Source organism: Carcharhinus amblyrhynchos, chromosome 8 (assembly GCF_965287045.1).
Source record: "Carcharhinus amblyrhynchos chromosome 8, sCarAmb.v2.hapA, whole genome shotgun sequence".
Taxonomy (NCBI): Eukaryota; Metazoa; Chordata; class Chondrichthyes; order Carcharhiniformes; family Carcharhinidae; genus Carcharhinus; species Carcharhinus amblyrhynchos.
The window spans coordinates 35,792,931-36,081,288 of NC_137331.1; the positions used below are offsets into that span (position 1 = coordinate 35,792,931).

Genomic DNA, 288,358 nt, shown 5'->3' on the forward strand with positions numbered 1-288,358 from the left:
CCTCTCCATCCGAGACCCAGCCTCGCCCATGTGTGAAATTGCATCTGGGTTTAGGCAGGTGAGCTCTTGGAGAGAGTTATGTCCACCCTCCACCACCCCCCTCCCCCACCCTACCCCCACCTCAGAATCCACCTTGTGGGAAGCACAGAAATCTTCTCTATGATATTTCCCCCCATTTTCTTTAAGCCCTTACCTTGAGGCCACAGTGGTTAGCACTGCTGCCTCATAGCAGGGGGCCAGGTTCAATTCTGGCCTTGGGTCACTGTCAATGTGAAGTTTGCATGTTCCCTGCGTGTCCACATGAGTTTCCCCCCAAAGATGGGCAAGTTAGATGGATTGGCCATGCTAAATTTCCCCTTAGTTTCCCAAGATGTGTAGATTAGTTGGATTAACCATTGGAAATGCACGGGGTGATGGAGATAAGGTGGGGGTAGAGGGTTTGGGTAAGGTTCTTTATCAGAGAGAGTTAGTGTAGACCCAGTGGGCTGAATGGCCTCTTCTGCACTGTCAGGATTCTATGTTTTGATGATTCTTCTATGATTGTTTGACAATTGCTCCAGTGAAGTATGTTGAGACATTCAGGTAAATACAAGCTGCTGATGCAGACGTGATACTCACATGCTCTTCTGCCTTTCTCGGAGTTCAGATGGGACAGACAGTTGCAATACGTTGTCCACATTGTTCACCTGTCTCTCTATCTGCGTGTCCACCTCAGCACCTGCAAAGGGTATGCCACTAATAGCACCGAACACCTGAGATGGATACAGAAGAGAGAGGAAGAAAATCACTACTTTGCATTCCCTAAAATGGTGGAAATAATGGGTCCAATTTTATCTGCTCCTCCCCCCACCCCATCCCCCTGCCACCATGCCCCCTCCCCTCCTACCCAAGCTGGCAGAAACCAGGCTGGGAGTGATGGAGAGGAGTCTGTTAACTGCTCCTTTGAATACTCAAGTAGGTTGGGTGCAGGCTATGACAACTGATAGATTCTGGAAAAATAACACATAGGATCATAAGAAATATGAACTCAAAAACAGGCAACATAATGGCACAGTGGTTAGTGCTGCTGCCTCACAGGGACCTGGGTTCAATTCCAGTGTTGGGTGACTATCTGTGTGGAGTCTACACATTCTCCTCGTGTCTGGGTGGGTTTCCTCTGTGTACTCCGGCTTCCTTCCACATTTGAAAGATGGTCACATGGATTGGCCATGCCATATTGCCCCTTAATGTCCCAAGATGTGTAAGTTAGGTGGATTGGCCATGCTAAATTGCCCCTTAGTATTCCAAGATTTACAGGTTAGATGGATTAGTGGGGTAAGAATGTGGGGTTATGGGGATAGGGCCTGAGTAAAATGCTCTGACAGAGAGTTGGTGCAGACTTCCTTCTGCACTGTAGGGATTTTATGATTTTGTGAATAAGAGCTGGAGAAGGCCATATGGTCTTTGGAACCTGTTCTACCATTCACCAGGATCACGACTGATCTTCTAGCTCAACTCCATCTTCCAGCACCTTTCCCAATTTGCTTACTTCGCTTAGTATTCTGTTCCCCTCTATCCCAAATATACTCAACTACTGAGGGTCCACCAGCTTCCTTCTCAGGGTAGAGATTTCCAGAGACTCCCAGCCCTCTGAGAGCAGACATTTCTCAGTGCTAAATAAGAACATAAGAACATAAGAAATAGGAGCAGGAGTAGGCCATCTAGCCCTTCGAGCCTGCCCCGCCATTCAATAAGATCATGGCTGATCTGTTGTGGCTCAGTTCCACTTTCCCGCCCTCTCCCCATAACCCTTAATCCCCTCTCTTATCAAGAACCCATCAACCCGCTTCTTAAAAATATTTAGCGAGGCAGCCTCCACCACTTCAACGGGCAGAGAATTCCAGAGATTCACCACCCTTTGAGTGAAGAAGTTCCTCCTCAACTCCGTTCTAAACCGCCTCCCCTTTATCTTGAGGCTGTGCCCCCTAGTCCTACTGTCTTTTTTGAGCGGGAAGAGTCTCTCCACCTCTATCCTATCCATCCCATTCATCATCTTATACGTCTCAATGAGATCTCCCCTCATTCTTCTAAACTCTAACGAGTACAAGCCTAGTTTATTCAGCCTCTCCTCATAGCTCAATCCCCTCAACTCCGGTATCAGCCTAGTAAACCTCCTCTGCACTAAATGACTGACTCCCCGACAAGAGAACAAGCCCAAGCCAGAAATTTATTTTTCAAGATCCTGGGAGTGAAGATGGCCTCATGAAGCGGGATTTCCTCTCCCCCATCACATCTACCCTCGGGCAGAGGTCTGTCCAGCTGTTGAAAGGGCTACTGTGGAAGTTAATTTAAATGCAGTCCCACCATTAAGGCCTCTACATCTCCTGGCTTGCTGTTGAATCTTTCCTTCAACCTCTCACCTTTCTTTTTTTTCCTTGTTTGCATTTCAGCTGTCAACTTGTGGATCTTGTTCTCAAATTCAACAGTTGAGCTTCTTTAGCTACTAATTCCATGGATACTGCAACTTCCAAAGCTTTCTTTAAGATCAGGTTGCTTTCAGTGAACAACCCTTTTTGAATAGCCTTGCTCCTTAAACCACAGACTAACCCATCGCCAATGGCATCATTAAATACATCTCCAGATGGTGGCACAGTGGCTAGCACAGCTATCTCACAGCCTCAGGGAGCTGGATTCAATTCCAGGCTTGGGTCACTGTCTGAGGCGTGTCTGCATGAGTTTCCTCCGGGTATTCTGGTTTGCTCCCACAGTCCGAAAGACATGCTGGTTAGGTGCATTGATCAGACTAAATTCTCCCTCAGTGTACCCGAACAGGCACCAGGGTGTGGTGACTATGGGGTTTCCACAGTAAATTCATTACAGTGTTCATGTAATCCTAGTTGTGACAATAATAAATAAACTTTAAAACTTTAAATTTTCAGTATTCAGCCAGGTTTTTCAGGGTAGCTACAAACCATAGAATCATAGAACCCCACAGTGCAGAAAGAGGCCCTTTGGCCCTTCAGGTCTGCACCGAACACAATCCCACTCAGGCCCTACCCCCATATCCCTACCGTGTCACTGATTCACCTTCATCTCATTTGCCTTCTGAAACCCAAACCTTTCTGTGATAATTAAAGGTTTTGGTGACCCTGCAATACTTCCACAATTTCATCATAGGTTTTTGTGCCTGGCTTTTCCAAGTATACCAAACTCAGCGGGAGGTTAAATGTTTTCTCTCCCATTATGTTCAGGAATTTCAGGATTTTTATTTCAGCTGCTGTCTTACTGGTTTGAACAAAATAGTTGAGATTCTCTGCAAATGAACTCCACAGATTCATAGAGGTTTACAACATGGAAACAGGCCCTTCAGTCCAACTTGTCCATGATACCCTTTTTTTAAACCCCAAAACAAGTCCTAATTGCCCGCATTTGGTCCATTTCCCTCTATACTCATCTTACCCATTTAACTGTCTAAATGCTTTTTAAGGGACAAAATTGTACCCGCCTCCATTACTGCCTCTGGCAGCTTTTTCCAGATACTCACCACCCTCTGTGTGAAAAAATTGCCCCTCTGGACACGTATACAGAGCTCCAATGCTCTGCATTCTCATCAAACAGTCCCACAGCACCAAAAACTTCTGCCATCTTTCTCCATGGAAGGACTTGCGTGAACACAAAATGCCACAGATTTACAGCACTACCTTTCTTCTTTTCTCATCAGAATAAGGCAAACCCAAGCTGGTTTTCCTTTGAGTTTTCAAACATCCCCAGCTCTAAGTTTCTTGTTGCAGTGTACTTGCTACTCACGGTGCCCCCAGTACTGTTCGGATGACTTCGGACAGAGCACCTAGCAATTTCTTTTCCAAAGTTCCGTCCTTCAGATTTTTCAACTGGTTCCTCCAGTGACTGTGACTGTTTATGGCTTTTCCGTTGCCAGCTTTCATGAAGTGACAATTTAAATCATGTTTATTTTTACTTTTGGGTGCCTACACATGTTGTTCACCTACGTCATCACCAGTTTTTATTGGGGTGGTTTAAAAATTAAGAACAAACAACCAAGAAAATTATAGCACAGGAACAGGTCAATCGGTCCTCCAAGCACGCACCAACCATGCTGCCCGACTGAACTACAACCCTCTACCCTTCCGGGGACCATATCCCTCTATTCCCATCCTATTCAGGTATTTGTCCAGATGCCCCTTAAAACTCATTATCGTATCTGCTTCCACTATCTCACCCGGCAGCAAGTTCCAGGCACCCACCACCACCCTCTGTGCAAAAAAACTTGCCTTGTACATCTCTTTTAAACCTTGTCCCTTACACTTAAACCTATAATTGACTCTTCCACCCTGAGGAAAAAGCTTCTGACTATCCACTGTGTCCATGCCTCTCATAATCTTGCAGACTTCTATCAGGTCACCCCTCAACCTCTATCATTCCAGTGAGAACAAACCAAGTTTCTCCAACTCCTCCTTATAGCTAATGCCCTCCAAACCAGGCAACATTCTAGTACATCTTTTCTGTATCCTCTCCAAAGACTCTACATCCTTCTGATAGTGTGGCGACCAAAATTGAACACTATATTCCTAAGGTTCTATAAAGCTGCAACATGACTTGCCAATTTTTAAACTCAATTAAGTCTGCCGGCTTTACAGATCAAAGTGAATGAAGAGTTTCACTCTGGAGATGTTAACATTACAGGTTGTTTTGTTACGCTGCCCATTTGCCCACGCAAATGTCCACTGATATCCTGTGAATGGTCTCTTAAAGTGCCCCTATTTCAGGCTGCTTGTGGGGAAATACTAGAAATGCCATGACTACACAACAGCCACTGCCTCCCTTATTAATATGGGGGGCGTTGATATATCTCGTCCAAGCACAGTACAGCACAGTACTGAGAACAGGATCTAAGCATCGCCTCACTTGCAGGCACATTATTAAATTTGCCGCATAAATAGATTGACTTTGCTGTGCCGAAGGCTGTTAACTTAGTGTAATATTTATGTTATGTAAGTATGAATAAAGTTCACAGAGAAAAAGAAAAATGCTAAAATACTTCTTAGGTATCACCTCTGATTATAATGTGCGGAAAATGGAAATGTCACGCACTTGAGTAAAATTGGCACTCTTTTGATGTTGGAATTTAGATTGCATTACTGCTGGGGTGCTTTACAGGGCCACTAACAACGCCACTAGAATAAGGAAGCGCTTTCTTCAGTAATATGCAGAGAAGTAATAGAGTCTATTAACACCAGCACAAATGTTCAATTTACCTTCCAAATGTTATGGCTGCATCGGGGTTGCTGGAGGACAACACACCACGGATGGAGACCATTCAGCCCATCCTCTCCGTGCCAGCTTTTTGACGGAGCTGAGCCTATTAGTCCCACTCCCTGCGCTTTCCTGCTTCACTTCCTGGTGGTTATCCAAATTCCCTTATAAAAACCGAATCCACTACCTACCTTCGCCCTTTCAGACAGTGCATTCCAGATCGTAAGAATTTGCACTACGAAAATTCTCAAGTCACACCTGGTTCCCTTGCTGAATGCCTTAAGTCTGTGTCTTCTGTTTACAGCCCTTAAGCCACCACTGGAAGTATTCTTCACTTTTTTTTACTCACGATCAAAGCCCTTCAAGACTTTGGACACCTTATCAAATCTTCGCTTAACCTTCTGCGCCCTGGGGAGAACCACACCAGTTTGTCTAGCCTTTCCGAGTAAGGCTACTCATCCCTCACAGAACTTGTAGTTCCATCAACAACAGTTCATGACATGTTGTGGACTGTACAGAAACACGTAGAGTCCACAGAACAGAACGAAAAAAATCCGACACCAGTCATTATTGACAGTTGATTATCCTTTGCTCAGTCATTATTTCCTTTGCCTGGGACAGCCTAGAACAAAGGGTCACAGTCTCAGGATACAGTGTAGCCCATTTAGGATTGAGAGGAGGAGGAATGTCTTCCCTCAGACGACGGTGAACATGTGGAATTCTGTGCCACAGAAGGCTGTGGAGGTCAAGTCACTGCATGTATTTAAGAAGGAAATAGATAGGTTTCTAGGTCAGAATTTTACCACCTCGTCCATCCCGGAATTGGCTCACAGAACGGAATTCTCTGTTGGCTTCAGGCGGGATTTTACCAGCTTCGCCTAAGCGAGTTCGTAAAATTCCAGCCCTAGACTGTAAATATATTGAAGGGTATGGAGAGCGAGTGCTGGAATATAGGGGCGAATTATCCCATCCCATCAGCCACAAGGATCGTAGCAGGCAAGGGTCGGACCATGCAAAGATCCGTTGACCTCAGGCGGGATTTTCTAGTTTCGGGGCAAGCACGACTAGAGACTCCCGCCCATTGTGTTTGTATAGAGAATCAGCCATGATCATTTTGAATGAGGCGGACATTCAAAGGTCCACATGGCCTATTTTTACTCCTATTTTCCATTCTTCTCTGACCCATTGCAGGATTGAAGGGATATTGTTTAACAAAGAGAGCTCCTTTCTGCGCCACCCAAGTACACCAAGCAACATCAGTGTTCAGGTTCCACTACAATGGCTGCCATGCCATCACGGCTGTGTAGGGGAATAAGGGGATGAAAGAGCAAGACCAGTTATAGATAGTGAGTGGGTAAATGTGTATCCGAAACTGAAATAAATTAAAGTGCTCTGCAAAGAAGTCAAGGAGTTTTTGAAATTTTGTCAAAGACATCTGGCAAAATGATTAATACAAGAGCAGTCAGGCCAAGGCAGGTTAGAGGAGGATTCAGTCACGTCTGTGTGATAACCCTTTAGAACTGGGATGAGGAGGAATTTCTTCAGCCAGAGGCTATTGAATCTTGGAATTCATTGCCACAGAAAGCTGTGAAGGCCAGGTCATCGAGTATATTTAAGACAGAGAAAGATAGATTCTTGATTTGTAAGGAGATCAAAGGTTACAGGGAAAAGGCAGGAAAATGGGGTTGAGGAAATTATCAGCCATAGCGCAGCAGACTTGTAGAATCCCTACAGTACAGAAGGAGGCCATTCGGACCGTCGAGCCTGCACCGACAACAATCTCTCCCAGGCCCTACTCCCATAACCCCACATATTTACCCTGCTTGACCCCCCCGAATCTAGGGTCAATTTATCACAGCCAATCAACCTAACCTGTACATCTTTGGACTATGGGAGGAAACTGGAGCACCTGAAGGAAACCCACGCAGATACGGGGAGAACGTGTAAACAGGCAGTGACCCAAGCCGGGAATCAAACCTGGGTCCCTGGTGCAGTGAGTCAGCAATGCTAACAACTGTGCCACCATGCTGCCCTCACTGGGCCAAATAGTCTAATTGTGCTCCTACATTTATGGCCTAATGGACTTGCAGTAATTAGCTTCACATCGATAAAATATTGAAAGAACCCCCTTTGCAATATAAATTCCAATATTTGAGAGCTGAGGAGACCAACATTTTCAAACTGCCCAACAAGGAACAGATGGAAATCTGAGATAGCCAGGAGATTATGGGGAAGTCCTGTGGGGCAATGAGCAGTGTCCCTTCCTCAGCTCTGGCTTCATGTCCCTGTGCAGGATTCAATAGCCAAGGAAGGTGCATTCACCAGGCAGTAAAAATGCTTAATAATCAACCTCCAAATCTTCCCAACAAATGCCAATAGCTGGCATTTAGATCGGGAGGGATACCAGGCCCAACCAGGAATATTAAAGGCGCCACCGTCACCCATCCATAGCTCCAGACTATAGTCTCCATGTAAATGTGCAGATACACTGACTGAACTGTAACACACCACCACCAAGTTTGATAAAATAATAGGACATTACATCAATTAATATACAATACCAGCATAAACAGTGGGTTTGCCTGATAAAAGTCAGGCGGCATGGTGGCACAGTGGTTAGCACTGCTGCCTCACAATGCCAGGGACCAAGGTTCAATTCCAGCCTCGGGTGGAGTTTGCACGTTGTCCCTGTGCCTGCACAGATTTCCTCTGGATGCTCTGGTTTCATCCCACAGTCCGAAAGATGTGAGGATTAGGTTGATTGTCCATGTTAAATTGTCCGTCAGTGTCAGGGGGATTAGCAGGTTTACAGGGATAGGGCCTGTCATAAACCTTCGGAGGAAGAAGCCCCTTCACCAAAATCCCTTTATTTACAATTCCAACAGCAGTACACAGAGTGCTATCAGTCAGCAGTCTACCTCTGGGAATGCCAGAGGAACTCCTGGTTCAATACAAGGAAAAGAATCCCTGATTGGCCCATCAATTGACTCAATTAAGGATATTATTAAACTAGAAAGAGTACAGAAAAGATTTACTAGGATGCTCCTGGGACTTGATGGATTGAGTTATACAGGGAGGCTGAATAGACTGGGACTTCTTTCTCTGGAGCGTTAGGAGGCTGAGGGGTGACCTTATAGAGGTCTATAAAATAATGAGGGGCACAGATTAGCTAGATAGTCAATATCTTTTCCCAAATGTAGGGGAGTCTAAAACTAGGTTTAAGGTGAGAGAGGAAAGATGCAAAACGGTCCAGAGGGGCAATTTTTTCACACAGAGTGTGGTGAGTGTCTGGAACAAGCGGCCAGAGGTAGTAGTGGAGGCAGGTACAATTTTGTCTTTTAAAAGGCTTTTAGACAGTTACATGGGTAAGATGGGTATAGAGGGATATGGGCCAAACGCTGGCAACTGCGACCAGCTTAGGGGTTAAAAAAGGGGACAGCATGGACAAGTTGGGCCGAAAGGCCTGTTTCCATTCTATAAACCTCTATGACTATGACTCCCTAATCAAGGAGTTCATATTTCAATAGGCTAACCTCAATGGCCTGATTGAAGTCATCACACAGCCTGGGTGGAAGTATGGTCGGTGCAGGCTTAATGGGCCGAATGGCCTCTTTCTACACAGCAGGGATTCTTTGAAAACAAAATGTACCCGTTATATGGTATTACTATCATTCATTGTTAGATACTTATAATTTAAAACATTATGGATCTGTGTGAGCCAATGCTATCAGCTACACTATTTGACTATTGACTATCCTGACAAAAACACATTGAAAATACAGATTTAACATTTAACACATTTTAACAATGCAGCTTTCCAGTGTTACCATAAATAAATCATTGATTAGTGAATGTCACTTTCAATAATCCCCACTTCACAAAAAAAAACACTTAATTCAGTGAGGTGAGTAAGTGAGCCAAAGCGTGTGCTGCATATTGATCTGGGGTGTTAGTGTTTTTTTTGTTGTTCTAATGACACGCCACGGTTTATTACAAAATGATATATTGGAAGATTAGCATGTCATAGAAAGGGGGGGTGGACATAAGTTTTGCTTCATGTAACAATTCTAGTCCCACCCCACAACAGAGTGTTTTGAAGTGCTTTATGCCATTGCCACCGTGCTACTATGAAGCGAATGTTATAAAGTGGCAGGGTGGCACAATGGTTAGCACTGCTGCTTCACAGCGCCAGGGACCCATGTTCAATTCTGACCTCAGTCACTCTCTGTGTGGACTTTGAACATTCTCCCTGTGTGGGGTTCCTCCAGGTGCTCCACAGTCCAAAGATATGCGGGATAGGTTGATTGGCCATGCTAAATTGACCCATAGAGTTGGGGGATCAGCAGGGTAAATACATGGGGTTAAGAAGATAGAGCCTGGGAGGGATTGTGATTGGTGCATACTTGATGGGCTGAGTGGACTCCTTCTGCAGTGTAGGGATTCTGTGATAAGTGGACAAAGTGGTGTAGGGTTACTGCGTGATTGTGCTTGTTTCTTTGATGTAATTCGCCCAAAATCTGCATAACCTGCATCAAACATTATGGATTTTTAAGCTCCAATTATGTTCAGAGTAAATCCATTTGTACCAATATTTTCATAGTCATAGAATGCAAGGGAAGCTATTTGGTCCATTGAGTCAGCACTAACTCTTTGACTGATTGTTTTACCCACTCCTCTTCCCTTAGCCTGTCCTGTCATCTCACAAATTTACCATGATTTACCCATCGACCCAACACACTTTGAGACAGTAAGGGGCAATTTTAGCATGGCCAATCCACCTAACCAGTGTATCTTTCAGGTTATGGGAAGAAATTCTGCAGACATGGAGAGAACTTGCAAACTCAACACAGTCACCCAAGGCTGGAATCGAACCTGGATTCTTGGAACTGTGGGGTAGCAGTGCTAACCACTGTGCCACCATGCTGCTGTGGGTTTACACTGGGTTAAACCAAGACATTGATCTGGAAGCCTCCATCTCACAAACAGGAACACACTCAGAGGGATTCCATCACCGTGGCCAATTTTCATTCATTATGTTCATTTGCAAGCCTTCGAGGAAGCTCTCAAAATTATGTTGGTTCTTTTGGGTGCAAATAAACTAATAGAAATATTTTACAAGCTTTGGAATGTACTCTGTGTTTAATTGACTAAGAAACTGATTACTGGATAGCAATATAATTAATCATTGTCCCTACATCATTTTTAAAAGCCACTTTTAGTGATTCAAAATCAGGTTACTCAGAAAGTAGACTGACACTGTGACTAAAAGCATTTATTCTTTGTGATAAATCAATTATCAGTATTAATTAATACCACGCTGACTTATTGACCCTAACTACCTGATGAAGAATGGCATTTAAAAACACTGCCCAAATTTGTATTCAGTGGTAGTGGTTTATTTATTAGTGTCACAAGTAGGCTTCCATTAACACAGCAATGAAGTTACTGTAAAAATCCCCTAGTTGCCAAACTCCTGTTCAGGTACACTGAAGGAGAATTTAGCACGGCCACTCCACCCAACCTGCAGGTCTTTGGACTGTGAGAAGAAACCGGAGCACCCAGAGGGAACTGACTCAAGAACAGCTTCTTCCCTGCTGTCATCAGACCTTTGGATGGATCTACCTTATATTAGTGCTATTAACTGTAACACTACATTCTGCACTCTCTCCTTTCCTTCTCTATTAACGGTATGCTTTGACTGTATAGCGCACAAGAAACAATACTTTTCACCGCATACTAATACATGCGACAATAATAAATCAAATCAAAACCCCATGCAGACATGGGGAGAATGTGCAGACTCTGTATGGACAGTGACCAAATTCGGGAATCTCGTGATAATAATAAATAAACTTGAGTGGCACAGTAGCACAGTAGTGAGCACTGCTGCCTCACAGTGCCAGGGACGTGGGTTCGATTTCCTGCTTAAGTCACTATTTGTGTGGAGTCTGCACATTCTACCCTTGTCCGCATGGTTTCCCTCTGGGCGCTCCGGTTTCCTCCCACAGTCTGAAAAATATGCTGTTGGGAGCTTTGGCCATGCTAAATTCTCCCTCAGTGTACCCAAACAGATGCCGGAGTATGGCGACTCGGGGATTTACGCATTTACTGCAGTGTTAGTGGAAGCCTACTTGTTACACAAATAAATAAATAAACTTAAATTTAAAAAAGAGAATCAAACCCAGGTCCCTGGCGCTGTGGGACAGCAGTGCTAGCCACCTGATATGCGGATGGGCCGAATTTTACCGTCACACCCCGCCCTGGAACTGGGGTGGGAGCGGCTCACAGAAGGGAATTCTCCGTTGGCCTCGGGCAGGATTTTACAAGCCGCGCCTGAGTGAGGTCGTAAAATCTCGGCCATGGAGTCGAGTGGAAATTAGAGAGTGGTCGAAATCACGTCTTCAAGTGAACAGAGTTTTGGAAACAGTTTGCGAATGCTCCCAACAGTATTTGTAACAAAGTAGTTTTAAGATTTCCATGTTTAGAATATCAGGATACTCAATTAACTATCACTTAAAAATTCAAGCCTGCTTATTTAATAAATTAAACAAATTAAATAGTATTGATGAAACGACGGAGTTCACCTTAACACCCACCTCAGTGAAATGAACAGCAACCAGTAAGTAATTTAGTAATTCTGAATGATCAATTATATTTAATAAAACATGCTCACAACTTCTCCAAAATACAGTGTGGTATGGATTTTCCCAACAGCATCATTTCCTAATGACCTTACAGTTAATGAAATATATATTGAGGTTTCCTTCCCATGTCATCGGTGTGTGTAATTAAAGGGTAAATAATAAAGGCACAAATAATTTATACATTTTCTGCCAATTGTTGTAGCTTCAAGCCATTCTGTATCTTACTTAAAAAGGTTATTTGTATTCAAATATGAATATGTTCAATACTCTGAAGCAGATTTAGGTTCACAAATTTCGACCGGTTGGGGTTAGTGATTGGAATCGGCCTGCCTATCCCATTTGGACATCTTAAGGTCATAGGAAGATTGGTCACGATAACATTCCAACATGCCCTGCCATGGAATGATAAGGCACAGGCACTCTCTGTGCTGACAGAGAGAGAAAGGTATGCAAGTTATTTGGATTGACCATGCTAATTTGCCCCTTAGTTTCCCAAACTGTGTAGGTTAAGTAGATTAGCCAAACTAAATTGCCCCTTAGTGTCCCAAGGTGTGTAGGTTGGGGGATTATGGGTTAAATACGTGGGGCTATGGGAATAGGGCCTGGATGGGATGTCCTGTTGGGGAGTTGGTGCAAACCTGATGGACCAATTGGCTCTTTCTACGCTGTAGGAATTCCCTGATTCTCTGATGAAAATACTGGGTGAAAGGAGCAGACACCCTTTGGAATTCTAGATTAGAACATTGGCCTTTAGTCACTTGGTCTTGGGTCTGAATCCAACCCAAACTAATGAGGTGAGGCCTCTCCTCCCGAGGTCCGAATGAAATGAGCTGCAGATGACAATCCAATTTCTAAAAGATTGTCTACACTTCCCGCTGCCTCCACACTGTAAAGCTGCTAGTACTTAGCAAAGACAGACACAAAACTGACATCTTTCCCCAGACAGATCATTGAACACTTTTGGGTTGCAAATGGAAATAATGCTCACATAAGGTCCACTCCTTAGACATGGATGAGGCTAGTGAAAGGGGGTTTGTACTGCTTTTGGCTGTCATATACAAACATACCTGTACTTCAGGGTACCAGTGCATTCTGCTGTACACACACGCCACAGAGACACATGCACACACACCCTGTATTTTATCCTTATCAATGGGCTTGTTTAGATGGATATTTTTTATCCTTGGTTGGGATTCTTTTCTTTTATTCATTCGTAGGACATGGGCGTCTCTAGCATTTATTACCCATTCCTTGTTGTCCTCAGAGGACAGTTGAGAATCATAGAATCCTACAGAACAGAAGGAAGCCATTTGGCCCATCAAGTCTATACTGACCACATCCCACCAGGCCCTATTCCTTAACACATTTCCCCTGCTAGTTCCCCTTACATGAGGGTTAATTTAGCATGGCCAATCAACCTAACCCGCACATTTTTGGACTGTGGGAGGAAATCAGAGCACCCAGAGGAAACCCACACAGTCACAGGGAGAAAATGCAAACTATACACAGACAGTGACCCAAGGCTGGAATTGTACCTGGGTCTCTTGCACATGAAGGCATAAGTGCTAACCGCTGTGTCACTGTACTGCCTGAATCAACCACATTGCTATGGGTCTGGAGTTACATGTAGGCCAGACCAGGTAAGGACTGTGGATTCCCTTCCCTAAAGGACATTAGTGAACTAGATGGTTTTTTTTCAACAATGATTTCATGGTTATCATTAGGCTTTTAATTACAGATATATTTTACTGAATTCAAATTCCATTATCTGCCGCGGTGGGATTCGAATCTGGGTCCCTAGAGCGTTAGCTGATTTTCTGGATTAATAGTCTAGCGACAATACCGTCGCTTCCCCTGTTGGGTTTTTCTGGTGCTCATCCATAAATTACAATATTTACCTCCACTGAATTCATTTTCACAATCTGCTGTCCTGAAGTCTGAACTCATTGGGCCCAATTTTACCAACAAGTTGTGCCTGTTTTTGAGCATGAAAGAATGGTGAAGTCGGGTGTGAGGCAAGTTCTCCTTTTACCAAGCGCCCAAAATGGCCACGATCGGTACCATGTCTGAAACGGGTGCAACATCAATTTAAATGTATTTGCATGCACTTAAATTGAATTAATGAGCTGGACGCCCAAACTTACCGGCATTTCCCCCTTTCCCATTGTGTTCGCCCGTCCAGACTCAGCGCAAAACAGTGCAAAAGTCTCTTTCAGGCGCTCCAGCTTCTGAGGAGGTAAGTTCAGAGCTTCCAACAGCTCTCTGACTCACACTGGTGGTGGGACGGGGATAGGGAGGAGGGCTAGATTATTCTCTGGTGGGGGTGGAGTGGAAAGCAGTGGGATCTGCTGCCACTCTGCGTGTAATTGGTGGGGGTGTAAATGGGGCAGAGGGTCGCATTCGGTTTGGGTAGCAGGGGGAGTGGTGGTTAAGAGGAATGGTTATGTTGTAGGGGCCATCGCTCCCAGGCGGCTTTCTGTGGATACAGGATAGGCTATTTAGGATGGAGATGAGGAGACATTTCTTCACCCAAAAAGTGGTGAGCCTGTGGAATTCATTACTACAGGAAGTAGTTGATGACAAAACATTGAATGTTTTCAAGAGGCAGATCAGCCATGATCGCGATGCAGGCCCAAAGGGCCAAATGGCCTCCTCCTGTTTCTATGTTTCTACAACACGACTGCTCATTGAAGTAGCCATTGGTGATTTACAGAACAAACTGTCAATCCTGCCATAAAGATTCTTTCTCAGCGCTAACATCTCTCGCCTCACTAAGAATCGTAAGAAGCAGGTGCATACTTTACGGAAACAGGGATGGGTGTGAAGCCAGGAAACAAGATGCATTTTACACGTCAGCATCGCGGCCACGAAGTGATAGGTGGATGCGTGCTGGGGTTACCAAAAGCAGAAAGTCCTGCTCCGTCGCAACCCCACAAGCCCTCTGGGGATCACGTTTAGGTGTCCAAATCACCAACAACCTGTCCTGGTCCATCCAAGCCATGTTATAATTAAGAAAGCACACCAACACCTCTACTTTCTCAGGAGGCTAAGGAAATTTGTATGTCGACTAGGCTCTCACCAACCTTTACAGATGCACCATAGAAAGCATTGTCTCTGGTTGTACCACAGCTTGGTATGGCTCCTGCTCTGCCCAAGACCGCATGAAACTACAAAGGGTCGTGAATGTAGCCCAATCCATCACACAAACCAGCCTCCCAACCATTGACTCCATCTACATTTCCCACTGCCTCGGCAAAGCAGTCAGCCTAATCAAAGACCCCACACACCCCGGACATTCTCTCTTCCACCTTCTTCGTCGAGAGAAAGATACAAATGTCTGAGGTCATGTATCGACCAACTCAAGAACAGCTTCTTCCCTGCTGCCATGAGACTTTTGAATGGACGCACCTTATATTAAGATGATCTTTCTTTACACCCTAGCTATGACATTGACACCTGCACCCTCTCCTTTGCTTCTCCCCTATGTACTCTATGAATGGAATGCTTTGTCTCTATAGCGCACAAGAAACAATACTTTCCATAGTATACTAATACATGTGACAAAAATAAATCAAATTAAATCAAATGAAATCATTCAGCTTTTTAATTTAGTTTTTAAATGGAAGTGTTTAAAATGAGCAAGACTCCGCACAAATCCTTTGAGGGATGGTGAGGAAAAGAAAATAACGACAAGAAAATCCTGCAACTCCCTCCCTAACAGCACTGTGGGTGTACCTACACCTCAGGGATTGCAGCGCTTCAAGAAAACAGCTCATCACCATCTAAAGGCAACTAAGGAGGGGTAATAAATGCTGGCCTTGGCAGCGACACCCACACTCACATAAAAAGAATGAATAATAAAAAGGAATCTTTTGTTACAAAGACCAAAATTAAATCAAATTCCTGGAATTAACTGTGCTTATATAAGTTCAGTGTGATGTGTGGAAGGTGCCAGCTGTTCAAAGATGCTGATGTGGACTTTCATTGTTTTATTTTGGAATATAGACCAGTATAGGGCAGGAAAAGGGTAACATTTCTTCAATCACTGGGAAAATGCCCAATGCTGTTATTAAGCTATTCCACTTCAGATTCAGTTGATAAATAGCATGCACAGGCAGGTAATGATGTTTATCAATCAGGCAAGCTGGCTTACGGAGCAGGACTTACACTAGGAAATATGTCAGTACAAACAGGTGTTGTTTTCCATAATGTACGATGGGATGCAGTGGATAATTATAACAACTTTCAATATCACAAAATGAAATTTGTGTTCTTTTCCTCTATGCATGTGGTCTAAATCACTGGTTTTGTCCCAACCGGGGTACCAGAGAGCCATAGAATCCATCCAGTGCAGAAGGAGGCCATTCAGCCCATCGAGTCTGCACCGACCCTCTGAAAGAACATGTGATCCAGGCCCATCCCACCACCTTATCCACGTAACCCCATGCATTTAACAAGAAAAATCCACCTAACCAGCACATCTTCGAAGTGTGGGAGCACCCAGAATAAACCCACGCAGACACGGGAAGAATGTGCAAACTCCGCACAGTCACCTAAGGCTGGGATCGAACCCAGGTCTGTGGAGCTGTGAGGCAGCAGTGCTAATCACTGAGCCACTGTGCTGTAATATCACAGCAATGAATGATATCGGTAAACAAGCTGATGAAATTTGCACACATGGGGTGGGATTTTCTGGCCGCACTCGCCTCCAAGACTGGAAAATTCCGAGATCAACGGACCTTTGCATGGTTCGCATCCCGCCCATTACGATTCCCATGGAGGGCGGGACAGTAAAATTCCATCCAACATATTCATATTCCCAACTCAGGTTTTGACTTCACTGTAGTAAGTGGACACTATGTTCTTGGTTTTACATTCACATCCACGTAGGATTAGATCTGAATTGTCTCAAGACAATACAAGGGATTTGTTTCAGAGGGTGTAAACTGGAGGTTTGTGGAGTAGCAACAGTGCGCAGTTTAATCGAGGAGTAATTTACTTGTCCATACTAGCTAATAGCAAGAAATTATTGGTGAATATTGGTTCACTAGATTGATTGCAGAAATGAGGGGGTTTGTTGTATGAAGAGAGATTGAACAGTTTAGGCCTATACTCTCTGGAATTTAGAAGAATGAGGGGAGATCAAATTGAGGTATACAAGATGATAAAGAATGTGGATAAAGTAGATGTGGAGTGAATGCTTCCCCTTGAGGGGCATTCCAGGTGAGAGGTCATAGTCTTAGGATAAGAGGTAGCAAATTTAAAACAGAGTTGAGGAGAAACTACTTCTCCCAAAGGGTTGTGAATCTGTGGAATTCGCTACCCCAAAGTGCGATGGATGCTGAGCCATTAAGTAAATTTAAGGAGGAGATTTTTGATTGGAAATGGATTAAAGGGTCATAGGGAGAAGGCAGGAAAATGGGGATGAGGAAAATATCAGCCATGATCGAATGGCGGAATTGACTCGATGGGCCGAATGGCTTAATTCTGCTCCTATATCTCATGAACTTATGAATAATTATTTATTTATACTATTTATTTATTAGTGTCACAAAAAGACTTGCATTAACACTGTAATGAAGTTATTGTGAAAATCCCTTACTCGCCACACTCCGGCGCCTGTTTGGGTACACTGAGGGAGAATTTAGCATGGTCAACCCACCTAACCAGCACATCTTTCCGACTGTGGGAGGAAACTGGAGCACCCAGAGGAAACCCACAAGGACACATGGAGAATGTGCAGGTTTCGCACAGATTCCAAGCTGGGAACCGAACCCGGGTCCCTGACATTGTAAGGGAGCAGCATTAGCCACTGTGCCACCTCATCATTCTATTTTGGCTTTTATTGCAAGGGCAATGGAATATAAAAGTAGGGAAGTCTTGCTACAATTGTGTAGAGATTTGATGAGACGACACTTGGAGACCACACCTTTCTCCCTTCTTAAGGGAGGATATACTTGTGTTGGAAGCAGTTCAGAGAAGGTTCACTAGGCTGGGGTGAAGAAGTTGGCCGATTGGGCCGATACTTAACCAGCACAGAAGAATAGGAGGTGACCTTACTGAAAGATATAAAGGAATTTGACAGGGTAGATGTTAGGAGGATATTTCCTGTCATGGGGAAATCTAGGTGTTTCCCACTTCACGAAGGAGATAGGAGGAATTTCTTCTCGGTTGTATGTGACTCATTGGAATTCTCTTCCTCAGAGAGCAGTGGCAGCTGTGTCATTGAATATTCAAGGGTGAACTGGACTGATTTTTGATCCATAGGATCAATGGTTTTGGGGAAGTGGGTCAGGAAGCGGCATTAAGGCCAGAGCCAGGTAAGCCACAATTCTATTGAATGGCAGGATAGAATCCATGGGCTGAATGGCTTACCCTTACTCCAATTCATTATCATAGAATCCCTACTGTGCAGAAGCACACCATTCAGCCCATCAATCCTCCACCAACTCTCCAACTGAGCACCTTATCTAGGCCAACACCCTGACCTATCCCTGTAACCCCACCCATTTACCCAACTAATCCTCCCAACCTACACATTTTTGGACATTGAAGAACACTACTAGCATGGGCAATCCACCAAACTTGTGTATCCTTGCACTGTGTGAGAAAGCAGGGCATCCAGAGGAAACACATGCAGACACGGGGACAACGTGCAAACTCCAGACAGATAGCCACTCAAGGTAGGAATAGAACCCGGGTACCTGGTGCTATAAAGCAGCAATGCTAACTACTATGTCACCATGCCGCTGGCACAATCTTCTGTACTTGCTGAGTTCCTGGAGACTGCCTCTTTGTCTTGCCCCAAAGTGATATCATGGCTTGGCCACAATGAGCTACCCTCAGGTAACAAGGACACTGGAGAGAGAGCAAATTTGACAACAGTCAACATTCTGGACTTATGGTGGTCAGCAAAATGAAGAAGAGAATGGAAGGCAAGTCTGGGGTTGACAAAAGATGGAGAAGGAAGGGTAAAATTCTAGAAGGAGAGAGAGGAAAGGTTCCAGAGGTGGCAAAGGGAAGAAGGACAACATGTTCCTGGGATTTTTTTTATCCATTCATGGGACATGGGTGCCACTGGCTGGCCAGCATTTATTATCCATCCCTATTTGTGACTCCAGAACCACAGCAATGTGGATGACTCTCCAGAGTCATCCATATTGCTATGGCTCTGGAGTCACATGTGGGCCATACCAAGTAAGGACAGCATATTTCCTTCCCTAAAGAGCATTAGTGAACCAGATGGGTTTTTCTGACAATGGTTTCATGGTCATCAGTAGATTCGTTATTCCAGATACTTTTTAAATTGAATTCAAATTCCTCCATTTGCCGAGGTGTGATTCAAACATGGGTCCCCGGAACGTTAACTGAGTTTCTAGATTAACAGTCTAGCGCTCATACCAAAGATGTGTGGGTTAGGGTGATGGGCCATGTTAAATTGATCTGAATGTCAGGGAATTGATAGGGTCAATATGTGGGGTTATGGGGATAGGGCCTGGGTGGGATTGTGGTCTGTGCAGACTCAGTGGGCCAAATGGCCCCCTTCTGCACTGTAGCAATGCTATAATTCTATGAATACCACTACGCCATTGCCTCCCCTCGAAGGAGATGGGGGAATGGTTTGCGGGGAGGGTAAAGGAGAGAGGGAAAAAGTCCCAAAAATGATAAAGGGGAAAAAAAAAATTGTGATGTTGTAAAATCAAGTCTCTGTGATTAAATACTTGCTTTCTTCCCTTAATGTATGGTAATAGTAGACAGGGCATTCAAACCCTGTTGGTTTTGGACTCCCATATAGTTTGCACCACTGATTTACCACTCTGATTTCTTTTTTCAACTAGGGAGATAAAATCTGTTGCAATGTATTATTTATCTTAAAGTTTCCTTCCTCAGTAATTACCTATTATTACTGGGGAGGGAAGTTTTAAAATAATAAACAGTGCCATACTTAATTTCATTTCTTCATTCTGAAATTCATTCTTTAATAGGCAGTAAAGCATTTGAATCCTGCTCCTCGGTACACTTGTGGTTTCAATCCCTCTCTGCCTCTTCTTAACATTTTAAAACTCTTCCTCCCACTAGCAATACATAATCTATTAGTGACAAAGACAAGTTTTAATTAATTTTCCTTGAAACCAAATCCCCCAATGATGAACCCATGCCTTATTATCTATAACTTCATTCCAGTCCTGTGACTGCCATCAGGGATTTACTTCTTAAATAAAAGGGTTTTTTTAAGTGTGTGCGAGGAGGTTTATGCTTAAAGAAATAGACTCAAATTGCCCATTACCATCCGTCTGCCATTGGTTTATTAAATGTCTGAGGCTCCCATCTAACTCAGGCGGGATAGCCACAGGAGTAGGCCATTCAGCCCCTCAAGGCTGATCCATCATTCTATCTGATTGTATATCTGAACTCCATTTACCCACTTTGGATTGCGTAACCTTTCATTCCAATTGGTTAACACAAAAAATCAATCAATCTGCATTGAAATTTCCAGTTGATCTCTGGCCTCAGTAGCTTTTGGGTAGGGCCGGAGGTGACAGTGGATGCGGGGGAGGGAGTGAGGAGTATGGGGGTGGGGCTGGGTGGTGAAGGGGTGGCAGGTTGGAGGGTGGGAGGGGGCAGCATGAGTTGCCAGTTTAAACCACCCCATTGTCATATTCACTGGAGGCATCCATGAAAGTAGCCTTTGTGGGTAAATCTACCAACCAGCTGGGCATGTGCCCACCAAGTACCACCCTGGCCATTAATTGGTGTGTTCTATAAGAGGACATTAAGCTAAATTGTGTAGAAAGGCCAAAGAACCATTGAATCTTTATAATGTAGAAAGAAGCCATCCGGCCCATCAGGTCTGAAAAAGCATCCCACCCAGACCCACCCCTTCATCCTATCTGTGTAACCCCACATATTTGCCATGACTAATCCACCTAAGCTGCACATCTTTGAACATTAAGGGACAATTTACCATGGCCAATCCATCTAACCTGCACATCTTTGGACTCTAAGAGGCAGTTTAGCATGGCCAATCCAGCTAACCTGCACATCCCAGGACTATGGGAGGAAACTGGAGCACCCAGAGGAAACCCATGCAGGAGAATGTGCAAACTCTCTCAAAATAGTCCATGCCTCCTTACTGCAAATTCACTGCACCCACATGATGAAATATTCCTTTTAAGGTATTATCAAGCCCTCCAAAATTAAAAAAAGTCATCTTATTCCAATACAAAAGCTTTATTTAAAAAGAAACTGTGAGAATTATTCCCTGCAGTTTTTTTAATTGATAATAATAATGTTGATTGAAGTGGAACAGGTCCCACTGACACAGCAGGGAGCAATGCAAGGGTGGTGCCCAAAATGTATTCTCATCTCCAGGGGATTTTCCAAGTCAGCTCCTCAATCCAAAGAAGGCCCCACCTAGAGCCAGTATAAGGGTTTTACCAATATCAGGGTGCTTTAATGAGGTTGTAGGATGAATAGGTTTCTTTTTCAGAGGAAACTTTCAAAGCCTCTTTGATAATTTCATGAGCATTTCAGAAGATTTACTTTGACTCATTGGTTCACTATATAGTGGATAATGGGAGAGTGGGAATGGAGGATGCATGGGGAGGGAGGCCATTAAGAGGGCATGGGGCTAATGGAAGAGGCAGAGAAAGGACACATGTTAGAGGGAACAGGGATATGGGGGGGGGGGAAAATACTATGGCCAGGGTTCTCACATGTCCCGCTATCACTGCTAGCAAGAATTTGGTGTTCAGCTAAATCTAAAACTAGTTTTGAGATCTTAATGGACTTGCAAGGGATTTGGGGACAAGAAAAAGAGTAGAAAAGACTAAGCACAAAAAAATGGCCACTGTACCCAAATTGGCAAACTAAACGTCCCCTTTGCACCAGTTATGCCAATCATTCACCAACACCCATGTGCTGCTTACTTGGGCCGAGTGTATGTGTACACAGGAACACCAGTGAAACTGTAAACATTTGGCTGCAATTAGATAGGCACAGACACCTTGTTCCACTCATCTGCTCTCGATTCCAGGCTCCTGTCTTTGCGAACTTCCTCATTTACTCTCTGCCCTGTCGCTTCTCACCGTCACGTGCAGAGCATTCAACCTAATTTCATAACCGCTCCAGACACTGGGGAACGTGCAAAAATAAGATAATTGCCCTGTTCCTGAAACAGTCGTCGCTTTTCACATTGGAATTCAAAGAGAGAGAGGGAGAGAAGGAGATGGTACAACCATGTCTGCCGACACAAGAATTTTATTTCCTCTTTCATTCTCAAGCACATCTGTTTTATGGTACTGGCTGATCAAAGTGGTGTAAGGCAGCACTGCTTTACTCCACAGCTACCCTCCTAAAAGGCCCTGAAAGGTTGTAAGGTCTGCCTGCTAAAAGGAAACCATCTGTGTTCTGTTCCTTTCTACCAAACTCACCAAGCAATCGCTGTTTTTGTTACTTCCTCTGCCACCACCTGTACTGTTTAGAGAGCAGTCCAGACATTTTGCTGAAACGGGACAGTAGATATGAGAATCATTTGTGTTATCTGAGCCACATCATTAATTTGGCGCACAGTTTTGAGTTCATATACCTTGTAGTGGGACTGTGCCACTGCTGCCTCACAGTGCCAGGGACCGCAAGTCCATAAGACATAGGAGCAAAATTAAGCTACTCAGCCCATCGAGTCTGCCCTGCCATTCAAACATGGCTGATATTTTTTTCATCCCCATTCTGCTGCTTTTTCCCCATCACACGCAATCCCCTTATTAATCAAGAACCTACCTATCTCTATCTTAAAGACATTCATTCAATGCCCTGGCCTCCATAGCCTTCTGTGGAAAAGAGTTCCACAGATTCACCACTCTTTGGCTGAAGAAGTTTCTCCTCATCTCTGTTTTAAAGGATAGTCCCTTTAACCTGAGGTTGTGTCCTCTGGTTCAACCCGAGTTCAATTCCCAGCTTGGCTCATTGTCTGTGTGGAGTTTGCACATTCTCCCCATGTCAGTGAGTCCAAAGATGTCAGGTTAGGTGGATTGGCTATGCTAAATTGCCCCCTTAGTGTCAGGGGGACTAGCTAGGATAAACACATGGGGTTATCCCACAGAATCTTTGCAGTGCAGAATGAGGCCATTTGGCCCATCAAGTCTGCACTGACCACAATCCCACCCAGGCCCTATCCCCATAACCCCATGCGTCAACTCTAGCTAGTCCCCCTAACACTACAGAGCAATTTAGCACGGCCTAACCACAGCCAATTATGGGGATAGGACCTGGGTGGGATTGTGGTCAGTGCAGACTCGATGAACCAAATGGTCTCCTTTTTCACTGTAGGAATTTATGATTCTATTCTATGAAATTGGAATATAATTTCCACTTTGACCACAATCCATGTGCAAATTTCACTACAAGCTGTGCTATATTTAACATTAAATCTTTTATCTAAATTTATGCTCATACACATTTCAGCAAGAATAAAATCAACTGGGCAGCCGGTCAGGTTTCCTTTTGGGTAAAAAAAATATTTTTGATCTATTTGAGAGAGACAATTCGATGCAGTTTGATTAATAACAAAGAAATGGGTTTATCAACAAAAATACACAATTTTAATAGCATTTATTGTGCTAACTACAAATAGCCTAAATTTCAATAACTGGAGAAATTTAATAAAAACTACACAGAACCATCTGTTATTTTCATTGGTGAATAGCCATCAGGTATTAGTAAATTTAAAATGTTTTACTGTTTAAAGGCACTTAAAGCGCACTTGCTGAACAGGTAGAACATTCATTTATGATGGAATCACATACTCCCTTCTGTACAGAAGGAGACCATTCAGCCCATTGAACCCATATCAACCACAATCCCACCCAGGCCCTATTCATGTAATCCCATACATTTACATTGCTAACCTCACCCCCCCCCACCCAACACAAAGGGGAAATTTATCACAGCCAATCAACCTAACCCGCACATCTTTGGACTGTAGGAGGAAACCAGAGCACCCAGAGGAAACCCATGCAGATACAGGGAGAATGTGTAAACGCCACACAGGCAGTGAATTCTTCAAAAGAAACTCTTCAAAATGCAGCTAATGAAAATATAACTAAACTTACTGCAACTTATAAATCAAAGAAAGGGTTTAATTTTAAAAAAAACTCCAAACTTAGGATCTCACCCTAGACCATTCCAAGCTCCCCACAATCTGCCATAGTTCCTTATTTATAATGAGTCAGCTGGTCAGCTGACTATTACATCACTCTGTAATTGGTTCCATGGTTTACTGGGTCAGCTGACCCTTACATCTTGGTTCCCATTGGTCACATTACATCTAATATAAAGTTGTGACCAGTTGGATTCTAACAGGCCAAGGCCAGAATTGAGCCTGGGTTCCTGGTGCTGTGAGACAGCAGTGCTAACCATTGTGTCACTGTACTACCCATAGTACCTTTTATGCCCAATGGGTATCCAAAACACTTTGTAGTGAATATGTTGGACAGAGTGCAGCAGAGCTTTACAAGAATGGTGCTGGGGATGAGAAATTTCAGTTATGAGGAGAGATTGAAGAGGTTGGGACTGTTCCCCTTGGAAAGAAGAAGGCTGAGAGGAGATTTGATAGAGGATCTCAAATTTGTGAAAGGACTGGACACAGTAGACAGGGAGAAACTGTTCCCACTAATAAAAGGATCAAGAATGAGAGGGCACAGATTTAAAGTGATTTGCAAAATAGGCAAATGTGATGTGAGAGAAAACTTCTTCACTCAGTGAGTGATTGGGTTCTGGAAAGCTCTGCCTGGAACTATGGTGGAGGCAAGATCAATTGAGACATTCAAGAAGGCAGTAGATAATAGAAACAATGTGCAGGAGTATGGGGAAAAGGCACTAGATCATTATGCTTACTTGGAGAGCTGATGGGCTGAATGGCCTTCCTCTGCACTGTAACAATTTTGTGATACAGCCAATTAAGTACTAATAAAGTGTAAGTCACAGATGTCACGTAGCAGTCAATTGTGGACAGTAAGGGCAGGATTTTCCGGCCACGCTCACCCCGAGGCTGGAATTTCCCAGCCTGAGGTCAATAGGCTTTTGCATGGTCTGCTCCCAGCCTGCTACAATTCCTGTGGCAAATGGGGTGAGAAAATTCCACCCTACAGTTCCATAAACAAAAATTTGACAATAATCAGATAAGCTGCTCTTGTGAAATGAATTGATTATTATTGGCTAGAGCACTGAGATAACTCCACCCGGATTCATCTAGGGTTTTATACATAAACCTCTGGAGGGGGCTTGAATCTACTGAATCTATGGTTCATTATGTGAACCATAGCAGACAGAAGGCACAGTAAACAGAAAGTAGTTGCGACACAAAAGCTAAATTTTAGAAAGCTTCTTGAAGGATTGTAAGTGGGCAAAATTGATGATTAGCTTGATTTAAGAGCAGAGTCAGTTTTGTGGTCAGTTTTTTTGGAACCTTGTGTTCTCTAAACTGGTACAATGGATCACAAAAACTTGTTTTGCACTCAGTGTGATTTGTGCTTGTAATTCCTTCATTGTTTGCATAGGTTTGGCCAGTTTTGTATGTATTGTGCCCCTGCTGAAACTCTACCCCATTCTGTTTAATACAGTGGGGTCAGGAAGGACAGTACCTTTAATACACAAAGTGAAATGGATGCACTTTCTTTAATAAATCGATGGGTGGTTCAGACAGGATGGGACAGCCACCTCCTATTAGGCAGCTGAGGTAAATGCATAGGACAAAAACAGTTCGAAGACATTCTTATGTTAATGTTACCTTCCAGTTTCCACTCACTGATTTGCCCTTTGTAAATACAAACATAAGGTGGGATTGTTGTCAGTGCAGGCTCAATGAGCAGAATGGCCTATTTCTATACTGTAGTGATTCTATGATTCAATGATTTCTGGCTTGGGTCACTGTCTTCTATGTGGAGTCTGCACGTTCTCCCCATAGTCTACATGGGTTTCCTTCAGTGCTCTGGTTTCCTCCCACAGTCTGAAAGACATGCTGGTTAGATGCATTGGCCGTGCTAAGTTCTCCCTCAGTGTACCTGAACCGGAGTGTGGCAACTAGGGGATTTTCACAGTAATTTCTTTGCAGTGTTAATGTAAGGCTACTTGTGACACTAATAACTAAAAGTATAACAAAAAAGTTTCAGATTGCTTTGTCCAGTGTACAATTACTGTTCCATCTCAATAGATCATTTCTTATCTACACGTCATCATCTTATTACTGATGAACAAAACCCAGTGCTTAATAAACCGAAAGAATAGAACTTTTCTAAATTTTACCTCTGTCCCACCCATTCCTCTCCCCTTCCCCCCACATCTTCATCTGTCACAGTTTACCCTCTGATTTCAGCCATTTAGCAATTCACACCTATTCTCTCTATGGGCTGCCATTAGCAGCCTTTCCCCTGGTTTCTGTGGCTATGACTCATCTTTCATTCCCTCACCCTGCAGTATAAATATCTCCCACTTCCCATGCATTTTAGCTTTGACAAAAGGTCATCTGGACTCAAAACGTCAGTCCTTTTCTCTCCTTACAGATGCTGCCAGACCTGCTGAGATTTTCCAGCATTTTCTCTTTTGGTTTCAGATTCCAGCATCCGCAGTAATTTGCTTTTAAGCTAAAGGAATATCTGAATGTTGCCTTCCAAAGAGCATCCATCAATTCTGATCTGAAAGCCACTTTCATTCTTTTGCTGACTTCATTTTATACATTATTTTAAAAGAATATTACACCGAACAGAAACAAGATCATTTTCTAGTGTTCCATCGAGTGAACTGTCAGTGCATTTTGTTTAGACAGATCTTTATAAATAAAACAAGTGCATATTTTTTCCCTGAAATTGTGTTAAATATGTAAAAAAAAAAGCCCCTCCGCATGATTGTGGAAATGCTGGATGTCACTCAGTTGTAATAAAACCAAAATGTCAAGATTGCTTCGGAGAATGGATTGAATCTATTGTTTTATTCCCTGAAGTGTCACTCAGCATATTGTATCGTATTTTGTATCCAGGCTAGGCACGCATGCATCTTCAGATTTCATGGGCAGTTTTTGTTTAAAGAGTTTGAGTCTGGCTGCCAAGCTTATCCAGGACACAAATCCATAAATAATTGCACAATAACCTGCCTCATTATGGGGAACATCATTCAAAAGTTGTATGTGCTGATCCACAGACACAAACCAAGTTGAGGTAAAACTAGTCTTTACTTAGCTGAAATTTCCATGTTTGTTTGGGGGCGTCATAACATGCCCAGGACGAAGATTTCTCCCGAAATGCAAAAGAACCATGTATCCCATGATAAAGGATGGGTTTATAATTTAATTATTGGAATAATTGGTGGGGCAATGGCCTTGTGGCATTATCGCAAGACAGTGGTTGGAATTCTCCCATCCCACCTGCCACTAGAACTTGGGGGATGGGGGAGGGGTGGGGGGGGGGTGGTGGGGGGAGGGGGCAGACCATGTAAAGGTTCATTGAAGTCAGGTGGGAATCTCTGGTTTCAGGCAAGTGTGGTTGGAGAATCCCACCCTATTAATCCTGAGGCTCAGCTAACGTTCTGGGGACCCGGGTTTGAATCCTGCCACAGCAACTGGTGGAATTTTAATTCAATGAAAAAGGTCCTGTAATTAAGAATCTGCTGATGAACGGTGTCGATTGTCAGGGAAATCCATCTAATGTCCTTTAGGGAAGGAAATCTGCTGTCCATACCTGGTCTGGCCTACATGTGACTCCAGAGCCACAGCAATGGGGTTGTCTCTAGTGCACTTGGGCAACTAGGAACGGGCAATAAATGCTGGCCAGCCAGCGATGCCCATGTCCCACAAATGAATTAAGAAGAAGGAAATCTAGCCTGACCCACACAATCCCTGAGAATACGAGTTTCCCTTTCAACTAATTACAGTCCTAAGTAAAGCTTAAGCAGAATCCGTAGGGTGCGATCTTACCTGCCATTCAAGCCAGGCTCCTGCTGCAGTGAGGTTGGAGAATTTGGCAGCCAGCCAAATCTTTGTTCGCTGCAGCAGGATGGGAAAATCCCGCCGGTATGAACAGTGATAAGATTCCGGCCCATAGAATCCCTACTGCGCAGCAGAAGGCCATTCAGCCCATCGAGCCTGCACTAACTCTCAGAAAGAGCATCTTACCCAGGCCCATACCACTGTCCCTCCCTACCAACCCCCCCAACACTCCCAACCCTGCACCCCCCGCCCTATCCCCATAACTCCTTGCATTTATTATGGCCAGTCCACCTCACTTAATCAGTAGTTCGATACAACACACCCCCGATGAGCACGATAGTATAGGATCACATAAGGGTGCAACGTACAGGTCACCAAGTCTACTTGAATGATTACAATTTCATTTCCTGGACAGGATTTTCATTTCATTTCAGGAAATGAAACAGATATAAGCATTCAGATGGTGCAACAGTATTTCAGCGCTTATCTCCGATAATACTGAACCGTTCTGTTTGGACTCGGAGAAGGGTGTAATTTTAGACAGGAGAAGCTTCCACTTAAGCGTACATGTCTTTTAATAGTCGTGACGCCACTCGCTGCCAGCAATGTCGAGCAGGTTGCTTCGGGTGTCATGTTTTTCAAGCTGTGGGTAGGATTTGCAGAAGGTTGCCTCTTTAGACATCAAGAGGCTGGCTTAGCAGCAAATGACAGTCAGCCTTATATGGCCTGGCTTTGGCTGCCACTGTGACCCTATTGGTTAAAGAGAGGCTCTTGGCCGCATCACAACATGCAACCTGTCAGTGCTAATCAAAGAGATTATTAGTAACTTAACAGAGGCCAAAGAAAAAGTTGTTACCTTTTTTTGATAATGGAAGTCAACTATTAAACTGCATGATTTAATTTTAGCTTGTTCTAATGTTAATAATATTTCAAAATTCACTTGTTTCCAGTATATTGTGTTTACAAACATTAATTATTTTTAATAGCTGTCATTTCCAATAGAACTCCAAGCATTTAAACTGCAGTCCTTGTAGTTCCTGTTCTTGCCAATCATACTATTTGCTATTACAAAGACTTCTCCTTGGGTCAGTTTGAACAAATTGGTTTAATCCTTAACAGATTTTCCATTTTTCTATACTTTTCAGCAAATTTAGGGTTTATTGTAATTTTTTTTTACTGACTTAATCACCGTGCAGCTTAATATGCAGTTCATTGCAATGCTACAATTGCTCTATTCCATTCATTGTAGATAATTCCAGTTCAGTTCAGTGGTTAATATCTCCCTTTATTTCCAAGTAACTTGTTCCCTTCCGGTTATATTTAATCTGTATTCAGATCCACATAAGTACATTATCAGATGCAAGTACAGAATTCCAATGTACCAAAGCGCTTTTCATTAAAACCCACTGTATAGGATTCCTGATCCAAGTGGAATGGGAGGGTTAGTATCGCAGGGAGAGAGTCCCCGCCTCTAGGCTAGAGTTCCAGGTTTAAATCCCATTCCAAGACTTCATTCCTCTAACTTTTACAGAGACAGCATATAAAGCATCCTTTCTGGATGTATCACAGCTTGGTATGGCTCCTGCTCTGCCCAAGGCTGCAAGAAACTATAAAAGGCTGTGAATGTAGCCCAGTCCTTCATACAAACCAGCCTCCCATCCGTTGACTCCGTCTACACTTCCCACTGCCTTGGGAAAGCAGCAGCCAACATAATCAAAGATCCCATGCACCCTGGACATATTCTTTTCCATTTTCTTTCAATGGAAAAAAGATACAAAAGTCTGAGGTCACGTACCAACCGACTCAAAAACTGCTTCTTCCCTGCTGCCATCAGACTTTTGAATGGACCTACCAAATGGCCTCACTATGACTGTAACACTATATTCCGCACTCTCTCCTTTCTTTCTCCCCTATGTACTCTATACTGAACTTTGTTCATATAGCATGCAAGAAACAATACTTTCACTGTATCCCAATACATGTGACAACACTAAATCATGATGTTGAGATGTCAATATTGGACAGGGCTGGACTCAGTAAGAAGTCTCACAACGCCAGGTTAAATTCCAACAGGTTTATTTGGAATCACAAGCTTTCGGAGCCTGTGATTCACCTAATGAAGGAGCAGCACTCCAAAAGCTCATGATTCCAAATAAACATGTTGGACTTTAACCTGATGTTGTGAGACTTCTTCCAATAATAAATCAAATCAAAACAAATTAATTGCTGTGGCAGGTACATTCATGACATGGTCAGAAGGGTTGGTTACCAGCCTGTGAATTCTGTTGGCAGCTGGTAACAGCAGGAGAGCTTCCTGGTCAGCCATACTGCAAAGGCATGGCTTGTAGCGCTTTGCCTAAGCATAAAGATGGACAAATCCAATGAAAGACCATGGTCACCATCGCTCTCTTAGGATGCAGGTATCTAAAGGAGGATCCAAATATAATGCTGATGCCCTTGCTCCAATTATCTGACTGACCCAATGTAAACTCACGAATCCTGGCCAAACTGTACCATCCCAAAGGCTGCAGTTACTGTAAGAAAGACTGACTGCCCATTCTCAGTGGCTCACCTCATTTAACCACACCAAGTGGCACCAATTCACTAACACAAGTTAAGCATAGAGTCCCCACAGTACAGAAGGGGGTCATTCAGCCCATTGAGTTTGTCCCAACCACAGCCCCACCCCAGGCCCTATTCCGTAACCGTCATTTGCCCTGTCAATCCTCTTGACAGTAGGGTCGATTTATCATGGTCAATCAACCTAACACACACACCTTTGGACTGTGGGAGGAAACTGTAGCACCTGGAGGAAATCCATGCAGACAGGGGGAGAATGTGCAAACTCCACACAAGACCATGATTGGAGGCTGGAATTGAGCCTGGGTCCCTTGGGCTGAGGAAGCAGTGCTAACCACTGTGCACCCGCGCTGCCCTAAAATTATAAAATCGACTGGTTGCCCTCCACCCATTGCAAACTTGAACCCATTGAAGTATCTGCTACATATACCCTAACATTTCTGTTCACCCATCATCCTCATGCTCTCTAACCTACATTGGCTCTTGGTCCAGTCACATCTCGAGTTGAGAATGACCTGTTATCAAATTCATCCCTGGCTTCATCCCCCCACCCCCACCCCAGACTACTTCTGGCCTACAATGCCTTCTTATCTCATTATTCGTCAAGTACTGGCCCCATGGCAACCCCTGATTTATTTCTCCACTTCCTTCTGTATGCACCATGGGGAAGGAAAACATCTCCCTCCTGCCTCACTAACTTTCAAACTCCTCACAGCTTAGCCTTCAGCCTCCATCTTTCACAAGATTTCTGCGGCTGTCATTGATTTGCTCAAACACTTCCATGACCTCTCACCCCATCCTAGTCATTCCTCCCCTCCCTCCATCTCACATGACCCCACTCTGTCATAACCATTGAACACTCCAGGATGACACTGCAGTGCCAAAATGTCCCCAGTTTCTTTTTACAGCTACCAACCATCTCCCCTCATCTCTCTGCTCTCCATCCATTGTGTGCACAGAACTAATATATGGCCTCAGCTGTTTGCCCCAATTCCCTCTGCACACAGACCAATTTCCGCACCCCCCCACAACGCCGCCCCCCCCCCCCACGCCCCCCCCCCCCACCCCACGGTATAGGCCTAACCTTGCTGTAAACCTGCAACTTCCTCACCTATGTCTCCTAATGCCATCACTGGAAAAACTTCCTCCTTCTTTGACTTCATTTTTTTTGCTCATATAGACAACACCCAATCCCTTTCCTTGGATCCTCCCTCCTTCACCCACTGGATAATACATCACAAAAGATTCCTTGACTTTACTTTGAAAATTACCATCATCACCCTTTCATCATTTATTTATTAGTGTCACAAGTAGGCTTACATAAACACTGCAATGAAGTTGCTGTGAAAGTACCCTAGTCACCACACTCCGTCCCCTGTTCTGGTATACTAAGGGAGAATTAAGCACAGCCAATGTACCTAACCTGCATGTCTTTTGGATTGTGGAAGGAAACCAGAGCATCTGGAGGAAACTCACGCACAGGGGGAATGTGCAGGCTCCACACAGATTGCCACCCAAGGCTGGAATTGAACCCAGGACCAGAGACAGAAGTGCTAACCACTGTGCCACCGTACCGCCCTAATCCTCAATAAGGAACTTCTGATTCCTCTGTCCCTGTGAGCTATCACCTTATTTCGACCACAACTTTTGTCTTTCAAAGCGCTCACAAATCCCTCTCCTGAAAATCCACAGCTGAACCTCTCCAACCGGAATTCTTCCCTTGCCACATTTTAACATCATGGGAGTGCAAGGGACTGGCCAGCTCACAAATGGGACCCAGATTCGGCACTGTCGCAAAAGGCCAACAGGAGCTGGCAGCAGTTTGGACCATGCTAAAGGGCCCACTTGGCTACGTCATTGTCTACTTGGTTCACACGGCCAGAGTGTGCCCATTCTGCCCATCTGTACCTAGAAATCGCCAGCCGGGTCCTACAACTGGTGTTGGACTCCAACTGGCACATGTAAGCAGCCTTGCACTTCAAATGCTCCTTGCCCATTCATGGAAGATAGACAACTGCTGCAGGAGGGGGCTGGGGAAGAGGGGGGTTTGCTCCCCGCCGCCACATTTCAGCGGTCAACCGCTGGGGTCTGGAAATAGAAATGGACTGCCTGCAGTTGAAAATCGTCCTCAAAATTTCGGAATAGCTAGTGTTGTGTCTACATGTGTTGAATGAAGATTTATTTTTGACTGCTGATTGTCACTGCAGATTGGCCCACAGGGGAACTGGCAGGGAGGAGCTGCAACATCTGACCATGTCAAGGAAGCGATTTAACATCAGTGGAAAGTCATTTATCTAGGCTAAGGCTGGGTGAGCCTGTCATTTCAAATGCCCATGTTAATTTGCCTTCCTCATCCTGTCAGCTTCACTAAGTTCCTCCGACCTGGATCCTTGATGTTGCCATCAGAACTCGGATATGCATATTTTTAGAAAGACAGGCTGAAGGATAGAATATTAAACAGGATCAGGATTCTTTCTTGTGACCTTACTTGTTTACAGGAGCACCAATCCAAACAGATGGCGTAACTGACAAATGGATTCCTCGATTTTACAATAGATGACAGCATTGTAAATGTGTTCACAAATATTTCCTGTCTGCTATTTCCTACAAGAAATTTGCACTGTAAGAAAAAGGTTTTGGTGCTTTTACCACAGGCATGGAGTAGCAACATTAATCACCGCATTTACACTGTTAATACACATTTTAAACACAGATATTTTTTACCCAAATGTTTCTAAATGCTTCACTTTCAATTAAGAGATGTAATATAATCCAACCGATCGCCAATGCTATACTTCCTGAAAAGCGTTAACTTGTCGACAGGCTAAAGAAGACAGGGCAATTTAATTGTCCTTGTCACACGGATGGCACAGTGGTTAGCACTGCTGCCTCACAGTGCCAGAGACCCAGGTTCAATTCTGGCCTTGTGGAGTTTGCACATTCTCCCCTGTCTGCGCATGTTTCCTCCGGGTGCTCCGGTTTCCCCCCACAGTCCAAAGATGTGCAGGTTAGGTTGATCGGCCTTGCTAAATTCACCCTAGAGTGAGGGAAATTAGCAGGGTAAATGTGTTCGGTACAGACTCAATGGGCTGAATGACCTCCTTCTGTACTGTAGGGATTCTATAAACACTGATACCTTTTAAAAATATATATTCTTTCGCGGGATGTGGACTTTGCTGGCAGGGACAGCATTTGTTATCCCTAATTGCCCTTGAGAAGGTGGTGGTGAGCTGTCTTCTTGAACTGCTGCTGTCCATGTGCTGTAGGTACACCCACTGTTCTGTCAGGGAGGGTGACACAGTGGCTAGCACTGCTTCTCACAGCGCCAGGGACATGAGTTCGATTCTGGCCTCGAGTGAGCGTCTGTATGAAGTTTACACGTTCTCCCGTTTCTGCGTGGGTTTCCTCCAGGTGCTCCGGTTTCCTCCCACAGTCCAAAGATGTGTGGGTTAATAGGACTGGCCATGCCAAATTGCCCATTAGTGTCCAAAGATTTACAAGTTAGGTGGATTGACCATGTTAAATTGTGCATTAGTGTCAGGGAAAGTAGCAGGGTGATTACGGGGATAGGGCTTGGGTGGGATTGTTGTCAATGCGGGCTCAATGGGTTGACTCTGTACTGTAGAGATTTTATGATTCTATAATGATGTGTTGTAATCACTGATAATGTTCTTTTTCGGTGATTTGTTCTGTGGATTGGCCATGCTAAATTGATCCTCAGTGTCAGGGGGATTATCAGGGTAAATACATGGGATTGCGGTTGGTGCAGGTTCGATGGGCCGAATTGCCTCTTTCTGCACTGTTGAGATTCTATGATTCTATGAGATCCAGGATTTTGACCCAGCAACAGTGAAGGAGTGGTGATATTTTTCCAGGTCAGATTGGTGTGTGGTTTCGAAGGGAACTTGCAGCTGGTGTTGTTTCCATGTGTTTGCTGCCCTTGTCCGTCCAGATGGTGGAGGTTGGAGATTTGGAAGGTGCTATCAAAGGAGCCTTGGCCAGTTCCTGCAGTGTGTGTCACGACTGGTACACACTGTGGCCACTGTACAATCGGTGGTGGAGGGAGTGAATGTTGAAACGGTAGATGGAGTGCTAATCAAGTGGGCTGCTTTGTGCTGGATCAATTTTTTTTTATTCATTTGTGAGATGAGTGTTACTGGCTAGCCAGCATTTATTGCTCATCCCTACTTGCCCTTGGAGGGCAGTTGAGAGGCAACCACATTGCGGGTGGCACAGTGGCACACAGCAGCAAGGACCAGGGTTTGATTCCCGGCTTGAGTCAATGTCTGTGTGGAGTCTCACGTTCTCCCTGCCTCTGCATGGGTTTCCTCCAGACGCTCCAGTTTCCTCCCATAGTCCGAAAGACGTGCTGATTAGGTACACTGGCCATGCCAGATTCTCCCTCAGTGTACCCGAACAGGCACTGGAGTGTAGCAACTAAGGGATGTTCACGGTAACTTTATTGTAGTGCTAATGTCAGTCTACTTGTGACACTAATAAATAAACTTTTAAACTTGCTGTGGCTCTGGAGTCACATGTAGGCCAGACCTGGTAAGACAGCAAATTTCCTTCTCTCGTGAACCAGATGGATTTTTCTGACAATCGACAATGGTTCCATGGTCATCAGTAGCTTCTTAATTCCAGATATCTTTACTGAATTCAAATCCTACCAACTGCTGTGACGGGATTTGAACCCGGGTCCCCAGAACATTAGTCGAATACTGTGAAGCTTCTTGAGTGTTTTTCAGGTGCAATCATTCAGACAAGTAGAGAACACTTCGTCACAGTACTGACTTGAGTCATACAGACGGTGGACAGTCTTTGGATAGATGAGTTCCTCTGAGCACCTGACCTGCTCTTGTAGCCACAGGGTTTATATGGTGGCTCCAGTTTAGTTTCTGGTCAATAGTAACCTTCAGGATGCTGATAATGGGGGATTCAGCACTGGTAATGCCATTGAATGTAAAGAGGCAATGGTTAGATTTTCTCATTATTACCTGACACCGTGTGGCACGAATGTTACTTGCCAGCTCGCAACCTCAGCCTGGATAGTTTCCAGTTCTACTGCATAGGGACACTGCTTCATGGACTACTTCCCCACCATTCATTGTTAAACCTCCCTAATAGCTAGAGCAGGATATATTTTTTGATGCTAATTAAAGACATGATACAGAATAACCCCTTACTGTGACACAACAAACACGCTGAAATAATACATCGCAGGACCAAATTAATTAAATAAGTGGTGAAAGAAGCCCAGGCCACCACTCAAACCAGCTTCCCATCCATTGACTCTGTCTACACTTGCCACTGCCTCAGGAAAGCAGCCAGCATAATCAAGGACCCCACACACCCCAGGCATTCTCTCTTCTGCCTTCTTCTGCCGGGGAAAAGACCATAAGACATAAGAGCAGAAATAGGCCACTCAGTCCATCAAGTCTGTTCCACCGTTCAATCATGGCTGATATTTTTCTCATCCCCATTCTCCTGCTTTTTGCACATTACCCCTGATCCCCTTATCAATCAAGAATCTATCTATCTCTACCTTAAAGACACTCAATGGCCTGGCCTCCACAGCCTCCTGTAGCAAAGAGTTCCACAGATTCACCACTCTCTGGCTGAAGAAATTCCTCCTCATCTCTGTTTTAAAGGATCGTCCCTTTAGTCTGAGGTTGTGCCCTCTGGTTCTAGTTTTTCCTACTAACGGAAACATTCTCTACACGTCCAGTCTACCTAGGCTTCACAGTATCTTGTAAGTTTCAATCAGATCCCCCCCTCATCCTTCTAAATTCCAGTGAATACAGACCCAGAGTCCTCAAAAAGATACAAAAGTCTGAGGTCACGCACCAACCGACTCAAGAACAGCTTCTTCTCTGCTGTCATCAGACTTCTAAATGGACCTATCTCGCATTAAGTTGATCTTTCTCTACACCCTTGCTATGCACTCTCTCCTTCCCTTCTCTATGAACAGTAAGCTTTGTCTGTATAGAGCGCAGGAAACAATACTTCTCACTGTATACTAATACAAGTGACAATAATAAGTCAAATTAAATCAAAGTAAAAATATTACGTAACTTGCTGATATTAAAACATAAAAAGGCTCACTGACACAATATTTATCTTAATATTTATCTGCTGCTCTGCAAAAAATTGCAGGTGATCTCCCATCTGGATCTTGTATCTAGTTATTTATTTTGTTAAAGCATTTTTTTTTCTATCTCCTGCAATATTTCTGCAGCTCTTCTCTCTTCCCTCTCCAAAATATGTTCTCTTCCTCTGAAATATGGATGTAATTATGGAAGATCAGTTTCCACCCTTCCTAACCCCGAACCTCCCCTTATCTCTCATGGTGGATTTGTACCATGTGCTGATTGTCCTAATCTCACCCAGCTCAGGGTGGTTGGTCCATTCACAAGTCTCTGCTGATCGGCAGTTGGCTAAATGCTCAGTGGCTACCATGCCCGGGTCAGACTGGAGTAACTGGAGCCTCAGTGTCAATGTGTTTGCTATCACTTCTCCCCCGATCCTCAGACATAGTTCATTCTCCCTCGCCCACACAAGATGAAATTCATCCCAATGAACAACATGTCCAAAGGTGTCCAGGTTAGGTAGATTGGCCATGCTAAATTACCCCTTAGTGCTTTTAATGTCCAAAGATGTGTAGATTAGGTGGATTGGCCATGCTAAATTGTCCCTTAGGACTCTATTTTACCATTTTTATTCTAAGTGCTGGGTGGACTTAAAACTGGGAGTGTTTTAGATCCGACTTTTAGACCCACTGGCACACCCATATGCACTCTGCCAGAAAAATTATCAGCAATTCTAAATCGCGCTGCAGAAGCCTGTGGGTGGGGCTTAACATGCCCGAATACAGCTCCGATCGGTGCCTCCAGCTGTACACGCGCAGGAAAAGAAATGATAGAATGTTGCTCCGTTGCCACATCGCTCCCAGGCCGGACAATGCCTCCCACTGGCTCCCACAGACATTCCCACCCCTACAACATTACTGACTCCCTTAATTACTCCACCCCCTCTTCCAGCCAGACTGACCGTAGGCCCACCCCCTCCTTCCCCCCACCAATCTCAGTGGAGTGGTAGTGGACACCCTTCCCCCCCACCCACCAATCTCAGGCAGCGTGGCAGAGGAACCCTCTTTCCCCCTTCACCATTCTCAAGTAGAGAGCCGTTGGATGCTCAGCACTTACCTCCTCACTAACTGGAGCACCCAAATTGCGCCGATTCTGGATGGGCGAACACAGTGGTAAAGGGGGAAGTGCCAGTAAGGTTGGGCATGCAGCCTATTTAGTCAATTTAAATGCATGGGAATGCACTTAAATTGTTGTCACGCCCATTTTGGGCACGGTCCTGATCACAACCATTTTTGGGCCTTGTTAAAGGGGGAACTGGCACGAAGGTGGGCACAGATTATGCTACTCGTCTCATGCCCAACTTTATTGAGTTTTCCCGCCTAAAAACAGGCGCAACACGATGGTAAAATTAGGCCTTTAGTGTCCAAAGATATATAGGTTAGATGGATTAGCCATAGTTAATGTGTGGAAAAACAGGGATTGAGCGGGAAAGAGGGCCTGAGTAAGACACTCTGTCAGAGAGTTGGTGCAGTTTCGATGGGCTGAAGGGCCTCCTTTTGTAGTGCAGGGATTCTATGACTCTATGATGGCAGAGATCCTAAACTCTTAAGAAGTACTGGGATCTGCACCTCAAGTACTGTAAGCTACAAGGATATGGGTCAGGTGCAGGAAGGTGGGATTAGAAAGGGCAGCTGGGTGTCCTCGGGCTGGCATAGACAAGATAGCTCAAATGGCCTCCCTGTGTGCTGCAACTTTTCTATGGTTCTGCGGTTTCACTTAATTGCTTTAAATCTGGGTAAAGCTGGCACTGCTCACAATTGTCACTTGTAAGTCTTCCGTCGGAAAGTCTCGGTATTAATTCAAAGCCGACTCTTTCTGTCTGACTGCCTTTCTCTCACTCACACTTGACAGAGAAATTGCTGAGAGGCTGTTTCCCCTGGATGGAGAGTCTACGGCGAGGAAGCAATCTTGCTGCTTTGGGAAGTGACAGCGTTGAGATGTGATACGCTCAAGTGTGAGACCTTAAAGGTATGAGATGGTAAACATGCAAGGTTGCCAATCCTCCCAGATTGCCCTGGTTGTCTGCAGGAACGATAGGTAATTTCCGAGATGCGGCTGCAAGAAGCCCCGAGAGAAAAATTAAAGGCTGAGATGGAATAATCAGAGGCTGACAGATAGGAATCAACCAGCTAGATAAAAAAAAAATCCATTTGTTATTCGACTGGTGGGTGCAATGTGTGAATGGACATGTAGCCAGTGGGAAAAAGTCAGGGGCAAGGGCTGGCTGAAGGCAGTAAGTCATTGGGCCCTATTTTACCATTTTTATTCTGAGTGCTCAGTGGACTTGAAACTGGGAGTGTTTCAGATCTGACTCCGTTCTGAGGCCACATCTATACTCACTCTGCTTGCAAAAATATCAGCGATTCTGATATTACGCCGCAGAAGCCAGTGGGTAGGGCTTAATGCGCCTGAACTCCTGCAGCTCCAGCTCCAACTGTGCACGCGCAGAAAAAAATGATAGCATGCTGCTCCCCGACCACATCACTCCCGGGCCTCCCCCAGGCTCCCACAGACATTGCCCCATCCCCACAGCATTACTGACCTCCATATCCCCCCACCACTCAGACTGATAGCAGGCCCTTCCCCCTCTTCCCCCACCGATGTCCGACAGAGTGGCAGCAGACCACCTTCCCCCACTCCCCCCACCCGATCTCAAGCACAGAGCCGTTGGACTCTAGGGACCTAGCTCCTCACTAACTGGAGTGCTCAAATCCAACTTCTGTGAAGCATGTCTGTTTAGCACTGAATCTGGGTGAACCGACGCAGTGGTAAAGAGGGGAAGTGCTGGTAAAGTTGGGCGTGCAGCCGATTATGTCAATTTAAATGCATACAAATGCATGTAAATGGCCATTGCACCCGTTTTGGGCACAGTCCCAATTGCAGCCATTTTTGGGTCTTGTTAAAGGGGGAACCAACACAGAGGAGGGACGTGAATCACGTGACTCACCTCACCCCCGACTTTACCAAGTTTTTGCACCTGAGAACAGGCGCAATGTGATGGTAAAATTGGGCCAATTGTTGCAGAACCTCCCTAAATACATCCAACCAGTGTTCCCAATCCTACCAACACATGTTTAATGTGATGTCTTTAATTTGATATATGAGCTGTCATGAGGGACATGGTCTGAGAAAATACAACACAAAACCTTAAAGGGCACCAACATTCAGGTTAGATTTGAAAAGTTGATGGCCTAGAAATCTACTGGCCTCTGATTTTGCAATGTTATTCAACATCCAAAGTTGCGCAGGTTAGATTGATTGGCCATGCTAAATTGCCCTTTAGTGTTCAAAAATGTGCATGTTAGGTGGATTGGCCATCATAATTTGCCCCTTTGTGTCAGGGGGATTAGTAGGGTTAGTTCGTGGGGTTATGGTTTTAAGGCCTGGGGTAGATTGTTGTTGATGCGGGCTCGATGAGCCAAATGGTTTCCTTCTGCAGAGATACTATGATTCTCTGATATGTCTACTTTCGGATATGGTCCTAGGACACTTTTGAAAGATGTAAGGCACACTTTGGGATAAACATGAAAGTGCATAATAAGTGCATAAACTCATTGGAAGTCTCTAAGCTGTCATAGAACTGTCAAACTGTCCAATGAACTGTCCAAACACATTAGAACTGTCAAAATTCATGGCATTGTGATAGCATCAATGGATTTTCTTGTTTGGCTTTAAATTAAAAAAAGTAAATGTCTGGAGTTTAAAAGAAAATGGTGCCTGATATTTAATTCTATCTGGTCACATAAGCCTGGAACTGTCAGTCTAGGATTTGGGCTGCAATGGATGATTTTACAAATTAATATTATCATAAAGGGGTGCCCATTAAGAAAGTGGTTTGACTGACAGCTCTAAGTAGTTATAGAGTAGAAATATTTATGATTGTTTTATAATTTAAAGGGTTATCGCAATTAAGCAAATTGCCAATACATATCCCCAAGAAGAGGAATTAGAGGGAATATTGGACTGGTTGGGTTAACAAAACTGATTATAGGCCATTTGGGATTATAAACAAGAGTGAGGGAGTTTCAAAGTTAGGAAATTGTGCTAAACCTAGGAAGCACTAATTCACCCTGAGATAGAATGCTCTGCCAAATTCTGGACACTGCGCTTTCAGGATGAATTGAAGTGTTATCTTTAAGTTTATTTATTATTGTCACAAGTAGTCTTCACTGCAATGAAGTTACTGTGAAAATCCCCTAGTTGCCGCACTCCAGTGCTGTTCAGGTACACTGAGGGACAATTTAGCACAGCCAATGCAACTAATCAGCACATCTTTCGGATTGTGGGAGGAAACCCATGCAAGCACAGGGAGAATGTGCAGACTCTGCACAGATAGTGACCCAAGCTGGGAATCGAACACAGGTCCCTGGCACTGTAAGACAGCAGTGCTAACCACTGTGCCACCGTGCAGGCATACTTTAGCAAAGGTACCTAAGGGATGTATCAGAATAGTTCCAGTGTTGGGCCATTACTGTTTGGGCAGACTGGAGAAGCTAGAGCAGAGAGGCTACGACAAGATTTGGTGGAGTTGTTTAAAATTACGAAGCATTTATTTGAGTTATTAGAGAGAAACTTGATTGCAATGGTTGTCTAAAATGACCATCATAATAAAGTGCCTCTACTTTATTGGTTGGAAGATTCTTTTGGATATCCTGTGATCTTGAAGGGTGTTATATAAATACATGCCTTTCTTTCTTTGGCAGCACGGTGGCACAGTGGTTAGCACTGCTGCCTCATAGCACCAGGAATCTGAGTTTGATTCCTGGCTGTCTGTGCAGAGTCTGCACATTTTCCCCATGTCTGCATGGGTTTTTTCCGAGTGCTCCCGTTTCCTCCCATACTCTGAAAAGAAGTCTGGTTAGGTGCTAATTTCTCCCTCAGTGTACCCGAACAGGTGCCGGAGTGTGGCGACTCAGGGGTTTTCCCAGTAACTTCATTGCAGTGTTAATGTAAGCCTATTTGTACCACTAATAAATAAAAAACAAACTTTAATCATTTCTCCAAGATGCAGTCAATATATTTCACTGCCTCTAAAAAATGCTGGAGACCCTAATTTCTCAAAGTGCTGCCCCCCTCCCCCCCCACCACATCACCCCCCCCTCCGCCCCACCCCCTGAAACTCTCTTTCGTGACTGAATACATTTAGAAGAAATATCTATTTGGCAATTGGATAATGGACTTCATACATTTTCCTGATCGTAAAATCCAGGTTACAAATTAGCAATGTTTTACTGCGCATGATAAAACATTCTGCTGTAGCCTGCTGGGTAAAACAATGTCACAACATTTCACCGACAGTAATAAAAGTGTAACACAAAACTGATGACAATTTGGAGAAAAAGGCGTATCGATGTGGACACATTACTGCTTGGCAAAGGAATAAAACAAAGATGTAAATATGGAACGCTGGAGATATTCTTTTGATCTCGCAAGGGCTAAGGCTGACTTCAGTCTTTTGACAGCCATCCTATTTTCATGCAAATGATATTTTTTTTGTGTCATGTTGTGCCAATGCAGGGGAAAAAACAATACAATAAAAGACATGTCTGGTTCAACCATCCCGCATCTAAATGCACGCAATGCACATTTTAAGCTTAATCGGTTCATGTTCCATTCTGCAATAACCCTTAAACAAGGCTATAAAATATATTTTCTTTTAAATACCTCAACAATGGCACCATCAGGCAGCCGGAGGAAATGCCTGTACAGCTCTTGCAAGCCGCTGAGGTGTATGATGTAGATCGACACATGAGTGGCGATCTCTCCACTGCCGGCCTCCGAGCCACAGGTTCGACGGCGCCCTTGGGATACAGAGCCACAGGACGGGTGCATGGTGAGCTCATCATTGCAGATGTAGTCGTACACTGCCACCTAGTGAGATAAGGAAGACCCCCCCCCCAGCCCAGCCCCCCCAATATGAATTTGATTAATCATTGTTCAAAGATGCACCCTATCTGAACAGCACACAGCAAAATGTAGAAAGGTTACCTGCTTGCATCAACTTATTATTATTTTTATTATTTAATATCTCACATCGGTCAAGACGCTTAAAGCAATTGACATTCATTCCCTGTGTTTTTGTAATGTTGGGGAGATGCTGAATAAAATGGCTTTTCAAACTGGAGCATGTTAGCAACACCCTCATGGTTATGCAAGATGCTATTAAAGGGACACACACACACACACACACACACACACACACACACACACACACACACACACACACACACACACACACACACAAGATGCTGTTAAAGGGATACACACACCACACACACAAGATGCTGTTAAAGGGATACACACACACAGACAAAACAAGCCCAGTATTAAATAGCGAAGCCTCGCTTAGTCAGTTAGAGAGGTGCTCAAATGTTATCTGCACAGTGTCAACCGAATAATAACTCAGTGCCAACACCACAGCTGAGAAGAAACCACAGAGTGCTTTCTTAGTGAACGGTGACACATCACTGACAATCATCCTGTAGTAACAAAAGTATGATAACTGACAGTTCAGACAAGTAACGACAGGCTAGGAAGTTTTTGTTTGCTGCAGTCACAGCCGCCCATAGTCCTCATGGGGTTTTCTTTTAAGGTACTGCGATTCTTTAAAGGTTTTCAATCATTAACGCTGAACAGTCGTCGCAACTCTCATCTCAAAAATTCTTTATTTACTGTCGGACGAGGGTGAGATTCTCCGTGAGAGTGCCTTGTTCACAAAGCCTCCACACACCCAACACTATCCTCCCTACTGCTATGATTAGCAGGAGTGTGGAGTGAATAAAAGGTAAAAAAAAATCAATGAAATTGATTTCACCAACTACAAAAACACATAAATAAGTAACATGCAGAAAATGGACTCTCTTCTTGAGCTGGAACCTCCTGGTCTTTTCACATTCGTGTTTTGCGAGTTAAAGATCATGCATCTATTGGCAGCTTTGAGACTAAGCATTGCAATGGAATTTTTCGAATGTTTTTAAAACTTGCCCATCGCTGTACCAGGATTATTAGACTGTGCAGTTTAAAGGTCACAGTAATGTACTAATCCAGCGCAAAGCTAGTGCAGCGGCTGTTTGTGTTGCAATAGCTACATGTGGAACATAAACAAGCCAGATTTGTACACATGACCAACAAATTCATAGCCTGTGCCTTAAGTGTGCCTAGCGAAATTTAGTTTCAGTGATTCATTGGAATGATAACAACAAATTTCATTCAGTTGGGTGAAATCTCAGTGTTTACACAAGTCCCTAGAAATAGTAGCTCTGTTGGTGGTCACCTTCCAAAATTCTTTGGATTCTGGAATGGTTCCTACAGATTGAAGGGTAACAATGTAATCACTATTCAAAAAGGGAGATAGAGAGAAAACAAGGGAATGTAGACCAGTGGGCCTGTGGTAGGGAAGTTGCTAGAGTCTGTTATCAAAGATTTCATAGCATAGCATTTGGAAAGTAGTGGTGTAATCAGACAAAGTCAGCATGGATTTTTAAAAGGGCTTGACAAATCTACTGGAATCCTTTGAGGATGGAGATGCAGAGTTCATCAGGGAGAACTGGTGGATGTGGTTTATTTAGGCTTTCAGAAAGCTTTCAGCAAAGACCCACGTGGCAGATTACAATGTAAAGTTAAAGCACATGGGATTGTGAGTACTGTCTTGAGTTCCTAAGTTCCTAAGGAGCAGAATTTGGGCGTTTGGCCCATCAAATCCACTCCGCCATTCAATCATGGCTGAAATGCTTCTCATCCCCATTTTCCTGCCTTCTCCCCATAACTCTTCAGCCCATTACCAATTAAAAACCTATCTAACTCCTTCTTAAATTTATTCATTGTCCCAGCATCCATCGCCTTTAGGATAGCAATTCACAACCATTTGAGAGAAGTAGTTTCTCCTCAACTATGTTTCAAATTTGCTACCCCTCATCATAAGACTATGACCTCTCGTCCTAGAATGCCCCACCAACGGAAGCATCTGCTCCATGTCTACTTTATCCATACCTTTTATCATCTTGTACACTAAAATTTGATCTCCAGTCATTCTTCTAAATTCCAGACAGTATGAGCCTAAACTGTTCAATCTCTCTTCGTACAATATCTCTGGAATCAATCCAGTGAACCTCCTCCAAACTGACTCCAATGCCACTACATCTTCCCTCAAATAAGGGGACCAGAATTGTGCACAATATTCCAGGTACGGCCTCACTTGAGAGGGACAGAATGCTGGTTAGCAAACAGGAAGCAAAGAGTTGGGTCTTTTTCCAATTGGCAGGCAGTGACTTGTGGGTACCGCAGGGATGTGTGCTGGGACCCCAACTATTCGCATTATGTATTAATGATTTGGACAAGGAAACTAAATGTATTACCTCCAAATTTGCAGATGTGGGTGGAAGGGTGAGCTGTGAGGAGGATGCAGAGATGTTTAGCGTGATTTGGATAGACTGAGTGAGTGGGCATATGCATGGCAGATGGCAGTATAATGTGGATAAATGTGAAGTTATTCACTTTGGTAACAAAAAATAGGAAGGCAGATTATTATTTGAATGGGTATGAATTGAAAGGTGGATATTAAGTGAGACCTTTGTGTCCTCGTGCATCAGTCACTGAAAGTAAATGGGCAAGTACAGCAAGAAGTAAAGAAGACAACTGAGAGGGGAATTTGCAGCCTCGCTCATCCTGAAACCATAAAATCCTGCCCGCGGTCAAGGGACCTTCCCATTATCCACCCCTCACCCGCTCCGAATCCCATGGTGGGAGGGATGGTAAAATTCCAGCCATGGCATGCTGGCTTTCATAGCAAGAGGATTTGTGTATAGGAATGGGCATGTTTTACTGCAATTGTATAGGGCATTGGTGAGGCCACACCTGGAACATTGTATACAGTTTTGGTGTTCTTATCTGAGGAAGGATGTTCTTACTATAGAGGGAGTGCAGCGAAGGTTTATTAGGCTGATTACTGGGACGGCAGATCTGTCATATGAGGAAAGACTAAGTCGATTAGGATTATATTCATTGGACTTTGGAAGAGTGAGAGGGAATCTCATAGAAATTTATAAAATTCTAATAGGGTTAGACAGGTCAGAAAGAATGTTCCCAATGATGGGGGAGTCCAGAACTAGGGGTCATAGTTTGAGGATAAACCTTTTAGGACTGAGGCGAGGAGAAATTTCTTCACCCAGAGAGTGGTGAATGTGTGGAATTCACTACCACAGCATGAAGTTGAGGCCAAAACATTGTGGTATTTCAAGAAGAAATTAAATATAGTACTTGGGATCGAGGGATATGGAGGGAAGGGGGAATCAGGATATTGAATTTGAAAATCAGCCATGATGACTGAAGGGCCGAATGGCCTACTCCTGCTTCTAGTTTCTATATATGTTCTAATGTTTGTACAAGTACATTACTTTTTGCTCAGTGAGTTGTTATGGCCTGAAAGGGTGGCAGATGCAGATTCAACAGCAACTTTTCAAAGGGAAATGGCTTTCGATGTAAAAAATATTAAAAATGCAATGCATTGGGGAAAGGCTAGAGGAGTGGAATGGATTGAATAGCCAGTATAGACTTGATACCTTCTCTCTGTTCGCTAATAAATACAGACAAATTTGTTTGAAAACTGTGCAGGGTAGAGATCTGCGGTGAAAGGGCTGTGTGTGTGTGTGTGTGTGTGTGTGTGTGTGTGTGTGTGTGCACATGTCCGCACATGTGTATGTATGTGTGTGCAAAGGTGTGTGTGTATGTGTGTGTGTGTGAAAGAGAGAGTGTGCCTGTGTGTGTGTCTGTGTAAGTGGGCGTGTGTATGGGTGTGTGTGTGTGTGTGTGTGTGCATGTCTGTTTGTGTGTGTGCATGTGTGTGTGTGTGAGAGAGAGAAAGAGAGAGAGAGTGTGTGTATGTATGTGTGTATGTGTACTCAGTGCAGTGGTTCTATGGTGTGAGCATGACAAGTTGGGACAGGCTAAAGATTAATACTAAACTGAACAGCTCAGCTAATTCAGCCCCTCCTCACATCACTAACTGAAGAGTGTTGAAAACTTAAAGTGAAAGCTTCCAACAGTCTGATCACTTCAAGTGACCTTATCCAGGAGCAACATGCTGCAGCCACCAGGGTTGGGTAGTTGGTAACGTTCAGTTGTGTCATGCCCAAACCTTTTCGGGTACAGATGGCACCTGCGTTATTCACAAACGCTTCTGCCCCACACTCTGGCGAGCTGGCACCTGGCCTACCCATGCTTCCCTACCTTGGCTGTAGGCCGTTCTTACTCAGAGTCTCCCCATGTGTAGATCTGGCCTTTAAGCTATCCTCTAACTCACAAGGAGATTGCAGCTGTGAGTCTGAGAGCGAGCAATGATGATTCTCCTTCATCATTACATTCTGGCCCTCCTGCCCTCTTCTCTTCCACCACTGCCCTGACGTGGTTGCAGTTTCTGAGATATATGAAAGGAGAAAGGTACTGGGATGGGGTAGTTTTGAGGGTAGGCAGGTGAAAGCAAGAAGTGTGTATGTATGCCATCCGCAGCTTGTAAATCAGAAGAGAGTGTGGAATGAGGGGGGATGGGATCTGAGGAGAAGGAGGACAAGGTATGAGGGCATTGCTGCTTTCAGTGGCTCCAGTGCCACCACTGGTTCTGATCTCAGTCATGGCCACTCCACTGATGGCAAACATTGTATCCTCCAATGCCAGATCAGCATGTAGCCCTGCCCTCCGACCTCTGCCAGTTAGCTTGTGCCGCTATGGTCCTGCGAGGGAGAGGAAGTCTGTCACTGAGTTTGCTTGGGTGATTTGGTAGCTATGGTCGAATGGTTGGTAATATGTGCAAGCTGGGAGTTGTGAGTGTGAAGTTTTCAGCTGTGCCAAGCCGTGAGGCACATCAATGTAACCAGATGTGAATGGCACATGTTGTTGATCAGTGAATGATGGAGGTCCGGTGAATAGCGCAGTATCTGTCAGTGGCGCAACTGGTGGGATATGGCATTTGAAAATGCTTTCACTGACCTTGACCACTCATGTGAGATCATGAAACTTCTTGCGGCACTGTATCTAGACCCTCAAGCTACAGTGCGAGCATTGACCAAAGATATATGCCCCCACCAATGTGGAAGAGATTGACTGAAGAGTAAAAGAAGTTGACAACCAAGATCAACCATGATTGTATTGAATGGTGAAGCAGGATCGATGGGCCGAATGGTCTACTTCTCCTGCTCCCTGGTCCCCTGCTAGTCAATAATATCTCGACTTCTCTGCGCAGCTCCATAAAAATTTGTAGCTTGCTCTCTATCATGTTGCTCCTTCATATAATGTCCTCGCTGACATTCTGTTCCACAACCACCTCCAGCACTTGCTGTAACGAGACTGCAGCTCCTCACTAAGAGGTTCAGGCTGGCTACAAGCTGGTGTAAGTAGTGTCATCTCTAAAGATGCCACATTCCCTCCTCAGCTGCTCAACGCCGCATCCGTTGCTGATTGCATGCTACAGAATCTAAATAAACTGGCAGCATAAAGTGAACACTGGTTCAACACACATGGCAACAACACACACAACAGTTTCAGGCCTTATCAAATCCCATGGCCATTGAATAATACTTCGTTTCCACCCAATCTGACTAACTTGAGTCCAAACCCTCATAAAGAAGTTTCGGGGGACAGCTGTCCAAAATATTTTGCTCGTCAAAAGAAAAAGTGAAAATAAAAATGTGGACTACTTAGAATACACTATGCTTGTTAGAAAGAACTTAAAATAATCCTACAGTGCAGACGGAGGCCATTCGGCCCATTGAGCATGTACCGACAACAATCTCACCCAGGCCCTATCCCCATAACCCCACATATTTACCCAATTAATCCCCCTGCCACTAAGGAGCAATTTTAGCATGGCCAATCCACCGAACCTGTACATCTTTGAACTGCGGGAGGAAATCCACACAGACGGGGAGAACGTGCAATCTCCACACAGAGGCTGGAATCAAGAACATTAGCACTAGGAGCAGAAGTAGGCCATCTGGCCCCTCAAGCCTGCTCCGCCAGTCAATAAGGTCATGGCTGATCTTTTTGTGCACCCAGATCCACTTACCCATCAGCTCATAACTCTTAATTCCTTTACTGTTCAAAAATGGATCTATTCTCATGTTAAATCCCGGGTCCCTGGCAGTGTGAGGCAGCAGTGCTAACCACTGTGCCACCATTTTTTTTAATTCACTTGTGGGACATGGGTGTTTAGTGGCTGAGCCAACATTTATTGTCCATCCTTACTTGCCTTTGAACTGAGCGGGCTTGCTAGACCATTTCAGACGGCATTGCTGAGTCACATGTAGGCCAGACCAGGTAAGGATGGCAGATTTCCTTCCCTAAAGGACATTAGTGAACCAGACGGGTTTTTACAACAATCGGCAATGGTTTCATAGTTATCAGTAAATTCTTAATTTCAAATTTTTATTTTATTGAAACTATCTGCTGTGGTGGGATTCGAACCCGGGTCCCCAGAACATTAGCTGAGTTTCTGGATTAAATAATCAAGCAATAATACCACTAGCCCATTGCCTCCATGTGCCATTTGAGAGGGTGGAAGAAAGGGTACAAGATTAAGGCTTTTAACTTTTTATTTAATTCTTTAAAAGTATTTTAATTTTGTTGCATATTACGATATAAAGCTGCTTCTATCTATTTTATTGTTGTAACATTGGAGACGTTAGATTCTGCATGGCAGAGTGTGAACTCTTAAAATGTTGACATGCCCAAAGGTATCTGGAATTTCTTTGAGAAACTGCAATTGTGTTTATATTCCCCTGCTGATGCAATTGGTTACAAGATTATCTAACTGAGGAAAAGAGCAAAATAAAACACAAAGCTTAGGAAGTAGTATCATAGAATCCCCACAATGCAGAAGGAGGCCATTCTGTCCATCAAGCCTGCACCGACAACAATGCCACCCAGGCCCTATCCCCGTAACCCCACATATTTACTCTGTTAGAAATAACCTAAAATAATTCCTACAGTGGGAATCCCCTGACACTAAGGGTCAATTTTAGCATGGCCAATCCACCTAACCCACACATCTTTGGACTGTGGGAGGAAACTGGAGCACCCAGAAGAAACCCACGCAGACACAGGGAGAATGTGCAAACTGCACATAGGCAGTCAGCAAAGCCAGGAATCGAACCCAGGTCCCTGGTACTGTGAGGCAGCAGTGCTAACCACTATGCCACCCCTAGTTAAACACCCACAAAGAGTCTTGTTTCATTGTCACAGATGCAAGCAAAGTGATAAGCTACAATTGTACTTAGTTAGTGCGCCCGAAAAATCCTTACATACATTCAGTCCTTATCCACAAATACTAATTTGAAGATTACCATAGAATCATAGAACCCTACAGTGCAGAAAGAGGCCCTTCGGCCCATCATGTCTGCACCAACCACAATTCCATCCAGGCCCTACCCCCATATCCCTACACATTTTACCTGCTAATCCCTCTAACCTAAGCATCTCAGGACACTAAGGGGCAATTTTAATATGGCCAATCAACCTAACCCGCACCTGTTTTGGACTGTGGGAGGAAACCGGAGCACCCAGAGGAAACCCACGCAGACACGAGGAGAATGTGCAAACTCCACACAGACAGTGACCCGAGCCGGGAATCAAACCCAGGTCCTTGGAGCTGTGAAGCAACAGTGCTAACCACTGTGCTACTGTGCCGCCCTCATAAGAACAATGTATGAACATTGGAAAAACAGTTTGTTTCCAATATTTCAGCTTTTACTTTAATCCCATGTCTATAGCTCAATCTATATAAGACTTCCCACTAACAGATTTAACAGATTTTTTTTGTTCATTCATGGGTTATGGGCATCGCTGGCTTGGCCAGCATTTATTGTCCATCCCTAATCACCCTTGAGAAGATGGCAATGAGCCGCCTTCTTGAACCGTCACTGTCCATACAATTGAATAGAGTTAAATATGCGTGGCATATGGTTAACACTGCTGCCTCATAATGCCAGGGATCAGGGTTTGACTCCCAGCTTGGGTCACTGTCCATGTGGAGAATGTACCTTAAAGTTAAAGCTTATTTATTATTCACAAGTAGGCTTACCATCACACTGTAATGAAATTACTGTGAAAATTCCCTCTCCACTTGTCTGCGTGGATTTCCTCTGGGTGCTCTGGTTTCCTCCCACAGTCCAAAGATGTGTGGGTTAGGTGAATTGGCCATGCTAAATTGTCCCTCAGTGTCAGGGGGACTAGCTGACGTAAATGCATGGGGTTATATGGAAAGGGCCTGGGTGGGATTGTGTTTGGTGCAGTCTCGATCAGATATATAAATAATGTGTTTACAGGGTCAAGACCAGGAATTCTGAGGTTAGTAACTCACCTCCTACCTCCCCAAAGCCTGTACCATCATCTACAAGGCACAAGTCAGGAGTGTGATGAAAAACTGTTCACGTGCCTGGATAAATGCAGCTTCAACATTCAGGAAGCTTAATACCATCCAAGACAAAGCGGCCCGCTTGACAGACACAACTTCCAGCCCCTCCAACATTCATTCCCTCTAGCACCGACACAATAGCAGCAGTGTGTACCATCTACAAGATGCACTGCAGCAATTCAACAAGTTTCCTGAGAGAGCACCTTTCAAATCCGCCCCTCTGCCACCTCAAAGAACAAGGGCAGCAGATGCCTGAGAACACAATCAACTGAAAGTCCCCCTTCAAATCCCACACCATCCTAATTTGAAATGATAGCTCTGTCCCGGAGTCAAAATTTTGGGACTCCCTCCCTAACAGCACTGTGGGTGTACCTACACCACATGGACTGCAGCAGTTCAATATGGCACCTCAAGACCACCCCCTCAATGGAAATCAGGGATTGACAATAAATGCTGGCGTAGCATCCCCATGAATGAATAAATACAATGAGAAAATAACAGCACAACCATTAACAACCCAGTCACATGTTACCAATCCAAGTACTCACTCACCTGATCAGATGAGTGCCCACTCCACTTATCAGACAGCCACCACAGTTGCACCCCCCCCACTCCACCACCACCCCCCACCCCCACCCCCTTCCTCCCTGATCAGACCAGCCACTCCCTCCAACCAAACTACCCCAATGTGGGCCAACCACCCACTCACCTCCAATCCAACTACCCACCACTGCCCTGATACCTCTCAGTCCCCAAACTGACCATCTACTCACCCACTCATCAACCAGCCACGCGCCCACTCACTCTCATTCTCACTCATTCACTCACTCACTCACTCATCCACTCATTCTCCCACCCGCTCGCTTACTAACTCAGTCACTCACTCAATCTCTCACTCAACTATTCACTCACTTACCCATTTACTCATTCACTCACCATTCAGTCACTCAGCCACTCGATCACTCACTCACACAATCATTCTCTCAACCACTCATTCAATTATTCAACCACTTCCTCACTCACTTACCCATTCACTCACCCACTCATTCACTTACTCACTCAAGTAGCAGATAACAACAGAGAGTCTAAAACATAAATATACACACAAAAATAAAGATATTCAAATTGTAGTAATCACCTAATCATAACTATCAGCTTAGTAAAATTACAGAAAAGAAACTAGCCAAAAGCAAATTATCTGAATATTTATTGAATTTGTTATGATTTATTACTAATCAATGGTAAAAAGAAATCAGTAACTATTACACCTTCTACTTAATCAGCAGCTGGCAGCATTACATAATGATTGTTGGGACTTAAATAAGTGGAAGTGATAAATTTTATGATGGTCTATGGAAAGATGAGCCATAACAGTTTTGTAAATTCAGAAGAGAATCTATACTTAAATAAAGAACAAATGTGGGTATTAAAGAGCTAATGTTAAATTATCCTGACAATTGAAGGGGAGGCAAATAAGGACATGTGTCTGATGTTCAAATCAAAAGCTTTGTCTTATTTCCATCCTTATGAAATTGAGGGATGTTGCGGGAACTGAATGAGAGTAAAACATAAAACAAAAGGGTAACATTAATGGACTGTAACCAATTCTTTATTTTGTTTTCACAGTAGATAGACCGTGAAGAAAATGCATTGGGCTTAATATGGAATCTCAGTGCAATCTGACCACTGAAATGCAAGCCGAAATATTGGAACCATGCAGACAAATCTATTCATATCAATAAAATGTGCATTATCCCTTTACATTCCCAATTATTGGGTAGGAAGTTTTGAATAAAGGGCCTTTCTCTTTGCAAAAAGAGAGTTAATCTTTCCATTTCAAGCAGTTGTCAACAGTCCCAACGCAACTGGTCAGGGGTTTGACTCTCCCAGCTCAGCAGATTATTTAATCTACTGTCCTCTGACAATCAGCCACCATATGTTAAACCGCCAAAAGACTAAGCATCAAGCTTCATAATCGTTTAGTGACTAGATATGCATAATGCTACATATAAATGTACCTCAGACATTTTCTCTTTCATAAGAACATAAGAACTAGGAGTGGGAATAGGCCATCTGGCCCCTCGAGCCTGCTCTGCATTCAATAAGATCCTGGCTGATCTTTTTGTGGACTCAGCTCCACTTACCCGCCCGCTCCTCATAACCTTTAATTCCTTCACTGTTCAAAAACGTATCTACCCTTGCCTTAAAAACATTCAACGAGGCCGCCTCAACTGTTTCACTGGGCAGGGAATTCCACAGATTCACAACCCTTTGTGTGAAGAAGCTCCTCCTCAACTCAGTCCTAAATCTGCTCCCCCTCATTTTGAGGCTATGCCCCCGAGTTCTAGTTTCACCCGCCAGTGGAAGCAACTTCCCTGCTTCTATCTTATCTATCACCTTCTCCCATCAGGAAAAAGATACAAAAGTCTGAATCATGTACCAATCAACTCAAGAACATCATTTTCCCTGCTGCCATCAGACTTTTGAATGGACCTACCTTATATAAAGGTGATTCTTCTCTACACCCTAGCTATGACTGTAACGCCATATTCTGCATCCTCTCCTTCCCTTCTCTATGAACGGTATGCTTTGTCTGATCAGTGCTCAAGAAACAATACTTTTCACTGCATGTTAATACATGTGACAATAATAAACCAAATCAAATCAAAGCAAACCACATGCTGTCATCCTGAATCACACAGCATTGCCGTCTCACAGTGCCAGGGACCCTGGTTCAATTCCGGCCTCGGGTGACTGTGTGGAGTCTGCAATTTTTCCCCGTGTCTGCATGGGTTTCCTCTGGGTGCTCCGGTTTTCTCCTTGAAAGGCGTGCTGGGTGGGCGCATTGACCCAAACAGGTGCTGGAGTGTGGCAACTGGGGGATTTTCACAGTGACTTCACTGCGATGTTAATGTAAGCCTACTTGTGACACTAATAAATAAACTTAAACAAAACAAAATGTTATGAAGTCAGGCCATTTAGATGTATAATCAGAAAGCACAGGGGACCGTGTGTAGGGTAACAAAGTTTGCTGATGACACAAAGATGAGTGGGAAAGCGAAGTGCGTGGAGGATGCGGAAAGTCTGCAGAGAGATTCGGATAGGCTAAGTGAGTGGGCGAGGATCTGGCAGATGGAGTATAACATTGGCAAGTGTGAGCTTATCCACTTTGGAAAGAATAATAGTAAAATGGACTATTATTTAAATGGTGAAAAATTACAACATGCTACGGTGCAGAAGGACGTGGGGGTCCTTGTGCATGAATTGCAAAAAGTCAGTTTGCAGGTGCAGCAGGTGATCAAAAAGGAAAATGGAATGTTGGCCTTTATCGCGAGGGGGTTGGAGTATAAAAGCAGGGAGGTCTTGCTGCAATTGTACAAGGTACTGGTGAGGCCGCAACTGGAGTACTGTGTGCAATTTTGGTCCCCTTATTTGCGAAAGGATATATTGGCCTTGGAGGGAGTACAGAGAAGGTTCACCAGGTTGATACCGGAGATGAGGGGGTTAGCTTCTGAGGAGAGATTAAGTAGATTGGGCCTTCACTCATTGGAGTTTAAAAGGCTGAGGGGGGATCTTATAGAGACATATAAGATAATGAAGGGGCTAGACGGGGTAGAGGCAGAGAGATTATTTCCACTTAGAAAGGAAACAAGAACTAGAGGGCACAGCCTCAAAATAAGGGGAAGTCAATTTAGAACAGAGTTGAGGAGGAACTTCTTCTCTCAGATGGCACTGCCCATTGAAGCAGTGGAGGCTACCTCGTTAAATGTGTTTAAGTCACAGGTAGATGGATTTCTGATCAATAAGGGAATTGAGGGTTATGGGGAGCAGGCGGGTAAGTGGAACTGAACCACTTTCAGATCAGCCATGATCTTATTGAATGGCGGGGCAGGCTCAAAGGGCTAGATGGCCTACTCCTGCTCCTATTTCTTATGTTCTTATGTTCAATTTACCATGGCCAATCAACCTAACCTGCACATCTTGGAACATTAAGCAGCAATTTAGCAAGGCCAATCCACCTAACCTACACATCTTGGGACACTAAGGGGCAATTTAGCATGGCCAATCAATCTAACTTGCACATCTTTAGACTGTGGGAGGAAACCGGAGTACCCAGAGGAAACAAACGCAGGCACAGAGAGAACGTGCAAACTCCCCATAGACACTTAGCCGAGACTGGAATCGAACCTGGGTCTGAGGGTGCTGTGAGGCAGCAGTGCTAGGAACAATCCCACAGGAGATCCACCATTATAAAACCTCTAACGGTGATCCCATAACCGTGCTGCTCATTCATCAGGGGCTCTTGCAAGACGCAATACTGAGAGCCAAAGACATTCTCTGGAGGGTAACAATGAAGAGCTGCCATTCCAATAAGTTATCTGATAATGAATTCAGTGACGACTCTGTTCTGGAAGCTGAACGGAATAAAAATATCTTTGAGACAGATGCATTGGACTCAGGTCTAACGTCTCGACGTGGTGGAAATTCCCCTGACCTGTTCTAAGTATTGGTGATGGATGAGAAGATGAAATTTTAGAAGACAACTGAATTTGATGGAAAGACAAGGGGGAAATTAAAGGATTCTGATACTTCCAGAGAGAAGTCCTCTTTTGTTGTTGATATATCGCCCTTTCAAAATCTTGGAGTACCAAAAATCAAACTGCATTGTATTATTTATATCTATGAACACACATGCATAATTTATACATGTTTTGCACATGCGTTTTTGTACATGAGAGTGCACATAGGTACTGTACAGCCATGTGCATGTGGGCATATGTAGCAAACATGGTTCAATATATGTATGCATATGAGTTTATGCATGTGCTTTTCTCTATTCATCTACTTTACACAAAGGCACAACACTTGTCAGCTTTGCTTCAACCTTTCTCATTGTAGTCAATGAACTAACGGCTGCACATTAAGAAAGTAATGAGTCTACAGTGTAAACATTACAGGTCTCATTAAAACACAAAAAAAAACCTGCAATACATTTATCGCCATTTATGGATGACGTTCACAGCTTTTTTTTAGCACTTCAATCACACCCGGCATTAATTTCCCAGGGAAAAAAATAATTAGGATCTCACTTTTCAGAAGAGTCGAGTGAAAATGTAAACAATGCTTCCCTCTGGGCGAGTGCTTCATCAATTTGACAGGTGCATTTGAATTTCCATGGGTGGGGGACAGAATAGGTTATTTACGTGTCATTGTAACAGAGCGGTCTGGCCCGTCATAATGGACAGCAGACTTCACCCACCTCAGAATCTGCAATTAATCCAACATCCCCCCCCCACCCTACCCCCTCCCCTGATTTTGACCCCTGTCAGCCTCCTCTAATGTACTTTGCGGGGGGGGGGGTGGGGGGGAATAAACATGTACTCCGCAAGCAAGACTGGAATCCCCACTATTCACCCCCACCCACCCCGCAACCCCCAATTCCCCCATGTCCACTTTTGCGCTGCACCCAGGACATTCTCTCTTTCACTTTCTCCCGTCGGGAAAATGATACAAAAGTCTAAGGTCACCGTCTCAAGAACAGCTTCTTCTTTGCCACTGCCAGACTTATGAATGGACCCACTTCACGTTAAGTTGACCTTTCTCTACACCCTAGCAGCACTAATTCTGCACCCTCTAATTTCCATCTCCCCTATATTTTAAAGTTTATTTATTAGTGTCGCAAGTAGGCTTACATTAACGCTGAAATAAAGCTACTGTGAAAACCCCCTCGCTGCCACACTCCAGCACCTGTGCGGGTACATTGAGGGCGAGTTTAGCATGGTCAATGCACCTAACCAGCGCGTCTTTCGGACTGTGGGTGGAAACCGGAGCACCTGGAGGAACTCTACGCAGACATGGGGAGACTCCACACAGACAGCAACCCAGACTGGAATCAAGCCTGCGTCCCTGGCTCTGTGAGGCAGCAGTGCTAACCACTGTGCCACCATGCCACCCAAGTATTCTATGAACAGCAAGAAACAATACTTTTCACTGTATACCAAAATGTGTGACAATAATAAATCAAATTGAATTAAATCAAATCAGTTCTAATAAAGTCATGAAATAGTGAGGCCTATTGCCGCACATTGTCAATAGGCAGGGAGCTCACTCCTTTTGGATAATGTTCCTTTCAGGGATTGCTGCTCAGTTTAAAATATAAGGTTGCGAGCATAAGCCAATGAGCTAGTGAGGGAAACATTTTTTCTCCCCCCAAAGAGGACAGGCACTCTGTTCAAATAAAGCACAGTCAAACAGACCTAATGGTTTGGAGAGCGAAAGCGCAGCGAGGAGATTCTGCTCCCGTATTGTGAGAATGACAATGCCATTCGGGGACAACCAGTAGATATTTAGACAGGCATCACTAGGCACCAATATTGTATATTTCAATTTAACACATTTGGAAGTCTGTTCAGCTGCTGGTCCTCATGGTTCATTATTTCCTGTTAAAAATAAGCATTCACTTGAAGCCTGTTGATCAAAAAATAAGGAACGCAGAAGAGAAAATAGAATTCCAGCGCACTGATCCACCAGGCAATGTTACCCAGAAGGGCATTTTGTGCTGCATTTTATAACACACAATCAGGGCACTGCACAGAATTAAAACTGGTGAGATAAAAATCCAAAAGAAAGGAAAAGAAATGTATTTTGCAGATATAATTTGAGTTGGAAATGAGGCATTACATGCTCTGCAGTGGGATAGAATCATAGAATCCCCACAATGCAGAAGGAGGCCATTTAACCCATCGCATCTGTACCAACAACAATTCCACTCAGGCCCTATCCCCGTATTTATCCTGCCAGTTCCCCTGACACTAAGGGCAATTTAGCATGTCCAATCCACTAACCTGCACATCTTTGGACCATGGGAGGAAACTTATGCAGACACAGGAAGAACATACGAAGTCCACACAGACAGTGACCCAAGGCTGGAATCAAACCTGGGTCCCTGGCGCTGTGAGGCAGCAGTGCTAACCACTGTGCCACCACGCCGTCCCATACTTGGATCATCCTATATCCTGCTTAAAAAAATCATGTCTGCCACTATTTGTGAAGTTTAAGCCTTGGTTCATTTGATTTTTTTTTAAAAAGCACATTGCTTTGCACTTCATTCTGAGTCTGGAGCCCTTGTGATCACATTGCTCAATCTGTCTTTTGTCTCGCTCCACCCAAGTCACTCCGAAAACTGGACATGTCTTTGTGACAGCAAGGCACATAGCTATCTGCCCTGTAAACTGCTCTGCCTTGCGCCCCCTCATCACCTCTGCCCGCCCCCTCTCCCCCAACAACATTGTGATAAAGAGCGAGTGGGAACTGGCTATGTAGGTGAAAAAAGCTTTGTGACTCTCATTACTCCATGTTGACTGGTTTAACCAGACGGCTAAGCTATAATTGTGTGCAAAATATTGGCACTTTTGAGTCTGAAGCTTCAGATAAAAGTACAGCCAGAGGGTGTTTACAGATTTGCTTGAGGAACTCTCGCATTTATAAAGATAACATTAAACACCAAACTACTTGGTTTATTATTTATTTAAACTTCCTGGTCAGTTCCAACAATAAAAATGCTTTGAATTCGTACCTGTGTTAAGAATCATAGAATCCCTACACTGCAGAAGGAGGCCTTTTGGCCCCCACAAGCTTCCACCAACAACAATCCCATCCAGGCCCTATCGCTGCAACCCCACTAATCTTTGGACTGTGAGAGGAAGCCAGAGTACCTGGAGGAAACCCGTGCAGACACTGGGAGAACGTGCAAACTCCACACAGACAGTGACCCAAGGCTGGAATTGAACCTGGGCCCTGGCGCTGTGAGGTAGCAGTGCTAACTACTGTGTCACTGTGCCACCCAGATACAGCCAATCTCACAGTGTTCCATTGCATTATTTTGAATTCAAAATGGGGACAATCTTACCGCTCACTGTCCCCACGCTCCCGCTGCAGTGATGGCGGAGAATGTGGCAAATTTCATTCACTGCAGCAGGATGGGAAAATCTGGCTAGAGTGAACAGTTGGAAAATTTGGGTCATGGTTTCCACTGAAGGGGAGAATTTGGCTCTTCTTAAAACAAACAATCCACCTGAAATAGTGGGCTGCGTGGTACGGTGGCACAGTGGTTAGCATTGCTGTCTCATAGCGCCACGTGTTCGATTCCCAGCTTGCATCGCTGGCTGTGTGGAGTTTGCACAATCTCCCCATGTTTGCGTGGGTTTCCTCCAGGTACTTCAGTTTCCCCCTACAGTCTGTAGGACATGCCGGTTAGGTGCATTGGCCATGCTAAATTCTCCCTCAGTGTGCCCAAACAAGCGCCGGAGTGTGGCAACTGGGACATTTTCATAGTAACGTCTTTGCAGTGCTAATGTAAGCCTACTTATGACACCAATAAATAAACTTTAAAAATGCCAGGATAACATAGTTATTTTCTTGTTTCCATGGCATCTAAAAAACAATCTGGCAAGAAAACAATGCGAATCGACAAGATTCTGTGAGAGGCTGATGATGCGGAATGGGAGGGGTATGAGCACACTGCCAATTCAGGACAATGTAGAAGGATTGCTCGCATTGGAAAGGCAAGAGCCATGAGATTATAAAAGCAGGGAAGTCATGTTGGAGTTTTGTCGAACTTTGATGAGGCCACAGTCAGAGTACTGTGTGTAGTTCTGGTCACTGCATTATCAGATAGATGTGATTGCACTGGGGTAGGTGCAGAGGAGCTTCACCCAGGATGCGGCCTAGGAAGGGACATTTAAGTTATGAAGAGTGATTGGGTAGGGGTTGTTTTTGTCGGAGCAGAGAAGACTGAGGGGCGACCTGATCGTGGTATACAAGATTATGAGAGACATGGACAGAGCAGCCGTTCTCCTTAGTTGAAGGATCAGTCACAAGGGGGCATAGGTTCAAGGTAAGGGGCAGATTTAGAGGGGATTTGAGAAAAAACTTTTTTACCCAGAGGGTGGCGATGGTCTGGAATGTGTTGCCTGGGACGATGGTAGAAGCCAGTTGCCTCACATGGAATCATAGAATGCCTACAGTGCTGAAGGCCATTCAGCCCATCGAACCTGCACCAACATCCTTTAAAAAGTATCTGAATGAGCCCTTGGCACATCTTAACATTAGAGCTATGGGTCAAGTGCTGGCAGGTAGGATTAGATGAGAGTTGAGGTGTTTCTAGTGTGTCGGTGCAGGCTTGATGGGCCAAAGGGTCTCTTCTGCACTGTGTGATTCTATGGTTGCTCTTGAGACGGAAGCCAATGTATGCCATCTAACCAATGGCAGATTAGCCCAAAAAAAAAGGTGGCTGCAAACCACCTTGGAGTTTTGAATGTTTGCCCGTGGTCGCAAATTATCTTGGATGTGGAGAGAAAACAAAGCAGTTTGTCTGAACAAAGTTTGATGCGGCACTTCCAGGCTTCTGCTGTGGAAAACACTTGAGGGCAATCAAGTGCTATTAACACATGTCAGCAAAGCTTCATATGAATTACTACAAAAAAATTGCAGATAACCGCACAGCTTTTCCATCACTGTCCGAATATTCTGAAGTACGGTCCACGCAAGTCTCATACAATTTAACAAATTGCGTTTCCACACCATTCCCCAACCACCACCCCCCCCGCAATTCCTTACTCCCCCCCCACCCCCCGCCCCATTTTTACAGGGCCAATAATCACAAAAGATGATGTGAGACAATTAATTAGATCCATCTGCATGGCTGCTTTTAAATAATTAATGCGTTCATTATGAAGTTGGATTGATTGGTACACTTTACCTGAGACAAAACATATCACACTACACCTGTATTGCACTGAGGCTTCTACCTCTGGCTGTGAACTAAAAAAAAGATACAGTTTCCCCGTCCTGGCATTAATCAAGGAACGTAACATGAATCACATTTGCTGCTTTATTTTAATTGCAAGGACATATTATGAATACAGTGTCTGAAATGTATTTTTAATGAAAAATACCACATCTTGACCTAATCATATCAACCTTATTCTACCTAATTAAGGATGCAAAAATCATTACAGTTGCAAAATATTAGTTCCAGCTCCATCAAGCTGCAAGCCTCTCCTTCATGAATATAAATTTTTTTTATTCCATGATAAATAGTTAATGAGGTAAAAATGACAAAATTTGCATGTAGGCAAATTAGTTTAATGGGAAGATGACTTGTTTGACTGGGGAAAGTGACCTTATCCCCGGCACAATAAAAAAAATTGGCTCAAGCAATTACGTGTGAGAAGGCACAACGCTTTGTGACCAAAGGAACAATGCCATCTCTCAACCTCGCAAGAGAAAAAAGACTGGAGCGAAATAAAATTGCATTTCCATCATCGTGCCAGAAGTATTTAAATTCTAATATATTTTAGCAGCCTGCTAGCTGCAAATTGAAGCCCAAGTAAAGCAGCACGGTGGCACAGTGGTTAGCACTGCTGCCTCACAGCGTCAGGGTTCAGCTTTGATTCCCGGTCTTGGGTCACTATCTGCGTAGAATCTGCAGATTCTCCCCACATCTACGTGGGTTTCCCCCAAGTGCTCTGGTTTCCTCCAAGAGTCCGAAGATGTGTGGGTTAAGGTTATTGGCCATATTAAATTGTCCCTTAGTGTTCGGGGGATTAGGAAGGTAAAAATACGGGGTTACAGGGTGGGATTGTTATGGGTGCAGACTCAATGGACTGAATGGCCTCCTTCTGCACTGTAGGGATTCTATGGCAATGGGCCATGCACCTCTTCAGCATATGGCAAGCAAAGCAGCTTTTAGGAGAGGGCTTACTGCCACAGGATTGCATTTATTGTCTGACCGTGAGATGGTAGCATCCTCAAAATATACTAAACAAAAATTTCCAAACAATATTAGGCGCTGAAAAAAAAGATACCTGCCTTTATAATCTCTACCCCTCCATTTGAGCCGAGTGGATGAGATCAAATGTCCGAGGACATCTTTTTGCTTCTTGCACTTCTCCTGTCAGAAACCTGTGTACACCATGTATTCAGCTTTGGGAGAGGATATACCATCAGCCCAGGGAATCTTGGCAAAGTTAAAGACTATGGCTTGGCTTTAATGTGTTTCATTCTGTTTCTTAAAATAAAATGCTATAATACATTAAAGCTGCTCCAATCCTGACACTAGTTTAATTCGAATGTAGGCTTACAGGTCTACATACAATCAAAATGGAGTCACTCTTAAACGTGTAACTATAAATTCATTATTAAATGTGTCCGGATGGACAGATTACTCGCCTAACTGTTGGACAACTTTCTTCTTTTCCTCACAGATTTTACAGAGGCCATCAGTAATTTGCAAGGTCTCTTTTTTTAAGTAGTTGTCTTCGTCCACCCTTCTTGTTCAGTCCATTTCTATCAAAAGGCTTCTCATGGCGGCACAGTGGTTAGCACCGCTGCCTCACAGACCAGGGAGTCGGTTTTGATTCCCGTTTCTGGTCACTGTCTGTGCGGAGTCTGCACATTCTCTCCGTGTCTGCGTGGGTTTCCTCTCACAGTGCCAAAGACGTGCTGGTTGGGAGCATTGGCCATGCTAAATTCTCCCTCAGTGTACCCGAACAGGCACCGGAGTGCGGCAGCTAGGGGATTTTCACAGTAACTTCATTGCAGTGTTAATGTAAGCTTATTTGCGACACCAATAAATAAACTTAAAACACAGCCAAACAACCTCTGTTATGCAAGAGAAAGGGGCCAAAATGGGCAACACACTGTTCTATGTTAGCATTGATGTCTTACTACTATCAATTGAAAGTGCACTTACAGCCTATTAACTTCCTCTTGTTCTATAATAATCCATGCCTCATGGCATATTGAGGTGTGCCATCCAGCAACTCAGGTGAGGGACACGCAAAAATATACTCCTAGGCAGGCCCATTAGCATTCGGGCACACTGAGTGCGCTCCTCAGTTGCTTAATATATGGGCAGACACAGCACAGCAACCAGCTTTAAAGTCTCTGGTTGCGTGTATCTCCCATGCATCAAAGTGCATTTTGAATCTTGCTACATGCTCTGATATTTTCCACATGGACATCTGCAATTTATTAGCCAGTTTATTGTCAGGGTGACAGGAAATCTTAATATTCTGGGAGTTAAAAAGCACTGCAGCTATAGAAATAACACAAGGAATCAACTAGCTGCTAACAAGCTACTTGAATCATTTAATGCATAACTTATTTCTGTGCAAAATGCAGCCACTAATAGCTTCCAAATCACTTCAGAAGCACCCTTTTGAAAAAAAATATGCATTTTGTTCTTTTATTTCACTTTGAATTCTAATCTTGCTTTTAACATCCTCCAGTGCATTTTCCTCCATTTAATGCCATCCACCTTCAAGGGGAGATATTTTCTCTGCTAAATCAGCACATGTCATATCAAATGATGAGATCAGATTGGTAAAGGCTCCCCTCTTGAAACCTGCCAGTTGCAGAGGCACCTTGTAATATTCACAGCTCACTCTGACTGAAAATAACGCACATGGAAAGTCACTGGCATATGGAAAGAATAGTACTATTATGCAGCGAGGCAGCAGCAAAAAAAAAAGCAGCAGCAGCACGTTGCCTTGAAGAAGATATCACATTGCGGTCTGACAGACCAGAGTGGTGATGGGGGAACACTATTTGTTAAGGAAGAAAAGGGATGATTGGGAAAGCAAATTACTTAGCTCATTCCGCCAACAAATAAAGAACAGAGTTATTAATGGAGGTCCGAGATTATTATTAGGTGATTATTACTATCCACTAATTCAGACACACTGTATTAATTCATCAGCATATAAAGTTAACAGGGATTATGATGCAGGCTTTAAGACATATGGTCACCGAATGTGTGGATATTAAATTGGGTAACTTTTTCGACTGTGACAATTTTGATACTTCACATAATTAAAATTTAACGGTGTTTAAACGCAATCTTAGCATGCGAGCTTGTACTTATCAAATGGTTCTTGCACATGTCACTAATTTCAAATAGTTAAATTACAGCCACAAGATCTCCTCAGCCACATAGAATGAAACATGCATTCTGCATACACATTTCCAATACAAGTTCTTGGCAAAATTTTGCAAAGTTCAAACCACACCCAATAAATGAAGGATAAACACAGACAAACATAGTGGCTATCACGTTTCCAGAATTCAATGTTGCTTTCATCCCTCTTGCAAAGTTCAAGTTCTGAGCAAACTTTAATTTGTTATCGTAATTTATATATCTGGTTGTAAGTCAGTTATTTCTCTGCGGGGCATTGTTCTGGTTTGATCAGAGGCTTTAATGGGGTACTGTGTATTATATTGCAACGCCAGACTAGAAACTTGGGTGACATCACACTGAACTTTGGAAAGGATGCACCGTCTGTGTCACAAAGAAAAAAAATGCAATAACATTGTGACATTGAATCAGCAATTGACAAAAACAAGCTTCCTGGGTGGGATTTTACAGCTTCGCTCATCCCGAAGCTATATAATCCCACCAGACATCAACGGGCCTTCCCATTGTCCGCCCCTCTCCTGCTCCGATTCCTGTGGCGGTAAAATTAGCGCAACAACAGAAAAAAAGCATTTGAATGGTGAACTCTGATGAGGAGCGATCAGTGAACAGGGCATTGTGAAATGACTGGTCTCCTTTTGAATTTAGGATTCACAATTCTCTTACTCTTAAAAGCAGAAGGTAATCTAGATTCCTTTGCAAAATTATGGGATAAAACCGTGCTCTCTGTTACCAGTAACACACAATTTGAAATTACTTCCACTCTACCAAGGAAGCCATGACATTTATGTGGCTCTCCATGACCTCAGGTCATCCAAAAGTGCTTTACAACCAATGAAGTACTTTTGAACTGCAGCCACTGTTGCAACGTAGGAAACATTAAAAGAATTATAAATCTTGATTAAAACTTCAATCGGAGGAATTTATTTCGAACGTGTTTGTCACTGAAGTGGCACTGCATGATTACCTAATTAAAATGTAATTAACTTCTTGAATATTTTTCCAGCAGTGCTATCTTTGTCCGCTCCCATTATCTATGTTTTTGAGTATCAGAGAGGCAGGGTTTGGGGTGGCGGGTGGGGGTGGTTGGTTGCAGGGGGGGGTGGGGGAGGGGGGGGGGGCGGTGTTAGACTTCCCAGAATTGCTGTGGATAATGCAAGGTGGTGGAATTTGGGCTGCTAACATTTCACTGTACTTCCTTCCTGAGACAAAGATCACGTGATGCTGGATCCACTGACTTCAGGCCTTATTGTGGAGATGGCGGTGTTGGATTGGGGTGGACACAGTAAGAAGTCTCACAACACCAGGTTTAAGTCCAACATGTTTATTTGGAGTCATGAGCTTTCGGAGCGCTACTCCAATTACATGATGAAGGGGCAACTCTCTGAAAACTCGTGATTCCAAATAAACCTGTTGGACTTCAACCTGGTGTTGCGAGAATTCTTATTGTTCAGGCTTAGTGGCAGGGAGGGTTAGCCAAGAACATTCCATCAAAGTCAACGACAGTTGAGCAAACAAGTGCTCACTTCCAGCAATCCTGCCCACATTCTTCTCCAACATCCACTTCAGTGGGGCCACTGACTTCATAATTTGCAGTGGGCCTGGCTGCTGTCATATCAGTGAGTGGGGTGCGTTTTCAATGTGTGGTGGCAGGCGCTGCCCCCGACAAGGGCCCCACTTTGAAAGCTGACTTGAAAGCTGGCTGGCAGATCTTAGCTAGGACCGTCAATAAGATGGGTGGAAGGACGAATAGCCATTGGCTTCAAAGTTGACCTCTTGTAGCTGGATGTTCTGTGTAGTTACACCAGCGGAGTTGTTTTGTGGTCATATCAATGGGTGTTAATCTCTGGAGGTGCATTTGTGAAGTAGCAGATCCTGCTTAACATCTGGATTAGCACACTTGAGAGGTCCTGAGTTATTAATGAATGGGGGGAGGGTGTTGGAAGGCTTTCTCCTTTGATGGAGGGTCCACTCTATCATTGCATTTCAATTAACTAGACTGATTCTCACTGGTATGCCCACTCACCTTCCTCCTCTCGCCATTGATCCCTCGCCATTGCTCCGTCTTTTTTACCAGATAGTTCAGCTCTTGATTTGACATCTCCAAGTCCAAGGGTACAAGGAATCTCTCCTCGGAGCTGTGCAAGCGGTAGAAGACATCTAGCAGCTTCCCGCTGTTGTGCAGCCTTCAAAGCAGTGAAAAGACACGCAAAGGTTAATCACCTAACAGCTTTGTGTTTAGTATCACACTAACAAGGAGTATACAGTTTCAATGTCCACCCCTGCCTTTCTCAGGTGCAATGGCCTGAACGTTGGTCATTATTTAAAATTCAAAGGCAACATTTCTAATCGGCCAAAGTTATGGGCTCCCCACAGCCTTCCTGGGAAGGGTATCATCTTGAATTTTTAAGGTGAGACCAGGAAATCAATGCAGTTTTTTAAAAAATATGTACCATACCTCTTTAATATGTAATTAAAATTAGAATCGCAGCACAGCCCATCTATGCATAGCCCCTGAGGCACCTTTATAGAAATAGGTCAAACAGTATGTCACGGGTTCCGCGAGCAGCCAATAAGAATCAGCTGCTTCTGAAGCCAAGACGCTTCACTGGCCTACATTCGCAACAATCCGTTGCACTGTGAGTGGCAGAAACCCATTATTTTTGGCTTACATTTTAATATTGGTCACTTAGTTAAAGCAGATATTCTGTATCCACAGTGCAATATTGATATTAATGGCTGGACAGTTAGGTTGAGCTGTAACACTGGAATCTGATATTAAAAGAATGGGAACGATGTACATTCAAACATCAAAGCCCAGAGTTATTCTGCACCTATTCCAAATGCTCTCGGATTGCTTCTGTTTTCTTATTAAATCTTATACGTTGGATATTAACCCACTGCACTTGTCAGCCTGTCTGTCCCACCGTCTGGCAAGGACAAACAGGGTTAAGGACTTTTACTCTGGGGCCTCATTGTTACTTAAGGGTTGTTACAGGAAACCATTTTTGAAGCAAGTCAGCAAACACAATGGTCGAAAATGACCAATGCCTGCCTGCATTTGTCCATTGTGCCGCTTTTGTATTTCTGACCACTGTAAGTGATAAATCAAAGGACACAGAAATGCTTATTTAAATGCTGTGTATACGTACATACACACTCCATTTGCACATCAAGTATTCCTCACAGCCAGGCGTCTGCCTGTAACCCTTTAAGTGCTTTATCTTATTCTGTGTTGGGTCAGCATCCAACAAGAAATGCTATTTGAAGAGAGAATCATTAAATCCTGCATTAAAAACGGAATTTCTAAATCGCAATATTTAAGTTAATAACAAGTGAAATTAAAGCTTAAAGTTTATTTATTCGTGTCACAAGTAGGCTAACATTAACACTGCAGTGAGGTTACCTGGAAAATCCCCTAGTCGCCACACTCCAGCGCCTGCTCAGGTACACTGAGGGAGAATTTAACATGGCCAATGCATGTAGTATATACATATATATAATAATATAATATAATACAATATATATATATAGAAATCATATTGTCTCAGGTCACCATTGTCATAGAATCTCTACAATGCAGAGGGAGGCCATTTGACCCATCAATCCCATCCAGGTCCTATCCCTGTGACCCCATATATTTACCCTCATAATCCCCCTAACAATAAGGGGCAATGCCCCAGCCAATGAAGGCAAGCATGCCACATGCTTTCTTGACTACCTTCTCCACCTGTGTGGCCACTTTCAGTGACCTATGTACCTGTACACCCAGATCCCTCTGCTTATCGAAGCGTTCTGCCATTTACTGTATATTTCCCACCTGTATTTGACCTTCCAAAATGCATTACCTCACATTTGTCCAGTCAAATTAGATAAGTGTATTAAAAATAACAAAAAAAAACTAATTTGGCAGGCATGGTGGCACAGTAGTTCACACTGCTGCCTCACAGTGCCAGGGACCCAGGTTCGATTCTGGCCTTCGATGATTGTCTGTGTGGAGTTTGCACATTCTCCCCGTTTCTGCGTGGGTTTCCTCCGGGTGCTCTGGTTTCCTCCCACTCTCGAAAGATGTGCAGGTTCGGCACAGTAGAGAGTAGACAGGTGGTAGAAAGGTCCACTTTCAGGTGATATGTGACAGTCAAGAGTTATTGCAGTCTACTGCAGTTTTTTAAATTCATTTGTGGTACATGGACATCATTGGCTGGCCAGCATTTATTGCCTATCCTTCGTTGCCCAAGGGCAGTGAGAATCAACCACATTTTTGTGGCTCTGGAGTTAGGAGGCCAGATCGGGTGAGGATGGCAGGTTTCCTTTCCGAAAGGACATTAGTGAACCAGATGGGTTTTGCTGACAATCAACAATAGTTTCACAGTCATCAGTAGATTCTCAATCTTCAGATAATTTTTATTGAATCCAAATTCCATCATCTGCCGTGGCAGGATTCAAACCCAGGTCCCCAGAACATTAGCTCAGTTTCTGGATTAATAATCCAGTGTTAATACCACAAAGCCTTCTCTTCCCCCATAGTTCGTTTGGAGACCTCCATTCAGACTGCAGCTGGGAAGGCCATCTACAAGTCTCAGCTACTTGAGTGATCACATCTCTCAGACTATCGCACTTTATCAGAAAGGAGTCACTATCAGAATAGACAGTCACTCCCAGAAGTTAAGAAAGTCCACCAATGCCTCTACCCCATCAGGAGGCTAAGAAAATTTGGCATGTCTGCTACAACTCTCACCAACTTTTACAGATGCACCATAGAAAGCATTTTTTCGGGATGTATCGCAACTTGGTATGGCTCCTACTCTGTGCAAGACTGCAAGAAACTACAAAAGGTCATGAAGGAATCCCAGTCCCTCACGCAAACTAGCCTCCCATCCGTTGACTCTGCCTTGGAAAAGCAGCTAGCATAATCAAGATTCTCACTCACCCTAAACATTCTCTCTTCCACCATCTTGGGTTGGGTAAAAGATACAAAAGTCTGAGGTCACATATCAACTGGGTCAAGAACAGCTTCTTCCCTGCTGCCATCAGATTTTTGAATGGAGCTACCTTGCATTAAGTTGATCTTTCTCTACATCCTAGCTATGACCGTAACACTACATTCTGCATTCTCTCATTTCCTTCTCTATGAACAGTATACTTTGTCGGTATAGCACACAAGAAACAATACTTTTCACTGTATACTAATATATAGAATAAAACAGAATCTCTACAGTGCAGAAGGAGGCCATTCGGCCCATCGAGTCTGCACTGACCAAAATCCCACCCAGCACCTATCTCTGTAGCCCCCATGTATTTACCCTGCTTGTCCCCCTGACACTAAGTGGCAATTTAGAATGGCCAATTAACCTAACCCTGCACATCTTTTGGACTGTGGGAGAAACCAGAGCACCCGGAGGAAACCCACACAGACATGGGGAGAACTTGCAAACTCCACACAGACAATGACCCAAGCCGGGAATCGAACCCAGGTCCCTGGCTCTGTGAGACAGCTGTGCTAACTGCTGTGCCACTGTGCCGCCCCTTTCTATGTAACAATAATAAATCAAATCAAACCAAATCAAACTGAAGAATAAGCAGTCACTCCCAGAATAGGCAATCACTCCCAGGATAGACAGTCACTGCCACAATGATGACCAGCATATGGGAAAGATGCATTAAACCACTCTGTTTCTACAATGTAAAACCTAGTCACTCATCAGCTGTTAGCTATTGTGGATCTCAATCCGCTGCTGATAAATTGAAGGTTACACCAATGTGTGTGCTCAGACGTTCTGGAACTAGTTTGAAAGACTATCAGAAATCATTTATGGATCTGGCAGTCAGGACTAGTGAACCGTTTATGCTGATGAGAGACCTTCCCTGATGTACCAGCAAGGAACCCATATCCTTTCTCTGCACAGCTTTTAACAGCTATCGTCTAATCAGAAATGGGGTTTGGTAATGACGATTGTAATTAATTAAATAAAGAAAATCATTTTAAATCAAACATCCAAAATGGCTGATCCAAATCCTTTCCGCACACAGGTTTGGGCATTTTAACAGAGTGGAATATTTGAATGTCAGAAACAAGTCCCCAGAATGTTCATCACTCAAATCCCAACAATAGACAGATTACCTCACTGGTGAGAACTTTCACAGTAACAGGGGCTTTTCACAGTAACTTCATAGCATGGTTAATGTAAGCCTGCTTGTGACTAAAGAATAAACATTCTACTTTCTTTTCTTGCTGTCTTGCAATTTGTTTGATGCATTTGGTAGATCCAATTCAAGTGGGAGTATAAAATAAATGGCAGAACCACCAGGAGCATAGACACACAGAGAGATCTGGGAGTACAGATCCACAGACCCTTAAAAGTGGCAGCACAGGTGGAAACGGTGGTGAAGAAAGCGTATGATATGCTTGCCTTCATTGGATAGGGCATTGAGTACAATAGTTGGCAAATTATGTTAGTTACCTAAAACGATGGTTAGTCCACATTTGGAATATTGTGTCCAATTCTGGTCACTGCACTACCAGAAGGATGTGGAGGCTTTGAAGGCAGTACAGAATAGATTTACCAGGATGTTGCCTGGTATGGAGGGTATCAGCTATGAGGGGAGATTGAATAAACTGGAATTATTCTTCTTGGAAAGACCGAGGCTGAGGGGCGACCTGATAGAAGTTTATAAAATGATGAGGGGCATAGATAGGGTGAACAGCTGGAAGCCTTTTCCCAGGGCAGAAATGACGATCACAAGGGGACACAAATTTAAGTTAAGGGGGGATGGGTGCTTCATAGAATCATAGAATCCCACAATGCAGAAGGAGGCCACATGGCCCATCGAGTCTGCCCTAACCACAATCCCACCCAGGCCTATCCCCATAACGCCATGCATTTACCCTAGCTAGTCCCCCTGATACTACAGGACAATTAAACATAGCTAATCAACCTAACCCACACATCTTTGGGGTGTGGGAGGAAATCGAAACACCTGGAGGATACCCACACAGACACAGGGAGAACGTGCAAACTCCACACTTGAGGCCGGAATGGAACTTGGGTCTCTGACGCTGTGAGGCAGCAGTGCTAACCACTGTGCCATCATACCAGTTCCGTGGAGGTGTGCAGGTGAAGTTTTTTACACAGGGGATGATGGGGGCTTGGAACACACTGCCAAGTGAGGTGGTTGAGGCAGTTACATTAACCACATTTAAGGCTTATCTGGATAGGCCCATGAACAGACGGGGAATAGAGGGATACAGACGGTTGGCCTAGATAGGACAACATGATCGACACAGGCTTGATGGGCTGAAGGGCCTGTTCCTGTGCTATAATGTTCTTTATTTGTTCTTTGGTTGCTGCTTTTCCTGTGTTGCGGCTGTGATTACAATCCAAAGGGGTTGCAATGGATTGCAAAGCTGCTTGAGGTGATGAAAGGTGCTATATCAATGCAAGCTCATTCATTCATGCAAGTGGCAGGGTTAAGAGCAGAAATGGCACAAAGGCCAGGGGATGTGCTAAATTCTCCATCATAGATTCAGCATTTCTTTTTTTAACACTGCCAACATAGAAACGGGCAAATTCTACATTTTTTTCCTTGGCTGCAATCTCACGTTTACCTGCAAAGTGCCTCTGGCTATAGGGACTAACTAGGGAGTTGTAAAGCTCTGCACTTCTTATTCGTATTTACAGGCCAGAAGCAACTGGCTAGAAAGAAAAGGCAGAGGGAGCTGAGTGATTTGCAATTGCTTGCTCACACGGAGACAACCGCTAACCATGTTCATAATAACACAGGCATATGGGCAAGTGAATCCATGCCTCATGGACTAAATTAGTCGGACACTCCTGGGGAAACACACACAATTTAGCAACAGGACTGACATAAAACCTCCTTACTGTGTCATCTACTGAGTAACAGGGGACACAGAGGGCTGGAATACCAAACTTACAATGAGAATGGGGAGAGGTTCAGCAAAATACAAAGATACTGGTGAGCATAACTGTCTGACAAGAAATGGATAAGAACCAATCATGTCCGACTTTTATTTTAATAATAGTTCAGCTGCCAGCCAAATATAAATGGCTCTTTCTTTATTTTTCAAACAAGAAATGTCCAAATTGCGCTTCTGTGGTGCAGTAGGTAGTATCCGCCTTTGAGCCAGAAGCTCTGAGTTTGAGTCCCACCCTACGACCTGATGGCCAAGAAGGTGCGTCATGACACGGCCAAATACGTTGAGCGTCAACCAGCAAATCCTTCTAAACACCCCAGTGACTGGCAGTAAGAGCGGGAGAGACGCCTGGTCAGACACACTTGATGTGGCTTATAAGGTTATAAGAAGGATGTAAACAGGCTGGAAGGGTTGCAGCGGAGGTTCACCAGGATGTTGCCTGGGATGGAACATTTCAATTATAAAGAGAGGTTGGATAGACTTGGGTTGTTTTCTCTGGAGCAGAGAAGACTAGGGGGCAGCCTGATTAAGGTGTTCAAGATTATGTGAGGCATGGACAGGGTGGATAGAGAACAGCTGTTCCCCTTAGTTGAAGGGTCTGTTATGAGGGGACACAAGTTAAAAGTGAGGAGTGGGAAGTTTAGGGGGGATGTGAGGAAAAACTTTTTTACCCAAAGGGTGGTGACGGTCTGGAATGCGCTGCCTGGGAGGGTGGTAGAGGTGGGATGCCTCATATCCTTTAAAAAGTACCTGGATAAGTACTTGGCATGCCATACCATTCAAGGTTATGGGTCAAGTGATGGGAAGGGGGATTAAGTGGGCACATCTGGGTCGTTCATACATTGGTACAAACTCGATGGGCTGAAGGGCCTCTTCTGCACTGTCGTATTCTGTAATTCTGTGATGTGTGGAGTGGTGCCACTCATGCTATAAGCTTCTGGTGACAGACTAGTGACCTGTTCTGGGAATTGCTAGCTATGGAAATGGATCAAAGTCTGCTTTAGTGACCACTAGGTGTGGGAAGAGAATGGGAATTGGAATAGATGGAGAACATACTTGCCTGATCGATTCAGTGACTTGAGTCATCAAATGTTGAGGTAGGGTTTGCTTTGTGAAAACCCAACCTTTCCCCCACCCTGAATAATTTCCACAAAATTATAAAACTGAATGCCACAGAAAATGTTTGAGAAAAGCAGAACCTATCTTCCAGAAATATTTCCTCGAGATGGGCCAAAGGTTTTTCGCAGGAAATAGGGTTGACAACTCTCCAGGATTTAAATCTTCACGGTGGTTAGCACTGCTGACTCACAGTGCCAGGGATCCGGATTCGATTCCAGCCTTGGGTGACTGTCTGTGAGGAGTCTGCATATTCTCCCTGTGTCTGCCTGGGTTTCCTCCTGGTGCTCCGGTTTCCTCCCACACTTCAAAGATATGCAGGTTAGGTGGATTGGCCATGATAACTTGCCCTCCAGTGTCGGAGGACTAGTGAGAATAAATACATGGGGCTATGGGGATAGGGCTTGGGTGGGACTGTAATCGGTGCAGACTCAATGAGCCAAATGGCCTCCTTCTGCACTGTAGGGATTCTATGATTCTATGAATTAAAGGTTCATCCCCTGGACATGGCTGCGCACAAAACTTAGATTAAAAATTACCAGATGGCTAAAAAAGAAGTGTTTTGGTTTTCTTTCAGCACTCTTAATTAATTCTTGGGAAGTATCAGGGATCGGTTGGGTGGAGAGGGGGAGAACTGTTTGACTGGCATGGGGAAGAGGGGAGTGGAGCCAGGAAGTCAGCTGATTAAATCTCCAGGGACGCAGCCAACCAGAACTGGCAGCCGCGCTGAGACAATGAGAATGGCACGGTGAGCAAGTGGCGGCCTGTAGTACCGCCTTTCCTGGGTGCACTGCCTGTAAGGCAAATGGGAAGTGATTCCGCCCGGATCCTGGGTCTCTTCCTGCATGTCTATTTGCACATGCAGAGGTGGGGGGCAGTCATAGAATCATAGAATCCCTACAGTGTAGAAGAGGCCATTTGGCTCATCAAGTAGCACGGTGGCACAGTGGTTTGAACTGCTGCCTCACAGCACCAGGGACCCAGGTTCAATTCCAGTCTTGGGTGACCGTCTGTGCCAGGTTTGCACATCCTCCCCGTGTCTGCGTGGGTTTCCTCCGGGTGCTCTGGTTTCCTCCCACATTCCAAAGATGTGCAGGTCAGGTTGATTGGCCAGGCTAAATTGCCTCTTAGTGTCGGGGGGACTAGCAGGGTGAACATGTGGGATTGTGGTCAGTGCAGACTCGATTAGACAAATAGCCTCCTTCTGCATGGCAGGGGTTCTAAGTCTGCACTGAGTCACAGGCAGAGTGTCTTACACATGCTCTCTTCTCCCGCCCTATCCCCATAACCCCACACATTCCCCATTTAATCTACAAATCCTGGGGCACCAAGGGGCAATTTAACATGGCTAATCCAACTAATCTGCACATTTTTGGACTGTGGCAGGAAACCAGGGCATCCAGAGGAAACCCATGCAGAGACGGGAAGAATGTGCAAACTCCACACAGACAATCACCCAAGGCTGGAATCGAACCTGGCTCCTTGGCACTGTGAGGCAACAGTGTTAACCACTGTGCCACCATGCATACCCGGGATGGTGGGGGGGGTTTGGGGCAGAGAGGTGGAATTAAGGAATGAAGACAATCCTGTCGGGAGCGTGTCGGAGAGGAAGCCGGAATTGAGGAAGAGGTGCCTTAGTCAGTTGGGGAACTCATTTTATTCTCCAATTTCCATTCTGAGCAGGATCACTGAATGGAACCCAGTCCCTAATCTTTAAATAACTAAAACTACAGCTTGAGTCTTTCTCTGGAAGCGAGAAAAACAAGTGCACCCTTGGATAATTACAGGAAGTTTTAATGCATCATTCACTTGCTTAATCATTTTAGCACCAAGGATTAAATCCTCACCTCAGCTCAAGTTAAAATCTCATTTTTTTTTAATTTTTAAAAATTACATGATTAAAAGCTCCCCCTTTAAAAGTTGGAAAATCTGCACTGGGAAAGAAGGTGGCTTCACTCGCACACATGACACAGTCATCAATCGTATGTAGCCAGGGGAAACCGAGAGATCGACCAGTGGTGAGTCTGGCAAGCTGCAGGAGGTATCAATTGTCAGAGGCAAAGCTCAGAGAACTGGGGTGGTGGAGAGAGGGGTGTCAAGAGGTGCACAAAAACCATCAATCACTAGCAGGTCTGGTAGCCGTGGGAGACATCGATCACGGGGAGGCTGAGCCTGCGACATCAAACAGGTGATAAAGTGTTCTCGACTGAAGCATAAGTGCGAGGTATGGAATTCTAGGTTGATTTAAATAACTTTGCCATTTGCCGTGATGTTGTGGGAGAGGCTTATACGAGAGCAAAGCACTTAAAGTAATTGATATCAGCAGAGAAAAAGCATTAGGGAAACCATAGGGGTGTCTAAATGTTGACAACTCCCCAACACCTGATGGGGATCCCAAAAGCCATAGCTGTGGAAATAATGGGCGAGAATTTCTGGTTGTGCTCGCCCCCAAGATCTTTGCATGGTCCATGATCCTCCCGCAACAACTCCCGTGGCAGGCGGGAGTGGAAATTTCCACCCAATGGCTATGATTTTCCAGATTTCCCTTGAGAATGGGTGTTAGCAAATGCAAGACAGTTATGCAAGAAAGGGGAAAGCAAGCAGGGATTTACAAGTCCTGAGTTAGCCTGAGGTCAGCCATACACAAAATGCAAGAATCTAGCATCAAGAAAGTCAATGCATTTAGAATATTACAGTACAGTCAATTGAGATCAGTGTAGTATTACTAAGAGAAATCATTGTATTCAACAAATTTTTTGGAGCCTTTCTAGAGTATGGAATCAAAAGGGGAGAAAAGGCAGAACAAGCGGATACAATACACTTGGATTCCCCAAAGGCATTTGATTAGATGCAAAGCAAAGGTTTATCTTGTTGAGTTGGGGATAAAATATTTGTGTGGATTGGTTAATGGACATAGGGATCTCTGGCATGAGAGGGAAGTTGCCAAAACCAAGAGGCCAAGGTAGTCCACGGTGGAAGTTTTGGTGGGAGGGGGAAGATTGTGGGGGTTAATGGGGGATTGGACTGTGCCAGGGCTGTGAAAGTAGATGAGGTGGCATGGGCGAGGGGAGTCCTCCCAGAGCTGTGAAATTCCGAAACCAGGACGAGGGCAGTCATTGCACATCTGTGAGTTTTAAAGGCCTAAACTGCACAGTAGACAGCATTCCAGATGCATGTGGCCCAGGCAGTGGGTTTAATTACAAGACAATGTCATTAAATAGGGGGCATTTGATCGCCCTGAGTCTACTGGAAGCAAGAACAGGGATTAACTGGGAATTTTCAAGATGGCAGGTTATAACTGGTGGAGTACGTCCAGAATAAATTGAAATTGAATAAACTGAATGAATATAGAAGGGGAATTAAAATAAAAGTATATCAATTCATAGCATCATAGAGGTTTACAGCAACGAAACAGGCCCTTCGGCCCAACTTGTCCATGCCCCCTTTTTTTTAACCACTAAGCTGTTCCCAATTTCCCACGTTTGGCCCACACCCCTCTATACCCTTCTTACCCATATAATTGTCTAAATGTTTTTTAAAAGACAAAATTGTACCTGCCTCTACTACTGCCTCTGGCAGCTTCTTCCAGACACTCTCCACCCTCTGTGTAAAACATTTGCCCCTCTAGCCACTTTGTATCTCTCCCTTCTCACCTTAAACCTATGCCCTCTAGTTTTAGACTCCCTTATTTTTGGGAAAAGATATTCACTATCTAGCTGATCTGTGCCCCTCATTATTTTATAGATCTCTATAAGATCACCCTTAAGTGTCCTACGCTCCAGGGGAGAAAGTCCCAGTCTATCCAGCCTCTCCTTATAATTCAAACGATCATGTCCCAGTAGCATCCTAGTAAATCTTATCTGCACTCTTTCTGTGGAGATGCCAGCATTGGACTGGAGTGGACACAGTAAGAAGTCTGACATCACTAGATTAAAGTCCAACAGGATTATTTGGTATCACAAGTTTTCGGAGAGCTGCTCTGTCCTCACCTGATGAAGGAACATTGCTCCAAAAGCTCATGATACCAAATAAACCTGTTGGATTTTAATATGGTGTTGTGAGGCTTCTTACTGCACTCTTTCTAGTTTAATAATATCCTTGTAATGTGGTATTACTGGAAGCAACAGGGGTCTTGTCCATTGGCTCTTCAGGAAGACTTACTGCATTAAGTACCAATCAGGGACTTAACTTAGCAGGGTGAGCCTTTCCTGGGATCAACGGGATAGAAGTCCCATCCAATCAGAGGCTGGCAGTTCTTCACGCTCGGCAGTGCCACTGGGGAGGCGATGGCTGCTGTCGGTAGTATACTCACTCAGACCCAGCATTGCCACAATTGAGTGGAAGAGGTGTCGCGGGCACAGGGGTCATGGAAAGGGAGAATGGGAGTTAACAGCAAAGGCGGGCTGGCATCCCTTCCTGATAAAAACCCCCACAACTTGCCTGGGCTTGCAAAATCTCACTAACTGTCCTGGCTGGAGACAATACACATCTCTTTAACCTGTGCTTAACCCTCTCTCCGCTCACATTGTCTGTACCTTTAAGACTTGATTACCTGTAAAGACTCGCATTCCAACCATTATTTTGTAAATTGTGTTTATGTCTTTATATGCCTTGTTTGTGAACAAAGCTCCCACTCACCTGATGAAGGGGCAGCGCTCTGAAAGCTAGTGGCTTGTGCTACCAAATAAACCTGTTGGACCTTAACCTGGTGTTGTGAGACTTCTTACTGTGCCTACCCCAGTCCAACATCGGCATCTCCACATCATCCCTTCCTGATGCCAGAACTCTCAATCAAGTATGAGTGCTTTTGGACAAAGGACCCCATTTACTGCATGCTCTGCCACCCTTCACCCCTTCAGAGCCTAACAGGGTTTGCCTGTTATGCTTCCTGCATGGTGATCTGTTACTCTGTCAGAAAGTCAGTCCAGACTCCCCTCTCTCCCCACCCTCACTTCCACTGCCCATTATTAGGTGAATACTAGCATTGGCGAGATGAGTCCATTAACTGCAAAGTCTGGGAGTGGTACTGGGGTAGGGGCAGGGCATCAAAGAACTCACCCATCACAGAATAAATCAGGATAGTGGCAGTAACATGACTGGGTTCTCATTGGCTACTCTCCCAGCCCATTAAATGCACTTCCCCAACACACACACACACACACACACACTCAAACATGCGTGCACACACACGCACACACACATGCACATATACATGCACACACACACACATGCATACACACACATACATACACACATATACATACACACATATACATACACACACATGCATATATATATACACACATCCACATACACACACACATATGCATACACACACACATGCACGAACACACACAAGCACACACACACTCATACATACACACACACGCCAGGACACACACACACACATACACACACAGACACCCTGAGACACATACACACAAACTGTGAGACAGACACTCAGACACACACACACAGACACACATCCTGAGACACGTACACACAAACTGCGAGACACACACTCAGTGAGACACACACACACACAGACACACACACCCAAATATCCTATGGGGAAGGACAGTGAATTCCGACCACAAATCGGGTTAGACGAAATACAATGGAAAGAGATACATGTGGAACACAAACATCAGTGCTGAGTGGTGGGACTGAATGGCCTGTTTCCATGCTGTAAAATCCTACGCATTTCTGTCTAACAAGGAACAAAATCAAAATGCTAGGAGAAAGACAGGAGAGGCACAATGGAGGGGTAATGCTCAACATAAGCCATGAAGTACCAGCTTGATAGGCCAGACAGCTTTTGAGCTCAGAGCAGTGCAAAGCACTTTGACAGATTTCTCCCCTCACATGTGAACCCAACCTTCTGTTGAAGCACAGACTGCAGAAATATCAGCGTATGTCGGTATATTAGCAAATTATCTGTGCCTACCACAGGATTTTAAAAAGCACTTTGACAGACACCAGTGCTTGCGTAACATTGAACACTATGCCGTCCTGTAAATAACACTGCAAGATTCTGAAGTTGCAGGAACTCTGCAGAACTATTGACTTTCTTCCAGATGCTTTCAGTTCTCTCTGAACATTAGCGAAAACACAGATGAGTCAAACGTAATTAAAAAGCCCTGATCTCCCACTTATCCACCTCCTGAAAAAAAAAGCAATCAACAAGTTACTAAAGCGTTCTTACCTGAAGAAATATAAATAGAGTATGGTAAGGGAACTAACGAACATCGCCATGTACAAGATGAGTGTAATCAGTATGCCAGGGATCCCAGAATGTTGCGTTCTGTAAAAGAGCCAGTAAAGCTTGGCTGCATCTGCTATTGGAGTATCTGTACTGGAAGCCAAGCGCTGAAAAGAAAAATACACCAACCAGTGTTTCACAAAACAATTTCTGTGTGCTTTTCAGTTCACAGCTAGGCACTGGCACGTTAACAGTTTTACAGGGACAGCGGGTAGCATTACAAATCCAGAAATCTCTGCTTAATTATACAGCTACTTGCACACAAAGCTGTTACAAACTTGTAGAAATTTGCGGGCAGCATCTGCATTTCTGCGCCATCTTCACCTAGATTATGCCACACCGAGCAAAATGTTTCACTCGCTCATGCCACACGACCAATATCTTATGTTTCCTCAATAGGCAGCAGGGAGGGAATTGATTTAAGCCTGTTTTAGGCTGCAAAGTGGTGGGTGCTGACACTTGATTGTGCGGGAAAACCCAAGGGCCTCCCCAGAGCTCCATGCGGTGGCAAGATGGCACAGCGGTTAGCACTGCTGCCTCACAGCGTCAGGGACCCGGGTTCCCGGGTTGGGTCACTGTCTGCATGGAGCTTGCACATTCTCCTCATGTCTGCATGGGTTTCCTCTGGCACTCTGGTTTCCTCCCACAGTCCGAAAGACGTGCTGGTTAGATGCACTGGCCATACTAAATTCTCTCTCAGTGTACCCGAACAGGCACTGGAGTGTGGCGAATAGGGGATTTTCACAGTAAGTTCATTGCAGTGTTAATGTAAGCCTACTTGTGACACTAATAAATAAATTAAATTAAAGAGTAGTCCAGGTTGCAGAATCTTGAAAGTGCCAATAACCCAAAGGTGTATAGGTTAGCTGGATTAGCCATGGTAAATGTGTGGGGTGATGGTGTAGAGATGCTGGCGTTGGACTGGGAAATGTGTGGGGTTACAGGGCTAGAGCAGGGTAGTGGACCTAGGTAAATTACTCTGTCAGAGAGTTGGTGCAGACTCAATGGGCCAAATGGCCTCTTCTGCATTGGAGGAAATCTATAAATTCTACAAATCTGCTTGATTGCGACTCAAATTTTTGCCTGTCTCCCCCTATAATGATGCCTATTATTGCCCAGGTTCCTGACAGGATCATAAGCTAGGAGGTGAGGGGATATCTCTGGCCTTTGAAGAGATCTCCTTTAGTTTTCTGGAGGCTGCCAGGAGTGTTTAAACGAGCGCCTGACCCAAAATGGCATCAAGTGCACTTCTGCTGCCATCTGGGCATGCAACATCAGACCGAACAATTCATCATCTTCGCGACCGATATAAGTTTGAGAATGGGCTGTTTAATATTCACTCCCACGGCTACAAACTAACGAGCAGCTACTTCCCATTGTTCAGGATATCATTTGAGTAGGTCTGGCGGCAGTGGATAGCATTCCTGCCTCTGAGCCAGAAACTCTGGATTCAAATCCCGCTCCAGGGCTTCATGGACAAGGAAGGCATGTTTATAATGTGGCCAACTAGGTTGATTACCAACCTGCAAATCCTTCCAACACATGCCAGCGACAGGCAGCAAGAGTGGGACGGATTCCTGGTCGGCCATCTGATGCGAAGCAATTTTGGAGACGCTACCATCACTATCCATAGCTCCCGGCTACAACATGCGTGTAAAAATGTGCATGTTGCCACAGCAACCCAGACTCCCTGAGTGAGCTGCAACATCACCACCTCCACGGTGAAGTATTGTGCATGGTGTAGCATTAACTTCATTAACCAATATAAGGCACTGTTCTCCAATCAAAGGCAACATGAACCAATTGAACTGATAAAAAATATAACTGGCAGCACCTAAACGGTTTGAATATAGTTTATTTTTGAAAGGATGTCAATCACTGGAGTTAAACTACGCCATGTAAATTGCATCATCGGATCCCTACAGTGCAGAAAGAGGGCATTCGGCCTCTCAAACCCGCACTGCCAGCCACCCTACCTGGGCCCTATCTCCGTAACCCCACATAATTACTCTGCTAATCTCCCTGAGTCTAAGGTGCAATTTAGCACGGCCAATCCACATAACCCACACATCTTTCAGACTGTGGAAAGAAACGGGAACACCCAGAAGAAACTCACGCAGACATGGGGAAAATGTGCAGCCTCCACTCAGATGGTGACCTGAGGCCGGAACCAAACCTGGGTCCCAGGCACCATGGGGCAGCAATGGTAACCATTATGCCACCAGGCCACCCATGCCTTGACAAAGGGTCATCTGGTCTGGAAACATCATCTCTTTTCCCTCCTTACAGATGTTGCCAGACCTGATGAGATTTTCCAGCATTTTCTCTTTTGGACTTACAGTTCTATAGTGCCTTTCACAACCGCAGGACATCTCAAAGTCTTTGCAGCCAATGATGTACTTGTTTGAAGTATAGCCATGTGGGAAATGTAATCTGTGCACAGCAAGCTTCCACAAACCACAACACGCTAATGACCGGATGGAGGGATGAATGTTGGCCATGGCACTGGGGATAACTCCCCTCCAAGTTAGGTTTGTGGGGATTTTTTTTGTCCACCCAGCTAAGACAGTTTAAAATCTCATCCGAAATTCAGCACCTCCAAAAGCGCAGGCACGTCTCAGTGGCACAGCGTGGTGTGAGTGGTGATTTTGCACTGAGTGTGGCATGAATCCAAAACCTTTACCTGAATCACAATGGGAGCAGAAAGGAAGTGCGGAGAGAATAATGTTTGCAGATCACTCTTGATTAATAATGTATGCACATTTAAAGGAGTGCCATCAAGTTTAATTCTTAAAGGGTGGAAATTAAAAGTCAAAGTCACAGGAAGGCACTTTAATCTGTTCAGCATGTGTCCTAGCATGTAATAAATTGGCAGCAATTTAATCAGGAATCATGTTCAAACCTTGTAGCAGACAAGTTTAGGTTAAAGTTTTTTTTAGCTGATAATTCTTCTTCGATGGTTTAACTTATACAGATGCGCCAGAGAAAGCATTCTTTCTGGTAGTATCACATCTTGATATGGCCCCTGCTCTGCCCAAGCCCACAAGAAACTACAAAAGGTCGTGAATGTAGCCCAATCCACCTTGCAAACCAGCCTCCCATCCATTGACTCTGTTTACACTTTCCGCTGCCTCAGAGAAACAGCCAGCATAATTAAGGACCCCACCCAACCTGGACATATCTCTTCCGCCTTCTTCTTTTGGGAGAAAAATACAAAAGTCTGGGGTCACGTACCAACCTGCTCAAGAACAGCTTCTTCTCTGCTGTCATCAGGCTTTTTAATGGACCTACCTCACATTAAGTTGATCTTCCTCTGCACTCTAACACTACATTCTGCACTCTCTAGTTTCCTTCTCTATGAACAGTATGTTTTGTCTGTATAGTGCGCAAGAATGTAATACTTTTCACTGTATGTTAATACATGTGACAAAAATAAATCAAATCAAAATCAAACTTGTAGATATTTTTCCCAGTGTAATAGTGAAACTTTGGACGTCATTCCCCTAAGAGTTATCTTGAGGCTGCAGGATCAATTCAAAATCTTGACACCGAGACTGGTAAATATTCGTTCGGCAGGGACGTTGCCAATACTGGAGTAAAGGCAGGTAAATGGATTAGGATAAGGGACTAATTAAATGGTGCAGTGGGATCAAGAGGCTGAATGGCTTCCTCTTATTTCTAGTTATAGTGTACACTCTAGTCAGGGCTACTCCTGAAAGTTTGATCGTCCAGTGTTTGGGCGGACTATCTTCTCTGTGTCAAACAAGTATCTCCCAGGGGAAAGACTGGAGCAGTTTACTGTCTCCACCACCTCCTGATCACAGGATGGTTCAGCTAGAAATGGGGAGAGGTTCTGCACTGAAATTTTGATGCGAGTCATCTATTGCGGGAACATGTCCCTTGGGAATGGTTTTTCGGCACTGCCTCCTGAATCATCCGACACATTGCCAAGTCTAAAATGTACTTATGGCTTTCCGGACGTGTTTTCCCCTTTCTTCCTTTATTTAATTTTATGTTTCATGCCTATCACTAGTCAGTGTGTAGAAGGAATCATTAGTTTGCCTTTCTGTGCAGCCTGTGGGTGGAACATAACGCCCTCCCATGGGGGCAGGGATCATTCACTCAGGAGGGAGGATGGCGTGTTCATCACCCCACCCGAATTAAGTCTCTGACAGGTGGGCCTGTGGATGGCCTTCCTGCCTCACCACCAACTGAAGCCAGTAGGCAGGCAATCTGTACTATCTACAACTCATCAAAGCACCTTCCAAATCCACAGCCAACTTCCATCTAGAAGGACAAGGGCAGCAGATGCATGGTATCACCACCACCTACAAATCCCCCTCCAAGCCAGTCACCATCCTGACTTGGAAATATATCGCCGTTCCTTCGGTGTCGCTGCGTCAAAATCCTGGAATTCCCTCCCTAACGGCAAAGTGGGTCAACCAATAGAACATGGACTGCAGCGATTCAAGTAGGCAGATCACCACCACCTTCTCAAGGGCAACTAGGGATGGGCAATAAATGATGGCCAGCCAGCGACACCCATGTCCCCTGACTGAATTAAAAATCAAAAGGGCCTCATCCTGCCACTGCTGGTACCCCACCAGTGGCAGACAGGGCCTCGCAATGTGGGGAGCATTGGCAAGCAAACCTGTGTGGCATTGCTTGCAGACTCCAGGATGGGGTAGGGGTGATAGGGAGGGTGGAGGGGAGGATCATGTTCAAAGGTGGAGGTACCTGACATCGGGAAGGTCGGCCAGCCCCACCCCCCACCTCTGCCCTTGTTGCTGATCTCTCTCTCCTTGAACCCAGCCTCTTCTCACCATCACTCACCTGTGACCAACACTCCAGGTGGGTGTCGTAACATCAGCAGTCACACCTCATTCACAGCGACTGTGTTGTATTTGTATGGCAACTATTAAAGCATCATGTCCATAATAGTCATCATTTGAACAAGTTTCTCCGGACTATCACAGAATCACAGAACACTACAGCGCAGAAGAGGACCTTAGGGCCATTGAGTCTGCACTGAAGCATGAAAGCCCCAGACCTACCCACCTATCCCATAGCCCTTGAGTGTTATGATGTGCCAAGTATTCATCCAGGAACTTTTTAAAAGATGTGAGGCATCCTGCCTCCACCCCCTCCCAGGCAGCGCATTCCAGACCATCACCACTCTCAGATTCAAGAGACTTTTCCTCAAATACCCCCTAAACCTTACACCCCTCACTTTAATCTTGTGTCCCCTCATAACTGCTCTTCAATTAAGGGGAACAGCTGCTCCCTATCCCTCCTGTCCATGCTCCTCATAATCTTGAATACCTCAATCAGGTAGACCCTCAGTCTTCTCTGCTCCAGAGAAAACAACCCAAGCCTATCCAACCTCTCTATATAACTTAACTGTTCCAATCCAGGCATCATCCTGATGAATCTCCTCTGCATTCCCTCCAGTGCATTCACATCCTTCCTTTAATGTACTGACCAGATCTGTGTACAGTACTCCAGCTGCGTCCTCACCAAAGTGCTATACAGTAGTTCTTTACAGTCCTATCGAGTAATAACAAACCTGAACTGGTTCTGTTCTTGCCTGTGGTCCCTTGGGACTAAAGGTCAATTTGTACTTTCAAGGTCACCCCCTGGTTTTTGATTTGATTTGATTTATTAGTGTCACATATATTGGATTACAATGAAAAGTACTGTTTCTTGCTCACTATACAGACAAAACATTCCATTCAGTGGTGCCACTGTTCGGATAAAACATTTCCCAGCTTGGGTCACTGTCTGAGTGGAGTCTGCACATTCTCCCCGTGTGTGTGGGTTTCCGCCCAGTTCTCCAACTTCCTCTCAGTCCAAAAGACATGCTGGTTAAGTGCATCAGCCAGAAGAGCAGAGGCAATCTCTTGCATTGTTCTGGACAATTATTAATCCTTTAATCAAAAACAGATTATCTGGTCATCATGACATTGCTGCTTGTGGGAAATTGCTGTGTGCAAATTGGTTGAGGTATTTCCCACATTACAACAGCGAGCCACCTTGAAAAGTAAAGGCAAAATACTGTGGATGTTGGTATCTGAAACAAGATCAGAAAATGCTGTACAATGACAGCACCTGTGGTGACAAAATAGAGCCAACATTTTGAGTCTCGATGACCCTTTAGACTCAAAATGTTGGCTCTATTCTCTCTCCACAGACTCTGTCAATCTTGAAAAGTAGTTGATTGGCTGTGAACTGATTTGGGACATTCTCTAGTCAGGAAACAGTCAGAAGTCTCACAACACCAGGTTAAAGTCCAACAGATTTATTTGGAAGCATGAGCCCTCCTCCGAAAGCTTGTGATTCCAAATAAACCTGTTGGACTTATAATGGTGTTGAGGGACTTCTGACTATGTCCACCTAGTCCAACTCCGGCATCTCCACATCCTAGCCAGAAAAGATACTATATAAATGCAGTGCTGTTTCCTTCCCTCTTACGATGTTATCGGAACTTTTCGATTAGATTGCAGAGTCGTGTTCACTTCCTATGAAACAATATTCCCTGCTTAAAAACCAGATGACAGAGTTTAAACTGATAAGCTTTCCGCGAGTAAGCTGTTTGATATATTATCAGTATTGCATTTGTTTGATTTCACCCATACAAATGCAGGCAGATACCAAATGTATTCCTTTCAATCTCTCAGGCATTCCATCAGCAAGCCTGCCAAAGTCAACGTATATCATTTTGTTGGGTTTTACTTCAGAATTCACCCATAATCACTTTGTATTAAAATGTTACGTCGAATTGGGCAGCATGCAACTTTAATTTTTATTCACTTGCCTTTACATGATTATATTGCCAGCTTCTCCATGTCGTATGTTGGTTTGCCTTGCGCTATAACTCCTTTTAGTCTAAAATGCCCTCGGGCGTTTTTGTTTTGAATCACGACAAACTATGCAATAGGCAATTGCCTGTATCTGAATTAAAAATCAAGAATAGCTAACGTTCCACAGCCGAGGAATAGGCGCAGTAACTGACCATCAATTATATTAAAGTGTTCCTTCAAATCGCACTTCCTGAGCCAGTTTTCCCACTTGCAAAGTAGTAAGAAAACTCAAGCAAGGCACACTCAGTGACAAACACTAAGCATCACAATAAATCCCATACGCAAAGAGGAATGATAGATGTCAGAAGTGTACAGTTTGATTTGATTTATTATTGTCACATGTATTAGTATACAGTGAAAAGTATTTCATCTTGTGCATTATACAAACGAAGCATACCGTTCATAGAAAAGGAAAGGAGAGACTGCAGAATGTAGTGTTAGTCATAGCTAGGGTGTAAAAATCAACTTAATGTGAGAAAGGTCCATTCAAAAATCTGACGGCAGCAGGGAAGAAGCTGTTCTTGAGTCGGTTGGTATGTGTTGTCAGACTTTTGTATCTTTTTCCCGACGGAAGAAAGTGGAAGAGAGAATGGCTGGGACGCTGGCTGCTTTGCTGAGGCAGCGAGAAGTATAGTCAGAGTCAATGGATGGGACGCTGGTTTGTGGGCTACATTCACAACCCTATTTTAGTTCCTTGCGGTCTTGGACAGAGCAGGAGACGTACCAGATACAAGGAGCGGGATTTTCTGGCTGTGTTCGCCCCAATGCCGGAAAGTTCCGCCCAAAGTCAGTTTGTGTGTCCTAAGGCAGGCAATTCCCACATGTCAATGGGGATGTTGCATTTATTGAGGGAGGTTTTCAGAGTGTCCTTGCAATGTTTAATCTGCTCTCCTAATGATCGCTTGCTGCTGCAGAGCTCGGAGTAGAGCAGAGTGACTGAAATGCTGAGTGATGGTGGAGATATTTAAAATAACAAAGGGATTAGACAATGTTCACACTGATCACTTATTTTGGTTAAAGGTGCTGGGATAAGTTGGTAAAACATGCAATGGCAGGATTTGACTAGACGTGAGGAGGTGTTTCTCTTCCAAGTGGACAGCAGACCCATGGGGACATGTTGCAAGCTCTACTATGAGTATTGATTGATTCCCCATACACTTTCCTGGGAGAGCAGGAGCAGAGATCACAACATACAAAAGGTATTTGGAATACTAAGTGATATAAATCTTGATCAGTGTTGTCTCTTGGACCAGTTTCAATTACCTATGAGTATTGGAGAGAAATTCTCTATATTCGCTCTCCCAAAATTGGCCTCGTTTGTTTTAAATCGTTCTTTGTTGCTCTCGGGCAATTATTTGGTTGCTGGTGGGTTGTGTGGGGTAGTGGAGTGTGGCAGGGGAAGGGGTAAAACCCAATGCTTAAGGTATTGTAACTGAATGGGGCAGGATCAAAGATCCAGTTAGTCTTTAGCTTTTCATTAAGCTGTACCTGTGACTGTGTGGCCAAATACCCCATCAACTCAATTTTCAAGTTTGTTGATGACACCACCATAGTGGGTTGGGTCTCCAACAATGGTGAGACAGAGTTAAGGAATGAGGTGGAGAATCTGGTGAACTGGTGCAGCAACAATAATTCTCCCTTAATGTCAACAAAATGAAGGAGATAGTCATTGACTTCAGGAAGCATAGTGGAGAACATGTCCCTGTCAAAATCAATGGGGACGAAGTAGAAAGGTTCGAGAGCTTCAAGTTTTGAGGTGTCCAGATCACCAACAAGGTGTCCTGATCTTCCCTCCATGCCAACACTATAGTTAAGAAAGCCCACCAATACCTCTGCTTTCTCAGAAGACTAAGGAAATTTGGCATGTCAGCTACGACTCTTTTACTTTTACAGATGCACCATAGCATACCAAAGCATTCTTTCTGGTTATATCACAGCTTGGCATGATTCCTGCTCTACCCAAGACCACAAGAAACTATAAAGGATCTTGGATGAAACCCAATCCATCACGCAAACCAGCCTCCTATCTATTGACTCTGTCTACAATTCCTGCTACTTTGGAAAAATAGCCAGTATAATTAAGGACGCCATGCACCCCGGACATTCTCTCTTCCACCTTCTTCCATTGGGAAAAAAATACAAAGGTCTGAGGTGACATGCAAACCGACTCAAGAACAGCTTCTTCTCTGCTGCCGTCAGATTTTTGAATGGACCTACCTCGCACTAAGTTGATCTTTCTGGACAACCTAGCTATGACTGTAACGCTATATACTGCAATCTCTCCTTTCCTTCTCTACATACAGTGTGCTTTGTATAGCAAGCAAGAAACAATACTTTTCATTGTATCCCAATACATGTGACAATAATAAATCAAAAATTGGTTCTGTATGTTCATAGATCCCTAGATTCCTACAGTGCAGAAAGAGGCCATTTGGTCCATCAGACCTGCACCGATCACAATCCCACCCAGGCCCTATCCCTGTAATCCCATGCATTTACTCTACCAGTTCTCCTGAAATTAAGGGGCAATTTAGTATGGCCGATGCCCCTAACCTGCACATCTTTAGACTGTGGGAGAAAACCAGAGTATATGGAGGAAACCCACACAGACACAGAGAGAATGTGCAAACTCCACACAGATAATGACCCAAGCCAATGATCAAACCTGGGTTCCTGGTACTGTGGGGCAGCAGCGCTAACCACTGTGCCACTGTACCATGTTGGCTCTGAGCGTCACTGAAGCACACCAATAATAGTGTCTTCAGCACAAGAGCACGCTTACAGTTAGCAATTTTACCTCCCATCCACTGAAAAAAATACTGATCATCTGCAACTGTCTGTTTCATCACAGCGCCATTCACTTTCAGATCTTTTCCATGATGTGGTGCAATGTATTTAAAGTCTGCATGTACAAGTTATTTTAACTGACTTACCCCCAGGATGCCATCTACTATAAATATTGCCAGAGGGTCAAGCACCATCCAAAGTCCCATTGCCATGATAAACCTTGACAAGAAGGAAGGGAATGAGCCAAATAATACATGACAGACCCATCTGATCATAGCCGTAATGAGCATCACTGCATTCAAGGTCAGAGGTCCCAGGGCTACAACGGCCAGCTCCTCGCGAGTATGCAACAGAGAATTCTGGTAGACGAGTTCGACCGTGTGTGGATAAAAATGGAACCTTGAAGGCAAGAAGACAGATTGGAAAAAATTAACATGATTACATTACAATGTCACAACTGCACCCATGTATGCTGCAAATAATGCTGTCGGTGGTGAAGAATGATGCTCAGCTTACACTTCGCTGACAGTTCACATGTTTCCGTGGACTTTTGATCAGAGGTATCCTTTAATCCGGTGTGGCACCTTCTGCAACAGGTCCTCCCTGTCAGTAGGGGGAGCACCAGCAATCAGATTGAAGAACCCCCACTGAGCTGCACAGAGTTTAAACCAAGAAACATAAAGCCAGAAATATAAATTTATATCGTGCAGAGAAAGAGAAATAAAGATTGGTAAAGATATTTGGAATTATGCAAGGGAGAAAGATAAATCAGATAGGCAAGAAAACCAAAAATAAACTATATTTTTATATTTCTTGCTATTAAGTCTCTAACGCTAATTAACTTCTGAAGGAGTGAGGCTCCATACTTGTAAAATATGCTTTTCAGAATCAGGGAAAATGTTAGCAATGATTTATAACTTATCAGGTCACGTTCATTCACTATAGAATATACCAGCCCTAACATCTGTGGGCACTTTTAGTTGGGAGCTAATGGCAAAGAGTGTCAAGTTCATGCCAATGCATTGATCTCCATGTCAAATCAATTAGCAAAACCTGTTACAGCAGACCCTGAGAAGACCAAGGTATCTGACAGGAATGTCTTAATTTCAAGCTTAATTCCATGCGTGTGGACATTGTTCTTGGCAGTGAGTGCTAGCAGTTCAGATCAGTGTAGGATCAGAGTTGCAACCATATTTCAATCAGACGCTACAGCCGTGATGGGTCAGTACAAAGCATGGGATAGTGTGGGCATTGCATGGAGGGGGAGAGTAAGGGTGTTTAAGTCTTTATTTTAAAATTTTGGACACAGTTCCACCCATCCTGCCTGTGCACCGGAACACCCTTCTCAACTCTTCCAGGGTCGGATAAAAATATAAGTACAAATCATCAGACTAATGTTGTATTGGAGACATTTGGGCTTGGCTATGGCATTCTTTACATCAGCTTTGTATATAAAGTACAGTAAAATCATTGAGGGCTTATTTCCCTTACCAGAGAGGTCAATAAATGGTGGGCATTGACTTCAGGTAATTGGAAGAAGAGTTGGGGAGAATTTCTTTCACCCTTTGATGCTGGGGGCCTGGAACTCATAGTTTAAATGGGTTTTAGTGATGGAAACCTTCACTGCATTCAGAAATGCAAACTACAGGGACCAAGTGCTGGACCTGGTAGCTTGTCCTACAGCAACCAGAACAGACATGATGGGCCGAATGGCCATTTTCCAAGCTATAAATCTCTATGATTCTATTCTATAATGACGAAGATAAGTTTTGTATTTATTTTTCACAACCCCATCTGCAGCAAGACTCATCTATTTAAGAAAAACCATCTGGAGAGAGAAAGTTAAGAGGAATAAGCTTCTATATCAGCTCTAAATAATGTTGTCATCTTCAACAGCAATTGCTGAAATCTTGCTCCTGTTCAGCTGGTGGGGTCTTATGGTCCTGGCGATGATGCACCCCCACCGTGGGTTTCCCAGTGGTGAGGGGTGTGTTCAACAGGAAATCCCATTGACAATAGCGAGACCGTAAAATCCCTCCACCAGCGTGCTGCTTCCCACCAACACGAAATGCCACGGAGAGGGAGGAAAGTCTGTGCTGATCATCTGATGTGATGTTCTTAGGAAGGATTTGATAATGTACATTTTTATGATTACAATTACACAAAGCCAAATTGAATATGCAAACCACAAGGGCTGAACATTACATTGCGAGTTGCTATCAGACAAATGTCTTGAGTTCACCTCTAAGAGAATAAGAATGGCTGGGATAAGCCATACGTGTCCTTGTGCCTGCTCCACTATTCAATCTTCTACCTCAACACGCTTTCAAAGAACAATACAGGAACAGGCCCTTCGGCCCACCAAGTCTATGCCAGCACAGATGCATATTTAATCTAATATTTTCTTGTCTCTCCATGGTCCATATTCCTCTATTCCCTGCCTATTCATATACCGATGATGTAAAGATGCTGGTGTTGGACTGGGGTAAGCACAGTAAGAAGTCCCACAACACCAAGTTAAAGTCCAACACGTTTATTTGGCAGCACTAGCTTTTGGAGTCTCAAGCTCCTTCATCAGGTTACTTTCTGAGTTGTGATACTTCTTACTACTCATATACCTATCCAGATGCCTTGTGAATACTGGTACAGAATCTGCTTCCACCACCTTCTCCGGCAGCATGTTCCAGGGTTTCCTGCTCTATCCCTTGAGTCCTGCAGAGTGTGCAGCAAACTATTAATCTCAATCCTGAATGTATGCAATGAGTGCTTGAGCATCCGCAGCCCTGGGATAGAGAATTCCAAAGATTGAAAAATATTCTCCTCATCCCAGCCTTAACTGCTGACCCCTTATACTGAGATTGTAATTCTTAATTCCATGCCCTCCAGCATGGGGAATCTGTACTGGAGGTATCAAACAAATTTATGTCTCTGCTAAAAGAAACTAAGAGTGAGAAGGTCTGAAGAACATGCTGAGTGTCCCTACAATGGCACACCATGGTGCCTGTTACTTATCTTGATAACTGAAAGGGAAATAACACTGTGAGAGTGCATCTCAGCGACTGTTTCTCTTTGTGTAAGAGGGCAGAGAAACCAGAATGTGCTGCACATCATTTGTATTCCAATGTCACGGGGCAGTGACAGGATGATGCATTTCAATGGGGCTTTTGCCATGGCGTCACAGATTTGAAAATAAATTAAGACACTTCTTCATGAAGACAGTTCCCTTTTGCAGTGACTGTTTAAAAGAATGCTAAAAGTCTGGAAGAGACCACAAGGTGCACGGTTGACTGATGAAAATCTTGTTTTGGGAGCAATTTGAAACAAAAGCTATATGGTACACACAATTTGGGATTGGTGATGTGATGTTAATCAGATGGCATCTGTTACCTGACAAGTAACCATCATCTTCAAAATTTGACTCCAGCTTCACAGTTACTTTCTGAGCTACCTACAATGGCAAGATTGTTAAATATGCTTCTTAGATAAATAACAGTCTTCAGTACAAACTCTTCAAGAGGTCACTGTGGTGTAATAAATACATAGAATTGATTCCCACTGTGTCTTTTTTTTACACAAAGTCATTTGTCATGTCATCTTGATTCCTTTGATAAACAGCAATAAACTAGTTACTGAGGACGCAGAAGTTTGGTTTGTATTGCTTCCCTGGCATCTCGTACATAAATATCAAGGGCAGCGAACCTACCTGTTGACAGGGACACCGATTGCCTGGAGGTAGAGCCACTGGCTGAAGTAATGCAGGTATAGGCGCAGGAACCAGTTCAAAGCCACGAGCAGCATCATGAGCCAGGCCTCCGGTGAGCACCAGTGTGAAATTCCAAGCTCCTCGAGGAACATCCGGCCCACAAACCGGATGTGCGCGGCAAGAGTTTTCACCGTTTTGTCAGGGAAAGAATTTGACCTGGAAAATCACAAAGACAGTTTGTCATTGAACAGAAGGCCAGCAAATGGAGGAAAGCATCTGTATTAAGTCTTCAGAGGCAGAAGTCCCTTCACTAAAATGCCTTTAGTTACAATTCCAACAGCAGTACACAGAGCACTGTCAGCCAGCATTCTACCTTTGGGAGTGCCAGAGGAATTGACATTCCCAATTAAATACAAGGAAAAGACTCCTTGATTGGCCCATCAATTGACTCCTTAATCAAGGACCTCATATTCCAATAGGCCAATCTCAATGGCCTGATTGAATTCATTACAGCATTAAGCATTTCTAGACTTTATTGCATTTACACAAGTCACAATTCTATTATTTTATTCCTTGCACTTTTCTTCTTTCTCCGTAATATTCAATGTTCCAAAATGGAAAGATTGGGCAGAATTTTATGGCCTCGTTCGTCCTGAAACCGTAAAATCCAGCCCAAGATCAACAGACCTTTCCATGGTCCTCCCCTCACCTGCTCCGGTTCCTGTGGCAGGCAGGGCAGTAAAATTCCAACCATTAGATATTACTGCTGTGAAAGAGTTTGTACAATAGTTTGAAAGTGTGGATTCACACTGCTACTGAATGCACAGTGTCCTTGATTAAGTGATTCCCTGAAACTTCTACCTCTGAATGTGCTCATGTTCCACGTATGGTTATATCTTGTGTACATATCGATTCACTGGGGTAGGAATTGGACACTGAAGTCCCATTCTTTCACATGAAAGGTACCTAGGCACTTTTCTGTCACATCCTGTCACTGCTCTGCATACAAGGGAACCGGGTTCAATCTGGCCTTGGGTCACTGTCTGTACGGAGTTTGCACATTCTCCCCGTGTCTGCATGGGTTTTCTCCGGGTGTTCTAGTTTCCTCTCAGTACAGACTCAATGAGCTTAATGGCCTCCTTCTGTGCTGTAGGGATTCTATGGGATTCTATGATGGAACAGTCACAAATGAGGGAGCAATGTCCGTACTGAAAGAATGTCTGACAGACCTATGACTCGATACTGAGTGCAGCCATTATTCAGACTGCCCTGGTGGCTATCTGAGGCAAACATTAGATCCCTCACCTTGTCTGATTTCACCATAGTCTTAGTGAGTCTGTTGATGCTATCTTGCTTCTTCTCTCATTTTCATCAAACCTCCCTTGGACTACATCTCAATGTTATCCACCCATTCAATCTTTCTTCCTCCTCTTCTATTTTTAACCTTCCATTTCTCCTTCAATTGTTGCCCAGTCAAGGCTGTTTTTATTCATTCGTGGGACATGGTGTTGCTCACTGGCCAGCAATTATTGTCCATCCCTAATTGCCTGAGGGCAGTTGAGAGTCAACCACATTGCTATGGCTCTGGATTCACATGTAGGCCAGACTGGGTAAGGACAGCAGATTTCCTTCCCTAAAGGACATTAGTGAACCAGGGGTTGTCAGGTCTTTACTTCAGATGTCCATACTTGATCATCTTTCTCTCTTTAACAATACTTGGCAACCCTTTGCGTTCCTGAATTTTACCTCTCGATCAAACCCATTTATTTGTCTTTCTGTTCAGCCAGCTGTTGCTGACTATTCTCCTTCATATCCTACATTTCAAAAGCTGTAATCCTCCTCCCATCCCCTTTCTTCAGAGTCCAACCCTTACGTCTATAAAATGCAACGCACCGCATGAATGACTGTCCCAGACTTTCCATTAAACTTCATGCTGATTTTCTTCAGCCTACCGAACACTGTTTAAGTCACATCTAGTGCCATAATTACTCTAACCTGGATTTCATTCTTAGCTGTAACTTTGGTGTTCATTGTCCAGCCGAGGAACTTGAAATTGCCTCTTTCTCATTACTTTCAATCTTGACTTCCTCTAATGTTAATACTAAATTCAATAATATGCAGCAGAACAGGAGGCATTCCAATTCCATTTAGGGTTCTTGCTCAACAACCACTAAATATCATTGTCTTTAGCAATTTGCAATGCTGTTTCCACCACCGCCATCCACAGTATGTCCATCAGCTGGGCTCCCAATTTCCAATCTTTCTCACCTAGTACTGAGCAGTGGGTTGCTGCCAGTGACATCCCAGTTTAATTCCTTCCGCTGGTAAACTGCCAGAGAAGAGGCAGCAGTCACCCCAGTATCTCGCCCAAATTTGTTTCAAGTTCCCATGAATTTCAAGCATCGTTTCAGCCTTGGGAAGCCATACCCTGAAATCAATCCGATGCCCAAACTTGGGTTAGTCTTCCCAGTTTGGATCTATGGGCAGAATTTTCCTGTTCCGCTCACCACAAGAATCGCAGTGGGCGAGGACATGGACATGGACAAGGGCGGCATGATGGCACAATGGTTAGCACTGTTGCCTCATGGTGTCAGGGACCCGGGTTCGATTCCTGACCTTGGGTCATTGTCAGTGTGGAGTCTGAATGTTCACCCTGCGCTTGCGTGGGTTTCGCCAGGTGCTCTAGTTTCCTCCCACAGTCTGAAAGACGTGCTGCCTCAGGGCACTGGCCATGCTAAACTCTCCCTCAGTTACCCGAACAAGCGTCAGAGTGTGGCAACTAGGGGATTTTCAGTCACTTCATAGTTTATATTGTGGTTCAACCCACAGGACAAGGACTGCAGCGATTCAAGAAAGCAGCTCACCAGCACCTTCTCAAGGGTAACTAGGGTTGGGCAATAAATGCTGGCCAGCCAGCGATGCCCATGTCCCACAAATGAACAAAAAAAAGTGTTAATATAAGCCTACTTGTGACTAATAAACTTTACGTTACGGACCATGCAAAGGTCCATAAGCTCATAAAGCCAATACACATAGGAGCAGAATTAGGCCACTCAACCCACCGAATCTGCTCTGCCATTCGATCATGACTGATTTTTTCTCATCCCCATTCTCCTGCCTTTTCCCCATAAACCCTGATCCCCTTATTAATCAAGAACTTATCTATCTCTGTGTTAAAGACACTCAATGGCCTGGCCTCCACAGCTTTCTGTAATAAAGAGTTCCACAGATTCACCACTCTCTGGCTGAAGAAATTCCTCCTCATCTCTGTTTTAAAGGATCATCCCTTTAGCCTGAGGTTGTGCCCCCTGGTTCAAGTTTTTCCTACTAGTGGAAACATCCTCTCTACGTCCACTTTATCCAGGCCTCCCAGTATCCTGTAAGTGTCGATAAGATCCCTCCTCATCCTTCTAAACTCCAACGAGTACAGATACAGAGTCCTCAATCATTCCTCATACGATAAGCACTTCATTCCAGGGATCACTCTTGTGAACCTCCTCTGGACCCATTCTAAAGCCAGCACATCCTTCCTTAGACACAGGGCCCAAAACTGCTCACAGTATTCCAAATGAGGTCTGACCAGAGCCTTATGTGGCCTCAGAAGTACCTCCCTGCTCTTATATTCTAGGTCCATTAACCTTGGATGGGATTTTCCAGCTTCCAGGCAAACGCAGCCAGGAAATCCCACCCATATATGTTGCCTTCCCTTCAAAATCTGGCTCCAGTCAATTTCTACCCCATTATCTCTAAAGTCTCTTTTTCCAAGAATTTTGTTGGGTTTCTTCCAATTGGCTGGCCTAATTCTATGGAAGATTGGTAGGAATTCCTTCCAGCAAGAATCTTGGGGTTGGAGCCAAAGTTATATCATCCAAACAGGAGAATGATTCCCCCAAGAAAATTCCAATCATTGGACTCCATCTCTGAAAGGATGAGGACGTTTTATAATTTATTGTTGCATCGTCATGGTGTTGAAGTTTTTGATATCCTGATATTAGCCAATTCTACAACACAGATGATCCGCTATCTGTTCACAGCTGCTATAGTACCAAGATATCTTACAGTATTTTCCCCTGATTAAAATTTTCCTTTCTGTTATTAAACATGAGGACAAAGGGGGCAATAAACTATTGAATTATTCCACCTCTTCTCTTCTCCCTCTACACTGGTTCAAATGAATTAAATCACATCTGACCTTACAAACTGGTTCCTTGGATGTTGAATAATATTATAGCAAAGATTATTTTTACATTCATATATTCGCTCACAAGATACTGGCTTGGTCAATATTTTTGCCTGCCCATCCGCGATTACCTTTGAGGTGGTGTTGTTGAGCAATGTTCTTGAACTGCTGCAGTTCATGTGTTGTGGTACATCCACATTGCTGTTAAGTTTATTTTATCTGTGTCACAAAATAGGCTTACGTTAACACTGCAATGAAGTTACTGTAAAAATCAATCCTCTGGCATCTGTTCAGGTACACTGAGAGAGAATTTAGCATGGCCAATGCACCCAACCAGCATGTTATTTGGGCTGTGGGGAGAAACCGAAGCACCTGGAGGAAACCCAGGCAAACACGAGAATGTGTAGATCCCGCACAGACAGTGACCCAAGCCGAGAATGGAACCTGGGTCTCTGGCGCTGTGAGGCAGCAGTGCTAAACACTGTGGTAACATGCCGCCATTTGCTGTGAGGAAGGCAGTTAGAGGAATTTGATACAGTGACAGTGAAGGAATGGCGATATCATTTTGTGTCAGAATGATGAGTGGATTGGAGGGTAATTTGCACGCAGTGGTGTTCCCATGCATTTGCTGCCCTTGTCTTTGTAAATGGCAATGGTTGTAGGTTTGCCAAGTGCTGATAAAGAATTGCTGCAGTGCATTTTGTACATGGTAAGCACTGCTGCCATAATAGAGATGGAGGATGTGAATGTTAAAGTTGCCAATCGAAGTGACTGCTGTGTCACGTTGGGTTTTCTGAGTGTTTTTGGAGCTGTTCATGCAGGCAAATGGAGAGTATTCCATCACAATCTGATTTTGCCTTGTGTCATGACAGGCTTTGGGGAAATCAGGAGGTGAATTACTCTCCAAAGAATTCCTAGCCACTGATCTTGTAGTCACTATATTTAAATGGCGAATCCAGTTGACTTTCTGGCCAATGGTACCTCCAAGATGTTGATAGTGGGACATTCAGCAATGCTAATGCCATTCAATGTCAATGGGAGATGATTAGATTCTCTCTCTCTTGTTGGAGATGGTCATTGCCTAGCACTTCTGATTTGACTTGATTTGATTTATAATTTCATGCATCGGTGTACAGTGAAATGTATTGTTTCTTGCGCACTGTATAGATAAAATATACCGTTCATAGAGTACAGTTACAGATAGGGTGGAGAGAAAGATCAGCCTAATAATAAGCTGATCTTATACTATAGCAATAAAATATAATATAATAATTAATATAAGCGGCAGCACAGGTGGTGAAGAAAGCATACGGCATGCTTGCCTTTGTTGGAGGGGCCATCAAGTATAAAAGTTGGCAAATTATGCTCGAGTTATATAAAACAGTGGTTAGGCCATATTTGGAATTCTGGCCACTGCACTACCAGAAGGATGTGGAGGCTTTGGAGGGAATACAGAAAAGGTTTACCAGGATGTCGCTTGGTACGGAGAGTATTAGTCATGAAGAGAGATTGAATAAACTGGGATTGTTCTCCCTGGAAAGATGGAGGCTGAGGGTCGACCTGATAGAAGTTTATAACATTATGAGGCGTATGGATAGGTTGAACATTTGGAGGCTTTTTCCCAGGGCAGAAATGACAATCACAAGGAGGCACAAGTTCAAGGTGAAGGGGGAAGGGGTCAGTGGAGATGTGCGGGCAAAGTTTTTTACACAGAGGGCAGTGGAGGCCTGAAATGCACTGTCAAGTGAGATGGTTGAGGCAGATAAGTTAGTGACATTTAAGACTTATCTGAATAGACACACAGACAGACAGGGAATAGAGGGATACAAGCTGTTGGTCTGGATAAGACAACATGATTGGAGTGCCGAAGAGCCTGTTCCTGTGCTGTACTGTTCTTTGTTCTGTGTTCTTTGTTCTATATGACAGGATCCTTAAGATGTAATCTACAAATTCATATACATTCCATAGAAACGTGTCAAGTTGTTATGTTGTCACTATGATAATATTAAGATATAGAGGAGGTGGTACATGGAGTAAATTTGGCCATGTAATTAGAAACCACAATATGTTGGCTAACCACTTCCAGGTTATCAGTGAGAATTATCATGTACTGGGAACTAAGAGATATCTTCCACCATGCATGTAATATTTTTATGAATCATCGCAGAGAACAATATTATTAATTAAATAGACTCTCTTGCAATTCAGACAGGTTCTTGCAGTAACTTTAGATAATATAAAATTAAATATACTCAATTGCAGCTGTTAAATCATTCTGAAGACCGAAGTTATTAATTGCACTTATTCTGTTACAGATCAGCAAGTTTATAAATCAACTCTGAGGAAGACTTCTAAATGCTCATGTGAATTTTTACATATCATTTTAATACTATCACTTCCCGCACAGTTGTTAAACTGTAGTATGAATTAATTTATTATGCTGAACATTTCATTCACTGCTACTGAATAAGACATGGCTGGAATGTATTTTATCAGGATGCATTGCACATAGTTGAAATTTGTCTGCTCACACAGTCGGCATGGTTACCAGACACATATATCCCTATGTGGTGTAGAATAATGCTAGCCCCTTTTTGGGACCATTCGATAGCAATTGCTTCTCAGCTGAATACTCTCAATGTAAGTTTGAAAAACGCAGATCCTAAATCACTGAATAGATCTGAATTGAATTATTATTGTCACGTGTATTGGCTTGCAGGAAAAAGTATTGTTTCTTGCGAGCTGTTACAGACAAAACATACCGCTTGTAGAATACATAGGGGAGAAGGAAAGGAGAAGGTGTTGAACACAGTGTTACAATCACAGATAGGGTGTAGAGACAAATCAGTTTAAAGTCTGATGGCAGCAGGGAAGAAGCTGTTTTTGAGTCAGCTGGTACATGATCTCGGACTCTTTCATCTTTTTCTCGACAGAAGAAGTTGGAAGAGGGTATGTCCGAGGTGTGTGAGGTCCTTGATTATGCTGGCTGCTTTTCTGAGGCAGCAGGAAGTGTAGGTGGAGTCAATGGATGGGAGGCTGGTTTGCGTGATGGACCAGGCTTCATTCGCGACCCATTGTGGAAAAACTGATTTAACTCTTCCCTTAGGAAGACTTAAACCTGCTTGGAATATTACCATCCTCAGTATAGCCTTTGTAATAAATTTCAGCTAAATTACAGTTACTCAGATATTCTGAGAGTGCAGGAATCTCACATCAATAACGTACCTCTCTACCCAAGAGATGGGTTCATGAATTAGCAGTCAGAAGACTGGGTGAGACATCATCACCGAAATCTTGCTGCAATTTACCTGATGGGATCTTATAGTCTAGTCAATGGCGTACCCCCACCACGGGTTTCCCTGCAGCATGGGGTGAATTCAATGGGGAACCCTGTTGGCATCAGCGGGACCATAAGATCCAGCCACCCGTGATTGGCACATCGCCTCCCACAGCCACGGAATACAGGAACTGAGGAACTGAACATGCAATTTATAAGTGGTGATGCAGTCAATTGCAACATTAATGGTTCCAACAAATTGCATCATATTCTTATTTCTGGTCGAGAATCTAATTTTTAAATCTAAATGTTTTTACAGTTAAATATTTAAGTAGCTATCCATTAATTATTAAAGTAATATTATCCTTAAATCGTTGTGAGGAAGACCACAGAGTTAGCAAAGTGACTCTGCCCTAGTTAAGGAGAGAATGAGGGGGCACAGCCTCAAGGTAAAGGGGGGGCGGTTTAGAACGGAGTTGAGGAGGAACTTCTTCACTCAAAGGGTGGTGAATCTCTGGAATTCTCTGCCCGTTGAAGTGGTGGAGGCTGCCTCGCTAAATATTTTTAAGACGCGGGTTGATGGGTTTTTGATAAGAGAAGGGATTAAGGGTTATGGGGAGAGGGCGGGAAAGTGGAACTGAGCCACGACAGATCAGCCATGATCTTATTGAATGGCGGGGCAGGCTCGAAGGGCTAGATGGCCTACTCCTCCTATTTCTTATGTTCTTATGATAGTCACTGACTTCTAGTTGAACCTCTACTGTGGCACTGAAGGGAATCCAGCAAATCTAAAAATTCAATGAATGCTCTCAAGATTTAGGCTGTTTCTTAGGTTGTATAGAGAATTTCTTATATATGGAGGTATGTTGGTACTACAATATGGGTTAAGTTCATCCTCTTTATTTCCCAAATATTGTTATTCTTGTTCATTTCTACATAAGACCTGGCCCTCTTTGATGTCTAAGAAAACCAATATAAAAACAAGCTATGAGCCTCATGGTGGTCAAATTTTCATTTTTGCTGTGCCTCTGTCTCAGATGTACAAATAGCCATTTGGTTGTACAGAAACTTCAGCATTGCTGAGTAAAGTGACATTTTCTTGTCAAAGCTTTTCATCTTGCACTCATCAGGACATTGCTGTCCTGATGAGTACAAGACGAAAGTTTTCAACAATTCTATTTTTTCAGCAATACACAAGTTTTCATATTCAACTAATTATAGTATAAGCATAAGCTCATCAATTATCAATTTTGATGGTTTACTCTGTGATAAGACTTGTAACTTTAGGAGTAAATCCCTCTTATCAGGAATTACTCTTATGGTTCTAAGGAGAAGCAAGCCCCTTCAAAGTTTTTTTATTAGACACAAGTAGGCTTACATTAACACTGCAATGGAGTTACTGCGAAAATCCCCTAGTCGCCACACTCCAGCACCTGTTCGGGTACACTGAGGGACAATTTAGCACGGCCAATGCACCTACCCTGCATGTGTTTGGAGTGTGGGAGGAAACCAGAGCACCTTGAGAAAACGCACGCAGTCACGGGAAGAACATGTAACCTCCACACAGAGAGTGATCCAAGCTGGGAATTGAACCCAGGTCCCTGGTGTTGTGAGGCAAGAAGTGTGCCAACATGCTGCCCACTTTGCTTACGGGCCCATAGCAGTTCAGTATTAATCATATTAACCTTTAAGAAAAATGAATTCTTATAAATTTTTAAAGTTCTACAAAGTGGAAGATGAGGCCAAATTGTCTTTAATGGTTTAAAAACCAAAGTCAGTTGTCTAGGGATCTTGTTGATTGACCATGTGGGTGGTTACACACTGGGCTTGGTGGCTTTCTGGTTTCTACATTGAGACAATTTAAAGATGTTGACAGACAACTTCTATACTTTCTTTTGGAGTCAGCAGCTGCTGGATTGACTTTTGAGACACTACCCATGGCATGAGACGTCGAACAACAAGTAGGGCACGAGCTTGCAAGGTGGCTGGAGGGAGAGAGTGAGAGAGAGAAAGAGAGCGAGAGAGCGAGAAAGGGAGAGCGCTCACTCAGGTTGCGGGATTTTCTGGCCATGCTTGCCCCAAGGCTGGAAAATCCCACCTGAGGTCAACGGACCTTTGCATGGTCCACGTCTCGCCTGTTACATTCCCATGGCGGGTGGGATGGGAAAGTTCCACTGAGAGACCTTCTGATCTCACTCAGAATTTCTGTTCTTCTACCTGACTGAGAGAAAAGGAGTTTCTTAAAACATAAAAACTCATCGCATGATCTCCTTGCAAACTGACCAGTGACACAAACATGGTCATAGCAAGTATATTCCAGTTCCATTGTTTAAAAAAGATTAGATTATGTCCGGAGAATTTCCCTTCTCAGCCAGGATCCATTGTCCAAAATAACTGAGTCTGATGGCTTGCTCCACACTCAGCTGAATACACAGATGACGCCTGGATGTTTTGTGAATGGTTCAGGAGATGAGTTATTCATGTGCATCTAAGTTGTTTGTCTCTGTTGGTCAACTTCCAGGCAGTCCAACAGAGACTTTGGAATTTGCATGGTGCAGCTATGAAAAGGCTCAACTGTCTTAGAAGTTGCTGTTTAAGTCATTGAAAATGCTGCTCTTCAGTCATTTTACTGATCCAGGGGTATCAGCACACTCAATGAAGTTGGCTGGAATTCTCTGCTCCCATATGCCCTGATACTGCTTACAGCGAGAACAGAGAATTTGGTGTTCCGCCAAATATCCATTCACAGCAGCAGGACTGGAGAATCCCAGCCACAAGTGAAGTCAGGGAATGCAGTCTGTCATATCATAGAATCCATGTAGTGTGGAAGGAGTCCATTCAGCCCATTGAGTCTGCACTGACTCCCTCCGACAAAGTATCTAATCCAGGCCTTTGTCTCCCATAACCCCACACCTTTACTATGGTTAATCCATCTAACCAACACATCCTGCGACATAAAGGGGTAATTTAGCATGGCAATGGACATCTTTTGACTATGGGAGGAAACTGGAGCACTGGAGGAATCCCATGTAGAGACAGGGAGAACATGTAAGCTCTAGACAGACATTCACCCAAGGTAGGATTTGAACCTCGGTCCCTGGTGCTGCGAGGCAGCAGTAACCGCTGTATCACCATGCCACCCATATCTTTGATATAAAGTATTGGTTGCATAACACAATACCAACCTCAGCACAATTTGCCTTCTACCTGGTAGTTCAGGTGACTCTGCATCATTTGCCAATTGTTCTTTTCATAAGAATTAGAGCTAAATAGGCTGAAAAAAATCTTCATTACAATCTATCCGGCGGACTCTGAAATCAAGACAATCATTGTACTCAACAAAGCATTGATCCTAGCTTCCAGCTGGGGTTAATTCTCAGTTGAGGAAGGGCAAAACAGTTCTCACTCCTTCAGCTGCCTTGGCCCTAGGTTCTGGGATTCCCTCCTTAAACCTCTTTCCTTCCCTTGAGCCAACTGTTAATCCCTTTGGCCAGGTTTTTGGTCACCTGTCTTCAGATTGCATTGCAGTGTCAGCCTCGATTTTGTCCTCCTGTCCTTGGAGGCAAGGATTACAGTAATCCTCCCCTCAAATAGGTCCATCTCATTGCTTGCATAGGCCACTTAACTTTTGAAAGAGAAACAGCGATATTGAAGAACTATGAAACCATTCACTATCCTGGTAAAACTCCCACTACACACACACTTTCACATCCATTAATAGCTTTTCTTTTCTTCACTGAGAGAAATATTTATTGCTTACTGCTCGCACCTTGAAGCTATTTTCTTATGAAGTTTCCAAAAGCCTAAATCAATAGTGGTGCCAAATTAGCAGTACAAGGCATTTTGCCAGAGGAAAGTATTGTTCAACTCACTCTGTCCACCAGAGAAGTCTACTTAAGTGAATAAATCATTGTGCAGCACTTGTCAGTTGTCAGAAAAGAATTGTTTTTTTTTCTAAGGTTCAATGGCAAAGAATGCAAACAGATAATAACCTTTTTAAAATTAGTTTTGACTGAGGAAACTCTGATTTAAAATGTTCCAGTTGCCTACGATTCATGAAATACAGATTTTCTCTCATCAGCTACATACAGGATGAATAAGTCCCATTACTTGAATTTGTCACTATGCAAACTGACTGATACCAACTCACCAACATACGAGAAATACAATCCAGTAAAATTTAACTGGGGTGAATCACCATCCGTGCATCAAGCAGATGTACACCTGCTTTCCTGGCAGTTTTCTATGTTGCTTTCATGTTACACCGACTGCCCTACTCGCTTTTTTTGCCACTGCCCAAGGAAGAGACTGGCTACTTGGCCTCACAATCCACTGACTCCAAAACAGCCAGCATAATCAGGGACCCCACCCAGCCCTAACATAGGGCGGGATTTTCCAGCTCCATTTGCCCAAAAACCAGAAAATCCCGCCCGAGGTTAATGGGCCCTTACATGGTCCGTGTCCCACCCACTACAATTCCCGTGGCAGGCAGGAAGGGAAAATTCCACCTTCCACCTTCTTCCATTGGGAAAAAGTCACGAAAGTTTGAGATTATATACCAAGCGACTCAAGAACAGCTTCCTCCCTGCTGTCACCAGACTTTTGAATGGCCCTATCACATATTAAGCTGATCTTTCTCTACACTCTAGCTATGAATATAACTCTATATTCTGCACCCTCTCCTTTCCTTCTCCCTCTGTACTCTATGAACAATATGTTTTGTCTGTATAGTGCGCAAGAAACTTCCGGCTGCCTCAGAAAAGCAGCCAGCATAATTAAGGACCCTACACACCCCGGACATACTGTCTTCCACCTTTTTCTGTCAAGAAAAAGATACAAAAGTCTGAGAGCACATACTAATTGCCTCAAGAACAGCTTCTTCCCTGCTGCCATCAGACGTTTGAATGGACCTATCTCGCAATAAGTTGATCTTTCTCTGCACCCTAGCTATTGACTGTAACTTTATATAAAATCAAATTACTGTGGATGCTGGAATCTGAAACCAAAAGAAAAAATGCTGGAAAATCTCAGCAGGTCTGACAGCATCTGTAGGGAGAGAAAAGAGCTGACACTTCCCGTCCAGATGACCCTTTGTCAAAACTTAAGCCTTGACAAAGGGTCATCTGGACTCAAAACGTCAGCTCTTTTCTCTCCTTATACATGCTGCCAGGCCTGCTGAGATTTTCCAGCATTTTCTCATTTGGACTCTGAGATTACAGTCTGCATTCTCTCCTTTCCCTCTCCATGAATGGTATGTTTTGTCTGTACATTGCACAAGAAACAATACTTTTCACTGTATACTAATACAAATGATGATAATAAATCAAATCAAGTCAAATTAAAAATCAATACTTTTCACTGTATCCCAATATGTGACAATAATAAATCAGATCAAATCACATGTAGGCCAGACCAGGTAAGGACAGCAGATTTCCTTCTCTAAAGGACATTCGTGAACGAGATGGGTTTTTATCACAACCGACACAATGGTTGCACAGTCACCTTTATTAGTATCATCATTACACTTTTGATTTTTATTGAATTCAAATTTCACCATTTGCCATAATAAAATTCAAACCCAGGTCTCCAGAACATTAGCTTAGGTCTCTCGATTGCTAGTCCAGTGATAATATTGTTAAGACAATGCCTCCCCTTGTTCCTCTGAACCCTTTATGGATTTCAGTACAGGTCTCAGTGGAAATATTCAACAGCACGAGAGTTCCGGCATTGTGGAGCTTTATCAGGTCATGCCCAGTCTAGACCGGCTGAGCTTTTCTGCAGCTCAATGTTCACATTCCTAACAACCTTCTTCTGTTGATTCATATGTGGCGCCAATAAATAATTTAAAGTTAATGGGCGGGATTTTCCAGCCACATTCACCCCAAAATCGAAAAATCCTGCCCAAAGTCAACGGAGGTTCCGTTCACCCCACCTGCCCCCCCCGCCCCACCTCTACCACCTGCTATGATTCCCTTGGAGGGTGGGATGAGAAAAGTACCCCCAGTGAGTTTATTTGAGGTTTTGACAAAATCTTCAGTCTGTGGTTTGAGACGTTGATGTTTATATCCGCAGCTCCCCCCTCCACCAAGTAAGGGTTCATTTTACTGATGGTTTCTGCTTGCTAAGCACACATGTAAAGAATAGCAGATGGTCAGGTGTGAGTTACAGATGCCTGGTGTATGTGGTCCCTGGTTGGTTTTGGGTCATTGCGTCCACAAGTGATCTAACCATGGGCACAAGCCCAAAACCACAAGGGATCCCACTTACATCTGAAATTCGTCCCTTGACCAGCTGCTATTCTGTGTAATGTGCACAAGGCATTTGTTTACTTTTTTTCCTGCATGTAACAAAACATGGCCCGTGGCAAATCTGGCTGCGAGAATTACACAGGTGAAGAAGCAGTTGGTAAAGAAAGATGACTGTGTGATATCACCAATGTAACGCAATGGGCCCAGTGTTAACTCATTCAAAACCCCCATCCTCTTCTAGAAGGTTAAAATTGGGTCCAATGTTTAACATCAGAGGGGCACAGGTTATCGAAACAAATCAAGTGCATGTTTAGACATGTAGTTTGCAGGCATAGTGGTAGAGTGGTTAGAACTGCTGCCTCATAGCACCAGGGACCCAGGTTCAATTCTGGCCTTGGATCTGTGTGGAGTTTGTACATTCTCTGTCTGTGTCTGCGTAGGTTTCCTCCAGATGCTCCAGTTTCCTTCCACACTCCAATGATGTGGCAATTAGTTTGATTGGCCGTGCTGAATTGCCACTTAGGGCAGGATTTTATGGCTTCGCTCCTCGCAAAACCGTAAAATCTCACCTGAAGTCAATGGCCATTCCCATTGTCTGCCCCTCACCACTCCGATTCCAATGGCGGGCAGCGTGGTAGAATTCTAGTCTTAGTGTCCCAAGCTGTGGGGCAGCAGGGTGACACAGTGGTTAGCGCTGCTGTCTCACAGCGCCAGAGACCACGTCCAATTCTCAGCTTGGGTCGCCATTTGTGTGGAGTTTGCACATTCTCCCCCTGCCTGTGTGGGTTTCCTCTGGGTGCTCTGGTTTCCTCCCACACTTCAAAGATGGGCAGGTTAGATAGATTGGCCAAACTAAATTGCCCCTTAGTGTTGGGAGACTAGCTATTGTAAATATATCGGGATAGGGCCTGGGTGGGATTGTGGTCAGTGCAGATTTGATGGGAGAGAATGGCCTCCTTCTGCATGTAGGGTTCTATGCGTGTAGGGGGATAAGTGGTGTAAATACGTGAGGATATGGGAATAGGGCCTGGGTAAGACGCTCTATTGGAGGGTCAATGCAGACTCATTGGGCTGAATGGCCTCCTTCTGTACTATAGTGGATTCTATGACTCTAAATGACTGAAGGGGAACACAATCCAATTCACAATCTGCATATTATAATACAATGGAGAAGGTTGACCACATAGAAAGGGATTAATAGGATAGAGGTCGAGAAAATGTTACTACTTGTGGGAAATCCAAACTAAGGGTCATAAGACGGTAATTCATAAACTCAAAGGGGAGTTTGGGAAGAACCTCTTTACCCAGAGAGTGGTGAGAATGTGAAATTTGCTAATGAAAGGAATCGTTGATGTAAGTAGCGTAAATAAATTTGAGGAGGAGCTGGATAGGTACACAAGGGAAAAAGGAATCATAAAGTTTAAAATTTATTTATTAGTTACAAGTAAGGCTTACATTAACACTGCAGCAAAGTTACTATGAAAATCCTCTAGCCGCCACATTCTGGCACCTGCTCGGGGAAATAGTTCACAGCTAGGGTTTTGTTGATAGGGTGAGGTACACGAGGGTGGAAGGAGACTTGTGTGGGACACAAACTATGACACGGACTAACTTGGTTAAATGTCCTGTTTCTGTGTTGTAGATACTACAGCTAATGTAAAGGCCACTCCAGCAGACCTATTGAGGTTCAAATCAAAATCATCAGAAAAAAAAATTTCAATGCATAACAGATTTAACCAAAATTAAAGCCAGTGGGTTCATTTATTAGTGTCACAAATAGGCTTACATTAAAACTGCAATGACGTTACTGTGAAAATCTCCTAGTCTCCACACTCCAGTACCTGTTCGGTACACAGAGGGAGAATTTAGCATGGCCAGTGCACCTAACCAGTGTGTCTTTCAGACTGTGGGAGGAACCCGGAGGAAACCCATGCAGACAACATGCAGACCCCACACAGACAGTGACCCAAGCCAGGAATCAAATCCAGGTCCCTGACGCTGTGAGGCAGCAGTGCTAACCACTGTGCCACCGTGCCTTCCACGCTGCTGGTGTTGTTGCAATACTGCACACTTACTTTGTACATTGGTTGTATTATAAGTGGATCATGGCTCACTGTAATAATACTGGTGAGTTCCTGGCATCTTAATGTATATTCCCTGCTGTAACTGGCTGGTGATTTATAATATGGTACAACAAACAGATCTGAATAACATGAATAAAGTTCTGCAAAAGGAGCACACCTACGTGGATGAGTGAGTGTGCTCTAATGAATACCAATCAGTGCACAAGAGACATTATACAACTGTCTTGACAGGGAGAGAAATTAATTATGTTGACAATACTTTACTCATTTTCTTTATGTTTTCTTTGCGCATAAGATTTATTCATGCATTTGCAATACACCGCCTGGAAAATAACTTGTCTCACATTAATCAAAAACTGCAGACAAATAAGTAATCCCTGCGCCAAAGGGCCTGGCTTCAGTTTTGATATTATTACAATTGGAATAGAATCCAACTACAAGACAAACAGCAAAGTGAAGATTAAGCAAGTTGCAGCTTTAACCCAAAACCTGATTTTTACTTCTTGTGGAGACAAGGGAAATGCAAGCTCCTAAAATCTGCATACGGAATGAAGTAGTTTCCAGAATGCATGATTAACGTGCTTACTGCTGCTCTCTGCATGCAAGATAACACCAAAAAGGATCCACACTTGTTTCTTGCATCGCAGGCAAATGATGTAGAGTAAATTTGCTGATGGTCACACAACGATCAGCACTGCTCGTGACTCCTCAGATACTAAAGCAGTCTGCATCTAAATGCAAAAAGACCTGGATGATAAGTATTAAGTAAGATTTGTGACACAAAAGTGCCAGATAATGACCATTTCCACCGATGATGCGGAGCTGCTCCTATTGGGCTGGGGTGGGCACAATAAGAAGTCTCACAACACCAGTTTAAAGTCCAACAGGTTTATTTTGTAGCACAAGCTTTCAGAGCATTGCTCCTTCCTCAGATGAATCATCTCCAATGAGAGAGAGAATCCAATCATTTTCTTTTGACATGCAATGGCATTAACATTGTTGAATCCCCCACTATCAACATCCTGAGGGTTACCAATGACCAAAGAGCAGGTCAGAAGCCACTGCGAGTGACTCACTCCCTGACACCCCAAAGCCTGTCTGCAATTTACAAGGCACAAGTCAAGAATGGGAAGGAATACTCTCCCCTTGCCTGGGTAATTGCAGCCCCAGTAACACTCAAGAAGTTCAATGATACCCAAGACAAAGCAGTCTACTTGACTGACATCCAATCCAAAAACAATCACTCCCTCCACCATCGACACACAGCAGCATGCATGTGTACAATCTACAAGATGCACCATAGCAACTTATCAAGGCTCCTTAGACAGCATCTTCCAAACCTGTGACCGTGACCATCTAGAAGGGCAAGGGCAGCAGATACATGGGAACACCACCAGCTGGAGGTACCCCTCCAAGCGACTCACCAATCTGACTTGGAAATAGATCACCATTCCTTCACTGTCACCGGGTCAAAATCCTGGAATTCTCTCCCTGATAGCACCATGGGTGTACCTACACCACATGGACTGCAGTGGTTCAAGAAGGCAGCTTACCACCACCTTCTCAAAGGCAATTAAGGATGGGCAATAAATACTGATCTAGCCAGCGATGCCTACATCCCTTGAAAGACTAAAATATTGTATTGCTGGTAAGCTGAAGATACAGGAAAAGAGCTTTCATTTTAGTGTCCAGGTTATTCGATGATGAGGTTTTACTACATTCTAAAGCTATGTAATTCTAGTGAGGCACCTCATGGATGAGGGGTCAGATGAATGGTTTCATAATTACAAGAGAAAGTCATCATTCTTTGACCGATGATGTGCAGTGGCAGTTTTAATTTCGTCTGCTGCTCTTGTCAAACTGAACACCTGGATATAGCATTTAAATCAATGCCTCTCAAATCAGTCCTTGGATCATAAAATTGCTACAGTGCAGAAGGAGATCATTTAGCTCAACGAATGTGCACTGACACTCTGACAGAGCAACTTACCCAGGCCCACCCCCCTGCCCTATCCCCACAACCCCACATATTCACCACATTAATCTCCCTAACCGATACATCTTTGGGGCAATTTAGCATGGTCAATCCATCTAACTAAAAAAAATCCACATCTTTCAGACTGCAGGAGGAAACCAGAATATCCGGAGGAAACCCACACAGACACAAGGAGAACATGCAGACTCCACACAGACAGTCACCCCAGGCCGGAATCGACTGTGGGTGACTGGTGCTGTGAGACAGCAGTGCTGACCGCTGTGCCGTCCATAGGGATGCTGAAAGGTCTATTACATTTTAAGCTCAAGTCTATATTGCAGTTGGAATAACATGCACCATGCTGCTGTGTGTCTCGTTTTGAAATGCAATCATACATGTGCGACTGCATGTTGTATTTTTGATCCTGGTGCATGTTTTCCCAGGAATCATTTTGCTCTTCTCATTGGATAATAACTGCTGCGTATTTTATTATTTTTTCATTAATTTGTGGGACACGGATGTCGCTCGCTGGGCCAGCATTTATTGCCCATCCCTAGTCGTCTGAGGGCAGTTGAGAGTCAACCACATTGCTGTTGTTCTGGGGTCATATGTAGGCCAGACCGGGTAAGAACAGCAGATTTTCTTCCCCAAAGGACATTAATAAACTAGATGGGGTTTGTCCGACAATGGTTTCCTCATCATCAGTAAATTCTTAATTCAAGATTTTTTTATTGAAATCAAATTCCGTGCCGGGATTCGAACCCGGGTCCCCAGAACATTAGCTCAGTTTCTGGATTAATAGCCTAGGCGATAATACCACAAGGCCATCACCTCCCTGCCAAATGATTGAGCTCATTTAAATGATCTTTTATCTTCTTTCTGTAATCAAAGCCTAAATAATATTCATGGATGCAAACTTTCCATCAGTCAGTATGACACCCACAAGACAGAAAGATCATTTTTACAGCAGGTGAAGGAAGTGAGGCTTCAACACTGATGATTTAACAACACAAGGCTTTGCAGCTTTAGCACATTCCTGACACAAAGTGATTGACAGCAAGGAAATCCTGTGAGTTAAGTGTTAAGATGATTGAAGGCACAGCTACCAGTGCTGGAGCATAAATGGGGAGGGGGGAGAGGGGAGGGGCAAGAGGCCAGAGTTGGAGCTAGGCAGGAATCTCCGAGGGTGGCAGGGCTGGGTTTGGCATTAAAGTGATGGAACAGAAAGGCCTGTTCCACTGCACAACCATCTTGTCCTATTCCTGTTAAGTCAATGGTCTTGCAGGCGTGGGTGCTGATGCAAAGTGATCCAGAAAAGTGTGGCTTAAGGCCTTGGCCGCACTGAAACCTGCTCTTGGACAGACCCAGGGACAATCTCATTGAATACCATGAGGGTGGCATGGTGGCTAAGTGGTTAGCACTGCTGCCTCACAGCACCAGGTTTGATTCCAGGCTCGGGTCACTGTCTGTGTGGAGTTTGCACATTCTCCCCGTGTCTGCGTGAGTTTCCTCCAAGTGCTCTGGTTTCCTCCCACGTGTTGGTTAGGTGCATTGGCCATGCTAAATTTTCCCTCAGTGCTCCCAAACAGGTGCCGGAGTGTGGAGACTTGAAGAATTTCACAGCAGCTTCATTGCCGTGTCATGAGCCTATTTATGACTAATAAATAAAATTTAACTTTAAAATAACAGTAGTGGGATGTTGGTGCCAGTCTCGAAGCTAAGGGTTAGAGCTACAAGCTGTGTGGCTTGTGTATAAGCTAAGAGATAGCTCTTCAACATTAGGGCAGCATAATGGTTAGCACTGCTGCCTCACAACGCCACGGATCCAGGTTTGATTCTGGCCGCGGGTGACTGTCCGTGTGGAATTCGTATATCCTCCCCATATCTGCATGGGTTTCCCCTCCCAGCGCTCCAGTTTCCTCCCACACTCCAAAGATAGTTCATAAGTTGATCAGATATAGAAATAGAATTAGGCCATTTGCCCACTGATGGCCAGGTTAGATGGATTGCCCCTTAGTGTCAGGGGAACTAGCAGGGTAAATGTGTGGGCTTATGGGGATAGAACCTGTGTGGGTTTGTTGTTGGTGCAGACTCAATCGGACAAATGGCCTCCTTTTGCACTGTAGGGATTCTAGAAGATTTATAAACAAACAGCTAGCTTACACTGAATATGATCAGGTTTCGCCAAAAATAAAAGACTCAACATGCTGTGAATCGATGGGATTAGGTCAAAGCAAGAACTTCAAGGGCTAAATTATCCTTTAGATCTGGAATGCTCACCTCTTTTAGGAGAACAGTGGGAGAAAGTGTGTGCACAGAGAGTCGTCTGCCTCAAATATCTGTGCTTTCTTTATCACTGGACAACAGACCCCCAGTTATCGGGTGTGGGAACTGCATATATCTAACAATATGACTCTGTTCAGTGAGCTAAAACCTTTACTGATCACTGTGCTGTCACAAGCTCATTCCGGGACCCTGCTATAAAGCAGAAAAAAGTCCAAACTGGCAGGCTTTATTTGGCTGAAGAATGCGGGTGCCCCACAGCGCACAGTGAGGTTTGGAGTCTGCAGCTGTGTCACAGTTTCTCCCAGGACTCCTTTCCTCCCCCTTTCTCTGTCCTGCACCGTTTTCTGGGTACAGTTCAACAAGCGAGCACCATCTAAGTGGGCAGCCGGAGATTAAAGCTGACCTGAAAATTCATTCCAAATACTTCACATCATTCGACCATTGTTGACAGAAGGAGCTCAAATTTCAAAGGAAAAGCATTGGAATCACGGTGCACGCCGGTTCCCTCCACATTGGGATTTTAACATGTTCCTGAGAATAGGTGGAATCAGCTCCGAGTCATGCCACAAAATTTTGCAATACTGCAAAACCTTCCTGACAAAAATGTGCATTCATGCTTTCAACAGCTGTAGACACCCACTGGAGTCTAGTGCCTCAAACGCCCTGGTCCAAGCTGTTGTACCAAGATTTTGATGCAATGGGAAGCGAGAATTCTCTTTTTGGCAGCATTGTTATGCAGCAGTTAGCGCAGCTGCTTCACAGCGCCAGGGACCCAGGTTCGATTCCCGGCTTGGGTCACTATCTGTGTGGAGTTTGCATGTTCTCCCCATGTCTGCATGGGTTTCCTCCAGGTGCTCCAGCTTCCACCCATATTCTGAAAGACCTGCTGGTTAGGTGTATTGGCCTAAACGGGCGCTGGACTGTGGGACTGAAGGAATTTCACAGTAACTTTATTGCAGTGTCGACGTAAGGCTTACTTGTGACTAATAAATAAATTTTACTTTACAAAAATTCTTTTGGGTGGCACAGGGTACAATAGTTAGCACTGCTGCCTCGCTGTGCCAGAGACCCAGCTTCAATTCCTAGCTTGGGTCACTGTGTGTGTGGAATTTGCATGTTCTCCCCATGTCTGCATGGGTTTCCTCTGGGTGCTCCGGTTTCCTCCTACAGTCCAAAGATGTGCAGGTTAGATGGATTGGCCATGCTAAATTGTCCATTAGTGCCAGGGGGACTAGCTAGGGGAGAGGTGTGCGGGTGGGATTGTGATCGGTGCAGAATCGATGGGCTGAAGGGTCTCCTTCTGTACAGTAGGATTCTATTCTATGATGCTATGAATTCAGGAGAGGATAGTATTAGTCAATAAGTTGCCTTGGTGGCAGAATAATTTTTCATCTTGGTGCGTAAATATCACTTAAATGTTATAAGAAAATACAGTTGCCCAAGGTAAACCTTTTGAGTCATTAATCCAGAGGATTTGTTTGAAAGAGGGGGGAGGTAGTGTAACAGTCCAATGGTAGGACACAGAGTACGATGCATAAAGATATAAATGTAATCAAACTTTCTCTTGTGATGTACAGGATTTTCTCAAATTCCTTAATGTTATGCCCAAGGAGTTCAGTTTGCTTTGAAAATATCCAAATTCCAGAAAACTGTACCATGCGGCACAGGAAAAGCATAAACAACAAGAACAGGAAAGAAATAAAGTAAATGCCCAAGAAAGGCTGAATAGAATCCCTATAGAATAGGAAGAGGCCATTCAACTTGTACTGACAATAATCCCAGGCCCTATCCCCATAACCCCATGTATTTACCCTGCTAATCCCTCTGACACAAAGGGGCAATTTAGCAAGGCCAATCTACCCAACCTGCACATCTTTGGACATAAAGGGGCAATTTATCATGGCCAATCCACCTAACCTGTACATCTTTGGACACTAAAGGGCAATTTAACATGGCCAATCCACCTACCCTACACACCTTTGGACTGTGGGAGAAAACCAGAGCATCCGGAGGAAACCTATGCAGGCACAGGGAGGAACATGCAGACTCCACACAGACAGTGACTCAAGCTGGGAATCGAACTCCTGTCCCTGGCAGTGTGAGGTACAGTGCTAACCTCTGTGCCATGAAGCTGACTTGCATTTATATAGCACTGTGACTTCAGGGCATCCTGCAGTACTTTACAGACAAGGAAATACTTTTGATGTGTAGTCAAGGTTGTAATGTGGGAAACGTAGTGACCAATTTATGCACAGGAAGCTCCCACTGATAATGACCAGAAAAGATGTTAGTTGAAGGAAAAACATTGGCCAGGGCACTGGGGAGAAGTCGCTTGATCTTCCCCAAAAATTATGACCAGGGAACCTTTCCGTTCAACAGGAGAAGGGCAGTGTAATTTAGTGTATCTCCTGATAGATGGTGGCTCTGAAGGTGCAGCACTCCCACAGAACTGCGCTGGAGTGTCAGCCTGGACTTTGCATGAATGAGACCTGAATCCACAGCCTGGCTGAAGAAACAGTAAATGTGATGGGCCATTGAGCCCATCACATTTGCCAGCCAACAAAAAGGTATCCAATCTAATCCCAGTTTCCAGCTCATGGTCCGTATTCCTGTAGGTTCTAGCATCTGAAGTGCACATCCAAGTATTTTTAAAATGCGATTTTAAGCAGTTTCACGACCCCAACAAGTTATGGTGGAACTGTATAAAATGCTAGTTAGGTCACAGCTGGAGTATTGCACACAGTTCTGGTCACCACACTACAGGAAGAATGTGAAAGCACTAGACAGGGAGATATGATTTTAATTTTGAATTGATTTAATTTATTATTGTCACATGTTAAAATACGTTGTTAACATTGTTTCTTGCATGCTGTACAGACAAAACATACCGTTCATAGACAAGGAAACAAGCGAGTGCAAAATGTAGTATTACAGTCATAGCTAGGGTATAGAGAAAGATCAACTTAATGCAAGGTAAGTCCATTCAAAAGTCTGATGGCAGTAAGGAAGAAGTTGTTCGTGAGTCGGTTGGTACTTGACCTCAGACTTCTGTATCTTTTTGCCAAAGGAAGAAAGTGAAAGAGAGAATGTCCGAGATGCATGGGGTCCTTGATTGTGTTGGTTGCTTTGCAAGGCAGCGGGAAGTGTAGACAGAGTCAATGGATGGGAGGCTGGTTTGCATGATGGATTGAGCTACATTTACAACCTTTTGTAGTTCCTTGCAGTCTTGGGCAGAACAGGAGCCATACCAAGTTGATTATCAGTGGGAGCTTGCTGTACATAAATTGGTCGCTGTGTTTTCTACATTACAACCTTGACTACGTCTCAAAAGTACTTCCTTGTCTGTAAAGTGACCAAATTTCTCCTTAATTTTACACAAATCCTACACCAATTACTTTAAATCCCCTCCCCTTTTTACAGGTCTCCATGTTAATGGGAGTAAGTCCTGCCTATTGCCCCTACCCAAGCCCTTCATGATTTTAAAAAGCTCAGTCAAGTTTCTGCTCAGCCTCCTCTGTTCCAAAGAAAACAACTTCAGCAATCAAATCTCTCTTCAGAACTAAAATCCTCCAGTCCTGGCAACATTCCTGTAAAGTTCCCCAGCTAATAAACCAAAGTGTCTTCACTTCCTACACCATCTTATCAACATGTCCAGCTATCTGTAGGGAATTGTGGGTGCATATTCCAGAGGTAAGAGTGTTACTGTGAAGCAGAATATATCATTTTAAGTTATTTTGTGAGAAACTTCTAACGATTTATGTCAACTGTGCTGACTGCTTGTTTAATTAACTTAAGTAGGTTGATAGTGGGACACAAACTTATAAAACTGTAAGATAGTGATTGGGGTAAGCTTATGTAGATGGGAGATCAGTAAGAGATCACAGTTGAAAGTGCAGCTATATTTTGGTTTAGCTCAGTTGGCTGGACAGCTGATTCATGACGCAAAGTGATACCAACAATACACGTTCAGTTCCCATACCAGCTGAGGAAATTTATGAAGGCGCTGCCTTCTCAACCTCACTGAAGGTGTAGCAATCCTCAGATTAAATCACTACCAGTCAGCTCTCTGCTTTAAAGCCTATGGTCATCAGGGTCAATGGCGTCTGTACCTTTTCTTGGAACATAGGACTTTGGAACAGGAGTAGACCATTCAGCCCTTCGAGCTTGTTCCAGTAATTCAATGAGATCATGGTTGATCTGGGTGCCTGTTTCAACTCCACCTTCATGTTTGCCTCCTACCCTTGACTCCTTTGTATATTAATAATCTGTGTAACTCTGTCTTGAATAAATTCTATGATGCAGCCTCCCCTGTTTCCTGGGGAAGAATAGTTCTACATGCACGTAGGGCTTTAGGAGGTTGCAAAGACAGGGAGGGGAGATAGGCAAGAGGGACTTAGTGAGGAATCAATCACAAGGGGTGGTGGTTTGGGCTAATTTAATGTGGGGTGAAACTCTGGAGACCAGCTACAAGAAAGTTGGAGAAATTGTCAGTGTAAAACAAATAAAACTGTACCATGAATGTGAGATGGTGATGGCCTCATGGTATTATCGCTAGACTATTAATACAGAAACTCAGCTAATGTTCTGGGGACCTGGGTTTGAATCCCGCCACAGCAGATGGTTGAATTTGAATTCAATAAAAAAATACCTGGAATTAAGAATCTACTGATGACCATGAAATCATTGCTGATTGTTGGAAAAACCCATCTGGCTCACTAATCCCTTTTAGGGAAAGAAATCTGCCATTCTTACCTGGTCTGGCCTACATGTGACTCCAGAGCCCAGCAACGTGATTGACTCTCAACAGCCCTCGGGCAACTAGGGATGGGCGAATAAATGTTGGCCCAGCCAGCGATACCTAAGTCCCACAAATTCATTATGAGAAGGTCATTCATCTTGGTCAGAAAAATAAAAAAAAGGCATATTATCTAAATAATGCAAAATTGTAGAGCTCAGTTTCAGAGGGATCTGGGTGTCGTAGTGCATGAGGCTAGTAAGCAAATAATTAGGAAAACTAATAGAATATTATTGTGAGGGGAGTTGAATATAAAAGTCAGGAGGTAACGTTTCAATTGTACAGAGCTTTGATGAGACCATATCTGGAGTACTGTGTAGTATATTGGTCACTTTATTTAAGAAAGGATGTGAATACATCAAAAGCAGTTCAGAGAAGGTTCACTAGACTAATATCAGGAATAGGTAGGTTGGTTCATGAGGAAAGGTTGGATAGTTACTCTTCTACTGGAGTTTAGAAGGGTAAGAGGCAACTTGATTGAAACATATAGAGATGTATTTTCCCACAGGAATTGTCGCGGGTGAGGGAGGGGCAGTCCCGCCCACCTTGTGAATCATAGCAGGTAAGGGAAGGTTGGACCCACCCATCTTGTGAATTGTAGCGGGTGAGGGGGGGATGGACCCACCCACCTTGTGAATCGTAGTGGATGAAGGAGGGGCAGGCCCCACCACAGGGATCATAGCAGGTGAGGAAGGGGTGGAAAGGTCCATTGACCTCATGCAGTTTTGGGGCGAATGCATCCAGGAAATCACGCCCATAAGAGCCTGAGGTGTCTTGACATGATGGATGTGGAGAGGATGCTTCCTTTTGTGGGAGAATCTAGAACCAGGGGTGCCACAGTTTAAAAATAAGAGGCTTCTCATCTAAGACAGAAGTTAGAAGAAATGTTTTCTTTTAGAGAGTTGCGAGTCTTTGGAACTCTCTTTCTCAAAAGGCAGCAGCGGAAGCAGAGTCTCTAAAAAATTTTAAGGCAGAGGGAGATAGTTCCTTGATAGGCAAAGGGATGAAGGTGGGAGGTTACGGTCAGATTAGCCAATGATCTTATTGAATTGCATAACAGACTCAAAGGGTCATGTGGCCTACTCCAGCTCCTAATTTCTCTGCCCATATGTGATCTAATGTTGTGTTGGGGTAATTGATCAAGACTGTACCCAGCACGGAAGCTTGCTAGATAAGCGAGCAGGTAGAAACAAGACTATAACACATTCTACATTAGGAGCAGGAACTTGAATCATCCTTTAAATATAAATAATGTAGTACAATGGTACAACAAGCTGATAGCATGATCACCACGTGTCCCTGCACTTATGTCTGACACACATACATGCCCCACCCACATGTATGTCTCACTCACAGTCATGTCCCATCCCCACGCATTTCTCATCCACGCATCTGACCCAGAATTTTTCACTGACCTCATTATTGAGCAGGCAATCATCCGTCAACACGCATCTCTTCCTTGGTCCACAAGGAGACTTTACACTTCTCCCATAAAAGACAAGAACTAGGTGGTCATTCGGGCACAGTTTTCTTTCCATATTTTCATAAGTACACAAGATAAAAGAGCAGAATTATACCATTCAGCCCATTGAGTTCGGTCCACCATTCGATCATCGCTGATATGCTCCTCATTCCCATTTTTCTGCCTTCTCTTCATAACCCTTCAACCCATTACCAATTAAAAGCCTGCCTAACTTCTCCCTAAATTTACTCACTGTCTCAGCATCCATCACACTCTGGGGTAGCGAATTCCTCAGATGAACAGCAGAAGAAAAAGCGCGCAAGAGGATAGTGAAGAAATATTAAGTGATTCTGCATAAAAGCGGGACCCCGGGGAGAGTCTGCATAACACGTGTATGTTTTTCCTGATGGAATAAGGTGGAAGAGAGAATATCTGGGGTGCATGCGGTCCTTAACTATGCTGCCTGCTTTTCTGAGGCAGTGGGAAGTGTAGATAGAGTCAATGGATGGGAGGTTGGTTTGCATGATGGACTGGGCTTCATTCATGACCCTTTGTAGTTTTTTGTGGTCTTAGACAGAACAGGAGCCCTACCAAGCTGTGATACAACAGGAAAGAATGCTTTCTAATCCACTGAACTAACACATCACGGGGCACAAAGGAGCAATTTAGCATGGTGAATCCATTATCCAACACATCTTTGGAGAGTGGGAGGAAACTGGAGCACCCAGAGGAAACCCACAGGCAGAGTGTGCAACCTCCAAACACAGACAGTCACCCGATGCCGGAATTGAACCTGGGTCCTTGATACCATGAGGCAGCATTGCTAACCACTGTGCCGCCATGTCGGCCCAGTTAGGGCACTATTAAGCCCAGAACGCATGCATTTTACTTCACGTAACCCGGATTTAAAGGTTACGCGTAGTCTTTTTTTGACAAAAGGCCCTTTAACGTCTTCACTCTTGCATGAAGCTAATCTAATTAACATGATTTTTTTTCAACATTGACGTTTGAGTCAGTCAAGAACAGGTACCTTAATCCCTGAGCTTTGAGCTTCCCAACAGATAAAAAGGGAGCCTCTTAGACATAATTGCACTTGCCAAAAGGATAACTGAGGTAAAAATAATGAAAGAATGTCTGGGAAGAAGAAACACCGATTGTAAAGCGCAGCCCATTTTTGATGTGGAACTCACACGACAGAGAATCTGTATTGATCCTGGTCCACAAGGTATGAGGGAACCTGTGAAGATCTGTCCTTCTCAACAGGATTCTGATGCTTATCCTTGGTATTGAATTCAAGTGGATTATGCTGAATAGCCTGTCAACAAAACAAAAGTGAGAAATATCAGTCTACCAAAAGGCAGTTGGAAAACTACTAACCTTTTGAACAAAGTGCAATCGTGGCTGTATTAAAAAGGAAAACTTCCACATTCTTGACGAGATAGGTACTTGGGGAAGAAAAAACATTTTTTACGTTCCGTTTGTGATGTTTTTTCTTATGAAGGGTCTGGTTTATGCACCTCACAATGCAAAGTTAATCTGCATGCAACTTTTCAATGCTGTCTTAAGAAAGCATTACAGTTCCAGGGGATTAACCATTGAATCATAGACAGAAAATCTACCAGAACCAAATCTCCATCAGCCTTGGGTGGGATTTTGCGATCTCGCCCGAGTGAGGCTATAAAATCCCGCCTGTAGAATTCCTACAGTGCAAAGGAGGCCATTTGGCTTTCAAGCCTGCACCGACAACAGTCCCACCCAAGTCTTATGCCCATAACCCCATATATTTACCCTGCTAACCCCTCCGACAATAAGGGGATTTACCCAATCAACGCATCTTTGGACTGTGGAACGAAACCCACACAGACACAGGGAAAAAGTGCAAACCCCACACAGACAGTGACCAAGGCTGGAGTTGAACGTGGGTCTCTGGTGCTGTGAAGCAGCAGTGCTAACCACTATGCCACCTTGCCACCCCAATGTCCAGGCAGTTCCCTTGCTCGTTGACTGAAATTTTGTCAGAATTGATATATGAAATAGTCGTCTTCACCGTTTTAGTGAAGTTACAAGAAATCAACCTTGAATGAAGGAAGGTCTTTTCTCCCCCCACCACCACTCTACAGCTTAGTACACTTTCTGAGTGGACAGAACATAAAACAAGACTGCGACAGGTATGTAGGTGGTCACTGCAATATTTTCTGTTCAAACAGAGAGAGATAGAGAGACAATACCTCTAAAAAACTATCACAGCAGGAATAACCTCTTCATATTAACATCTTATAGGGTATAACTTCAGCTAGGTGGATAGATTGGAGTCTGAGCTTCATTGTCCTTGGAGAAGAAATGAACTGAGAGGGGATTTAATAGAGGTGTTCAAATCGCAAGTGGAGGGAATGAGTTGGGTGTTGGGGACGGGTAGGGCCGGGCATCTGGGCAGAGTAAATGGGGACAAACTGACCATGCAGACATGGGGAGAATATGCAAACTCCAGTCATCCAAGGCCGGAATTGAACCCAGGTCCCTGGTGCTTTGAGGCAACAGTGCTAACAACTGTGCTACCCTGCCACCCCAATGTCCACTCAATCCCTTGTTTGTTGACTGAAATTTTAGCAGAATGGATACATGAAGTAGCTAGTCGTCTTCAATGTTATGAGGAATCAACCTTGAATGAATGAAGCTCCTTTCTTCCACCCACTGTTGGTGGAAGGATCAAGAACCAGAGGGCATAAGTTTAAGGTAATCGCCAAACAAAGCAAAGGCAACTCCGGGAAACATGTTTCCACACTCCAGGTGGTTCAGATCCAGAATGCGCTACCTGTGAGAATGGTGGAGGCGAGTTCAGTCGTAGCTTTCGAAAAGGAAACGGATAATTATCTGAAGAGAAAGGATTTGCAGAACTATGGGGAATTAGTAGGAGATTGAGATGCGCAGAGAGGAACTTGGAGAGGAGGTTCATGAAAATGATCTCGGGGAATGAAAAGCTTGACATGTGAGTCGCATTTGAGGACTTTTTGTCTGTACTCGATGGAGATTAGGAGGATGAGGAGGGAGATCTTATTGAAACTTTCAGGATAAGAACAAAGAACAGTACAGCACAGGAACAGGCCCTTCGGCCCTTCAAGCCTGCACCAATCATGATGCCTGCCTAAACTAAAACCATATGCACTTACGGATCCTTTCATTCCCACCCTATTCGTGTATAGATGCACCTTAAAAGCTGCTATTGTATGCTCCCATCACCTCCCCGGGCAGCGTGTTCTCCAGACGTTCACCATCCTCTGTTTAAAAAGACTGCCTTGCAATCTCCCTGAAACTTTTCCCCACGCACCTTAAACCTATGTTTCCCCAGTACTTGACTTTTCTACCCTAGGAAAGAGTATCTGACTATTGTGAAAGGCCTGGATAGAGTGGGCACAGGGAAGATGTTTCTATCAGTAGGAGAGATTGGGAGCCAAGGGCAGATCCTCAGAGTAAAGGGACTACCTTTTAGAACTGAGATGAGGAGGAATTTCTTCAGCCAGAAGGTGGTGAATCTGTGGAATTCAATGCCACAGAAGGCTGAGGAGACCAAATCATTGGGTGTATTTAAGACAGAGAAAGATAGGTTCTTGGTAGGTAAGGGGATCAAAGTTTATGGAGAAAAAGTGGGAGAATGGGGCTGAGAAACATATCAGCCATAATTGAATGGCAGAGCAGATTCAATGGGCCAAATGGCCTAATTCTGCTTTGAAATCTTATGGTCCTAGGGACTGCAAGGAGTTCCAAGATTTTTCAGAAAAACATAGTTGTTTACTTATAGTGGACAAATGTCAAGTGTTAGCTTGTAACAATCAACTTATTTACTATCAAATGTATCAGCATGCTTCTTCTTTAGGGGGAGGCTACAGTACTAGTTTATCTTTGTAGCAAAATAGGACTGCACGTTTTTAAGGTAGTTTTCATTAATGAAGTGGATATAAGAATTTATAATGGGAAAATAAACAAAGTGCATGTAGATCTAATGTTTTCAATAGGTTATAGATAGGTAGGTATACAGACAGACAGACTGAAGGATATAAAGGAAAGTGTAGGGTTGAATTGTTCGTCCTAATCCTGCCAAATTATTATATCTTCAAGTAAATTATTTTGCTCTTCGCTGACCGTCATATCCCACAGATTCGCCTGTCCTGTGCTATAATCCCAAGGGACTGTGCTGATAATGAGCTGAGACATTAACCTGTGCTTTCTCCCAGGGAATGCTGGCTGACCAGCTTACATGCTTCAGAGTTTTAGCATTTCTTCTCTTTTTCATTTGGTCTTTGAGAGGATTACTGCGTTCGTTGATTACTGGGCATGGTAAGTATCCTCCTCGCCCGGCACTCGCTCACCATTCCCCAGTCCCCTGATCTTTCCCATGCCTCTCAATCTGGTCTCTGGCCATCCAGATAACCTTTAGCGTCCCTGTGCCTGATCTTCCTGACACACAGCTCTCTCTTCACTATCTCACCAGGGATTGGTTCAGTATCAAACACAAAATGACAGACATTCATGTAAGGTTTGACTGCTGCTATCCACAGGAGGGGTCATAGAGTCATTGGGTCGTAGAGGTTTGCAGTATGGAGACAGGCCCTTTGGCCCAACTTGTCCATGCCGCCCTTTTTTTATCAAACTACTAAGCAAGTCCCAGTTGCCTGCGTTTGGCCCATATCCATCTATACCCATCTTACCCATGTAATTGTCCAAATGCTTTTTAAAAGACAAGATTGTACCTGTCTCTACTACTACTTGGTGGCACGGTAGTTAGCACTGCTGCCTCATAGCTCCAAGAACCCAGGTTCAATTCTCGGCTTAAGTCACTGTCTGTGTGGAGTTTGTATCTTCTCCCCGTGTCTGCGTCGGTTTCCTCTGGGTGTTCCAGTTTCCTCCCACACTCTGAAAGATGTGCTGGTTAGGTGCATTGATCCAAACAGGCGCTGGAGTGTGGCAACTGGGGGAATTTCATGGTAACTTCATTGCAGTGTTAACATAAGCCTGACTATTAAATAAACTTTATTCATTTATTTATTTTACTTTGCCTCCAGCAGCTTGTTCCAGACACTCACTACCCTCTGTGTGAACAAATTGCCCCTCTGGACTCCTTTTGTATCTCTCGCCCCTCACCTTAAAGCAGAGGGAAGGATGGAGCAGAACAGACATGGAGACGGCATGGAAAATGGCCCAGAGACAATGGGAATTTCAAAGTTAGGCCAAAGAGATCAAAAGAGGGGTACGTGCAGATATATAGTGAATGAGTGATGGAATCACTGTGCCATCCTTCAGGTAGTTAAAATCAAAGTTTGATGAAAAATACAGTTGAGTTTAGTTGCGATAACTTCATGATTGAAAAGCTTGCCAGAATCCATTGTCCATCAAATATGAAGAATGGGCACGTGGATGACGGAAATACGGCAGGAACCAAGGGCCTTGCACCTCAGCAAGCCTAAAGAAAGAGGGGAAACTTGGCAGGAGAAGGGAAAATTGTTTAAAAGATACCCTCAGGGGGTAGTTTGGTCACTCGTTCTTTTCGGATCGAACGTTCTGTCTCCTTTAAGGCAGTGGCGGCTTTGCAATTTGCCCAAATTTAAAGGACTGCTGAAAAATAGCTTGAGGAAATACAGCAAGAGAAATGTGTGGCCCCACTCGAAAGGCTGGCAGGTGAATGACTGATTTTGATTCACCTCAGCTGAGCTCTCTTACGGCCGAGGAGGTGCATTCTCAACAGCCAGGGTTTGGCTGGCATTGCCAGTTTTGCAATATCATTCATGTCGGCTCATCAAGTGCATCAAGTTTAGCTGGGAAGATAGTGAATATCTTTAGGTGTGAAATGTATTTTGCTGACAAGTCTTAGCTAACAATTGCAGGCATGTGCGATGACACCGCATCAAATAGCCGGGACTACCTGCTTACCCTGCAAAACATTCCACTCTCACTGTTCGCTGCTGCCAACCCATCAAATGTGTCCTCACAGCCGGTGTTAATTCCACAAGAATCCTGAGCTGCAGTGTCAGACAAAGGAGTAAAAACACCATTAAGGCACATTACATATTACTCAGCTAATGCCAAATTCTCCAACACTACGCAATCACATTTTTATCGCTAGGTGCTCCAGAACAGATTGGAGAGGCAGAATGGGAGGAATGGGGTGGGGAAGAAAGATCTTGAGCAGGTTTTCCTGCTAGCCTCCTCTTTTTTGGGCACTTGTAGAAAATTTGAGCAAACTGCCATCTCCATCTCCAAAGATGTGTAAGGTTAGGTGGATTGGCCATGCTAAGTTGCCCCTTTGTGTCCAAAGATGTGCAGGTTAGGTGGATTAGCCATGCTAAATTGTCCCTTTGTGTCCAAAGATGTGCAGGTTAGTTGGATTGGTTGTGCTATCTTGCCTCTTAGTGTCCAAAGATATGTAGGTTAGGTGGATTGGGTACGCTAAATGCATGGGATTACAGGGATAGGAAGGGGGAGAGGGCCTGGTCTGCTCTGTTGGAGAATCACTGCAGACTTTGTGGGTTGACTGGCCTCATTTTGCACTGTTGGCATTCTCTGATTCTATGCTCAGTTCAAGGGTGCATTTACATAACAAGTATTGGGATTAGAGGGTGAAAAATGATGGGTAAACTGGCTTAAGATGCATAAAGGGAACGAAAGCACAAAAGTGAAACCAGAAGATATGACAGCACAAGAGGAAAGCAAAGATTAATTAAGTTCCGATCAGAGTGAATTGAATGAGCCAGTTGACAATATTTTATCCCTTATTTTGTGACGTGATGAGATTTTCCACCATGATAAGGTAAACATTCTCTTCTCACAGAGAGTAATAATACTGTGAATGCACTTGTGAAGATTTCCTCTCTTTGGTATTCTAACAGAATCATTAACACAAATTCTTCGCAAAAACATTGACGACTTTACTGGAAATAGCAACCAGAGGAAATCTGCCCCTATTGTTCAGTAACATGCTTAGTAGCTGCAAAATCCTTTGGGTAAAAGCCAAGACTTGCAATGATTACGTGGGGAGCACTGTATCAATAAAACGCTACCACATTTTCATTGAGTTTATTTCCGAGATGGTTGTAAATAAAAAAAATTGGGCCGTTGCACGGATTTCTTTAATGCTATTTTACAGCATTTGCAAACATGAAATATTTGTGTTTTGAAAGTGATGGAGAAAATGTAATCCCCAGAAATGGAAGGCAGTGTGTTAATCAAAGTGAAGATATCTCGCCACATTTTCTTTCAGACCCTGGGAGACAATTCTTTCTTATTCAGGGAAAATCTCCCTGATACCTAATGATAATTTCAAAATTAATTCTTTTTAAATAGGTATGTGATTTTGTTACAGACGAAATATTTATCCATTACTTTCTTTACTAATCTGGAGAAGGATAGACTCTGAACAAATGAATCGAACAATACTTAGTTATCCACTGACATTTTTACCAAATGCACGTCTTGATCTACAACCTGAAAGGAACAGTTGATGGTAGTATGGACTGAGTTATGTCCTCTGGTTACAATTTGTTAGAAGTAATCACACTTTAGACCCATAAACACTGGAGATTCATCTAATGTATTTCTTTCTGCTCCACACGTGGCTGATAGGCTGACAGACTGATACATTGGCTGGAACTTTACGGTTGTTCACGCCAATAGGATCTTCCAGTCCCGCCACGGGTCTCTTGCCAGCACAGTGGAAGCCTGCACCGACAACAATCCTAACCAGGTCCACATGTTTACCCTGCTAATCCCCTGACACTGAGGAGCAATTTATCATGGCCAATCAACCTAACCCACACCCAGGAGGAGTCTACAAGTATGAGATATTGTCAATAGCGCGTGAATAAATTAGCACCCACAGTTCGCCATGGTCTGAGTGGTACTTCAGTTGCTACCATCTCATCTGTGTATTTCTGTACCCCTGTATACATCACATGTAGATTCCACTCTTTTGATATAGATATCTATCCTACAGATAGCTATCCATTTTGTAGATGCCTGTCCAGTACATAGCTCAAAGCTTACACTTCATCCACATGTGGCCACACACCATCCTGGCTTGGAACGAGATCACCATTCCTTCACCGTCGCTGGGTCCAAATCATGGGACTCCCTCCCTAACAGCACACTGAGTGCACCTACACCTCAGGGATTGCAATGGTGCAAGAAGGCGGCTCACCACCAAGGGATGGGTAATGAATGTGACAAGCCGGCGATTCCCGCATCCCATGAGTGAATGGAAAAAATTGTGCTGTGGGCTCATTTATCACCCCTCTACCTGACTTAAGTGATTGTGTGAACTTGATTTCAATGGGAATTGTCACATCGAGCCATTCCATGGAGTGATATGGTTCCCATGTCTATTGTTGTGGTATGAATGGATTTATTCCTTTTACTTCTCATTTGTCCTATTCCTCCGTTTTTGATAACCCATTCACCACCTTTCTTTATTCTGAACACATTTTACCATGATAGCTTTTGATAACTCTGCCATTTGATCCACTTACAAGACATCCTGTTCTGGCTGTCAGTTGATGTGGTCATTTACAGTTCTTGCACATCTTTCTCTTAATTGTATGAATTTTTTTTGTTGTTTCTCGGAGTCAATCCTGCTGCCTTTTGCTTGACTGAATTGAAAGCTCTGGCAGTCAGCACCTTCATCCGCCTATCCACGGCTCTGTGTGTTCTGGCAGTGCCTACAGCCTGTGACATTGTAGGCTGATCCTTTCCAATGAAATCATTCAGGGAGTTCAGAGCCCCAGACAGCCTGATCTATCCGCCTTTCATTTGTGTCCTCAAATTTACACTCACTGGCTGCATTTTCTAACCCTGTGAGAAAGTTTGTCAACAGGCTCACCTGATTCCTGCCTCAGGCCTTGAGATTCATTTTGACAAATCTGACGCTTTGAATTTAGCTAGAAGTGCGGGTGCTGAGTTTTCTTTGTCTCCACTCAGCTCCCAGCTAGTTATCGACTGAAATTTTATGCTCATTCATGCTGACGGGATTTTCCCATCCCGCAGCAGTGAGCGGAGATTTGGCTAGACATCAAATTCTCCAATTTCGGTGCAGTGGGGGCATGTGGCAGGAATGCCTGATAAGATCACGCCTATTAAATTTATTCCGTTGTCTCATGGAATCATAGAATCCTACAGTGCAGAAGGAGGCCATTCAGCCCATCGAGTCTGCACAGACTCATCCACCCAGGCCCTAACCCCGTAACCCCATGCATTTACCCCAGCAAGTCCTGCTGACACTAAGGGAAAATTTAGCATGGCAATGCACCTAACCTGTACATCTTTTGGACTGTGGGAGGAAACCAGAGCACCTGGAGGAAACCCATGCAGACATGGGAAGAACGTGCGACCTACATACAGACAGTGACCCAAGCTGGTAATCAAATCCGGGTCCTTGGTGCTGTGAGGTAGCAGTGCTAACCACAATGCCACTGTGCCGCTCTCCTGACCAAAAAGAGGTAGCTGACACTTTCCTCTTCAGTGGTGCCTTCTTGGAAGCCACTGAGTGTCAATCTACCATTTTGTTTAAGCTGCTCAAATGTCTCTACAGCATCATCAGCCAAATGCATCATGGGTGTCAGCTATGTGTTCGTTGCTATGGCGGCCATTTTGTTCATGCACAAGAATGCAGATTGTCTCTCTCTCAGTAGCATTAATTCAGGTTGACTTTCTTTTCCAATCTAATTTAGCATGAAATTCTTTTAAAATGTTTGGGATTTTACTCAGACATCCACTTCTGTCATGCTGTGTTCTGGTCCTATTTGTTAGACATAATCACACTTTTGACTCAAAGATGCTGGAACTTCATCAAGTGTATTCCTTTCTGCTCTGTATTTGGCTGATAGACTGGTACATTGCTACTCAGCTCAGTTAAACGAAAAAGAGCAGCATGGACAAGTTGGGCCGAAGACCCTGTTTCCATGCTGTGAACCTCTATGACTATAACAGCTTAACAGGAGTGGTGTCGTAATGAACATTCAGAGGGAATTCAAAATTCAAAACGGAATCTCTTTCATCAGGCTTCAGCTGTACAGGAATGAAACTAAAACTGGGAGAAGTTGAATCCCACGAAAATATTTCAAAGTTTAAGTATTGGTGTCACAAGAAGGCTTACATTAACACTGCAATGAAGTTACTGTAAAAATCCCCTATTTACCACAGTCCAGTACCTGTTCAGATTTAGGGGGAATTTAGCATGGCCAAAGCACCTAACCAGCAAATCTTTGGGCTGTGGGAGAAAATTGGAGCATCTGGAGGAAACCCACGCCGACACGGGGAGAATGTGCAAACTCCACACGGACAGTGACCCAAGCTGAGGATCAAACCTGAGTCCTTGGCACTGTGAGGCAGGAGTGGTAACCGCTCTGCCAACCTGTGCTGCCCCAAACTAATAAACAAAGCAATTCCTGCTTCTGTGCAGCTTGGCTTCTCGCGCATTGTCTTTGCACAGAGGATGCAGACGATGATAAAATCACGGATCTACGGGGGAAATAGTGGGATTTGCTGTCTTATCATTCATACAGGCAATTGGGCCAGCGATTTCTTCTTCATCCACTCAACGAGCACCAAAACCATTCGACCTGATTGTTGTCACATGCTTTTAAAAGTCACTGGACTCATCCCTAGGATGAAGGAGTTCTCTTATGAAGACCGGTTGAACAGGTTCGGTGTATACTCATAGGAGTTTAGAAGAACAATCTGATTGAAACATCCTAAGCGGACTCAACAGGTTAGATACATGGAGAGTCTTTCCTCTTGTGGGGCAATCTAACACCAGGGGACATGCTTCAGGAATAACACAGAGATGAGAAAAACATTGTTCCTGCCATTGGCATATGGAATTCTCTTCCCCAGGAAGTAGTGGGGGCTGTGTCACTGGGTTTATTTAAGGCATAGACAGATTGTTGTGGGGCAAGGGAATCAAGGGTTAATGTTGGGGAGGGTGGCAAGGGAGGGGAGGGTGGCAAGGGAAGAGAGGGTGGCAAGGGAGAGGGTCACACAGGAAAGAGGATCTGAGACACAACCAGTTTGTCAAATAGTGGAACAGGTTCGAGGGGCCAAATGGCCTCATCCTATGTTCCTAAGTCCACATTAATTTTGTGCAGAGAATATGTGTCAAAGCAGGCTATTCCAACTCTGTTCCCGCATCTAGTGATGCACTAAAGCTGATTTTCATCCATTTCAATAGCCAGTACTTTCCAGAACAGGGAAGCTTATGGCTTTGGGCTTACTGCCAGACATTAGTGTCCTTGGAAAGGTTTGTAGGTTGATACACTCACCCTGTTTAACCGCGTTATGAATGCACCTTCCTTGGCCGTCAAATCCTGGGGTGGGACTCAAACCCGGAGCTTCTGGCTCAGAGGTAGTGCAGAAGGAGACCATTCGGCCCATCGAGTCTGCACCGACCACAATCCTGCCCAAGCCCTATCCCCATAGCCTCATGCATTATCCGAGCTAGTACCACTGACACTAAGGGGCAATTTAGCATGGCCAATGCACCTAACCTGCACATCTTTGGACTGTGTGGGGGGAACCGGAAGATCCCCACACAGACACGGTGAGAACGTGCAAACTCCACACAGATGGTGACCCAAGTCAGAATCGATCCTGGGTCACTGGCGCTGTGAGGCTGCAATGCTAACTAACCACTGTGCCACCAATGCGATGTACTGTGTCACAAGACCTTCCTTATCAAAGAATAGGTGACCACAAACTGAATTCTATATGTTTGAGTATTTTCCCACTTCTTGAATATATTTTGATTTTTCTCAGGCACTTAAAAAAAATTGGATGGTTAAACATTAAAATTTCCCGTCCCTCCCGCCATGGGAATCGTAGTGGGCTGGGGAGGCTGCTGGGGGAGTGGGGAGACAGATCACGCAAAGGTTCATTGGCCTCGGGCAGAATTTCCCAGTTTTGCGGTGAGTGCAGCCAGAAGACCCCACCCGGACTGTCCGAACCCTCTCCAAGACAATCCCAAATCCCTCGCTTCCCTTTGCCCAAGATTCAACATTATTACCCAAAGCCGCAAAGATGGCTGGCTGAATTCATTTCAACTCCTACTCTCCAAATATCTTGTAATAATTTGCTAAATAAAACGCAATAACAATAATTTCTCTACTGCAACAACAGTGAGGAGCTACTCAAATTGAAGCTCAATATCATTTGCACTGGGATCTGAATAAAACATAGAAGGAAAATCAGTCAAACACTCGCAATTAGAGGAGATGAAAAATCTAAAAAGAAATTAAATTTACTTGTAATACAACTTCCATTCTTTCCCTTTCTGGAAAATTACTACCAAAGTGTTTTTTCTGTAATTTAAATGTTAAGCCACCAGATGTGTGTCTCATGCTTGAAGAGTTGAAGCTTTGCATTATTTAGCATATTAAGACCCACAGAATGTAAAAAAGAATTCTTCATTGCCTGAAGGTTCTAATTAAGTAAACCTTTCCTTGATGCATGCGAAAATTGCAATACAAGAAATTTCTTTTGCAGCCAGTCACAGCAATATAATAAATATGGAAAATTTTAAACCGATGTAATTTTTCTTATGCTTCAGGACTCAAATATATCTGCTATAATCAGCTACTCTGAATAGAGGCGGACAATCAGCAAGACACCTAAAGCACTTAGGTTAACATCCACATACTTTGTGTAATGGTAAATGAATATCACATTTCACACGCAGTATTCACAAACCATAAGTTTAAACTTAGTTATCCGTGGCACTTTTTTCCACTTGTGCGCGATCGTGCAACTTCACTGCACGTTTTCCCCTGTGAAAAGGGACCGTATACAAGCTGGTTAAAAAAAACCAGATTAAACGGGGTCTAACGATGAAAGAGTCACGGGTGCTGGAAAATGAAAGCAGAGAGTCGCTTGATCATAGAATCTCTACAGTGCAGAGGAGGCCATTTGGCCCATCGAGCACTGATCACAATCCCACCCAGGCCCTATTCCTGTAACTCGTCACACTAATCCCCCTGACACTTAGGGTGAATTTAGCATGGCCAATCAACCTAGCCCACACATCTTTGGACAGTGGGAGGAAACCAGAGTACACCACGCAGACATAAGGAGAATGTGAAAACTCTCACACTGACAGTGATCCGAAGCCAGAATTGAACCTGGGTCCCTAGCGCTGTGAGGCAGCAGTGCTAATCATTGTGCCACCAAGCCGCCTTTTAATGGGTCTGGGAGCAGGGACAGATTGGCAGAGAGGGGAAGATGACATTGATGTATCAGCTCTTTGGCCCTTTGTCAGGACCCTACGGAATATAACCTCACTGGGGTGCAGGCTTGAATCGGCCAGGGGCTGATGCATTTCGGAAAGAGGTGCGAGCGACCTGATATAGAGATCTTTAAAATTATGAATGGGCCGAACAAGATAGACGTGGAGAGAAAACTGGGGGCCACAAAGACAAGATCAAGACTAATAAGTGATAGAGAAATGAGGACAAACTCAGGGAGTAGTTGGAATTTGGAATTCATGATGACAGAAAGTGATTGAAGCAAAGAGTTTAGCTTCTCTTAAAGGCAGACTAGATGAGTGCATGAGAAAAAAAGAACCAGAGAAAGATATGCCAAAATGACATCTATGTGGAGTAAAGACACCAAAATACACCAATGAGCCGAATTGCCTATTTCTGTTCCATATATTCTTTTATCATTCTACATAATTAGGTGGGGTGGCAGAGTGGCACAATTTTTCTTTATTCATTTGTGGGACATAGCATTGTTGACTGGCCAGCATTTATTACCCCTCCCTACATGTCCAAGGGCAGTTGAGAGTCAACCATATTAGCATCGATTTGTAGAATCAACAGTGCTGAAGGAAGCCATTTGGCCTATTGAGCTTGCACCAACAACAACCCCAAACAGCTCCCATCCCTGTAACCCCACATATTATCCTCCTAGTCCCCCTGACATTAAGGGGCAATTTATCATGTCCAATAACCTAACCCACAAATCTTTGGCGTGTGGGAGGAAACTGGAGCACTCGGAGGAAACCCAGGCAGACACAGGGAGAACGTACAAACTCCACACAGATAGTTACCCAAGGCCAGAATCGAACAGGGGTCCCTGGTGCTGTGAGGCAGCAGTGCTAACCACCGTGCCACCACATTGCTGTGGTTCTGGAGTTACATGTCAGCCAGGCCAGGTAAGGGCAGCAGATTTCCTTCCCTAAAGGACATTAGTGAACCAGATGGGTTTTTCCAACAATCACCAATGGTTCATGGTCCTGGTAGATTCTTAGTTCCAGATATTTGTTGTTATCTGCTGTACAGGTTTTGAACCCAGATCCCCAGAACATGAACCAAATGCTGGAAAATCTCAGCAGACCTGGCAGCATTTGTAAGGAGAGGAAAGAGCTGACGTTTCAAGTTCAGATGACCCTTTGTCAAAGCTAAAAGGCATGGAAAGTAGAAGATATTTCTACTGTAGAATTGGAAACAGTGAAGGTGGATGGGAAGAGGAGGGACGTATAGAAATCCATTTCTACAGTATAAATATTTCCTACTTTCTATGCCTTTTAGCTTTGATGAAGAATCATCTGGACTGGAAACATCAGCTCTTTCCTCTCCTTATAGATGCTGCCAAACCTGCTGAGATTTTCCAGCATTTTCTCTTTTGGTTTCAGATTCCACCTTCCACAATAATTTGTTATTTTTTTCTCAGAACATTCACTGAGTTTCTAGATTAATAGTCTATTGATAATACCACCAGGCTTTCCCCTGTTTGCACTGCTGCCCCACAGCGCCAGGAACCCGGGTTTGATTCCAGACTTGGATGATTTTCTGTGTGAAGCTGGCCAGACACCCACCTGCAAGTGGGGCATGGTCAAGGACAAGTGAAGGGAAAAAAGAGGATCCCTGACTCTTATTAGATCAAGCATGATAAATATTTACAGCGATGAATTGTGTAGAAATATCATGTCAATGAGATGTGAACGCTACCCCCGCTGCCCTGGCTCCCGTTTAATTATTCAGTGTTTACAAACTGATTTCATTAATAAGGTTTCTTTAAATTCACACTGTCTGGATCACTCTTAGGACATCTCTGCAGTGTACTGGCAATGTCATCACACAATCAGCATGCTGCAAATAGCAAGAATCTGCTTCTCATTTGATTTAAGAGGTAACAGAGATCTCTTGTGCGGGGAGTTGCTGAATTACATCATTCAAAACTGAAGCTAACATTTCTGTTTTAAAGTGGGAGAGATCTTTGACTTGTCAACCTCAACTCATTCACAAAAATGATTTTTTTTTCAAGTTTGTGATTCTCAGTCATTTATCTGAACACATGTTCAGTGGAGACTGCAAATAAACAGTCTTCGGAGGCTTGGTTATATTCGTAGAAATAACAGTGTAATGAATACAGATGCAAACCTTTCAAAAACAATTTTTACCAGAAAGTATCTTCCAAATATCTTTGTTGTTCCGATAAAGACTAATCGATCCTATTATGTATGGGTGATGATTTAGGATTCTAGATTAAAATGAAGTCAAGTCTTAACTAGTTCTCTTTCTGGTCAGTTGAGTAAAAGTGGCAAGAACAGAGAAACCGGAATTTTATTATTTATCCAGACTATATCATAGAGTCCCTACAGTGCAGAATGAGGCCATTCGGCCCATTGAGCCTGTACCAATAACAATCTCACCCAGGCCCCATCCCTGTAACCCCACACATTTACCCTGCTAATCCTCCGGTTCTTAGGGGCACTCTTGCATAGCCAATCCACCTAACCCGCATATCTTTGGACTGTGGGAGGCAACCGGAGCACCCGGAGGAAACCCACACAGGAACGGGGAGAACATACAAACTCCACACAGACAGGGACCCAGGGCTGGAATCAAAACCAGGACCCTGGCATTGTGAGGCGACAGTGCCAACCGCTGTGCCACCGTGTTGCCGTGTCAAAGTCTTCACATTAGAAGGCAATCATTGTAAGCTGCTCTTAGTGCAATTCTAAAAATAAAATCCCTTTTGAATATATGCGAAAGGCAGACTTGAGTTGTAGCATACTGGAGATGTTAAGATAGAGTCACATTCCAGATTGCAGGAATCACTGTCTATATTGTTAAAGCAACCTCGCTTAAATTATGCCATAGGTGTCATTTTGATGCAAGAATTAATGGAATTAACACCAGATTTCTGACACAATTTACAATTCCTGTTGACTCAATCAAAGCCTTGAATAGTCAATTGTTATGAGGTGGGGGGGAGGTGTGGGGGGGTAAGGGGGGAAATTATTGTAAGAAGTATTAAGTCGCAATCCCTTTGAATCCCGTTAGTGTGAAATAGTGAGGTATTTGAGAACATTACTGCAAAGATCAATGTGGTGAGGCAAAAAATTAAATCCTGTTAGCTGAATAACTTATTTGCCACAAAATTGGATTCACACATCAGGAATAGTCACTTGCCAGGGATTCGCAGCGATGATTAGTGAGAATTTTCTGTCACACGATTTCCTTTGCCTAATTTTAATTGCAGTGGAAGGCTTTCTAAAATTTAAAACATGCTTCCCCTTGTAATAATCAATTTCCTCTCCTTTTTTCTGCAGAGCTGAAATACTAAATTGTGCAATATGTTGCGCAGAAGCTTACTTCAACTGCAAACAAGTGGCCAAACAAAATACTCCCAGAGCAGGGCTAAAAATTATTCTTTGAACTTGAGCAGCATGTGCAGACACACACAAAAAAAACACTGCTACGGGTGTTCACTCTTTATTACTTGAAAGTGGCTTTAACTATGCTTGTTTTAGCCCCATTGATAAAACATGAAGTTGACAGACTTAGAATGCTGTACACAAGAACTCTCCCTGTCAGCACGTTCATGGCACACAATTTATTCAGCAATACCTTTACGGTTCAAATTTGCTTTCTCGTTCCCATTGATATGAAAACCACTCCTCGTCGCTGGCTCCTGATGGAATAAGAGGGAGAAAGGGTGCTAATTTAATCACATTTCATGTTATGCCCTTTGGAGTCCAAAGGAATGTAGCGATACGCACAACAACAAAACAAAATCAGATGTTCAACCTGATGGAAGCACTTTAAGATCTTTCCCTCTTTTTTTTCTCTCGCTCTCTCTCTTTGTGTTTGCTTTGCTCCCCGCCCCTCCACGACATGAAAACCTTTCTCTGCTTCCTTTACACCAGTGGGAATACTTCCCTTGTGGGTGATAGGATCTCTTTGGGAGGTCAAGGGTCGCCCCGCAGAGGAAGTGACAAGCTGCGAAATGTAAAAGAACAATTTTTTCCACATGTTCCTCTGCTCTGAAAGCAGTATGGGGTTGTCAGCCGACATCATTTTAAAATGGACCAGGTTACAACATAACATGCCTGTCAAATTCAATTTATAATTAGAGAGGCTGCACTTGGTTATAAAGTTTTACTGTTCCACTAGGCCGCACCGACATGCCGCATGTATCAGTGAGATGCGCCTTGAAGTTAGCTTCGGGAACTTTCAAAGTTGTTTAAACACGGAAATAAATTTTCATTTTGCACAAGGGTCAAATTTAACTGCAGGATATAAATCAATGCCATTGCTTCCTTTGGGACAGAGGTAAATGAAAAAATAATCTTATTCACTACCTTGTTGCACCTATTTGCATCTCATGGTGGAAGATGTGTTAACAAAAAACTCTTGGAGAAAGATTATTGCTAGTGCATCGCATGGTCACAGGGTCCCACAGGAGGCCATTCGGGCCATCGAGTCTGCACTGACCACAATCCCACCCAGGCCCTATCCTCATAACCCCTTGCATTTACCCTAGCTAGTCTCCCTGACACCAAGGGACAGTCCACCCTAACTCACACATCTTTGGACTGTGGGAGGAAGTCGGAGCACCTGGAGGAAACCCACACAGACACGGGGAGAATGTGCAAACTCTTCACAGGCAGTGACCCAAGCTGGGAATCAAACCCAGATCTCTGGTGCTGTGAGGCAGCAGTGCCGCCGTGCCCCCCAGTCACACAGAAGGACGCAGTACTGCTTGCAAGGCATCAGGCAAAAATATCAAGACAGTGCTTCCCAAAACTTTTCCCACTGCAATACAATTTGGGAGGCTTAATAGTGCCGGGATTTCAGGATGAGAGCGGGTGGGGTGTACATCTGTGAGAGGGGAGGGGGCAGAGCTATCAGATTGGTGGTGATGGTGGAGGGAGGGAGCTGGTGAGAATGTGGGGTGTTGACCTATGGACAGCAGGGGGTTAGAGCTGTGAGAGTGTGGTTGGGTAGAGCCTAGTGGCAGTGGCACAATGGTTAGCACTGCTGCCTCACCGCTCCAAGGAACCAGGCTCGATTTTGACCTTGAGTGACTGTCTGTGTGGAGTTTACACATTCTGAACCAAGGGGTCAGGGCAGGTAACCCCCAAAATGAATCCACATGCTGTCAGGTGTGAAGGTGAATTGGCACAAGATTTACTTACCTCTGTATTCCAGCACCGTGTTGAAAATAATAGTAATAATAATATAGAAGGAAAACATCCCTCTAGCCCTCACCTCTCACTCACTTCACATATTCCCTATGCCCCTCTGACTACCCAAGCCAACCTGTGACGACCCATGCCAACCCATGCCCTCACTCATTCCCATGGCCTCCACACACCTATGCCAATGTAGTTACCCTCTATTCACCCCTCATGGTGCCTCACATCCCACGCCAAATAAGTGCCAAGTCATGTCAATCCATGCCCCCACTCATAATCCTTTGCACTTACCCCCACCATGCCAACTCAACTATTGTCATTGATTATTTCCTTAACCGCTTTGACACTTACTGAGTATTTCTGACAGATTTTATATTTATTTCCTTGACAGCTTGACATTTCCTTGACAGCTGAACAGATTCTGGACAGTTTGACAGCTCTTTGACAGCTTGACAGTTCCAATGAGTTGAAAGTTTAAAGTTGATTTATTAGTGTCTCAAGTAGGCTTACATTAACACTGCAATGAAGTTACTGTGAAAAAGTTTGCATGTCAAAAGTCATATTCACTTATAGCAATTCCAAAGGATGCCTTACCTCTCCCAATGGTGCCGTGAGACCCTATTCAAAGTGGTACATTAATTCTTCAAATGGCGTTCCATAGGAATCCATCAAGTTCAGAATTCCTCACAATTTTTTTATTCAGCACACTCCAGATTCCACATAACTTCCAAAGCCCCACTTCAATGGAGGCACCTAGTAACTAAATGACCTCTGAGAATCATGCTTGCATGAACCTCAGCCTAACTCCAGTCCTATCCTGGTGAAGGGAGGAATACCAAATTTGTGGGCAGAATTTAGAATTTTGATCCATTTCTAGGATTTTTGCCACAGTGGAGACAATCTTCTAAGTGCTGAAAATCCAGACTCTTGTTTGTCACATCTTACTCTCAAGTATATTCCCCTTTTCTTAACAGAACTCTAAAGCTGGCAATCAGCATGGTTGTTCTGTTGTACCATAGAATCATAGAATTCCTTCAGTGCAGAGAAAGGCCATTCAGCCCATTGAGTCTGCACCAACTCTCTGAAAGAGCTTCTAACCCAGGCTAACTCCCCTGCCCTATCTCCACACACTTGCCATGGCAAATCTACCTAACCTGCATACCTTTTGACACTAAGGGGCAATTTACTATGGCCAATCCACCTAACCTGCACATCTTTGGGCACTAAGATGCAATTTAACTTGGTTAATCTACCTAACCTGCCCATCTTGGGGACTAAGGGGTAATTTATGTTGGCTAATTCACCTAACTTGTGCATCTTTGGACACTAAGGGGCAACATAACATGGTCAATCCACCTAACCTGCACACCTTGGGATGCTAAGGGGCAATTTAGCATGGCCAATCTGTAATGAGGTTTGCCATAGTACTACCATAATTAAACATATCTAGGTAGGTTTTGCCATTTGGGGCAAAATCAGTGATTCCAATACAAATTCCGATCAAAACTGCACCCATTTTGAAAGGTGTTTTCTTTCCCTTCCAAGTTTTCACTCAATCTCGGTCATGTATCGGCACAATCAGGCAATGTTTTAATATATATTGTGCAGAAACTCCCAGCGGTGATGAATTCACATGAAGGGAGTGGTGGCTAGTTTTGTGGGTGTGACCTGTTCCTTTTGTGATGTTTTCAAACTAGTGCAAGAGATCGTGGGTTGCACCAAAAGCAAATTGTCCTTAAAATCCAACGAGGTTTACACTGCTTAAGCCAACACTGGTGGAATTACATTGGACAGCCCGGTGCAAATGAACAGAAACTCCAGGCCATTAATTGCACCCAACATAGAGATAGAATATAGCGATAGAAATCTTCAGCATCTCATTATTACTGTCTATAATTTAGCACAGCGCACTGACGGAATTTGGGGCTGTTGCAAGTAGATGGAGGGAGACAAAGTCTGCTAGAAATGGGCTGGGTTGAACTTAATTTCTTTATAGGCACATGGAAAAGGTTTGCACTGTACACCATGCATAACAATATCGTAAACCCATCCTTTACAGGTTGCACATAACCCAACTGAGGAAAATCCCTCCCATGGTTTTATGTGGCTTGAGTTTATTTTAAATAAGATAATGCACAGCAGCATCACAGAATCACGGATTTATTACAGGGTTGACGGAGGCCATTCAGCCCATCATGCATGCACTGGCTCCCCAACCAAGCACATGACTTAGTGATATTCCCCTGCCTTTTCCCTGTGCCCCTGCACATTGTTTCTATTCAAATAATCATCCAATGCCGTCTGGGATGCCTGGATTGAACCTGCCTCCACCACACTTCCAAGGAGTGCATTCCAGACCCCAGCCACTCGCTGTGTGAAGAAAATTTTCTCTCACGTCGCATTTACATCCTTTGCAAATTACTTTAAATATGTGCCATCTCATTCTTGATTCTTTTACAAGGGGGAGTAGTTTCTCCCTGTCTACTCTGTCCAGTCCTCTCATGATTTTGAACACCTCTACCAAATCTCCTCTTACCCTACTGCTCTCCAAGGAGGACAACCTCTCCAATCTCTCCTCATAACTGAAATTTCTTATCTCAGGAGCCATTCTTGTAAAACTTTTCTGCATTCTCTCCAATGCATTCACATCCTTCCTATGGTGTGGTACCCAGAACTTAGAATTGCACGAGCAACTTGGTAAATAGAACCATCAAAATACAGGACTAATATTTTCTAATGTTTCCATATGGGTACATCCATATGGCGATAAAAGAGGTAAAACTGCTTACAGTAACCCAATATATGGTAATGCTATATATTTTTCAGTTTTAAAAAGAAGACTGCAAGCCTCATAGGGGTGCAGCAGTAATGGAAACATAGACCCACGTCAACCATTTGCTTTGATGCTGTGATGGGGAGGTGGTGACGGCATAGTGGTATTGTCACTGGAGTAGTAATCCAAGGTAATACTCTAGGGGACCAGGGTTCAAGTCCCACTATGGCAGATGGTGACCTTTAATGTGATGGAAAAATAAATCTGGAATGAATGAATTGATTGTGTTCTTTAAAAAAAACTATCTGATTCATTAAGGTCCTTTAGGGAAGGAAATCTGTCATCCTTACCTGGTCTGGCCTACATGTGATTCCAAATTTGCAGCAATGTGGTTGATTCTTTAACTGCCCTCTGAAATGGCCTAGCAAGACAGTCAGTTCGAGGGCAATAAATCCCAGCCAGCGATTCTCATATCACATGAACGAATTAAAAAAAAGAAGTGCATGATAAATCCTTTAAAAAGGCAAGGAAAAATAGCAGGACTGCTAGGAAAAGGCAGCAGAGTAGCATGGGCTGGTAACACTTTCAAAAGGCTAGTATGGCAAGAATGGGCTGAATGGCCTCCTTTTCGATATTCCTTGTTATTTGCCTGAAGAGGAACTGTCTGCAACTCATAAATTGGCAGATTCAAGATATCAGATGAATAAGTAAATGTTTTTTTTGAATGTAAAGGGACTAAGTGTTTCGATATCAGTCAGTGGCTATGCTTGTTGCAAAACAAGATAGTGCAAAAAATATACTTTGCAGCCCTTGCTGCAAAAGAACGTGACTCTGCTGACAGGCGACTGATGCCAGTAAAGTTCCTTATTTGAATTTCTCCTGACTGTTAGATGTCCACGCCATGCTGATACTCAGAATATCTGTGAACCTGTTTTTTCCTTTTTTCTGAAGCCACATTTTATTTGCATTGTTCTGAAGACTGAATCCACCGTTTTGTAGTTCCTCCAGTTTGCAGCCGTACAGAATTGGATCAAATCCCAGTGAGGAGATACTGTGACTGATATTACTGTGAAATGGGAAACCTGACTCCAAAAGCTTAACGAAAATATAAAAAAAAACAGGATTTTTGGACACAAATGCAGTTTATCTCCAGCCCAAGTAATCGGTTTCAAATAATAATTTGCCAGGAAATTACCCAAAGGATCCTATTTATATAATATATCTTGATTAGACCATACCTTGGTTACATGTTAAAAATGTATTACATTTACGATCCACGAAAGTGTTTGACTGCAAGATGAAAAACCGCCCTTTGAGAATAAAACCCAACAGCCAGAAGCGACTTTGTAACCTTACTGAAATAGATGAGGATGTAAGTAATATTCATGTCAAATGACCACACACATCATAGGCTCCTTGGTGATATCTTAATGGGATCTTACTCAAGTTAGCATAGACCTCTGAACCTCTGAGGCAATGTAATGATCCCTAAGTGGACCTACGCATTAATATAAATGACTGCTAGTCTGGTCTGCAGGAGCTTTAATCTGGGAAAGGTCTGGAGTTTAACAAAACTTTTAAGTTCTGCGATGCAGATGCACTGCAGCGGTAATTTTAGATTTCCCTTGTAACCAATCAGGGGTGCAATAATTACAACGTAATTCAATAATGATTTTCACATTTTTGTAACCCCTTGTATTTGCCTATGTTCTTTAGTTATGTTTGATAGTTAAGTAACGTAATATTGCAAGAGCTCTTTGAGATAGCAAATTATTAATCGGCCAGGCTTTCACGGGCAATCAATTTGACAACTTCAAGCTGAAGTCGGTATCTGTTGTACTATAGCCTTTGGATACATCACTTTGAGGAACTTTAAATTAGAACTACTGGAATTAGCACCTGGCACAGGCAACAGCATTTAAAACAAGTGTTCCTTAATGCATACATTTTGCTTTACACTGTAACATTTCTACACACCAGCTAGCCTTCAACACGGTTCCGCTTGCTGTCACTCTGTGAAGGAGTTTATGATTTGTGGGTCTATATGTGGAGTAATCTTGTGTCAACTGTGGCTCACTATTGAGCCAGAAGGCTGTCGGTTCAAATGTTCTGGTGCAGTGCTGAAAGAGTGCTGCAGTGTCAGAGCTGCCATCTTTTGGCTGAAATTTTGGGCAGCACGGTAGCACAGTGCTCAGCACTGCTGCTTCACAGCACCAGGGACCCAGATTCAATTCCCGGCTTGGGTCACTGCCTGTGTGGAGTTTGCACATTCTCCCCATGTCTGTGTGGGTTTCCTCCTGGTGCTCCGGTTTCCTCCCACATTCTGAAAGACATGCTGGTTAAGTACATTGACCCGAACAGGCGCGGGATTGTGATGACGAGGGGAACTTCACAGTAACTTCGTTGTAGTGTTAATTACTTGTGACTAATAAATAAATAAACTTTACTTGATTAAACCAAGACCTTTTCGGCTCTCACTGGTGGATGTGAAAGATCCCACAACAGAATTTCAAATAAGAGGAAGGGAATTATCCAGTCCTACAAGAAATAGGAGTAGCATTAAGTCATTCAGCCCATTGAGTCTGTTCCACATTCAATAAGAACATAAGAACATAAGAAATAGGAGCAGGAGTAGGCCATCTAGCCCTTCGAGCCTGCCCCGCCATTCAATAAGATCATGGCTGATCTGTTGTGGCTCAGTTCCACTTTCCCGCCCTCTCCCCATAACCCTTAATCCCCTCTCTTATCAACAACCCATCAACCCGCTTCTTAAAAATATTTAGCGAGGCAGCCTCCACCACTTCAACGGGCAGAGAATTCCAGAGATTCACCACCCTTTGAGTGAAGAAGTTCCTCCTCAACTCCGTTCTAAACCGCCTCCCCTTTATCTTGAGGCTGTGCCCCCTAGTCCTACTGTCTTTTTTGAGCGGGAAGAGTCTCTCCACCTCTATCCTATCCATCCCATTCATCATCTTATACGTCTCAATGAGATCTCCCCTCATTCTTCTAAACTCTAACGAGTACAAGCCTAGTTTATTCAGCCTCTCCTCATAGCTCAATCCCCTCAACTCCGGTATCAGCCTAGTAAACCTCCTCTGCACTCCCTCCAGGGCCAAAATATCCTTGCGCAGGTGCGGCGCCCAAAACTGCACACAGTACTCCAGCTGCGGCCTCACCAATGCCCTCACCAATGCAATCATGGCTGATAAGTTTTTGAACCCTATTCTCCCATCTTTTTCCTGTAATCTTTGATCCCCTTACCAATCAAGAACTTATCTATCTCTGTCTCAAATACACTCAATGACCTGGACTCCACAACCTTCTGTGGCAATGAATTCCATAGACTCACCACCCTCTGGCTGAAGAAATTCCTCCTCATCTCAATTCTAAAGGGTCATCAGATCCTAATCTCTCGGACTAATGGAAACTCAGGTCCATTCTATCCAAGCCTTTCAGTATTCTGTAAATTTCAATGAGACCCTCCCCCACCCCCATCCTTCTAAACTCCAGCCGTGAAACCTGATGGTGGGACCTGACTTATTGCACCTGAATCCTATTGGGTCTCCCAAAAACAGCCACAGCAGGATTGGCATAATTTTGCAGTTAGTAGACAGACCCTCCACAATGATCATTAACTTTGTCCATAGTCACTGAAACCTCTAGACAATCTAGTTACAGCAACATGGTGGCACAATAGTTAGCACTGCTGCCTCAGAGCACCAGGAATCTGGGTTCGATTCCCGGCTTGGGTCACTGTCTGTGTGGAGCCTGCACTTTCTCCCCTTGTCTGCATGGGTTTCCTCCGGGTGCTTCGGTTTCCTCCCACAGTTCAAAAGGCGTGCTTGTTACTTGGACTGGCCACACTAAATTCTCTCTCTGTGTACACAAACAGGCACCAGAGTGTGGTGACTAAGGGATTTTCACAGGAACTTCATTGCAGTGGTAATGTAAGCCTACTTGTGACACTAATAAATAAACTTAACTTAAACTTAATAAACAGTTTCAACTTAAGCAGCTTACTTGTAGATTGCTGAGAACTTCGCCCTATCTAAAGATAGTAGAGTCATCAAAAACATTGTAACTAAGACCGTTTTATTTATCTTGGCAACTTTCTGCGGTAATGTACTTACTTAGCTCATCCATATAGTGTTGCACATCAATAACACACATAAAAATTAGACAATATAGTGGCTATCACAGATAACTCTCTAGTACATTAACCATGCAGATTGGTTTAAATATCCCATTGACCCAAATAAAAAACACTTTGATTAGCAATTTCTGGAGAAAGCTACCAACTATCAATTAGCAAGCGCTGCAAAGGCTTCTAATCAAATTGCTCTTTTTTTAAAATTCAGCAATCCAGAACTAGCAATGGCAACAAAACTAATTAAATTGCTATCAGTACCATTTTCTTTTCTGATTCAGATCAATGCATACAGCTAAAAATAACATTTGTCGCAGGATACACTTGGCATAAATAATCACAAAATTCAGGGTAAAACATCGCCAGGTTTATCCACAAAATTAGCCAATTAGATTTAGAAGTAGAATCATTGAATCCTACAGTGCAGAAAAGGCCATTCAGCCCAATCGAGTCCGCACTGACCACAATCCACTCATGTCCTATCCCCATAACCCCATTCATTTACCCTAGCTAGTCCTCCTGACATTAAGGGGCAATCCACCTAACCTGCACATCTTTAGACTGTGGGAGGGAACCAGAGCACCTGAACGAAACCCACGCAGACATGGGGAGGATGTGCAAGCTCCACACAGACAATGACCCAAGCAGGAAATCGAACCCAGCTCCCTGGCGCTGTGAGGCAGCAGTGCTAACCACTGCGCCACCATGCCACCCCAGGTTTTATTCAGAGGGTTACCCCACATAGGCCCACAATTCTTAATGGATCCGATAAGACTTGACTTCTGCTTTCACTCGAAAAGTTGAAAACTTTTCCTGGGTTTTGTTGCTGAAGGGTTTCAACTCCTGTTGACAATTTGTGAAGGAGCTGTCACATCACTGCCCAGTTTCTCAGAGTGGGACATGAATCATAGAATTCTACATTGCAAAAGAAGGCTTTTTGGCCCATTGAGTCTGCACCAATAATCCCACCGATATCCCCATACATTTACCCTAGCTAGTCCCCCTGATACTAGGGTTAATTTATCATGGCCAATCCATCTAACCTGCACATCTTTGGACAGTGAGAAGAAACCGGAGCAGCCAGAGGAAACCTACGCAGACGTAGGGGGAATGTGCAAACTCCACACAAACAGTCACCCAAACTGGGAAGCAAACCCAGGTCCCCAGTGCGGTGAGGCAGCAGTGCTAAATTGCTACATTTTATAACCACCTTCAGCGTGGATAGTGGATGCAACACATACCAATTTCTACTGTTCTCCTACAGCATTACAAAATATTTTCCAATTCATCTTTCTCATATCCAAAATGGATGGCTTCACCATTCTCTATATTAGACTCCATCTACCGTAGGTTGCCCACTCAACTCAGCTACGTCTCCCTTTGTTAACTTGCAGTTCATCATGTACTTAACTTCCGACCTTCCATGTTAAGTGCAGATTTTCTAAAAACTTGAACACAAAACTTCATTCCTTCACCAAAGCCAGTAATATGTATAGTGAAAAGCTGGTATCCTAGTACAGATTCCTGGAGGATGCCACTTATCACATCAGTTCAACCAAGAATTAACCGTTCATCCCTGCTTTCTGTCTCTTATCCTCCTAACCAACTACTATCTCACACTGGTTATCTCCAAATTAATGTGTTCTCAATTTTGCTAATAATTCCTCATGCAGGACCTTGTCAAACCCGTTCTGGACATCCATCTAGACAAGGCTCCACTATCCAACTGTCGGAATTCACCAACCCTTCAGAATTTCATGCAAACTCTCTTTGATCAACCATCCAGATGATCAACTGTTCTATTTCTAATGACAGATTCCAGTAATCTTCAAGGCTAAGTCAACTGGTTGCCTAGTTTCTCTGACACTCTCTTCTCAAATAAGGAAGTGACATCATTCCCCTATTGAAAACCATCACTGCAAATCTAGAGAGCTTTGGCATGTAATGACAAACATATCTGTAATCAGGTATTTCTTTTAATACCACAGAGTGGAAGCTATCTGATCACTGAAATCTGTCTATCTTAAGTCCCATTATTTTTTCCTTTACTACCCTTTTAATTAAAGCGACAAGGTTTCTCTCTATGGCTTGTTTTTTTTTGTTTCCCTTATACAGTTGGTATTTAGTCCTTTCCCTCCACTATACAAAACAGAGAGAAAATATTTATTCAATATCTCTACCTTTCTCATATTGGACGTTATTCATTGCATGAGAATGCACTACATGACACATAATGTGATGGAGAATGGCCTGTATACAATTAGTGTGCATTTTCATTGAATGGTCAGGGCTAGGATTGTTACTTTCACAGACAAGCACGTTTAAGTTCAACAATTTATATATCAGCTTTATTTCCAAACATTTGGATTAGGTAAACACTAATTCAAACATTTGCTACATCTTACTATTTTAATGATAAGAATCCATCAACCAAATACTTAATATTTTAATTAGAATTAAATCATTGCGTCTTTTGTTTGCTTAGACATTATTAAATTTCTAAACATTTCATTGATCTTACATGCAAGATAACTTCATGCTGATATATTATGGTAGGCTTCCTTTCAGCTACACTTAAGGCTTTTAAACACAGTGAGTAAAAATGAATGAAAAATATTGAGTAGCATTTAGCAGTCAGGTGACCGGGTGAAATACCTTTCCAAAAAGGTAATGCGGTCATCAATATAAAACTTAATGAATGGACCTACCTTGTATTAACTTGATCTTTCTCTGAGCCCTAGCTATGACTGTAACACTACATTCTGCACTCTCCCCTTTCCTTCCCTATGAATGGTATGCATTGTAGTGCGCAAGAAACAATACTTTTCACTGTACACTAACACATGTGACAATAATAAGTCAAATCAAATTAAATCAAAATAATGCCCCCTTTATACATGGCTTCTTCAGGAATGTTTTGTGAATATTTGTCGAAGATACAGCACACAATGATCTCATTTAGAATGAATCAGACACTTAAATCAAACAAGGTTACTAACCCTGGGCTGACATCGAGGGCCATCTGCATTTAGATTGTGAGATTTTATATCAGACTGCTAAGAGTTACCTTGAGGCCAGAGTTGGTTTCCAGGATATTCTCACTGGTCTCATTCTTCTCAAAGGCGTAGGAGCATTCAGGAGAGTGTGGAGGTAGCCGGGGTTCCACCACATACTCCTTCTGCCCAGCAAGGGATTTGGGGAGCTTTCTTACCTGTGAAAGAATTTAAAATCAAAGCATCTTGAGAGATTTTTCTACACCAGAGAAATTTACAATAGTTCAGGTTACAGCAGTTATTGTCGCTGCAAGTGCCAATAATACTCAAATATTCTATACAATAGTAACCTATAAATGCAAATATATAAATCTTTCTAAATTCTTTATAAATGGGCAGCACGATGCACAGTGGTTAGGTTTGCTGCCTCACAGCACCAGGGACCTGGATTCGATTCCCGGCTTGGGTCACAGTCTGTGTGGAGTTTGCACGTTCTCCCTGTATCTGCATGGGTTTCCTCTGAGTGCTCTGGATTCCTCCCACAGTCCGAAAGACATGCTGGTTAGGAGCATTGGCATGCTAAATTCTTCTTGAGTGTACCTGAACTAGCTAGGGTAAATGGAAGGGGTTGTGGGAATCAGGACTGGGTGGGATTGAGGCCGGTGCAGACTCAAGGACCAAGTGGCCTCCTTCTGCACTGTAGGGTTCTATGATTCAGGCACCGGAGTGTGGTGATGAGGGGATTTTCACATAACTTTATTGCAGTATTAACGTAAGCCTACTTGCAACACTGATAAATAAACTTTAAATCTTTAACTTTAAACATTAATTCTTCTGTCTCAATTAATAGTAGAAAGTTTCAGTGCAAAATTTGACAGGTTATAACTACATCCTCCCGCCAGTAGAGGAGCTGCAGTGCAGACAAAGCTAACCTGATGGGTGGGATTTTCTGGTCGTGCTTGCCCCAAAATCAGACAATCTTGCCTGAGATCAATGGACCTTTCCATGGTCCGCCCCTTGCCCACTACAATTCCCACAGTAGGTGGAACAGGAAAATTTGACCCGATAAGTTTATATAGATGGTTTCCACGTTAAATATAATCATAAATAGATAGAACTGTTGTAATTGGGGCTGTTTATTAAAAGTTCAGATTGCTTTACTATGAAGATAAATTACAAATGAAGGAAAGAGATGGGAAGTGTTCAGATAAACTAAAATATGGAAAACAATTACAATTTTTCTAATTGATTTTGGAAAAGTATGTCACACAGCCAGCGAGGATGGTAGATATTTCAGGCTATAAAGATTGCTTTATCAGTGTTCGTTGCCGGGTTTGACAGGCCAAATGATTGTTTCATTTGTTGTTAGGATATAAGCACTGTTGGCAAGGCCTATATTTGTTGCCCATCCCTAATAGCCCTTGAGGAGGTGATAGTCTGCTGCTTCCTTGAACCGTTGCTGAGTACATGCTGTAAGTATGCCCATGCGCAGCCAGAGACAGAGATCCAGGATTCTGACCCAGCGACAATGAAGCAACAGGATTATAATTCCAAGTCAGGATAGTGTGTGACTTGGCAGGGAACTTGCAAGTGGTGATGCTCCCATGAATCTGCTGCCCTTGTCCTTCTAAATGAGAGCGGTCACAGTTTGGAAAGTGGTGTCGAAGGAGGTTGGTGAGTTGCCGCAGTGCATTTTACAGATGGTACTCACTACTGCCATTGTGCATCTGTGGCAAAGGGAGTACATATTTAAGGTGGAGGAGATGCCAACCAAATGGGCTGCTTTGTTCTGGATGGTGTTGAGCTTCTTGAGTGTTATTGGAGCTGCGTTCATCCAAGCAAATGCAGAGTATTCTGTTGTAATCTTGAATTGTACCTTGCAGATGGTGGACAGATTTTGGATAGACATAGAAAATTCACAGCCTCTGACCTGCTCTTCTGGTCACAGTATTGATAACTGGTCCAGTTAAGTTTCTGGTCAATGGTAATCCCCAAGGTATTAATGAGGGATTCAGTGATGGTGATGCCATTGTATATAAAGCAGAGATGATTAGATTCTCTCTTGTTGGATTCCCACTGGTGTGATGTGGCTATAACTTGACACTTATCAGCGCAAGCCTGAATGTTATTTATTTATTTATTAATAGCCATAAAATCCTTATTGTCATGGTCTGTGAACTTGGGAATTGTGATTCCATCCTTTATAGAATCATAGAATCCCTACAGTGCAGAAGGAGGCCATTCAGGCCATCAACTATGCCCTGACCACAATCTCACCTAGGCCCTATTCCCATAAGCCCACATATTTATGCTGTTAATCCCCTGACACTAGGGTCAATTTACCATGGCAAATCAGCCTAACCGGCACATCTTTCTGTGTGAGGGAAACGGAGCCCCTGGAGGAAACTCATGCAGACATGGGGAGCATGTGCAAACTCCACACAGACAGTGACCCGAGGCAGAGAATTGAACCCAGGTCCCTGGCACTGTGAGGCAGCAGTGCTAACCATTGTGCCACCATAGCGTTATCGCTCAGTCTGTCTGCCTAACTTTACATGGCTAATGATGGAACCTGTACACAAGCTTTTATGGTATATAGTTCATCAGTTGTGGGTATTACATTAAGCTGATTTGATTTCATCTTATTAAAATCTTTAATCTTTATAAACTTGATAGATTATATATTTGTTTCAATGACAATTATCTCACTTAAACTAATTTATATGTCCTCTGTGTAATATCCATGTATTAAATGTATTTGTATTGATTTAGAATTGTGACCACTGCATTTTTTACATGCTAATCACCACAGCAATAGGAACATGACAGTATAACAGCTTCAGAATGCTTGCCCTTTCGCGCCTTGTATCTGGGTTTAAATTCACCTCAGACTGATGGATCCAATGGGTGGGATTTTCTGCACCCCTGGCGATGGGTTTTCCAGTGCTGGAGCGGTTTGCCAATGCCCGTCAGTGGGATCTTCCAGTCTTGCTGATGTCTAAGTGTTTCGCATGGCTGGCCTGTCCCACTGCTGGTGTGCTAGAGGGGAGATGGTGGGGGGAAGGTGTTTGTGGGGAGAGCAGTGGTGGTCCCCCCCCTTCGGCCCTTTGGTGGGACAGGAGTTGGATTGAGCAAAATGGATCCAAGTCTAGAGCCAAATTCTTCTCCCAACACCCAAATTAAACTGATCCCTCAGAATGATTGTCAGATTCAAATCCATAACTAGATCAACAAACCAGGATCAAACACAAGTCATATTTTAGTGTCTGTGTTTCCCAAACTATTTCCCAATATGACCCCATTTTAGTGCCTCAGACTTAAGAACATAAGAACATAAAAAATAGGAGCAGGAGTAGGCCATCTAGCCCTTCGAGCCTGCCCCGCCATTCAATAAGATCATGGCTGATCTGTCGTGTCTCAGTTCCACATTCCCGCCCTCTCCCCATAACCCTTAATCCCCTCTCTTATCAACAACCCATCAACCCGCGTCTTAAAAATATTTAGTGAGGCAGCCTCCACCACTTCAACAGGCAGAGAATTCCAGAGATTCACCACCCTTTGAGTGAAGAAGTTCCTCCTCAACTCCGTTCTAAACTGACCCCCCTTTATCTTGAGGCTGTGCCCCCTAGTCCTACTGTCCTTTCTGAGCGGGAAGAGCCTCTCCACCTCTATCCTATCCATCCCATTCATCATCTTATACGTCTCAATGAGATCTCCCCTCATTCTTCTAAACTCTAACGAGTACAAGCCTAGTTTATTCAGCCTCTCCTCATAGCTCAACCCCCTCAACTCAGGTATCAGCCTAGTAAACCTCCTCTGCACTCCCTCCAAGGCCAAAATATCCTTGCGTAAGTACGGCGACCAAAACTGCACACAGTACTCCAGCTGCGGCCTCACCAATGCCCTATACAGCTGCAGCAAGACCTCCCTACTTTTATATTCAATCCCCCTCGCTATGAAGGCCAGCATCCCATTCGCCTTCCTGACCACCTGCTGCACCTGCAGGCTGGGTTTTTGCGACTCATGCACAAGGACCCCGAGGTCCCTCTGCACCGTCGCATGCTGCAGTTTTTCGCCACGTAAGTAATAGACTTCTTCTGATCCCAGAGTGAAGGGATGGGGTGAGGTCAGAGTTCTCACATGGAGTGAGGGGGGCAGGGCGGGGGGGGTGGTGCTGCTGCTGGGCGGGGAGGAGGTAGTGGTGTGACCCCCCCCCAGGTGCAGCTGTCAAAACTCAGTCCATGCTCTGCAACTGCCGTTGCTGCCTCAGAGGTCATGGCATCTAAGTCTCGTCCTGTGACCCATGAGGAGGTCGTGGCCCACAATTTGGGACCACCTGTTCTAGAAGCGCAGTCAGATTCACTCGTACACTGTGAGTACATTTTCCCTCGACTCCATCCAGTCGCTTCTCATTTTTCCACTACCCGTCCTTCTGTTAATTCTCACTCAACAAATTCTTGGTGGATTTGCAGGTTTGTTACGTCCAATAAATAAGCATCAACCGGGCAGAGGTAGATGGCATCAGATTCTCCATGCCCATGTACCCTACAGCATTGAATCATAGAATCATCCAATCCCTACAGTGCAGAAGGACCCATTGACCCTGCATCGAAAACAATCCCACCCAGGCCCCGTAACCCCACATTTTTATCCTGCTAATCCCTCTGACACTAAGGGGCAATTTAGCATGGCCAATCCACCTACCCACACATCTTTGGAACATGGGAGGAAACCCACACAGACACGGGGAGAATGTGCAAACTCCACACAGAGAATCACTCGAGATCAGAATTGAATCCAGGTCTCTGGCGCTGTGAGGCAAGTGCTAACAACCGTGCCACCAAGTTTTCAAAGGACTGAAGCGTATCATTGTCCTGGTTTTCACCCATATCATCATCCATAGCTGGGGATGGCTCACTGTCTGATCTCAGGAGGGGACAAAGCCAGAGTAAAGGGCTGTAAAGCACAAGAGCACAAAACCCACCTCCAGGTTTTTGCCTTATGCTCCACCATTTAGCATCCTCATGGACACAGTCAAAGGAAAATGAGGCGGAGAAGTAGGAAATCCCCCACCAGGCATACTAACATCATGGCCAGAATTTTACCATCTTGCCCACCATGAGAATTGGAGCGGATGGGGGGCGGACAACGGCAGGGTCCGTTGGCTTCAGGTGGGATTTTAATGGTTTTGGGACGAGACTATAAAACCTCATCCCATATTGTCAGCTGGACCGAACTCCACCCCAGCTCCAGGCTAAGATCCAAGTTCCTCTAGGAGCTCACTGGGACTGCTGCATGTCAGAACATGCGTGACCCGAACACAGCTGCCCCCATTTTTTTTTGCTGTACCTGGAGAACTGAGGAACAGTGAAGAGAAAATGGTGACCCTTTATCTTTATTAGTCTGCATTACACAACTGCTGCTTTAAAAAAATTTTGAAGGCATCAATACCGGGTGAATTAAGCATTGAAAGTCAAACATTAACACACTCTTTAGGGAACAGGGAGCAAGGGTCATGAATGAAGCCCAGTCCATCTCTCAAATCAGCCTTCCACCCATTTACTCCGTGTACACTTCCTGCTGCCCCAGAAAAGCAGCCAGCATAATTAAAGACCCCTCGCACCCCGGACATTCTCTCTTCCACCTTCTTTCTTCGAGAAAAAGATACAACAGCCTGAGGACACGTACCAACCAACTCAAGAACAGCTTCTTCCCTGCTGCCATCAGACATTTGAATGGACCTACCTTGCATTAAGTTGATCTTTCTCTACACCCTAACTATGACTGTAATACTACTTTCTGCACTCTCTCCTTACCTTCTCTATGCTTTGTCTGTATAGCACGCAAGAAGCAATACTTTTCAGTATATACTAATACATGTGACAATAATAAATCAAATTAAATCAAATCAAAATCAAATCAAACATACTGACATTGGAGCCTTAAGTGAAGCTCTTTATTTGCTCAATGTGCAAAGTGCTGTGATTGTTAGCGGAATGCGACTCCATTAAAATCACAATTACCATTGACATAATTCTCTACCTGGAAATAGAGGTTGCACAGCCAGTGATCGATATCTGATGAGATAAGGTCTTCAATTTTTCTGAATTCATCTATTTTGGGGTCCCTCTGTCCCCTTAAAAGGGGGCATTTGTATTTTCCTTCCAAAATCTCCAGCTGGCTGTTGCAGATCGGAAATGCAGCCCACCCCACTGCCTGGTCAATCCTGCTGTTAATCCCATGAAGGAGGAAAAGCTCAAAGATTAGAACCATGCCCGGCTGAACATCACTTTCAGAAGGTAAAACCTAGAGTGAGAGAAAAGCAGTACACAATCAATTTAATTTTACGCTAAAATTATTTCGAGCAGGGGTGTAATCAACTCCTTCTGCGCCATAGAATCATAGAATCGCTACAGCGCAGAAGGAGGCCATTCGGTCCATTCAGTCCGCACCTACCACACTCCCACCCAGGCCCTATCCCCATAACCTCATGCATTTACCCTAGCTAGTCCCCCTGACGTTAAGGGACATCTTAGCATGGCCAATCCACCTAACCCGCACATCTTTGGACTGTGGGAGGAAACCGGAGCACCTAGAGGAAAAGTACACAGACACGGGGAGAATGTGCAAACTTCACACAGGCAGTGACCTAAGCCGGGAATTGAAACCAGGTCCCTGGCGCTGTGAGGCAGAGTGCCAACCATTGTGCCACCCTGCTGCCCACGTCATTCGATCACTCTAAGGTGCTTAACAGTTTGGAAAGTAGATTGGGGCAGGGGTTCACTTGATTGGGGCGAGTAAACACAAGATGTACCATTCATCTGAGGTGCAGATTCCCACTGCTTCCTATTGTTACATTTGGTGCGATGCAAATTTTAAAAACCTCAAGGTGGTATTTCCAGCTTCAATAGGTGGACACTGATCTGATGAGTCAGCCTGCCGCCCTTTGTAGAATCTGTCTGAAATCAGAATGTGCATCCAGCCAATAACATAAAGGATAGACAATTTGCTCTAACTGATTAATTGCTAATTTAGTCCATTGACAGACTTTTCCTGAAGTGGTGCCAATATCATACAGGGACAGCAGGTACACCACCATCTGCAAGCTACTCTCCAGGGCGGCACGGTGGCATAGTGGATAGCATTGCTGCCTCAAGTGACAAGTGATACTGAGGGGAAACGGGGCTGCAGACTGGGGTAAGAAGAATATTATACCGTATAAGACACTTTGGGCAGCATGGTGGCCTCACAGTGCCAGGGACCCGGATTCAATTCCCGGCTTGGATCACCATCTGTGCAGAATGTGCATGTTTTCCCTGTCTCTGCATGGGTTTCCTCCGGGTGCTCTGGTTTCCTTCCACAGATCAAAAGGCGTGCTGGTTAGGTGCATTGGCCATGCTAAATTCTCCCACAGTGTACCCAAAGAGGCGTCGGAGTGTGGTGACTAGGGGATTTTCACAGTAACTTCATTGCAGTGTTAATGTAAGCAGACTTATGATAATAATAAATAAATAAAATCAGACACCATCCCAACTTGAAAATATACCACCATGCCCGCAATGTCACTGGGTCAAAATCCCTAACAGCACTGTGGGTGGACCTACACTGCAACAACAGTTCAAGGAGAACTGCCTTCTTAAGGGCAACAAGTGGTAGGCAATAAATGCCACCCTTGTTGGCGACATGCAGATCCTGAGATTGATATTTCTGATCAAATAATTACCAGAAAATATTACCTGGTCATGAAAAATGCACTGATATCGTTACCGCACGTTGCAAGAATTGATCTGTTGAGAAAACATTTGGAAGGGTTTGGACTCATCACAGTGTGGGAATAAGTACCCGAGGAGATATCAATCAGTCCCCAATACTGGAGTTTTCAAATGGAGAAGGAGTGGGCATAACAAATGACAACAAGGAAATGAACTGTATTATTCATACACAGCTGTCTAGAGGCATTATACAACCACTGGACTATAAATCAAACGTAAAAATATGCTCATATACTAATATGTTTTGTTTTTCCAAAAAAGATTACCGATTTGTTAACCAACAAGACGTTTTTTTTTAACTGTCCTGTCTCTAGCACTTTTATGGTACCTGTGTCTGGGAAAGCACGCAAGACAGCGCTGAGAAATCTGCAGAAATGACATTACATATTTCACTGCATTTGTATTTGATTTTATTCATAATAAAAAAATACTGTGCCCTTATAATAATGAATAATAGGGCTTGAGTGATTTATAGACAAGGATTAAATGTCAAGTTTGAAAAGTTGCTGTTTAAATCATGGTGGGACCCCCTGGGGTGAATCACATGCAGAGTATGAATGCAATCTTTTCCTCAGCATTTGTTCAAACCCTTTTCTATAAACATGCAGTAACTTACATTATTGGATATTTATTTTCTAAATGTAGCAGTACTTATATCTGTAATTGCCAAAGTACAAGCTCACTTACTCCAAAATTAAATATCGGGACCAAACAGTCCAAATCACGAATTTGGATGTTTGATGCTGCGATTCGACAAGTGACATTAGGTACATTTTACAGCAATGGCCATTCGGCCCAACTTCTCTGTACTGGTGTTGATGCTCCACATTAAGACACCTCGCTGCTTACTTCCCCGAACCCTATCAGAATATCCTGCCATACTTTTCTCCCTCATGTACTTGTCCTTAAATGCATCAGTTGAGGTTAATACCTCTTAACAACACCAGGTTAAAGTCCAACATGTTTATTTGGAATCACGAGCTTTTGGAGCGTTACCCCTTCATCAGGTGAGTGAAAGAGCAGCGTTTTGAAAGCTTGTGATTCCAAATAAACCTGTTGGACTGTAACTTGGTGCTGTGAGACTTCGTACTGTGCTTACTGAAGTCCAACCCTGGCATCTCCACATTATAACACCACTTAAAACAGCAATCTCATGAATACGTGTTTGAAGTTCATTTCATGTTGTCCCTTGGTGTGATTTCCAAACTTTGAAATGAGTTCAAGGCCATTAGGTAAACTATTGCTGACATTTATGTAAGATATGAGAATTCATGTTCATACATTGCACACAAAAACACGCATGGTAAATCTTTACGATACGTTAGTTCAACATTGTAAAATGCTGCAGTACAATTTTATGGTAAAATAAAAATGACTCAACTGTGAAGGTGGTTCGCAACACTTGAACACCATGCCCTTGGTGCCATTCAAGTCAGGATCTCACCCATTTCATTGGAGGGCAGTTCTGAATGAAGCTCAACAACTGTCAACAATTTTAATATTGGGCACCATAGTACAGTGAGAGGAAATGGGGAACCTATCTCTGATCTTCACCTTAAGAATCGCTGGGTAGGTCGCTTTGAAAGTGGCCTATCCTCCACCACCATAACCTTAGTCTCATCCAAAACTCTGCTTCCCCCATCTCCTAACTCACATCAAGTTCCCGTTCATCCCTGTGTTTGATGACTTCAGTTGTCTCCAGATCTGTTAATTGCCTCCACTTAAAAATCCTCCTCCTTATCTTCGAATTCCCTCCATGGTCTTATCCCTCCCTATCTCTGTAACCTCCTTCAGCAATTGCTTCTCCAATCTCAGCCTCTTGCGTATCCTCGATTTTAATGATTCCAACATTGACAGCCATGCTTTCAGCTGCCTGCTCACCAAAGTATGGAATTCGCTTCTTAAAACTTTTTGTCTCCAATCTCTACTCCTCCAAGGTGCTTCTTAAGACCTACCTCTATGACCAAAGCTTTTAAACAATCACCGTAATATCTCCTAGTGTGGCGCAATGCCAGATTTCCGCTTGGTACCCACTCACTAACTTATTACTGCTCTACCTTTGCAAATCAGATCCCTGTTGCTGCTAAGTTCTTCAAAAGGACGAGTTTAAAGAAAAGATTTGGACAAGCTTTATAATTGTATTATGTTATCAGAGTTTTTAGGCCTACAGGAAGCATTCCTCCTGCTCCTGGCCCACATACACTAATGCTCTCAGGTAACTTCCCTTTTCTCGAAAACAGGTCTTATCTCCCCTGACGTTGTGTATGTGGTGTCTGTCTCTTTGAGACAGTACAGCAAAAACGGATCACCTGTGTAGGTTTAAGGCGAGGAGTACATGGTTTCAAGGGGATCTGAGGAAACCTTTTTTAACTCAGAGGGTGGCGGAAATATGGATCATGCTGCCTGAGAGGGTGGTGGAGGTAAGCACTACAAACATAGTAACATAGGAACAGATAAATTAGGAGTGGGAATAGGCAGTTCAGCCCTTCGAGCCCACTGCGCCATTTAACATGATCACTAACTGCTAACTCTAGCACCATCTAGATGAGTCTTAAATCACCAAGGAATAGTAGGCCATGGTCCAAATGCTGGTAAGTGGGATTAGTGAAGATTGGTATTTGATGGTTGGCATAGACATGGTGGGCCGAAGCACACATGTGTTTGTGCTGTATGAAGCTGACCCCAATTTGAAGGTGCAAAGAAAGTTGCCAGTGAGTAAGTTCATTCAATGAACCCTAAACCCCACCCCACCCCCCCATCACTGCATCAAACTAAGCGTTGAATTACTTTGGTGTTGGATGAAGAGACATAATCCACAACAGCCTTTTCCTCAAGGGCCTGTGTGAGAAACACACACGTTATCAGCAGAGTCACACTGCTCTCGTGATACATGTCCAGGTTCAGCTTCGATTAAATACGGTCAATAAGAATTTTGCCATAACTCTGGCCTGAACTTTCGGGGTTTTTTTTGGGCGGGGGAAGGGGCGGGGCAGTCACAGGAGCTGGGACTGTTTCCAGATCCTGAACCTGTGGAGAAACAATCAATCATTGGAATACCTTTAATCCCCATGGAAGCAGGTTCCCACCCAATTAAGAGTGGCAAGTGGCTCTCAAAACTGGAGGGCGCGGTCGGAGGCCTTCCAGTCTGACAATAGCAGTAAGCTACAGTGAAGGGTTAGTGATTGAGAGGGCGCTTCAACAGAAAAAAGGTATCCTTCCCCCAACTTTCTTAGAAGTGCTAATAAGCCATAGAAAAGGCAGCTTGGTTCCCACTGCGGTGTGAATTGTGAGGTGGGGGGGGGGGTGGGATGTCGAGAATTTGGAGGGTGGTGGGGGCAGAGAGGTTGACATCCTTCATCAGGGTAGCCTTGGCCTGGAAGCCTTCCTGGATCGCAGTCCTGCTCTTATCCAATCTGCTGCTAATTGTCCATTTCCAGATAATTCACCTTCCCCCTCCCAGTTGCATAGGAAAAGCAGGAAATCTCAGTCAGTCTCCTTTAACGATCGCTAAGAAAGCTGTGGAATCCTGCTCCAGGAATTACTGGAATGAGTTGGAATGATCCTGAGCTGGTCGGAACGAGGCCGGCTGCAATTTCAAATCAGGCCCTCGCCAAATATTGCTTAGTACTGGGAAGCCTACAATTAACATCATTTTACAGACCTCAAAATTAGTCTGGGAAGTGTATTGTAGAAATGCACGTCATTCACAAGCATGTTGTAACCCTGAGGCCAGAATTCTCCAGTCCTACTGGGGAGGGGAGAATATGGTCGCGGACGGGACTGGACAATTTGGACAGTAGCTGCTGACAGAGCTGGAAAACTTCACCTCCCCTGTCACTGCTAAATGGGCTGCCATCACTTAAACATATTTACACATTCTGACAAAGGGTCATCCACTCGCAAAACATTGGCTCTATTCTCTCTCCACAGATGCTGTCAGACCCTCTGAGATTTTCCAGCATTTTTCCGTTTTCATGACGAAAACACATTTATTGTTTAGAAACATGTTTCTAAAAGTAAAACCAGAGGAAATCCTAGGTGCAAAATTTTAAAGTTTATTTATTAGTCACAAGTATCCTTACATTAACACTGCAATGAAGTTACTGTGAAAATCTCTGGTGTCTGTTCGGATACCCTGAGGGAGAATTTAGCATGGCATTTCGCACTGTGGGAGGAAACCAGAGCACTCAGAGGAAAGACACACAGACACAGGAAGAATATGCAAACTCCACACAGTGACCCAAGCTGGGAATTGAACTTGTGTTCTTGGTGCTATGAGGCAGCTGTGTTAACCACTGTGCCACCGTGCCGCCCATTGATGTTAATGTTAAACATGATATTAAAATCTGAGTCGGACATCAAGTATATCTGCTCCAGGCAGTCTTCTTGTATGTTGTCTTGTGCTGGATCCTGTCTTTGTGCCAATGAATGCAGGCAAGGGAAAATTTAAAAGCATGACTTTTGCTTTATTTGTTTTTTTATCTTTCAGAAAATAGTGAGAGTAAACATTACAGCCTTTAATTGTTCATGGGATGTGAGCGATGTTGCCAAGGCCACCACTTTTTGTCCACTCCTGATTGCCCTTGATCTTACAATAGGCCTGCCCTATCCCCATAACCCCACATATTTACAATGGCCAATCCCCCTAACCTACACATCTGTGGACTGTGGGAGGAAACAGGAGCACACGGGGGAAATCCACACAGACCCAGGGAAAATGTGCAAGCTCCACACAGACAGTGACCCGAGGTTGGAATCAAACCTGGGTCCCTGGCGCCGTGAGGCAGGGATGCTAACCACCATGCCATTGGAGAGTGGGGCACATTCCATCACGCTTGTGCCTTGTGGATGTTGGAATGGATTTTGGGAGTGAGGGGATGGGTTACACACTGCAGAATACCCATCTCCTGACCTGCTATTTCAGCCACACTATCTACGTGACCGATCTAGTTAGATTTCTGGGAACAGTAAGATACTAATGGCGGGGTGAAGTCAGAGATGGCCGTATCAGAAAGCATTAAAGATACTGAAGAATAAAAACACAAAATGCAATGAAGCCAAACAAATATAACCACTAAATTCAACAGTAAATAAGCAGCCAAAGTCTGCGAGTTATTGATTGTCCCCAACACAGGAAATGTTTCAAACCACTGGCCTGAAAAAAACACATTTTATTATCAACTCCGACCTCCAACAAACTGCAACAATTCATTCTAGCTGGAATATCAAAGTTAGAAAAAGGATCCAATCTGACATTATTTTGAATATATTTACAATCGTGTATTAATTAAATGTTCCGAGTTTGATTATATTAATAGTATTACTCTGGAGCTTGTTTCCAGGATGTGGTTAAAACAATTAAGATGCTTGTGTTTAATTAAACCTCCGCTAAATTATTTCAGTATGCATGGTGCGCCGTTATCAGAACCTGAACTAAACATATGGGATGCTGAGCTTATTACCAGAAGCACTGACGACATCCCCTGCTACAGCCACCGACATCTCATGTTTAGTCACTCTACTGTGTGGTGCACTGCCCATCATCAAGAACTTGCATGTTTTCTCGGGGCAATCTGCTCACCACCCCCCCCCACCTCCCGCCCCCTCAACTCCCCCCACCTGCGCCAGTACGCAGTTGATCAACCTGCCCATAAGATCGTTCAGCTTTAACTGATCGAGCCAGACTGAGCCTGGCTTACCTCCAACTTTAGGGCAATAACATTGTGCAACGTGTGAGGCCATTCAGCCCACTGTGACCATGCCAGCTATGTGAAAGAGTTTCTGATTAATCCCACTCCCCTACTCTTGCCTCCCACATCACCCCATCAACCCATCCATAACTTAGTAAACACTTTCCCGTCAGGAATTGATAATGGACTCTACTTCCGTTTCCCTTTCTTACAGATTCTAACAGCTCGCTGCATAAAAATATATTTGCTCATTTCTTTGGCCCTTTTTGCCATTTACTTTATACCTGTTCCCTCGACCTTCCTGCTAGCAGAAACTGTTTCCCCGCCTAGCTACCCTGTCAAACCCCTTTGTAAGTGTAAGCACCTCTATTAAGTCCCCACGTAACCTTCTATGCTGCAAGGAGAACAATCCCAGCTTTACTGGTCTGGTGACGACTCTCACTGGCTAGGTAACCTCTCCTTGACACATTCTCCCAGGTCTTGGCGCACTTACGGAAGGAGGCACAACATTCCACACAGAGTCCGACCCATAGGTTATAAAGGCTTTACATAACAGAACTACTTTGGAGACCTTTAAAAAATGGCAGCAGGATATGGAAGTGCCCACCTCACTTTCACTGTGTGAAAGGCCTTATTCCATAGTGTCGGAGTCACAAATTTATGGAAGAGCTGTAAGTACTCTTGAAGAGTAGATAAGGCTTGTTTAGGTGTCATGATCTGAAGCTATTTAAATCACTGGCCCTTTAAGGAAACTTGACCATAGCAGTCAGATAGGGTAAAATAAATCATGTGCTGCTGGTGTGCATTGACAGGCCACCTGGTGTAGCTTAGAAAAATTACCATTTTAATCGACTTCATTGTTGACGTTTTCCAATATGGTGGGGGAATGGGGGTGGGGGTAGGAGAGGTAGGTAGGGTGCAGATCCCATTTGATTAACAGTTTCAAGAGAATATCTGTCTTTGATTTGGTTACAGAATAGAAATGTTTTTGGTTTACAGCAGATTGACCATGAAGGGGAGTATTAGGCAGGAACCTCCAAGTTGTTCACACTAATAGGATCTTCCAGTCCCGTCAACGGTGTACCCCACCTAGGCTTTCCCTGCAGTGAAGAGTGCATTTGTCAGGAAACCTCATTGAAAGCAGCAAGATCAGAAGATTCCACCACCGATGGCAGACCACCTCCCACCAGAACGAAACACATGACAGGTTGTGCGGTAAATCCCGCCCAAAATCTTTGAATGGGTTATATGGCGGGAGGTTTCTCACTGTATTAAGCGTATATGAATGAGACGCTACTAGGTTGTTAGAAGTTCAACTTTTTTCATCTCCATATGGCTCCTAAGGTAGCTAGTGGATACTGGGTGAATGGCTATTGAGGGGGTATGGAGCTGGGGGGGGGGGTTAGTGGGGAGGAATGGGTATAAAGTAATATGGAGAAGGCATAGGGGTGGCCAGGGGTAAGAGCTAGAGCGCCTAACAGCCTTTTTAAAATGGCCAAATTCTCAGAGAACTGAAGCAGACCTTCTCACCAGCCCAGCTCGTAACTTACCCCTTCCTGTGGCTCCCTCCGAACCTCCGTCAGAGCCAGCGGGCCCAATTCGAGCATGACCCAGTCACGCTTGAGTGAAAATAAGGCATGAGGGGGCCCTTTATATTGAGTTGGGTCTGTGGCAGCAAGAGGTTCTCCAACTGGAACTATCTATCCTGGTAGCAAGAATCCAGCCCAATACTTCTAACGCTAATGGTCCAGCATCCTTTTTTTAACAACGTTACCAGCATGCCCTACTGTTTTCTAAAATTTATAATCATAGAATCCTACAATGCAGAAGGAGGCCATTTGGTCCATCGAGTCTGCACCGACCACACTCCCACCCAGGCTCTATCCCCGTAACTCCACATATTTACCCTGCTAGTCCCCCTGGAGCTAGGGCCAATTTGGTATGGCCAATCAACCTAACCCGCACATCTTTGGACTGTAGGAGGAAACCGGAGCACCCGGAGGAAACCCACACAGATACGGGTAGAATGTGCAAACTCTATATAAACAGTGACCCAAGGCTGGAATCGAACCCGGTCCCTGGCACAGTGAGGTAGCGGTGCTAACCACTGTGCCATCGTGCCTCCTTAATTTGCGTAGACACCCAGGACTCTGTTTCTCGGTTCCGCATAAGTATGATTTCTTTTAATTCATTCATGGGACATGGGCGTCTCTGGCTGGCCAGCAATTATTTCCCATCGCTAATTGCCGAGAGCAGTTGAGAGTCGACACTCTGGAATCACATGTGGGCCAGATCAAGTAAGGACGGCAGATTTCCTTCTCTAGAGGGCACTAGTGAACCAGATGGGTTTTTCCGACAATCAACGATGATTTCATGGTCATCAGTAGATTCTTATTTCCAGATTTCCTTTTTTATTGAATTTGAATTCCACCAACTGCCGTGGTGGGATTCGAACCTGGGTCCCCCAGAACATTAGCTGGGTTTCTGGATTAATAGTCTGGCGATAATACCACTAGGCCATCGCCATTTAGCGTGGACTGCCTCTCTTTATTCTTCCTCCTAACGCTTAGCCCATTGCAACTTAGCTGATTTTTTTTTCACCTGAAGTGAGTGGGCACCTCGTCGATCATAGAGAAAAGCTTCCTATGCAAATTTAACTAATCCATCAACGGGGAGAGAAGGAAGTGGAAGTGGCAAATTACCCAGAGGAAAATCAAAAGTGAATGAGCCATTTAGAGATCCCAAGGGGGTAGAAATAAATGTCATTCTGACATAAATATTTCAGTCCGCATTTAAATATTTTTATGAAACCTGCATGATTTGGTAAAAATGCAAATCTCTTAAGGTGCTGCTCACGGTGAATCCGAGATTCTGTAAAGAGAGGTGTTACATCAAATGGTATTATCATGGAGGGTGATTTATTAACACTGAGGGCCTGCTGTCTTGGGATGGACTATTTACCTGGTCTGGCCTACATGTGACTCCAGAGCCACAGCAAAGTGGTTGACACTCTTTGGGCAATGAGAGATGGGCAATAAATGCTGGCCAGCCAGCGATGCCCATGTCTCATGAATGAATTTTTTAAAAATCATACCAAGTGGGGCTAAGGAACAGAGATCTGAGGGTCTACATATACAAATTAGGGGGACGCTGCTGCCTCACTGCGCCAGGGACCCTGGTTCAATTCTGCCCTTGGGTCACTGTCTGTGTGGAGTCTGCACATTCTCCCCGTGTATTTTAAGGGTGGTTTCAGGGTCTAAGCCCCCGCAAAGGGCTCCTGGTGTTCCGGGTACAATGGGATCTGGAATGTGTGGAGTGGAAGTCCTGTGATCAAGTGGCACTGGGAAAGGTAGTCCTTGGAACCATTCTAAGTGCAGTCAAATGTACAAACACTGGAAGAAAATCCTGAGATCGACACCCTTTTAATGCTTTTCAATCAAGGTAGTCCAGACAAACGATTAAAGGGATGCCCTCAAAAATACCTATACAAACTTTTACATTCCAGACCACCTCTCTTGGGGAATGAGGGCAACTGACTGAGCGAGTGACAGCGCTAATACTTTGGTTAAGGGAGCTTTAAGGACCACCTACGCCAGACGTGCATCTTTCAACATGCCCAAAGGGCCTGGGTCGGATTGTGGTCAGTGCAGACTCGATGGGCCGAATGGTCTCCTTCTGTACTGTAGGGATTCTCTGATTCTAAAGGAAGGCTAGAGAGCTACAGAGATCCCGCCAAGCACCAGCAACAACATCATGAGCTGCCGGCCCTGTAGATGTGTACTCTCAGTGGTCTGCAGTCATCAGGGGAAACACAGATGATCATAGACACTTCACTATGAGTCTACCATCACCACGGGCAGGATTTTCCGAATGCACTCACTCAAAAGCTGGGAAATCTCACCCAAGGTCAACGGACCTTTGCATGGTCAGTGTCCCGCCAACTACGATTCCCAGGGAAATCCCACCCCTCATTCTTTCCCATTGCCAGCCAGGACCAGCCTTTACATTCCTCTTCAAAGCAATTCATGAGTTTTCCAATTTATGCAATCATTTAACATAAAATAAAGTTCAACAGTTTGCCATTCTTCAATCTAAAAAGGTTCTTCCAAACTTCCAATAATAGCTCAAAAAAAATTCTCAATAAATAACCTCAATGAAAAATTAGAACAAAAAAATTCTGCTGCTAAGCACCGGTGTGTTGGAAAATGATTTGTGCTGACCTAATTGGAAATTTAATCATTCTTAAGTGACACCTGTCTGAAATCAATCCTTGAAAATTTAATCTGGAGTTTGTTGGAAAGACTTTTCTAAGAAAGAACTTGAATTTACAAAGCATCGCCCGGATTCTTCAAGTTGCTTCAGTTTTTTAGGACTGGATTTTCTTTCTAGAAGTGGGTATGTTTAAACTTTATTTATTAGTGTCACAAATAAGCTTACATTAACACTGCAATGAAGTTACTGTGAAAATCCCCTAGTCGCCACACTCCAGCGCCTGTTCAGGGACATTGCGGGACAACTTATCATGGCCAATAACCTAACCAGCACATCTTTCGGACTGTGGGAGGAAACCAGAGCAGCCATAAGACCATAACACATAGGATCAGAATTAGGCCACTCAGCCCGTCGAGATTGCTCCACCATTCAATCACGGCTGATATTTTTCTCATCTCCGTTCTCCTGCATTTTCCCCATAACCCCTGGTCTCCTTATTAATCAAGAACATATCTGTCTCTGTCTTAAAGGCACTCAATGACCTGGCCTGCACAGCCTTCTGCGGCAAAGAGTTCCACAGATTCACCACTCTCTGGCTGAAGAAATTCTTCCTCATCTCTGTTTTAAAGGATCGTCCCTTTAACCTGAGGTTGTGCGCTCCCGGAGGAAGCCCCGGCAGGCGTGGGGAGAACGCGTAGACTCTGCACAGACAGTGACCCAAGCTGGGAATCGAACCTGGATCCCAGGCGCCATGAGGCAGCAGTGCTAACCACTGTACCATCATGCCATGGGTGTTGGGAAATTTCCCAGATTGGCCCATCCAACTTGGGAGGAAATGCCACTAATTGTGGGATTTGGATTCCAGCTGGGATACTTGTACTAACTGGAAAGTCTTTGGAGGCTGGCACAGATGTGGCTGGGTGCCGTGGTAGGTGATTAAATGGCTCACCTCAGTGCACTGGGGGTGTATGCTTGACAGCATACATTCCGGTTGTATGCTTGACAGCAAAACAAAATCTGGTCCTTTAGCCCGCAGACCCTCTCCCACTCACACTCCCCATAGCCCGTCCTAGTCTCCATATCAAACAACATACATCCATGCCTATTCATCCACTATACACTCTGTACAGAATCAGTGACTCTTATTATAATAACCAGATGAGTAAAAAAGCTTTGTAAAGAATCATGCATTCACATCTTACTCCCTTCTTTAAAAGGAACTCCTTTTGATAGAACCCTATAAAGATGTCGGTCACCTGGATACTGTAAAGCAGGTTTATCTTTATCTAACCTTCTTGTGTGGGGTGGAAGGCACATTTCAATTTTTTTGACACAAAATTCAATAATTTTTTTTAATAAGCTGGTGTGTGAAAAACAAGCAGCTCAGCAAAAAAAGTCACAACAATAAAGAGACAATTAAAGAAAAAGGGTAATAAATAAAGAGGACTATTAGTGTATGAAAGGGTGAGAACACACACGTCCAGCTCAGGCCCGGTCACAGGGTACTCCTTCACTCGCCCTCACACACTGTGGGAGTAAGAGTGATTGCAAGAGTGTGAGGGTGAGAAGGACTGCGAACCCTGAGACTGAGAATCAGCCAAATCAAACACTACCCCCTCCCTCCCTGACCCTCTCAATCCCTCTCACTCACCCTCCCACTATCTCCCTCCCCCACTTTCCCTCCCACTCTCACATACATGCATATATCCCTTACGCACTCCCCCACACACACACACACACACACAACACACTCACTTCACACACACACGTGGCACGTGCACACATGCGCACGTGCATGCACACACACACACATACACATTCACACATATATACACATATACATACGAACACACACACACATCTTATCCCAGCAGCCTCTCTTGCTCATGAGCCTTTCAGCAGCAAATATGGGAGAGAAACAGCCTGTGATTGGAGGAGCATTTTCTGTAAGAATCTTCCATTGCACTTTGAAAACTGCTTCTGGACATCTTATTGGGTGATCTGCTAGGGACGCATTAGAAATGCAAAGGCTTCAAGGTTTTAAGTGCCTAGATCGCCAACAACCTGTCCTGGTCCGCCCATGCCAACACTACCGTTAAGAAAGGCCTCCAATGCCTCTACTTTCTGAAAAGATCAAGGAAATTTGGTATGTCTGTTGTGACTCTCACCAACTTTTACAAATGCAACATTGAAAGCTTTCTTTCTGGTTGTACCACAGCTTGGTATGACCCCTGCTCTGACCAAGACCACAAGAAACTACAAAGGGTTGGGAATGAAGTCCAGTCTCTCATCCATTGACTTTGCTTACACTTTCTTGGTAAAGCAGCGAGAATGCAAATGTGAGGTTGTCCACTTTGGTAGGAATAATGGTAGGAAGGACTATGGCAAAAAACTGCAGCATGCGACAGTGCAGAGGGACCTCGGGGTCCTTGTGCACGAGTCACAAAAACCCAGCCTACAGGTGCAGCAGGTGGTCAGGAAGGCTAATGGGATGCTGGCTTTCATAGCGAGGGGGATTGAATATAAAAGTAGGGAGATCTTGCTGCAGCTGTATAGGGCACTCGTGAAGCCGCAGCTGGAGTACTGTGTGCAGTTTTGGTCGCCGCACTTACGTAAGGATATTTTGGCCTTGGAGGGAGTGCAGAGGAGGTTTACTAGGCTGATACCGGAGTTGAGGGGGTTGAACTATGAGGAGAGGCTGAATAAACTAGGCTTGTACTCGTTAGAGTTTAGAAGAATGAGGGGCGATCTCATTGAGACATATAAGATGATGAATGGGATGGATAGGATAGAGGTGGAGAGGCTCTTCCCGCTCAGAAAGGACAGTAGGACTAGGGGGCACAGCCTCAAGATAAAGGGGGCGGGCGGTTTAGAACGGAGTTGAGGAGGAACTTCTACACTCAAAGGGTGGTGAATCTCTGGAATTCTCTGCCCGTTGAAGTGGTGGAGGCTGCCTCGCTAAATATTTTTAAGACGCGGGTTGATAGGTTTTTGATAAGCAAGGGGATTAAGGGTTACGGGAAGAGGGCGGGAATGTGGAACTGAGCCACGACAGATCAGCCATGATCTTATTGAATGGCGGGACGGGCTCGAGGGGCTAGATGGCCTACTCCTGCTCATATTTCTTATGTTCTTAATTAAGGACCCCATGCACCCCGGACATTCTTCTACTTTCTTCGTGCTGGAGAAAGGTACAACAGTCTGAGGTCACATACAAACCAACTCCATAACAGCTTCTTCCCTGCTGCCATCAGACTTCTGAAAGGATCTACCTTGCACTAAATTGATCTTTTTGTACACCTTAGCTATGACTGTAACACTACATTCTGCACTCTCTCCTTTCCTTGTCTACGAACGGTATGCCTTGTCTGTATAGTGCGCAAGAAACAATACTTCTCACTGTATACTAATACATGTGACAATAATAAATCAAATCAAATCAAATCAAAAGATCCCACCCAGTGTCCTTAACTGGTTGGTGAGTCTGCCTTCAGGCCATCAATTAGCCAATTTGGAACCAATCAGAGTGGCATTCACTGTTCCAAGTGTAATCTTTTGACCCCCTCCCCCACCACTCCCAGGTGGGTGGATGGGGGTCCTCAAGGGAGGGGGGGAGTTCTGCTCAGGGGTTTCTGCAAGAATGACAGCAGTGGGGCCCAGGACATGGTCACGATATAAAAGGCTCAGCTTGGGAATGTGAGCAGCCATTGCTTGAAGAAGCAGATGTTTCCACCAACACAAGCGAGGGAGAGAAATCTCCTGTGGGGCAATAAGTATGCAAATTGCATTGGTTTGAGGCGACAAAATATAGATCAATACTTCAAATGTTACACTGGAAACCAGCCACAGAAAGCATAAAAGATATTGTGCAAACCAAATTATTCAGCCCTGCCGCTAACAGGGAATTTCATTTTTATGTAATTGTGCAGTTTGAAATAATTTTATAAGCATTACAAATTATAATCTTTATCCTTTTGAGAAGGAGTGCAATATATTTAATTACATTTTTATAATACGCCCATGGTGCTTTGCATGGTGAGTCGGGGGAGTGCCTCTTTCGCTTGCCTCTGCTTTCTTCAGGTTGCTGTTTCACAGATTCAGAGAGTGGCACCACATAGAAAGAGACCACCCGGCCCATCATGTCTGTGACGGCCCTTTGAGAGAGCGGTCCAGTTTGCCCTGCTCCTTCCCCCACAGCCCTGCAATGTTTTCCTATCCCCCTAGTGATATGTTGGGTGGGATTTTCCGAACCCGCTGCCCACCACCAGATTGGAGATTCCCTCCCCAGTCAATAAGACATTTTGCTGGACTGTCAAATTTCCAGCCCTGATTCCTACAGTGGGCGAGACTGGAAAATCCTCCCCTTCATTTCTGTCTGCTCTCTTTTGCTCTTCTGTTTCTCTTCTGTCTCTCCATCTATGAATCTTTTTTGTTTCGTTCATAGAGTCTCAGGGGTGGCATGGTGCCAAGTGGTGACCATTGCTGTCTCACAGCGCTAGGGACCCTGGTTCAATTCCAGCCTCGGATGACTGCCCATGTGAAATTTGCACGTTCTCCCATTTCTGAATTTCCTCCGGGTGCTCCATTTTCCTCCCATGGTCTGACAGACGTGCTGGTTGGGTGCATTGGCCATGCTAAATTCTCCTTCAGTGTACCTGAAACAGATGACGACTAGTGGATTTTCACAGTAACTTCATTGCAGTGTCACTGAAAGTCTACTTGTGGTAACAGTAAATTTTTGAAAAGATGTGCCGTTAGGTGGATTGGCCATGTTACATTGCCACTTAGTGTCCAAACATGTGCAGGTTTGGCAGATTGGCCAAGCTAAATTGCTCCTTGCTCCTTAGTGTCCAAAGATGTGAAGGTTGGGTGGATTGGCCATGCTAAATTACCCCTTAGTTTGTCTGTGTGTGTTGGTGTGAGCATGGCTATGCTTGATGTGATAATGCCCCTCAAGCTATAAGCCCCTGGCAACAAACAAATGATCTGTTCCAGAAATAATTAGCCGTAGGAACAGGCAAAATTCAGACCTATGCATCATCAGGTTGCGAAAAGGTTGAGAGATGGAGTCACAAAATGGCTGTATCATAGAAGGCAATCATTTGGCCCCTTGTCTCTGTGCAGTCTCTCTGCATCTGTTTCCTCCTCCTCACCCTCTTCTGCTATTTAGGTATTGGCTGTGGTTCAGTGGCTAACATTCTTGCCACAAGACCGCAAGAAAATATGAAGGGTCGTGAATGAAGCCCAGTCCATCACGCAAACCAGCCTCCCATCCATTGACTCTGTCTCCACTTCTCGCTGCATTGGAAAAACAGGAAGCATAACTAAGGACCCCATACACCCCGGACATTCTCTCTTCCACTTTCTTCCACCAGGAAAAAAATACAAAAGTCTGAGGTCACGTACCAATCAACTCAAGAACAGCTTCTTCCCTGCTGCCACCAGACTTTTGAATGGACTTGGCTTGCACTAAGTTGATCTTTCTCTACACCCTAGCTATGCCTGTAACACTACACTCTGCACTCTCGCGTTTCCTTCTCTATGAACGGTGTGTTCTGTCTGTATAGCATGGAAGAAACAATACTTTCACTATATGTGTATGTGACAATAATAAAATCAAATCAGATCAAATCAAATCAAATCAAATTAGAAAGATGGGGGTTCGAGTCCCATCACAGAGAATCACCCCAGTACCACAAAACCCATGTTGACACTTCAGTGCAGTACTGAGTGGGTGCTACACTACCAGAGATGCTGCCATCCTCATGCAGTGTTAAGATCCCAGCTGCCTTCTCGAATGGATTAAAAGATCCTATGGTGTCCTGCCCATTATTCACCCTTCAATCAACATTGATGAAATGGATGATCTTGTCACTATGTTTGTGGGGGGTTTGTTGTCTGTACACTGTTGTGGTTCCCTATATTATAACACTATCTACATTTCAGAAGTCCTTAAAGAGCTGGAAGATGATTTGGGACATCCTGATTTTGTCTAAGGTGTTTTCTGAATGCAAATCCTTCTTCTCAGGCAAAATACCACAGTCATGATTCTTTGCCATCTGCAGTCTTCAGAGCTTCCTTGAGCTTTGAACATGAGGCTGAGGCCCTTTGCTCCCCTAGCTCTGAGCTTGGGGTGCTTCCAGATTTCTCCTCCAACTGCATATCATGTCCATGGTGGGACTTTTCATTTCATTCAAACACTTTCTGCAGCCAACCATTCCCATTTAATGTTGGACTTCAGTCCATTGTTGATGAAAAATGACTGCCATTGGGCGAGCATGTATGCCTCCAAGACCTCAATAAAGGGCAGGAGTTTCCCATCAGCTTCAGGGCCCGGCTGGTTCAAATGAAAGAGGGGGGGAGGGGTTCAGAAGATGGCACTGTGTCACACCCGCCTGAAACTTTTCCTGAATTAGCCAATTTGTGGCCAGGGAGATTTGTTTGATTGAATTTATTATTATCATATGTATTAGTATACAGTGAAAAGTATTGTTTCTTCCACACTGTACAGACAAAGCATACCGTTCATAGAGAAGGAAAGGAGAGACTGCACAATGTAGTGTTACAGTCATAGTTAGAGTGGAGAGAAAGATTAACTTAATGCAATGTAAGTCCTTCAAAACTCCTAAGGCAGCAGGCAAAAAGCTGTTCTTGAGTCGGTTAGTATGTGACCTCAGACTTACACATCTTTTTCCTAATGGAAGAAGGTGGAAGAGAGAATGTCTGGGGTGCAGGGGTCCTTAACTTGCCGAGGCAGTGAGCAGTGTAGACAGAGTCAATGGAAGGGAAGCTGGTTTGTGTGATTGATTGGGCTACATTCGCGACCTTTTGTAGTTTCTTGTGGTCTTGGGCAGAGCAGGAGCCATACCAAGCTGTGATACAACCAGAAAGCATGCTTTCTATATGCTTTCTGCAAAAGTTGATGAAAGGATTCGCCATCCAATTAAGGATGGTGGGCAGTCTCTGGAAGCTGGAGGACTAATGGGGGCTGCCTTTGCAGATAAGTGAGGGAAAGGGGACCTGAAGATGGAAGTGGTCCCCTCTCCAACATCTTAAAATTTAAAATTAAAGAAAGTGCCCTCAGTCGCCTGGCGATCCTTGTTGGGGTGAGATGTGGAGTGCACGGAGCTGTTCAAGACGGCGGCCTGAGTCCGCAGCTGAAGCCAGGAAGTTGGGGAAGACCCCTCAGCCCACCAGCCCCGTCAACTGTTGCAGGTAGATTATCTTTGAGCAGATTTCCTTCCCTGAAGGTGAACCAGATGGGTTTTTCTGACAGTGGTTTTGTAATCATCAGTAGATTTGTAACAAGCGCTCAGAAATTCTCTGGAGACTTAACATCCCTGACTCATTGAGAATCACCATTTTCCTCTTGCAATTAGTGTCCCCCTGTTCCTTTCTCAAGGGCAAGAACCCCATTGGCTTCAATTCTGGAAATCTTTCCTAAAACGAAGATGAACATGGACCAAGTGTAATGTATTGCATATAGGAAGATAAAATAGATGGGTTATGCTGTTTTGGAATGGTATTAAAACACCTTGGGGGCAAGAGGGATTTAAGGATTTTAGTGGATTCAACTTTAAACATGTCCAATGCCTCCAGGACTGCTAAAAGAATGTTGAACTACGTTATCAATAGAGTAGAGTACAAGACAGAGCAAATCAGGTTCAGACTGATGTGCACTAGTCAAACCACATCTTGAGTGGCATGTCCAATTCTGGTCAGGGAGACAATGGAGGCCTGGAGGCAACTTGGAGAAGATTCCTTGCTTCAGAAGGTTTTTGGCCTTGAAAGAGGTGGCTCCATGTAAGTATATAAGATAGTGAGAGATACAGGGGCGATAAGTCTGGAGTAAGATGTCAAACTAAATTGTGACAGCAGAGCCTTCAAACAATGAAAGGAGAAGTTTAGGACCAACATCAGAAAATTCTTCTCAAACATAGCAATCAGCTCCAGGCACTGTCAGTAGCGTGACAGAGGCAAAAGCCTTTGATCCATTTAATTTAATTGAGATACTAAGAGCCAGGGGCTGTAGGGGAACCATCTTGACTTTGAGCAAGTGTTTATAAAGACAATAATAGATCAGCAGCCTTTACACCTCCTCCCAATTTTCATTTCCAGTGAAGCCGTCACCAATTAAAATTGGGAGAGACTTAAAGCCAGCTATGGGCTTTCTAACCCCTACTTTGTACTACCACCTCATCAGAAGTAGGGGGTGGGGGGCACAGGGGAGTAGTCATATTATTGTCCCTGTGTTGTTTACAAATTCTTTAACACCTTATTTCTTGCTACCCAGATAGAAACATAGTAAATAGAAGCAGAAGTAGGCCATTCAGAGAAGTACAATGACACAGTGGTTAGCACTGCTGCCTCATAGTATGAGGGACCTGGGTTTGATTCCTGGCTTGGGTGACTGTCTTTGCACATTCTCCCTGTGTCTGCTTGGGTTTCCTTTGGGTGCTCCGGTTTCTTCCCATGATCAAAGATGTGCAGGTTAGGTTGATTGGCCATGCTAAACTGACCCTAGTTTCAGAGGAGTTAGCAGGGTAATGGTATTTGGGGTAATGGGGATAGGGCGGGATTGTTGTCAGCGCAGGTCCGAATGGCTGCCTTCTGTAGGGATTCTATGATTCGGCCTTTCGAGTCTGCTCCGCTATTCATTTTGATCATGGCTAATCATCAAATATCCAATCCCATTGTCATAGAAAATAGAAGCAGAAACAGGCCAGAAGTAGGAGATTCCCAGAGACTGAGCACAACCTCACAACAGCAAGGAAAGGTGTAGCCACAGAATGAGAAGAGGCACAGTCAAAATTATCTCCAGTGATCTTTCTGATCAGATGAGCTGAACTAGATGAAATGGTCTTCCCCACCTGCACCTTTTTATTATTATTCATTCACAAGCCAGCATTTTGTTTTTCATTCGTTCATGGGATGTGGGTGTCATTGGAGGGCCAGCACTTAGTTCAAGGGCAATAAGGGATAGGATGGTTTGCTGGGCCATTTCAGAGGGCAGTTAAAAATCAGACATTGTTGCGGATCTGGAGTCACGTGTAGGCCAGACCGAGTAAAGGACATGAATGGATGAGATGGGTTTTTGTGACAATTGACAATCGTTTCATGGTCAATGTAAAACTTTTAATTCCAGATTTTTTACTGAATTCAAATTTCACCACCTGCTGTGGTGAGATTTGAACCTGGATCCTCAGAGCACCACCTTGGGTCTCTAGATTACTAGTCCAGTGACAATCACTATGTCACTGCCTGTTAAGAAGGTGATAGTGAGATGTCTTCTTGAATATAACTGAATAATTTTCTAAGCCATTCAGAGGGCAATTAAGAATCAACCACATTGCTATGGGTCTGAAGTCACATATAGACCAGACAGGGGAATGACAGCAGAGTTCCTTCCTTAAAAGGCATTACTGGACCAAATGTTATTTTTGGTAAGCAGGGTTTTCTGTTCCAAAATTTTCTTGGCAATGAGGCTGCAAGCCTCTGTATAGTCTTTACCAATAAATAGACATGTTATTGTTGTTTTCCCCTAGCTGGTGAACAAGAATTATTAGACTTGTCAGCCTCCTGCTTTCCCCATCCCCCCAAACCGTAAACCTCAGCTCACCTAAAACCATACAGTCCGTTATACAGTCAGTATCAACTCCCACTCGCCCATCACGCTCCATTCTCACTGGTCCGCAATTGCTCTATCTGCAGTTCTCAGCTCCAACCACTACCATTTCGACAACCTGCCCATCCCATTTACCGACACCACCTCCCCCCCCAGAAACCTCTATCCTCTGATTTCTAGGGCATTGCCCCCATTCCCCCACTTCCCTCTTTACACACAATCAGCAGCCAGGCCTTCAGAAGTGCCGGAGTCCTTCACTTAACAACAGGTTTTCCATTGTCTTCTTCATTGAGACCCACCTTAAAGTCTATCTTCTTGACCATGCTATAGGTGACCCAACACCCCCAGCCTTCTAATATCTATTTAGCATGATATGCCGTTAAGCTTGGATGATGAAAAGTGGGAGGAGGGTCGAGTGCAGCATAAATGCCAGCACTGACCAATTGAGATGAATGACTTGTCTACGTTGGGGGGTCTGTATAGTTTTCCTCTGCTGTGTGTCTTTCTTTCTGCCTCTGTGGTGCATTTTAGGATCATTCTTCCGTGTTGGAGGTGCTTTCTAAATGTATGCTGTGTTGTTTCCACATTCTGCTTTAGCTTACGTCACTTCCCGTTCTTTGAAGTTCTTGAGTTGCTTCCTTTGTAATGGACTTCAATATTCACCCTCTGAGTGTCAGACTCAGAAGAGCATGCCCTCCAGTAATGACAGAGTAACCCAAATACGCACAGCAAGCTGCCACAAAAAGCAATGTGCTTTTGATCACGTGATCTGTTTCTGTGTTATTTGATTAAGGGATAAATATTGGTCAGGAAATGAGGGGCAGGATTTTCCAGCCATGTTCACCCCAAAACCGGAAAATCCCGCCCAAAGTCAATGGACATTTGTGTGGTCCGCCCGCCACCTACTCCGATTCCTGCGGTGAGTGAGATGGAAAAATTCCACCCAAGGTCCAGAATTCTCTGATCTCGCCAACGGCCGGAATTTTCCAGTCCTGTTACTTTGAATGGAGATTTGGTTGAGCACCAAATTCTCCATTCTCGCTGGCAGCAATGGTGGGCCATACGAGATCAGTAAATTCCGACCGAGGGCTAGCTCCCCTTCTTTCCTTTAAGATAGTGTCACGGGATCTTTTATGTCTACCCGAGACACGGATGGCAATCCCAGTTTAACATCTCACCCATAGAATGGCAGCGATCATACAGCACTCCACTGAAGCACTGGTCTTGGTTTCCTGGGGCAAAACTTGAAGCCACTATCCTCTAACTTATCAGAGAGAGTGGGGCACAACTGACACACAAAAATAGTCTACCCTGACCAATGCCACCATCCTGTCATTAGATAGAAAGGATAGATAGAAGGTCTCAGCAATCAACAGTTTATTTAGAATAATCACAAAGAAGGGAAGACCCATTAAAGAATTTGGTTTGATTTAATTTGATTTATTATTGTCACATGTATTGGGATACCGTGAAAATTATTATTTCTTGCATGCTATACAGACAAAACATGCCATTCAGAGAGTACACAGAGGAAAAAGAAAGGAGAGGGTGCAGATATAGTGTTACAGTTACAGATAGGGTGAAGATCAACTTAATATATGGTAGGTCCATTGAAAAATCTGATGGCAACAGAGAAGAAGCTGTTCTTGAGTAGGTTGGTACGTGTTCACTGATTTTTGTATCCTTTTCCTGATGGAAGAAGGTGGAAGAGAGAATGTCCTGCATGCATGGGGTCCTTAATTATGCTGGCTGCTTTTCCAAAGCAGCAGGAAATGTAGACAGAGTCAATGGATGGGAGGTTGGATTGTGTTTTGGACTGGGCTAGAGTCGGGACCCTTTGTAGTTTCTTGACTTCTCTTATTGCACATTTCATTTTTTAAAGAATGGGAGCAAATTGAGAGTCTTATATATTTTTTGAAACGAGTTCTATTCGATATGTGTGACACCATGGAGAAATTGTAAAACTAACGTTACACAATCAGCCTCATATCTCCAGTGTTAGGATGCTCGGTGAAAGATGTTGCTAAACAAATTTTGTGCCCGGCTTTAACCTCCGGGGAGAATCTTAAGGATTGCACCTGGCTGCCGCGAAACTACATTTTTATACATCAATACTCTATGGAGGATACCATGATTGTTTGGTATTAGGAGCATGTGTGCACCCAAGCATGGAGAAAAAAGCCAAGCAGATCAGTATTGTGGCTTGTGTAGCATGTCAAGGATTTAACAGTGACATTTGCGAAAGACAATATAGCTATGAGGAATGTAATGTGTGATTTAAACTATCTGGGAACTGATAGCTTTATACAAGAAAAATAAAATCCAATAATCCCCCCTGCAAGGTACAATTCAGTTGTAAAAGATGTAGAATTATTAATATTCTAATCCAGGATTTTGCCACTAACATTTTCTTGTACCTGTGCTTCATTCTTCAAGTAACATAAAAGAGAAAGGATATAAATCTAATAATAATCGGGCTGTGTTTGTATAGGAGTCTTATCTATTGTTCTAACATGACTGCCAATAGGTGATCGATCCTGGGTAAACTGTTAGTTGGAGTATTGTCTGGCTGGAGAGCACTCCTTCACAAGATCAAAGGTTAAGAGCTAACAAAGGTAGGCCAGCTACCTGGTGGTCAGGGCAGATAGTTAAGTTCATCCGGTCAAGGGGTAGTTTGGGTTCAGGTGGAGAATTGCAGAGGGGAGGAGGGTTCACAGTGAGAGTCAGGGTATTGTTGGTGGGGGTGGGGGAGGGGATCAGGTAGCAATGGGACAGTAGTCTAGCTTCAGGGCAGGGACAGTAGTTAGGTAGGATAAAGTAGTCCAAGAATAGGGGTGGCACAGTGGTTCAGTGGTTAGCACTGCTGCTTCACAGCACCAGGGACCCAGGTTCAATTCCCAGCTTGGGTCACTGTCTGTGTGGAGTCTGCATGTTCTCCCTGTGTCTGCGTGGGTTTCCTCTGGGTGCTCCACTTTCCTTCCACAGACCAATGATGTGCAGGTTAGGTGGATTGGTCATGCTAAGTACCCTCTTCGTGTTAGGTGGATTTGCAGACTAAATACATGGGCTTAGAGCCTGGATGGGATTGTTGTCGGTGTAGGCTTGATGGGTCGAATAGCCTCCTTCTGCACTGTAGTGATTCTATGATTCTAGAACAGTACAACACAGGAACAGATCCTTTGGCCCACCAAGCCTGTGCTGACACATGACATCTGTCTAAACTAAAGACCTTTTGCCTCTACACGGTCTGTATTCTTCTATTCCCTGTCTATTCATCAAGATGCCTCTTAAGCTGCTACTGTATTTGCTTCTACCACCTCCTCTGGCAGCACTTTCCAGGCACTTACCATCCATCCTCTGTGTAGAAAATTTGCCAATCACATCTCCTTTAAACTTTCCCCCTTTTACCTTAAATCTGTGTCCCCTAGTAATTGACATTTCTGAAGGACATTAGTGAATCAAGTGGGTTTTTACGACAATCAATGATAGTTTCATGATCACCAGCACTGAGCCTAGCTTTCAATTCTAGTTTTTTTCCTTCGGACATTCAAAAGAAGTCGTGTTGAACTCGAAATATCAACTTGTTTCTCTCTCTACAGATGCTGCCAGACCTGCTGAAGTCTTTTCAGCACTTTACATTTTTATTACACAATGGTATTTGTTACTAGACACTATTGACTGTTGCCATTTGCAACCGATTTGTCCAAAAAGTGCAAAGTCTGCTTATAAATCATTTCTTACACTTTGCAGGTTGTTTCCAGTTAGTCACACTTTTATCCCTCTCTGAAGGATTTCTACCATCAACACAATCTAGAAAGATTAAGCTCCATCACTGTCAATCTTGTCCTGAAATTATGGCTGGAATTCTCCACCCTCGCCCGCGTCTGGGATTTTCCAGTCCCGCTGTTGTGAATGAAGATTTGGCTGAGCGCCACATTCTCCATTCGCGCTGGCCAATGATGGTGGGGCTTCCAACATCAAAGAGTTCCAGCCTATGTAAAAATAGACATGCTTCTTCTTCAAGAGCAGGCCTGGACTACCTAATTCTTCCTTGCTAGTGTTCACCTTACTGTGAGGCACTGCTCAATCCACTAATTGGATCTAGGAATCAGCCAAACTCATATCTTGCACAATGAGGTAAGACAATGTTGTTCCTTTGTTTAAGAAGGGTAGCAAGAATAATCCAGCTAACTACAGGCCAGTGAGCCTTATATCAGTAGTGGGGAAATTATTGGAGAGGTTTCATCGAGACAGGATTTATTCCCATTTAGAAATAAGTGGACATATTAGTGAGAGGTAACATGATTTTGTGAAGGGGAAGTCGTGCCTCACGAACTTGATCGACCTTTTCGTGGTAGTGATGAAGATGATCGATGAGGATAGGGCAGTGGATGTTGTTTACGTGGACTTCAGTAAGGTCTTTGACAAGGCCCCTCATTGCAGACTGGTGCAGAAGGTGAAGTCACATGGGATCAGAGGTAAACTGGCAAGGTGGATACAAAACTGGCTTGGTCAAACAAGACAGGGAGTAGTGGTGTTCCTCAGGGATCAGTGCTGGGACCTTTGCTATTTGTAATATATATAAATGATTTGGAATAAAATGTAACTGGTTTGATTAATAAGTTTGCGGACGACACAAAGGTTGATGGGTTTGCGGATAGCGATGAGAACCATCAGAGGATACAGCAGGTTATAGATCAGTTGGAGACTCGGGCTGAGAGATGGCAGATGGACTTTAATCTGGACAAATGTGAGGTAATGCATTTTGGAAGGTCTAATACAGATAGGAAATATACAGTAAATGGCAGAAACCTTAAGAGAATTGATAGGAAAAGGGATCTTGGGTGTACAGGTATGCAGGTCACTGAAAGTGGCAGTGCAGGTGGAGAAGATAGTCAAGAAGGCATACAGCAAGCTTGCCTTCATCGGCCGGGGCATTGAGTTTAAAAATTGACAAGTCATGTTGCCGCTTTATAGAACCTTAGTTAGGCTGCACTTGGAATATAGTGTTCAATTCTGGTCACCACGCTACCAGAAGGATGTGGAGGCTTTGGAAAGGGTACAGAAAAGATTTACCAGGATGTTGCCTGGTATGGAGGGCATTAGCTATGAGGAGAAGTTGGAGAAACTTGGTTTGTTCTCATTGGAATAATGGAGGTTGAGGGGCAAACTGATTGAAGTCTACAAAATTATGAGAGGCATGGGCAGAGTGGATAGTCAGAAGATGTTTCCCAGGGTTGAAGAGTCAATTACTAGGGGACACAGGCTTAAGGTGCGAGGGGCAAGGCTTAAAGGAGATGTACGAGGCAAGTATGAGCCTGCATGATCAGAGGTGGTTCACAGTGGGAGGCTGAATGGAGAATTGGAGAAACAGATGTGGAGCCAGGAGAAAGAACAGAGCAGTATTCAGAGGATCAGCAACATTTCTGATAACATTCAAGAAAGGTCGGTACATCATGCAAGTAGGTTAATGATGAGAAGTGTGCCCTCTCTTGTTCTGCAATGCGAGAAGATCCAACCGGAATAGCAGACTATTTTTCACTTCTTGAGTGCTTCACTGGAATTTTGTAGGCCAATAGGATTCACTTAGCTTATCTCTTAGTTTCTCCCTGTTTTATTCTCACAAGGTGAGAAGTCCAGCTGGGAAAACTAAGAGGGATAGATCCCGCACACATCTCCACAGCCTCAGACTTTAACATGGTGGAGGAACATTTAAAATGCAATTCAGGACAAAACTCGGGGCGGCAAGTGCCACAGCGATTAGCACTGCTGCCTCACAGTGCCAGGGAATTTGATTCCTGACTTGGGTCACTGTCTGCACATTCTCCCTGTGTTTGCGTGGGTTTCCTCCGGGTACTCCAGTTTCCCCCCACAGTCCTAAAGACGTGCTGGCTAGGTGCATTGGCCATGCTAAATTACTCCTTAGTGTCAAGGAGATGAGGAGGTTATGGGGATAGGGCCCTGGTTCAATTCCTGACTTGGGTCACTGTCTGTGAGAAGTCTGCATGTTCATTTCCTCCCACAATCTGAAAGACATGCTGGTTAGGTACATTGGCATGCTAAATTCTACCTCAGTGTACCCAAACAGGCACCGGAGTGTGGCGACTGAGGGATTTTCACAGTAACTTCATTGCAGTGTTAATGCAAGCCAACTTGTGACATTAATAAATAAACTTAGCAAAAAACACGCTTCTTTCTCTAGTTAAAGTACAGCACCGATTATGTGGTGATTTCCAGAATCATCCAACCATGAAGAGTAAACATCTTGCTGGAATTTTACCGGCATGCCCGCCCCAATTCTGGAGGCAGGTGAGGCTCAGAGAACAGCATTCTCAGTTGGCCTCAGGCGAGATTGTACAAACCTCGGGCGGACGTGCTGGTAAAATTCCACCCATTTTTTGAGACACTGTGACACTTCCAAACACTTACCTGTTGGTCAGCTGAATAGCCAGCTAGAAAATAAATCAGCTGCTGAAACATTTGCTTCCACTTCATGTTTTTTTGCAGGCTAAGCTTTCCAAGATGATAATACTGCTTACTGCGACTATGCTCTGATTGAAGCACAGTTCCACGTTGTAGAAGTTGCCATCGTGCTGGACTGGTAGTGTCGTTCCTGCCCAGTCCTGACCCTTCGACTTGGACCAGTGGAGTGGGTGGCCCCCAAGCTGGCTGCACAGGGAAATCCTGAGATTGAATTGTCCTTTGGGCAATTTATCCTTCACTGCCCGCAAACACTTCAGCTGGATTTGGACAGGCTGGGGTGTACCAGCCCATTCAACCTAGGTGGAACACATTGTGCATTCAGTCTTATAGTGCAAGGAGGGGAACACTGTTTGCATGTGGAGAAACAGAAAACAATTATAAAAATACACCTTAAGCAGCATACACTCTGATACAATCTGAAACGCGTACGACTGAAACACTTCTCCATTCATTGTATCATATGTAAGTGTGATAGAAGTTTCAGATGAATAGTCTAAGAGTTTATGTCCACATTCCGACAGTAAAAGTGGGAAACCATTGGGAATGCATTTGGATTCAACCAGGAAACGGGTGCAGAGGAGTCAGAAACATTGCAGAATCTCTACAGTGCAGCTGGAGACCATTTGGCCCATCGGATCTGCACTAACAAAGCATCTCTCCCCATAATGCCACACATTCCCTCTGGCTAACCCATCTAACCTACACATTCTGGGACAGTAAGGGGCAATTTAACATGGCCAATACACTTAACCTGCACATCTTTGGACTGTGGAAGGAAACCAGGGAACCCGGAGGAAACCCACGCACGCACAGGGAGAACGCGCAGATTCCAGACAGACGGTCACCCAAGGCTGGAATCGAACCCGGGTCCCTGGAGCTGTCAGGCAGCAGTGCCGACCACTGTGCCACCATGACGTCACGTTATCAACTTACACCTATTCATTGTCATATAGGCAACATGGAAAATTTTTCATGCCTACAGATTTCAATAACACTGGCACCCAGCCAGCAGTAAGTGTGTTGCTGAGTGATTTCAGGAGGGATCCCAATGTTCAGGCATGGCTTGCACCACTTTGAGCTCGGTGCAATATTTTTCAGCCAGCCTACACCTTCTGAAGGGTAGGTACATTCTGGTTGCGATGGGTATTGGAGGTGAATAATGATGTGGAGGTGTCGGTGTTGGACTGGGATGGACACAGTGTCTCACAACAACAGGTTTAAAATCCAACAGGTTTATTTGCTTGCACAAGCTTTCAGAGCACTGCTCCTTCATCAGGTGAATGAACAGATAAATTGGTGGACAGAATGCACTGCCACAATAGTGGCCATTCACCAACTCGATGTGCTGAGCATGGTCGCACACCAACCCACGCATTCAGCAAGTGTTACTTTTGCCATTGGAGTACATCTCAGCATTTAGGTGTGGCATCCACAAAGCCAGCTTACAACATGGGGGTGCCCACTGTCCTGACAAAGCCATGTGCTTACTCTTCCTGCTTCTCTCTGGCCAGAGAGAACATGATGAACTCCCCTCTCCTGACATAAAGAGTATTCAGTTCCACGGCAGCAACTGGAGCCCGACCTCCAGATGGAATAGAACTCAATTTTGCAGAACCATAATCCCCAAGACGAGGAAATCCCACCCAAGGTGACAGAAAATCCCACCCAAGGTGATCAAAGAAATCCCACCCGAGATGAACTTTGTGTGGTCCGCCCTCCCTACCTGCTACAATTCCCATGGCAGCAGGAAGGAAAATTCCACCCATAATCTTTAGGTTCTCAGCCTGATACAAGAACATCATCATACTTCAAGATTTGTACCTGTCACTCTTCCACAGAAATATCTTGGGAAAATAAAATTATTTTTAATGTTGAACCTTGAAATGAAAGCATTTTTACACAAACTTCGGGGTAGGATTTTCTAGCCTTGCTCAGCCAAAAGGCAGAAAATCCCACCTGAGGTAACAGACCTTTGCAGGATCCACCCTCCCTGCCCATTACCAGGGGGCAGGATGGGGAAAAATCCCACCAAACTGAAAACTCTGAAATTATAGTTGGTATTGAGCTAAGTTCTCGTGGACTGTACATAATAAGCAGTTCATTAGCTTAGGTTGGGAAATGGTTGCCGTTAGTCAGCAAGTATTGCAGTCCATCTATGAATAGTGGGAGATGACACATAGTGGCTAGCACTGCTGCCTCACAGCTTCAGGGACCTGGGTTCAATTTCAGCCTCGGGTCATTGTCTGTGTGAAATTTGCTTGTTCTCCTAACGCCTGCATGTGTTTCCTCCGGGTGATCCTGTTTCCTCCCACAGTCCAAAGATGTGCAGCTTAGATTGATTGGCCATGCTAAATTGATACTTAATGTCTGGGAGACTACCCGCATACATATGCGGAGTTATGGGAACAGTCCCTGGGTGGGATTGTTGTCAATGCAGACTCACTGGGCTGAATGGCCTCTTTCTGCAGTGTAGGGATTATATGAAACAGAGGGAGAGAAACAGACACAAAGGCAGATCCATAATTGACAGTTAAGTCTTCAAGGAGGCAGCTGTGGGGCCACGTTTTTCCACAAGTTCAAATGTTGCTTTGAATTTGGGATGCACAGGGCTAATTGGGAGTTGGTAGGGGCGACATTGCATTATGTCATTGGGCTTACAGCTTCACGGGAAGCAAGATGGGGTGTAGATGAGGCTTCTTGGCAAAGTCCGCTTTCACCCCCAGTCAACCCACAAAGAAGTCAATCCATCAGCACAGGGAATGCAGAGCGTAGTCCATCATTTGTAGCATGTTATGTCATGTCGATTAAACTAAGTGGCTCAGATCATTAATAGCAGTATGGTGACAAAGCGGTTAGCACTGCTGCCTCACAACAGCAGAGACCCGGATTCGTTTCCCAGCTTGGGTCACTGTCAGAGTGGAGTTTGCACATTCTCCCCGAGTCTGCATGGGTTTCCTCTGGAATAGGGCCTAAGAAGGATTGTAGTCAGTGCAAATTCAAGGGGTCGAATGGCTTCCTTCTGCACTGATTCACATTGTGCGATTCACAGTCCAAGTATGTGCAGGTTAGGTGGATTGGCCATGCTAAATTGCCCCGAAATGTCAGGGGGATTAGTTAGGGTAAATACATGGGGTTACAGGCATAAAGCCTGGGACTGTTGTCGGTGCAAGCTCGATGGGCTGAATGGGTTCCTTCTGCACTGCAGGGATTCTATGATTGTATGATTCAACATTGCTTTGTTAAGTTGACTCACTGTACAGTGCTGACCAAGTGAATCGATTGAGAAGGAGCATGTGCAGGACAGATTCTGACCATAAGTTGGTCCATCCCCTCCCTCGAGTGATACTGTGACCTAGTTACGAATTTGGGCAGTCTCTTCAATGGGAATGACTCGCGCTGCTCTGCGAACAGCCCATCTGAGGCAAGACCTAAACTCGGAGTGAGGGTTGGCTACCCTGTGGGAAAGTTGTGCCATTCGTAACATGCATTTCCGCTTTGAACACAGTGCGGCAAACGATATTTACCACACAAATATTTTCATTCACGACTTGGCAGGCAAATTTTCCCCCAAAAAAAGGTCGCTTTGATTTCAATTCAGGCTTAACGGCCACAGAGTTGTCCATTTTGCCAAGAAATATTCTGTGAGAATCAACAGCCAGCCTCTTTAGCAGGCGCCGGTATCAATTTTTTAAAGCTCTGAGCTGCATTGCAATTATTTTCATTCTAATTACAAAATTTTAATTAACAAAAAAAATCCAAATTTAATATTTTGCTCGCTACAACCCAAAATTAACATTATATGAAAAATTGAGGTAATCTTTTTAAAACCTCCAGGCAGGATTACTGGTGCAGGAAGGTTTTGGATATTAAACACATTCTAAATTAAACACCCCCAACAAATTTCATACAGAAATGTATTTAGATAATTTTGCATGCCAAAACATATTTTATATTATTGTGCGCCTACCCCCTCTGACTTGGCCCCGGCGAGTTTTGAAATTTATAAGTGAAGATCTTGTCTTTAGCCAATGAAATTGCTATGCATGGCAGGATTGCCATTGCTTTTCTAGCTATACAGCTTGTTTCAAGTCAGCTAGCCATAAAAAATCTTTATCTCCCTGAAACACAGCAATTTGGAAGATAATCGAATGGTGACTGGGGGGCAGAAATGCCAGTCTGAGGAATTATACCACAATCTCTCTTGCATTTACAACCTTCCTCAAAGCAAGCTGTCAGCCTGGTAGGGAAGGTTGATGGAAGATTCATTACATCTTCGGGCCTGTCTCATTTGCATGGCGACAGAGATGCTCCCCGCTCGCTGAAAAGGCTTCACTCAGCCTGGCTTCTGACGCTGGGCTCGGTAGAAGGGCTTTAATGGCAAGCTGCAGGAAGAGATATGTTGTCTGCCCTTACCTTCCAGCGGTGGCCTTGCATACCGCTCTGCTGGTGTTTGACTTCAGCCAGGTCACCATACATAGCCATGATTTCATCCCTGCGGCTTTCCAATGCTTTCTGCAACCGGTTTTCCGCGCTGCAATGTGACATATTTTGTGGTCATGTGTCCGCACTTTTCTGAAAATAGCATAAAATAACACGACACGGTACTTACGTTAATTTGTAACCTAACTTTGGGGGGGCTTCACTCAGTCGGCCGGATTCTTCCGCATTGCCTGCTGCTGGGATTTCCCAGTCACGCATGCCATGAACGGAGATTTGGCTGAGCGCCAAACTCTCGCCTGCAATGGTAGCAGGGCGAACGAGACCGGAGAATACCAGACAGCAACCGGAATTTTACCAGCACGCCCACTCTGATTCCATGGTGTGGGGCGAGGGTCGGAGAACGGCATTCTCCGTTGGCCTCAGGCAGGATCGTACGGACCTCAGGCTGACATACCGATAAAATTCCACCTTGTGTCTGTGCTTATTAGTATTGAATCAGAAAATGCAGAGGGTGGGATTCTCTGATCTCCCCCGTAACGAGAACAGAAAATTTGACTCTCTAACTAAAACTCCAGTCATGGTCAGCGGCACTGAGAAATCATAGCTGCAAATGAAGATGGAAGATTTTGGCCATGGATTTAAAGTTGTATTGTTATGGGGCATTTATGTATCTCACCATTTCTCATTTAAAAATATTGAGTGGCAACTATTAAAATGGGAAGAGGTGCATACATGTCACACCTGATTTCAAACCTGTTACATGTAATGTGTAGTGACTGTTGATTTGAATTGATTTATTATTGTCACGTATTGGTATACAGTGAGAGGTATTGGTTCTTGCGCACTGTACAGACAAAGCATACTGAGCATAGAGTGTATAGGGGACAAGGAAAGGAGAGAGTGCAGAGTGAAATGTTACAGTCATAGCGAGGGTGTGGAGAAAGATCAATTTAATATATGGTCGGTCCATTCAAAAGTCTGATGGCAGCAGGGAAGAAATTGTTCTTGCTATGTGTTCTCAGACTTTGGTATCTTTTTCCTGACAGAAGAAGGTGGAAGAGAGAATGTCCAGGATGCGTGGGGTCCTTAATTATGCTGGCTGCTTTGCCGAGGCAGTGGGAGATGTAGACAGAGACAATGGATGGGAGGTTAGTTTGAGTGATGGATTGGGCTACATTCACGACCGTTTGTAGTTTCTCACTGTCAGCGACAGTTAATGTTGTGAATTTGCGCACAGCATGATCACACACACACACACACACACACACACACACACACACACACACACACACACACACACACACACACACACACACACACAACCACCACCAAATTATCTCCCATTTTTTTAAACAAAGGCAATGTGTAATGTTCATTCAAAAGACAAGCAAGGCCAGGTGTATCCTCAGTTCCAATGTCTCATCATTATAAATAGGTCAACATCTTGCCGATTCATATGTTCAAGGTCTGAGTCAGAATTAAATGAAATATACCCTGATGCAGAAGCTTAAGTGTACCTAGTGGGACAAAATGACACCTATTTTAAGAGAGAATTTTGTTTTGCTACAATCAAAACATTTCGATAAAAAGAGATGCAATATTGTATCTCAAAACTGATAGAAAGTTCGACCCTGCAAATCTTAATCTACATTACGCTGAAGATGCTTTAAACAAACACACAAACTTAATAGACAGTGCCATTTTGAAAATGAAAGAGCAATGACAGAGTGGGTTTTAGTTGGATTACACTTTCAAAGAACAGGCACACACACAATGGCTGGCACAGTGGCACAATGGTTAGCATTGCTGCCTCACAGCAGTAGGGGCCCGGGTTCAATTCTGATCTCAGGTCACTGTGTGTGTGGAGTTTACATGTTCTCCCTGTCTCTGTCTGGGTTTCCTTCTACGTTCCAAAGATGTATGGGTTACATGGATTGGCCATGCCAAATTGCCCACTGGTGTAGATTAGGGGGATTAGCGTGTTAATTATGTGGGGTTATGGGGATAGGGGCCTGAGGGGCTTTATCGGAAGGTTGGTGCAGACCCAATGGTCTGAATGGTCTTCTGCGCTGTAGGGATTCTATGAACAATGGGCCAAATGGCCTCCTTCTGCACTGTAGAGATTCTATGATAAATGTTTGGAATGATGGAGCATCTGTAACCCTCAGTGGTAGAGAATTCCAAAGATTCACAACTCTTTGAGTGAAACAATTTCTCTTCATTTCAGTCCTAACTGATTGAACCCTTATCCTGCGAATGTGCCTCCTCCTAACCTGCACTGACCCTGCTGCCCATGTGAACTAAAACCCCCTACCCTTCCAGGACCATATCCCTCTATTCCCATCCTATTCATGTATTTGTCCAGATGCCCCTTAAAAGTCACTATCACAAGCACTATGGGGAATCTAGTGAAGATGGGGGGGAGGGGTGGGATGCAGAAGACCATTGGAGGGGGTGTACTTAGTGGGGTGGAGGATCACCCAAGGGGTTGACATTGTAGGAGGAGTCCCTTGCAGGAATCGATCTGAGTGTTTACAATAGTTAGGCTGATGTTAAAAGTTGTTTTATCTCTAACTTTTTCAGTCTAACTATTAGTGTATCACTGGTAGAACCATCCGATGTTAGCAACTTAAATCACTTAGCAAAGGGCAATTGTCCAGGACAAGTAAGCGCTTCTGCAACATTCCAAAACATGTTCACAATGAACTTCGCCACGATGATCTCACTTTTCTTCTTCTTCCTGCTCTTCATTTCTTCCTAGGATACAATTCTATCTCTGTACCCACTGTTGATTCTCCCTTTGAAATCCTCCCCCCAGTACAGCCAAGGGCCTGATCTTCGGGACAGAGGTATAACTCCATGTAATTCCTTTCACACCCTCTCAGGTAGATTCCAGTATCATCCTTTGGCATGTTTTGAAGGTCAGCAGGGAAATTCCGGGCCAATATTTATCCCGCAATCAACTTTTACAGATGCACCATAGAAAGCGTTCTTTCTGGTCGTATCACAGCTTGGCATGGCTCCTGCTGTTGCCCAAGATCGCAAGAAACTACAAAAGTTCGTGACTGTAGCCCAATCCATCAATCATGCCAGCATCCTCCTCCCATCTATTGACTCTGTCTACACTTCCCACTGCCTCAGCAAAGCAACCAGCATAATTAAGGACCCCATGCACCCTGGACATTCCCTCTTCCATCTTCTTCTACTGGGAAAAAGATACAAAAGTCTGAGGTCACATATTAACCAACTCAAGAACAGCTTCTTTCCTGCTGCTAATGAACTGTTGAATGGACCTACCTCACATTAAGGTGATCTTTCTCTGCACCCTAGCTATGACTGTAACACTACATTCTGCCCTCCCGCTCTATGAACAATATGCTTTGTCTGTATAGCACGCAAGAAACAATACTTTTCACTGTACACGAATACATGTGATAATAATAAATCAAATCAAATTTAAAAGTCACAAAAACAGGTGGTATGGTCATCATCATTTGCTGTTTCTGACAGCTTGCTGTGCACAAATGGCAGCTGTGTTTCCTAGATTACAATAGTGGGTACTCTTCAGAAACTGCTTCATTGGCTGTAGAGCTGTTTGGGGAATCATAGATTCCCTACAGTGGAGAAGAGGCCATTCAGCCCATCGAGTCTGTACTGACTCTCTGACAGAGATCTTAACTATGCTCTGTCCCCTGCCCTATCCCCATAACCCTACACTTTTCCCATTGCTAACTGGACAGTAAGGTGCAATTTTGCATCATCAGTCCACCTGACCTGCACATCTTTGCCAATGGGCGGACAACTGGAGGAAGCCAGACATGGGAGCATGTGCAAACTCCAAACAGACAGATGCCCAAGGTTGGAATTGAACCTGGGTCCATGATGCTGCCCATTTAGTAGTTGTGAAATTGTTTCAGCCAGCCTGAGTTAAAATGGGAGATATAAGAATGGCAGTTCAGATAGAACAATAGAACCATAGAAAGATTACAGCATAGAAGACTATTTGGCCCATTTTGTCCATGCCAGCCTGAGGACACCCAAGGGCCTTTTCTAATCCCACCTTCCTGCACCTGGCCCATAGCCCTGTGGCTTACAGCACTAATGATGCAGATCCAGGTACTTTTTAAAAGAGTTTAGTGCCTCTGCCTCCACCGCCAATGCAGCCAGTAAATCCCAGCCACCCACCACCCTCTGTGTAAAAAGATTCTTCCCCATGTTTCCTCTACACTTACTGCCGCTTATCTTGAATCCATGTCCCCTGGTTCTAGAACTTTCCACCAAGGGAAGCAACTTTATGCTGTCCAATCTATCTCTTCCCCTCATAATTTTGCACACCTCTATCGAGTCATTCCTCAGTCTTCTCTGTTCCAAGGAAAATAATTCCAATCTATCCAATCTCTCCTCATAGCTACACTTTTCCAACCCTGGCAACATCCTTGTAAGCTTCTTCTGCACTCCCTTCTGGGCAATTACATCCTTCCTACAATGTGGTGACCAGGGGCCAGGTTCTCCAACCTCACCCGCAGCTGGGATTCTCCAGTCCCGCTGCAGTGAACGGAGAATTCAGCCAAATTCTCCGTTCTCACTGGCCGCGCTGGTAGAGGGGTGTGAGTGGCTGGAGAATTCTGGCCCAGAACTGGACACATTGGGCCTGATTTTACCATTTTGATTCTAAGTGTTGAATCTGGGCGTGATTCAGATCTAACTTGGAAATCTGCTTTCAGGCACGCACTTAGCCTGAAAAAAAAATTGCGGGTCTGAATCGCGTTGTGGGCGGGGCTTATCGTGCCCGATACGATCGGAGCTCTGAACTGCGCATGTACAGTTAGAAAAAAAAATTCAAAATCTTGCCACTGTCACATCATTGCCAGGCTGCTAAAAACGGATAAAGCAGCCCAGGAGTGATGATCCCCACAGACATCACTCCCATCCCTACAACATAACTACCCCCTTTATCTACCCACCCCCCTCTCCGCTACCCAGGCCAATCATGACCCTCTGCCCCTTTCCCCCCACCGATCACTGCAGAGTGACAGTGGATCCTCTCTGCTCCTGCCCCTTCCTCCCGGAGAAAGTTTGGGCCTCGACCTGGCAACGATCTGCTCTCCTCCCTCTCTCTCGCGCCCTTCTCCCCCACCAGTGATACATCTGACCCACCTCCCCTCCACCCTTCTCCCCAGACAACAATCAGGCCTCCCTCCTCCCCCACCCCACCCCCCCCTCCCCGCTCCACCTCCCCCCCACCCCGCCCCCCCCCCGCAACCAACTAGACAATGATCTGGCCTCTCTCAGCCCTCCTCCCCCCCTCCTTACCCCCCTCACTAGAGGTACATCTGACCCGCCTCCTCCTTCCCCCCACCAGAAGAAGATTGGGCCTCCCCTATCCCACACGCCGCCTACCGCCCCCCCCCCCCCAACCAGAGAATGATCTAGCCCACCCCCCCCCATCCTCAACCCCCCCTCCCCGATTTGAGTTAGAGAGCAGCCGGAAGCTCTGAACCTACCTCTATAGCCGCTGGAGCACCTGAAACAGACTTTTCGCCGGGCATTTCTGTCTCGTGCTGAATCTGGACGGGCGAACTCGATGGTAAAGGGGGAAATGCTGATAAAGTTGGGCGGCCAGTTCATTACTTCAATCTAAATGCATGCAAATACATTTAAATTGTTGTTGCGCCCGTTTCGGGTGCAAATCGGATTGCGGCCATTTTCAGGCCTTGGTAAAATGGGCATCTGTGCGGACATGGGCACGGATCGCATTAATGGCCTCACGCCCAAAAACGAATGCGACACAATGGTAAAATTGGGCCCAATACCTCCAGATGGGGCCTCACCAGTGGTTTATACAATTCCAACATTATGTCCTATTATATTCCATACCTCTGCCAATGACATGCCCATCACTGGTAGCTGGTTTATTGCTGACGGACATGCATGTACAGAAAGGTATGGGGTAATTTTGGCAACCAAACTGATAATTCAGCAATCTGTTTTAATTTGCTCATTTCCCAAATATTTGTGTCATTATCAACAGGTTCACCAGAAGTAGCAAGATGTATCTGAAAACGGCCTGACATTATTGCTTAAATTGATTATTTCTAAACTCTGCATTAAAAGAATTAACACATGAAAAATAAATTAACCGAAAATAAAGCTAACAGTCCCGGTAGGTACAATTATTCGGCAATTTGTAAATTACATTTGTAATTTTAACATCTTTCACACTTTCAAATGTCAGAACTTCAGAAATAAACAGATTAATGCAACATTAATGAGGTCAGTGCGCATTCTCAGTTATCTTGTTTTCAATACCTGTTGCCATAAATACGTTCCCACGCAGTAACACACTTACATCTGGAAGGCCGGATGAAGACTCTCCTGTACATTTCCTGACTGTTCAGCATTGATCTCCTTCCCAGATCCTGTTCCCTAAAGACAGCAGAAACCACCAATGGTGAATTGTAGAATCCCAAAAGTACTCATCAACCTAACTCGCACATCTTTGGACTGTGGACAGAACCGGAGCACCCAAAGGAAACCCACGCAGGCAAGGGGAGAACGTGCAAACTCCACAAAGATAGTGATTCAAGCCAGGACTCAAAACCTGGTCCCTGGGCACTGCGAGGCAACGGTGCTAACCACTGTGCCACCGTGCCATCTCCTATCAGAAACTCCTATCTGAAATAGAAGAGAAACTGTTGACCAAAATATGCAGAGGTCAAAATTCCGTGTAACCTAGGTACGAAATTCCGCCATAATTTCAGGGAGAAGAATTATAGAGTCGCAAAGAAGAGGCCATTCAGCCCATCCAATCTGCACCAACTCTCTGACAGTGTATCCTACCCTGTAGCCCCACACATTCAACATGGCTAATCCATTTATCACATCTTGGGATACTAAGGCGCAATTTAATATGGCCGCTCCGCTTAACCTACACATCTTTAGATTGTGGAAGAAAACTGGGGCACCCAGGGGAAACGCACGTAGACACAGGGAGTATGTGCAAACTCCACACAGATAATCACCCAAGGTGAGAATTGAACCTGGGTCCCTGGCACTATGAGGCAGCAGTACTAACCACTGTGCCACCATGCCATCTCTTTTGATATAAAAAAAAGCGCGAACCGAGATGCAAAAAGTAAGGTTATTGAGAAGGGTATTAGCTATGAGGGGAGGGTGGATAAACTCACTAGAATGATGGAAATTGAGGGGTGACCTGATAGAGGTTTACAAGATTCTGAGTAGCAGAGTGAATAGTCAGATGCTCTTTCCAAGGGTAGGAAGGTCAAGTACTCAGGGACATAGGTTTAAGGTGCATGGGGAAAAATTTAGAGGAGATGTGAGGGGCAAGTTTTTTACACAGACGGTGGCGAATGTCTGGAGCGCGCTGCTCGGGAAGGTGGTACAGGTACGATAGTGGCATTTAAGGGGCAACTAGACAATTACATGAATCAGATGAGAATGAAAGGGTACAGACTCCGTAAGTGCATAGGGTTTTAGTTTAGGCAGGCATCATAATTGGCACAGGCTTGGAGGGCCGAAGGGCCTGTTCCTGTGCTGTACTGTTCTTAGTTCTTTGTTCTTTGTTAAGATGTAAAACAAAGTGTGTACCAGATTCATTAATGTATTAATATAGAAGTATAATGCCATACTGTATGTCATATCCTGAAATTATATAAATTTTCAATTAAGTTTACAAAGTAAACTAAACATTGAAACAAAAATGACAAAATACCAACACAATATGCACTAATACTTAAAAATGGAAACATATGCACATACATGTATATGCTTAAAAAAGGCAAATCAAAGCCACCCACATAGAATAAAGCACAGCAGAAAGGTAATGAGAAAATCAGTAAAGATACTTTATTGTGACATTTTAATGTAACTACAAATCTGTCCAGTTTAAAGAAAAGCTTTATACTTAAGCTGCTTTCAGCAAATAACACACATCACTAAAGCATAATGGTATTAATAAAGTAGCTACAATGCTGAGAATTTAGCAGTATTTGTCCCAATGCATGCTTATTACATCAAGCAGCATCAACAGAATAAAACACATATGACACATGCTAACTAGCAATGAATTCTGAACACTTCTTTCCTGTCATGCAATAAATAGTGATAAATGCTAACCTTCCTGAATAGAAACAGTGCTTCTTTTTAAAAAAAATGTCGAGAATCATTCATTTTGAGGCTTTATGAATCCACTTGAGACTGGTGGATGGATTTAAAGTAGAGATTCACCATGATTTTTGATTGAATGAAGGGGCTAAATTGCCTACTCCTGTGCATGCTGTAGTGTTAAGTTATCTAGTTTCTCAGTTTTATTTATCATTGTCACATGTAGGCTAACATTAACGCTGCAATGAAGTTACTGTGAAAATTCCCCAGTCGCCATACTCCAGCACCTGTTCGGGTACACTGAGGGAGAATTTTTTTTATTCGTTCATGGGACATGGGCTGTCGCTAGCTGGCCAGCATTTATTGCTCATTCCTCGTTGCCTTAGGGCAGTTGAGCGTCAACCACATTGCTGTGGTTCTGGGGTCACATGTAGGCCAGGCCAGGTAAGGACGGCAGATTTCCTTCCCTACAGGGTATTAGTGAACTAGATGGGTTTTTCTGACAATCAATAATGGTTTGTCTAAGTCCAAAGATGTGTGGGTTAGGTGGATTGGTCATGCTAACTTGTCAGGGGGACTATTTAGGGTAATTACATGGGGTTATGGGGATAGGGTCTGGGTGGGATTGTGGTCTGTACAGACTTGATGGGCCAAATGGCCTCCTTCTGCACTGTAGGATTCTATAATTCTATGGTTTCATGGACATCACGAGATTCTTAATTTCAGATTTTTTTTAATTGAAATCAAATTCCACCATCTGACTGGGCGGGATTCGAACCCGGGTCCCCAGAACATCAGCTGAGTTTCTGGATTAGTAGCTGAGCGATAATACCACTGGACCATCGCCTCCTAACTAGCATGGCCAATCCACCTAACCAGCACATCGTTTGGGACTGTGGGAGGAAACTGGAACACCCACTCGAAACCCGCACAGACACGGGGCGAACATGCAAAATCTGTACAGACAGTAACCCAAATCAGGAATCAAAACCGGGTCCCTGGCACCATGAGGCAGCAGTGCCAACCTCTGCACAACCGTACCACCCCATTGTCTAAGACAATGTCACACAAATGTGATCTATGCATTTTTGATAACTTCATGTACAAGGTCAAAAAAACTTCAGAATTACATTTTATTGAGTCTATACTTCAAAGAATCCTCACAGTGCAGAAAGAGGCCATTTAGCCTATTGAGCCTGCACTCTCAACAATTCCACCCAGGCCCTATTCCCGTAGCCCCACATATTCACCTTGCTAATCCCTCTGACACTAAGGGGCAACTTAGCATTTCCAATCAACCTAACTTGCACATCTTTGAAGTGTGGGAGGAAACCGGAGCACCCAGAGGAAACCCATGCAAACACAGGGAGAATGTGTAAACTCCACACAGACAGCGACCAAAGGTGGGAATTGAACGCAGGCCCCTGAGACTGTGAGGCAGCAGTGCTAACCACTGTGCCACTGTCCCTAACTATCAGGTGAGGAAACCGGAGCACCCAAAGGAAACCCAGCAGACACAGGGAGCATACATAAACTCCACACAGACAGACACCCGAGGCCAGAATCAAACCTGGATCGCTGGTGCTGCGAGGTAGCAATGCCAAACACTATGCCACAGTGTCATCCTTACACTTGTAGACAACATGTTGCATTCAGGAATGGGGAGTGAATCCATAAATGCTTTAACTTGTCGCCACACTCCAGCACCTGTTCGGGCACAATGAGGGAGAATTTAGCATGGCCAATGCACCTAAGCAGTACATCTTTCGGACTGTGGGAGGACCAGAGCTGCCGGAGGAAACAAACGAGACACGGGGAGAATGTGCAGACTCCGCACAGACAGTGACCCAAGGTCAGAATTGAACCCGGGTCCCTGGCGCTGCCAGGTAGCAGTACTAACCACTGTGTCACCCCTGCACAGTCACATTCAAGAAGGTCGGAGTCACCTACTCACTGTCCCAATCACACTTCCTTTAAGCTTGTTCCCCAGTGGGAATCCAATGTCACTGAACTTACCCTTAACTAGAGGAATTTTGAACCATGGCTCCTCATAAAGCAAAAACCAGCTTGTATTTTAAAAGCTTCATTTTGTTTTTCCCCAAGATTGTGCTGCAGACACCTCTGAATTCTTGAAAGGTTTTTGAGAGGCTAAGCAGTGGAAGATCACTCCCAATAGTGAGTCGGCAGCAAGGAGCCTAAATTTAGGGCCAGTACTAAAAAGCATGAAGGAGGAGATTTGAGGAAATTTTTGCTGGTGCAAAGGATTATTAAAATGCAGAATATCTTGCTGCAAATGAGCTATTCAAGCTGAGTCAACCATGGCATTTTGAGGGGAATTAAGTAAACAGGAAGAGGAGTAACATTAAAGGAATACGGAGGAAGGGGATTAGATGAGACATGTTTTAGTGTGAACAAGCACTAGCACAGACAGGTCAATCAGCCTCCATCAGTGATAACGTTTCTAAGATTCCCACTACACATCACGGTGAGACAAGTTCCGCACCGAATTCTGCAAAAATCAGGCTGGTGTTTCGCCTCACTAACAGAGTGCAGTGCTGATTAATTAAAGATTACCATGCTACTGCTTCCCAGCCTGTGCAAAACCCATTTTGCCCCCAATTAGAGCTTCACTTCAGAGACGTGAACTAAAAATCAGGACCGTCGACCCAGTGCAACACCAAGAGAGTGCGGCATTGTCAGAAATGCCGACTCTTGGGTGAGATTGAGGCCTTGGCTGTCCTCTCAACCAGACATGAATGATCCCATTGCTACCATTTCGAAGAAGTTTAAGCTTAAATTTTTTAAAGTTTGTTTATTAGTGTCACAAGTAGGGCTGACATTAACACTGCAGTGAAGTTACTGGGAAAATCCCCTAGTTGCCACACTCAGGCGCTTGTTTGGGTACCATGAGGGAGAATTTAGCATGGCTACTGCATCTAACCAGCACGTCTTTCAGACTGTGGGAGGAAACCGGAGCACCTGGAGGAAACCCACGCAGACACGGGGAGAATGTGCAGACTCTGCACAGACACTGACCTGAGCCTGGATTCGAACCTGGGTCCCTGGCACTGTGAGGCAGCAGTGCTAACCAAGAAGAGTTCTCCCTGGTGCAGTGGCCAATATTTCTCCCTCAATTAACATTGCAGATTATTTGGTCATCATCACATTGCAGCTTGTGGGAGCTTGCTGTGTGCAAATTGACCCCTATACATATTACCGCAGTGTTGGTACCTCAGAAAAGTACTTAAGGGACTGTAAAACACTGTGGGATGTCCTGAGGTGCAAAGTATAATTGTAAGACATCCTTTCTTGCTCAAAATGTTGAAATCAATCAACCAGAGTGGCAAACTCAGAAAGCCGATAATGTCCCTCCCCCTGAGGTGTAGTGATCCTCAGATTAAAATTACCACCAGTCAGCTCTTCCCCTTTAACCCTATGACCATCTGGGACTATGGCAACTTTCAAAGAATCAACGAATCCTTGCAGTGCAGAAGGAGGCCATTTGGTCCAATGAGTCTACACTGACTCTCCACTCTCCGAAAGAGCATCTTACTGAGGCTCACTCATTCCAGGGTCAAGCACTCCTAGTTGCACATGCATGAGGTCACTTTCAAAGAGGAAAACACATTTCCCAAAAAAAATTCCCATTATATGCTGAACAAATAACCGGAATAGAAACATAGACACTAGAAGCAGGAGTAGGCCATTCGGCCATTCAAGCCTGCTCCATAATCCATTATGCTCAGGGCTGATCATCCAAATCAATGGACTGACCCCGCCTTCCCTCCATATCCTTTGATCTCTTTAGCCCCAACTCTAACTCCTTCCTGAAAACATACAAGGTGGATGTTCCTGCTGCGTTCCCCCCAAAGCTGGAAAATCCTACCTGAGGTCAACATGGGCTCTGTCCCGCTCACTACTTTTCCGTGGCGGACGGGATGGGAAAACTTCTCCTGCAATGTTCTGGTCTCAATCACTTTCTGTGGTAGCGAATTCCACAGGCTGACCATTCTCTGGGTGAAGAAATTTCTCCCCATCTCAGTTCCAAAAGGTTTACCCCATAATATACACCCACCACTGGCTTTCAAGGTAACTGCTGCCTTAACTTTACCATCAATAGAGACTCTACAAAGAGCAGGAGGATAGTCCCATCTTACCTCAATAGTGGCAGTGCACAGTTGCACAATGCAGATCATAGGTAGCACCATTCACTTTCCTCCATGGTAGACACACAGTTAAACAGTGGCAAAGAACTTCTGGCATCATGCAGGCTTAAGGTAAGATACAACTGATTCACCAATTAGCCAATTGCTGAGCCTGTATATGGTTTGCTTCATTTAGCAAAGACTTTATTTAAAGATATCTCTGTCTATCCAATTACATTTAAATGTTAGACTGTAGGGATTAACTAGCTTGACGATACTTTAAAGCTAACTTGACCACATTTTAAGACTCAGAAGGCATGCTGTGTTAGCTAGAAAAATTGCACTTTTGAAAGTACAATGCCAGTAAAAACAGGCTTTTTCATAAGCCAAACAAAGTTCTTCACAAACAACATCTGCAAGTTGCTTCTCCAAGTTAGAGACAGCATGTGCCAAACAATTACAGGAACAAAGATAATGAATTACATATATTGTAGTCACAGCTCTATGTTGTTAGTTCAGTCCAGAGTCTGTTTTGAGTTCTGCTTTAATCAGTACAGGATTGGCAGGAAAAGTATCTCTCTCTCTCTTTTCAGTTTTCCTCTTTCTGTTCACTTTGTAATGATTTAATTTTAAATCCTGTTCAATAAAAGAAATTCATCCTATCAGTTCTGTCTCTGTCTAGTCAAAGGAACGAAAGGACCCTACACCAACCTTCACACAGAGGCGCATCTGCACAAATGACCACTCGCTCATCAAGACTTGTACGAGTGTCTTTGATAATCAACACAATTAATTAAATCCCAAATACACATAATGTACAGCTGTCACACTTAGCCCAAAGACCATTATACCCATCTGACACAGAGGCACATCTAACCCCATAAACTTCAGCTTGCCTCACCTGAAAAAGTCTCAGGGCACATGAAGGTTACCAATTCTTACTTTGTTCCTTCTTTTCAAAGTATCCCCACTTCATCTGGAAATCTCCCTCAAAGCTGTTCCTTCTTGCTGTAATTTGTGTGAAATGAAGTCGAAGGTTGCAAAATGCTTGTGCCCAAGGAGATTCTCTTGTTTACTATTTCTTCATGGGTGGAGAGAGAAGAAGAGGCACAGCAGGAGACCTGGGAAGCTAGATGGCTAAGACAACATGGCAGGATTTTGTGGTTTTCCTATAACTACCCAGCCACAAGGATGTGACCAGGAGGTCATTCTCTCATACAGCCATGCATTTGTGTGTTAGAAGTGAGTTTGTGACAGATTAGGCCAATTTCTACTGGAAGTGCCAAAGGTTCTTGCATTGGTTGTTTTTCTGTCACTCCTTCTTTCTCTGTGCAACATTTTTCTCGCTTCCAGTTTCTGCTACGATGAGTGAGAAATGGCTGGGGGTAAGCGTGGCCGGAAATCCCCGCCCCTTATTTTAATGAAAGGCGCTAAATCGATGCAAGCTGCTCTTGCTTTGGAGATGAAAGAGAAAGGAAAATGTGAGGAAGACTATCCTACTCCCTATCATTCTGGTGTGCTCCTTGTGCCTATACAATAACCGCTTGAAAGTTCCTAAAGCGTCCAACTCCACTATCACAGCAGGCAGTCCATTCCACAGCCCAACCACTCTCTGAGTAAAGAACCTACCTCAGACATCTCTCCTATATCTCCCACCATGAACCTTATAGCTATGCCCCTAGTAACAGCTACATCCACCCGAGGGAGTAGTCTCTGAACGTCCACTCTATCTATCCCCCTCGTCATCTTATAAACTTCTATTAAATCGGCTCTCATCCTCCTCCGCTCTAAACAGAAAAGCCTCAGCTCTTTCAAGCTTTCCTCGTAAGACCTACCCTCCAACCAGGCAGCATCCTGGCAAATCTACTCTGCACTCTCTCCAATGCTTCCACATCCTTCTTATAGTGAGGTGACCAGAACTGCACACAATATTCCAAATATGGTCTCACCAAGGTCCTGTATAGTTGCAGCATAACTGTACGACTCTTTAGCTCGAACCCCCTGTTAATAAACGCTAACACACTATAAGCCTTCTTCACGGTTCTATCCACTTGAGTGGCAATCTTCAGAGATCTGTGGATATGAACCCCAAGATCTCTCTGTTCCTCCACATTCCTCAGAACCCTGCCATTGACCCTGTAATCCGTATTCAAATTTGTCCGACCAAAATGAATCACCTCGCACTTAACAGAGTTAAACTCCATCTGCCACTTTTCGGTCCAGCTCTGCATCCTATCAATGTCTCTTTGCAGCTTACATCAGCCCTCCACTTCTCAAATGAAGCCATGCAACGCATAGGGAGCACAGTGGCAAAATGTTCGGAGGCTCAATTCCAGCCTTAAGTGACAATCAGTGTGGAGTTTGCACATTCTCCCCGTGTCTGCGTGGGTTTCCTCTGAATGCTTCAGTTTCCTCCCACAGTCCAAAGATGTGCAGGTTAGATGGATTGGCCATGATAAATTTGTGCTTAATGCCAGGAAGATCAGCAGGGAAATAGGTGGGGTTACAGGAATAAGGCCTGCATGGGATTATTCTTGACGCAGGCTCAATGGGCTAAATGGCTTCCTTCTGTCCTGGAGGAACCCCATGATTGTATGAACACAATAGCTGTCAACAGCTGAGTTGTCAAATTTAGTCAGTGCATACAAGCCATTTATATTGGCTAATAAACTTTGCTATTCTAACATAATTGGGGGCGGCATGGTGGCACAGTGATTAGCACTGCTGCCTCACAGTGCCAGGGGCCCGGGTTCGATTCCTGGCTTGGATCACTGCCTGTGTGGAGTCTGCACATTCTCCCCGTGTCTGCGTGGGTTTCCTCCAGGTGCTCCAGTTTCCTCCCACAGTCTGAAAGACGTGTTGGTTACTTGTAATGGCCATGCGAAATTCTCCCGCAGTGTACCTGAACAGGTGCCAGAGTGTGGTGACTGGGGGATTTTCACAGTAACTTCATTGCAGTGTTAATGTAAGCCTACTTGTGACATTAATAAATAAACTTAAAAGTGCGAACTCCACACAGACAATCACCCAAGCCAGGATTATGAACCTGGGTCCCTGGTGCTGTGAGACAGCAATGCTAACCACTGTGCCACCGGGCTGCCCAACTTCAGCAGCAATGACTGAGAAGCATACAACAGCACAAAATATTCCGATCATCGGAAGCACATATTTCCAGCCTGGTTGCTTCATTCACACATTACTCCAGTTTCAGCGCTTGACGGGGTTTCTGTTGAGTACAGATGCACTGCCGAAGGTTGTCAATACAAACAGTGAAAATTGATAATGATAATGACTTTACAGCCTCGAAAGCGACGCTGTTAAGAGAGTAGATAGACGCGTGAATCATCGATAAGCCTTCCCTCAAAAGCCCATCATTTTGGTTCCGCATTAAAACATAAATGAATCACGGCCTAATCATTGCCACTCTGATAAGAAATTAATGGCAAACATCTTCTGGCAGTATAACTAGTGGCGGCAGAGAGATTCGGAATCTACAGTTAAAGCACGCGTGACAAGGGATCAGGATACCTTTGTTTTCTTCCTTACAAATGCCGTTGCACGTTGCTTGGCTTCGTCCTCCTGTGTTTTGACAGACAGCTTTTCTAGCAGAACCAGATGCTTCTCCTGCAACCATAAACACATGTGTGTAGTAAGAAACCTCTGACATTGATCTCCAGCCTATTCAGGCATATAAAAGATATAGATTACGATGCTCTTAAGTACCAAATATGATGCAAGGGTAATTGCTCGGGTTGTTCAGTGTTTCTAATATAACCGGGGACTGCAGGTTCATCCCTTTCTCTTAAGCTGTTCCCTTATGAAATGATCTCTCAAAAATTAGCCTGTAATACTATAGACTCCCTGCCATTTCATGTGCTCAATAAATTGATGATTCATGGGGGTATTTTTATACAAGGAACAAAAATGAGATTATTGTCCTCTTCACATCTTCCCAACTTATTTTCCAGCGAGTCTTCCACTAATCCTCAAACATACACACACACAATCCACATTCATAATTTGAGTTTAAGCAGCAGGAGTGTAATAATAAAATCATGTTTGCAATATGCTCCATAGATTTACAAGTTAAAATAACAACTAACGCCTTCCTCAATTTATTTTGGTCCTCTGAGGATGGCGAGATTTATTTTGTGCGGGGAAATGACAGGATAGCAACAGAAAGGGCTGCGACGACATTGCTATTTAGTCTTTAGCTCTGACCTGTTCCAGTGAAAGGCTGCCAACCAGGATCACGTCATCTTTTACACTCTCCTCGAACTGCTCGACATAAGGAGGGATCGTCTCACTCTCCACCTCCCACCGCAAATCCAGTGTGTTGCTGTGAGCCCCAGCGCTTTCACGCCCCATGCCAAATCCAATAGTTTCTGTCGGTAGATACACGGGAGATTGCTCCTGAACATGTTGCACCACTGGTACCTTCGGTTAGGCCGCTCGCCTCACAAACTCCATCCACCCAAAATAACCATTATATACATCGCACACCTTACATTCTACCAGACAGTTCTGGGATGATATAGATCTGGTCAAAGAATACAGTGGAGTTGAGAAGCATTCTCTGAACCGACAGCAGAACGCTTCCTGAAAATTGTACTCAAACTGAAGCAACGTGACTGAAATATATTTTGAATGGTTTTCATTATCATTTGAAAATCTTCTCTCTGTTTCTGAATGTTCACACTATGAAAGCACAGTTTGGCAAAGCCTTGCTTTTGAACCTATGTTGGCACAGTTGGCACTCGTAGGTGGAAAACATGGGGACGGGTGGGAAAGGGGGAGCTGAAGAAGCATTTATTGTCAATATTTATTCCTCCTGTCCTGCTTGTAACTTACCCCTACCAGGAGGTCTGATGTCATGATTTTGCATGACTTACTGTGGGACTTTGACTGTGTGAGGTCACAGACTCTGGCATGTTGCCCACTAAGATGCCTGACGGTGCCCCGAGTGTGTGTCACACACAGTGGTAGTCTCTGCATTCTCAGCCATTGTCATATTGATTTGTTAGGATCTCCTACCTCACTGACAATTCCCAATCTTCATGCACTTAAAAGGGGTGACGTCCCAACAGCACATTCATGGAAGCTGATAGGCCCCTCATTTATGTTTGCAGGGCAGCCAAGTTGACATCCTGGCGATGGCTGCTGGTGTAAGCCATCAGCTACCTGGAGCCATGAGTGTGAGTTGGAGAGGTGTGGGTCATTGTTTCCTCCTACCCCAGTGTGCCGTTTAGCAGGTGATGAAAGTTACCCATCCCTTTCTCTCATGTACATCTGTTAATTTATTATTTATGATGTACAGATCCATTCCATGTCAATACCACTGCAGGTCCCACTCAGAGTTCACCTACTGCTTACTGAGAACAATTGCTAGGTTTGCGGCTAAAACTGGACATGGGCAAGTTCATGTGCTCTTAGGCTGATTGGTGTAACAAATTGTCCCTAAATTATTCTCCCCTTAATCTGGTTTCCAATGGGGGTACCATAAGCATAGACATGGGTCAAGGGTGGAGGAGGAAAAGCACATTGTTAAGATGGCGGCGCGGGTTCATTGGGCCGAAGGGCCTGTTTCCCGTGTTATGTTGTTCTTTGTTCTTTGTTCTTTGAATGTAAAAGCACAGTACTGTGGATGCTGGAAACCTGAAATAGAAACAGAAAATGCTGGATAAACTTAGCAGGTGTGGCAGCATCTATGGACGGAGAAACAGAGTTAGCATCGCAAGCCCATGTGACCCTTCTTCTGGGCTAAAGAGAGGGAGCAGTATGATGGATTTTATACTGTTTAAGAGCAGTGGAGCAAAATGAAAGGCCAAGGATAAGTATGAGCTGGGAGAAATATGACACAGATGTCATGGACACAAGACAAAGAGAGTGTTAATGCCAGTGTTAAAGACTAAAGGAGATGCTGATAGTGGCATAAAGGTAAGCAACAGAATGTGTGAATGGGACAGCACTCTGTGAAAGCAAAACTTATGAGTATGTGACATATGCCCTGTGGGGGACTGGAGGTGTCATTGGTCTAAAAATAATTGATTCAAAAAACAGGTCAAGATGGAGGGGAGAGCCTATGTTCTGAGGTTGTTGAACTCAATGTTCAGTCTGGAAGGTTGCAAAGTGTTTAATCGGAAGATAAGATCTTGTCCCTCCAGTTTGCGTCAGGCTTCGTTGGAGCATTGGAGCAGGCTAAGCGTGGGCATGTGGGAATGAGACCAAGATGCTGAGCTGAAAGGGCAAATGACAGGAAAATGGGATCATGCTTGCAGGTAGAGTGAAGGTGTTCCATAAAGCAGTCACCTAATATGCGTTTAGACTCCCCACTGTTGAGGACACCACATTGGGAGCAATGAACACTGTACAGCAAATTGATGGAGGTGCAAGTGAAATGCTGCTTTATTCGGTAGGAGTGTTTTGGGTCTTGAACAGTGAGGAGGGAGGAGTTAAATGGTATGTGTTGTACCTTCAGTGAATTCATGGGAAGGTGACGTGGGAAGGGGATGAGGAGTTGTGGCTGTAGGAGGGAACCACAGTCCCACGAAGGGAGGGGGAAAATCCAACCTTTTATAAGTTAGTGAATCAAAGGGAGAGCATGGACATTCCGTGGGTGTGACAGAGCTCGCCAAGCCACTGCCATTGCCATATCATTTCTCACTGCCATTCTCGACAATGAGATTGGTGGCTATTATTTTGCCTAAATAAAACTGAGGAACACAAGAGCAGTGTTGCTGAAATTGGCCTCATTATTGGTGCCAGGAATAATGGGAGAACAAGAAAAAGAATTGGTCCACCAAAAAACAGGTAAATTTCCATGGAACGCATGACCGTCCAGATGAAGGATTGCCAACATGGCTTCTCCTGAAGTACAGCCAGTAAAATATAAGGAAGAGGGCACCATGCTTGACATGGCTTCCCTTCTGGAAACAATCATGGCATGTTTTAAGATTTATTTATTAGTGCCACAAGTAGGCTTACATTAACACTACAATTAAGTTACTATGAAAATCCACTAGTCACCACACTCCAACACTTCTTCAGGAACACCTGAGGCAGAATTCAGCATGGCCAATGCACCTAACCAGCTCGTCTTTTGGACTGTGAGAGGAAACTGGAGCACCCGGAGGAAACCCACACAGGCATGGGGAGAACGAGCAAACTCCACACAGACAGTGACCAGGGCTGGAATTGTACCAGGGTCACCAGTGCAGTGAAGCAGGATTGCTAACCACTGTGCCACCGTGTCGCCCTTAGCATGGCCAATGCACCTACGCATCAGGTCTTTTGAACTGTGGGAGGAAACCAAAGCACCCGGAGGAAACCCACGCAGACACGGGGGAGAACATGCAGACTTTGCATAGACAGTGACCCAAGTTGGGAATCAAACCCAGGTCCCAGGCGTTGTGAGGCAGCAGTGCTAACCACTGTGGCATCGTGCCACAATATCTTTAATAGGTGCAACCACCTCACTGGCACATTTTAGGAATAAACTGAAGAATTGTCCTATGATGATTGCTGCAACAATCAGTGATGTCTACTGTGGCTGTAAAAGAGCCTTAAACTTATGAAAGGACAGGCTGCCTACGTGCCCCCTATTTCAGCGGGAAGCACACTGCAAAGGCAGGTTAATGTTCTGCATTCATGATCTTGAAGCTGCTTCTTAACAAAATATCCAATGATACCTATCAAGCAAAATTGGCCAAATGTATTCATGCATTTGATTCTGATGAACGGCTGGCTACCGAGCCTCCACAATCTGAAGCTAAATCCTATTGCTAGATGTCAAACACAAGCTGTTATTCTGCCACATTATTTGTATTTATACGAGAAATGGATTTCAGAGAAAGTAATTGTCTGATAGTCTTCGAAATGAGCTCAACGCTGCATCTGGCGTAATGTCAAAATATCATTTTCTTTTCAGATTACAAGATTATGACCTTCTTCCCTCTCCCTTCCCAACACCTCCCCCCCACCACCACAAACAACCAAAAAAAAATGATGGATGATTTGTCAGTAACAGCATTACAAATCCACACTCCAATTACATAAGAATTTGGACTTGTGTGTGATGGAATGCAGTTTTACCACCTAGCCTAAATACACTACTGTGCACTTACACAGAATCGCTTACACTGAAGATTGTTTTTTACCAGTTGAAATATTTCCGAAACAAATGCTAGCCTTGTTTTAAGGATAACTCCCAGCAGTGACTTCATCCTTCCTCAGTTACTGTGGGAAAAGAAAGCACTGGGCTATTTTACCAAGCTACGACTCCATTATTCACCTTCCTACATCTGAGTCAGAAAGTTGTGCATTCCTGTCCCACTCCTGTCCAACACTGAGGGAGCAGGGAGGAAGTAGCCCCCCACCGCCCCACCCCGCCCCCCCCCCCACCCCCTGCTCCATTTCCAACATATTTTCCTGTCTTAAGATAAAAACAAAATATTGCAGGTGCTGGAATCTGAAATAAAAGCAGAAAATGCTGGAAAGCTCAGCAGGTCTGATAGTATCTTTGGGGAGAGAATTAGGCCAATCAGCCTACTGAGTCCACTCCATCGTTCAATCATAGCTGGTATTTTTCCCATCCCCATTCTTTTGTCTTTTCCCCATAACCCCTGATCCCCTTATTAATCAAGAACCTATCAATCTCCGTCTTAAAGACGCTCAATGACCCGATCTCCACAACCTTCTGCAGCAAAGACTTCCACAGATTCGCCACTCTGTGGCTGAAGAAATTCTTCTTCATCTCTGTTTTAAAGGATTGTCCCTTTAGCCTGAGGTTGTACCCCCTGGTTCTAGTTTTTCCTATTGGTAGAAATATCCTTTCCACGCAATCCAGGCCTCGCAGTATCCTATGAGTTGCAATAAGATTCCATTCCCCCCCACCCCCGCCCCCACCATCCTTCTAAACTCCAATGAGTACAAACCCAGAGTCCTCAAACATTCCTCTTTCGACAAGCTCTTCATTCCAGGGCTCATTCTTGTGAACCTCCTCTGGACCCTTTCCAAGGCCAGCACATCCTTCCTTAGATACGGAGTCCAAAACTGCTCACGTAGTCCAAATGAGGTCTAACCAGAGCCTTGTACAGCTTCAGAAGTACATCCCTGCTCTTGTACTTTAGCCCTCTCGATATGAATGCTAACATTGCATTTGCCTTCCTAACTGCCAACTGAACCTGCACCTTAACCTTAAGAAAATCTTGAAGGATTCCCAAGTCCCTTTGTGTTTCTGATCTCCTAAGCATTTCCCCATTTAGAAAATGGCCTACGAGAGTCAACATTTCGTGTCGAGATGACCCTTTGTCATTCTGACGAAGGGCCATCTGGACTCGAAATGTTGGCTCTATCATTTCCCCACAGATGCTGTCAGACCTGCTGAGGTTTTCCAGCATTTTCTGTTTTTATTGTATATTCTTGCTTTGCTGCTCCCTGCTCTGTGATACGGGGCATTCACTCTCCCTGCACATTCTCTGCAAGGTATTTTTTCACCGAGTTAGAGGTTTGATTCCCAGTTTGGGTCACTGCCTGTGTGGAGTGTGCATGTTCTTCCTGTGTCTGTGTCGGTTTCCTCCGCATGTTCTGGTTTCCTCCCAAAGTCCATAAGGCATGCTGGTTAGATGCATTGGCCATGCTAATTCTCTCTCAGTGTACTTGAACAAGTGCTCGAGCATGGTGACTGAGGGATTTTCACAGTAACTTCACTGTGGTGTTAATGTACACCTACTTGTGTCAATAATAAATAAACTTTGACTTCTAAATTTTGAATGAAGCATCATGGGGCCATCTATCGAGGTCTTTGTTTTAGTTTTCCACTCCAGCCATTTGCAATGGTCTTCCTTCCCATTTCCGTAGCACAAACTCTGGTGACTGCCAAGGACGTATCTTTGGCCTCCTCCTATTTCTCATCTCTATGTGACATTATCCAAGGATTCTGCGTTCGATTACACTGGCGACACCCAGCTCCATCTCAACATCACCTTTCCCCAACTCCTCGCTGAACTTTCTAAATAAGACTGCTCGTCTCTGGCCCTAAGTCTCTAGATACCAACTCCATCCCTTCAAAAGGTAACAGTCTGAGATTAAACTGGTCGGCTAGTTGACCAGAAATGAGTTTCTGATCATCTAATTCACACCATCAGTAAGTGTGCCAGTTTCCACTTCTGTAACATCACCCAACTTTATTTGGTCTCAGCTCTTCAACTGCTGAAACCTTCATTCATGTTTCTTCATTCTCTCGGCTTGGCTGTTTCAACGCAATCCAAGTTGGTCTCCGACATCCTACCCTCTAAATCCTGAGGTCATCCAAATCCATCTTCTCCTCTTCTTCACTCATGCAAGGAGGCAGCTGGAGCACAGGTAAACCAAATTTCAGGTATAAGGTGATGCTGGTTAGACTGGGACAGATAAATCAAGATTCAGTGATAAGGCGAGGGTGGATAGATGAGGACACTTTTCCGTGGAGTGTAGGAAACTTAGGGGTGATCTTACAGAAGTTGATAAAATAATGAAGGGCATGGATCAGTTAGATAGTCAATATATTTTCTCAAAGATAGGGGAGTCAAAGATAGGGCACTCACCTGGTGAAAGCTCTGAAAGCTCATGCTACCAAATAAACCTGTTGGACTTTAACCTGATGTTGTGAGACTATTTACTGTGCCTACCCCAGTCCAACACTGGCAATTCCACATTAAAACTAGAGGGCATAGGTTTAAGGTGAGAGAGGAGAGATACAAATTTTTTCACTCAGAGGGTGGTGAGTGCCTGGAACAAGCTGCCAGAGGTAGTGGTAGAGGCAGGTACAATTTTATCTTTTAAAAAGCATTTAGACAGTTACATGGGTAAGATGGGCATAAAAAAGATGAGACAAACGCGAACAATTGGGAATAGTTTAGCGGGTAAAAAAAAGGGCAACATGGACAAGTTGGGCCAAAGGGCCTACTTCCATGCTGTAAATCTCTATGACTCTATGACAATGACTAAGTCCCTTTTATACCTATCACACCCATGCTCGTGAACACCCGCGCTGGCTCCCAGTCAAGCAACCCCTTGCTTTTAAAATTCTCATCCTTGTTTTCAAATTCCCAAAGCCTCACCCCTCCCTATCTCTGCAAATCTCCATCAGCCCCACAAGTTTCTGGGATATCAATACTCAACTAATTGTCACCCCTTGCTCATCCCCAAATTTTAAATCGTGCCACTACTGGCGGCCAAGCCATCAGCTGACTGGGTCTTAAGTTATTCCCTACACCTGTCACCCTTCTTTCTTACTTTCCTTTTTAAAACCGAGCTCTTTGATCAAGCTTTTGGTCTAATATTCTAATATCTGATGCGGCTCGCTTTTATATTTTATTCTATCATGCACCTGTGAAGAGTAGTGTGATGTTTTAGTATGGGTGAGATTTTCTAGTCCAGCCAGGATGGCATGGTGGCACAGTGGTTAGCACTGCTGCCTCACTATGCCAGGGTCCCGGGTTCAATTCCCAGCTTGAGTGACTGAGTGGACTTTGCACATTCTCCCCGTGTCTGTGTGAGTTTCCTCTGGGTGCACCGGTTTCCTCCCGCAGTCCAAAGATGTGAAGGTTAGGTGGATTGGCCATGCTAAATTGCCTCTTAGTGTCCCAAGATAAGGGGCTTAGCATGGTAAATACATGGGGTTACAAGGTTGGGCCTTGTCGGAGTGTTGGTATGGACTCAATGGGCAGAATAGTCTCTTCATGCACTGTAGTGATTCTGTGGGTGGGATTTTGTGGCCTCACTCGTCGCAAAACAGTAAAATCCTGCTCAAGGTCAACGGACTATCCCACTGTTTAAAGCATTTATTTATTGTATTTACTGCTTTAAGAATTCTGAAGGAGTGGTTAAAAGGCATTTGTGGACCAGCCTGCTTTAATTATCAAGGGACCACACGGTGAAGCCTTCCATTGTTTGCTGAAGCAGAGAGAGAGAGCTAAGATTTTACCTGTTAAAAACCTGTTTAAAATAAGTTTAAAGCACTTTACTCTTTGTAGAACTGTTTAAAGCATTTATTTATTGTATTTACTGCTTTAAGAATTCTGAAGGAGTGGTTAAAAGGCATTTGTGGACCAGCCTGCTTTAAATCAGCGCCAGGTTTAAAAGGAGGCCTGGTGTAGACAGCGGGCAGCGTCTGAGCGGGCAGCGGAGTGAGTGGGAAGCAGAGTGAGTTAATAGGGCTTAATATCAAAAAGGGCTTGGAGGGAAAAAGGCCAGGTGAGTTTGTTTGAAAAAACAAGGAAAAAAATTTTTTTTCAAAACTACTACAGCAGGAAACAAGGAAAAAAATTTTTTTTCCCCATAAAAAATTACAGTGAATAATGGAGGGGCATGTGATGTGTGGTTTCTGTATGATGTGGGAACTGGTGGACCCCAGGGTCCTTCCCAGTGACCATGTCTGTAGTAAGTGCAGGTTGCTGGAGGAGCTCCAGCTCAAGGTGGATGAGCTGGCCTCTGAGCTACAGACACTGAGGCTCATCAGGGGGAGAGAGGGTGCCATTGTCACTGGGGTGCAAGTGACATCCACCCCTGCTAGACTGGCTAAATCTAAGGGTCAGGGACAAAAGGGGGCTGCTGGGAGGAGGAAGGGGGGTGAGGAGCGGAGGCCTCAGCCTCTTAATCTGCATAACAGGTTTGAGGTTCTTGCTTCCAGTCTGGAAGAGGACGAGGCAGGTGAGGTTGGTGAGCAAACTGCACACGGTACAGTGATGCAGCAGGACATAGGCAAAGAGAAGGCGAAAAGGAACGTAGTAGTGATTGGGGATAGTGGGGTGAAGGGTATTGACACTGTCCTTTGTCACAATGACAAAGTGCACAGAAGGGTATGTTGTCTGCCTGGTGCTCGGGTACAGGATGTCGCAGCTGGGCTGCAGAGGAATCTGGAGTGGGAGGGTGAGAACCCGGTCGTTGTAGTACATGTGGGTGCCGGCGACGTAGGCAAAGTACGGACTGAGGATCTGGGGAGGGAGTATGAAAAGCTGGGAATGGAATTAAAGAGTAGAACCGACAAGGTGGTCGTCTCTGGGCTACTGCCTGAACTGAGTGCAGACGGGCGTAGGGTTGACAGGATAAAGGAAGTGAATGGGTGGCTCAGGGATTGGTGTGGGAGGAATGGGTTCGAATTTATGGGGCATTGGCACCAGTATTGGGGTAGGTGGGACTTGTTCGGGCGGGATGGGGTGGGTCTGAACCGTGCTGGGACCAGAGTGTTGGCGAATCGAGTAAAGAGGACTGTAGACAGGGCTTTAAACTAATTAGGGGGGGGGAGGGTGCGAGGGTAGGTGACCTTACGAGGTCTAAAGTTAAGGATAGGGTACAGGTAAGGGAAGAGGCCGAGGATGTCCCAATTGGTGGCGTTACGGCAAATAGGGTCCAGGTGAAGGCTGGGATGAAAGCGCTTTATCTGAATGCACGAAGCATTCGGAATAAAGTGGATGAGCTGGTGGCGCAGATCGACACAAATGGATATGATCTGGTGGCCATTACAGAGACGTGGCTGCAAGGTGACAGGGACTGGGAGATGAATGTACAGGGCTATCAAGTGTTTAGGAAGGATAGGCAGGAGGAAAGAGGGGGTGGCGTAGCTCTGCTGATTAAGGATAGTATCAAGGTGGTAGCAAGGGATGATATCGGAGCCAAAGAGCAGAAAGTGGAATCGTTGTGGGTGGAGATTAGGAACAGCAAAGGGAGGAAGACGCTGGTGGGTGTCGTCTATAGGCCCCCGAATAATGATCTGGAGGTGGGGCGGGCTGTTAACACGCAAATAAGTGCGGCGTGCAGGAATGGGACGGCAGTAGTTATGGGAGATTTCAATCTGCATATTGATTGGTCGACCCATGTTGGACGAGGTGGGCTCGAGGAGGAGTTCTTGGAATGCTGCCGGGATAATTTCCTTGAGCAGTGTGTGTTGGAGCCGACGAGGGAGCGAGCTATCTTGGATCTGGTGCTATGTAATGAGGCGGGTAGAATTAGGGACCTTGCGGTGAAGGATCCTCTTGGAGAGAGTGATCATTGCATGGTGGAGTTTCTGTTGCAGATGGAGGAGGAGAAAGTGGGTTCCCGGACACGCGTCCTTTGTTTGAATAGAGGGGAGTATGGTAGGATGAGAGAAGAATTGGCGAATGTGGACTGGGGGAGCGCGTTGGAAGGTAGGTCTGCTGAGGAGCAGTGGAGGATCTTTAAGGAGATCTTTCTTGGTGCTCAGCAGAAATTTATTCCGATGGTCAAAAAGGACAGTAGGAGGAGAGGTAATAAGCCGTGGATAACAAAGGAGGTGAAGGAAAGTGTTAAATTAAAAGCGGAGGAATTTAGAGTAGCTAAGAGCAGTGGGCGAGAAGAGGATTGGGAAAGGTTTAAATGTCAACAAAGATTGACAAAGAAGTTGATAAAGGAGGGTAGGAGAAGCTATGAAGCTGGGCTAGCGCTTAATATAAAAAAGGATAGCAAGAGTTTTTATAAATATATAAAAAGGAAGAGGCTGGCTAGGGTGAACGTTGGTCCTTTAGAGGATGAGAAAGGGGACCTAGTGGTAGGGGATGGGGATATGGCTAAGGTATTGAATAACTTTTTTGTTTCTGTCTTCACGGAGGAGGACGTGAATAATTTGCCGGGTGTTAGCGATGGAAAGGTGGTAGGACTGGAGGGTCTTAATGACATTACTGTTACTAGAGAGGTGGTGCTCGACAGACTGGAGGGGCTGATTGTGGACAAGTCCCCAGGACCGGATGGAATGCATCCGAGGGTTCTGAAAGAAATGGCGGAGGTTATAGTGGATGCCTTGGTGGTTATTTTCCAGACGTCGCTGGATTCCGGGGAAGTGCCGGAAGATTGGAAAACGGCTAATGTTACGCCGTTGTTTAAGAAGGGTGCCAGGCAAAAGGCAGGGAATTATAGGCCGGTTAGTTTAACGTCTGTGGTAGGTAAAATGTTGGAATCCGTCATTAAGGAGGAAATTGCGAGGCATCTTGAAGGGAATTGCTTGATAGGGCAGACGCAACACGGTTTCATTAAAGGGAAGTCGTGTCTGACAAATTTACTGGAGTTCTATGAGGATGTGTCTAGGGCAGTGGATAGAGGAGAGCCGGTGGATGTGGTCTTTCTGGATTTTCAGAAGGCGTTTGACAAGGTACCTCACAAGAGGTTATTGCAGAAGGTCAGGGGACATGGAGTTGGGGGTAGGGTGTTAGCGTGGATAGAGGATTGGTTGTCAAATAGGAGGCAGAGAGTGGGGGTCAATGGGTGCTATTCGGATTGGCGGTTGGTGACTAGTGGGGTGCCCCAGGGGTCGGTGCTGGGGCCTCAGCTATTTACCATTTATATAGATGATCTGGAGGAGGGAACCGAGTGCAGGGTGTCGAAATTTGCTGATGACACCAAGATTGGGGGAAAGGCAAATTGTGCGGAGGGTGTGGAGAGTCTGCAGAAGGATCTAGATAGGCTGGGCGAATGGGCCAGGAAATGGCAAATGGAATTTAATGTTGGCAAGTGTGAGGTGGTCCACTTTGGTAGGAAGAATGGTAGGAAGGACTATTACTTACGTGGCGAAAAACTGCAGCAGGCGACGGTGCAGAGGGACCTCGGGGTCCTTGTGCATGAGTCGCAAAAACCCAGCTTGCAGGTGCAGCAGGTGGTCAGGAAGGCGAATGGGATGCTGGCCTTCATAGCGAGGGGGATTGAATATAAAAGTAGGGAGGTCTTGCTGCAGCTGTATAGGGCATTGGTGAGGCCGCAGCTGGAGTACTGTGTGCAGTTTTGGGCGCCGTACTTACGCAAGGATATTTTGGCCCTGGAGGGAGTGCAAAGGAGGTTTACTAGGCTGATACCGGAGTTGAGGGGATTGAGCTATGAGGAGAGGCTGAATAAACTAGGCTTGTACTCGTTAGAGTTTAGAAGAATGAGGGGAGATCTCATTGAGACGTATAAGATGATGAATGGGATGGATAGGATAGAGGTGGAGAGACTCTTCCCGCTCAAAAAAGACAGTAGGACTAGGGGGCACAGCCTCAAGATAAAGGGGAGGCGGTTTAGAACGGAGTTGAGGAGGAACTTCTTCACTCAAAGGGTGGTGAATCTCTGGAATTCTCTGCCCGTTGAAGTGGTGGAGGCTGCCTCGCTAAATATTTTTAAGAAGCAGGTTGATGGGTTCTTGATAAGAGAGGGGATTAAGGGTTATGGGGAGAGGGCGGGAAAGTGGAACTGAGCCACGACAGATCAGCCATGATCTTATTGAATGGCGGGGCAGGCTCGAAGGGCTAGATGGCCTACTCCTGCTCCTATTTCTTATGTTCTTATGTTCTTATGTTCTTATGCTCCGCCCCTCGCCTGCTCCAATTCCTGTGGCGAGCGGGGCAGTAAAATTCTGGTTTATGGGTGGGATTTTATGACATCTCTTGGGCGAGTCTCCTAAAATCCCACCCAAATCCAATGGAGAATTCCATTTTGCGAGCGTCACCTGCCCCGATTCCGGGAGGTGGTGGGACAAGGCGATAAAATTCCGGCCAATATGCCAACTGATATTTGGCCGTCCTCCAAATTGTCAGGGCTTGCCTGTGCCGATTTCCACCAACAGCGGAGCTGGAATATCCTAGCCTACCTTAAAGGCACTGGGCGGAAATTTCTGCCCCCCACCAGCAATGTGTTTTCTGACATCAGAATGGTTTGCTACTGGTCGACAGCAGGATCATCTAGAGACCAGGTGTCAACAGCATTGTGTGTTATAGACCAGCTCCCCACCTTCCCCCATAGGACTGGAAGAAACCACTGGTGGGAAGGACTGGAAAACCTCAGCCCATTGTATAAACGCAAGTTGTCACTGTTCTGATCACTTTCTTTGTGTCTGTCACCGTGTAATTTTTGCATCAGGAGCACTTCTTTGCATGTCACACCGGGCCACATGTGAGGACTCAATGCACATAAGCAGATAGGTTTACCTGTTACACTGTCCTCCAGGCTTCCCTCCACCTCTTCCAGAAGCTTCATTAGCTTCAGATCGAAGTCCATGTCATCATTCTTGTCAGGGGCTGAAGAACAAAAATAAATTCGTAAAAGAGGGCCTTACAACAATCTGCTCACCTCATGCACATCCACCGCATTTACTCTCAGCTATGTCAAAACACAGCCTGATTTTATCAACACTATTAGCATTGGCACAACACTAATGGGAACTTCTTCTGCCCTGGAGTTCAGCATTGTTAGGATGTAGGTTTAAAATTGCAACACTTTCATAGCTGTGTTGTAAAATGCTTCTGCATTCCGGCACGGTTCTCGAAACTCTTAAGATCGAAACAGAATTTGGCCCTGCACAGACCATTCTTCCAAGATGTTTTTTGTGCACGGATAGTTTGAAGGGTGCTATTTTTCAAAATGAAATTGTTATTCTAGCCCTGTTACCAAAGTTATTTGAGGGGGAGAGATTCTCCCAGCCTGCTGCACGTCTCTGGCAGCTGGATTTCCGACACCGCCAGCTCTCTGCTAGAAATTGGCGCAGAGCTGCATAAATTATGCTAATGACAATTAGCATTGAAGTCTCTGGGCCTGCGAGCCTCCCCCGTCCCCACCAGGAGCCTTTCAGTCCAGCAGAGTTTACAATAGCTCCCCATTTGCAGGGAGCTGGCAGTCCAATCCCACTGAAGTGAAGGGGGGCTGTGGAGACCGACAAGGGGATAAAAGGTAAGGGGCAATGTCCCCTGGGCATCGCCAGCTTGGCAATGCCAGCCTGGCCCCCTGGCACTGCCCAAGGGGCAAAGCGGCAGTGCCCAGGGGGCATCGCAGCATTGCCCACTGGACATCAGGCAGTGCAAAGTGGACAGGACCTATAGGGGCAGGGCTTCTGGGTGGACATTGATGGAGGGGAGGGCCCATTGCTACTCTATAATCGGGATCGGCAACAGAGGGAGGGAGCCCAGCGATTGGGGCTGTACATCAATTTGAGCGGAGGGGATTGGTCTGGGAAATCACGATTGTCAACGGGATTGGGGAACAGTGGGGAGAGATCGAGGCATCCCGGGGCAGAGGGCCGGGGGTGGGGTTTTTGGGGGCTGTCCTGGAAACATCTGGGAGCCCAGCTATCAGGTTTTGAGGGTGGGTTGGGGGGGGTGGTACAGCCAGGAATGCTGGATCAAGGGGCTGGCCAGCGATTGGGAGGTGAGAGGGGGGTCACACACCAGCGATGCGGGGTAATAGGGCTGGCCAGCGATTGGGAGGCCGGCTGTGTGGGGCTGCTGCGCATGCGCCAATCTGGGTGCAGACAGATCAGCACATGCACATTGGCCCACTCAGCGCAATGCCTCCAGCCTCTCCAGAGGGAATAGGACCCACCCACAGCTTTCTAATGAGATTCATGCTAACGCACTCTGCAATGCACAGCTTGGGAGATGCATTTTGAAAATCCGTCTGAACAAATCAACAGGATTTACTCCAGTTTTTACATGAATTGGAGACCATTAAGACCCGCATTTGTAACAATTTTGTAACAAATTGGTCTTTGTGATCAATGTTGTATTTAAGCAGGGTTAGATTTATTTTCAGTTTCCAACTCAGAGAATCGTAGAATCTCGACAGTGCAGAAACAAGCCATTTGGCTGATCAAGTCTGCACTGAACCTTGAAAGAGCATCCTCACCCAGACTCTCCCCTCTATCCCCATAACCTCATGATTTAGCATGGACAATCGACCTAACCTGCACATCTTTGGACTGTGGGAAGAAACTGGAGCATCCAGAGAAAACCCACGCAGGGGTGAGGAGATCCGAAGCAGAAATTCTACCCCACCCATAGAAACAACCATCATCCCAGTAAACATACATTTTAAGTAATAAGGTAAAATTATTCTGTATCATCTTTCATTTACTAAAATGGGTCCAAGATCCAAACACATAGGGTTTAGCGTTAACTGCAAAAAAATTATAGAAATGAGCCCCATGTAATTAGGCTGTCATCGTACATAGGTTAAGGTTTAAGTTCTTTAATTAAAATGGGAAGCCACCATGTATCATCATTTTCAATACAGGATGATGTAATTATACACTTGTATTTCAAAGCTGTTGTTGACTCGCGTAATGCACAACCATTTTTACTTGTGGGTGCACAATATTTAATAGACAGGACAGGCTGGGAAGTTAGCCTCGGGGCATTTTTGTACTTAATAATGGACAGAGGAAGTATACTAATGAAATCTAATACCTCTGGAAAATGTGCAATAAATTACGCTATCACAAAAGAGATGGAATAATGAAAGGCACGTCCTCCTGGCAGAACCCACTGGTAGCAGCGCACAGAAAAACAGTGCAGCAAATCATTATCATTGCAAAAGCCATCCCAGGAACCCACTGCATTGTTACTAATGTACAGACAACTGACCTGTTGGTCAAAGAGACAACAGAGAAGAGACCACTTTCCTCTCAGCTTCATAAGTATGTGGGTAAAGCACGAATGTTAAAACATAGGATAAGGCCACGCTATTTAACCACAGTAGATTTGATATGATTTATTATTGCTAGAGTGTTTTGGGAGGGTTTAAACTAATGTGGCTGGGCGGAGGGGGAGGGGGCGGGGATCAATACAGTAGGTCAGTAAGCACAGAGGCTGGGGACAAACTTAGGTCCAGGACAAGGCTAGCTAAGAAGAAGAGCAGTTAGATAGGCACATGAGTGAAACAAGGATGGAGGATTATGGTAGGGGTATTAAATAAGGGTTAGAACCTCGGGAGAGACCGGAAAGACAGGCTTGTGATTAACGTTTTTGTCTTTTATTCCGCAGGTGGAGGTCCACCTCGTTGTCAAACGAGGGGCATGCACACGGTGGGTCGTGCGTGGGCTACTCTTGGAGGTTCCAGGAGTGGCCTAGTACTTCGTGTCGGTGTGTGTGCTTGATCCTGGACCGGTAGAAGGGCGCCGCAACAGCTCGGTGACTAGCACTGCTGGCTGTGCAGATACATGGATTTGGGCCTGTGTCTGTGGGAGTTTGTGCATTCTCCCTGTGGATGCGTGGGTTTCCTCCGGGCGCTCCGGTTTCCTCCCACACCCCAAAGATGTGCTCTTAGGCTAATCGGTTTCCACCAAATTGACACTATTTCTTCCCTGAACCTGACTGAGTAGGGTCCCATTCGTAGACATGCAGGGTAGAATAGGTGTAGGGTGATGCGGCGGCGCGGGCTCGTTGGGCCGAAGGGCCTGTTTCCCGTGCTGGGTTGTTCTTTGTTCTTTGTTCTTTGTTGACAGAGAATGAGGGGAGACTTAATAGAGGTGTATAAAATTATGAAAGGTACAAATAAGGTGAACAGTGGGAAGCTTTTTCCCAGGTCAGAGGTGACAAACACGAGGGGTCACAGGCTCAAGGTAAGGGGGGGCGAGGTTTAACTCAGATATCAGAGGGACGTATTTTACACAGAGGGTGGTGGGGGCCTGGAATGCACTGTCAAGCAGGGTGGTGGAGGCAGACACACTGGGATCGTTTAAGACTTATCTGGATAGTCACATAAGCAGACTGGGAATGGAGGGATACAAAAGAATGGTCTAGTTGGACCAATGAGCGGCGCAGGCTTGGAGGGCCAAAGGGTCTGTTTCCTCTGCTGTATTGTTCTTTGTTCTTTTGTTCACATGTATACAATATAAGAAACAGTACTTTTCAATGTATACCAATACATGTGACAATACATATTGTCACATGTATTGGTATACAGTGAAAAGTATTGTTTCTTGTGCACTATACAGACAAAACATGCCATACTAGGGGATTTTCATAGTAACTTTATTGCAGTAAGCCTACTAGTGACAAATAAATAAACTGCATAGAGAAGGAAAGGAGAGAGTGCAGAATGTAGTGTGTTACAGTCATAGCTAGAATATAAAGAAAAATCAACTTAATATATGGTAGATCCATTCAAAAGTCTGGTGGCAGCAGGGAAGAAGCTGTTCTTGGGTCAGTTGGTATATGATCACAGACATTTGTATCTTTTCCCGATGGAAAATTAATTTGGTTTATTATTGTCACATGTATTGGTATACAGTGTAAAATATTGTTTCTTGCACGCTGTACAGACAAAAACATCCCATTCATAGAGTACATGGGGAGAAGGACAGGAGGGAGGATCTGGGTAAGATGCCTATTAAGAGAGTGGGTGCAGATTCAATAGACCAAATGGCCTCTTTCTGCACTGTGGGAATTTTAAGCTTCTGTAACTCATGTTTTTCTGGTGTATTTAACAGAATTTGAGGAGCACAGGTAAAGTAATGGAAGAAAAGAAGTATTAGATTTACTTCTTTAACAGAACTGCAACAAAAGAACATTAAGTCAAAACCTTTGGGTCATAGGGTATGTGTTTCAAAGCTGGATATTCTGTTAGGCACAACCTTCAGTTGAGTATTATGCCACTTTGTGGAATTATGCCAATTTCTAGAGAATTACAATTCAGAAGGGAGCTACATCTTCCAAAGGGAGGGAAGTCATATCCGATTTGTACAGTGGCGCACATTGGGCAGAAATCTCCCAAGCCTCACTGGCGTGTTCGATGGTGGACATGGTGGGGAATATGGCGGGAGTGGGAGTCCAAAGGCGTGCGGGTTAGGTTGATTGGCCATGCTCAAAATTGTCCCTTAGATTCCTGAGATGCGTAGAGGGATAAGCGGGTAAAGTATGTAGGGATATGGGGTTGGGTGTGGGTGGGAATGTGATTGGTGCAGGCATCAATGGGCCAAATAATCTCTTTCTGCACTGTAGGGTTCTATAATTTTATGAACCAGAGATCGGTTTGATCCCTGTGTGGATTTACAGTGGAATCCTCTGCTGGTTCCCGCCATATTGGGGCAGAAAACCCATCACAGGTCAGCATGAACCGTCTTTGTCTCCCATTAATGGGATGTAGATGAAGGCCCAACCATCCACCCCTGATTTCCCGCAATGACGGTGGGAAAACATGCCAGTTGAAACACGTTGGCTTGAAACACGTTTAGAACAACATGGCATGCAAATGTTGAGACGCCCCTGAGCAATAGGATGGCATGGTGGCACAGTAGGACAGCATGTTGGCACAGTGGCTAGCGCTGCTGCCTCACAGCGCCAGCCACCCAGGTTCAATTCCGGTCTTGGGTGACTGTCTGTGTGAAGTCTGCACATTCTCCCCGTGTCTGCGTGGGTTTCCTCCGGGTGTTCCAGTTTCCTCCCGCAGTCCAAAGATGTGTGGATTAGGCTGATTGGTCATGCTAAATTGTCCCTTAGTGTCAGGGGGAATAGCAGGGTAAATGTATGGGGTTATGGGGATGGGGCCTGGGTAGGATTGTGGTCGGTGCAGATTCGATGCGCTGAATGACATCCTCTGCACTGTAGAGATTCTATGATTCAATGCCTCTGGAGTTTAGAATGGAGGCCATCCACAAGCCTGGACTCTGGAACGCCACAGCGTCAGAGATGCATCTGCGGATTGACCTTTCAGGTTCGATATCCTGGGGAGGGTCCATCTTCCAGCTTCAGAATGTTTCTGAAGGTCCATCTTCATCTTCAGGAGGTCCAAGTTCTTTCTTCAACCTTTTCAATAGGGCGCCTGGACACGATAATGGAGTATGTGTCATCCAGGCCTGTCCAGCCATGGTATATGGCGTAAAACACTCAGGAGCATAATTAATGAGATCAAGACCGGAAGGTTTGCTGACATTTTCCCGCAGTGGGAAAGAGTCCACGTTCCTGTTCCCATTCCCACTCTGGCACTCTGTCTCAAAATGAAAGAATACCATCCATTGATTTCACTTCAGCAGAGTGAGATTTCTTCAGTGACATATCTGGTCCCATACAGTGGAAAAGCAGAATAGCAAAGGCAAGTTCTGCTTTCGGTAGACTGTGTTCCACTGTATGGGAATGTCAAGGAATCAGCCCAGCAACAAAACTGAAGGTCTACAGCGCCGTGGTACTCACTACCCTCCTGTATGCCTGTGAAACGTGGACTGTGTATCGAAGGCATGCAAGACAGCTCAATCATTTCCACATGACTTGTCTTTGCAGAATATTACGCATCCAATGGCAAGACAAAGTACCAGACACTGAAGTTCTCTCTAGAGCAAGTCTACCATCAGTCCACACACTGCTGATGAGAGCGCAGACCCGGTGGGCAGGTCACGTCATCCATATGCCAGATGAGCGCATACCCAAGCAGCTCCTTTTTGGGGAACTCTCTGCTGGAAGACACTCGCATGGAGGGCAGAAGAAACGTTTCAAAGACACACTCAAAGCCTCCCTGAAGTCGCTTGACATTGACACGACCACCTGGGAAACGCTGGCACAAAACTGCCCTACCTGGCGCTGCCTCATCCACAAAGGCTGTCAAGCTCACGAAGCAAGGTGTATTGCTGAAGCACAACTTAAGCGCGAGCTGCGCAAGTCCAGAGCCACCAGCGCAACAACTACAGAGTCTACACAAGTCTGCCCAATATGTGCCAGAACATTCCGTGCCCGAATTGGCCTGATCAGTCATCTTCGGACACACCGCAACCAGCCTCAAAATGACTAATGGTGTCGAGGTCCTCATCGATGACAATGGACGAACAACAATCTGGTCCAGTTTGATGGATGAAGGTCAGGCTGTTTGATGGAAGCAGGTCAGTGTCCACTCCTGGGCAGCACCCCTGGCTGGGCAAAACAGACAAACAGTCATAGCTGTGGGCATAAATCTGGAAAATCTGGCAGCTTCTGAAGCCCCCTGCCAAATGGCTTGGTCATACATGGAAGAAAGTAGAAAGCACAGTGTCACAGTGGTTAGCACTGCTGCCTCACACAGGCAGGGACCCAGGTTCAATTCCCAGCTTGGGTCACTTTCTGTGTGGAGTTTGCAGATTCTCCCTGTGTCTGTATGGGTTTCTTCCGGGTGCTTCAGTTTCCTCCCACACTCAAAAGATGTGCGGATTTGGTTGATTAGCCATGCTAAATTGCTCCTTAGTGTCAGGGGATTAGCAGGGTAAATATGTGGGGTTATGGGGATAGGGCCTGGGTGGGATTGTGGCCAGTGTAGACATGATAGGCCAAATGGCCTACTTCTGCGCAATTGGGATTCTACGATTCTAAATGGGTCACCAAGGGTCACTTTGTGACTGGTTGCTGCAGAGATACCAATGTTTCCTTTCATGGTATAAGAAGAACATAAGAACATAAGAAATAGGAGCAGGAGTAGGCCATCTGGCCCCTCGAGCCTGCCCCGCCATTCAATAAGATCATGGCTGATCTGTCATGGCTCAGTTCCACATTCCCGCCCTCTCCCCATAACCCTTAATCCCCTCTCTTATCAAAAACCCATCAACCCGCGTCTTAAAAATATTTAGCGAGGCAGCCTCCACCACTTCAACGGGCAGAGAATTCCAGAGATTCACCACCCTTTGAGTGAAGAAGTTCTTCCTCAACTCCATTCTAAACCACCCCCCCTTTATCTTGAGGCTGTGCCCCCTAGTCCTACTGTCCTTTCTGAGCGGGAAGAGCCTCTCCACCTCTATCCTATCCATCCCATTCATCATCTTATACGTCTCAATGAGATCTCCCCTCATTCTTCTAAACTCTAACGAGTACAAGCCTAGTTTATTCAGCCTCTCCTCATAGCTCAACCCCCTCAACTCCGGTATCAGCCTAGTAAACCTCCTCTACACTCCCTCCAAGGCCAAAATATCCTTGCGTAAGTACGGCGCCCAAAACTGCACACAGTACTCCAGCTGCGGCCTCACCAATGCCCTATACAGCTGCAGCAAGTCCTCCCTACTTTTATATTCAAACCCCCTCGCTATGAAGGCCAGCATCCCATTTGCCTTCCTGACCACCTGCTGCACCTGCAAGCTGGGTTTTTGCGACTCATGCACAAGGACCCCGAGGTCCCTCTGCACCGTCGCCAGCTGCAGTATTTCTCCACGTAAGTAATAATCCTTCCTACCATTATTCCTACCAAAGTGGACCACCTCGCACTTGCCAACATTAAATTCCATTTGCCAGTTCCTGGCCCATTCGCCCAGCCTATCTAGATCCTTCTGCAGACTCTCCACACCCTTCGCGCAATTTGCCGTTCCACCAATCTTGGTGTCATCAGCAAATTTCGACACCATACACTCGGTTCCCTCCTCCCTGCACCCCTCCATCCTTCTTCAGCCACATTGAGATGCTGCACACTGCCCCGTGCTGATACAAAATTCACAAAGGTCACCAGAAGTGGCATTGGCAGGGATTCTGGAAGGTGATATCAACTGCATAGAGTCCATACAGTGCAGAAGGAGGGCATGTGGCCCATCGAGCCGGCACCAACATCAATCCCACCCAGGCCCCCTGACACTAAGGGGCAATATGGCATAGCCAATCCACCTAACTGGTACATCTTTGGACTATGGGAGGAAACTGGGGCACCCGGAGGAAAACCCCGCAGACATGAGAAGAATGTGCAAACTACTCCACGCAGTCTCCCAAGCCGGGAATTGAACCCCAATCCCTGGGACTGTGAGGCAGCAGTGATAACCACTATGCCGCCATGCCACCCATAAACTTTCATCCCTGCTTCTTTCTTTTATGTTAACTGCAAAGGGAACAAGTCCAAAAGGCTCTCACATCTCTGTCAGCAGACACTCCTGGAGCATGACCAATGGGGCACAGATCCAGTCAACTGCAATTGCTGGCCACCCTGGTAACACACCAATAGGCCTTGAAGCCTAAGGAAATTTAGAGCCAAAGTATCATGGCTGGTTACCATGCAGAGCTCAACAGAGCCATTCGGCTTAACAGAATGAGAACACAAGGTGGCAAGTGGTCTTGGTAGAGATGAAACCAAAGGTGGAAAACCAGATTTAAAAAGTTGCACGCAACTGTTACTTAATTTGACTAATGCTGTCTTCAGACATTTTTTTTCTGACAATAAGTGCCACATTTCTGATGGACTCCATTTTGAATGTCCTGTAGTCAAGGAAGGCACAACATGTGATAGGTTGTAGCGTTCATGAGAGGGACAGGTGAGTTTGTACCTAAGGTGCTCTTAGCTTCCTCAACTGCTGAGTTATCCTTGCCTCATATACAAGATCTGATGGTGGCACGGTGGCACAGTGGTTGGCATTGCTGTCTCACAGAGAGAGGGACCTGGGTTCGATTCCCAGCTTGGGTCATTGTTTGTATGGAGTTTACACTTTCTCCCTGTGTCTGCGTTGGTTTCTTCCCACAGTCCAGAGATGTGTGGGTTAGGTGGATTGACCAGGCTAAATTGCCACTTATTGTCAGGGGAACTAGTTGGGGTAAAGGCATGGGGATTATGCCTGGGTGGGATTGTGGTCAGTGCAGACTCAATGGACCCAGTGGCCTCTTTCTGCGCAGTAGGATTCTATGATTCTAGCTGTAGGCTGAATAATATAACTAATTGTTACGATTGGTTAATAACCCCATTGCATCATGTGACTTTCAGACTGGTAGAAGGCAAACTAGATGGATAATGGCATGAAACTTCCCTTCACCGTATGTGACCATTTCTTGCTCTGTAAGGCCTCTTTAATATGCCATGTGGCCACAGCTGCATGCACCTTAAAGGGACTGCTGATAATGCATAGCTTGTGCGTCGCATTTCTAATTCCTACAAGGACATGTGCCCATGCAGATCAGAGGGAACATTGAACCTTACTCATCTTTTTTCCACCAATTCCTATGTCCTTAAGCTCAACATTCCTGAGGAAAAATATTCTCCAACAACTGCCCCTCCACCTCCCTCCCAACCCCCCATCTGCCCCCACCCCACAGTTCAGAAAGTAGCTGTTTTCAAATGGCCTCTAGTTCAGTTTGAGAACATCAAAATCAACTGGAGATCACTGTTCTTCATTCAATTGTGGGACATGGCTGGCCAGATTTTATTGCACATTCCTAGTTGCCCCTGAACTGAGTGGCTTGCTAGCCCATTACAGAGGACAGTTGAGAATCAACCACATTGCTGTGGCTCTGGAGTCACATGTAGGTCAGACCAAGTAAGGACGGCAGATTTCCTTCCCTAAAGGACATTGGTATAAAGGACGTTAGTCCAAAAATGTGCAGGTTATGTTGATTGGCCATGCTAAATTGCCCGTTAGTGACCCAGGATGTTTAGGTTAGAGGGATTAGCGAGGTAAATATGTAGGGTTACGTGTATAGGGGCTGGGTGGGATTGGTGTCAGTGCAGGCTCAATGGGCTCAATGGCCTCCTTCTGTGTTGTAGGGATTCTATGACTCTATAATTAAAAGGGCGGCACGATAACACAGTGGATAGCGCTGCTGCCTCACAGCGCCAGGGACCCGGATTCAATTCTGGCCTGGGGTCACCGTCTGTGTGGAGTCTGCACGTTCTCCCCGTGTCTGCGTGGGTTTCCTCCGGGTGCCCCTGTTTCCTCCCACTCAATCTTTGACGTGTGGGTTAAGTTGATTGGAAAATCATGTCTCACAAATTTAATTGAGTTTTTTGAAGGGGTAACCAAGAAGGTAGATGAGGGCAGTGCAGTTGATGTTGTCTACATGGACTTTAGCAAGGCCTTTGACAAGGTACCGCATGGTAGATTATTGCATAAAGTTAAATCACGGGATTCAGGGTGAGGTATTTAAATGGATACAAAATTGGCTTCTTGACAGAAGCCAGATTGTGGTTGTAGAGAATTGTTTTTCAAACTGGAGGCCTGTGACCAGCAGTGTGCCTCAGGGATCAGTGCTGGGCCCCTTGTTAATTGTCATTTATATTAATGATTTGGATGAGAATATGGAGACATGGTTCGTATGTTTACAGATGGTGGCATGGTGAACCGTGAGGAAAGTTATCTCCAATTGCAGCGGGATCTTGATCAATTGGGCCAGTGGGCTGATGAATGGCAGGTGGAGTTTAATTTAGACAAATGTGAGGTAATGCATTTTGGTAGATTGAATAAGGGCAGCTCTTACTCAGTTAATGGTCAGCCTTTGGGCAGAGTTACAGAACAAAGAGATCTCGGGGTACATGATCATAGCTCCTTGAAAGTGGAGTCACAGGTGGACAGAGTGGTGAAGAAGGCATTCGGCATGCTTGGTTTCATCGGTCAGAACACTGAATACAGGAGTTGGGACGTCTTGTTGAAGTTGTACAGGACATCGGTAAGGCCACACTTGGAATACTGTGTGCAATTCTGGTCACCCTATTATAGAAAGGATATTATTAAACTAGAAAGAGTGCAGAAAAGATTTACTAGGATGCTACCGGGACTTGATGGATTGAGTTATAAGGAGAAGCTGAATAGACTGGGACATTTTTCCCTGGAACATAGGAGGCTGAGGGGTGACCTTATAGAGGTCTATAAAATAATGAGGGCATAGACATGGTAGACAGTCAATATCTTTTCCCAAAGGTAGGGGAGTCTAAAACTAGAGGGCATATGTTTAATATGAGAGAGGAGAGATACAGAAGTGTCCAGAGGGGCAATTTTTTCACACAGAGGGTGGTGAGTGTCTGGAACAGCTGCCAGAGGTAGTAGTAGAGGCGGGTACAATTTTATCTTTTAAAAGAATTTAAATAGTTACATGGATACGATGGGTACAGAGGGATATGAGCCAAATGCGGGCAACTGGGATTAAGAACATAAGAACATAAGAACATAAGAAATAGGAGCAGGAGTAGGCCATCTAGCCCTTCGAGCCTGCCCCGCCATTCAATAAGATCATGGCTGATCTGTTGTGGCTCAGTTCCACTTTCCCGCCCTCTCCCCATAACCCTTAATCCCCTCTCTTATCAAGAACCCATCAACCCGCTTCTTAAAAATATTTAGCGAGGCAGCCTCCACCACTTCGAGGTTTAAAAAAAAAGGGACGTGTGGACAAGTTGGGCCACAGGACCTGTTTCCATGCTGTAAATTTCTATGACTCTATGCTAAATTGCCCCTTAGTGTCAAGGGGTTTAGCAGGGTAAGTATGTGGGGTTACAGCAATAGGGCCTGGATGGGATTGTGGTCGGTGCAGACTCGATGGGCTGAATGGCCCCCTTCTGCACTGTAGTGTTTCTATGATTCTAGTGAGCTAGATGGTTTTTCCGGCAATCGACAATGGTTTCATGGTCATCAGTAGATTCTTAATTCCAGATTTTTTTTAATTGATCTGTACAGGGCACTGGTGAGGCCGCAACTGGAGTACTGTGTGCCGCATTTGCGCAAGGATATTTTGGCCTTGGAGGGAGTGCAGAGGAGGTTCACTAGGCTGATACTGGAGATGAGGGGGTTGGACTATGAAGAGAGACTAAATAGACTGGGTCTGTACTCGGAGTTTAGAAGGATGAGGGGGGATCTTATAGAGACGTATAAGATAATGAAAGGGATGGACAGGGTAGAGGTAGAGAGATTCTTTCCGCTTAGAAAGGACAGCAGGACTAGAGGGCACAGCCTCAAGATAAGTGGGGGGGGGGGGGTGCAGTTTAGATCGGAGTTGAAGAGGAACTTCTTCACTCAATTCTCTGCCCGCTGAAGTGGTGGAGGCTACCTTGCTAAATATATTTAAGTCACGGGTAGATAGGTTTTTGACAGACAAGGGAATTAAGGGTTATGGGGAGAGAGTGGGAAAGTGGAACTGATCCACTTCAGATCAGCCATGATCTTATTGAATGGCGGGGCAGGCTCGAAGGGCTAGATGGCCTACTCCTGCTCCTACTTCTTATGTTCTTATGTTCTTATGTTCTTATGAATTCAAATTCCACCAGCTGCTGTGGTGGGATTCGAACCCAGGTGTATTCCACGTGATTTAGAAGCAGGGTTATCAGTCTCATTAAACAGCCAACCAGTTTTCCCTCTTGCCCTTGAAGAAATCATCCTATAAATTAGTCGAAATCTTCTTAATGTACATAAATTTCTCTGAAGATTTACAAATTTTGTTCTCAACCTGCAAGAATCAAACGGTGCGTTATGATTAGCTTATGTTACAGGAATTAAAATGTGGGTCAATTTAATTCATTTTTAATGCCGCGTCTTGCTAAAAATGCTCTGTGAGAGCCTCAAGAAATTGGACAAGGAGTTTTATATGAAGACATCAAACACCTCGGTTTAATTTAAAACTAGAAATGAAACTAATCATCAGTTTAGTCTGACATTAAATATCAGACTGCTAACACATAGCGTGCATTGAGATGGCTCTCACACCCAATGCAGCGCATTAGAAATGCACTTTTGGTACTAACTTTTAATAAGAAAACAAGTTGTAATCCTAAAACTGTAAAAGTAGGCTAGACTACAGACAGTCATTCCCACCTCATTAAAGTGATTTGAAGAGAATATAATGACAAGAAATTACATACTTAATTCACACTCATCTTCTGCACTGACCTCTATCCTATACTGCCTTGGGTCTATTCCCTCATACATCTGTAGGTCAAAGTAATTTCTGCTGTATTCATTTCCTGTGGAAAGCACATGAAGTAAGGGTCACTGATTATTAGAAGCATATGAACCAAAATGTTAATTCTGAAACTGACACCAGTACAGCATGTCAGTTTTGCTACCTTGTAAGTTTTAGATTCGGTACTTAATGATTCTCACACTGCGCTCAAACTCAGTGCCCCACTTAGCAAAACAGGAAAGGTCGGAGAAGACAATCTTTTGCAAGCAGATCATAACTTGCAAGATGAAAAAAAACCCTTAAAAACAAGCCGGTTCAAAGGTTTAGTATATTTCTGTAGATTTTTACCATTTGTGTAACAGCGATGATTTTCAATGGAACCTATCCTACTCTATATACCCCCCCCACACTTCAATCATCATTAGGGTCCTTAATTGGTTTGATGCATAGTCATTCAATACTATTTCTCATGACACATTCTTTGACAGGCAACTTTTTCCTCTATCCCCTAGACTGTTTAACCCTGATCTTACTGGAGATGGGTATTACTTCAGTTGGGAAGTAACATTTACGACAGACGAGCACTTTACATGTGACGTGAGTGAGCATTATGATTCATGCATTAATTTTGAGACCATAAGATATAGGAGCAGAATTAGGCCATTTGGCCCATCGAGTCTGCTGCCCCATTAGATCATGGCTGATGAGTTTCTCAACCCATTCTCCTGCCTTTTTCCCATAACCTTTGATCCCCTTACCAATCAAGAACCTATTTATCTCTGTCTTAGATACGCGCAATGACCTGGATCCACAGCCTCCCTGTGGCAATGATTTCAGCCACTCTCTGGCTGAAGAAATTCCTCCTCATTTTGGTTCTAATGGGTTGTCTCTTTATTCTGAGGCTGTGCTGTCTCTCCTACTAATGGAAACATCTTTCCCATGTCCATTCTCTCCAGGCCTTTCAGTGTTCTGCAAGTTTCAATGATGTCCCCCCTCATCCTTCTAAACTCCATTGAGTACGTACAGACCCAGAGTTCTCAAACATTCCACATCCGTAATGTTTTTCATTCCCGGGATTGTGAATCTCCTCTGGACTCTCTCCAGCACTTCCTCCCTTAAACATCTGATGGGGGTCTCCCTCATTGACAAAACCTGCACAACATCTGACAATTAAATGTACCCGGGACTCACAGTGTTACAAATAACTGTTTTGCAGCCGCAAAGGTAACTTTGGCCCAGAATAGATTTTAAATCTTTTAAACCATTAAAGATTGGTTGGCACGCGCAGCGCGATCATTATTTTCGTGGTTAAAAATATCTTGACCTTTGTGACTCTGCGGAAATACAATGTAGGTGAATGCTCGAAGCTTATATAATGGAAGAAATATAATTGAAATCATCCACCGTGGGACATCACTGATTAGCTCTAGACATTGGCTGTACCTGGTTTCTATACAAAGTATCGTTCTAATGCAACATTAGCCACCGTGCGCATGGAGTGCCTCTGCAACAGACTGCCTGCTGGAGCGGGTCTGAGCCTCGGCCTAGCGTCTTTCATACACTGCGGATCTCAAAATGCTTCTCAACCCTGATCACGCAGGCACAGAGCAGGGACAGCAGCATGACGACATCGAGTCACCATGCTGGTTGTCCCCTGGTTGCCTAGAGACGCGCAGGGGCAGATCAAAGACAAATTTGGATGTCAGAGCAGTCGCACCACATTGGTCGGTGATCGTGGCGGTGGGGGGGTGGGGGGGGTGGGGAGAGAAAAATCTACGGCAGAACTTTTAAAATTATGCAGCAAAGTTATTGTTTTTGCAAAGGGCTCTTTGATCAAATCGCGGGGAGAAAGAAATTGGCGCCGGGGTCAACCTGGGCATGTAAATATAATTTCCACGCAGTGACCTCCAAATAGTGTACAGAAGCAGGTAGATGTAAACAACCACCAATTTTCACATATCAGTAGAGGGTTTGAAAGCAAAGTGCATCAAATCTGTTATCCTGCAGGGCTGCATTCTGGATACCAGTCAGAAAATACATAACAGCAGTAAATAAGGGTTGTAAAAGTCACACTGCTATCAGGGCTCAATAAAGAGAAACAAACTGAAAATCCGAATGTTTTTAAAACTTCATTTCTATATCTGTCAACGAGTAACAAGTGCTTCAGAGGGGCCAGGCGGCTAAATCCAGCTGGGAACTCCTTCAGTCTGTGTTCTAATCAAAGGCTTATGTACTGTAATAACACCACGAAGCTATTACATCTAGCACTGCTGTTCTTCCCAGTAGGAAACAAACCTTGCTGTCTCTGCAACAAAACCAAACAGTCTGCTCTCCCAATGTCAGCCCTGCATACTTGCATTCAATTAAAACGCCACTTATGTCTAAGCCATATGCCGAGTGTTCATATCCCTGACTTAACGCAGGAGTGGGTTTTCAGGCACACACACTCACTCGTATCTATTTTTTTTTAGCACCATTTTGAATCTTCAGCGGAAATTAATCACAATGTTAATTTTGGCGAAAGGAATTTATATATTTCCCATTCCCAGCTTCAAAACTGCATTGTACTTAATTACAATGAGTGGCATGGCAGCGGAATAGCACCACTGCCTCGTAGCACCAGGGACCCCGGTTCGATTCCTGGCTTTGATCACTGTCTGTGTAGAGTCTGCACATTCTCCCCGTGTCTGCGTGGGTTTTCTCCCATAGTCCGAAAGTCGTGCTGGTTAGGTGCATTGGCCATGTTAAATTCTCCTTCAGTGTACCCAAATAGGTGCCGGGGGATTTTCACAGTAACTTCGTTGCAGTGTTAATTTTAGCCTACTTGTGACACCAGTAAAATAAGAAAAATAGTCAATTAAAAAAAAATCTGCACAGTCACGTCATTCAGCCCATCACCAGTCTATGCTTTGCAAGGGCCTTCAACACCCCTCCACCCACCCGCTTTCCTGGCCACCTGATAACCCTCTCTTTGTCACTTCAGCAGCCTGTTTAATATAAAACGTGGCAATGCTTCTGAGGAGGAGCAATTTCCACACCATTACCCCACAGTTAATGTCAAGGTCTTTGTTGCAATGAAATAACGCCACTTGTTACCCAAGTAGTGGCACAGTGGTTGACACTGCTGCCTCACAGCACCAGGGACCCAGGTTCAATTCCAGCCTCGGGTGACTGACTGCCTGTGTGGAGTTTGCACGTTCTCCCCATGTCTGTGTGGGATTCCTCCGGGTGCTCTGGTTTCCTCCCACAGTCCAAAGATGTGCCGGTTACGTGCATTGGCCATGCTAAATTCTCCCTCACTGTACCCAAACAGGCGCTGGAGTGTGGTGACTAGAGGATTATCACAGTAGCTTACTTGTGACACTAGTAAAATAAATAAAAATTTTAAAAATAAGGTGCATAGGTAGATTAGCCATGGTGAATGTGTGGGGTTACGGGGATAGGGTGGGGGAGAGGGCCTGAGTAAGATACTCTGTCAGAGAGTCAGTGCAGGCTCGATGGGCCGAATGGCCTCAATGACACTGTAGCCATTCTATCTCTGATGTTCTCATGGATTATCAGATAAACGTGAACAAGAAAAGACATCCAATACTAGGATGATTTTATCTGAGACCCAACCGATAATTTTTGAGGTGTTTAAAGGGCACCAAATACTGAGATACTGCGACGACTTTTTAGATGTTGAATATTGAAAAACTGAGGCAACGTTTGGAGTCAAAGGACAATTTATATTCCCAACAGTCTCCTGATTGAAGTCAAAAATAATTTTCTTATTATTAGTTTTTGACCGAATATCCTGGAATAGTTAAGATGCACCTCCAGAGATTACTCCACAGCAATGTGGGTTATCTACGAAACCGAGTTTCTGTTCAAACTTCATACATTATTGAAAGCAAATGTTCTCTTGCTCTGTTGTACTTGAAAAGTTTTGGGAGATGTCTTCCAAATTATTTTTCCTAAAACTCTTCATCCCATCAATTCTTTCTGCACCGACAACCATCCCACCCTAATGATTTTAATCAGGCAATTGGGGTTGGCCTGCATGAATATGCCAGCACAGCTGCCTCACAGCGCCAGGGACCCGGGTCTGATTTTGGCCTTGGGTCACTGTCTGTGTGGAGTCTGTGCATTCTTCCCATGTCTGCGTGGGTCCCTTCCAGGTGCTCCGGTTTCCTCCTACCGTCTGAAAGATTTGTTGGGTCCTAAATGCACCCAATTTAGGTGCATTGGTCATGCTAAGTTCTTCCTCAGTGTACCCGACTGGACACCGGAGTGGGGCAACTGGGGGATTTTCACAGTAACGTCATTGCAGTGTTAATGTAAGATTACTTGTGACAAATAAATAAACTTTTTTTTACTTATATAAACTCCCTGATTAAGGGCCAAATTGATGGTCCAATCAGGGAGCCCCACACTCTGTATTGAAACAGGCGTGTCAGTTCCTCTGGCACTCTGGTTGGAGACTACATACTGAGAGCACTCTGTACAATGTAGTTGGATCTTGTAAATAAAGGAATTTTGGTGAAGGGACCTCCGCCTCTGAGGACTTATTACACCCACCCAGGCCCTACTAGTTCCCCTGACACTAAGGGACAATGGAGCATAGCCAGTCACCCTAACCTGCACATCTTTGGAGTGTGGGAGGAAACTGGAGCACCCCAAAAGAAAACCATGCAGACACGGGAGAACACACAAACTCGACACGGTCAACTAAGGCCAAAATTGAACATGGGTCCCTGGCGCTGTGAGGCAGCAGTGCTCACCATTGTGCCACTCCTATCATCATCACAAATGGAAGTGTGACTGTAGAGGGTGTTGCGAGCTCCTGGGTTGAAACTGCTCACACTCGGAGCGTGCAATTCCAGATTTTGTTTACTGAATTCTGCCATAGTGAGATTTGGACCTGGGTCCATCAGAGCAGCAGCCTGTGTCCTTAGAACATTAGCTCAGTGACAATACCACTGCGCCATCACTGCCCCTATTGTCACAGGAAAATGCCAAATGGGTCTTTTGCAGGGTGCAGAGATGCCCGCTTCACTCTCCGTGCTTCACAACAGTTAATATAAGAGTGCTCCTTTAGAAGGTTATGAGCAGAAAGGTGACTCTTCTCCAACACTGGCAAGAAGCAGACTCAAAAAAAGGTCATCAGCAGAGAAGTAAAAAGAGGTTGTCAGGGGACACAGTAGCTATTCAAGTATTTGGCAGACGGCTACGGCCAACACTACAAAAAATTCATAGTGACCAAGCAGTCTCCCATTTAAGACGGAGATGAGATTAATTATTTGTCTTTGGGGAGTTGTGAATCTTTGGAAATTTCTTCCCCAGAGACCAGGGAGGCCTGTGTCATTAAATATTTTAAAGGCAGGAGTCGATAGATTCTTGACTAACACTGGGGGGGTGGGGAGAGAGAGAGAGCGGGGGAGCAGGAAGAGGAGGAGGAGTGTCAAAGGTTATTGGGGTAGGCAGAATGTGGAGTTGAAGCCACGATCATTTGATTTAATTTGATTTGGTTTATTATTGTCACATGTATTAGGATATAGTGAAAAATATTGTTTCTTGCATGCTTTACAGACAAAGCATACCATTCATAGAGTACATAAGGGTGAAGGAAAGTATAGGGTGCATACTTATCAAGAGGATCCAGAAGAATCCTACGCAGATACAGGGGAAAAAAAGTGCAAACTTCACACAAACAATGACCCAGAATTGAACTTGGGTCCCTGGCACTGTGAGACAGCAGTGCTAATCACTGTGACACCATACTGCCCCTAATTTTCCCCATTGTCAATTTCACAATGTTTGTTTATACAACCTTAAGTGGTTTCAGGGGTTTGTATTTTTTTGTTACTGATATTTTAAAGGTTCTGGGTGATTTTCACAGAAAGGTAGGGGAAACTGGGAATGGGCCAGGTGGTGCAGGATGGTCAAAAACATTGTGGAAGAGGAGATTGGAGTCAGTTGGGTATGCTTTCTGATGGAGAGCTTCGATCACAGAGGATCTTCAGATAGGCACCTGGATCCATGGGTACGTACAATGAAGGCACTCAACTCCAAAATCTGTCAGACCTTCACCTTGAGGAAGCTGCCAGACACTCGAAGACCTGTACCAACATGATGCGTAAAGGTCGGGCCTGGGACTGCCTGCAGAGTTTGGGATAGAGGCCACCAGTGACCCTGGACCCTGGAGTACCACAGCAATGTGTGGCTGAGGGTCTTCCAGCATCAGTGTCTTTGCGGAGGTCCCCCTTCCAGCCTCAGGATATTCCTCGAGCCCATCTTCTTTCTTCAGGAGGTCCATCTTTTTCCGTTATTGGTGGGTCAGTGATGGTAGGTGCCTTTTCAATACAACACCCTGAATATGGTGTGTGACAATCAATCCCACCCTGCAACAGAAGGTGGCTCAAAAACCCTGGATCCATAATGCATTAATTAAATATGGAGGCTTGCCTGTAAGCTTCCACTGCGGGAAACATTTCCCACCCCATCTCTGTCCCTATCATGTGAAGTAAGTCACGTAGGAGAGAATTGCACTCTTTGCCTTTGAACCGCTGTTATCCACAATCTTTGGTGCTTTTCCATTCAGGCGGAACCTCTTCACATTTTGTTCCAAAATATCTTTATGATCGCACAGCACTTCATATGAAGTTACATCTGCCACGTGTTTACCTATCACATTCACATCTCTCCTGCTGAAGTCTTTGCTGTTTGCCAAACAGGGTGGCATGGTGGAACAGTGGTTAGCACTGATGCCTCACAGTGCCAGGAACCTGGGTTCAATTCCTGGTTTGGGTCACTGTCTGTGCAGAATCTGCACATTTCCCTGTGATTGTGTGTGTTTCCTCCAGGTGCTCCGGTTTCCTCCCACAATCTGAAAGACATGCTGGTTAGGTGCATTGGCCGTATTAAATCCTCCTTCAGTGTACCTGAACAGACGCCAGAGTATGGTGACTAGGAGAGATTCAAAAGAACTTAATTGCAGTGTTAATATAAGCCGACTTGTGACATTAGTAAATAAATATTAAACAATCCATTTTTACTTTGAGTTGATTTGATTTATTATTCTCACATGTATTAGGTATACAGTGAAAAGCATTGTTTTGCATGCTGTGCGTGGGGTCCTTAATTATGCTGGTTGCATTTCCGAGGCAGTGGGAAATGTAGACAGAGTTGTCAGCAAATTGGGCTTTTAGCCGTGATCCACACTGGCTGCGCTGCTCGAGCAGGGCAGCAGACCGGAAAATGCCAGTGGGAGGCCAAAAATGACCAACATCCAGCCAGTCGCGGTCTTCCCACCCCATGTTTTTCTATAAAATCACCCTCGCGCTGTTACAATACAGAAATGCTGATCTGCCTCCATTTAACAAGTCCAGGGTGCAATTCTCCGCTATTCGTGGGGAGGGAGGGGCTGGCATTTTTGGGGGCGAGGGTCAGGCCAGCAATGCCGGGGGTGCATCAATGGATGCGAGGGACATCGGGGCCAGTGTTGTCCAGGAATTGGGTGGGGTGGGGGGGGGGTGGTGGCAGTAGGAGTTGGTAATTTGGAGGTTGCCAGTGGTGGTGTTGGGGAAGAGGGGTGCCCACCTGTTGAACACTTTTGGAAAATCGGGCCTTTTATGTCCAAACTGAAACCATCCATGTGTACCTCGTATTTCTGGAGTGTTTTGCATGGCTACCAGACATCCCAAAATGTTTCACAGACAATTTGACAGGTATTCACCATTGTTTTGCAGGTAATACAATGGCTAACTTGTGCACTGCATGGTCCCACATGCACCAATGCGGCTAGCTGATGTTGATTGAGGGAGAGATATTGGCCAAGACTTCAGGAATGATTCTCCTCTTCCTCTCCAACATAGTGCCATGGGATCGTTAATGTCCAACTGAGAGGCAGACAGCGTCTTTGTTTAGAACACGACCTCTAAGACAATGCAGCCCTCCCTCATGCTGCAGTGCTGCAGTGGAGTTTTGGTGTAGATGTTGCGCTCAGGTCCTGGGGTGGAACGTGGAAACTGCCTCAGGGAATCAACAGATATGGAGAGTAGATGGGAAAGTGGAATGGAAGCCAAAGGCAAGCCATAATCGTGGTGAACGGCAGAGAAGATTTGACTGGCCATCTGTCTACTCCTGTGTTCTTCTGAATCCACAATCTTTTAAAATAATGTGCAGTAGAATTTCATTCAATCACATTTTGTCCCAACATTGCACGACTCACAAAAGAATTTTAATTATTCTGTTCAAAGATGCCAGGTTAGGTGGATTGGTCATGCTAAATTGCCCCTTAATGTCTAGAGATGTGTAGGTTAGGTGGATTAGCTGTGGTAAATGGGTAGGGTTAAATGGGTGAGGTTATGGGATGGGAGGTGTGTGAGGAGGTGACCTTGGGGTAAGATGGTCTTTCGGAGAGTTGGTGCCAACCTGATGGGCCGAATGGCCTCCTTCTGTACTGTAGGATTCTATGATGCAGTTCTGTATCTGCTTTTGTTTTCAGTTGAGTGAACTCCTCAGATCCACAGTGTAGTAACACACTTACTTCTGACAACATTTTTGCCTGCATTTTCACAAGCAATGTAGCTGTGTGTAAATGACCAGGAAGAATAAAAGACGTTTTTCCACCAGTAGAATATTCTGTGAGGATGTGGCATCCCTGCCTGGGTTATCATGGTTGGAAAACATTCATTTTATTCCAGTCACGCATGCATCAAGCTTGTCATTGCAGTGCCTGACTCGTCTATGACAGGTAGTTACAGAGAACGATTTGCAGCATCCTTGGACGTGAACCCCACCCTCCCCATACGAGGAAGCTCTGCCTGTGGGTACTTACATCAAGTTCCAATCCTGGCCACTAAATCTCAGATATCTTCGGAGCACATGCAGGCTCTGCCACTCTGTCAGAACAGTTTTCAAATTGAGTTTTAAGTTCCTACATAGCCCAGGAGGTCCAATGAACTCCCAAAGCACTGTTTAAACTCAACTTGACATAGTATTGGAGTTGCACTCCATGAAATGTCAAGCCCAAGGGGTCCAGCGTTGCAACATCCTGAAATCAGATCAGGTCCCTATTCTGGAGTGATATTGTCACATTTTACAGCCCCAGAAAGCTGACAGTATAAATGCAGCCTTATAACTGTCAGGGTGTAATATGACACTTCTTCAATCTATCTTACCTGTGGGAATATTTATCGTATCGTGCTGCTGATAGTGACATGCCTTCTACTTATCAGTCGGAAATGCATTTATGCATTTGCAGTATGTACAAAGGGAAGATTTAATTGGATACGGGAAATAAATAACAAGTACAGCATTTCTTGTTGGCCATCGGTTGTAACTGGCTTCTCTTTTTGTCCTTCTCCAGATCAAAGACTAAACTGAAAAATGTATCTGTGGAGCAGAAGACATTTTGCTCCAATGAAAAAGGCACAATGCATTAATTTGGCAGTGGCATTATTAGAACGCGGCTTTAAGCTTGCCCCCAGCAGGGAAGTAATGCTATATCTCTCCTCTCCTTGGTTTTTGCTCCTTAGTTTCCAGAATATATGTGTTAGATTTAAAGCTTAGTGATATTGCAGTTGAAGTTAAATCGATAAGAGGAAGGGAAGATAAACTGGACAACTTAAAATACATTCAATTAATTCTGGCTACCTATTTATAAAAGCGGGATACAGTTTCTTCCAAATACTCTCCTTAATTGACCAAATGAAGCACACCTTGATAAATCCACCATTCACACTTTATTGGAGAAGATGATTCAAACGCCAACACACTGTGTACGAAAAGCTCTTGCAATCCATTTGTGAGTGAGCTATGAATCACTCAGTTCCCATCCATGTAAAAACGTCTGTGTGCTGGAGAGCGTTGTCAATGTATGGACTCACCTGCAGAGTTTGACCACAATCGAGCATTCCGCATTGCACAATACCTAATCCTCCTGGACCTTTGAGACTCTATTTAAGGAAGAGGTTGACAATGGGTGTAACCAAGGCTGGAATTCCCAATCCCCGCCCACCACCAGGATCTTCCAGACCAGCCCAAAGTCAATGGACTCTTGGCTAAACACCCCTCATACCCCACGGTGGATACAAAGAACAAACAAAGAACAAAACAGCCCGGGAAACAGGCCCTTCGGCCCAACGAGACCACGCTGCCATTTTAACACTACCAGTCCCCCCCTCCACCCATGACCCTTATCTATTGTTTTATGGCCATCCACATTGAGGGAAACTAATTTAGGGACAATTTATTACTGCCAATCAGCCTAATAGCACATCCTTGGGGTGTGGGAGGAAACCGGAGCACCCGGAGAAAACCCACGCAAGCACAGGGATGCCGCTAAGCGGGCCAGAAAACCTCAGCTAAAGAAGTTGTTTTCTTTTTCATAGAATCCAGAAAGAATAGAGTGCAGGAGAGACCATTTAGCCCATTGAGTCTGCACTAACTCTCTGACAGAGTAGCTTACCCAAACCGTCTCCCCTGCCCAATCCCCGTAATCTCACACATTTGTCAATTACTCTAACCTACACATCGCGGGACACTAAGGAACAATTGATCATGGTTAATCTGCCTTATCTACATATCTTGGCACATTAAGGGGTAATTTAGTATGGCCAATTCACCTAACCCGCACATCTTTGGAATGTGGGAGGAAACTGAAGCACCCCAGAGGAAACCAATGCAGCCATGGAGAGAATGTGCAAACTCCACACAGACACCCAAAACCGAACTAGAACCCGGGTTCCTGGAGCTGTGATACAGTAGTGCTACTCACTGTTCTGCCCTTTTTCAAAATGGGTGGCACAGTGGCACAGTGGTTAGAACTGCTGTCTCACAGCGCCAGGGCCCCGGTTTGATTCCCAGCTTGGGCCACTACCTGTATGGAATTTGCACATTCTCTTTGTGTCTGCATGGGTTTCCTCCGTGTGCTCGTTTCTCCCCACAGTCCAAAGATGCGCAAGTTAGGTGGATTGGCCATGCTAAATTGCCCCTTAGTGTCAGGGGGACCAGCTAGGGTAAATGCATGGGGTGGTAGAGATAGATCCTGGGTGGGATTATGGTTAATGCAGACTCAATGGATTGAATGACCTTCTTCTGCACTGTAGGATCCTATGATTCTTAAACCAGTTTAGATTTTGTTTGAAAGGCTGTTCGAGACAACTATCTGGCTGCAAAGGTCCAACTCCAAACCTTCTGCCAATTGGCAAAGAAGGAGATGAGAAAAAGACAAGATTGCAAAATGGATCATAAGCGGTATGGATAATGGGTTCACAGCCACACTCCCACTGCAGTGAGGCTGGAGAATTTGGTGTCCAGTCAAATCTCCGTAGCAGGATGGGAAAATCCCACTGGCATGAACCATGGTAACATTCCACCCAATACATTGCACTCCATTGGTAAGTTTCAGAGATTTATCTCATTAAGCCATTAAAACTAAATTCCAGTTAGGTTGGTCAGTGCTGTGTGTGTACCCACTCAGAGGAAAAGTACTGAGTATTGTGTCCAGATCAGCTAAGATAATATTAGACCTTCCAATCATCTATTGAGGATTACTTTTCACTGTTTTTGTTTCATTTTGATTTTTGAAAGAAGAATGCCTCTTCTCTGTTATTCTATTTTAGCCTGAGATTTGTTGCTGACAGCTTTGACAGGGGGTGGCACAGTGGTTAGCACTGCTGCCTCACAGCGCCAGGGACCCAGGTGTGATTCCACACTCAGCTTACTGCCTGTGCAGAGTCTGCATGTTCTCCCCGTGTCTGCGTGGGTTTCCTCTGGATGCCCTGATTTCCCCTCACAGTCCGAAAGAAGTGCTGGGTAGGTGCATTGGCCATGCTGAATTCTTCCTCAGTGTACCTGAACAGGCAACAGAGTGTGGCAACGAGGGGATTTTCACAGTAACTTCATTGCAGTGTTAATGTAAACCTACTTGTGACACAAATAAATAAATTTAAAAACAAGTGGTACACATCCCCAACTCTGCACACCAAAGTACTCAAGATGGTCCAGTTTCCTCCCACAGTCTGAAAGACGTGCTGGTTAGGTGGATTGACCAGAACAGGCACCAGAGTGTGGCGACTAGGGGAATTTCACAGTAACTTCATTGCAGTGTTAATGTAAGCCTACTTGTGACTAATAAATAAATCAACAGCTAAACTGTAAAACGGTGACAAATTTCGTACTGCACAAAGACTCTTCTTAAAAAGGTGTGCTGTCTCGCAAGCCAGCATACACTGAAATGATTGACATCATTTGGTTATTAATGCTTGCGCCATTTTTTTCTTTGCGTACCAAAACAAACACAAACGTTTGAACAAAAATAAAAGCCCATCTTCTTGAAACCAAAAATTCGCACGGTAGATTTCTAATCTGTAGATTTGTAAAACACGTCACATAACCTGTCACGGTTGGGTATACTATGCTTTAGAAGCAGTAAGCCTTTTTAATCCAATGATTGCACTTTTTATCAGTTTGAGAAGGACATTTTGGCAAAATAATTAAGGGATTTGGTCTGGAAATAAAGGAGAACTAAACTAAGCTCTGTGATTAAGGTCATTTGAAAAGGTGTGTGAAGTTAAATGCATCCATCTAAAAGGGTGCCCACTTTCATTATCTCAATTGCAAGTTTTTCTTTTGGAAAGAATTCGCTTAAGGAAGGTATTGGAAGGTTTTGTAAATCAAGTATTCCAGCTGCAAACCTCAGGAAGCTTTGCCTCCAAGTTTTCATGCAGATTATGCCCAGCTACATCCCAAGTCCCAAAGGATTTGCTCTCTTTTTTTTGTTGCTGTTGCGAGTCGCAGCAAGGGAACTTGTTCTGACACGCAGAGGTGGAATGCAAGGGTTTTAGATGCCGGAATGTGAGGTTTAGATCAAGACAAAAAAAAAACTACTGTCAGTCACCGTGAGGTTAATCAAGACTGAAACCTCACCTCTTGCTTGATCGTAGGTTTGGAGCAGGAGTTTTTGTTGGTGAGCTGCAAGGGTGCCATGGTGTCTGTCAAGTCTAATTTCTCTTCCTGCTGAATTATGATATGCTGAAAGGTTTCTGGTGCTGATGTTAAAAGTGGGATTTTCAATGCCTTCTGCCGCAGATCTGTTGTCTTTTAATGCATCCGTCAAAAAAAAACAAGGGGGTCAGGGTGGCACATTACGCGAAAGTACATTACAATGACAACCAGGAAAAAAAATCTCTCCCCCCTCCTCCCTCGCGCCCCCCCCCCCCCTCCCCTCCATAATTCCTTTAACATTCCCTTATCAAATATGCAGACAAACACATCATCCTCAAATGTCACCAAAACACAATTAGGTTAAAATTAAATCTGAAGCTTAAAAAAATAAATGATTAAAATAATTACAAATTGCGCCCTGACATCCAAAAGCAAAATTTAGCCTACAGCAATTTGTCTGTAATTAGTTAATTAATCCTTACACAAATTATGAACAATAACTCATCAAGCAAGGCTCACCCATCAGAAATGCAGCCGAGTTTGATTTCTTCTGCTTAGTCTGTTTGCCAGCCTTCTGCTGCAACTTCTTGGGGGGAAATTGTTAAATGAATAAATTAGCTCCAGAATGAAGATCATCATTTATGATCCACAACTAACGTTGTATTTTAAAACACAGGACAACAAGGAAATGTCATTTAATTTGCATCTCTGCTGAAGGGTCAACCATTAATTGAGCAACGGAAGTGGAAAATGTCTTTTGAAAATAGCCCCCAAAAATAAAATCCTTAAAATTGAATATATAATGAAGGTCACTGGCCTTCTCCAATCTGGACTTTTTTTAAAAATTCAGACCAACATATAAGGGCTTAACATTTAAAGTGTTCCAAATGTGTTAAGGTTTTTTTTAAATTGCACATTCCAATTGACTTGCTTGAGATTTTTTCTGGTAGTTCTATTTTGACCAATTCCTTGCTGCCCACAATTTGTAATTAATGAACCTTTAATCTGGCCATTAATCATTAAGGGCCACTTTCCATTATAATACTTCTGAAATCAAAAGAGAAAACGCTGGAAAACCTCAGCAAGTCTGGCAGCATCTGTAAGGAAAGAAAAGAGCTGATGCTTCCAGTCCAGGTGACCCTTTGTCAAAATATATTTTTTATAATACTTCTGAATGCCTGTTCAGTATTCTACCTCTCTTCAGCAAACACCGCGGATTTGTAACTCTCAGGGACGCATTGGGACCCAATTTGCTAAAGTATTTCTGCCTCGCTGTTATTTTTAACGTCCAAAGCATCGCATCACTTCTGACCAATCAACAATATCAGTTCCTGAACTCTGAAGACACACTCAACATGCAGATTATTGCCTGGAACGCAAACTGTGAACCATGAAGTTTCTTTGCCTCAGTACCAACTCCCACAAGCTGGTGTCGAATGCTGGAACGTTAACGCTTGAAGTCTTTTAATGAATTCGGTGTGGGGTTTTTTTGTTACGTATTCTCCATGATATTTTGTTTTGAGAAGCAATTTATAAAACGTCATTTACAGAAGATTCCTGAAACTCTAAGTGGCACATGGGGGCATGCACTGATATGTTGAGATGACTATTTTTCAATTCCCTCCCATGAGCTGGAACAAAATAGTTCCTTTTCCAATGTGGTAGTGGCAGAAAGAATCTCAACATGAATGTGCATAGTACATTCCCCTAACATTATACCATCTAAGATTCACGGCACGGTGGCACAGTGGTAAGCACTGCTGCCTCACAGCGCCAGGGAGCCCACGTTCAATTCCTGGCTTGGGTCACTATCTGTGCGGAGTTTGCACATTCTCCCCATGTCTGTGTGGCTTTCCTTCAGGTGCTCCAGTTTCCTCCCACAGTCCAAGAGATGTGCGGGTTAGGTGGATTGGCCATGCTAAATTGCCCATCAATGTCAGGGGGATTGGCAAGGGTAAATGCATGGGGTTATGGGGATACGGCCTGGGCGGGAATTGTGGTCAATGCAGATTCGATGGGCTGAATGCCATCCTTCTGCACTGTAGGGATTCTATGATTCTATTATCATTTCTAAAACAGTCAAATAGGAATATTCTTTGATGGTGAGTAGTGAAATACACCCAACAAAACCCAGTCAGAGAGTTACTCGTTTGATCTTGCTTTGTCAGGTTAAGCTTCCGTGCACATGAACACCATTAAATGTACTTCTTCACCCACGTTCTCTTTTGTTCTTTTCAGCATACGGTCTCCCTCAGTTGAGAACAGACATGAGAATCATCAGCTTTTATCTCTCTTCTATGACTGCCAGAACCGCCAATTCTTAAAATATGCTTTGAGTCAGACGTATGTCTAACAGAGCAATTCTTTAATCTTGGATAAAGTGAGCAAGCATGAAAGCCAGCAAGCAAAAATCAAAACAGAAGCACACAGAAGTTTTGAGAGGGAATGACGGCTTAATAGGCTAGGTAAGATTCTTGTATCTGTGCAGATAGCTTGTTCTGCACATTTGGTTCTTCACCAGAACGTATTTATCACTGTGCTATATCCAACTGTTCTCTGTGCTGCGTTCTCTGATACATGCATGACTTATAGTCTATTGATTGAGGTGAAAGAAAATTCTCCTGTAAGAATATCCCATGGTACAGCTAGTTTGTGTTTACCCTTTTGCTTACAACGGCACAATCTGCAAGGGAAGGTTTGGTGTCATCAGATGCTGATTTGATTTAGTTTATTATTGTCACATGTATTGGTATGCTGTGAAATGTATTGTTTCTTGTGCGCCATACAGACAAAGCATACCGTTCATAGAGAAGGAAACGAGAGAGTGTTACAGTCATAGCTAGGGTTCAGAGAAAGGTCAACGTAATGCAAGGTAGGTCCATTCAAAAGTCTGATGGCAGCAGAGAAAAAGGTGGTTGGTACGGGACCTCAGACTTTTGCATCTTTTTTCCGATGGAAGAAGGTGGAAGAGAGTGTGTCTGATGTGCGTGGGGTCCTTAATAATGCTGGCTGCTTTGCAGTGAGAAGTGTAGACAGAGTCAATGAGAGGCTGGTTTGCGTAATGGGTGGGTTACGTTCAAATCCTTTTATAAGTTTCTTAGGATCTTGGACAAGCTGTGCTCCATGGAAATGTGTATTCCATTGAGAAGATTCTGTTGCAATATGGAAGTCACATAAAATTTTCATCTAATGCTCTATTGCAACAGTCACTATACCCTAGATAACCATTAATTAATTGGATAATACACTTTGATAGGTTTTGAGATGGTATAGCATTGCATATCTATTGTTTACACACAAACATATACTGAAGAAAGATGGCGCCAGCGCGTGGCGACTTCTTGTGAGTTGTCCCCAGCACACCCTCAAATTTCATCTTTTATTATCATTCTGTGTTTCTAAATCTGGATTCTACTTCTTTTAAACTGTCTAATGATGCTGATCTTTCTCTTCACCCTACCTGTAACTGCAACACTATATTCTGCATCTTCTCCTTTCCTCTTGTCCTATGTACTTTATGAACGGTATGCTTTGCCTACATAGCACGTAAAAAACAATACTTTCACTGCATCTTAGTAAATATGACAATAATACATTAAATCAAATGTATATACACATATATATCAATACGAATATAGATATAAATAACCTTATTTGCTTCAAAGATAAAATGCTTGGAATTTAAAATGAATTTTTTTCCTATTATTGTTTTGAATTTCCTACAATGGATATCACTAATACTGCATGTCAAATGGTCATTAGAAATAAGCATAGGCTGCAAATCTCATTTATTTAAATGGAGACTTGAATTTTGATCATCGAGTATCTACTGGTTCCTAATTTGGATTCACATTACACTAATCCCCGCTTTTTTATTGTGCCTGGGCTGGCTTCATTGAGATACATACGGCAGAGAGAATCTAAAAACTTTGCACAAAGCAGACAAAGAAGCTACGTGTGAAACCCAATGCCAGTGACAAAACACTGACTTGCGCCAGATGAAGATAAATATTTGCTTTAAAGCTGAAAGCAATAAAGTTATTTATTAGTCACAAGTAGAGGCTTACATTCACACTGCAATGAAGTTATTGTGAAAATAGGGCCCATTTTAAGCACAAATGTTGCTTCTTGTAGTGCACAGTGTGGCATACATTCCCTGCTATTTAGAAATAAAATATGGGTGAGAGGGAAATGCTTGCTTTTTTGTAGCAAAAATTCATTTATAACCAGTGACAAGTAAAATCTACGAAGTTTTTAAAAGAATGTGATTGTTGTCAAAAGGAATTTGGACACAACAATGCCACGTTCAGTTCTGGTTCCACTCAAAGACATAGCTGAGGGCTTTGAGAAAGCTACTGCAAGGCTGGTGGGCACAGACCAGCTAGGCAAGGAATTTTGCATACTGTACGGATCATCGCTCAGTTCAGGGCAGTCACATTGAATCTGCGATCAACCAATTGTGCTTCATGAGACCGTCAGCCCTAATTTACGTCTAACTGTTTTCCTCTGCCTTGCTGTAAACAAGCTCGGCTCTGAGCTGTCTGCACTGCCCTTATCTGCTTACAAAGATCACACGGACAGAGCGGATCAACAGCTTAGGAGCAAAACATAAAGTTACTGTTTCCCGACAGCACTCCATGTGCAAACTGTAAGTCAAAGAGAAGAGTAACTTTGCAGTGTGTGGAAATTAATTCATTTGAACCGTCCATATCTCGCTTCCCTCTACCTAAGCTGGCAGGCTCTACCTCGGGAACAGGGCATCAAATTAAGTCGCTTTAACTGTTCCTGCAAACAAAATCCCTGCACTAGCAGGCAAAACAATGGAAATGATTTTCTCGAGTGGGGGAGGTGGCAGGGCCAAGTGTTCTCTTCCGTCCTGATTTCGAAGCTCGCTTTCCACCTAGTGGAGCTCAACATTCAATAACCCGACCAGCGGCTGTTCGAGTGACTTTTATTTCAGGGTGCTGGTTGTGAGTGGGTGCCACATCGAGGCAACTCAGAGCTCAGCGACATCTTTACTGGCAATTATATCCTTCTTTATTCGCAAGTCACCACAAGCGCCAATCTATCCTTAACCCCTTTCAAAGCAGCCTGACCCCAAACACTCGCATGAAGTTAATTTAGATAGGACACGTCACTTTCACTATAGCCCTAGAGTCAAATATGGTGCACGTTACAATGGGGTGCAAGCTACCCGCGAGGTGGGATTTTATGGCCTCGCTCGTCCCGAAACCATAAAAATCATACCCAAGGTCAACAGACCTAGAACTTAAGAACTAGAAGCAGGAGTAGGCCATCTGGCCCCTTGAGCCTGCTCCGCCATTCAATAAGATCATGGCTGATCTTTCTCGTGCTCTCAGCTCCACTTACCCACCTGCTCACCATAACCTTTAATTCCTTTACTGTTCAAAAATTTATCTATCCTTGCCTTAAAAACATTCAACGAGGTAGCCTCAACTGCCTCACTGGGCAGGGAATTCCACAGATTCACAACCCTTTGTGTGAAGAAGCTCCTTCTCAACTCAGTCCAAAATCTGCTTCCTCTTATTTTGAGGCTATGCTCCCTAGTTCTAATTTTATCCGCCATGGAAACACCTTCCTTGCTTCTATCTTATCTATTCCCTTCATAATCTTATATATTTCTATAAGATCTCCTCTCATTCTTCTGAATTCCAATGAATATGGCCCCAGTCTACTCAGTCTCTCCGTATGAGCCAACCCTCTCAACTCCAAGATCCGCCTCTCGCCCACTCTGATTCCCATGTCCGGCGGGCTGGTAAAATTCCAGCCTGTATGTTCCTTAAGATTGAATGGAACATTGAGGAAATGAGAGTTAAGATTTGATGGAAGTAGTTTTTTTTTGGCTAGTGTGGTAAAGAGGGTGGAGTTTTGTTACTCTGCAAACACGGGCCATTACGTTTTTCTGACAGTTCATTCTCCACACCCTACCAAAGACCTTGGCTGTTCTCTGCCAATCCCTCCATGCCCCCCAGTTCACCCTCCCTCTGGGCACCAACTTCTATCTCACGAACTTCTTTCACAGCGGAATGACCAGATTCTTCCGAACAAACAGAGGGCTACCTACAACCACTTAGCCAGTGCCTGACAGCCTATTAAAATTAGCCCTTGCCTAAAAAATGGTGCAATGGCGCCATTAGCAGCTCAACAGATGGTCCATCCAAATTCACACTAATTTCAAAAATTGCTTCCAAGTCTTTCTAAAGTCCCTGTGAACACTGGAGCATCGGAGCACGAGCAGGCCATTCAGCCCATCACGCCTGCTCCGCCATTCAATGCGATCATCCACCTCAGTGCCTTTTTTCCACTGTATCCCCATATTTCTTTGCATCCTTGGTATTTAGAAATCTGTCAATCGCTGCTTTAAACATACTCAGTGACTGAGCATCCATCATCCCCCGGGGATAGAGAATTTCAAAGGCTCACAACCCCCTGACTAAAAAAAAATGCCTTCCCATGTGAATTTTCCCTCAGTAAATATGAGTCTTATCTGAGACTTAGCTCATTAAGAGATGGGACTTATTTCAGTAAATCTGAGGCCTACCTTATTAATTGATTTGATTTGATTTATTATTGTCACATATATTAGTATACAGTGAAAAGTATCGTTTCTTGCATACCGTTCACATAGAAGGAAAGGAGAGAGTATAGAATGTCGTGTTACGGTGTAGAGAAAGATCAACTTTGTGCAAGGTAGTCTGATGGTAACAGGGAAGAAGCTGTTCTTGAGTCAGTTGGTATGTGACCTCAGATTTTTGCACCTTTTTCCCAATGAAAGAAGGTGGAAGTGAGTACGCGCGTAAGGTCTTTAATTATCTGGTTGCTTTTCCAAGGCAGCGGGAAGTGTAGACAGAGCCAGTGGATAGGAGGCTGGTTTGCATGATGGATTAGGCTACGTTCATGACCTTTTGTAGTTTCTTCTGGTCCTTTAGGGAAGGAAATCTGCCATCCTTACCTGGTCTGGTTTGCACGTGATACAAAGCCATACCAATGTGGTTGACTCTCAACTGCCCACGGGCAATTAGGAATGGGCAATAAATGCTGGCCAGCCAGCGATGGCCATGTTCCATGAATGAATAAAAAAAAGTTGTGGCAGAAAGCACCACCACATTCCTACTGGCCTCCTCCTGTGAATAATTCAAATTCTAAATCGTGCATGGAGCGAAAATCACAATGCTTCAAAGAAATTGTTCGACCGTTTTAGCATTGGTCACTGGGATTGAGCAGAAGGCACCTTCAGATACAACAACAACAACCTTCAACAACAACTGGCAGGAGAAGACACAGCCAGAAATGGTGGCGTGACCAACATCAGGGATCAGAATTAAAATCCTGCTCATTAGGGGAGGAAGTGCAAAAAGGTTCAGACTTTTAACCCATGCCTGACTTGGATTTTTGGGATCAGACAGAGAGAGGACATGTCCTCTTTTCTACTTGCTCTGCCACTTTTCATTCGGCTCACATCCAACCTGTGTTGCACCTTGTGATGCCTTGTCCTTATATTATGGCTTGTTGTCTTCTTATCCCCTGGAGCTTTTCCATTGTTATTCATGTTAGTCTTTTTTTTGTGTGGAGTGGTGGTTCAGAGTGTACTCGTGCGGCGAGGGATAAAAGGAAAAGGGGTGATTCTTTTGTTCATGGGGTACGTGGGGGTGTTAGAGATACAAAATGGCTCAAGTAAATGGAAAAGGCATTGCATTGTGGCACTTAAGAAAGGATTACAATTTGAGGAGGCTTCTGTCAGGATAACAATGCACTCCCATTTGTTAAACACAAAAATGTATCCTTGATCTTAACTTTATTTATTAGTGTTACAAGAAGGCTTACATTAATACTGCAATGAAGTTACTGGTAAAATACCCTAGTCGCTACACTCTAGCGCCTGTTCGGGTACACTGAGGGAGAATTTAGTATGGACAATACTAACCAGCATGTCTTTCGGACTGTGGGAAGAAACCAGAGCATCTGGAGGAAACCCACGCAGACATGGGGAGAACATGCAGACTCAGTGACCCAATCCAAGGGGTCCCTCGCACTGTGAGGCAGCAGTACTAACCACGGTGCCATCTCTAATGCATTTTTCGGAGAGTGAATGCTGTTTGTACAGCTGAATGATAAAATGATTAACACCCTCTTACAACGTTACTTGAGGTAAGCAAGACTAAAGAGTCCTGAAGCATGTGTAATATATGGCAGAGCTGGTCCAAGTCAATCCCTATTTCCTGCTGGAGCCTTTCAATTATACAGAACCAATCTATGTTTTATTCTATTGTGGGATGTAGGCATCACTGGCAAGTCCATCCTAGCCACATTGTTATGCATCTAGAGTTACTTGTAGGCCAGACCAGGTAAGGATGGAAGATTTCCTTCCCTAAAGGGAACCAGATAGGTTTATGATAATTGAGAATTCATGGTTGCCATTACTGAGACCAAGGCTGCAATTTTGCACCCACATTTGCCATAAACACAAACAGCGACATGGGGATATGCGCGACACGGAAAACAAGATTTCCCCGGCGTGATGTTATTTTCAGATATTCCCCTTGCCATTGACGTAACGAGGTTCCCACCCAGGCAGGAAGTCAGATGTAGCGGGCTCCTCTGCTTACAATTTCCTCTATCTCTTTTGGGCTGCATTTGGTTTTGTGCCATCAAGATATACATTGGGTAATTATTAAAATACCAAAACCTATCACAAACAAAGTGTTCAAAGTGACGTTCAGCTTTGAAAGTACATGATGTATTCTTGAAGTAAATGTGGATAATAAACAAACAGGATTCCGGAATTCTGCTCCCAATCCCACTGGCAGCACATACCGTTTCTCTAACCGCATACATCATTATGAGGTATCCCGAAATCTCAGTCTGCCACATCGCCCCATTTTTCATCTTTATTCCCCACTCTGCTTCCCCTGCCACCCCCCTCCATGACCACCTCACTTCCCTGACTCCCCTGCCACTTCACTCCTCCTTCCTTTCCTACTCTTTTCATTCCCTTCTGTGTTCCCATCACCACTTCACCCATCCATCCCCTGTCTCTCCTCGCCGTCTTCCTCCTCCTCCCCACACCCCGCACCCCCCACCCCTCTCTCAGAGACTCTCAGAGTATCCAAGTTAAACTGGAGTTGAAGTTCTCGGATGGAGGCAACAGTCTGAGTCATCGCTGTGCCATTGCATGAATGGCACAGTAGTTGGTACTGCTGCCTCACAGTGCCAGTGACCCACGTCCAGTTCCAGCTTCAGCTCACCGTCTGTGTGGAGTTTACACATTCCCTCCATGTCTACGTGGCTTTCCTCCGGGTGCTCAGGTTTCCTCCCACAGTCCAAAGATGTGCAGGTTAGGTGGATTGGCCATGCTAAGTTGACCCTAGTGTCAGTGGGATTAGTAGGGTAATTAAGTGGGTTTATGGGAATAGTGCCTGGGTGGGATTGTGGTCGGTTCAGACTCGACAGACCGAATGGCCTCCTTCTGTATTGTCAGGATTCTATGATTCTGTTCCATGAGCATCTGCACATGTGCAGGAAGTGCTCCCCCTAGTGTTGAAGCACCAATAAACACGTCCTAGTGAGCATGATGAAGGACAATTAGTCACATCAGCACATTCCTGACTTCTAATCTTCTTGGAATTAAATATTTATGCAGAAGAAAGAGTCTCTGTGGTTTCCGGTGGTCCAGTTTTAACTTGGCTAAATAAAGGGAGTCACATGAGAGCATTCCACTTCTTCTCCAGGTAGCCTCCTCTATGACCCGAGGGCTGTGAACTTAATGCCACAGCTTTGCCATGGGATATGGTGAGGAGGCAGGCCTCAAGTTTACCTCAGCTGGGTAAGGCCAGTGTTATTGGCATCACTATGAACACTATGCTACCCATTTAGATAACTGATCTAACTGCAACACCCCCTCCCATCCGTCCCCCCAACTCACCACTATCCCTCATCCCCCCACCCTAACCTGGTAAGCACATTATCAGGATTATTAATATAGCCCATTCATTGGCATTGTGCCATCAATCACACTTGACATAGTTCATTTTAAACCATTATTCTTAGAAAAAAATAATAGATTTTTAGATAGAAGACTATAAGATTATGAGGGGCATGGACAGAGTGGATAGTCAGAACTTTTTCCCAGGATGGAAGAGTCAATTACTAGGGGGCACAGGTTTAAGATGCAAGAGGCAAGGTTTAAAGGAGATGTACATTTTTTACACAAAAGATGGTGGGTGCCTGGAACTCACTGCTAGGGGAGGTAATAGAAGCAGATATGATAGTGACTTTTAGGGGGCATCATTATCTTGATCAATTGGGCCAGTGGGCTGACGAATGGCAAATGGAGTTTAATTTAGACAAATGTGAGGTGATGCATTTTGGTAGGTTGAACCAGGACAGGACTTACTCAGTTAATGATAGGGTGTTGGGGAGAGTTGCAGAACAAAGAGATCTAGGGTTACAGGTTCATAGCTCCTTGAAAATGGAGTCACAGGAGGACAGAGTGGTGCAAAAGGCTTTCAGCATGCTTGGTTTCATCGGTCAGAACATTGAATACAGTAGTTGGGATGTCTTGTTAAAGTTGTACAAGACATTGGTAAGGCCACACATGGAATAATGTGTGCAATTCTGGCCACCCTATTATAGGAAGGATATTATTAAACTAGAAAGAGTGCAGAAAAGATTTCCTAGGGTGCTACCGGGAATTGATGGATTGAGTTATAAGGAGATGCTGAATAGACTGGAACATTTTTCTCTGGAGTGTAGGAGGCTGAGGGGTGACCTTATAGAGGTCTATAAAATAATGAGGGGCATAGACAAGGTAGACAGTCAATATCATTTCCCAAAGGTAGGGGAGTCTAAAACTGGAGGGCATAGGTTTAAGATGAGAGGAAAGAGATACAAAAATGCGCACAGGGGCAATTTTTCTCACACAGAGGGTGGTGAGTGTCTGGAACAAGCTGCCAGAGGTAGTAGTAGAGGTGAGTACAATTTTATTTTTTAAAAAGCATTTAGATAGTTACATGGGTATGATGGGTATAGAGGAATATGGGCCAAATGCAGGCAATTGGGATTAGCTTCGGGGTTTTTTTAAAAAAAAGGGCACCATGGACAAGTTGGGCTGAAGGGCCTGCTTTCATGCTGTAAACCTCTATGACTCTATGACAAATCCGTGAATAGGATGGGAATAGAGGGATATGGTTCCCCGAAGGGTAGAGGATTTTAGTTCAGTTGGGCAGCATGGTTGATGCAGGTTTGGAGGGCTGAAGGGCCTGTTCCTATGCTGTAATTTTCTTTGCTCTTTATTCTTTGCTCTTAAAGCAGCAAAGAGCGCAATTCTCCCATTTTGGGACCAAGTACAATGGCGGCTGGCACTAGCGGTGCCTGTCCTATCGGCCAGAATCCCAGGACCCCAAACCAGATGCTGTGCTCAGAACCTCATAAATTATGCAGGGGAGAGTTCCCTTCCAACTCACCCAGCAGGCTGGTGGCTGATTGGTCAACCCAATTTGGCTGACAGGTTTGATGGTTCCGGCGCCATATATGAACGCCAGTCTAGCACACTCATACTGCTCTCTCCAGCACACCTGTCTTCACCAGGCTGTGCAGGATGTCAACAACACAGAAGGAAAAGGATTGCAGCCCCAAAAAAAGTCAGTTCTTTGACTCAACTCCGCTCCCCCCGAGCCCACCAGCTGCAAGGCACCTGTGCTCAATTTGGATCGCTACCCATTATGTCTGGAGTCTTTCTGCATTCCCTCCAGTAAATGATATGGTATCTCTTTAACCCCCTTGTTTGTGAGCTTATCATGCAACCTTGCAATCTTCTTCATCCACCTACTTACCCCTCTGCCAGGCATCGTGAGCCCTCCTCCTCCCTCAAAGGGTCTTCTGGACTCGAAGCGCCAACTCTTTTCTCTCTTTACAGGTGCTGCCCAACCTGCTGAGATTTTCCAGCATGTTCTCTTTAGGTTATTGAATTATTAACCAGCCATGGTTAAGATGAATAGTGGAACAGGCTCGAAGGGCTGAATGGCCTACTCCTCCTCGTTTCTATGTTTCTATCTCCATTACAACAACAGAGAGGAATTTGATCAGGTTTTCAAAGGCTAGAGTCACAAATGATTGTGTTTACTTTATACAGTATCAGTGGCCAATTCTCTGCTTCTGTCATTAATAGCAAAGACTCACATTTGGTTTATGTCGTTGGTACCAAAAGAACACAGAGAAAGGGCCACGCAGCCACAGGGTCACTGAATATATCAAAATATATAAGATCCCGAGAGGACTTGACAGCGTGGATGCCAAAATGATGTTTCTCCCACAGGCAGACTCGAACTAGAATCCTACAGTGCAGGAGGAGGCCATTCATCCCATCAAGACTGCACCAACTACTACCCCACCCAGGCCCTGTCCCCATAATCCCCCTGCATTCACCCTAGATAGTTCCCCTGCCAATAAGAGGCAATTTAGCATGGCCAATCCACCCAACCTGCACATCTTTGAACTGTGGGGGAAAACCAGAGCACCCATAGGAAACCCACGCAGACACTGGGAGAATGTGCAAACTCCACACAAACAGGGACCCAAGCCAGGAATTGAACCCCAGGTGCCTGCCGCTATGAGGCAGCTGTGCTAACCACTGTGCCACCATGTCGCCCTAGGAGATAGAGTTTTAAGTAAGGGTTCTCCCATTTAAGACAGAGATTACAATAAGTTATATTCTCTCAGAGGGCTATGAATCTTTGGCATCCCCTCGAGATTGGTGGTCATTGAATATTTTAAGGCAGATTCGTGATTGACAAGAGGGGTGAATGGTCATCGGGGGTGGGCAGGAATGAGGGGCTAAGGCCACAATCAGATGAACCATGACCTTAATGAATGGCAAAGCAGGCTCGATGGGCCAAATGGCCTAGTGGCTAATTCAGATGTACCTACCTGTTCATGCTGCTTTTCCCCTTCCATTTTTACATTGATTAGCTTCTACACTCTGTATCCATTTAGTTTCCAACCACAGAAACAATACCTATTGAATCAGAAAGAAACAGCATCGCATTTATAAGAATTATAAATGCACTCAACACTTTTGCCTAGTTTTGTCAAACTGGTATTCCCTTTCCCACAAATCAGACCTTCTAATCGTCCTCTTAATGCTCTCCTTGTGATTTGTACACTTTTTAAATATATGGTCATGGGATGTGGCTGTTACTGGTAAACCCAGCATTTTTTGTTGCCCAGCCCAGCAGTTGTTGTTCACCCCAGCTGGATCTTCCAGTCCCACTAATGGTGATGGTGATCACCCCACCCTACGTCCCACCAACAGAACCGTCTGGCAAACAATGCAAAATGCCATTGACATTGATGAGACTGGAAGACTGAGGGAAAATTTAACATGGTCAATGTGCCTAACCAGCATGTCTTTCAGAATGTGGGATGAAACTGGAGCACCTAGAAAAAACCCATACAGACACGTTGAGAATGTGCAAACTCCACACAGACCATCACCCAAAGCCAGAATTGAACCCAGGCCCCTGGTGCTGTGAGGCGTTAGTACTAACCATTGTGCTACCATGTCACCCTCAAGGAAGAGTTCATGGAGAAACTCCAGAACTCAGAGGCACGGCAGCTGAAGGCATGACCGCCAGCACTGAAGCAATGCAAATCGGGTCAAAGCATGTGGAATGTTTATAAAGTTCTCACAGATTTATAACGAAAGCATATTTTTTGCAAAATAAGCTTGATCTATGTATCTCAGTTGTACTGAAGCACCTCAGAGTGCAACTTTTTCTACCATTAAAATAACTTTGCAACATTTGTAAGACCATAGTAAAATGTCTGAAACTTTTCTTTGACTATATTGAAGTATCTCAGAATGTTAGCTGATGTATTTACAGAGCCTGAATATTATTGTAATTTGTCTGATGGTCATTTTAGAATGATTGTAATGTTCTCACAAATTAACAAATAAGGTTTATTTTCAGGGGAACAAATTGAAAATTAGGTAAAAGCAAAATACTGCGGATGCTGGAATCTGAAACAAACACAGAAAATGCTGGAAAATCTCAGCAGGTCTGACAGCATCTGCGGAGAAAGAAGCAGGGGTGTGTAACAGGCCAGAATGTAGACATAAAAATGAAGCTTCTGCTTGTCCAAATGCGCACATCCTCTCCCTACACTTCCTGACACACCTCACTCCCCCAAAGTCAAAGCATTTATGTATTCATTCCCCATTCCTGAACTCAACATGCTGTCTGCAAGAGCAGAGGTGACACGATGGCACAATGGTTAACACTGCTGTCTCACAGCGCCAGAGACTCAGGTTCAATTCTGGCCTCGGGTCACTGTCCATGTGGAGTTTGCACTTTCCCCTTGTGTGTGCGGATTTCTTCCGGGTGCTCCGATTTCCTCCCACAGTCCAAAGATGTGCAGGTTAGGAGGATTGGCCATGCTAAAATTGACTGTAGTGTCGATGGATTAGCAGGGTAAAGGTGTGGCGTTACGGGAATAGGGCCTGTGTGGAATAGCGGTTGGTACAGACTCGATGGGCTGAATGGCCTCCGTCTATACTATAAGGATTCTATGGATGTGCAGGTTAGGTGGATTGGCCATGCTAAATTATCCCTTAGTGTCAGGGGGATCAGTAGGGTAAATATGTGGAGTCACAGGAAAAGGGGCTAGGTGAAATTGTTGTCAGTGCAGGCTGAATGGGCCAAATGGCCTCCTTCTGTACTATGGGGATTTCTAGGATTCTGAGAAGCTTCAACTGCGCAGCACCAGCAGTCTCAGCATACTGCAAAACCAGTTCCATTTAAAGCAATTCCCTAACATAAACATTTGAGTATAACAATTAAAATTGCAATACACTGCCAGACACTGAATAATGAGGTGTTAATTGTTCAGCTAAATGAGTCAGTTCAACAGATTAGCATTTATAAAGGTGTAAAAGAGCCATCATATTCTGCTTTTTAAGTATGCATTACAGATTAAAAAGCTACAGTGAAATGAGATGTTATACTTTCGCAGAACAGACGTTCCATAAAAATGACACGGGAGTTTTTTTTACATTTAAATGAGTATAGGCAAAAGCAAAATTGATTGCAGTACACGGGTCAAAAACGCAGGGAAGTATAGAGTGTCTTATCCATCAAACAGTCATCAACCTCAAATGTTGAATCCATGGATGGGATTTTACGAGCCTCACCCAAGGCCAACAGAGAATCCCATTTTGCAAGCTGTGCCCACCCTGGTTTTGGAGCGGAGCGGGGCATGGCGGTAAAATTCTGGCCCATTTCTCTCACCACAAGGTGCTGCCTGACCTGCCTGATTATTCCCAGCATTTTCTGTTTTTACGTTTCATCAACCCTGTTCCCACTTGCTTAGTAAAAAGTCTCACAACACCAGGTTAAAGTCCAACAGGTTTATTTGGTAGTAAACGCCACTAGCTTTCAGCGTGCTGCTCCTTCGTCAGGTGAGCCCACTTTAACCTGGTGTTGTGAGGCTTCTTACTGTTTCCCCCAGCCCAACGCCGGCATCTCCACAACATGTCCACTTGCTTAGACCTTTGTTGTGTGCTTGCAGATTTACAAAATCACTTGTGTATGCAAAAGAACACGAGATGCAACTTACAAAGTGACAATATCTCTTCTTTATATTGGTGTTGTAGGGGCGGCACGGTGTTTAGCGCTGCTGCCTCACAGCACCAGGGACCCAGGTTTGATTCTTGACTTGGGTCACTGTCTGTGTGGAGTCTGCACATTGTCTGAGTGGCTTTCCTCCAGGTGCACCGATTTCCTCCCACAATCCAAAAATTATATAATCACACAGTGCAGGAGAGGCCCATCGAGTCCGCACTGACACATTAGAAACACATGAGCTCCCACCTAGTCCCACCCGCCAGCCCATAGCCCTGCATGTTATAATGTGCCAAGTACCCGGATACTTTTTTAAAAGTTTCCACAGAACTTCCTAGTGTCTGACCGTTCATTGAGTGCTTTCTTTTCAAATTGCTCCTTCCAAAGTATATCATCTCACATTTTCCAGGGTTAAATTCCATCCTGCTTCTACCACCCTCCCAGACAGCGCATTCCAGACAGTCATTGAGCTCAGGGTAAAAAAGTTTTTTCTCATATCCCCCCTAAATCTCCTGCCCCTCACCTTGAACCTATGTCCCCTTGTGACTGACTCTTCAACTAAGGGGAACAGCTGCTCCTTATCCACTCTGTACTTGTCTCTCATAATCTTGAACAGCACAATTTTCTACTCTTTAAACCTGGGACCACATTTTACATTGAATAATCTGCTTATATCAATATCATCTATGACTTTCATATCTCGATCCTAACAATTCTCAATTTTTTTGTTCTCCAATGAAAGCCAAGCTTAATTCTTTGATCTTTCCTTCCTTATCACTGAGCCAAAATTTTAGGACTCCTTTCCAAACTCCTTTCACTACGCAGAGTACAACGGAGAATCATTGAATCCCTACAGTACAGGAGAATGCCATTTGGCCCATCGAGTTTGTACCAGCCACAATCCCTCCCAGGCCCTACCTATCCCTGTGACCTCACACATTTGCCCTGATAGTCCCCCTGACACTAAGGGGCAATTTAGCATGGCCAATCAATCTAACCCGCACGTCTTTGGAATGTGGGAGGAAACCAGGGCACCTGGAGGAAACCCACGCAGGCACAGGGAGAAAGTACAAACTCCACACAGACAGTAACCTGAGGCCGGAATTGAACCCGGATCCCTGGCGCTGTGAGACAGCAATGCTAACCACTGTGCCACCTGAACAGACTGTAATAAGGGTAGCACAGTGGCACCGTGGTTAGCATTGTTGCCTTACAGCAGCAGGGACTGGGTTTGATGCCAGCTTTGTCTGTGAGGAGTTCACACATTCTCCCTGTGCCTGTGTGGGTTTCTTCCCACAGTGCAAAGATGTGCGGGTTAGGTTGATTGGGAGGGCTAAATTGCCTTTTAGTGTTAGGGGATTAGCAGGGTAAATATGCAGCGTTACAGAGATAGGTATTGGGTGGGATTATTGTTGTTGGTGCAGGCTCATTGGGCTGAAGGGCCTCTTTCTGTATTGTAGGGATTCTATGATTCTAAGTCTATTATCTGTGTATAAAAAAATGAAAGTTTGAAAAGGCCCATCACCGTTTCTCAAGGGTAAATCAAAATGAATGCTTGGTCAACTGTCTAAATTATTTTTTTTAGTTTACTTTTCTATAATGCTTATCCAGTATCATCATAAAACACACATACAGAATATTAATAGTGAAGCCACTTTGAACTTATCCCCATGCTGTAAAATGCTCTTGCAAGATCAACAATTTCTGAGAGGAAGACCTGTCTGAACCAAGTAACCAATGGACTCTGTGCGGTCCTCTCAAGACAACAGTGCAGCACTGGGTTGAGATGTCACCGCTGAGATGTTCAGGTTACAATTCGGTAGGTAAGCATGGAACCCAAGTGACGGCAAACCACTGAGTTAGGCAAGTGAGAAGAAGTATGATAGGAGGATGACATGCAAAATGATGCCAAATCACAGAATCTTAGGCTGCAATATTACCGGCACTTCCATGCCGGAATCGGGGGTGGGCGAGGCTCGCAGAACGGCATTCTCCATTGGCCTCGGGCGAGCGAGGCAGTAAAATTCCAGTATTAGAGTCTCTACAGTGTAGGAGGAGATCATTCTGCCCATCAAGTCTGCACTGACTCTCTCTCAGAGCATCTTATGGAAACTTACATTCAGAGGCAGCCCATTAGGCCTATCAAGCCTATACCAGATAGAGCATCCCAGTGAGACCCTACCCCCTAACTTCACATATTTACCCCACTAATCCCCCCTAACCTTTGGACATCAAGGGGTAATTTAGCTTGGCAAATCCATCTTACCTAGATCTTATCTCTTAACCCCACATATTTACCCTGCTAATTCTAACTTAACCGTCTTATGACACTAAGGAATAATTTAGCATGGTCAATTCACCTAACCCGCAAATCTGTGGAAGAAACCAAAGCACCCAGAGGAAATCTGGGTGACACAGGAGAACGTTGAAACTCCACACAAAATGTCACCCAAGGCCAGAATTGAACCCGGGTCCCTGGCTCTGTGAAGCAACAGTGCTAACCACTGTGCTGCCTATTGTGAGAAGGAGGCCATTCAACCCATCATATTTGCACCAACCTCAAACCCATCTAGGCCCTATCCCCATAACCTTTATGGGGTGTCAGAGGTGTCAAGGAGGAATAATACACTGCAGTTATGGAAGAATATCATTTGTGGCTTTGGCTACGATTTTAAGGAATGTCTTAAAAGAGGGAAAGGCAAAGTGATGAAAGGCTGGGGAGAGGATTCCAGAGTTTGGGTCCATAGCAGAGGAAAGCAGTGATGGGAGTGATGAAAATTGGGGCTGCTCTGGAATTTCCCACATCGTCTTGCCTTTTACAAAGAAAAGCAAACAGCTTTTGGAATGTTTGCAAGAGCTTTGCAAGTATTTAACCCACCCAGAGGGCAGTTTTTGCTGTGTTGTTATTTATTTGTGCGTGTGTGTCAATAGTTAATTATATACACACGCTTGTTAATTTTGTTTGTTCATAACAACTATTTCCAGCAGTGCAGCTTTTTTAATGGGCACAGATTGAACAACACATTCCGATTCACAAGTACATCCGTTCTGAGACTAAAAACTTGAGTTTCCCAATAAACACAGAATAAAACGTATCTTCCAATAAAGCAAGGAAATAAATTCAATAATCTGCTTTATAATGAGTTTATAATGGTGTAAAACACAAAACTCACCGACCCCCATGAGAGCTTTTCAAAGGTAGATGAACAGCCAACTCTGCAGAATATGGTTATTACAGAAATTTTCCCAGTGCTTTCAATCCTCCCCCCAGTTGCCCTGTCAACTAAAGACTCAATGCAACATGTTCCAAAGTGAAAGAAGCAAGTACAATTGCAAGAACTGCAAAAATGCAACCCAAATAAATAATGCACACAAATTAATTAGAGTGGCGGGGTACGTAAGATTCCTCCCCCATTACCTTTGTCTATCTACAGTAATATCTTGACCCTCTCTAAGGTCTGAACCCAAATCTTTGCAAATAATTCACACTTTCCTCTTAACACAATTGCCCCAGCAAGTTGTTGCAACAACTGCCAGCATTAAGCAACTCTTAATAACTTCAGCGCGTTTTGTTTTTTTCTTAAATTGACGATTTAAGATCATAGAATCATAGAATCTCTACAGTGCACAACGAGGCCATTCGGCCCATCAAATTTGCACTGACCACCATCCCATCCAGGCCCTATCCCCATAAGCCCTTGCATTTACCCTACCTAGGCAAGGGTAACTATCACGCAATTTAGCATGGCCAATCCATCTAACCTGTACATCTTTGGACTGTTGGAGGAAACCAGAGCATCTGGAGGAAACCCCTGCAGACACAGGGAGAATATGTACAGTTCACACAGACAGTGACCCAAGCTGGCCATTGAACCTGAGTCCCTGGCGCTATGAGGCAGCAATGCTAACCACTGTGCCACCATGCTGCACCTCTTCAAATCATAGAATTGTAGGATCCCTACAGTGCAGGTTAGGTAGATTGGCCATGCCTCTTAGTGTCCCAAGATATGTAGGTTAGGAGGATTAATGGGGTAAATACTGAGCATTACAGGGAACAGGTCTGGGTGGGATTGCACTTCTGTGTCGGGGGATTACTTCGAGTTACAAGGGTCGGGCCTGGGTAGGATTGTTGTCAGTGCAGACTCAATGGGCTGAATGGCCTCCTTCTACACTGTAGGGATTCCATGATTAGTTAACTATTACACTTATTAAAATGTTTGAAAGAACTTACACATGGACTTACAAAAAGACACTTATAAGAACCGCATTTTTTTACAAGGCAGGTGAACAGTTACAAAGGATCTCTCATGCGCACAGACACACTCATACCTCTTCCTTGCCCGCCTGTCTGAATCAAGAACAAAGATCTTGTCTTGCAAAATGTTTCAGTGCTGGTGAGATGGAGCCTCCATGAGCTGATGTCAAACAGCTCCTGGCTGTTGAGCTTCTCAATTGCTCTGGGTACCCTGGTAACTGTGACGCTCTTGTAATTCTCTCCTCCCTGCTGCTCCAGTTACCAGTCTATACCAGCCTCTCTGACAGGTGAAACAGAGAAAGCACCAATATAATGGGGAGGTCACTCTTCCCAAGTGTCCTTTTTGTTTCAAAGATCAGTAGACTAAAATGAATAACAAGAATAATGTATTGGTGTAAGTCTTGACACTTGCTGAAGTCACATGTTTATTTTCTGTCAGCTACAGGTGCTGGGAATCTGAAATTAAAAGCAGTTAATGGTAATTGCGTAGTCCATGACTGACAGAAACCAAAAGAAAAAATGCTGGAAAATCTCAGCAGGTCTGGCAGCATCTGTAAGGAGAGAAAAGGACTGACGTTTCCCATCCAGATGACTCTTTGAGAGAGAGAGTCAGTTCAGTGGTCTTTCATCAGAACAGGAAGGTTTGAAGAGATTTATGAGCAGCCAGGGAGGAGCCAATATACATTAGGGAGAGACTGTGATAGAATCATAGAACCATTACAGTGCTGAAGGAGGCTATATGGCCCATGGACCCTGTACCGACAACAATCCCACCCAGGCTCTATCCCCATGTATTTACCCTGCTAATCCCCCTGATACTAAGGGCAATTTAGCATGGCCAATTAACCTAACCTACATATCTTTGGATGTGGGAGGAAACCAGAGTGCCCAGAGGAAACCCACTCAGACACACCGATATGCAAACTCTGCACAGATTGCAACCCAATGCTGGAATTGAACCCGGGTCCCTGGTGCTGTGAGGCAGCAGTGCTAACCACTGTGCCAACCTACCACCATAGGGCAGAAGGTAGTGGAGACAGTAGGGCAAGTCAAAGATCAGTGATAAACAAGGACAAGGGGAGATACCAAAGATGGTCTAGAAGAAGTGTGAATGGGACAGCAGAGCTGTCATCAACAGGCTCTATCTGAGTAAATAGCAGGCAGTGGTCATGATCTGAAATTGTTGAACTGAACGAGGCTCGGGCACCAAGACAAAAAAACGCCTGGGTTTGAGGTAACCAAAATATCTTGTGGTTGAAGTTGGATGAATTAAGAGAAGGCTTCCAGGGAGGTCAACAGGCAGCTCTCACCCTCCTAATACATGACTCCTTTTGTACCCTCGTCATCTCAGCATTTACGTGGTCACCCAATCTACAACCGCCACTCCCCAAGGTGCTGTTGTACCATGGAGTGGTAGATACAGCAAAAATTGCCTGTGAGGTAATCTTTACTGTATCTACTACTCCATGTGTAACTTATAGTTCATACCTCCAGTAAATGGCCTGTTAATTCATGCTTAATCTACGTGGATCCTGATTTGTATTAAAGTTTTTTCATTCATTCGTGGGACATGGGCGTCGCTGACTAGGCTAGCATTTATTATCCATCCCTAGTCACCTTTGAGAAGGTGGTGGTGAGCTGCCTTCTTGAAATGCTGTATTCCATGTGCCATTTGCGAATTTGTAGTAAAAGCTACTAAAAGGGGGAATCTTGTTGATTAATTCTTCATTTGGGATTCATTCAATCCGAGTCACAAGTTGCAAAATCTCCTCTTGTCTCTACAGAGTTGCAGTGTTCCCCATGCTCCATTATGTTCATTCAGAAGGTTAGAACTATTAGAAAGGACAGGAAGAAGGCAGACTCTTTCATCAAGGTTGACTCCTCAGCGATCACTGAATAGTTGGCACACATGGCAGATGTAGAAGGATATTGGGGTGGCATAGTGGTACAATGGTTAGCACTGCTGCCTCACAGTGCCAGGATCCCAGGTACAATTTCAGCCACGGGCCACTGTCTGTGTGGAGTTTATACATTCTCCCTGTGTTGGCGTGGGTTTCCTCCGGGTGCTCCAGTTTCCTCCCACACTCCAAAGATGTGTGGGTTAGGTGGATTGGCCATGTTAAATTGCACTTTAGAGTCAGGGGATTAGCAAGGTAAATGTGTGCAGTTGCAGGAATAGGGCCTGGGTGGGATTGTGGATGGTATAGACTTGATGGGCCGAATGGCCATCTTCTGCACTCTGGGGATTCTATGATTCTATGAAAATGCCAACAAAATCCCATTGATTTTCCTATCCTAGCTCCTGAAGTATTAGATGAAAAGAAAGATTGTTCTTTAGTACAGATAATGGATTGAAAAATACCCCTTAAACATCCACTGACCAAAGTGTGAGGTAGAGAACATAAATAACAAGTGTAAGAGTAGATATTGTAGTGACTCAACTCTTCTCTACCATTCAATAAAGTCACAGCTGAATCTCTATCACAGCTTTGCCTCTCAGTTCCTGTATCCCGTAATTCACTTGCATCCAAAAAAAAGTTTCACACTTGAGGACCAGGCATTCCCCCCAATCCTCTGGGACAATCCATTGGCTCAGCAACATGACAGCATTCAGGACTTCATCCTGTCCAACTCAATTTTCAAGTTTGCTGATGACACCACTGAAGTGGGTTGGATCTCAAACAATGACGAGAAAGGGTAAGGGAATGAGATAGAGAACCTGGTGAACTGATGCAATGACAATAATCTCTCCCTCCATGTCAACAAAATGAAGGAGATATTCATCAACTTCAGGAAGCATAGTGGAGGACATGCCCCTGTCTACATCAACTGGGATGAAGTAGAAATGGTCGAGACCTTCAAGTTTTTAGGTGTCCAGATTATCAATAACCTACTGTGGTACCCCCATGCTGATACTATAGTTAAAAAAGCCCACCAACACCTCATGAATGAAGCCCAATTCATCACTCAAACCATCCTCCCATCTATTGGCACTGTCTACACTTCCCGCTGCCTTGGCAAATCAGCCAGCATAATTAAGAACCCCACACACCCTGGATATACTCTCCTTCACCTTCTTCTGTAAGGAAAAAGATACAAAAGTCTGAGGTCACGTATCAACCGACTCAAGAACATCTTCTTCTCCGCTGCTGTCAGACTTTTGAATTGACCTACCTCACATTAAGCTGATCTTTCTCTACACCCTAGCTATGACTGTAACACTACATTCTGCACTCTCTCCTTTCCTTCTGTATGAACGATATGTTTTGTCTGTATAGTGTGCAAGAAACAGTACTTTTTATGCTATTCAAATGCATGCAATAATAATAAATCAAATTTGATCAAATCAAATCAAATCAAGGAGTCCTGAAGCATTGAGTGAGATGGAAAAATAGCAGATAAATGCTTGAGGTAACTTTGAAGGTGAGTGAAGCAAGCTCAGAACAAACTATAATTCCAATTAAACAAAGCATATCAAAACACTAATACAAAAGGAAATTACTGCGGATTCTGAGGCGGGGTGGGGGGGGAGGTGGGGGGGGAGTGGTGGTGTGGGGGGAGGTGAAGGGGAGATTTCCAGCCCCAACATCGTTGAGCATCACTGCAGGTGAGACATTTTATGGCTGTCCAAATTTTCCCATCCACCCTTGGCAATGCCAGTCAGTGTGACCCGGACAGTGGGGAAATGTTTATATGTGAAATAAAAACAGAAACCATAGAACCCCTACAGTGCTGATGGAGTCAGTTGGGCCCATCAAATCTGCAACGACTCTCCGAAAGAGTATCTCACCCAGGCCCACCTGTCCAATCCCCGTAACCCCGTGCAGTTACCATGGCTAATCCCCATAACCTACACTTCCTACACGCCTTTGAATACTAAGGGATAATGTATCATGGCCAATCCACCTAACCTACACTCAGAAGAAAGAACAAAGTACAGCACAGGAACAGGCCCTTCAGCCCTCTAAGCTTGCGTCGATCATGATGCCTGCCTAAACTAAAACCGTATGTGCTTACGGAGGGCATGTTCTTCCATTCCCATCCTATTCATGTATTTGTCTAGTTGGGTCTTAAATACTGCTATCGTACCTGTTCCCACCGCCTCCCGGGGCATCGCGTTCCAAACATTCACCACCCTCGGTATAAAAAACTTGCCTCGCACACCTCCTCTAAATTTTTCCCCACACACCTTAAACCTAGGTCCTCCAGTACTTGACTTTCCTACCCTAGGAAAGAGCATCTGACTATCCACTCTGTCCATGCCATTCATAATCTTGTAAACCTCTGTCAGATTACCCATCAACCTCTGTAATTCCAGTGAGAACAAACCATGTTTATCCAACCTCTCCTTGTAGCTAATACCCTCAGACCAGGCAACATCCTGATAAACCTCTTCCGTACCCTCTCCAGAGTATCCACATCCTTTTGGTAGAGTGGTGACCAGAATTGTACACAATATTCAAAATGAGGCCTAACTAAGGTTCTGTACAGCTGCAGCATGACCCAATTTTTATACTCAATGTCCTGACCAATGAAGGAAAGCATACTGTATTCCTTCTTGACTACCGTATCCACCTGCGTTGCCACTTTCAGTGATCGGTGGGCACGTTCGCCCAGATTTCTCTGCCTGTCAATACTACTAAGGGTTCTACCATTTACTGTATAATTTCTACATGCATTGGACCTTCCAAAATGCATTATCTCACACTTGTTTTTGGACTGTGGGAGGAAACAGGAGCACCCAGAGGAAACCCATGTAAATGTGGGAAGAATGTCCAAACTCCACACAGACAGTCACCCGAGGCCAGAATTGAACCAGTGTCCCTGGCGCTGCAAGGCAGCAGTGCTAACCGTTGTGCCACCATGGCATTCCTTGGCTGGAATTCTCCAGTCATGCTGGTCTAAAAGCTGGAAATACTCATCCAACCGTCAATGGGTCCTCACATTGTCCACAGCCTGCCTGCCAAAATTGCAGTGGCGGGCTGGGTTAGAGAACTCTGGTCTTTATCTCCATCCTTAAATGAGAGACTCTCTCATTTTGAAATTGTGCCCCCTAGATCCAGATTCCCTCACGGGACAAAACATTCTCACAGTGTTGAGCCGTCTCAGAATCATATACATTTCAATCTTCTAAACAACCAACCAAACGTTTGAATGAAACACAAGTATTTTTAACAGTGTTGTTATTTTAATTGATGGCACAGTGGCACAGTGATGAGCACTGCTGCCACACAGCCCAAGGGACCTGGCTTGGGTCACTGTCTGTGTGGAGTCTGCACCTTCTCCCTGTGTCTGCGCAGGTCTTCTCCGGGTGCTCTGGTTTCCTCCCGTAATCCAAAGATGTGCATGTTAAATAGATTGGGCCATGCTAAATTGTCCCTTAGTGTCAGGAGGACTAGCTAGGGTGAATGCATGGGGTTATGGATATAGGGCCTGGGTGGGATTGTGGTCGGCACAGAATCGATGGGCCGAGTGGCCTCCTTCTGCAGTGTCGGGATTTTATTATTCTGTGACTATTGAGTGAAAATATATGTTGAAATTTTAAAGGTGATTCATTAGTCAACATCCAAATGCAAATACAATAGTCAATGTCGAGTGATTATAGTGGAAACCCAGTTCTTCACTCCAACACACTCAATAAAAATCACTAAACACATTAAAATGAGTTTGGGGTGTCTATTCAATGCTTATTAATGATGCTGTGTTCAACATTCTTATTGATTGACCAACCCCTGCTTAATTATAATTTCATTATATCTAACATGCCAATAAGTGCCCCAGTGATCTCAATCCAGAGTTGTTTTTTGGAACGAGTAGTACAAAGCATACCATTAAACTCTTCAGTCTTAAGGGGACAGTTACATTTTGGCAGGACAAGCGTTAAGTTGGCCTTGAAATTTTTCAGCACCTTTTAAAACATGTGAGTGTCATAAGGACATGATTCTGCCTGAGTGCTGACAATCCCCACCGCATTTTTCACACCTCTATTTACACAAGCAATCTGGCAGTGTAAACCCTATGTTTAATTTCATAGAACATAGAGCATAGGAAAACTACAGCACAAACAGGCCCTTCAGCCCACAAGTTGCTCCAATCATATGTCTACCTACTAGGCTTATCTATAACCCTCAATCCTACTAAGTCCCATGTACTCATCCAGAAGTCTCTTAAAAGAGACGTATAATAATAATCATTGAGACGTATAAGATGATGAATGGGATGGATAGGATAGAGGTGGAAAGACTCTTCCCGCTCAAAAAAGACAATAGGACTAGGGGGCACAGCCTCAAGATAAAAGGGGGGCGGTTTAGAACGGAGTTGAGGAGGAACTTCTTCACTCAAAGGGTGGTGAATCTCTGGAATTCTCTGCCCGTTGAAGTGGTGGAGGCTGCCTCGCTAAATATTTTTAAGACGCGGGTTGATGGGTTTTTGATAGGAGAGGGGATTAAGGGTTATGGGGAGAGGGCGGGAAAGTGGAACTGAGCAGCGACAGATCAGCCATGATCTTATTGAATGGCGGGGCAGGCTCGAAGGGCTGGATGGCCTACTCCTGCTCCTATTTCTTATGTTCTTTCTTTTTAAAAGACCCTATCGAATCTGCCTCCACCACCACCACTGGCAGCCAATATCATGCACCCACCACCCTGGTAAACACTGAGTGGAGAAAACCATGCTATCATAGGATTAAAAAGCAACTTCAAATGGACAGAACACTTACCAAAAAGGGGGCGGCACGGTAGCACAGTGGTTAGCACCGCTGCTTCACTACGTCAGGGATCCGGGATCAATTCCCGGCTTGGGTCACTGTCTGTGTGAAGTCTGCACATTCTCCCCATGTCTGTGTGGGTTTCCTCCGGGTGCTCCTGTTTCCTCCCACATTCTGAATGACATGCTGGTTAGGTGCCTTAACCCAAACAGGCACCGGACTGTGGCGACTAGGGGAATTTCACAGTAATTTCACCGTGGTGTTAATTACAGTAAGCCTTCCTTGTGACTAATAAATAAACTTTACTTCAAAATGTTCCTCTCCTATTCCCAAGAAAATTTTTGGGTAGGACTGAGAGATTTTCAGAGCAGACTATGGCATATATGTGGCACAGAGACGTGGAGGGGACCGAGACTTGTAAGAGCTCCAAAATTCTCAAATGCGAACTTGGAAATGCTGGTGGAATAAGTAAGGAGCAGATGAGATAGGTTTCTGGGCTCCCAAAGAAGGCAGCTGATGACAGCAGCAGTTCAAGCCATGTGAAGCAAGGTAGCTTTGGTACAAATTGCTACCTCTCTCTCACTACCAGCTTAGCAACCCTCTGCAAAACATGTATTGCATAAGAGCCGCAGCAAAGAAAAGGGCATTTGGCCATACTGGTGTTTATGCTTCACGCGAGCATGCACCCATCCCTCCTCATCGAAATCTATCAGCCTAACCCTTCATAGCACTCTGCCTCACATGTTTCCCAATCTCCTCATGAATGTCTCTATCCAATTTACCTGTATTACTTCCTGTAGGTTGCGAGTTCCGCATTCTCACCGCTCCATGGTAAAAGCATCCCCTATTTGGTTTAGACCATAAGATATGGGACAGAATTAGGCCAATTATGGCTAATATGTTTCTCAGTCCCATTCTCTCACCTTTTCCCCATAATCTTGAATCCCATTACCAGTCGTCCTTTAGTGACTGTTTTATATCAATTAAATCAATAATTTTGCTGCTGCCCCACTAGTGGAAAAGCTATCTCTGTGTCCATTCTGTTGAATGGTCTGTAACTTTATAGACCCTATTTCAGTCACCCTTCAGTCTTCACTTTGAGAGAAAAGCATCCCAACTCATTCATTCTCTCCAGATAGGTATGCACATGCTTTCCTGGAACAATCTTTCCCAATCTATTTTGCACCCTCTTCCTTGTCTCTGTATTCTTTTTATAACATGGCAATAGTTTACATATTGGTTATGAAAAGGCTTCTAGATGTATTACAGTCTTACCTACAGTATATCTACCAGATGGTCACATTTGCATACCTCAGAGCAGCAACAACACAAGTATTCTTTTATTATTAATGCTAATTTGAATTTATTGAGACAGTTTTTCACAGCAGTTTTCACTAAACTGAGTTTACAATGAGTGATTTGATGGAAAAAGACCTTTGTGTTCATATTACCTATTATGTAATACAAAGCTGCTGCAGTAAGCCTACAAATACCCTAAATAATTTATTACACAACTTGACAATATTTACAATATTCTTATGAATTATTCAGATAAATTACTTACAACATGTTGTATGCTGTGAAGACCCAAAGCAAAATGCAGCATTTTCTTAACAAGATAGCAACACTGCTTTCTGTGTAAAGATTTACTAAAATGAAAAGCGTGGCCTGTTTAACTTGGTATAATTCCCAGAGCTCTGCAGATAATGAAACATTATCCGCATTTGTTTACTGTATCAAAACGCTCAGTACAAATGCTTATCAAATGATTAGCTACTAAATAGGTTGGTGTTTCATAATTGGAATTCTTATAAAGGTAAAATATTAATGCGTACGCATGTGTGTGTAGAAGCTGTACCAATTACTTAAAGCTTCATTCTACATTGCATTACAAGCTGAATTCAACTCTTTGTTTGTTTCTGTAAGAGATGTTGTTACAGCATTTCATCTGACTCTTATCAGGACAGATGAAAAATGCCAAATCTCAAAGGGAACAACAATTCATACTTGACGGGAAGAGAGTGCTGTGCATAAATATAGTTCCCTTTGAGACTTGGTACCCTTACATCTGTCCTGATGAGTGCAAGACGAAAAGCTTTGACAGCGTGTCTCTTCGTTCAGCAATACTAAAGTTCTTTAATAACAGGCAACTATTTTTAATGAGGAGTGAATTTAAAAAGACTGATCTTTCTGATTTTCAGGGGATAATTTCAAAAATATACCCCAAATGCTGCCGATTATAGATTGGAAGTAGGAAGTTGTACTTATTGGAAGGGATTTTCTTCCCTCTTCGCAGTGTGTTTCTCAGTGGCGGGAGGTGGCACACCACTCCCTGACAGTGGAATCTTATAGTCCTGCCGTTGTCAGTAGGGTTTCCCTCACCACTGAGAGTCCTGTGATGGGGGTGCATCATCGGTGGAATTGTAAGATCCACCAGCGTGGGTGGTAGCCTTTAGCAAAGCAAAGCACCAAATGGAACTTTATGCTAAGGCTAGAGATGGATTGAGGAACAGAAAAGGAAAGAAGGGAAAGGAGACAGAAGGAGACTTGAGGGTGGGGGAATGGGGAGGGGGGTGGGAGGAGCTGCTGGGGAGCGTCAGGGAGAGAAGAGGAAAGATAACTCTAAGAAAGATTTTTAAGGTGCAATGTGGAAGTCCGGAATTCCACTTCTGACTAAAGAAGATTACTCAAACATGTAGGGGAGAAGCCTTAATGCAATTATAAATCAGGATAAATATTGTAAAACTATTCCAGAAAAATAGAAACATAGAACAGTACAGCACAGTACAGGCCCTTCGGCCCTGGATATTGTGCTGAGCTTTTTCCAAAACCAAGATCAAGCTATCCCCTCCCTGTAATTCTGGTGTACTCCATGTGCCTATCCAATAACCACTTGAAAGTTCCTAAAGTGTCCGACTCCACTATTACAGCAGGCAGTCTATTCCACATCCCAACCACTCTCTGAGTAAAGAACCTACCTCAGACATCCCTCCTATATCTCCCATCATGAACGTTATAGTTGTGCCCCTAGTAACAGCTACATCCACCTGGGGAAATAATCTCTGCATGTACACTCTATCTATCCCCCTCATCATCTTATAAACCTCTATTACGTCACCTCTCATCCTCCTCCGCTCTAAAGAGAAAAGCCCCACCTCCCTCAATCTTTCCTCATAAGACCTACCCTCCAAACCAGGCAGCATCCTGGTAAATCTCCTCTGCACTCTCTCCAATGCTTCCACATCCTTCTTATAGTGAGATGACCAGAATTGCACACAATATTCCAAATGTGGTCTCACCAAGGTCCTGTACAATTGCAGCATAACCCCATGGCTCTTAAACTCAAATCCCCCCTGTTAATGAATGCTAACACACTATAGGCCTTCTTCACGGCTCTATGCACTTGAGTGGCAACCTTCAGAGATCTGTGGATATGAACCCCAAGATCTCTCTGTTCCTCCACATTCCTCAGAACCCTGCCGTTGACCCTGTAATCAAATTTGTCCTTCCAAATTTGTCCTACCATATTCTAATAGCTCAGTAGGGACGGCATGGTAGCACAGTGGTTGGCATGGCTGCCTCATAGCGCCAGGGACCACATGTTCCATTCCTGGCTTATGTCACTGTTGGTGCGGAGTCTGCATGTTCTCCCCATGTCTGCATGGTTTTACTCTGGGTGCTCCAGTTTCCTCCCACAGTCTGAAAGACATGCCAGTTAGGTGCATTGGCCATGCTAAAATTCTCCCTCAGTGTAGTCGAACAGGCGCCAGAGCGTGGCGACTAGGGGATTTCCACAGTAACTTCAGTGCGGTGTTAATATAAGCCTACTTGTGACAAATAAATAAACATTACTTTAGAGGGCCAGTGAACACTGACAAAGCAGAGGAGCAATAAAGCAGCTGAACTTAGTTTTCAAAACTTCCCAATAAAATAAGGTGCTGGTGATTATCCTGCATGGATGCAGTGCAGTATAATGATTGCCATTTACTTTGTAGAGGGGAAGAGAAGGCTTTCATCAAAAGGTGCTGCACTTGTTTTAAAATAACCTCATCAGGGTTTTATAGTTTAGATGACTGCTGTTGCAATGCATACAGAGTCGCAGCACTTGAAGAAAGCTTAAGCCTGTCAAACTGGCTAAAACACTCGGATGATTGGCACACAGTAACAATAGTTTGACCATGTTATGAATTAATTGAATGCATGTCCCAGTGTCTCTCCGCCAATCCAAAAGCAGCTTCACATCCCTCTGGAAGCACTGTGGGATTTAATTTCCTCCGAAAGTGTGCTGCTTAATGCGTTTTTATTAACAAAAAAACAATCTCTCGTGTGCTACCCAAACACAATTTTTAACCCATTGATTTTCCATGCGTCAATAACAGCGATAAATTAGCACTCAGTGGAATTTTGAGAAATGTGTTCATTGATGGACTATTAAGGAAAGATACCCTCATGTAAAATATGAAACTGGCATCGCAAAAATCAGGCAGGCCTTAGTCTAAAATCTGTTCCATCTCTGAATATTTACTAATGGTGCCCTGTGGCATTCCTTACATTAATGGCGTGAACTACGGTTGATAGTGACAGTAATTTTTAACATCAAATCATTGAATTTCTACAGTGCAGAAGGAGGCCATTTAGCCCTTCAAGTCTGCACTGACACTGCGACAGAGCATCTCACCCAGGCCCATATCTGCCCTATCCCCATAGCCCCTCCCACTTAATCCCCATAACCTACACATCTTTGGACACTAAGGGGCAATTTAGCATGCCCAATTCACCTAACCTGCACATCTTTGGAGTGTGGGAGGAAACTGGAGCACCCAAAGGAAACCAATGCAATGGGGAGAACATGCATACGCACATGCTCACACGCCAGAGTCAAACCCAGGTCTCTAGCAGCAGTGCTAACCACTGTGCCACATGTAACGGCAATACATTACTCTGTTGCTGAGGTGGTTCTATGTTTACAGAAACGGAAAATGGGGTGAGATTAGAGCCAGTCTGGATGACCCTCCCTGAGAGCTGACTCGAAACATTTTTCTCTCTCCACTGATGCTGTCTGACCTGCTGAGATTTTCCAGCATTTTCTGTTTCGGTTTTAGATTCCAGCGTCCTCAGTATTTTATTTTTATCTATGGTTCTATGTTTAAGTTAGCTTATCCTTTTGAGATCAATTTCTGTCAGTGAATATATCTTAAGGTGTGAATTTTAGTTCCAGGACATCTCATCAATTAATTGTTGCTTGGAATCATGTGGAAAGTGACCTCAGGTTAGAGTCAAAAAAAGGCTTGTAATTGCATAGCACCTTCAGACACCTGAAAGCAATTTTTAAAATTCTTTCACAGGACCTAGGCATCACTGGCAAAGTCAATATTTGCAGCCAGTCTCCAGTTGCCCTTGAACATTCCAGAGGACAGTGAAGTCTTAACTAGAGTTGAGCCAAACTGAGTAAAGACAGCAGATTTGCTCCTTAACTGGGATCAGTGAACCCAGATAGGTCTTTACGACAATTGATGATAGTTGTCATGGTCACCATTGTGAGACTAGCTTTATATTCCAGATTTATTAATTGAATTTCAATTTCACCAGCTGCTGCCACGGGATTTGAACCTGTGTCTCCAGAGCATTCAGCCTGGGCCTCTGGATTACAGGTCCGGTGGCATTACCACAATTCCAAAATTGCCCCCTATTTTGTAATTAATAAAGTGTTTTTTGAAGTGTAATTTATTTTATTCATTCATGAGACATGGGCATCGCTGGCTGGCCAACATTTATTGCCCATCCCTAGTTGCTCGGGGGGCAGTTGACATTCAACCACATTGCTGTGGCTCTGGAGTCATATGTAGGCCAGACCAGATAATGACAGCACATTTCCTTCCCTAAAGGACATTAATGAACCAGATGGGCTTTTCCGGTAATTGACAACAGTCATCAGTAGATCCTTAGTTCCAGATTTTTAAAAATTGAATTCAAATTTCACCATCTGCCATGAATATTAGCTGAGATTGTGGATCAATAGTGTAGCGATAATATCACTAGGCCATTGCCTCCCTTAACTGTACAAGTCTGATATCAGAAAAACAGCAGCAAATTTGTGCAAAGCAAGATCTCAAAACAGCAATAAATGGATAATATATTCCTTTTAAATGGTGCCAGTTGAGAGATAAATATTGGCCAGAACACTGGGAAAAATCATTTGCTTTTTTTCAAAATAATACCATGGAATCTTTTACTTTCACCTGGGAGGATAGATAGATAGAGCCTTGATTCAACATCTCATCTGAAAGATCATCCCCTCTGACACCAGAAAAACAGATGCTTCCAGACATAATCTAGTTCCATTAAGCCCAAAGCCAATTTAAAATAAGATAAAAAAAATGAATGTTAGCTACACAAATCTAAATGTACTCTTTGTAAGAATGTATCCTGCATGCCTCAAAATGAGCACATTTACTTAGTATAAGAGTGACTTCGCACATGACCACATCATATATTCAGTTCACTGGAGGTATCCATTGCCTCAAACACATTCACTTAATTAACCAGTGGCTGCAAGTATTCATGAGCACGCATTTCAATTAATTATATTTCTCCTTCAAAGAGACGAAGAGCAGACCTTATCTGATACCACATTCTGGTGACACACACTCATCCGTTGAGCTGTTGCAGGAGAAGCTCATTCCGAAGGTTGGTGACCTGTTCCATTCCTGTAGAAGCAGTCTTGGTTAGATTTCAATGTGGTATCTGCAACAGTGACACAAGATGAAAATACGCATGAGAATGCTGATAATGTGAACTAATGGCCAGATAAAACAAAGCCTGAAACACTCAACAGATCAGACAGCTTCTGTGGAAAGAGAAATTGAGATATTTCAAATAGGTGACTTTTTGTTGAAACTGGAAAAAGTTAGAAATGTAACCTATTGTTGAGCATTTCTCTTAAGTTTCGCTTCAAACCATGTTTTAAATTTGAGCGGCACGTTGACGCAATATGTTAGCACTGCTGCCTCACAGTGCCACAGGGATCCGGGTTCAATTCAGGCCTCAGGTCACTGTCTGTGTGCAGTTTGTACATTCTTCCCATGTCTGTGGGTGTTTCCTCCGGGTGCTCTGGCTTCCTCCCACACTCCAAAGGTGTGCAGATTCGGTTGATTGGCCATGTTGATTGCCCTTAGTGTCAGGGGGAGCTAGCAGAGTAAAAAGGTGGGGTGACGGGGATAGGGCCTGAATGGGATTGTTGTTGGTGAAAGCTCAATGGGCTAAATGGCCTCCTTCTGCACTATAGGGATTCTATGATTCTATCTCTAGCTGTCTGACCGAAGATTTTTTACTGGGAAATGTCGGGGTAAATTTTCCCCTTCCACCGTCAACGGAATTGTAGCCGTCAAGGGGCAGACTTTGGAAAGTTCCTTTGACCCCAGGCAGGATAATCTGGTTTCTGGGAGAGCGTGGCCATAAAATCCCACCTGTTAATTTTGTTTCTCTCTCCATAGATACGGTCTTACCTGCTGAGTATTTCCTGCACTTCTTGCTTTCATTAACTGCAACAGTGCATTCAATTTCCAGTAAGCTTTTCATAGCCAATGTCACTTCTTCCAATTTGGTTTCCTGTATTTGCTGCTTCCAATCTGGTGTCCTCTACACTGATGGGACTAAATTCAGAGTAGGTGATTGCTTTGCGCAACAGCTTTGCTCAGTCCGCTATCATGACCCCAACCTTCCTGTTGCTCCCATGCCCACATGTCAGAAAGACACCAGAAGGAAGTGGAGGCTTTGGAGAGGGTACAGAAAAGGTTTGCCAGGATGTTGCCTGGTATGGAGAGCATTAGCTATGAGAAGAGGTTGGAGAAACGTGGTTTGTTCTCGCTGGAATGACAGAGATTGAGGGGCGACCTGATAGAAGCCTACAAGATTACGAGAGGCATGGACAAAGTGGATAGTCAGAAGCTTTTTCCCAGGGTGGAAGAGTCAATTACTTGGGGGCACAGGTTTAAAGGAGGTGCATAAGGCAAGTTTTTTATACAAGGATTGGTGGTTGCATGGAATTCGCTGCCGGAGGAGGTAGTGGAAGCAGATATGATAGTGAGTTTTAAGGGGCGTCTTGACAAACACATGAATAGAATGGGAATGGAGGGATATGGTTCCTGGAAGAGTAGGTGGTTTTAGTTCAGTCGGGCAGCATGGTCGGTGCAGGCTTGGAGGGCCAAAGGGCCTGTTCTTGTGCTGTAATTTTCTTTATTCTTTGTTCTATGTCCATCCTTGGCCTACTTCAATGCTTCAGTGAAGCCTGGCGCGGATTGGAGGATCAGCACCTCACCTTCCAATTGGGCATGCTGCAGCCTTCGGGACTCAAAGTCAAGTCTGGTGGCTTGAGACTGTGACCTTTCTCCTCCATCCTAAACCCCCTTTTTAAAATATCCCATACATACCATCCTGCCTACCTTAGGAATTGTAGCATGTGAGACACAGACCATGAAAATGTCTGTTGACTTGGGCAGGATTTTCTGGACTTGGGGAGAGTGTATCTGGAAAATCCCACCCATATAACCTCAATGCGGTCCCTCTCCTCCTCCCACACCAGGCCATCTGTCTTTTGTTCTTAATGTTGCTACATGTTGTTGCAAATCTCTCACAGCTACACTTAAATATGAAACACATCCTCCCTCTCTTCCATTCTGACAAAGAGCCAAAAGTACTCACAATAGTAAGTCTGCTTTCTCTCCTTACAGATGCTGCCAGACCTGCTGAGGTTTTCCAGCATACTCTCTTCTTGTCACATCTTAGCAATTAAAAGTCACCATTCACAATGATTTTGCACTTTGTTACATTTTGATTGAGGAAATTTTTCACCAGTTGTGGAAAAATTGCTTTGGTGCATGTATAGAGATGGTTATTATTCGTCACAAGTAGGCTTACATTAACACTGCATTGAAGTTACTGTGAAAATCCCCTAGACGCCACACTCCAGCACCTGTTTGGGTACACTGAGGGAGAATTTAGCACAGCCAATGCACCTAACCAGCACGCCTTTTGGACTGTGGGAGGAAACCTGAATGCCCGGAGGAAACCCACGCACACATGGGGAGAACGTGCAAACTCCACACAGACAGTGACCCAAGCCAGGGAAATCGAACCCAGATCCCTGGCGCTGTGAAGCTGCAGTGCTAACCACTGTGCTATCGTGTTAGTAAGCCTTCAGATGTTTAGTCCCTTCCACATCAACTGGTAGGATTTATGGATCAAGACAAAGAAGTTCCATAAAAAACCTTCCACTGCAATATTTAGCTTCACCTGTGACAGTGTCTTCAACTCTATAAGCTCCTAACATATAATTGGCACTGGAGTGTGACTTTGAACAAGAGTGATGGGAGTTGGAACCTTGAGGAAAGGTTGAGGGAGCTGGGGCTTTTCTCTTTAGAGCAGAGGAGGATGAGAGGCAACTTAATAGAGGTTTATAAGATGATGAGGGGGATACATAGCGTGGACGTGCAGAGACTATTTCCTCGGGTGGATGTAGCTGTTAGTAGGGGGCGTAACTATAAGGCTCATGGCGGGAGATATAGGAGGGATGTCCGAGGTAGATTCTTTACTCAGAGAGTGGCTGGGGTGTGGAATACACTGCCTGCTGTGATAGTGGAGTCAGACACTTTAGGAACTTTCAGATGGTTATTGGATGGACACATGGAGCACACCAGAATGATAGGGAGTGGGATAGCTTGATCTTGGGTTTGAACATAGCTCGGCACAACATTGAGTGCCGAAGGATCTGTACTGTGCTGTACTGTTCTATGTTTCTATGTTTAATCTCTCCCTAAAAGTCTAATTGTCTTTGCATTTAACATCTAACGGAAATTGATTGTTTGAATTCTAAAGTTCATCCCAGCATAGGCGGGGGAGCAGCTGATGTTAATTGATTAAGGAAGTTATTTCAAACTCATTTATCTGCTCCTTGGGCTGAGCGATGTCTTTGGTTTCAGCGTGTATAAATACAGGTCTCAATAGGACTTACACGGCAGTGCAGGACCTTTTTAACAAATGCAACACTATTGTGACTTTAAGAAATGTATTTTAATTATGTTTCTCTGCTGTTCTTTTAAGAGGGGCTTTTGTGCTTGTTGCCAACCTGTCATGGAATTCCTACAGTGCAGAAGGAGGCCACTTGGCCCATCGAGTCTGCACTGACCACAACCTCACCCAGGCCCTAACTTCGTAACCTAGCTGGGCCCCCTGACACGAAGGGACAATTTAGCATGGACAATCTACCTAACCCGCACATCTTTGGACTGTGGGAGGAAACCAGAGCACCCGGAGGAAACCCAAACAGTGACTGTCTGATCAGATGTCCTTTTATTGCTGCTCAAATGGGGTTTTGTTTATTTTTAATCTGGGCTTAATGCACTTTCTGGGAGTTTACAACCTTTTTAAAGTGTTGTGAGAAGAATGATTAACAGGCCAGGTTGAACAGATTTTTGTTAAGTTTCACTTTCAGTTTGGTTCTGTTTAGAAGATACTTTCCAACCTCCAGCTCAATGATTCTGAGCTGAGGCTCTTTGAGTCCCAAACACTTACTCCAAGCATGTTTGCCCTGCATCACAATGGCATCCAGAAGCTCCCACATGCTGCAAGCATGATACATCAACTGTTCTGCTATCCTTGATATGTTTTAATTAACTACTTTATCATTTAATTACTTTCCATTTTGAAATATATTTTATTAACGTATTAACCAAGCTATAAGTAGGCTTTTCCTCTCCCTAGTTCTGACTTCAAGCTTGTCTGTATTCCAAGTGTGGCCTTACTAATGTCTTGTACAACTTCAACAAGACACTCCCACTCCTGTATTCAATGTTCTGACCAATGAAATCAGGCATGCCGAATGCCTCCTTCACCTCTCTGTCCACCTGCTATGAACTTGTACCCTTAGATTTCTTTGTTCTGGAACTCTCCCCAATACCCTACATTAACTGAGTAAGCCCTGCCCTGGTTTGGTCTACCAAAATGCATCACCTCGCATTTATCTAAATTAAACTCGATACGCCATTCGTCAGCCCACTTGCCCAATTAATCAAAATCCCATTGCAATCCTAGATACCCTTCTTCATTGTCCACTATGCCACCAATCTTGGTGTCATCTGCAAACTTACTAATCTTGCCTCCTAAATTCCCATCCAAATCATTAGCATAAATGACAAATAACAGTGGATCCAGCACAGATCCCTGAGGCACACTGAGGGTCACAGGCCTCCAGTTTGAAAAACGATTTCCTTAAACCATCCTCTGTCTTCTGTTGTCAAGCTGATTTTGTATCCAATTGGCTATCTCACCCTGGATTCTGTGAGATTTAATCTTATGCAACAATCTATCATGCAGTACCTCAACAAGGGCCTTGCCAAAGTCCATGTAGACAACATCGGCTGCACTACCCTCATCTACCTCCTTGGTCACCCCTTCAAAAAACATTTCAAATTCATGAGACATGATTTTCCACTCACAAAGCGAAAATCAAGTGAAGAAACTAGCTCTTTTGTGAGTATCTGGCAAGTGATCAAGTTTTAGTCTGTTCCAAAAGTTCAGATTAACACACACCCTATTGGTTAATACATTAATAAAATATATTTCAAAATGGAAAGTAAATGATAAAGTAGTTAATTAAAACACATCAAGGATGGCACAACAGGTGATGTATCATGCTTGTAGCTTGTGGGAGCTTCTGGATGCCATTGTGATGCAGGTTTGGAATAAGTGTTTGGGATTCATACAGCCTCAGCTCAGAGTCATTGAGCTGGAGATTGGAAAGTATCAGTGTTGGATGTGATGTTCCTGAGTTATTTGAGTGTCATTGAGCTGGAGGCTGATCTGCAGACACTGCAATGCATCAAGAAGGGGGAGAATGTTATTCTAACACTTTAGACCTGAAGGTGGTCACATCTCTAAGGATAGGGAAGGGATGTTTCCTCTTATAGGAGAATCTTGAACTAGGGGGCCATTGACTAAAAATAAAATTGATGTGATGAGGAGAAAGACTGAAGATGTGAAATGAGATTGAACAGTTTAGGCCTATACTCTCTGAAATTTAGAAGAATGAGGAGAGATCAAATTAAGATATACAAGATGATAAACGATATGGATAAAGTAGACGTGGAGCGGATGCTTCCTCTTGTGGGGCATTCTAAGGTGAGAGGTCATAGTCCATAAGACCATAAGACATAGGAGCAGAATTAGGCCACTGGGCCCATCAGGTCTGCTCCACCATTCAATCATGGCTGATATTTTTCTCATCCCCATCCTCCTGCATTTTCCCCGTAACACCTGATCCCCTTATTAATCAAGAATCTATCTATTTCTGTCTTAAAGACACTCAATGACCTGGTCTCCACAGCCTTCTGCAGCAAAGAGTTCCACAGATTCACCACTCTCTGGCTGAAGAAATTCCTCCTCATCTTTGCTTTAAAGGATTGTCCCTTTAGCCTGAGGTTGTGCCCTCTGGTTCTAGTTTTTCCTACTAGTGGAAACATCCTGTCTTCATCCACTCTATCCAGGCCTAGCAGTTTCAATATGATCCCCCCGCATCCTTCCAACAAGTACAGACCCAGCGTCCTCAGCCGTTCCTCATACGACAAGCTCTTCATTCCAGGGATTATTCTTGTGAACCTCCTCTGGATTCTTTCCAAGGCCAGTCTTAGGATACGGGGTGGCAAGTTTAAGACAGAGTTGAGGAGAAACTATTTCTCCCAAAGGTTTGTGAATCTGTGGAATTTGCTAGCCCAAAGCGTGGTGGATACTGGGACAGTGAGTAAATTTAAGGAGGAGTTAGACAGATTTTCAATTGGTAATGGGTTGATAGAGTATGGGGAGAAGCCAGAACAATGGGGATGAGGAGCATATCAGCCATGATCGAATAGTGGAGCAGATGGGCTGAATGGCCTAATTCTGCTCCGATATCTTATGAGCTAACGATTCAATGATAAGCGAAAATATAAAAGGTTATCTGGGGAGGTGGAGTTGAGATGACAATTAGATCAGCCATGATTGCATTGAATGGCAGGACAGGGTCAAGGGGCCTAGTGGCCTAGTCCTGCTCCTTGTTCAGATAGTTAGGAGCTAAGGGTGCCCCAAGGTGCAAAGTATCTATCCTGTGAACAGACAAACCAGAGAATCTTGGGAAGTCCTCTTTTCAATTCCCCTGTAATTCCGAGGTAGCTGATCTGATTTTTCATTTCTTGCGGTCACATGGTTTACGGTGGGGTGAGGTGGGTTATGAATGTCAGGCACAAAGCAAAATGATAGTGTGGGAAAAGCTGGGGAGAGCCCGCTCTCTCCTCTCCATCATTGTTCAGTCTTGGTATCAGACAATCACTGGTGGTCTAAATCCTTTGAACTGAAGAGGGAAGTTATCCAGGATTCAATCGTCTGATTTCCATTAGAGGGTCCACTGGAAATATACCCATGCAGAAAGTTGGTGAGGAGAGTCTCAATGTCGGATGTGAGCTATTTGAGTGTCATTGAACTGGAGATTGAGCTGCAGACACTGCGATGCATCAAGAAGGGGGGGTAGTTACTCTAACACTTTGGGCCAGAAGATACCAGAAAAACCCAGCTTGCAGGTGCAGCAGGTGGTCAGGAAGGCGAATGGGATGCTGGCCTTCATAGCGAGGGGGATTGAATATAAAAGTAGGGAGGTCTTGCTGAGGCTGTATAGGGCATTGGTGAGGCCGCAGCTGGAGTACTGTGTGCAGTTTTGGGCGCCGTCCTTACGCAAGGATATTTTGGCCTTGGAGGGAGTGCAGAGGAGGTTTACTAGGCTGATACCGGAGTTGAGGGGGTTGAGCTATGAGGAGAGGCTGAATAAACTAGGCTTGTACTCGTTAGAGTTTAGAAGAATGAGGGGAGATCTCATTGAGACATATAAGATGATGAATGGGATGGATAGGATAGAGGTGGAGAGACTCTTCCCGCTCAGAAAGGATAGTAGGACTAGGGGGCACAGCCTCAAGATAAAAGGGGGGCGGTTTAGAATGGAGTTGAGGAGGAACTTCTTCACTCAAAGGGTGGTGAATCTCTGGAATTCTCTGCCCGTTGAAGTGGTGGAGGCTGCCTCGCTAAATATTTTTAAGACGCGGGTTGATGGGTTTTTGATAAGCGAGGGGATTAAGGGTTATGGGGAGAGGGCGGGAATGTGGAACTGAGCCACGACAGATCAGCCATGATCTTATTTCTTATTGAATGGCGGGGCAGGCTCGAAGGGCTGGATGGCCTACTCCTGCTCCTATTTCTTATGTTCTTACGTTCTTATAATCACACCCCTGAGGATGGGGTCTTAGGAAGGGGAGGTCTTCTCTTATGAGAGAATCTCGAACTCGGGGGCCATTGTTTAAAAATAATATTTAAGATGGTGATGAGGGGAAATCTCAGAAGGTGATGAGTCTTTAGAGATTTAACTGAAATAGCTTGCTGATACTCTTAAGAAGCAAATGTTCAAGGTTTCCTGAGAAAACAATTGGCAGAAAGCCAATGCTATGAAAACCCACAACCACCAGCACCCTCAACAAAAGCAGATGATTGAAATGTTAGCGAGAAAACAAATGTACAAATTGAGTATATGATATGTATTAATTTGATTTGGTTTGATTTATTATTATCATTCGTATTGGTGTACAGTGAAAGATGTTGTTTCTTGCACTACACAGACAAAACATACCATTCATAGAGTACATAGGGAAGAAGGAGAGGAGAGGGTGTAGAATATAGTATTGCAGTTACAGATAGGATAAAAAAAGGTCAGTTTAATGTTTGATTTATTATTGCCACATGTATTGGTATATAGCGAAAACTATTGTTTCTTGCGCGCTATACAGACAAAACATACTGTTCACAGAGTACATAAGGGAGTACGAAAGAAGAGGGTGCAAAATGTAGTGTTACAGTCATAGATAAGGTGTGGACAAAGATCAACTTAATAAATGGTGGGTCCATTCAGAAGTCTGATGGCAGCAGGGAAGAAGCTCAGCAGACATGTCCTCAGACTTTTGTATCTTTTTTCCATTGTCGAACCACTCAATAGGGGCAAGACTTTTAACATTGGAGATTCCAAATGCATAAATCTAAGAGTTCTTCTAATTGTGCACATGAAATCAGCTTGAAATCCCGCGTGAGAGTTTTATTAATCAGTTTTGTATTTTGAAATGGCTGCTGCCTTTGACAGTGTAACATCTGTTACTGCCTAGGTGAGGTTAGGTGAAGCTGGAATCAGCCTGACTGGTAGAGCATCAGCTGTACGAAGTAAAATAGGGTCGCTCCCGACAACGAGCTCTGTTTTCCTTTGACGGATGGCTGCGCTATTCCCGTCTCCCTTTTTAGCAGTTCAACGCGATTCACTTGACCGGCGGAAGTAGATCATTACGGGCCCTTGGCTGAGCAGGGCAAACGGAAAGCTGAAAGCCAGAGTCGCACAGAGGCAAGGCCGGCCTGTTTGGAACTGAAGATAAGCCAGCTAGGATGGAAATTAGTGCATTTGCCTTCCACTCGGTGATGGGGGAGAGGAGGAGGAGGAGGTGCAAGTAAACCTGTGGAACTAATGCATGCCTTCAGCCTGATAGCTCTCATCTGGAGACCTGAGTTGATGTCAGGTCATTTCACTCATTTCATTCCATCAGGATTCCACCCCCCCTCCCCATCTGCTGAGCAATCAGTGAGGATCTTCACCCTTGTTTTGCCTTTCAAAATTATTTAAACTTATTATTGCTATCAGCTGTCTGCAGAGTCCGCTGACAGCTACAGAAGATTTCATTTAAATGTCATTAATATAACCCCCTCAGACACTCACTATTATTGACGAGACAAGTTTGTGTCAATCACTGAGCCCTGGTCCAATTAAGCTCCTCTTCCACCTGTACACAATTTACTCCAAATTGTTTGGAGATGTCCAGCAAAGAGGTAGAGGGGGTGGGGTGGGGAAGTCATTGAGTCTTTTAATTAGACACGATATGCTTCCTGACACTGAGGCCTCACTGCACCGCAGGCATGTTACAAAGCAGCTGAACCACTGAGGTTTAAGATGTTGCATGGTGGTTATTGTAGTAACAGGGGTGTGAGCATGTGGCAATGAAAGTCTTTTCTCTGCTCTTTTTAAAGGCACTAACCCGTTTCTTTGTTTGGAATTACCAGGTTTATTTGGAATCACGAGCTTTCAGAGTGTTATTCCTTCATCAGGTGACAGCGCTCCGAAAGCTCGTGATTCCAAATAAACCTGTTGGACTTTAACCTGGTGTTGTGAGACTTCTTAATGAGACTTCATATTGTGCCCACCCCAGTCCAATGCCAGCATCTCCACATCATCGCTGGGCAAACGAATTTCGGGCAAGTGTTTGACTCCACTGATATTGTACGCCACAGTTTCAAACCAGCGGGGTCTTATCCCCTGAAGCTACAGGGTGTTGCATTGCCGATCCTGTCGCTAGCTTTTTTCCACCCACTTTACTCACTCCCCTGCTGATGTTGCTGATTGGAGTTGGGGGGGCTCTCGGGAGGTGAGTGGATGGATCCATAAGCACTGTCTACGTCACAGCCGCTGACTTGTGTTGCCAAGTGATATGAGCATAAGGTGGTGGTAGGGGTGTCACAATTGAGCCTAATTTGGCCTCCACCAAATTCCAAATAGGTGCGTTTCCAGGAGTCCCTACGTTAGAGATTAAAAGCTGAAAGGATGAGAGACAATTCCCTTCTATACCCAGAGGTGCTAAACCACCGATGGCCCCCAATTGCTACCCTTGCTTCATAGAATCCCTTCAGTGCAGAAGGAGACCATTCAGCCCAACGACCTGCACTGACCACATTCCCACCCTGGACTACTCCCATAACCCCACATATTTACCTTACTAATCCCCCTGACAGTAAGGGGCAATTTAGCATGGCCAATCAACCTAGCCCGCACACCTTTGGACTGAGGGAGGAAACCAGAGCGCCTGGAGAAAACCCACACAGACACGGGGAGAACGTGCAAACTCCACGCAGATAGTGACCCAAGGTCAGAATTGAACTTGGGTTCCTGGCACTGTGAGGCAGCAGCTCTAACCACTGTGCCACTGTGCCGCTGTTTAATACCTTTATTCTAGGACTTTAAACCAAGGTCTGATTTTCCCTTCTTTATGGGTGTGAATGATCCCACTGCATATTTGAGTTTCCTGTGTTACTGCAGTAACTTCACATCAAAAGCGTTTAATTGGTTGTAAAGTGCTTGGGGACATTCTGAAGTAATGAAAGGTACTCTCTCAACGTAAGGAACACAAACTATGAACCAGTCGGCCCCTCGAGCCTGCTCCATCATTCAATAAGATCGTGGCCGATCCGCTTGAACCGCAAACCCCACTTTCCTGACAACTCTCAATAACCTTCCACCCCCTTGTTAATCAAGAATCTATCCAGCGTTGCCTTAAACATATTCAAAGACTTGCTCCCACTGCCTTCGGAGGAAGAGAATTCCAAAGACTCGTGACCCACCGAGATAAAATTCTCCTCCTTATTTTCTCTTTAAAATCAAAGAATCGCTACAGTGCAGAAGAGGCCATTCAGCCCATTGATTCTGCACTGACACTCAGACAGTGTATCTTACACACACCCAGTCCTCCACCCTATCCCTGCAACCATACACATTTCCCATGGCTAATCCATCTAACCCGACACATCTTCGGACACTTAAATGGGAGCATACCTTCCTTTTCTAATTGTTGCTTTCCTTTCCTTTTTTATTTTATTTATTTATTAGTGTCACAGGTAGGCTTACATTAACACTGCAATGAAGTTACTGTGAAAATCCCCTAGTTGCCACACTCCAGCACCTGTTCAGGTACACTGAGAGGAAATTTAGCATGGTCAGTGAATCTAACCAGGGCATCTTTTGGACTGTGGAAACCAGAGCACCCAGAGGAAATCCATGCAGACATGGGGAGAACATGCAGACTTTGCACAGACCAAGCCGGGAATCGAACCCGGGTCCGTGGCACTGTGAGGCAGCAGTGCTAAACACTGTGCCACCGTGAATGTTACTTTACAGTCACGCATGAGTGTAAGCCTTGTGTTCTTCTTAAAGTGGCCCTTTCTAGACTGTCAGCCAGCTCCAGCTGATTGTTAATCGAACTGGAGATTTTCGAGATCTAAACCACAGCAGGGATTGCAGTCCCCAGTCGAACCATCAAGGTCTCTTGTGTTAGTCAGAACAGGAGAACGGGAGAAGGCCTCAAATTGTTTGTCATTCAACACAATCATAGCTGATCTATATCTTATTCCATCCACTTGCCTTGGCTTCATGTTCATGTAGCTGTCCATAACAGCTCATTTCTTGGGTACGCCTGGTGTTGCTCCTGCCATGCCCTCCTGAACTCTTCATTGAATCAGAGTTGATCGTCAGGCTTGGTTGTAAGTAGAGTGGGGTATATGCCGGGCCATGAGGTTACAGAATGTGGTTGAGTACAATTCTGCTGCTGCTGATAGCCACAGTGTCTCATGGATACCCAATCTTGAGTTACTAGAACCATTTGAAATCTATCCTAATTAGCATGGCGGTAGCGCCAAACAACACGATCATTCAATAAGATCGTGGCTGATCTGATTGTAGCTCCAACCCCACATTCCTGCCAACCCGCAATAATCTTTCATCTCCTTGTTAATCAAGAACCTATCCAACTCTGCCTTAAAAATATTCAAAGATTCTGCTTCCACTACCTTTGGGGGAAGTGAGAGTATCCTCAATAGGAACTCATTTCCACAAGGACTGTGCGGGGGTCACTCCTACCAATACTGTTGTGGACAGATGCATCTGCAGCAGGCAGGCTGACACTTGGATCTGCCCTTTGAAGATCCAAAATATACAACCCTGATGTGCTTTGAAATCCAGCAGCCAAGGTTTTACACAATTAACTTGTCAATTTTTGTACAATTCCAATTTTTGTCAACTTGCTGATGACACCACCACTGTGGGTCAGATCTCAAACAATGATGAGACACAGTACAGGAACGAGACAGAGAATCTGGTGAACTGGTGCGACAACAATAATGTCTCTTTCAATGTCAACAAAATGAAAGAGATTGTCACCGACTTCAGGAAGCGTAATCAAGGACATGTCTCTGTCTACATCAATGGGGACAAAGTAGAAATGGTTGAGAGCTTCAGGTTTTTAGGTGTCCAGATCACCAACAACCTGTCCTGGTCCCCCCATGCCAACACTGTGGTTAAGAAAGCCCACCAACGCCTCTACTTTCTCAGGAGACTAAGGAAATTTGGCATATCTGCTACAACTCTCACTAACTTCTACAGATGCGTCATAGAAAGCATTCTTTCTGGTTGTATCACAGCTTAATATAGCTCCTGCTCTGCCCAAGACTGCAAGAAACTATAAAAGGTCATGAATAAAGCCCAACCCACAACTCTATCAACACTTCTTGCTGCCTCAGAAAAGCAATTAGCACAATCAAGGGCCCCACATGTCCCGGTCATATTCTCTTCCAACTTCTTCTGTCGGGAAAAAGATACAAAAGTCTGAGATCACATACCAACCAACTCAAGAACACCTCCTTCCCTGCTGCCATCAGATTTTTGAATGGACCTACCTTATAATTAGTTGCTATTTCCCTGCACCCTAACTATGCCTGTAACACTACATTCTACACTTTCTCCTTTCCTTCTCTATGAACAGTGTGCTTTGTCTGTATAGCACACAAGAAATAATACTTTTCACTGTATACTAACACGTGACCATAATCAATCAAATCAAAGCAATGTACCTTGGCAATTTAATGCTCCTGTCTACATTATTTACTATAAAATCAATCTTCGCATGTTTGACTCCCTAACATGTTATCTAAGTTATAGTGAATAGTTGAAGCACAGATCCTTGTGGGACATTCCCAGTCCCTTCCTTCCAACACAATTCCACCTCTCCTTCAGGTGCTGTAGCCCCTAGAGGGTGTTGGTTACCATGGACTTCCATTGGATTGATCCATGATTATGTTTGGCACTGTGCTGTGGTGGTTTCCCATTGCCTTCTGCAGTAGGACTGACCAGGAAACCTTCCTCCTCCTTATCAGTTACCATCAAGTGTATTGAAAGGATTTACTGGCTGGTAACCCATCCGATTGGCCACATTATACAGGCATTTTCCATGGCCACCAAGTCCTAAAGTGGGACTGGAACCCAGAGTTTCTGGCCCGAAGGTAGGCACATACCCGCTGTGCCACAGGACCTCCAGTACAATTATGTACCCGTTATCCCCAATCTCAATTTTCTGCCACTTAATTAATCTCCTCACTGGGCCAACAATTTGTCTTCAACTCCATGAGCTTCAATTTTAACTAACAGTCTGTTCTGTGGAACCTTATCAAATGTCTTCTGGAAGTCCATATAAACTATATCCATTCACCGGTCCTCAAATAAAATCACTTAGTTTCATTAGACATTGCCTACCTTTTACAAATCCGTATTAATTTGCTGTAATCAGCTCAAATTTCTCTTAAGTGCTCAGTCATTCTGCCCTTAATTGCAGATTTCAATAAATTCCCCACAGCAGATGTTTGACTCACAGGGTTAAAGTTTCCTGGATTTTCTCTCTCTGCCAAATTTTTATTGTTACATTAGCAATTTTCCAATCTGGAAGGACATTTCCTGAATCAGAAAGCACTTTGGAAGGTTATGATTGAAGCTCCTATGAAACTGGGC

General features: G+C 44.3%; 1 protein-coding gene across 1 annotated transcript; it reads right to left on the bottom strand.

Moving 5' to 3' along the window:
• Nucleotides 1-28,444: 28,444 nt before the first annotated feature.
• Nucleotides 28,445-241,636, bottom strand: ofcc1 (orofacial cleft 1 candidate 1). The gene is made up of 22 exons (XM_080193522.1): nucleotides 241,572-241,636; nucleotides 214,755-214,844; nucleotides 202,030-202,193; nucleotides 201,337-201,432; nucleotides 191,889-191,965; nucleotides 185,513-185,630; nucleotides 181,156-181,395; nucleotides 153,360-153,623; nucleotides 147,392-147,535; nucleotides 135,834-135,897; nucleotides 124,870-124,958; nucleotides 120,138-120,262; nucleotides 92,641-92,856; nucleotides 89,084-89,336; nucleotides 79,234-79,397; nucleotides 66,003-66,162; nucleotides 63,450-63,454; nucleotides 56,351-56,407; nucleotides 42,270-42,366; nucleotides 39,547-39,576; nucleotides 30,140-30,226; nucleotides 28,445-28,513 (listed from the first exon to the last, which is right to left on the bottom strand). Exons 1-22 carry the CDS (start codon nucleotides 241,573-241,575, stop codon nucleotides 28,445-28,447), a joined length of 2,613 nt encoding a protein of 870 aa, XP_080049648.1. The 5' UTR covers nucleotides 241,576-241,636.
• Between the last annotated feature and the right edge of the window lie 46,722 nt (nucleotides 241,637-288,358).

Bases quoted from the DNA above. Each gene is read 5' to 3' on its own strand.
- ofcc1 (XM_080193522.1), bottom strand. The intron at 147,536-153,359 runs GTAGAGAATTAT...ATTCTTTCACAG, and splicing joins TGTGCAACCTCTATTTCCAG to GTAAGAAAGCTCCCCAAATC. The intron at 89,337-92,640 runs GTAGGTTCGCTG...CTTGCCTTCAAG, and splicing joins ATCGGTGTCCCTGTCAACAG to GTTCCATTTTTATCCACACA.